The following is a 288,358-nucleotide window of genomic DNA, read 5'->3' as shown; positions in this document are numbered from 1 at the left end:
AAGTCCATTTATAAGGGAGGGTGACAGGAAAGTCTAGGTGTCTCAAGACAAATTATATGATGTTTTTTTTTAAAAGAAACAATTTTATCAAGACAAGTTTACATGTAAAAATAACTACCAATGAACAATATCAGTGGTGAGTAGCCACTGGGCGTGTTTTTATTATGCAATAACTTATCCTAGAGCAGTTTATACTTCGCAGTCACATTGCAGTGTTTCTTCCCTGTCACCGGGAGCACTCAAGCAGAGTTGAATAAATACTCATCAATCTGGAAAGCTCCAGAAGGGGTCTGCAATGGGTAGGAAATTGAGTTAGGGTGAACTACAAGGTCCCCTCCGAATGTGAAGACCCTATAATTTCCAACTCAGACAACTTAAATGAGATCAACATCCTCACGGACTTCGCTTCATAATAAAAGAAAAGCCCTGAGTGGTAGGAAGCAGGGCTGGGCTGTCCAGGGCTCTGAGCCAGCCTGCTGGGTTTCATCCTCTGACTTCAGAGGTTACAGTCGGTTACTGGCTGTGTGGCCCTGAAGAAGTTACTTCTCCCATCTGTTCCTCGATTTGCTCATCTGTAAAATGGGGGTGATAATAGTACCTACCTCATAAGGTTGCTGTAAAGAGTAAATAAGTCAATGTAACTGAAGTGCTTAGCCTGGTCCCTAGCAGATGGTACATGCTATATATTCTTACTTATGCCGCTATTTTTTAAAAAATGGGGCTAGATAGGTCATTTTGACTGAACAGTCTTATCTGGTCTTCCTTATCATCTCCAACAAGAAACAAACTGAAGTCCATTCAGAATTTAATTAAGGTGGTAAATAAAAAAGAGAAGGGGAGAAGTAAAATGAGGGATTTCATTTAAAGCAAACAGAGGAGTGTCTGATGTTCATAGGAAGACACGAAAATTCCATTGGCCTAGTGGTGTGCAGAATATTAATAGAGTAGGAGGAGAGAGAAAGCTTGTAATACCTACTCTCATATCACACACACACACACACACACACACACACACACACCCCCTTACCAAACAAAGTTGGGATCACTGGTCTTTCTGTATCTTAAGGCTTCCACTTTAGGACAGTATTCAGTTCTGAAGTTGACCTGTGGCTTCAGGTTAATGTTAGAATTGAAGGCTCCACGCTGAAGTGAACTATCCCCACTCAGGTCCACAGTTCGCCCCGAGCCCCTGCTAAGGCCCCCACCGCGGTGTGATCTGCTGCGGAGGCAGAGACGACGCTGCCCTGTGGTGCTATGGGTGGAAGGGGAGGCTGGAAGGCCAATGCCCACAGCTCTCCATCCGTGTGGCAAGGACCACGGTCAGCTGTATGGGACACTACGGGAGTGCAGAGGAGGCCGCTGCCTCATCGTAGAGGGACAGGCGAGGCAGAGCTTCGTCAGACCTGGAGCAGTCATCAGGCCGATGAAGAAAGCAAGCTGAACAGACAAAACAAGGCAAACCAAAATCCCAAGAAAAAGTAGACTTGTGAAAAGTTTCATTTTCTCCCATCAACTTTGAAGTTTGATAGACCTGGTTCTGCGACGGACTAGTTATGTGACTTTGGGCAAACAACCTAACACTTTGAACTTGTTCAGTCATTTCAGAGTTGGGGTCTCTAGCTCACTGGTTTGTTCTAGAAGTTAGGGAGATGGTGTATGAGAAGCTCATACCCTTGTGCCTGACGCTGAGGCATGTGCAGGCTTACTTCAAATATTGGTGGCATTCAATCACTCACAGTGCAATTTAATGAAAAAGGAAGTAATGGTTTGAGGAATTTGGACATTAGGGAATAATATCAAGAAAACCCAAAAGGGGCACAGTGATGTTAAGGCTCATGTATTCATTCCTTCCAGGTCCGCTCATTCAGAGCCCAACAGAGAAGTGCTGGCCAGAGTCCACCCCTTTCCACCTAATGCCCCTATGGGGAAGGTTTTGGGCAGCTCACCTTGTCTATTGACCCTCTTGCTGTACAACAAAGCTCCAGCCCAAACCAAAAATTTAGAAGAGTCGTGGGGATCCACCTTCCCAATGACTAGGATGTTTAAACTGTGCCCAAAATTTAAATGCAAAATATTGATTTGTTCCAGTGGCACCATCTATAATTGCACCTTAAGAATGAAGCCAAACGGGAGCCTGACCATCAGAGTGGGTAACAAGGGCTCCCATTTATCACAGGCCTCCTATGACTTGGGTCCTCTCCAAGTGCTATTTCTAACGCACTTGCGACTTACGAGAAGGTCCTGTTCTCATTTACAAATGAAGAACTCAAGGCACAATTGGTGACATAACAAAGGTCACCAGGCTCTTGCGAGGGCTGTCTGACCACCGAGCTGTTGCCTTCCTCGCAGGGCTGGTTTGCCTCTGGCTCTGTGACCAGGGAAAGGCGGTGCCACTTGTGGGCAAGGAACCCCCACGTGCTCAGGGGCATAGAGAAGGCCTTTCCTTCTCCTTCTGCTGCAGGGACACCACTGCCACCACATTGTCATAACATCGTGAACCATCCGGTAAGACAGGAAGTTTCTCAGGGAAGAGAAAGGAAGTATGGCCCAAAATGGGAGACAGAAGACTAGTTGGAACTCTCCAGGAAGAGGGTGAAGTCAAGGACTTGGTCCCGGATGGGGCCGCCCCCACCCAACAGGGGGCTCGGTCACGAGCAGGCTCTGTGAGACGAGAAGGAGTTCTCTGGCTGCGTGCAGGTGCATTCACTTCTTCGGTGGAGGGGGACACTTCTTCAAAAACGGATTTTAAAAATCAGAGACTTTGGTTCAAATCCTGTCTCTGCTTCTTAAAAAGGGTGTGATGTGTTTCTCTAGGCCTCATTTACTCATCTGTGATGTGAAATTGATAGTATTTATTATCTCTGGCGTGGTGATGATAATCCTTACCTCCTAGGACAGGTGTGAGAATTCAGTGAGAGTGAAGCTGGGCATGTAGGAAAGGCACGGGCTATGAATAGTGACTCCTTTCTAAAGGGGACAGTATGGAAAGGCTGAAAAAAATCAATGTTATCATAGAGAAACCTGAAAAACACCACTTCTGCCAGGTGATTGAGGTCAAGGTCAACAGTCATAAAAATGGCACTTAACATCTGCAATGTTCTTCCGCCCACCCTTAATTTCTAAGCATGAGAAAATTGTCAAATTCCCATAGAGGCATATTCTAGGACATTCCTGACCACTACTTCTTAAAAGGGTCAAGGCCAAACCAATGAGATTTTGAGCAATGGTTTCAGCCATAAGCAGCCTAAGGAGATACAACAACCAAATGTAATGCGGTATCCTGGATGGGGTCCTGGAACAGAGAAAAATGAAATAAATGAGAGAAATCTGAATAGACTATAGACTTTATTTAGTAATTATATATCAATATTGGCTCATGAGCTGTAACAAATATCCCATAAATGTAATCTTGGGAAGGAATATGCTTTCTGTACTATCTGCTCAGTTTTGCTGTAAATCTAAAACTGTCCTCAAAAATAAGGTCTGTTAATACAATTAAAAAGGCAACAAGCCAGGTTTTAGCTTCAGATCCTCCTCTGCTGGTCCTGGCCATGTGCCATGAAGAAGCAGAAGAAAGAGTCAAGTTTGCTTTCACCTGGTCGGAACAGTAGATCACCTTCAGTATCTTGCCTCCAGGTTGTGCCAATTTTCAGGCCCTATGCCACAGTACATTGTGCAAATACCTTGAACATCCCGTCGTCCCATGGGACATCACAGTGGACCACTCAGTAGATGACGCCACGCTGACAGGAGTCCAAGAGCAGAAGTTCAGAGGGCCCCCGATGCTTTGGTAAGGTAGGTGTCTGTAAACGAAAGATATACGTCTCATAGAAATAGGGGGCGGGGCCTGCCACGTCAGTGACGTTTGCAGGAGTCGTGGAGGCTGGGCGGTACTGGGATGTCCTCTTCAAAGAGAATGACAGGCGCGGAACATGTGGTAGCCCTGCTCCTTAAAACAGGTGCGATCCAGAGATCCGACCCATTTACGAGGTGACCTGAAATGTGCTAGGCTGTTAAAGGGTGAAAGGGGTATAGAGCAGTCTATTATCTCAGTTAACAGGGCTTCTTGTAAGATTACGAAGGGAAGTCAGGAAATCTGGTAAAAGTCAAAATAACCCAAGCTAAGCCCTCCGGGGAATTAAAATGTTATTGTCATGTAGGACGCAAAGAAAGCTCTCAGCCTATCTCAATAACCAGTTACCCCTAGCCGGCGGCCACACTCTTGATTCAGGTTTTCCACTCTGCCTAACTCCACACAGTTTTTTTCCCCTAGAACCCATTCTCTACTTTCTCTTGGCTTCTGTTTCTGCTCCTGCTGTTACTACAATGGACTATTTCTGTAACTATTATTACTTTTCTCTAGCTCAAGATTCGTGTATTTGGCTTCTGCTACCACCCAATTTTTTGCTTACTGCCTTCTTCTCGTGCTTGTGTCTGGGTCTCTCTCCGAATGCTTCACATTCAGTCTCTCCAAACGAGTTCCTTGTTGGGCTTTTAACACTTACCCAGTGTCCTTTGGAGGCAGAGCTCTTGTGTTGCACTCCCTCCTTGGCGAGCTGGTGGCCAACACCCATCCCTGCCCCACTGAGCTCCGGCTGGGGTCTCCGGACACAGAGTCTGCAGAGGGGTCTCTGACTCTTTTCGGAAGAGGCCGTGGATGTGACAGGCACACAAGCTCCTCAGAAAGGTGACTACTAGCCAACAGTCACCTTTGCTGCCCTGTCCGGGCAATTCACTCTGCCCTTTTGACACCTTAAACAATTAAGAGAAAAAATTAAAAACTTGTAGTTATTTCAAGTTGGCGGATAAACTGGAAAGTTTTGGCTGAGAGGAAGGCACTGTGGGAGACTGCCAGCCATTAGCATGCTTTCTGGACCTCTTCTCTGCTTTTCTATGGAAGGATTTCCTCACAGTCTTCCTCTTGGTTTATGGTGGGACTCTGAGCAGGGCTGGGGAGCAAAAGAATACTTTGGTGCCAATACAACATTTAGTCTGCCACTGTGGCCTCCAGACTGGGAGAACACTCTAGAATTAGAGTTCGGCACGATGCTTCCTGACTAGGTTGGGTCCTGTGTACAAGGATCAACTACTGGCTGGCCTTTCTTTCTTTTTTTTTTTTTGTTAGCCTGAACTTGGTGACTATGTTTTTGCTCATGGAAACTCGCTCAGAGGAAGCCTGAGCACAGTCGGTTTGGGTTTTGAGTCCTAGCAGTCAGTCTGCAGGCCTCCCTGGACCCCCGTCTGCTACGCGGCCCTGCAGGGTGTGCGGGAGCAAAGTGCGTTGCATGTGTCCTCGGTCTGGCTGCTCGGCACCGTTCACTGCGGTCAGGCCCTGGTTTCCTGCCTCCTGAACTCTGTGAAATTCTCTCATTCATTCAATGCAAAAATCAAGAAGAAGAAAAAGGAGGAGGAGGAGGAGGGGAAGGAGAGAAAAGAAAAAAAGGAAAAGGAAAGAGAAACTTTCTCCTGATTTAGTTTTTTCAGGGGGGTTTATGTCTTTCAGGGGGGTTTATGTCTTTTCAATAACAAATGATCTTTACCAATGTTTCCCATTACACCCACAAACGCCCCCTCCTTGCTGTGCTCTCGTAGCTGTCATTTCACATTAATGTAGAGGGAGCGGCGAGCGGACTCTTGTTTTCAATCACCACTCACATTAGCACCTATTTTGTTTGCAATTTAAAGATCTATGCAACTTAAAATATAAACTCCCCAGATAAGAGGGTCTCAAACAAGCATGAGTCACTGCATTTAGTGTTGAATTTCTAATTCAGAAAGACCAGATGAAGTGCAGAATACTTCAGAGACTTAAAAGTCATATCTCCAAGAAGAAATCATTTATTTTTTCCAATCAGAATGGCATCATAACCAGATTGACTCAAGTTAATATCTAAGAAAATATCAGCAATGCTGCAGCACCCGGCTTCATTTCGCTGCAAGGAACTATAAATTTTATTGGACAAGCTCACAAAGGGCCTGTCATATTATTTGTCACCCCTAGAAGGAGGTCACAGAACAGCAAAGTAATGTCACTAACAAGAAGCAGTTTTCTGTGGTAGACAGCAATTCTTACCCTGTCATGGATTTATCTCGGTATTGACAGCAAATTCGGCTGGCAATGACCAGAACTGGCGCTCTACCCCGCCTGGTATCAGAGCTTGAACGTGAGATAGCTTTGTACCACACTCAATGCCAGTCACATATTCCCCCCTCTCCAAGTCGCATCCCTCTTCTGATCTGAATGATGAAGGAGGAGGTTTAAAACACAGACATTTTTAGGCTTTGTTGCAGAGTGGTTGGCAAATGCTATGTTGCAATGCCAGTCAACACTTTTGTGAGCAAACAGCAGCTACTTTAGTGCGATTAAAGGTAGTGGCATTTACTACAATATACGAGGTCTATGCTGGCCACCAGACATTTCTCGGCGGCTGGCTAATTTTCTGTTAGCCGGTCAATTAGTACAGGAACGTGCTGCGCTCACCAAAGACCCTGTCAGGAGTTGGCACTCCACTTCCATTGCTTGTAAATCTTCTACAGTTTTCTGGTGTCATAAAGCTTAATGTGACTCTTGTTTCTGTGAAGTCACTTGAAAGACGAGGCGTTGATGGGAACTGGATGCATGTGGAGGCGGTGATCAGAGGTTGGGCTTAGGGTGTGCAGGTCAGCTGAGTCGAGGGGGTCCCTTCAGTGAGCAGGTGCTTGGCTGAAAGATGCCGAGATAGGGAACCTGCTTGGGTCAGTGCAGGGACTGATGAAGCAGAGACAGTATAATTATATAGTATTTGCATATCGATTTGATTGATAGCTATTTTCTAACTAGACTGGGATTTACTCACTCAGGAATTAGTTATTGAGCACTTAGTATGCTTTGGGTACACAAGGTGTTACTGATATTTGGTAAATGAAGAAATGGATGAATGAGGTGAGAGTTTTATTTCCAGGGGCTCAGGGCTATTGAAATCCCTACAAGAAAAATGAAGAAACCAATATCACAGTTTTACAAAATGGCTTAATATCTCTGGACAGAGGTTTTGTGTATTAGAGAAACACTTTCCTCAAGTAAGGAAAAGGTTGAGTCTAAGAAAGCCTTGGAAATCATGGAATGGAGAAATGTAGATTGGATCGTCGAGGTCTAGACATCCAATTTGGAGGGACCTTTGGGAAGGTTTTGACAATTCCTCCAGGTCCAAGGGATATCAATAACATGAGGTCTCATTACACAAGAAGCCATAGTAATTTTATTTTAGAAATGTTTTATTTCTATAAAATGGGCTAGAAAAGTCCGTCCTCATCTTCTATCATCGTCAAGAAGTATAAAGGGCTTGAGATGTTGCAAACTAATGAGTTGGCTTGCCACAGCTTCCTGGATGCTGGCAGAAGACATCAGACTCCCAGGTCAGAGATAAAGAACTTCTTTACTCTCAACACAGCAATGAGCACAAGCATCAGCATATTTGTGTCCATTATCCTTGCTTTTAAGTCCTATGGCAGTGATACAGATGGACCCACATAGGTGCAACCCAGGCATCACATGACAAAGACAGGGACCCCAAGTTTCAGGAACTTGAATCTTCTCTGTTAAGCAGTAAACATGCCTCATCTTTTTTTTTCCCAGTAGGAAACTTTATCTTTATCATTCAAGACTGTACACAAACCCATCCTTTGCCCTCGGAGGAGACACAGCCTTGTCTTCAGACTGTTTGCTCTACAAGCATCCTTGAAAAGGTAGTCTGGAATTAAGGGCAGTTGGTACCAGTTTCCCGCACAGGCAGGAGTGCAACCGATCGGTAGAGAATCTCCTCTCAATAACTTGCACTCCTTGTTGTGTACTATCTTGGCTTCTGAAGAGTTTACTTCTCAGTGTACTGCCTCATTGGCTATTCTGCGTTATCTGAGTGTCAGAAGCTGGGGCCAAATCCACTGAATCTGTCTCATAGAGCATTCATGAGGCTACCTTGACGCATTAAGGCTACAGGTAACAGAATCCCAAGTGGCAGGATGAAGGCAATTTGCAGTGTTGACTGCAGCCATGCCTTCCAGAGTCCCAGGCCAACCAGCTGTAATCTCACGGACCACCGGACCACCAGGGTCTACCTGAGAAGGCCAGGTGGCTTCCTGCTCAAGTTTCAGCACTGGCCTTTCTCCTTGGCCATGGCATTACTCCAGGGAGAGCAGAATGTACTAGCGATTGTGCAGATTTCTCCTGGACCAGAGGAGGAAGTCTAGGGCGATTCTGTCATGCCTGACAAGCCGGGCCAGTGGGCTGAGGCTGACCAAAATGCCTTCCAGGGCCGAAGGCCAGGAGGTGGGGGATGGTGGGGTATCATTGTGCACTTCAGCTAGAGTGAGGGTCACATTTTATACTACCTTCTCTCATTGGATCATTCCTATCTCCTATCATAGTGAAGATTGCCTGCCAAGGATGCATATGTAATGAGATATTTATCTGGGAAGCAGCCCTGAGTAACAAACAGCACCTCGTTTGGGAGAGGCCTCCACAGTGGTCTGAAGGCTATACGATACCCACTCGTGGTGTTTCCTTAAACACCGGGGGGTATCTGGTGACACCCACCCACAAAGGGCAAGTCACACTATAGTTGGGAGGGAGGCAAGTTAACGCCTGGCTTCGAAACAAAAAGTACAGTCCTGGGGGCGTCCATGTTGCTCTGAAAATAAATTTTTGTTGACTACTATTGGGAACTCCCAAGAGAGACCCTATGTCAGCTGGGGCACAGGTTGATAGAGCTTCCAAAGGGGCCTCCGAGCCAACTGGTGAACCTGAGAGGTCCCGGTTCAGTTCACACAACTGAATCTAGTCCTTGTTTTTGGAGGAAAGACATCTATATCAATATCTACAGAGTTGTAGGCAAATGATCATGTTGAAGAACTACCCATGCAACCCTGTTTTGTTAGGAATTTGATCTAGAATAGATATGCTTTTTATAAAATGCTTCTGAGCATTGGTGGAGATAATCATATGGCCTTTCTCCTTACGTGCAGTAATATGAGAAATTACATTAAGCTTTCTAATACTGGGGTTTTCTTATGTTCTTGAAAAATACCCCATTTAAGTCATGGCGCATGATTATTTCAGTATGCTGCTGGAGTCTGTTTACTCATATTTTATGTAGGATATTTTTATTGACATTCATAAGTGAGTGTGGTCTGTAGTGGTCTTTCATGTGCAAACTTTGTTAGCCTTTGCTCTGCTCTGCTCATTTCATTTAATGAGCGTGGTCTATATATAGTATTTGGAATTTATGAAAGTTTTCTTCATTGCCTGCTACATAATAAACTTTTAAAAATACTCAGTAGGGATTTGGAAAGAATGTGTAATTTTGTGGATTGGATAGCCTGTTAATTGTGTGTGATTTAAATCCTCTCCAATGTTCTCCCTCTTGCCCCTGAACTCTATCCCCTTTCTCCTGAGATAGCCAAGGTCAACAGTTGCTCGTGCATTCTTCCAGAAAAGTTATTTATGCATTTAATACCGTATATGTGAATATTCTTTTAGCTACATAAAAGTTAAGTTGTTTTACAACCTATGTCACTTTAATTTACTATAATTTGGAGTTATATTTAGCCACAGTGGTAGGTGTACCTTGTTCTGAATAGTTTTCTTTTCTAAAAAGAGTCTCTAAAAAACGATCTCTCCCCACCCCATCTAGTTAGATTTATTTTAGACATATTTTGTTCTCAACATCCAGTTTTCTTGCATAATGATCAGGGAATGTGACTGTGTATAGTATTTGGAGTTTATTGAGATTTTCTTCATGGCCTGATACACAATAAAATTTTTAATGTTTCATGGGGATTTGGAAAAATGTGTAGTTATTGTATGTTGGCCTGCTTATTAATTGTTTGTGATTCAAATTCTCTAGAATGTTATAGATTCCAACTTCTTGACCTGCCGAGTTTTGAGAATATTAGTTTCCCATTAGGATTGTTGTTCTGACAATTCTCCTGACATTTCAAACTTTTGGGGGTTTTATACATATTTTGATCACTATTGTTTGGTACAAAATAGTTCTTGGCTCTTTTACCTTCTTTGTGCATTGTATTTTATAATCAATATATACTATTTCACATTACACCAATAATTTCTGCATTAAAATATATATTTTAAAAAATATTTTACATGCCATTTAGTTTATATTTGGCGGATACATATTTACTTACTCCTTTAAAAAAATTTTGCTTACTTTTTCTGTCCAACCATAGTTCATGGAAATAGTGCATAGCTGGATCTAGCAGCTAAAAGAAGTCTATGGCGTGTGTAATGGACATTTTTTTTGGTCTCTTAGACCCAGATCTAAATCTTGGCTCCACTATTTACTGGCCACGTGACCTCTCATAAACTACTTAACTTCTCCAAATCTTAGTTTGCTCATCTATAAAATGGAACAATAGGCTCATATTAGTTAGGACTCTGGATTGTAATAAGAAGGCAATTCAAATGAAGTTACACACAAAGGCAGACTTCCGTGGTATCTGATAGAAAGTAATAAGAACCAAACGATGAGGGAAGGCAGGGCCACCCCCACGCTCAGTCGCTGCTTTTCCAAAGCAGTCTCTGCTGGTGACGCCCAGGACCTCACAATGGGACATTCGGTGGTGACCTTCCAGTCTCTGCTCGTGCCTGTACTCACAGAGACCCTGCTTACTGTGCTCACGGATGCTAACTCGCACGACATTTTCTTTGTTTGGCGTCTGCCTTGATTGTTACAATGTAAGTTTTTAAAAAATTGTATTGAATTGATTGGGGTCACATTGGTGATATAATTACACAGGTTTCAGGTGCACAATTCTATCCTACATCACCTGGATATTGTGCTGTGTGCTCCCGAGCCCAAGCCAAGTCTCCTCTGGGCACCATTTGGTCCCCTTTACCTCCCATCAGCACCAAGAGTTCACTGGAGTTCTTCACTTCTCTTGTGCCTCACTAGTGTGTAGCACACAGTAGGTACTCAGGTAAACATATTTGTAGAGCGAAAACAGATGAATTGGTTGAATGGTTGAGAGGGAGTGTTATGGGCTGAACTGTGTCTCCCAAAAAAAGATGTGTCGAAGTCCTGACGCCCAGGACCTCAGAATGGGACCTTCAGTGGTGATAGGGCCTTTGTTCGTGTAGTAAGTTATGACGAGGTTGTCAGGATGAGCCCTAAGGCAATGTGACTGGTGTCCTTATGAAAATAGGAAATTTGGATATAAACACAAACATAAGTGAGCAGATGTAGGGAAATTCCTGGTGGGGGGGCCCTCAGTGGGGCTCACGAGCTGAAGACTGACTCTGAGTGTCCAGATGGTGTACGGCTACAGGGCTCGATGTGGACCCCCACAGCTGCTGGCCTGGGCTGCCGCTGAGTCAAGACAGGTCCAGGAAACGCATGGATGAAGTTGCAGGTGACCAACTGAGAGCCCTGCGGGGTGTGCCTGACGAACATGGTGCTGAGCACTGAGAACTGAGCTCAGCATTTGGAGAACCGGGCTGTTGGGGGAAAAGAAATCACCCCCCCCCTCTGCACAGAATTGGTCGTTGCATGTCCGAGAAGTCAGGACTGTGAAGGGAGAAACTCTGCACAGAGCGTGCTGTCAGTCACATGCCACCCTGGTCCCGGGAGGAGAAATCAGAAAAGGAAAACTGCAGCTACAACATTTGGAACACCAGAAGTGACTGTGGAATTGGGAGTTTACTTTATTTTCATTTTTTAAATTTTATTTATTTACTTTTAGACAGCGTGAAATTGGGGTTTTGAAGGTTATTAAATTAACAAACCACATGAGGAAACCTAAGGAGGAAAATGACCTACTTCCCTCCTCAGGCTTTTAGTTGGTCACGAAGAAAAAAACCCTTGAAAAATTGACATGTCGCTCCCACCAACCTGGAACTTTCGTGCTTTTTGTGTGGAGAGGTAATTCATTGACAATCGGGTTAGAGAGTTGATTGGTCTGATCAAAATGTATGTGATTGTGAAGCCAAGCCAAGGCAATAGCCACATGAATAAGCCATTCTGATGGCACTACTGGGAATGCTGGATATAAGTTTCTACGCAAGAAGCTTACAATTCTTCCAGCATTCAAAGACATTACATGTAGAATCGTTAAACTCCAATAATTTTGCCTACTTTTCAGTAAATGCAGTCCCATCATCATATCTCTTCCTATTCTTTAATACTATCCCCAAGGACGACACAAAAGCTTTTCTTTTGGCTCTTGTTTCTGATTTCAATGTTTCCAGTTGGTTTCAAGTGGCTAACTGGGGCCTTTTGGTAAAGGCAAACAAGCTCATTTCCAGTCGTTTTAATTCAGCTGAGACTAAGACACTTTCGGTTTGGTTCCCACCACACTGTCCTGATTTTGTTTCCTTTAGGTGGACTTCTTAAAAATGCTACTAAAAGAAGTAGAGAGAAACTAAAAATGAGTTAAATATGATCACATGTATTTTAACCATCATATAATTTTTCATTTTGTCTTCATGACTTAAATATTAGAAAAACACGAAGCACTTGCACAATCGAGAAGGGAGCGATGATGGAAAATCAGGCTCGGAGCGGTGGCTTCTTCCGTGCCTGCTCAGCACAGAAATGTAATCGCTAATAAAACGAGTCACTGGGAAAGCGGAGGGAGGCCGCACTGACGGGCCCGTATCCTGGTACGCGGTCAATCAACTCCGATAGTGATGCAATAGCTCAGGGGGAGTGTTCAGAGTCTTCTAGCAGGCACTTCCTTGAAGTTCAATCCAAGCTTCTTTATTGTTAGCTGTGTTTGTTATCCTGAGACCTATGGCTACGTTGAGGTACAAATTCCATCTTCTCCAGCAATCTCATACAGGTCCCATGTCTTCATGACCCAGAATCTCTGTTATTAAGTGTTTGGGTCCTTCACCTTAATTTGTGTTTGTGCTGTTTATCCTCAGGCTGTTTGAAGAAGGTCACTGCCAATCCCAGAGGAAAGCAAGGGGTGGCCCAGGCTAACACACATTCAGAACCCTCTCCAAAACCTTTCTTAGTCTAACATGGTCTGTTTTCTCTTGTCTGCATTGAATTGGGTTGTTACTGAGCTGTCCTTCCACTGGGGGGACTCTGCTGTATCACATACGCAAGTGACAGGAGGACGGACCTGCTGGTGGCTGTGTTCTCGATGGTGGGCCTGCTGGACTGCTTGCTGCAGCGCTGGGTGATCCCCTGGTGCGGCTGGAGCATCGAGGACAAGAAGGAAAGGAGTCACTCCCCAGGTGGAGAGGGTTACCCACATCCACCCTCAGCCACCCAACAGTGACTCCCCTGGGGACCCACTACAGAACGGCTCTCATTTCTGTATCTGAGTCCTTTACTCAGCTAGCGAGGTACTCTAGTCAAGGAACTATGGAGGGGAAAGACCTTCTTGCCCCCCAGGTGGCAGATATAACCACTGCTTTTGAAAGTCAATAGCCTTGCCCCTGCCTGCCCCTCCTCAGGCCCATACCTCCCTTGTTTTTTCAGCTATTTGGGGCACTTAAAAATAAATCCAACTCCGAGGTGCACAGCGACATCGATGCCGCCTTCTCTCCATCCCTGGCATAGGAACTCAGCACGGTGTCGCTGTTTCTGGGCTGAAATCCTCCTCCTGCCCAGATTGATGTGCATGCTGGTCCTCTAGCGAGCCTGCCCTCATACCCATCCATTAGGAGGGTGGGATGCCCACTCAAACAAGGTGCAGGGCCAATTTCAACACGGCAAGGTGCCAGTCCCCTCCTGGCTCAGATGGGGACTGAAGCAAGAGACACGGCATGTCCACGAAGCTCCTTCCTGGTGGGCAGTGTGGCTGAGGTTAGGACCTCGTGTTTCGCTCCAAGGAGCTGTTGCTGTGGAACTCTTTAATCACCGGGCAGCATGTTCCACGCTACCTTTTTCTTATTGGAAAAGAAATGAGCGTGATGAGATTCTGGGGACCCAGGATTCTTCTGTTAAAGGGAAAAATCTCTTGTCCAAGCAGGAGATACACAGGCAGGTGTGAGGATGTGTGGAGGGTCCCTCCATCCTCCCTGAAGCTGGGGGCTGTCTGGACAGTTAGAGGACCCTGGTCACAGATGGACAGGAAAGGCCTGCTGGTGGCTGGACCTGGGAAAGGTGGCTCCGCAGTGGCTGCAGAGAGTAGAGAAACCTTGTGGAAAAATACCGAAGAGTTGCCCTCAAATGAATTGAAAGGCTAAAGGAAGAGAAGGTGGTCTGTAGGAGGGTGGCGGGGAACTCTCATTAGTTTAAATAATATGTAGGTGAAAAAGAGCTGCTGAGCTTTGCTCTAGCCCCTCCCCCTTCCTGCCCCCCTTCCCCCGCCCAAAGAAAGACATACACAGAAAAGGCAACCCACCTAAGAACTGTCTCCAGGTAGAGTGAGCTTTTCCAACAGTCGGTCAAGTTCGGGTAAGAGACCCGGAACTGCTTGAGTGCAGGAAAACAAGGGTCATGATATTGATGGTGTTGTCTCTCTTCATGGGTAGGTTTGCTCTCTATATTTTAATTTAATTATATTTTAACATTTTTTCTGAAATAAATGCATGATTGCTTTTTTAATCAGAAAAGAAATACAAAAATAACAACCTCCTTTCGGGAAAATGAGATGGCCAGGTTTAAAAACCAAGCAAGTTCTAGCCACGAGACTTTGGGAGACAGGAGTCAAGTTCATTAGGCATTTTTTGGCAAGTAAAGGCATTGAAATAAAAGAAAGACCGACAAGAAGAAGGAATCACTGATGAAAGGCGAGACTTCCTAGAGCCTGCCCTGTTACGCCCTGTCACAGAGCAGCAACAACGTCTGCAACGAGGCCCTCGTTCACAGAGACGCATGGAAGTTGTGGGCTCAAGGCCGCTGACCTTGCTCCAGAGTGGCAGGAGCCAACCGAACACAGTGGGAGCTGTAGGAGCCCGCACTGTGGGTGCTGGGGGTGTGCCCCAGGCCCCTGGGCCAGTGGTCTGCAGTGGCCTGAGGTGGACCAAAGTTGGTCATGACACAGTCAGGAGTTTTGCCTGTGGTTGTTAAACGTGGGCATTCTAAAAAAAACGAAATCACATGTATTTGCAATTAAATAAATTACACTAAACCAAAGACAATAAATACTCAGAACTAATCAGTTCCTAATTGTTTTACCATAATTGGTGTTCTTCGGGGTCACGCACCTCTGCTGTACCTTCAGAGTGAGACGTTGTGTAAGGTCGTGTGGCTGTCTGTCCTTCCCTGCACTGTGCGCCACGACGCCGTGCTGGAAGCTTGCAGCTGGCCACAGTAGGAAGAGCCGCACCCTGAGGAGCCGCAAGTTCTACAAACCTGGGTTTTACTTCTTTCTTTCCAGAGAGCTGGTGGTCCCAATTTATCAGCTCATTGCTGCCTGAAAGCCATAAGAGCCAAACTTCCATGTCCTGTAATAAAGTGGGCGGCATCCTCTAACCCCCTTGTCTATATTCGGCTGCATTTGCTCAAAGCTGAGGTCTCCTTTAGATTCCCCAAGTCTCAGGAAAGTTGTGGGAGGTTGTGAAAAAGGCCCCTATTGGTCTTTTTCTCTCTCCAGAGGACTGAGGCACAAGTGTGATGTTGGAGGGGCAGGGAGGGGCAGGGGGACACCCAACTGTACCAGAGACTCCTGCCCTCTGAGCCTGAAGGGTAGTCCCCGAACCACGGCATGTGCCTGACTCCTCTCTCGAACCCTTCTTCCCCTAGAGACCCCGTGTTCATGCACTACAGCCACCAATCCGAAGTCTTGCTAAACTCCCCAGACAAGAGGGATCGTGAGGGCCTGCAACAGTGACACCAATGGAAACAGACAAGGAAAAATACAACAGGACAGACCTGAGCAAGGAGGAGGAAATGACAATGCTTTGTATTACAGGTGATGAAAGGGAAGATCAAGTCAAAGAGAATTCTGATAAAATTCCTTGACCCCCACTGGCTTCAATACCTAGGAACTATCAGGATTGCAAAGAAAAATGAAGTCCGTCAGGATCACACATCAGAGAGTTCAGCGTTTCCGTTCGCAACCCTAAGTGTGTGGAGATGATAATATTGACTTGAAATACTTCTCAAAGATTGAAAGCCTTCTCAAAAAAAGTTAACACTGTAAAAGAGTTAAAATGTCCACTTGATTTCATAGTGTTTCTATTGCACTGAACTTGACCCTCATGGGAATCAGACAGTTGGATGGTGTTGGTCATGGCCTCTTTGAAATCGTTTCCCAATGTAGCTTCTGTATCAGTCAGGGTGAGAGAGAGTACGAGGTTTATTTTAAGGCGCTGGCTCACAGGATGGTGGGGGCTGGCGAGTCTGAGAGTGTGGAAGGACAGGCCCCGGGCTGGAAGCTCAGGCAGGATTTCTCTGTCCCAGTCGGAGGCAGAAGTCCTTCTTCTTCAGGAGACCTCGGTCTTTGCACTTAAGACCTTTGGCTGATTGATCGAGGTTTATTTCTACTAACAGGGATGATTTCCTGGACTTAAAGTCAACTGGTTGCAAATGTTAATCACATCTCTTTTCCACGTTCCTCAGTTTTGCTTTTCTTCAAAAAAAAAAAAAAAACCAGCATGCAAATTTAAAATAGTCAACAGTGCTTTCATTGCCCACCAGTGTGGTTTGGCACTGAACGTATTTTCCAGGAGAAGGTAGTCAGGACAACCCAATTCCGATGACAGCCCTTCTGAGAAAACCTAATTCCTCCGTCTGAGAGCCTAAAAGCAAAAATCGCAAACTGGTTTAGTCTCAATGTATACATAAAAGATGTGTACTGAAATGCCTAACAGGTAATTTAAAGACCTCGTATCTAAGCTAAGCTTGCTATTTATTTGGATTTATTCACATACCAATCGATTCTAATATCAGAGGTAGTTTATCAGTTCTGCTTGGATTTCCCCCCCCCCTTTTTTTCCTTCATCGGTAATCTTTTTTTTGGCTGGGATACTTAATGATGAATTTTCCTGTTGTTTTCAAATAGAGTTCAAGTTTAAGTACCTAACATGTTAGTTTTTGTTTGCCTTACTCAGAGTAGGTAAGTTGTATGACTTTATTTATTTGTTTTCATGCTTTATTTAAAAGTAACTTTCCTTTCAAATATGCTAAAATTCAAGTAATTCTGAATATTGTATGCATGGCTTTTAAGATTTTATCTTCACCCCAAGAATGAGTTTTAAAACGCATTAAGCTGCTATAATGCTAAGTCTAATATCTGAGGGGGAAAAGCCTATACACTTATTCAATTAAGGTGAATATCTTCTTATTCCATTATTTTAAAAATAAAATTAACAAACTTTGGAATGCACACTTGGAAATTTTCTAAAAGGCCATGAAGTCTTTTCTCCTCTAAAGGGTCACAGCACAGAGCTTTGTCTCCTTCCCCAGGTAACAGAACACACACTCGTGCGCACCTAGTTCTCTGGCGCCTGATAATTTAGTGCTGCAAAAGTTAGATAAACACGGCAGTTCAAGAGACAATGCAACGCAGAGCAACATGGGGTCTTTCCGAGGAGCTGTGCTGTCCCACACAACGTTCTGCGATGAGGGACAAGTTCTGTCTCTGTGCCGTCTCACACTGTAGCCATCGGCCCCGCGTGATTCTTCCGCATTTCCAAAGTGGCGGGTGTGACGGAGCGGCTGGATTCTAAATTTTATTTAATCTTAATGAATTCAAGTTCAAATGCCCACATGTGGCCAGTAGCTACTATATTGAAATATACAGCCCTAGAGTTATAGTTGGTTGAATTATATTCAGGTAAAAGTATTCATGGACATTTGCCACTCACTAATGTTCCTTTTGCCTTAATAAAATCAATGTTGGGACTTACCTAATATCCCAAAAAGAGTAAATCAGCTGTGTTCATTTCCTCCTGACTCTCAGTTCTTCCCGAGCAGCGGGTAGAAGATGAGAGTTCCGTCTACTTCCCCTGAGAGCGCACTGGCATTTTATTTGGTTCCAGCAACTGTTCACTTGAGCCCTCCCGGCTCTACTGATCAGCCTCAGACTGCTGAAAAAATGAAGTCCTTGATTTTCTGATAGGTGAACAACGAGCCAATAATACAACTTATTTTCATATATGCTAAAGATTATCTACCAGCAACTTACTAACAACTGGTAGGGCTTCCTTTTGTGGTGATAATTATACTTCTGTGCACACCTGTACTAGGTGGCATCCTAACAGGAAAGAGAAAGCACGCTCACACTCGTAATGCAGGAGACCTTTAAGAAAGGGCACTGCACGAAAGCGTGGGCTGCGTTCAAGGAGACCCACGGGGTGGTGCGGCAGCATCCCAGCATGAACTACAGAGGTGGGCTCCTGGACCAGATAGGATAAGGGGAGGAGGCAGTTTCTGGAACCATTTGAGAACTGCTCCCGGTTGCTTGAGAGGAGACTGCTGTATACTCTTTGTTAGAGGGGTGCAGCCAACCCTGACAACCTTGTTCTTCCTTCATCCTCTGATCTCTTGGTGCATCCCATTGGCTAAATCAACTAGAAATTGAACACAGAGAAACCTATAGACAGAGTGTACGAGGGCAGCTTCGAGAGTGCAGGCAGGTGGATGAACACGGATAGGAGATCTGGAAAGGCAACAGAAAGTATCCAACGGTCCCTTCCTAGCTTGGAACCAATTGAGAGAGGCACAGATGGTTCTAAATCAACCAGGAGAGAACTTAGATGAATGTAAAACCATCTACTTCATTACTCATGGAAGCCGAGTTGAATGACAAAGCTTAGATGTGTGCACCAGACCCAGTTTATGCGCCTCCACGGATTCCTTGACCCCACCTACCCTCAGGGAAGAGCCCTGCTCATCACCACGGTCACCTAAGTCAACCAGCGCCAACTGTTAACACCACTCCTCATCTAGGGTCCCCCCAGGTTATGGGCTGGTTCTGGAATGACTCAGCATGCCTGCACAACCACTGCAAGAGCTACAGTAGCTTTACCATCCAGGCCTGGAGGCTCTGGACCCTCCCTCCTTCTGGACGCAGAGGAAGGGTCACACAGCCGGTCATCGGGTACGTGGTTTCCCAGCAGCTACTTATGAAGAAGGGGGCTAAGTGACCCCCATCAGAAGTACAGGGGTTTATTTGGCTAGAAGTTACGACGTTCACTTTTGCTGTAGCTGTAGGTGTCAGAGGCTCAGGTTTTCTCTGGTGGCCTTGTTGTTTTAGCCCCGTTGTTGTTGGCTTTCCTTAAGACTTCTTCCCAAATGACATCTGCAATGTGTGGTTATTTCGGTTATAACCCTCTGAGAACACACAGGAGCCCTGCTGACATGTTGGCAAGACATGGGGAAGGGAGAAACATCACATGATTCTAGGATCAAGTCTTAGTATGTTAGTGGGCCCACCTCCCGGGCTGCAACCCTCACGGGTGCTTCTCGGTGCTTCTTTTCTCTCCCTCAGATGAGCCGGAGGCTAGAGGCGGCTGGAGTTGGGTGTTTCCCTTCCCCTGGTCAGGCAGGCTCTGGTATAGCCCAGTTGGTTAGACTTTCATAAAATAGTCTCCTGGAAGGCAAGCCTTACCAAGAAGAACAGAGCTCTCATCTTTTCCAAAATGGCTACCTTTGCCCACAGCCTGCCGGAAGCACGGGGGGATTTTCCTCCAGTCTTCACTGTGGGAACGTATAGGTCTCTTGGCAGCTAAACTCACAAAAAGTGTCGTGGCCTCGAAGGTTGGGACCTCCCTGGCTGAGCCTCCAGCAACCGATTTAGGTTTCCTGATGCCCACACTGGCTCCTGGAGAGGTTTGTGCTCTGGGTGAACTCTGATTCTCTCCGTCTACCTGTCTGTCTCTCCAACTTTTGAGGCAGAGGTTTGCCCCGTGACCTCGAGTGCCTGATGAATCTAAAAACCATTACTGGTTTTGAGTTTGTTTATAGCTTTTTTCTTGTTTTGTGGTTAGGTGTGATGAGTTCCAAGTTCCATTGATGCTGGATTGAAAAGTGGAGGTCAAGGCTTTCTTTTGCTTGTCATTTATAAACAACATTAGTATGTTAATAGAGTTCAGTGAAAGTTTTGGCTCCGTATTTTACTAATGAGGCTGTCTATCATGCCTCACAATATTGTAGAATTCTTGCTGTGAGTTTTATAAACGTATACAGGTAATGAAAAACAGAAAATGGTCCTAGTAAGTTATAAAAGGTATGGTGTGTAGACCGTGAAGGCGTGTGCTGTGCCAGAGCAAGCCCTGGTCCAAGTTTAAGAGCCCCTGTAGTAGAACTTGACCTTCCTACCTGTGTTCCAAGCTCTTGCTTGGTTCCCGTACCTCCCCTGGATCTGAAATCTCACCTACTACTTATGGTCACACTAGAACCTAAGAGACAACAACAAAAGATACTGTGGCCATCGACACACTCTTGAATACCATACCAAAATTTCAGCTATGTCCTTATTTCCTCTCTTATTCTCACAAAACATCAGGAAACCCTTCATCTCTTTCCCCTAGGACAGAGGAAAGAGATGGCCTTAAGAAATCTTCCTTTGTTCTCTTCTCTTGACCCTCACTTGGCCCATTCGAATCCTCTAGGTGAGAAGGTCCCTCCTAAGCAGACGGCAATCTGTGTTTTGCCAAGAAAGAAGATAGAAACTACATATCCCTCCCAAACTCCATCTTCTCACCCTTGACAAGTGAGAGGTGGGGCTTACTCCTCCAGTCGGCTATTAGGGTCTCTCTGTAAATAGAATCAATGTATTCAGAAACAGTGGGGCTGCCTATTAAAACTGCACATGCCCGGGCCCTCATCCAAACTTACCAAACCAGAATATCCACATTGGAAATTCACCCCCCTAATTTTCTCACACACGTCAAAATTTGAGAGACATGAGGTTACAGTAGCATGGGAGGTGGGAGGGCAGGCCTGAGGAGTAGCAGTAGCCGCTAAGAATTGAATACAGCTTTGTGCCCGTTTTTGTGTTAAATTCATCAGGCAAGGATGACTATAGCTCATGGTCCTATGGTCACTCGTAGTCTTTTCGAGGTTGAAATATGATCCTTGGAGCATTACAAGAGAAAATAATTTCCCTTACAAACTGTATACCTAAGGTAATTGTATATGTTCTGAAGTATTACAAATGAGATTTGCTGTAAGACAATGGACTAATATGTATATTTATTCATTTTTAATCATAATACTGTCATGATAGGGGTAACATTTATAATATGTTTAATTATGCTTTAGACATTGTGACAAATGGTTTTCATTGATTCAATTAATTCTTACAGAAATTATGTGAGATAAGTAAAATGATTATTTCCGTTTCACATATGGTAAAACGAAGGCCTAAATAGAGTGGGTAACTTTCCCAAATCATGCAACTTCTCCGTGGCCGAGGTAGAACACAGCCCAGGCCTGCCTGCCCAGGCTCATAACCATTGTTTCACTGCAGTAAAATTAATTAGATAATAACTGATTTAAAAATATTATAGTCCTTTGTGATACTGGTCAATTCTGATCCTTGCTTTTGCTGTTTGGCTCCTTTACATGATAAATCTTAGATACTTAATTTTGAGTGTGTAATGGCTGGATGTATCTATGTTTAATTAAAGAGAAGTACATTTAATTGCGCTGGCAAATTGTAAATGCTTGGCTATCCTCTGAGCTGGCAAAATCGTCTACGTTCTTAAGTTAACCCTTGTATCTCCAGAAATTTTGCTTAACAAATGGAAGTTTGCTTGAATAGTGAGAGCCTACCCAGTTTTTAAATATTAGGGTTTTCCTGGAGGACCCCGCACCAGCCTCATTCTCTGATGTAACAGAGGGCGCTTTGGGGATTTTATGGGCAATGCCTTTCTCAGGTGCACGGGGTCTAGCAACGTAGCAGTTCTCAGATTATTTGATGAAAATTCTTTCTGTTCAGTCCAGAGGGGGTGGCTAGATGGCCCACCCAGGACAAGGATATTTGAGTATCAGTCTCTGAGGATTTAAAGCTCTTTCCAAAACTAGAACCAGTATTGTCTAAATAAAGTGCCAAACTTTGAAGGCCTCATCTGCAAATGAAAGGCGGCAAATTTTGAGCCTTTGCTTACTGTCATTTCTCGAAGTACTCGAGTCCCACGCCCTGCAGATGACCACTTGGCTGTGGAGAGCGCTTTCATGTTAGGAGACCTATTCAGGGTAAGGTAAAGAGGGGGAAGGAGACAGTCAGCCGGCAATCCAGCTTTCATGTTAACACTGCCTTCCCTCTTCCCTTCTCAAGGTCAGCTCTGTCTAGACAGTTCCTGCCTTACAGTTCCTGCCTTCCACTTCCTGCAGCTAATGCGCCCCCACCATGGACCTGTGACCTTGACATCATTCAGTGCCCTTCCACCTGAGCTGGGACAGTCCCGTCTTTCCTGTTTCATCTGTGACCTTTCTCTAGGTCAGGAGGTCTCTCCTGCAGCAGCCAGGTCGGCCTTGTCGTGGTGATTGCACTGGGGAAGGCTGCTTCCCCCTTGTTAGAAGTGACATCACCGTACATTAAAGACATCATATCTCCTTTCGTATTAAAATGCCTGTCAGCTCTCCTGCTCAAAGGTTGTAAATCTGCCAGAGTAGCCTGAGGTTGGGAGTTTTCATTATGAAAATATGAAGATAAGCACTCTGTTTTACTGTCAAAGGGAAAGAGGTAGGCTTCTGGTAATGACATTACTTTAAAAAAGAAATACACATTTTCTTAACTGAGTATGATATAAGCAAATTTTGAAAATATGCCCTCTCTCTCTCTCTTTTTAAGTTTTTAAAAATCAGGCTTAAAAAGTGAGCTGGCATACTCAGAAAATTCAGCTGGAGCAAGGCTTATTAATGCATGCATTTCACACCTGCTCTTGTGGCAAATCATTAGACATTTTCAATAATTTGAGTCCTTCGCTTTTAGTTGTTCAGTCTAAGAAGCAGCAAAAGAATACTTAACCCACAATTCACCTTTCCTCCATAAGTAAGATAGTCTTTGTAATTTGTGTTGGATTCAAGCTTGTTCTTAACATCTTTGAAAACTATTCCCAAATCCTCACTTGTTCGTAGAGTTTGTTTGACTGCCTGTCTCACTCATACATGCGGTGAGTTTAAGGGGGTCTTATTCACTAGTCCACTCTTAGCCCCATGCAATGGGGAGGCTGCTCAGTACCTTCACACAAGTGGACACGTCTCCTTCTTGCCTGGAGAGGCCATCACACCGGCAGTAACTCGCCAGGCCTGGCACAGACGCCAGCATTTCACAATAAGAGATTAATACTTTAAGGAACTCTACCATATTAAAATGCTCATTATACCTTGGACCTGCAAAATTATACCTTGGACCTGCTATTATCATGGGTTTATGAGGCCTTTGTCATGATGACATTAAGCTGAAAAACTGGGAAAGAGGCTGAGGGCACATGAATTGTCTTGAGGAACATTTAGAGAGCAGAAGTGCTGAGCCTGGAGCCAAGGTCAGCAGGCTGGGGCCACCCTGGTGAGAATTTCAGCATTGTCAGGGGATGGCCTGTAGCCTCGGGAGAAGGAGCTCCTTAACAAGGAAACTTGGGGAGGACATCGAGGACAACTCTTTCCTTTAAATGGCTCTTCTCTGATGGCCAGGGCCTACTCCCCGCATGGGAGGCAAGGCTCACCCCTTCTTCATTCCCCTTCTCTTTAGAAGCTCTGCTTCTAGAGTGTCTTCCAGTGGATTCTTTTGTTCGTGCTGCTGTTCCTGACCTGCTATGGCTCTCTCAGGCAGGGACTGTCCCTCTCTGAAGGACGGCTGAGCTATGGCAGTGTGCCCAATAGCTGCCGCTGGCCTAACGCTCTAGCAAACCCCAGTCGGGGGCACATGGGTGGCTGCCACGTTGGCGCTGGCCTTGCAAATGGTCACAGGGGAGGAATGAGACCTGCTCCGCTTTTGTTTAGCAGCTCTTCTTCCCAGGCAAAAAAAAGCGTCACATAGCGCTTCGCGCAGGCCTGTGTGGACTCCAGCCTCCACCCTGCGGAGTACTCCCACTAAGTGAGGCGAGTGCTCTCGGGCCAATGGGAAGTCGCCCACGATTTAGGAATGTAGAAACTTCAACAACCGAAAAGGGCCATGCCCAGGCCTTAGCCAAGGCTTCCTCACTCCAGCTCGTGGAAACTAAGAACCTATTATTTTAAAAACACATCTATGTACCCCCAAGAAGACAAAATTCATATTCCTTTCTATTTTAAAAGCAATCAGTTTTCTCTACAACTAGAGTTCCTTCAGAATTTCTTTTTTCTATTGATTTTGAATTTTGATAAGTAGACTCTTGAATTTTGCTCTTAATAAATTTTTGGAGTGGAGGAAATTGGGATCCAGAAGACTCTCATTTTCCTTCACGTATAAATCAGGACAAACTTATGGACTGAACTGGTTGGTGTTTTCTCTGCCTAGGCAGGAAAGTGAAAAGTAAGCGCCAATGAATGTTTTGGGATCTCTGCTGCCCCTGAGTAGGGATGGGTGCAAAAACCAGATTCGGGCAGCGACACCAGTTCTGGGCACTTAATAATCACTGATGAAGCTATGTTTATTAATTAGTTGTATGATTGCAGTTGGGGGGAAAAAAGCTCAGGAAATCCTGAGACTCTGATTTCAAGTTGATACCAACATACTACATTTTCCTTCATATTGTATTTATTATTTCTTCCAGCTGTGGTACTCAGGGAGTCTTGTCCTGGGACCAACTGAGGGTTCATCCATTTGGTCGTTTATTCATCTATTGATATTTAGGAGTACTGTTTCTTCTCCAGGCACTAAACATGTACCTAAAGTTTATTTAAAAAGGACAGAAGTTGTCATTTGGACATAATGTTAATATGGACCTTATTCTAGCCAGTTACTCAGCACTGCAGTGCCCTCTCTGCCCCGCCCTTCTTGCCCCAACGTGATTAGATTCAGTCCAGAAGAGGTAACGTCCATTCTGGCTCTTGACTCGATTGGAGGCGGTGTTTGTCCTTTCCACATTTTGTGTCCTCTGCCACCTGTTTGTCCCAATTCTTCAGTGTAAGTCAGAAGACCTTACTCCTTTTTCTAATAAGGGTAGTCAGGATTCTCCTCACTTGAGTTTGTGAGAAGACCCTCAAGGTAAGAGGGTACCATTTTTTTTTCTAGATTGAATTTATGAAGATGGCTGTCAGTTCCCCTGATTCTTCCTGAGACATATATGAAAACAAGAGGACAGCACTGTGTTTTTGAGACAGTCAATCACCTTCCCTGTGTGGTGACCTCCTAGAAGTGTATCCGGACATTGCTGCAGGTTTTGTTGCAACAGAAACAACCATGGTCTCTGCTCCTAGAGTTTTAGGAGCAGAGATGTGCTTCTTACTTCAACAGCTGCAGAAACATCCATCAGTCAAAAAAAAAAAAAGCAAAAAACCCCAAATATTTAATAAAAACAAAATTGAGATAACAGGGTTTATGCTAACATTCTTGTAATTTCAGCTACATTATGTTTACTAACCCAGAATTGCTAAAAGTTACAGAAAAGTAGCATTTGGTCTTAAATTTTTGCATTCTACCTAGATGAAGGCCTAAGATGCTGAAATTCAAGTTCTTGAACTTGGCCCTGCTCATTTAAAATATGCTTTGCTTTAATTATTCTACAGTGCTTGCAAAAAGAAATCTTAACACTGAAAAAGCACATGGATTTGATATGTCCTAGAAAATCAAGGACATCTGGGTTTTTCTGTTTGTTTGTCTTCTTTTTTTTTTGGGCTGTAACATTTTTTAAAAACTTGTCCAATTCATTAATATTTTGGGATGAATTTAGTTATGCTATATTACAATAGAAGTGGAATGTGGGTTTTTTGTAGTTTAAAAAAATGAAAATGTTCACATTATCAGTTAAAAACCACATTAGAAACATTTAAAAATTGAATTTATTTTAAACAAATATGGTAGCAGGTATTCTAGCAAAGAAAACCCTTGAAAGATGTGGAAATGCATTGTTAAGAGTTAAAAGAACCACATCTCATTTGCTGATATCTAAAATATTCCTACATTTTTATACACTGCACTGTCTTTATCTGAACTTGGCCATACAGTGTTAATGAGTTTCACAGTGGTAGAACTGGCTTCACTGACAGGGTTCATCCAATGCACGTTCCACAGATTTCCGGCATAAACTATAATTCATAAAGGCCAACAAAACTCTTTTCTTTGCAGCTGGGTAACCATTTATATTTGAGGTGAAGAAGTTAATACGGAAATTTTGTGAGCTAGGAAAGAGGACAAGTGCTATCATTCTAATTTATGACCTTTCGTATAAGGCCAAGTGTAAAGGCAACTTCAATTGTTTTATATCTCAGGGCCGGCACAGAGCAGATGTATGAAATTTGGAGTGTTAGACATAAACTTTTATTGCCAAATTATAAATAATTTCTCCCACTTATAATGTTCACCTTTCAAGTTCATCTTGATTAAAATACAAGGGCAACGTCACACCAGTTTTGCTGAATTTTACAGCTGAGAGGGGTTTTCTGGAGTTCACAGTGGAACATAAAGCATCCTGGCTTTCAAAAGACTGTTCAGAGGAGCTCAGAGGCAGAGCCCATTGCTTGTGAAATTCAAGTTACACCAGAATAATGGACAGTGAAGCCTGAGTATTTATTTAAACATCTCAAACATTATATCTGAAGCCAAGCACCCATGATGTAGAATATGTCCCATCTTGAGGTAAAAATAAAAGGCATACTGACTTTCCTGAGAAATTTGTCCATCGGTCAATAAGCTTATAGTACTTCTCAGGAGACAGTACAGCACAAATGTTAAATAATATAGATGTCAGCCCTGTGCACGCAGTGTACGCAGGTAGGAGGAGACAAATACACACACGCAGAGTTATTTAATTGTAGCACTCACAAGTGGTGCAAAGGAGAAGGAGAGTGTTCTGTGCTCACGAATAAGAGGAGAACTATCTAGTCTGAGGAATTACCAAAGGTTTTCTCTAAGAATCTAAGTTTGAGCTAAGACCTGAACTGTAACTAGGAGGTGGCCTGGTTGAAGAGAAGGAGTTTGAGCTTCATCTGATGAGATCAGTGTTCAGGATTTCACAGTAACCCAGAAGATGCCAAGGTTCAAAATGGATCAGGAAAAAGAGTGGAAGTGACTGTGTTAATGCCCACGAGTACAAGAGACAAGGTATTAGCCCCTTTCAGGGTAGAGAGTTGGCATTGAGCCCCTGCATAGAAGTGGGGTGATTGAAAGGCTGCACTATAAAAAAAGAGACAGAAAGAAGAGATATCCAACAACTATAGGGTATCTTTCTCATTCCATGATCAAAAGCAGATAATAATGGTCCAGAACCAGGATGTGACAGGTTAGGTATTTGTATCATCCAGGCTGAAGGCATGGGAAAAATCCAAGCGCGCGCCAGCACTTCATGGCAGTAACGCACCGCTGGACCAAGACCAACCAGCGTTCTGCAAACCGTAGCACTGCCTTAGGTATAAAAATCTGCTTTAGAGACTGTTGGCGACTCCGATTCCATGTTTGTAACCATCATAGTCGGCATCAACACAGCACGATTGCTCACCTGTCCACAAGGCTGTTTAGTGTTTTTAAAAATAAGCTAGACATGGTGCTTTTTCTTATGAACATGAAACATGAAAGGACATAGCTTTTAAAAGGAATAGGACTATCTATCGAAATTTGGAACAAATAATGAAATGGCAAGAGTTCCCCTTAGTGCTTTTTATGTTAGTATTTGGCTATTTTAAGAATAATTGGTTCAAGAGAATGAGAAGACAAGCCACAGATAGGAAGAAAATATTTGCTACAGGCATATCTGATAAAAGACTGTTACCCAAAATATACAATGAACCCTTAAAACTCGACAATTAAAAATGAGCTATCTTAAAAAATGAGCAAAAATCCTAAAAGACACCTCACCAAAGAAGATATACAGATAACAAACAAGCATAGGAAAAATTCCCCACAGCATATGTTAATAGGGAGATGCAGATTAAAACCCCAGTGGTAGTCCCACTTATGCCTGTAAGAATTCCCAAACACGGGAATCACTCTCACTCATGGCTGGTGGGCATGCAAAATGGCACAGCTCCTTTGGAAGACAATTGGGCAGTTTCTTACAACACTAAACATTCTTTTGTCATATAATTCAGCAACTGCACTTCCTAGTAAGTACCCAAAGAGTTGAAACCTTAGGTCCACACCAAAACATGCACACAGATGTTTATAGCAGGTTATTCATAGCTGCCAAAACTTGGATGTTACCAGGATGTCCTTCAGTAAGTGAACTAATAAACAAACTGTGGTGCATACAGACAATGAACTATTATCCAGCATTAAAAATAAATGAGTTAGCCTGGCTGGTGTGGTTTAGTGGATGGAGTGCTGGCCTGCAGACCCAAAGGTTGCCAGTTCAATTTCCAGTCTGGGTACATGCCTGAATTGCAAGTTGGGGGCATGCAAGAGGTAAGGAATTGATGTTTCTCTTACACATCAATGTTTCTCTTCCTCTTTTCCTCCTTTCCCCTCTCTTTAAAAATAAAATCTTAAAAAATTCTTTTAAAAATTCTCTGAATTTTTTCATGAGTTATGAAGCCATGCAAAGTCCTGGAGGAAACTGCAATGCATATTGCTAAGTGAAAGAAGCTGATCTGAAAAGTAGGATTCCAACTTTATGATTTGCTGGAAAAGGCAGCCCCATGGGTAGAGTAAAAATATCAGTGGTCCCGAGGAATTAGTGGGAAGAAAGGGATGAATTGGCACAACACAGAGGATTTTTAGGGCAGTGAAAATACTCTGTGTGACATTATAATAATAGATACATGTCATTATAAGTTTGTCAAAACCCATAGAATGCACAACACCAAGAGTGAACCCTAATGCAAACCATGGCGTTTGGGTGACAATGATGTGTCAGTGTAGGTTCGTCCATTTCAAAAGTTAAACTAAACTGTCTAAAAAAACCTAAATCTCATCAAATTATTTTTATGACATGATAATTATTTTTATGACCTTAATAAATTAATGTTTATGTGCATGGGTTTGAAGGTGAGTTCTTGGTGGATTAGTATTCAGAAAAACTTGCCCATTCTTTGCAAAATTAAAGATACTGAGAAACCCTGTGAAATATAGAAAGTTACTTTGTGAGTTGGTAAAGGCCAATTATAAGCTGCTAAGGGTTCTAGATAAACACATGTGGACAAACATGTTGGCTCATGAAGTACTTTGTCTAGTTGGGCCCTTACAGGTCCTCGCCTCTTGGAAAGGGTTGCAGCTGCCTCTGCAGATGAACCAGGCCCCTGAAAGTCCTCATCACCCCAGGCCACCACACCAGTCTTAATGACTCCACCCATCAGGGCTCTGTGGCAAAGGGAAAGAGGCCATGAATCAAAACATTCTTTTAAAAAAATAATTGAAACAAGCAATGGGGCATATGGTACAACTTGATGTCTCTTGTGAAGAAGGTTTTTAGGGACAGGGCTTTTATATCCTGTTATGTATGTTCTTTGCAGCTAATTATTTTATTTAAACAATACTTTGAATTTTTTGTTTGCATTGTATTTTATACAGCAAGAACTTCAAATACAGCCCTTCAATAAATCCATAATATTTGGTCTGTACCCAAAGTGTGCTTTTATAGACGGATACGATGAAGTCTCTCCATCAAATCTCTTTGTCACTCGGATCAATCAAAGGTTAATCTCTTCAGCTAAGAGTGGGTTACAAGAGGGGAAACTTATTTTTGTCTTACAAAAAATTTCTGCCCCTTAGATTTTATAAATCTAAGAATCTGTTTAAAAAGATTATCACTGTTTATAGTGCTACAAATTATGTGGAATGAAAGTATATGTTTTAAATTGCTGAGGCCACGGGTGTAGAAGAAAAAGGAATCAAGTCTCGGTATGACCATCTCTTACTTGCCTCTCCCTTCCCATTAATAGCAAGAATATTGAGGATTCACGCAAAACTCCAAACCAAGTTCCCATAGCAGCACTTAATGTCTGCACAGCATTTCCAATTACAGCTAGTTTGTAATGTCATGCAATTTATTCCATTATAATACAGTTACTTTAGTGATTGTAATTCCTTTTGTGCCAGTTCACGCTGCTACGGAAACGACATCTTGCTAATGACTTCATCTTCACACACGTAATCAAAATCCAAAGGTGGACTTAAAGATTTCTTTATTTGCATTAAATTACTAAATGATATTTCCTGACAGTCTTGACTTGTGCAGTGAATTCGTTTCCTATGACTTCAAGCTATTTCTTACTTGTCTGCCTAAAAGAAATCCTGGCTAAAAGATCACTTCCTGCTTTGCTTTTCATGGTTTTGGGTTTTTTGTTTTGTTTTGTTTTGTTTTTTGAGGGGTAGGGGGGGTTGCTTTTCGTTAAAGGAGAGAGCACAGCACTTCCCACTTGGCCCACAGCACCGCTGACTGTGCCTCCAGGCAAACCTGAAGTCTGAGGTTTGCGCGCTCCGCGCGGCTGGGCTCTTTTGGCCCCGCGGGCCGCTGTAGCTCCGGAAGCAGCGATTGGCTGAGACTGAAAAGCGTCGCTGCCTCGGCGGTTTCGGTTTTAGTTTCAGTTTCCTCCCATTGTCGGCGGAGGCCGGGCATGTGGGTCTGCTAGAGTGGGGAATCTCGAGGTGAGCCCGGCAACGTCGCCCCCAGCAGGGTGGGGAGCAGCAGCGGAGCCTGTGGGTGGCCGGTCCCCGCCGCAGCCGCGCATGACGCCTGGCGCCTGGAATAGCATCCGTGGTGGTCGCTGCCGCGATCACTGAGTCCGTCCCCGAGACCCCCTCCCGGAGGGGCGCCTGGACCGCGCGGTTTGCAATGGCAGTCCCGGGGCCCCACGGATTTGGCTTGCGAGTGCACTCCTGGTTGTCGAAATTCCGCGGGGAACCTCGACATTAGCCTGGGGTTCGGCGGGAAAGCGGACTCCGAACACGGCCAGGCTTCGCCGGGGTGACAGGGCTGCTGGGCATGCAGCCATCAGGGTGCTTGCACCCGACCATCAGGGAATAAGCGCTGGACCAGCCCGCCGTAGCAGGTTGGGTATTCCCACCCTCAGTTGTGTGGCGTTAAGGTCGATCCGCAGGGCTTTTGAGTGTGTAGGGGTGCGCGTGCGTTCCTAGCAGGTTTGGGGTTTTTTGTTCTAGTGTTTTTGTTGCTGTTGTTCAGGGTGTCGGGGATGAGGGTGGTGCAGACAAGGATGATCATGATTTAATGTACCCCGAATAGTAATAATATAAGGCTGTTATAGGAAAATTGGAAATACTGAAGAGCTTAGTTAAAAAAAATTCACAGAACCCTTCCACTTACAATTTCTTTCCATATCTACTCTTGCCTGTGCTAATTTTCCTTGACCTAACATCTGTTTTACCACTTCACAGTATATTTAACATTCCAGTTCACTTAAAAATTCTTCCTAAATATCCTCTCTAGTTTTGTATTTTCTTTTGATTGGCTACCTAGTCTATCATTGTGTAGGTCTCATAAATTATTGGCCATCCCGGCTGTGGGGCCTTTAGGGTATTTGTGAATTCTTGCTTCATTGTGGCGTCCCACATTATACTCTCATAAACTTCTTTTTAAAGCTGTGTTTTAGAGTATTTACTTGGACTAGGGTCTGAGAAATTAAATGATTAGAATAGGTGCTGTGCTCTGGTCAGGTCTTTTTATCTCTATACACATTGCCAAATTGTTTAACAAAATAGTTCTACATCATTCATGTAGGACTATGCCTATTTCACCAAAAGTATGACAGCTTGTAATACATTTCTCATATTTCCAACCAATGAAGCGGAGCCTCCCTTTGGATTTATTTTTTTTTATAGTGGTGTCCGGCAATTCCACTGGTCTGAATTTTGTGAAGGAATCTTCCGAGATTTTGTTACTGTGTGTATTATCGGAGTTACTGCATAGGCCGACCGGCCGACTGTTGGATCGCTTAAGTGGTCTTCTAGCGGAACTGCCTTATTTTGCAGATGAGGAACCTCAGACCTTGAGGGGAGAAGTGAGTTATCCAAGGCACACAGCTAATTAAGTAGCAGAGCTGGGATTAGAACTCAGGTGTCCTGCCTCCCAAGTGAGTACTCTTGATGCTGCATCGGGTGGTCTCACTCAACTGCCATACTCGATGTTAGAATTGAAAAAGCTGTTTATATCGTTTGGACTAATCTGTCCTGCGGTTGCACCAGGTCACAGAGATGGGATCATCTGAGGGATCTAAGACACTGAAAATGGGAAGGGGGCCTTTGCTATGGCCTGGTCTAGAAATCCATTGTTTAGAATGGTACCTCCTTCAAGAGTTTTTGGCAGTCGTTTTCAGCTTTTCTAAATGTGTGTGGGGGGGGGGGGGNAGTTATCCAAGGCACAAAGCTAATTAAGTAGCAGAGCTGGGATTAGAACTCAGGTGTCCTGCCTCCCAAGTGAGTACTCTTGATGCTGCATCGGGTGGTCTCACTCAACTGCCATACTCGATGTTAGAATTGAAAAAGCTGTTTATATCGTTTGGACTAATCTGTCCTGCGGTTGCACCAGGTCACAGAGATGGGATCATCTGAGGGATCTAAGACACTGAAAATGGGAAGGGGGCCTTTGCTATGGCCTGGTCTAGAAATCCATTGTTTAGAATGGTACCTCCTTCAAGAGTTTTTGGCAGTCGGTTTCAGCTTTTCTAAATGTGGGGGGGGGGGGGGTGTAAAATAGTAAGTTATAATTTGTACTCTCATCTAGTTAGAACTTGGCAGTTCTTATGTGTTACACCTGAAAGTTTTGTTTTTTAATCTTGTTGTTGCTTTAAGAGCAGAGGACAGTGCTTTTTTTTTTTTAATTTAGGGCTCACAGCAGTTTTTCACTTGCAATTGACATTTTGGGCCGGATCCCATTTTGTTAGGAGGGCTGCCGTTGTAGGACGGTGAGCAATATTGTTGGTCTCTGCCTGCTAGATAGCAGTAGCACCTTGTCCTCATTCAGGACAGTCCAGACATTTCCAGATGTCCCTGAGGAAGGGGGTGGGGCAGAATGTCTCCTGGTGGAGCAGTGCTTGCCTATAAGGGTTATTTGGGACACTTCATGTGAATTCCAGGGCCCCTTGCCTAGACAGCCTGATTGTGGGAAGGCTTCAGGAATCTGCATTTTGGCTAGCATTTCTGTTGATTTGGATGCAGCCGATTCTTATACAACACAGAAACATTTCTCTTTCATGCATCTTTTATTTGGTGGTCAGTAATAGAGATGTTACTATGTTACAGCTGCTTCAGTGCCTGGGTGATACTATGTTAGTCATTATGCCTGTAGTTGGGCTGGGGGAGGGACAGAGATGTGTCCTGGCACTGTCCTTCAGTGCCTCTTCCATAGGCCTGGGCCGCATGCTTAGGTACCAGAGATGCCAAATGAGTAAGATACTTGGGCTATTCTGAGAAGCCTAGAACCCCCTGAGGGAGACTGGCCAGTCAAATGGCATTTAGCTGTTACGAGAGCTGTCCTTAGTGTCTGATGCCTGCTCGACACTGCTGTGTTCTGCTAATGTGTGTTCGCTTGGGTTGTAATGTTACATTTCCTAACAGTTTTTTGCTTTTCAATTGTTTTCACCCTAGACTGTAAATTCTCTACAAGTAGGTGGAAGTTTACAGGTAAACACGGCCAAGAGACTAGAATTGGCATGTTTCATGCTTCGTGATATAACTCAGAATCACATTAGCTAGTTTTTCTTCCTGTTTGGCCATTATAATTCCTTGCAGGCTGGCGCCCAATGATGAGGATTTTTGCCCGAAGCTGCTTCTCTCCCGCTAGGCTTCCCACTGTCCCTGCCATCCCCCCGTTTAGCAGGAGGGCTGTGGGTGCAGCCTGAGCTCTGCTCACCACCTCACCAGGTGACACACGAGTGCTTCCTGACTAATGCCCGGCACGGAGTGGGATGCCGAAAGCTTGATTCTCTGCCTGCCCCTACCCCCGTGCTTTTTCCTGAAGAAAGTCTGCAGGGCACTTTGCAGATGTCCTCATACTTTACCTCTCAGAAGCTTCTGGCAGAAGATACACCGCCTTTGACTTAATAGCCACGCCTTTGACTTAATAGCCACGTGTGAAGATGGGTGATTTAGAACAAGCTTGACCTGGAGTCAGGGAGGGAGCAGAGGCACAGAGGGTGACCCTGGCTGTAATTTTGAAGGGAGGGGCTTCAGCAAGGTGACCCTGCAGAAGGGGGCCTTTGTCCTCTCACACATCTGGTTCAAGGGGCTTTTCTCTCCCTTCAGGAATGGTGAGAACGGTTCCTTCTGCCTTATCCGATTTAAAAGATGAAAACTTAAAATTACGTGAGCCAAGTGATGGGAAAAATTGTGATGTCGAGACCAATTTAGTCACACGAAATAGATTTATGGGCAGGTCATTAAGTAACAGGGAGTGCCCGGGAAGCCTAATGAAGACAAATGTAATAGCTGCGGTCTCCTAAAGTGATGGATAAAATGTGTTTGAAGCAACATCCTCTTTCCAAATAACTCTTAAGATACTTTTTTTTTTTCAAGAGATTTAGCAGAATATAGATGCTCTGGAGAATAAAGGAGAAGCGTGCTGTTAGTCTCTCCTTTCATGTGGATCACACTCTTTTGAGGGAGAAAAGACTTGTGTGAAAAAATTAAACAGTATAAGATAGTAAGCAGCGGCAGGTTACACCCAGTACAGCCAGACGTGAAGCTCAGTGGTGCCAGGGCAAAGTGAGCTGGCATGTGCCCACCCTGTTTCTGGGGCACAGCACTGCTCGTGCACGCCCCTGCTGCCCCTGCTTCAGACCCTCCCTCCAGTGTCCCTGTCGCCTTCCACTGACACTGTTTTCCTACTTCGGGTGCATAGGGTCTCCCAGGCTTGTGCAAAAGGGTGCCAGGTCCCACCCAGAATCTCCAAGTGGCCCAAATGGCTCACGTTTGGGAAACAGCCCAAGAGGCCCAAGCCCAGGCCCCCGTAGCCCGACGCGCCTTGGTACCCAGGAACACGGTCCCGCTGCCTTCTGGGGCTGCGGCCTGTCCTTCTCCTCCGTGTAGATCTGCTCGCACTGTCCGGTGCCTCTGCCCGGCTCGCTCTCCTTTCCGCTGGTGGGCCCTTTCCTGCCCACTCAATTCAGGTGTCACGAAACCCTCCCTGACCTTCCAGGCCTGGGCTGACTGTGTCTTCTGTGTGTGCTGGTCTCCGCATAGTTCTACCCAAGTGCATACAACCTAAAAAATTCTCCCTTTACGTGTTTGTTTGTTCGTTTTGTTGGGTTGCCTGTTTTGGAGTGTGGTCTCAGAGGACCCAAGGCCGCGTCTTGTTGGTGTTACATCCCCGCCCGGCCTGTGCCTGACAATGTAGGTGGGGAAGAAAGTTTAAGGTGTTGAATGCCTTCAGAAAGAACTGGCTCTTAGCTGTTGGTGGGAGTGAGGATGAGGTTTAATGGCAGAGGTGTGATCTTTGATGAGCTTGGAAGAAGAATGGTGTCTGCCTTTTAGAAAGGTGAGGGGAGATGATGTTAATAAGAATTTGAGAATAACTAACACTGTCGGTTACTCAGCTAATAGTCTAGGTTTGTGTTCTTGTTTCCGGCACTAACTGGAGAGGATAGTTAGTAATGTCCTTGTGAGCTAGATTTTCACGTCATGACACATCTTAGTGGTTTTTGAACGCAAAATAAGCAGCTAGTTTGATCGCAGTCTGGTATCTGGAGAAACTGGCATCGTGGGATTTAGCATCTGGTAGGAGCTGAACCTAACACTCCCGAGTTGAGTCCCTGTCAGGCCTTCAGGGTTGATAGTCTCTCTAGATCCATTCGGCCAGGACACGTGTTCCCTCCATACGTAAATAAGGCAGTTCACAGACGAATGGGAAGGTTGGTTTTTTATTAAGCTCATTAAAGGTACTGAATCTGTTTCAGTATTTACCTTTTATTTATTTTCCCCTGTGCTCAGAACAGCATAAATAACATTGTTGTGTGGCCCGGGTGAATGAATAGTGGGTGTCCAGAATAATGTGATAATTTCAGTTATCTCCTGAGACTGTGTAGCAAAAAAATTAAGTGGCAACTCAGTGGGAAAGTTGAATTAAAATCTGTTGAGCAAAATAATCAGTTGATCCCATTAAAATTTGTTCAAGTCCCGGAGAGATGGAGTGGAATAACAGACACAGATTCGAGAGTAGTTTTGAAACTTGTGTTTTCTGTTCTTTAACTTAGGATGCTGACTTTTCTCGCTGTTTCCAAAGCCTTTGTACTCTCGGTTTTTGCTTACCTGCAGTTAGGTTACATTTGTTTACCGCAGTATTTTGAGAGAGAACTCTTACATAACAAGATGGGTTTTAAAAGGAGTGATGGGCAGTTCTGTATGTCTTGTGATTGGTGGGGCGCGTAATTCTCTTTCTGTGTTTCAGACTCCTATTATGCTTGTATTTTAAAACTATTTTTCTTTATTATGTAGAGTATATGTCTGCTATAATTATAATAGAATGAAAATCTTTGGTTGCATTAGCAACTTTCAGGAGGCTGTATGAGGTTGTGATTTTGTTCATGACTTCCTGGCTGTGTGACCTTGGGCAAGATGTTTAACCCTTTCTGTGTCTCCTTCAGCTGTAAGGCGAGGGTAACAACAATACCTGCTTCACCAGGTAGTGTGGTTTACGTGGAGTGGGGCGAGTGCTGGCACGGAGGACGTTCGAATAGTAACTCAGTTATGATTATAGTTAGTTCCAGAGGTGCTGTTTTGGCATCAGTAGTTTGTGAGTATCTCCACAGACAACAGACTTCAAAATAGGGCTCATTGGAGCTTGAATGCCACTTCCATTGCTTTTGGGGGCAAATCATTTAGCACAACGCGGATACGAAGCCCTTCTTCCCAGCGTTCTTGTAAAGACTACATCTGGTAGTATCTGGCAGGATCTTAGCAAAGCGCTCAGCATCCGTTAAATAAGCATTTTGTAAATGGGAGGGTGGAAGTGGTGGCAGTGGGCGTACAGGCGTGCGTGTGAGACAGCAGCAGTGACAAGTGGTGGCAGACCGCTCCGTGACGCAGGGCTCTTCTGCGGCGAGGCTGGGTCAGGGCTGGCGTGAGGGTCTGTGGGAAGCACTTCGCTTCGTGTCCGGCCCTGGCAGGCCCTGCAGACGCGTGAGCTACTGTGTGGTTGTGGGGTCATGTTGCGTCTTCACGTGTGCTGCTTTGCTGCTGGGTCTTCTGTAAGAGCTTCAGGCTTTGTCGTTGAGGAACTACCTTTTGTCCTTACTTTTATTGCTCCTTTTCAGGTTTCTGATCAGGATTGCTAAAATGAGTCTGCGGAAGCAAACCCCCAGTGACTTCTTAAAGCAAATCATCGGACGGCCTGTTGTGGTAAAATTGAATTCTGGAGTGGATTATCGAGGTAATATTTTTCTGCTTCATTCTCACTGGTGTAATTAAGTAAGTGAATATGACTTACTGATTTTTATTAATCTCTTAAACGTACCCAGTGGACCAATGGAAGCTTTGGTTGTCAACAGTTTCTGTGCCCGCTTCTTGCTCTGCCTCTGAGACGGGTGCTTTCAGAGACACCACTCCAACACCGGCATGGGCTTGGACTTCTAGGGTGTTTGTGTGACTGCCGTCCCCTGCCTCTGCTTTGAGATCAGGCATGCCTGCTTCCCCTGGGGCCTTGGGACCAGCCAGGGTGCCCAGCCCCCTCCAGCAGGAAGGGCAAGCAGGGTGCTGAGGGGCTCAGGGTACAGCCGCACTCGCTCCCGTGGGAGAGTTTGGGGCTGGCAGCAGCTACTCAGGTGGTATCATTTCCCAGCGTGAGCTGCCTGCTCATGGACACGCAGGTCCCCCGGAGCCACCTGTCCGTGCTTCTACAGGATGCTCTTTTGAAGGCGGTGACACTACCAAAGTCAACTTTGTGGGGGAAACGGTTCCAAATTCCATTTTTAAAAGTCACTAAATTCCTAATCTTCCAACATTTAGACAGGTTAAATTCCCTGGAATGTTTTTCAGGTACAGAAAACTAATTCATTAACAGAGGTTAATAGCCTTTTTCCTAGTCTCTTGTTTGAATAATTCGTGGTCTCTTTTCTGAATAATGATAGTCATCTCTTGAGCCTTTTTCTCTTTTCAGACATGTAGACTCAGCTTTACTGAGAGCTTTCTGTGGGTCCAGTGTGTGCCGCTCCCTGGGTTTTCATGTTCTGTTCCCAGAAGTCCTTTGAGAGCTCTGCTGGCTATGCCCACCGAGTCAGGCCGGGACTGGGACGCCAATTCAAGCCTGGCTCAGATGCCTTGTTAAGAAGCCACTCTGCTGTTTACGTAGTGTCTTGGTTTCTTAATATTGTTAACATATCTCCAGTTTAATTTGACTTTATAGTGAAACTAATGGATTTATACTGATTAGTGAGATAGTATGAAGTCTCTCTCTACTGCTTCTCACCCTTGAACCTTCGATGAGCCTAACAGGGTATGCTGTCCGCTTCTGGAGATCGGCGCACACGCAGCCGTCAGTTGCGGGGGAGACCCTCTGGGTAGTGCCTTCTCTGTGCCCACCTCATTGAGGGGATCAGCAAACAGCCTGACCTTCTTGTCTCTGCTCTTTAGTGAAAAACTTTCTGTTTTTAAAGGTAATATATGTTGTGGGTTTTTTCTTCTTTTTCTTCTTTAAAGAAATTTCAAAGCAAGTAATGGAGAAGAGTAGACTCCAGAAGAAAGCAGAATCTTCCAAAATTCCTCTGTCCAGAAACAATGAGCCTTACCGAGTTGGACCTGTCTCTGTGTCGGCCTGGTTTCCCAGGCGTGGGGTCAGCCCTGCCTGCGCCCTGGTGTTTTTATGGGAAAACGTGCCTTCCACCCTCCACCGTGCAGCGGCCGTGTGGGCGTGCCTTGTGTGGGGGCGCCACAGTTCTGCGTGGGTTTTAAACCAGCCCCCTTGAGCGGACAGTCTGGTGCTTAGCGATGGGAGCTGTGGCAAACAGCTCTGCTCGTTCGCTGTGTGTCCTGAGCACTTGTCCAGGCATCTCTTCAGAACGGCTCCTGGGGCCAAGGTTTCGGAGCCACGGCCGGTCAGACAGGCAGCCCTGGGGTGGTGTGCATTCTCCAGGTTCACGCCAACCCTGTGTCGGCCTTGTCCTCCACTTTTCCATCCTAACTGGCGACAAGTAATATTTCATTTCCATTTCTCTGTTTACTAGCGAGGCTAACCAGCCTTTCCCATGGGTAGCAATCGTAAGTTTTTTCCTTTCATGAGTGTGCCTGTTCATGGCTTCTGTACTATTAAAGTGAAATGTTGTACACTGTCGGGAGCACTACCACAAAGAATGCTCTCATTTTGTGGTAAAGTAAAAGACAAACAAACAAACAAAAACCCAGCTCTCTGAAACAGTTTTTCTTTGGGTTGGACAAAAACTTTGTGTTTTCTGTGAGTCATTGTAGTTTTATCTGTTAGAGAAAGGAAGGGATTACAATTATAACCCCCTGGAACCTTTTTCTTAAAAAGAAACAAATTTTTGCTCTGAGAATAGATGTTTTTACTAGAAGTGGACATTTTATTTGGAAATGTTTCTGATGCATTTTCAAAAAGATTTGCATATTATGTCTCAGAAGTTTCTTTTATGGTTGTTTAATCATAAAATTAATACATCAGGAAATAATCTGTGAAGTTGAATCTTAAGTATTCTTTTGACAGGAAGTAGTTGTTAATGTTCACAGTCCCTTCTGATTCTTTGAAAGTTTACTGGCTTTGGCAGAATTCTGTTGGGTTAATGTCTTGTGCTCTCATTACACACAGTTTTGAAAAGAAAGTTTTGTTTAGAGGATAATGGGGCCAGAGGTAGAGAGTGAGGAGCATATTAATGAAGTTGAGGCTTAATGAAGCTATGGACTTGGTTAATTGAATCAAATTTGTAGTATTTGCTTTCACATAAAATTTTCTTCCTAGAAAAGATCACTTTAAGTTAGGGAAGTGAGAGGCTTTTATGTATTTTTTTCATCTTTTGAAAAAAATCAAACATGGTCGATTTTTGCAAAAATTAAACCATCTTGGCACAACTAAAAAGATTTCACCCAGTTTCCTTGAAAGCTCCCTAGAATGATTTAGCTGTTTTTCTGTATTAGCCTGGATTTCAAAATATTACAACCGTAACAAAACAGAAAGGGACGTGTTACAGCGCGGCAGGCTGCCTTGCGTTCTCAAGCTGCTCTCCGCTGCGAGGCGCAGGAGCACCTGCTGTCCCCTCTTCTGTTGTTTTAACAGCGTGGGGACTTCCTCTTCACCCTGGAGGACATGCGTGTGCTGCAGTGGAGGCTGTGAACAAACGGAATAAATCTGCCAGGCCCGTGTGTCACTCGGGGGCTAAACTGAGGAGTGCCGCTGGGAGTGAGGAGTCTTGGCTAACGGTCATTCGCTCGCACATAACTGCCTTTTTCATTTCAGAGAAGGGTGTTCTATTAATCTACTTTTGTGAAGGTGTCTAAAGTTGCTTTTCCACACATATCATGAGAAAAGTGACGGTTGTTTTTCCTGCTTTCACACTGTGTGCCTCTTAGCCTCTGTTCAGATGGGCATGAAGTAAAGACTTTTTTTGTGCTTCCTTCTGCGTTTTGGCTACACTGAATTTTTATATTAAGCGTGTGAAAGCTAATAAATAAAGAGATTATCAACTCTATGGTATGCCCTATAATTTTCAACTCTTATTTGCTTTGTATGTTTTCTCTTTGATTGAATCTGTCTCCAGGCGTCCTGGCTTGTCTGGACGGCTACATGAACATAGCCTTGGAACAGACAGAAGAATACGTAAACGGACAGCTGAAGAATAAGTATGGGGATGCGTTTATCCGAGGAAACAATGGTAACGTTCCTTCCCTCTGTAATTGTACATCTGAAATAAGCCTTGGTGTTTATAACCAGAATCACCAGCGAGTTTTCTAGATAACATAAAGTTCAGTTTTAGTTTTGCTTTGTTACTTTTAAATTCTTGTATCTCAGATCTTCAGTGTGGCCGTTTTGTAAGTAGCTTTGTGGGATTGTGGAACTGGCAACCCTCCCCTTTTGCAAGGAGGGACTGAGGGCCCTGGTGCACCGACCCAGAAGCCCGCGCTGTTGAGTACAGTCGGTGGTGTGCCTGCGACACTGCCTCTCACCCTGGGAGCTGGAGCTGTGCGAATCGCCCTCGGTTTGCGTCTGTGGGAGTGAGCTCGTGCCGTTCGTACTCTGTCTGTGTGTCATTCGAGTGCTCTTTGCGGAGAGTCTCTCCTTTAGTGTGACAGAAATGACCAAATTGGAAAGATGGTCCTAAAGTTACTCAGCTTTTTAACAGCTGATACATTGCTGTGGTTGTCAAGTTTATTTTTTTTTTAAGTACCTTGTTTGAAAACACATTATCTTACCACGTGGTTCGCACCACGTGTCTTTTGTTTGCTTTTTCGTTCTTCCAACACATAACATTTCCCCTCCCATTTTCCATATCGTTCTCACTTCTTACACTTACTAAGAAATAAGACGGGACACCTACAGTAAGTCGGGGTGTTTAGTTCACAGCAAAAGGGGCGCACTTCTAAGGGGGCTGAAGAAGTCACCCCATACCTAGAGAGTGCCCATCAATAAAAAAATCCAAACTCCAGAGTCCCAGACCTCCATCTGGGAAATGGGATCAAAATGTGGGAAGGGTCAGGGGGTGATTCCCACAGTTTTAAAGCCGTCCCCTCCTGCTGAAAATTTCAAATATGACTTTAGAGATAATGTGTTTTCAAACAAGGTACTTAAAAAAAAATAAACTTGACAACCATAGCAATGTATCAGCTGTTAAAAAGCTGAGTAACTTTAGGACCATCTTTCCGATTTGGTCATTTCTGTCACACTAAAGGAGAGACTCTCCACAAAGAGCACTCGAATGACACACAGACAGAGTGCGAACGGCACGAGCTCACTCCCACGGACGCAAACCGAGGGCGATTCGCACAGCTCCAGCTCCCAGGGTGAGAGGCAGTGTCGCTTGAGACGGCTGATAGCCAGTCAGGTGCAGGTTCCGTGAGTAGCGATAGGGAGGATCCTGCCATGTGAACGTGACATCTGGAACGTGTCCAGTTTCCCAGGGATGTTGTTACTGTCATTCTGACGCTTCCCCTTCATCTGGCTTTTTACTACGACATAGTAATCAGTGATAATTATTTTTAGACTCTCAGAGTCACATCCTTGACTCTCAGAAGAGGATCTGGGGCTACTTGATTAATCTATGCTCTGTTCTTCGCTCTGTTCTTTGATTGCAATATCTCTGAATGTTCACTTCGAATGAATCTCAGAATCTGCGTCAGCCTTGAGGGGTGGATGGGGAGGCACAGCCCTGGCGCAGGGCGACCAGGGTGACCCAGCCACCACACCCTGTGCCAGTTCTCCTGAAGAGTTCGTTCTGGGAGTCACCAGGGCACTGGAAAAGCAGAACTTTGGCCAACACCAAAGGCTGATATTTTACCAGGGAACTCAGAATAAGGACTTGGGAGGTTTTGTTCGTGTGTGTGTTTAATAACAAACTCCTCAGCCCTTGTTTATCCTGTTGCAATTAAAAAATTAAACAGCAAATTTAGAGTTTCTGTTGGGGAGATGGGTGAAATATGGTCTTCATTTGTAATCTACAGTCTCACCTGGTACGATTTATTGATTGACTTTACTTTAGAATTACCCGTAATTATAAAACGGCCTTGGAGTCTAGTGGCTTTCACAGGTATTGTGTTTTGTCCTCCTGGTCGCAGCAGTCAGTCCTGTGCGTGGCTAAGACTAGGCCACGGTGCCGTGAGACATTAAACCCAGGTCTGCGTTCACAGAACTGATCTCACAGCAGTGCTCAGTTTCCCATGCAGTGGGAAAAGTCCCTCTAAATTGGCGGAGGGGTCAGGCCAGGATCCATTTGTTTTTAAAACTTGCTGTTACACTACTCCAGGATGACTTTTCAGCTCGTTTCTGTTTTCTTTGCAGTGTTGTACATAAGCACACAGAAGAGGAGGATGTGACGGCGTTGGGAGCACAGTTCTTTTCACCTGCAGATATATTTTTTAATGAGTTCTTTGCCTTTTTTAATATAATTTGTTGTATTTCATAAAAGTTGGTGATTTTTCATTGACATGTGAGTAAGTAAATGTATAAAATGGTGGATTTAATTGTAAAGAATTTTTTCATATTTAAGTTTTAGTCATTTTCTGTTACCTCGATGTCAGTGTGCAGAATGTAAAAGAATAAAAAAGAAGATCTTTTGTTTCTCCCTACATGACTTTTTAAAAAATATTTTATTTATTATTAGACAGAGGGAATGGATGGGAAAGAGAGAGAGAAACATTGATTGGTGGTTGCTTCTTATGTGCGTCCCACCTAGGGACCGCGCCCACAACCCAAGCGTGTGCCCTGACAGGGATTGAACTGGGGACCTTGTGCTTTGCTGGATGACACCCAACCCACGGAGCCACACCACGGGGGGCCCTGCACGACTTTGAACTTAAGTTCCCAGCAGTGTCGTTTGGTTAGATTGCTGTCCTTACTCAGCTGACGAGAGAGAGGCCTGTGATGACACTTCAGACATCGAGGAGATGTCCTCCTCCACTCCATCCTCTCCTGTCTCCCCGTCAAAGTGCTTGAGTGAAGAAGGTCCACCCAGGCACCCAGCCTCAGTCCGAGGTTCAGAAGGGCCCCTGAGGCCAAAGTCCAGCTTCTGACGCAGCCACCCAGGTAGACAGTGGAATCGGGGGTCTCGTGGGCACTCGCCCGGAAGGAGCGGGCGCAGGAATTGATTGGGGGAGCACGTTGAAAGGTCCCCGTGCTCCAGTCTCGTGCAGACGTTCCATCTCGGCACGCCAGCCGCTGCCGGCTGTCATCTTGCATCTGCTCCGGGCAGCGGGACCTGTTGGACTTCCTCCTCGCTTTCCGGAGTGTTGGCCCCACATCGCTCTCATTTTGGGAGCACGGCCGGGAGGAGCCGTTCCTGTGCGTCTGGCAGTGCTGTAGATTGAGGCGAAGCTGAGAGTTCGTGAACTTGCTCGGGTCTCGGTTGCTAACCTGACTGAGGAAGAATTTTTTCTTGCTCTTGCCTAGGGAAGGGGACTCGGGGACCCTTCCTCCCAGAGGGCAACTGTGTGTGAGTGTGACACTGTCCCAGAGCAGAGCGCAGGGCATTCACAGAGCTTGGCACCCGGCGGGCCTTCTGCGTTACGGGCCTCCTGCTGAGAGGGTTTTCACAGTGTATTAATGAGATTTCCACAGGCCTGCTTTATTCCGTGAGCAGTTTATGCTGTCTCCAGGGACAACAAATATATCTGGGCACTCGGGTTGAGTGAACACCAGACAATCGTGTGAACGCAGTACTGGCCTTCCTCCTCCCGCCCTCCGCATCCAAACAATTGCCTGGTTGGAGGAGGTGGGGGCAGGGTTGGGAAGGAGGGGACGGGTGGCGCTGGTTCTGGAGAGGTATGTGTGGCACTCTCTTGTTTTGCTTAAAAGATCACAGAGTAAGAGTAAGTGGAAACAATTACGTTTTAATTAATAACTGGGGAAAGGTGAACAGTCATTTTGCAGGGTTTGACTGTGTGTACACCCAAACTGCAGCGCTGCTATGCTTCAATAATCTATCATGTCTTGACAGGAGCTTGAAAAGGGTCCAGTCTGTAAGTACAAATCACCAATTTGCTCTGTTATAAATGACTCCTTTTAGGGAGAAAATGGATGTCCCCCCGAGTGCAGTGTATGGTTCTCGTTTGTTTTCTGTAATCTGGGGCTACCAGGCCGCCACATCCCTTCTTCAGTTGGGCCAGCTGCTTCTCAAAGCCGCTCCGTTCGTATTTCCCACCGACCTGGGGCATCCTATTTATGCCGCCTTCTTCCCTGACCTTTCTGGCATATGTCTTTATATTTTCCTCGCCATCTCTCTTTAAATAGTTCTGCAGTGGGCAGTGTTTTCAACCGTGGAACTACTTTCACTCAAGATTGACTTTGGGAAATGCTACCATTTGTATGGTGATAAGGACCGTCTGTATTAGGCACCGCACCCGATGTAGGTTGTCTCCACGTAGTAGAAATGTGAAACAAAATAGTGTAAATGCCAAATTGACTTTTTTATTAACTGTAGTCTCTTGGAGGTCAGTGAATGATTTCCAGTTGCACCGTAGCAAAGACATCTATTCTCAGTTGAAGCATTTTTCACTTGAGGAAACTCGGATTCCCGGTCTCTCTGCCCCCAAACCCGGGCTGCTACACGCTCTCTCTCGGGCTGTGACAAAACAGAATGTTTAGCGAGAGACGGAAATTGTGCTTGATTCTTTAGACTATTTGACTCCGTGTTCTGTTTTGGTCTTCTCAGCTATTCCTTGGCTAATCTTCCAACAAGTTGAATTGATTCTGACTTCAAAACTGTTTATCCCAAAACAGAGCTGTTGACAAGCACACATACAGATGGCAGACATGTGGTACGATTTTCCTGTTCTCATCTCGGCATCCAGTAAGGGAATGGTACTGAGAGATGCGTTACGTACTGTGCGTTTTCATTCAGTGCAATGCGAGTGCGTAATTATGGACAAACAGTGACAGTGTTTAAGGGATTTCCTGATTCCAAAGTCTCGGCATTAGTTCGCTGTGTCTGGTTTGCTGCCTCGGAGGCTATAATCCATGAGAACAGCAACAGCCCCAGGAGCTAAAATTGTCTGCTGGTCCCGCTGACTCACAGGGGACCCCAGTACAGCACTCCAGGCAGGAGGGCCAGTCTGCCCCTCAGTGAGGACCGACACTGACCTCTGTCCTCAGAGCCAACGATCCTCAGAGGACTGGCTAGCTCTTCTATTCAGAGGCAAATTCCAGCCCACTCTGTGGCCAGGGCTATTCTTTACAGCCAAACTGCATTAAGGTTCCCTTCACAAAAGGAAACTTGGTAAAAGGAAGTCACAGTTCCTTGTCCCCAGTGACCCTGTTTCTGGAGGCCCTGTATGGCAGTGCGGCTCTGACTGCCTGGACCAAGACCCACCCGATGGTTGTGGAGCCAGACTCCACTCTGGGGGTCGCAGGGTTAGTCCTGGCCTCTCCGGGGTCCGAAGAGCCAGCAAGTACTGTGTTTAGCCGTGTGCAGTGTGCTCCCATGTATAATGCACACCCGTGTTTTTGCCCAAACTTTGAGGGGAAAAATTGTTTCAATTCAATTACTTATTTATATTTAGGTACTTCTGGGTTTTTTGTATTAGAAAAAGTATTATTTTGCATATGAATATTGTTACTGCTTTCTAGACTTGTACTTTTAATGCATACGCCTAAGTAAGAATTGAAGACATTTATATAGATACAGAATTAGTACTACCCGTGTATAAGGCACATCCTTATTTTTCCCTCAAAAATTTGGGCAAAAAGTCCTCGTACATGGCAAAAACTCGGTCCTTTTATTCCAGCAGCTGCCTCGTGTCGTCCCTGCGCACAGTGGGGCAGCACCGAGCGTCTTCCCTCCCAACTGGCCATCTCCGACTCGCCAGCTGGGGTCCAGTTTGCCAGAGTGGGGGCAAGATGGCAGAAGTGGCCAGGCAACAGTGGTACACGCCCAGTGACAGGACAGTGGACATGACATGAACCGACATCTGCCCTGCGCCTCTCTGAGCCAGCTCTCCTCGTCTGGGAGGTGGAGGAGGTGGAGGAGGTGGAGGAGGTGGCCACATAGTGGGGATCACAGAAGTCAGTTCCGCGTTCACGGCATGGCAACCATAGGCAGGAGGCTGGGCCAGACCTCGAGCGATGCTGAAGTGAAGGCGAGCCCGCTCCTCTCCGTACTGTGTAAATCGGGGTGTTCTGGGAGAAAGTGGTGCTCTCCGTGCTTTTTTCTCTAATTGGACCACAATTTTGAGAATTCTTCTTTTTAAAATCTGAACACTTTAGATGGATTTGATAATCTCAACCATATGTTCATGCCTTGGAAGTCCAGATAACCTCAGGACTAGATAATGTTGAAATGTGATTATCTCCATCTGTTGATCTCATTTCCCCACAGGCCCATGTGGCTCTGCCTCCCGTCTTCGTACTTGTTTTTCCCAGCTGGCACAAGCCAGATTTTCTGTTTTGAGTCATCTGTCTTATCGAAACACTTTCTTTTCTTAATAATAGTTTGGAAGTAACAGCAGCTAGAAGGTGGACGTACTGTCCAGAAAGTATGTCCAGCCATGTCATATGAAAAATAGAGACATTATTGAAGATACAAGAAACATTGCACACAGGACAGTGATACCTCAGTCCCCTTCAAAGTAGGCACCTTGGGACCTCACACAGCTCTCCCAGTCACCATCACCTGCCCCATCTTATTTTCCTGAATCTCATCAGTGGTCTGAAATCTCTTCCCTTTCAGAAGTGATTTTAGTTTGGTGAGTCACCTGGGTGATTTGGTGTTTCACCAAAAAACTCTGCATGAGACATGATGCCCAAGTGGGCACATAGTTGTGATGGAGCTGCCTGTCACCAGTGGCCCAGAGCTGCAGCCTTCTGAATCATCTGAATAGTTTCCACAGTGGGACGTTCCAGCTGAATGCAAAATTGGATGCAGACTTGCTGCTCTACTTGCTCCGTCATTTTGAAGGTGATGGCCACACAGTACACATGCTCACGCAACGGTGTCTACCACCCCCTCTGACCAGTACAGTGAAGTCGTCATTGTTCACCCATGTGCACCGCAGTCCATGTTTTTTTGCTGCCAGGTTACACTGATGCACAAACTGTTCTCGTTACATTAACAGTGGCTGGACTTTCTCCAGACAGACCTCATATTCTAAGATCTTCATGAAAGTGTAAAACACTGAGCAGCTGGGATAAGTCTGGTTTTTGAGGTCTTCTTTACAAAATATTCAAATCCATATAGACTCCACTTATTCCAAGGTTTGAAATGGAATGGGTGCTGGTGGGTTTGGCAAAATACTGTAATAATAATGTGGATTAAAGGAGCGCCAGTCTGTGAGAAGTTCACATAAAATCATTTTAGAGAAATTTCTTTTACCATCACGTGCACACAATATTCCAAATCACAGGTCAGTGTTTATATCAAATAGGACTAATACTGAAATTGCAGTAATGCACAAAGAGGTGAGTTGTTTAGGAGGTTGTTTGGGTTCCTTTGACACAGACATGTCCAGACCACGTGACATTTCACTAGTACAGCGTCTAGACCACAGAAGGAGAGGAGTGGAGAACCCCGACCTCCTCATTGCCGCCATCTTTGCTGTTCCAGCGGGCAGTACTGAGGCAGTTTCCTTGCACGGGCACTGTCCAAAGCACTCGCCCGTATCATCATGTTCCGTCCTCAGAACCAGCCAGCCATTGTCGCTCAGCCTCTCCTAACACATTGAACAAAATTTCTTAACTTTGTGGACAAAAATAAAATAGTTTTTGCTATGGTTGCAGGAGGCATAACTGAGTCTTGGAGAAGAAAAAGATTTAATTGTACGTATACAAATAGTTGTGTGAACAACTATACTTAAAATGTGTTACAGTCTTCCTGGTTGTGTGCATCTTAATATTTTCATAGTTAGGTAAAGGAATAAAAGATCTTTCAGATACTACAGTAGGCACAGACAAAATGTGCCTAACTCTTTTTAAGAATTAAAAAGCTCAATAAGCTAGGATAAGAATAAAGCAATCAACTGGAAACAAAAAGCAGTTCAATTTAGGCTTTAGGTGGTTTTTTTTTTTAATCATTTAAGCATGTAACTGCTTGGGGTGACCTGGAATTATTGAGTCTCATTGTTGCAAGCAATTTTCAATCCCTCTGTGCTCTAACCTCTGGTGGCCTGGCTTTCACTCCTGTCCCATGAGAACCCTCACGTTCTGCCGTGGGTCCCTCTGCTGGTACACGCAGTCCCTGCAACAAGCTGGTGAGAAATGGAACAGTCTCCCATTCCACAGATGGGAAAAGTGGGGCGCACCAACATTAAGTCGCTTGTCCAAGGTCATGTATCTAACTTGCGAGCTCATCCTCTATATCTTGCTTGTCACCCCAAGTAAAATGTCAAGTGGAGAAAAAAGATCCCACTCATACCTTCTTGTATCAGCCACTGGCTGTCTGACGGGTTGTTTTGCAAATAAACGAATACCAGTGAGTCTGACATCCTGTTGTCCTTGTTCTTCAGCAGGGAGAGTGGTCTTGAGAGGACCATTGGGTGGAGAAAGCACTAAAACGTTCTTGTTCACGGAAGAAAGTGTACAGTAGCATAAGGAATGAAGCAAAAGTCAGCGTGCCTCCTGAATGTGCAATATGCAAATGACCATTGATTTCCCACTTTGAAGAACCTATGGTTGAGTTTGAAGAAAATTGTGAGAATTTTTCTCTTCTTACACAGATGGTCCCAGAGCTCCAGGAATCTGTAGGCTTTAAAATTTTTCATCTAGGTAAATGTTGAAATGCTCACTAGGATCGACACTAGGGTGGCCAGTGTGTGTGTGAAAACACCAGTCAGGCAGGCAACGGCACAGTGGTTACCAGGAGGGAGGGGAGGGCGGGGAGGCAGAGGAGGATAAAGGGGTCCAACGTGGGGTGATGGAAGGGGACTCGGCTTTGGCTGGTGAGCATGCGATGCAATATGCAGACGGCGTGTTACAGAATTGTGTACTTGAGACTTAACATAATCTTAAGAACCAAAGTCACCCCAGTAGATTTAATTAAAAACCACTGGTCAGTTTCAACAGTGGTAAAAGGTTGTTAGTGAGTTACCAAGGGCACGCACTCCACGTTCAGAGACCTCTGGTTCCCTCCCGGCCTGCCCGCCACCCCACCCCGAATGTGGTGCAATCTCCTCACGATAGTGCATTGCAGTACAGATCTTCAGAATTTGATTTCTGCAGATCTGCAGCCTTCTTTCCCCCTCCCGTAAAGCCACCTTCCAGGCCAGTCTCACACATGCCAGGCCCTTTCCAGGCCCACAGTCAGGTTCCATAGGTGCAAAAGCAGAAACAAGCACGCACACGAGAGCTCTCTCCCACTGATCCCAGTGAAGGAGAAGAGGGTGGCCAGAGAGCTCTCGGAGGTGACATTCGGGTTCAGCTTGCTGTGTCACCTAGCTCCCTCCAGCTGTCCTTCGCCTTTTAGCACGAACGATCTGTCTTTCTTGAAACATCCAGAGTCTGCAGTCAGCCCGATTGGTTGCTGCTCATTAATGAATGGACTGAGGTCTGGGGAAACTGGCCGCTTCTAACCAACCAGTCTTGGTAGAGGGGGAGGTTGTCGCAGGGTAGGTAGGGACCCTTCCCAGGGCTGAGATGTGGGCAGACCCTCTGGAGGAGTGTGCCCAGGCCTTCGCATGCAGAGGAAGCCCTGGGGAACTTCTTCAAAAGCAAAACCAGCTCAGCAGATCTGAAGTAGGGCCTGTGAGTCTGTATTTCCAGTGAGCTCCCAGTGGGGTGGGTGCTGCAGGCCCACGGCCCCCACTTTGAACGGGGAGACTCGGTAGGCATTGCAGACAGGGTGCAGACTACAGTGCATTCAGTAACTTTGTCTCATTCTAGAACGTTCTCTTGTTCTTTATTGACAGGCAAGACTCTGTTCATTGTTTAAGATGCAGTTCAACTGTAACCTCTGTGCACCATTTGGGGGCTTTTATAGAGTTCATCTCATTTAACTCCTTTAAAAAAAAATGCCACTTACCGTTTGCCTCATAGGGACTTGTGTGTCAGCTTCATTCTGTTTTGTTCATTTTGCTTTTTCACACAAGGCTGTTAAGTTGTGTACAGGCAGTGAATTTTACCAAGCTCATACAGTGTGTGACCACCACAACCAATTCAGAACAGTTGCATCACTCCCAAAACACTGCCTTCGCAGTCACTCTGCCCCACACCCCCAGCCGCTGGCAACCACAGAACTGTTTCAGTCCCTACAGCTTTGCCTTTCTCAGAACATTCCAGAAATAGACTCATGCACCCTGTAGCCTTTGAGTTGCCTCCATTTTCTTGCGTGTAGTTATGAATCTGGGTAGTGTCATTCGCCTTTGTTTTCTGTCCAAATAAATGCCTGGCACACATTTGGCGTTCAGATACTCATTTTAATAACTTTTATTGTAATCGGCCAAACGTCCTTTGAGAAGCCCAACATCTTCATCAATAAATCCCAGATGGGATGGGGCCTCTAAGGGCTTGGAGGTTCTACTGACCCACTTCGTGCTGAGTCTTCAACTCAGTGTTTTCCTCATGTGCCTGGTCAAAAGCGTCTCCTGGGGTGTGGAATGAAAATAGATTTCCAGGACTTTCTCCTGCAGATTTTGATTTCACGGGTCTAGAAAGAAGCCTGGGGAATCTATACCAGCACTTCTCAAATCTTGCTTGTGCCAGAATAACCAAGAAGGCTTGTTAAGCCACAGATTGCTAGGCGCCACCCCTCCGGTTGCTGATTTAGTAGGTCTGGAGTGGGGTCCAGGTGATGCTGACCATGCGCTCTGGCGACCCCACTTTCAGAACCACAGCTCTGCAGGCTCTGGGCGATGATGAAGCGTCTCAGGTGATTCTTATGTTTCCAAATTAGTGAGATCCAGCTTCGGTGCGGTTGGGAGGGGAGGGAGTGTGCTGGGGAGCTTTCAAGTGTGCAACTTGGCCCTCCGGCATCAACTCCCACACCCCCACCAGGGATGACCTCGTGAGCCCACATGGACTCCGCAGCAGAGGACACTGAGGCTGGCTGAGGCTTTCATTCTCCCCCAGCAGGGAGACCAAGAGGAAGGTATCCGGCTCCTGCTGAGGATGCCCGTGCCAGCCCTGGGCAACGAACGCCTGGGCCCATTTTGTCAAGCTCTGCACACGGGCTTGAATGGTGTTGGTGTGGGAACGGGGTGAGTATGTGCTTGTGGTTTTAGAGCAAACCAATGGGGTTAAGGCTGGATTTGGACGCAGAGGGGCAGTTCCTGTGGGTGCCAGGATGAGGGTAACAGCTGTTTTCCTGCCCATTAGAGGAGAAACTGAATGGAGACAAGACACACCCTCGTTTAAAGGATGTGCCTTTGCAACCCCATCAAACCTGAAGGAACCCATGCTCTTAGGCAAGTGCATGTTTCTCGGGTTCAGGTGGACGAGATGCGGGGGTGGGTGGGGGGAGCAGAGATCGCCAGGTCTCTGGAGGGACGGATGGGACTGTGGCTGCGGTGAGGTCTCTGGGACGCAACACTCAGCCCCCTTCCTCTGCAGGCATCTGGGTTGGATCTGCCTTTGGGAGAGGAGACCACCTTCTGCCGTCCACATGGGCGCCAGGGGCACTTTCTGTGCGGCCCTTCTGAAAGTGGGCAGGGCCCTGGGCCCCCTCAACTGAGAATGATTCATGGTTCGTTGTCTCCAAATGTGCTGGGGAGCCCTAGGAGGGTCCCTTGTGGTGTAGAGGTTTCTGGTCATTGCAAGCCAACCTAGCAGAAGAAGGTAATGTCCGAAGGACTCTTGAGTCTGTGAGATTGGACCTAGAAAGCAAGTGACAGCTGGCGCGTCTGGTCCGTGCAGAGGGTGGCGGTGGCAACGGGGTGCGAAGGGAAGACAGGACTCCCGTGAGGTCTGATTATTTCGTTGCATGGAGGATCTCTTCACTGCCTTTATTACTAGTTTCACTAACTGTTTCTGTTTTATGTTTACCTTTTAAAACCAACTTGCTGGAGAGGAGGGCTGCCATTGCTTCACATTGCTCCTTAGATCAAAACATTGGTGAAACTTTTAAAATACCTGTGCAGAGAATTGTGAAAACAAACAACTGGTTTTTAAAAATCTCTGTCTTGAATATTTATTCTGAGAGCCTATCCCCTGTCTTATTGGTCACTTTTCACTTTATTTTCACCCGTGAGCTCCTTTACACAGTCAACTTTTCTTTCTTTCTGTTGCTGGCCATTCAAGGTGGCAAACAAAAGCGACATTTACTCTGTAAATGTTATTTTATCTGATCATTTTGTTCCACTCCTGAGCCAGTTCTTTTTTTTTTTTTTTTGCCACTCTATTTCACGAGATATAGAATGGCTTGGCTTGGCTGTGACTTTCTTTGCTCCCTTAGCCTGCAAAAAAAGTCGTGAAATAATGAAACACAGCCAACAGGAGGAAGGGAGCATTGTGAATGTAGACGTCACCTCTGAATCGTTGAGAGTTGGCGGAACTTTGTAGCACTTAATTCTGTAATTTGTAATTATGGAGATAAGATGTTAAACCAAGCCACCCAGATGCCGTGCCACCTGACCGCACTGGAAGCCTGGGGTCTCGCTTCAGCAGTAATGTATGGGAGCTCAGCCTGACCTTGGGTAGCAGGCAGTTTGTCAGGAGTTTCTATTAAGATACAATTATTTTATTGTCTTTTTTCACTGAAATATTAAAGCCTCTCTTGAAAAAGAAGCAGTCTGGTCTTTTGAGAAAATTAGAAGATGAAAGGTTTTTTTAAAAATGTGTTTAGGAAGGAAATACTCCCTATAGCTTGGTGTGTCTTTTTGATCTTGACCTTAAGCGCCTGCAGTCTGGGGAGGCGGCATTACAGGTACCTGGGGTTTCAAGGCAGTGTGGGATGCAGGTCAGTCACATTGTAATGCACTGAAACAGTCTCTGGACTGAAGCCGGTTTTCTTGTGACACAGGAAAGGGCAGGATGAGAGTCCCCGCTGCCCTCGCAGGCTGGGTTTGTACGGCCCTCGGCCTGGCTTCCTGCTCATCTGCCTTCTCCCACCGCGCCAGCTCAGAGGCCTGTGAGGACATGCGGCCCCAGCACATCCAAGCCCAGCCTCAGAGCCCCAGGACACACCACATCACCATTCCCACCAGCAGGTCTTCCTACTCGCCAGGTGACACAGTGCCAGGTACGCATGGGAGAGGCTTCGAGACAGCCAGGGAGCCCCAGGGCCCTCGTGACAAACTCCACATTGTGTTCGTCCCACCGGGAGTTTCCTGGACTAAAGAACGACTTAACCCTAAGAGGCAATTATGTAGCCAAAGACAGACATGAAATACGTGTTATCCTGAGAACCACATAACTAATCTCTATATTGGTACTCATCTTTACGAGAGAAAAGGGCACAAATAGCATTGACATAAAACATCAAAAAGTGAAAGTTTTCTCTCCCTTATTCTGGACACTCAGTTTGATTCCTTAGAGGCAAACATTGTTGTTTCTTGCACATTTTTCCAGAAACTGTTCGTTCACAGAAGCATATGTAAGTGTGATATCCCAAAAGAGTATATAACCTTGTGAAGACACAAATTAAGGCATTCTGTTCAACGTCTATATTTTTCACCTAGTAATAATATTGGCATCTTTTACTGTGTACATAAGCATATTTTCAATGATTTCCTGACAGTTTTCTAGAGATCAGGTGAAGGGTTTAACTGGTTTCCTGTGGCTAGATATTTGCTTCTCTAATTGTTGGCATTATGAACACTGTTTTGAATATCCTTGTACTTCTGTTCACTGTGCGAGCCAGGATTCTTTTAGTTGCAAGTGCCAGGAGAGCTGATGAGTTCATGGGTAAAGAAAGATTCAATTTTTTCACTGAGTCTGGTGGTGGGGTTTCTGTGTTTGGTGAAGACACTCGGCAATGACAAGACCCAAAGATGTTTCTGTTCTCCTGCTCGGCCACTGTCAGCGAGCTGGGGTGGTCCCTCTGGCTTCGCCCAGGCTCAGGAGGGCTGCTGGGGTAGCAGGTCTCACACTGGCACCGAAACCGGAATAGAGTGTCTGGCAGGGAGGTTTGTTCCCCCAGGACCCGCCAGCCCTCTCAGCCTACATGCTGTCCTTGGCCAGACTGGGGTCACGGGTGAAGAGGGACTTGTAGCAGCAGTTTGGGACCGACGACAGAGAGAAGCCTGTTTTGAAAGCGAGAGGTCCCCACTCTCAACAGGAACATAACATCTGGGTTCTGTTTGCAGAGGGTAAGTGGAGAGAGGCTGTTGGGTAGTGGACCTCAGGGTCTGCCACGTTGCCTTACGCAGGTATGTCAGGTGCTACAACAGAGGGTAACTAAGGGTGACTGCCCGGGGTGTGTGGTTTTTAGACATAATGTCAACTTTACCATGTCTAACTGGACAATTCACTGGCATTAGGTACATTCACAGTGTTGTACAACCATCACCACTGTCCACCTCCAGAACTTTTTCATCATCCTTACAGAAGCTCTGTCCCATTAGACAATCTCTCTCCGTCTGTCTGTCTGTCCCTCCAGGCCCTGGTAACCTCCACTCTTTCTGTCTCTATGGACAGAAATTTGCCTATTCTGGGTACTACTGCATGTAAGTGGAATCACACACTATGTGTCATTTGGGGCCTGGCTTGTTTCCCGCACTATGATGTTTTCTAGGCCCATGCACGCAGTGGCTTGTATCAGGGGTGACTGCATTGCTCTCAAGTTCCACGCCCCGGCGGAGAGCGGCCTGGGATGGAGTTCCAGCTTTCGTGAGTGAGTGCTCTCGCTCTCCTGTGGCCCTGCTGGAACTGGTAACAATGACACGTTTTAGAGTTCGTGTGTGTGTGATGGGTATAAAATAGTATCTCGGTTATAGTTATTTTTACAGTATTGTTTGAGTTTGTTTTATATTCTGTGGTGTCCTTTCATAAGTTTGGGTTATCTTTTTACAGATTCACTATAACCATTTGTATATTTGTCTGTTTTGTAGCTAACAAATACTTTCTCAGTTTATCATTTGTTTTTTTTATTTCTTCTATATTCAGAATTTTAAAAAAATCATCTTTTCCTTTATGGCTCCTGGGTTTTGCTTAGAAGAGCATTCCTAACTCCAATATTTAAGGGGAAATCACATTGTTTTAAATTCTTATGAATTCTACTTTTGCATGATCTCTGATCCAAATGGAAATCATTTGTGGTGTAAAACAGCACATCGATTTCTTTTTTTTTTCCCTACTGAATGGTTCATTTTGTGGGGGCTGGTCTCAAACTCCAAGCCTGCAGTGTTACAGTTGCCACCTAAACCCAAGTGGCCCTATGCCAAGTGCGTCACCTCCAGTGGCCGTTCTCTGCTGCAGTGACCGTGAGGAGCGGCCGTGACTTCGTGGGGTTTCTGCTTCAGGCTTGAAGAGGGTCTGGTCATCAAACAGCCGTCACTTTCCTGCTTGTCCCTCCCGGTTCCAAACTGATGGCTTGTTTCGAAGAGTTCGACACGGTCACCCACTGGGACAAGTCCCGGAAGGGAACCCTGTCCTTTGTGTGAAAGGCCCCCGCCCAGCCCGTGGGGGACATCAGATTCCTGTAAGAGAGTGAAGCGCTGCTTCTTGGTAACTAGCCTTCCACTTTGAAAAGAGGGGAGCATCCCCTCTGTCCCCCACCTCTCAGCCGCTTTATAACAGGGATGGGGTCCCTGGAGCTGCCCTAACTACAGGGCCTACATGGAGGGCAACTACAGAACATTGCCCCCATCTCCCCTCTTTGCCATCATCCATGTTCTGGAATATGTGGTTTCCCCTCCTTCCTGGACACAGGTGAATCTTGGTCAACAGCTCCAGGAACTTCTCATTAAAGGACCAGAGGACTGCTAGTGGGAAGGCAGAGAGAGAGCTGAGAAGGAGAGAGGGAGGTGGACAGACAGGTGGACACCTTCCTTGGCCCAGGGGGAAGCCACTGAGTCTCTGCCCCTTGGCTGGTCAGCCATCCCGTGGGTGGAACAATAATAGCACTTCCTTCTAGGGGTGGGCCAGCGTGGGCCAGGGGCCCAGAACAGTGCCTGGCCACAGAGGGCGCTGTGCAAGCATTGGCCATCACGACTCTGACCAAGACACCTGCATTTGCCAAGCAGGGTAATTTTAGTGTTGTTTTTAGAAAGTGGTGTGTTTCTTTTCTTTCTCAGTTGCTTTTCCCCACTCGCTCGTAGATACAAGAGGGAGGCTGAACCTGAGGGCGGTGGCATCCAGACCCGGGGCTCCCCCTCCGGGCTTCCCCTCCGCGCTGGGAGCAGTGAGCAGAGAGGGTTTCCGTCTCCTCCTTGCGCCCTAATGCAGCAGGCAGAACCGCAAGGAGCAGAACCCTGTGCCATGACGGTGCCTGCCTGGCCGCTGGCGGCACCCAGCTCCTGCCATGCCCTTGGTTCTGATCCAGAGCAGGTGTGCGTGGTGTGTGAAGTCCTCACACCAGTGGAGTTACTTTTATTTCTCAGAGCATCCCATTTCTATTCTCGGATTTACCGTCGTAGCTGCTGTGTGGTGCTACACAGGAAGTAGTTTAGACGCCATGATCTTCCTTTGGCAGAAAGGGGCCGAGTCGTTGGTCAGAAGCCCCTCCCAGAGCCACCCCATGCTCGCGCACCCCTGCGGTCCGTTCCTGCAGTAACCGTCCACCTGCGGGGACCTGAACCGTGACTCTCGCTGGCACCTCAGCTCTCTGGACGGCTTCAGCGAATGAGTCCGTGTTTATAACTGCTTTCTGAGTACTCACAGTGAGGAAAATAACATTTGCCAATAATCCCTACCTTGGTGAAACGTTGGGGAGAGCAATGAGATAATGTCTCTGCAACTAATTTTTTACTGAAGAAAGTCATTATGTATTCAAAATATTACTTAAGAGTATTTATTAATGATTTACTTCTAATTTTCAATAGAATCTGTGATTACAATAGCAATGTACAACTGTACAGAAGAATTACAAACTTTCAGTCAATGATGTAATCTAGTTAACAATAGACCAGTCGTGACTAATAACAAAGTCAAATGTAGGACCTTTTGAGTTGAGATACATAAGGAAGCTACCCTGTAGTCAAAACGAGATTTTTAATGACTGTATTTTTTGATTGGTGCTTGTCCTTTCCTAATTTCATTATTTGCTGCTATTGTTTTTGTTTTTAAAAAGAATGAAGTCACTCAAAAGAAAATGTAATCCTTTCTCTCTGGTTCTTCTGTCTGTTTAGACTTTTGTTCTTCTTTATTGTTTTGTCGTTCTCTCTGTTCTAGTAGGATGACCCCCGGTATCATGTAAGGAAAACTGAGCTCTCAACCCTGTGCTTTCTCCTTCTGCAGTTTACTGGTCATCCAGTCGTATTTCGTTTTCTGGGCAAGGCTGAATCACCTGTCGGGTCTCAACAGACACACAGCGAAGCCCATTCTGACAGCTGCATGGAACTGGGCCCCCCGATGCCAAGCCCTGGGCAGAGGCCAGAGGGTGTCGAAGGACCTGCACCAGGTACAGCTTGCCACTGTATGCAGTGGCTAGGTTGCCATCCTCACTTTTACCTACTTATTTTCACTTCAGATTTACTGGGTTCCAGTACCTGCAACACGAGGAATAACCACCGGCCTCTGCCAACTGTTAAGCAGTTCTCGGGGATGTGGTGACAGCAGTTAGCAGGGTGGGTGCAGCTGCTCGTTGTGACGCTCTTCGTCTGCTCAGCCCCACAGAGCAAGCTGAGCTCTAGACTGGAGAGTCAGAACAGTGCTGCCAGCCCCCCAAATCGCACCCACCTCCCCCCCCGACTCTTACCAACCCTCCCAAACGCTGAAGCTACACAGCCAGCTAGAGAAAGAAATGACCTTTTCTTCTGTTTTTAAATAAAAACTCATCCAGTTTCCACTGTGACTTTCCACAGTAGGTAAGTAGGAAGATGGCTCTTTGCAGCCTGGGTTGGAGAACAGAATCAGGAGTGAGAGATGGTTTGGATGGCAATGGAGTGTTTTTCTGGTTCGCCGTGTGGCTTTAGACCCCACTGGCCCATGAACTTCCAAAACAAACAANAAGTCACTCAAAAGAAAATGTAATCCTTTCTCTCTGGTTCTTGTCTGTTTGGACTTTTGTTCTTCTTTATTGTTTTGTCGTTCTCTCTGTTCTAGTAGGATGACCCCCGGTATCATGTAAGGAAAACTGAGCTCTCAACCCTGTGCTTTCTCCTTCTGCAGTTTACTGGTCATCCAGTCGTATTTCGTTTTCTGGGCAAGGCTGAATCACCTGTCGGGTCTCAACAGACACACAGCGGAGCCCATTCTGACAGCTGCATGGAACTGGGCCCCCCGATGCCAAGCCCTGGGCAGAGGCCAGAGGGTATCGAAGGACCTGCGCCAGGTACAGCTTGCCACTGTATGCAGTGGCTAGGTTGCCATCCTCACTTTTACCTACTTATTTTCACTTCAGATTTACTGGGTTCCAGTACCTGCAACACGAGGAATAACCACCGGCCTCTGCCAACTGTTAAGCAGTTCTCGGGGATGTGGTGACAGCAGTTAGCAGGGTGGGTACAGCTGCTCGTTGTGACGCTCTTCGTCTGCTCAGCCCCACAGAGCAAGCTGAGCTCTAGACTGGAGAGTCAGAACAGTGCTGCCAGCCCCCCAAATCGCGCCCACCTCCCCCCCCCCGACTCTTACCAACCCTCCCAAACGCTGAAGCTACATAGCCAGCTAGAGAAAGAAATGATCTTTTCTTCTGTTTTAAATAAAAACTCATCCAGTTTCCACTGTGACTTTCCACAGTAGGTAAGTAGGAAGATGGCTCTTTGCAGCCTGGGTTGGAGAACAGAATCAGGAATGAGAGATGGTTTGGATGGCAATGGAGTGTTTTTCTGGTTCGCCGTGTGGCTTTAGACCCCACTGGCCCATGAACTTCCAAAACAAACAAACAAAAACAAAAAACTAAAACACTTAAAAATATATATTTTATTGATTATGCCATGACAGTTGTTCCATTTATTCTCCTCTTTATTCCCCTCCACCCTGCAACACCCTCCTACCAGCAACCCTTGCCCTCCAACTTATTTCATGTCCGTGGGTCATACATATCAGTTCTTTGGCTTCTCCATTTCCTATACTCCAAAATAGACAGGTCTTAACCTCCGCCTGTCTATTCTGTACCTACCATTTATGCTTCTTATTCCCCGTACCTTTTCCCCCCATTCTCTCCCCCTCCCCGCTGATAGCCCTCCATGTGAGCCCCATGCTGTGATTCTCTTCCTGTCCTAGTTCTTTGCTGAGTTTGTTTTTGTTTAGGTTCAGTTGTTGATAGTTGTGAGTTTGTTGTCATTTTACTCTTCATATTTTTATCTTCTTTTTCTTAGATAAATCCCTTTAACATTTCATATAATAAGGGCTTGGTAATGATAAACTCCTTTAACTTGACCTTATCTGAGAAGCACTTTATCTGCCCTTCCATGTTAAATGAAAGCTTTGCTGGATAGAGTAATCTTGGATGTAGGTCCTTGACTTTCATGACTTTGAATACTTCTTTCCAGCCCCTTCTTCTATGCAAGATTTCTTTTGAGAAATCAGCTGATAGTCTTATGGGAACCCCTTTGAAGGTAACTGTCTCCTGTTCTCTTTCTGCTTTTAATATTGTCTCCTTATCTTTAATCTTGGATAATGTAATTATGATGTGCCTTGGTGTGTGTTTCCTTGAGTCCAGCTTCTTTGGGACTCTCTGAGCTTCCTGGACTCCCTGGCAGTCTATTTCCTTTGCCAGATTAAGGAAGTTCTCCTTTGATATTTTCTCAAATAAGTTTTCAATTTTTTGCTTTTCCTCTTCTCCTTCTGGCACCCCTATGATTCAGATGTTGGAACGTTTACAGTTATTCCAGAAGCTCCGAAGCTTCTCCTCATTTTTTTGAATTCTTATTTCTTCATTTTGTTCTGGTCTATTGTTTATTTCTCCTTCTGCTCCAAACTGTTTATTTGAGTCCTAGTTTCCTTTGATTCATTGTTGGTTCCCTATACATTTTCCTTTATTTCATTTTGCATAGCCTTCTCTTTTTCCTCTATTTTGTGACCATACTCAACTATTTCTGTGAGTATTCTGATTACCGGCATTTTGAACTCTACATCTGATAGTTTAGCTATCTCTTCATCTCTTAGTTCTATTTTTGGAGTTTTGATCTGTTCTTTCCTTTAGGCCATATTTCTTGGTCTCAGCACAGCTGTCACTTTGTAAGGGGCAGAGCCTTAGGTATTCACCAGGGCAGGGCAACCCTCTTTGCTGCATTGTGGCACCGTATGTAGGGGGGGAGTCAGAGAGAGAACAATGCGGCTTTCTCAGCAGCTTTCAGCCACTTTCCCCACTACCCACAAGCAAACTGGGCCCTTCTGGTGCTGATTCTTGGGTGGGTGGGACTGTGTACATCCTAGGACTCAGTGGGACTCTCCCATGAATTTTCCCGTGAGGCTGGGAGTTTCTCCCGCCGCTGCAACTCCCACAGGTTTAACAGTCAGAAGTTTGAGGCTTTATTTTCCTGCGGCGGAACCCTGGGTTGTGTGGTCTGTCTGATTCCCTGGTTGTTTCTCCTGGTTTATCCTCACACAAACGTGGGACCGCCTAGTCTACCAGCCGCCACCTTGCTGTGAGTCCACTCTGCCCTGGCTGCCCGTCGCTGCCCCTCATACCAGTTTCAATGAATGTTTCTTCTTTACCTCTGTGGTTGTCAGACTTCCAGAATTCCATACAGTTTGATTTTCTGGCATTGCTGGTTATTTTTTGCTTTTAAATTGGTCGTTTTCCTTCTATTAGTTGTGCGAGGAGTCAAAGTGTATCTACCTACATCTCCTTCTTGGCCAGAAGTACAAAAAACTAAAACATTAACCAGCTAGACAATGCTTGACCTACCAGAAAATCACTGGTGCTATGGGATTCATTTTCATTATGTATTTCTAGTTAAGTGCTCTGAACAGATGTACTCATAAAGGCATCCAATCGCCCACTCAGGAAATCTAGTCTTTACTCCATTCAATCCCACTTTCCGTTATTCTTCCCTTCAGCCTTGGCTAACATGGCACGTCCAGGATCCGACTGGAACCCCCGCCTTGGCTCAGTCCGGCAGACCCAAGCTCAGGGCCAAGCCTGGGCCACCCCTTTGCCCCAAACCCTGTCCCCTCCCAGCACTGCTCCTGCAGCCTCCACCACCGTTATTCCTGAAAGCAGAGAAAACACTTCAGATTGGCCTGAAGAGGACCCTGCCAGCCCACCACGTGTCTGAAGTCTTATGTTTAATTTTATAAATCATGCAAATGTTGCTTTCTAACCCCAAGTGTACTGCTTTTAATATGCATATGAATAAAAGGGAGGCTTCAGGAAGGGCCACCCTGCGGTCCGACCTGCTCTCTGATGGGTGACCCTGCTGGGAGGCCTGTCTCCCCGGGGTTGAAAACTCCGGTCAGAGCCGCCACAGGGCAAACTCCTTATTACGCCGCTGACACTCTGCCCCTCTGGGCCCAGCCTGTTTTCCTGCTTCTTCCTCTTCACAGAACCTAGCGTTTTCCCGAGGAAAAAGGAGTGAGTGAGTGTGAGTGTGTGTGTGTTGGGGGAGGTATCATTCATCTAACAAAGTGCAACAGATTTGTAACTGGAAGGAGACCCCAGCAGGCCAGTGGGGATTATGCATTTTCACAGTGGGAGGACGGCCTGTTGTATTTCTCAGACGTTTCCCAACAGACCCTTGGGACACTTTGGGGTCCTGCCCAACCTTGCCGGACGTGACCTGCTTCCATGTGTCCACCTGTTGCCTTCTGACAGTTCCTCATGTGAGACCAACCGCTCCTCACGATGATCTATTTCTCTCCTAAGGCGTAGTTCGGGTCTCTCCTTTGTGGAACTTCCCCCATACTTCTTGGTGGGCAGATATAATCACCTTCTTAGCTCTGGTACTGAAGCTGTCATCACACTGTAATAGATGAGGGTGGGCATCTAAGAGTCTTTGCTTCTAGATTTCCATTCAGAAACAACTGACCTACACCCATTCTGCACCTGCAATGACGCTGGCACACAGTGGGTCTGCAGATGTCCAAATGCATCTAGAGTTCAAGTAGGAACCTAAAAAAAACTGTCAAGAGTTTTTGCCACGTTCTGTGGGTCTGTGTTAGGCTTCTTTGTTTTTCACTTGTTCTCAATGTTTCTGAGTGACAAAGGCATTGAAACAAAGTTGCACACCCCTAGCTCCCCCAGAAAGATTCAACCTAACTGGTTGGGCTCCTGGGCAGAGAAATTTCTGCCAACACTCTTTGCGAACACCATCTCTGTCCCCCTAATCGTCGAGGTGGTGGGCCCTCGGTGTGCGTCTGTGCCAGCAGGTCTCCGTGCTTCTCCTTCACTGACTCCATTTCACCTCCTCGGCAACGGCGTGCTGTATGTACTGTCACGGGTCCCATTTTGCAAATGAAGAAACTGATGTTCCAGAACTTACCTTAAGCCTCCAGGAATTAGCAGAGTGGAGAACAGAACTCAGAAACGATTGGACTGCAAAGCCTGCACTCGGTCACTGCATTTCTAATGCTGGGTGACTGTGCCAGCCTTTCACGGGGGAGCAAGGCCGTGGAGGGCAGTGCAGGGCAGGGCAGGGCTACCCAGCAGGGGCTCCAGCCATTATCATGACCCAGGAAAGTTCTTTCCTTGTTATTGTTTTTTTAAATCCTCACCTCAGGATATGTTTTCTTATTGACTTTAGAGAGAGAGGGAGGGAGGGAGAAACACCTATATGAGAGAGAATCATCAGTCAGTTGCCTCCCACACAGGCCCTGACTGGGAATCAAATCTGCAACCTTTTGGTGTACAGAAGATGACGCTCCAACTAACTGAGCCACCCGGCCAGGGTATCTGGGAAACTTGCCGTATCTTACTAATACGGCAAGAAAGATTGAGGACTTTCACCAATCTGCAATTTGTGAGATTCCACTTTCTTTTCTAGCGAGGAACAGGTTTTGGCAGAGGGGAGAAAAAATGCAGTCGTCTCTATTCCCTGATTGATGCCTGTTAGGACAACGCACAAGCCCAGGAGCCCAGGGACCTGCACCCTGAAAAGACCTCAGGAATGGAGAGTGCTTTGCTGCATGGTCAGGCCTTATGCTACTGGCCAGATCATTTTTGTGTTGACCGTGGCTCACACTTAATGGTCTGTCCTCGAGGCACATTAAAGTCTCCAGTATTTACCCATTATTGTCGCTGTCGGGGCTGATTGGTGCCAGGAAAGTGCTCTCACTCTCTCTGTGGTGTCTTTGGGCCTCTGTTCAGCTCCCAGGCTGCCCAGCCCTCCTTCCCAGCAGCGCGCAGATACCCCTGCTGTTGCCCTGGCTGGGGCTGCAGAGGAGGACAGCTTAGATCTTGTTCCTGCTGGAACCGGGGTGTCAGAATTTCCTGGGGGTGCAGAGGCTGTGTTCCAACCATCGCCACTCGCAGCTACTACCACCAGCAATGGCCAGACATGCAGCAGGGACAGCAGCCAACCCACAAACCCTGTATGGATGCCCGTGGGCTGGACAGGCTCATGGCCCCCAGGAGCTTGTTCACCGAGGACTTTGCTTCCAGCCCCAATGCCCACCACAGGTAATAGGCGGGGGTGGGCCAGTCCGTCAAGTGGTGGGGTGATGCCCAACCCCGGGATGCTGAGGAAATGTAAACGTCTTGGAGTCTGATGGTAAGGGATCTCAACCATGTTTATTCCTAAGGGTATGAGAAACCCTGACTGTAGAAGGGCTACTGGTCAATAGGGCTGGGTATGATAACCACTCGGGGAAGTCTAGTCTCTTGGACAGGGTGAGGTCTCCAACGTGTTTTTATAAACAAAACAAAATAAAATATATGTTTTATGTTTTAGAGATATTATAGTTCATAAATATATACTTATACAAAAGAATAAAGAACAGCATTCAACGAGTTCTTTGCTGCCATCCTCTCTTACCTCTCCCCCTTCCCCACCTCCAGCCTCGACTCCATACTCAAGGCATCTGTCAAGGAAATCTGGTTTTATCAGCATACACAGCAGTGACAGGAAAGGTTGCTTCTTGATCCAAATACTTGATGACTTCTTCTCAGTACTTCTATTCTTCCTTTTAGGACTCAGGGTGAACCAAGCAAGCTTTGCTCCGTCGGAAACTTGCCTGCCCTCGGATAGGAGTGAACAGGTAATAAATAGCCCACGTTACGCAAGGGGGGTGAGGCTGGTATTTTGAACTCAGAGTGGAGAGTTCCCGACTAGGAAATCAGAGCTATTAGACCAAGAACCAAAGCATGAGAGAAGGAGGCAAGGGTGTAACACACACATCATGTTGTTCTACCAACCAATAGCGGCCTTTGTCTCTGAAGTTATTATTGGCAATGGTAGAAATTGATGGTTTCAGTGATTTGTTTCCCCTCCCAGCCTTGGTGAATAATTCCTCTCTCCTCCCTGCTCCCAACCCCCTCTTCATAACACTGACCTCGTAAGACCATGCGAGGTCCCGGAGGTCAGCTCAATGGGCAGTATAACATCTGCATGCCCGCTGATTTACTATTCCTTTGAAGTCTTAAAAGGAGTGCAGAATAAAACATGGTATAATGTTCTTCCTCAAATTTATCAGAACCATCATCAAGACGAAACAGTCCCTCTCGCATGGGTGGTAGCATAAAAAGACACACAAAGCTGTCAGCCGTTGGAGATGACAGTCACGGATGCTGGTCCAGAAGTCATCCTAAGTTTGTTCTTGCCACTGGCCTCCATGTTCTCTGTGTGGCTTCCATTAGCCACCCTGTCCCCATCAGTAACAAATGCGTATTTATCTACTGGGGCTTCTTACTCTGTGCTCTTTTGAGGAGTAGGCACTAGACTGGGTTTTCAGCTGCTGCCTGGAATTCCTTAAAGAACACAGGTTGGTTGCAAAGCTCATTGGCAATTTGGGTGAAGACTGGCCCCTTTGACATTTTTCCCTTTGCTTTTCTAGGACAAGTTGGAGGTCTCCAACAGGACAGCGATGAGGCCTTGGCTGGACACTGTCCCTCTTACCTATCCTCAGCGCCTCTGGCCCTAGCCTCTGGCTAGGGGTAGGGGTGGGGCTGGGGCAGCCAGCCTGTCTCCTGTCTTCCACACCTTGGACTCTCCTGGGCCACCCACTGCCACTGGCTGGTCACAGGGACCTGGGCCCTCTGCCAGCTTCTTGCCCCAGTCAAAGCACGAGCTGCCCAGAGTGAAAGAGGCAAATGGAGAGGGCAGAGTGGGCTACCCCAGGGAGGCCCACCCAAGGCCTGTGCCTGGGCAAGAGGGAGCCGGTGCCCCTTCAGAGACCCAGCTCAGGACTCCTCAGCTGACAATCCTGCTATGCCTTTCAGCCACTTTGGGCATGTTTTTGGCTGCTGGCCTCTGCTACCTGCACACCCAGTGTTGCTGAAAGCAGACACGGGTGTCCTTCAGGGAGCCTGCCCCACGTGCTGTGGCCAGGAGCGACGGCGGTGAGACGGGCCCGTCAGGCAGATCCGGGAGAACAGGAGTGGTTGGAGCCAAATAGGACTGGATCGCTCCCTCTGTGGGTAGCAAGAAAACAGTCCTCTGAGCAGCCCGCCATCCCAGGCCCCTCTGTGGCCTCGTCAGACCCTGTGGGCTGGCGTCTCAGCCAGAACAGCGCTAATGAGAACAGCTGACGAGCGCTGGGCGGCTGTCGCTGCTGCGCGGTTGGCGGAGGAAGCAGCGACGAGATGCTTTCATCAACAGCGTCCTTCCCGAGCTTTGTTGTCTTAACATCTGCATTTAGCTGCCTTTTTTCTTTTCACAATTAGACGTTCTGTTTGAAGAGTTAAACTCGGCACAATGAATATTGTATAACCTGCTCATTAACTAGACTCCTGTGGCCTCTGAGCTTCCTCCGTTGCCTTAAGGACCCGCGGAAATGAAAACTATGTCCCCCTTCCGCGTGTCAGCCACCTCCCCTCTAAGTCTTTGAAGAACGAGGAGTGTTGGGGTTGTGTCTTTTGCAAGACAGAGAAAGAACTGTAGCCCCTGTGTCGCCTCTCCAAACCACTCCAAGGAAGTTTTGTTTTTTTAAACCTGGAGTTCAGAACTGGCTCTGATTATTGGACTAGGTGAGTGCCAGGGTGTTCAGTCTTTCTGGAAACTCCGAGGTCCGACAAACCCTCCATGAAAGCAGTCAGAGTAAAGAGAATTTGAGAGAGCTGGATAAACACGTCTGTGGGGAAACATGTACGTACACACTAGGCCCTAAATGCCCGAGTGGGGCATGGAAGCCTCTTCCTCGGGTGTAAATGGATCTGAGATCTCCCGTCCATTTGCACTTGACGAGAGGCTCATGCAGTGAGCAGACATATGACCCTTTGGCCCAAGGTGAGGCCAGGAAAAAAAATGCAGCCAGCCCAGTTTGGAGAATGGGCCTCTGCTTGTCCATCCAGGAATGGTCAGGCAGAGCATGTCACGGATGGAGGCCACCTACCTGCGTTGTGACTTCATGAAGGTCATTTTGGTATAACATACTACAGAGGGTCAGAATGGCAGGTATGAAAATAAATCTTGAATATACTCATTTCCTTTGGCACATAATTAACTGCTTTTTCAGAGGTAAGCTACTGAAGTCACGGGCCATTTTAATGGTGAAACAAAAGCCACTGTAAATTCAGAAAGGGTTTTTATTGAGCACCTAATTCCTGCAGGCACAGCACTAAGAAGTTCATGGGTATTTCCACTTTTAATTCTCACCGGAACTTAACGAGGATTGAGTTCAGTAACTTGCCAAAGACAGGCATTCCTGATGTGTCCACTCGGCAACAAAACCCTTCCTTTTAAACGGGGCGTGTCGGAAAGAGAGGCCCCTGCTCGTTTTCCAGCCCCTGTGAGCTCATTGGCATGGGTTCCCACCCTCTCCTCCTGGATTCCCGGCCAGGCGCATCCAGGGGAGGGCCTCGGGAGGCACAGGGAGACCCGGGGGTCCACAGAGGAAAGCACTGTGGGACCACTGTAGAAAGACACGCATGGGGGCCACGGACATCACTGCTGCACGTCCACCCCGCCTCAGAGATCGCCCCAAGCGGCAAACAAGGGGTCTTCTAGGGCAGAGTTCTCACTTGGCCACATCGGAGCCAGGGGTTCCAGGTCCAAACACAACACCGTCCAGATCTTTCCTGTCAAGGGGGCATTTTCCTGGGTAAACAGACTGTTGTTCATCCACCGGTGTGAAACAAACTGCCCCACAACTCGGTGGTTTAGAGCAACCAGGGCCACCCCCGTTCAATAGCTTCCACGAGCCTGGGTTTTCCCCGGGCTCCACGGGGCGGTTCTTCTGCCTCGCGTGTTGTAGACTGGGCTGGAATATCCCTATGACTCGCAGGGCTGGTGGCTGCTGCTGACTGCCATGTCTCCTCTTCCCGGCGTTATACAGCTCAGGGTCGGGGGTCCACCTGCCGTGTTCCAAGCAGACAGGGCCAGAAGCTGGGCACCTCCTAAAGCTCAGCCTTAGGGGGTCACACGGCTTTACTTCTGCCGCTTCCTAGTGGTCAGGGCAAGAAACAGGGTCAGCCCGCACCCTTCACAGGGAAGGATACTCGATTTCACTTTTTTAAAAAGATTTTTATTTATTTTTAGAGAGAGTGGAAGGGAAGGAGAAAGGGAGGGAGAGAAACATCAATGTGTGGTTGTCTCTTGTGAGCCCCCTACTGGGGAGCTGGCCCTCAACCCAGGCATGTGCCCTGACTGGGAATCGAACTGGCGACCCTTCGCTTCACAGGCCTGTGCTCAATCCACTGAGCTACATCAGCCAGGGCTCGATTTCACTTTTTGTTGGGAGAAGTGGCAAAGGATGTGAAACCATCTCCCATTTACTGCCTCCCTGTTTGGACTGCCAGCCTGCCATGGGGCTTCCATGAGTGTGAGAGAGGCTGTTCATGCCGGGAGATGCCCTGGGTCACCCTCCCTGCGAAGCAGCAAAGCGGGTGAGAGAAATCTCCAGCTCAGGGGTAGGTGGGCACTTCCCCTCCTCCTGCCGGGAACTCCAGCCCTGGCCCAAAGGGCGAAGTGATGCACAAGGGTGGGCCAGACCCGGGAGCCTCCTCGTCCTTGTCAGAGGAAACCAGGCCACAGAGCTACTCACCTCTTTCAGCTGCCGTGAAGAGGAAACACCTGCTCAACACTTCGGCGTCTACGACTGTGTTTCGCGGACCCGCTCTCGTTAACAACATCATCCTGCAGCTGCGACACCACCTTTACGTCTAGTCCACTGAGAGAAATTCTGTGACCACCAAAACCATGCAATTCCTTTTCCACGATCACCTTGACCCCTGTGGTCCTTCTTCCCCAGCCCTGCAAATGCAGGCCTGGGTCATGATGGTAGCCATGGGCAACAGTGCTTGCTGGGGTCAGACTTTTCTGCTGAGACTTTCTGAGTCAATTCTTTTTTGGCCAGGGCAGCTGGAGTCCACAGGCTGGTAGTCAGGAGACAGAAAACCCCTTTGTCCCTGAGATCCTGAAGGTGCTCTCAGCTCGACCTCAGAGAGGCCCCTAAGGGGAGCCAGTCGAAGGCTTTAACTTAACCTGAAGGCGCTGACTGAAGCACAAAGCCATTAAAAGTTTTTAAAAGGCAAGGACTCCAGTGCAACATCTTAAAAAATAGCTTTTTTGTTTTGTGGGAACAGCTACAGAATTGTTCAGCCAACCACTTCTTGCAGGAGAAAGAGGTTTGGGGCTAAACACATTTAAGGGTAAATAACAGAAAAACAATTGATGCAACTCTTTGTATTCTAAACAAATGTTTTCCCATCGATCACGTTACTGTAATAGCCACAGATTGGAGGTAGGGGTGGGTCTTAACCTTTTTTTTTACCTTCAGAGCCTATTTCTGATATTTCTAATTAATTTCTCCTCTTGGATACTGTAATTTTGCTAAGTCATGACTTGATGCCTAACCGGAGCCTGGTGGAGCTGTCTCGCTGTCCAGGCTGTCTGGATTAATTTCCTGTTACAACGTTTGTTTTCTTTTGAAAAAAATCTAATTAACAACAACAACAAAAATGGGTCAACAAGTCAGTAAATATTGAAACAAGTGTTGCGTTTTATTTGCAAAGTTGTGTGGGAAGGGCTGGCAACGTATGAACAAATTACAGACAGCGTACCCTCTCCCAGCTGTGAACTTGGCGGATTCGTTTTGTGATGCCAGCCTTTCTGAAACGCAGGCTCTGTGATTGGTTCCCTTTCACCCCAACTGATCCCTGTCTCCTAAACGTGGTGTGTGGCAAGGAGTTCCTTTTATTCAAGAGAAATGAATTTGCATTAATTTGTTTGATTAAACTTGAGAACTTCTTCCTAGCCTTAAGATATTCCGAACTCCTCTCCATCTGGCCCTGGGGGGTTGCAGGGGCAGCCCTGGTAATCTCTGGTTTCGAGGAGTGCCTCGGTGTTCTTTAAATTAAAAAAAGCACCCCCCCAAACCAGAACATTTCGAGACTTTGCTCCACTGCGAGAGGCCAGGACCACTGAAGCCTGGCAAAGGTATTTTGGTGGTTTCGGTTTGTTTTCGCTTTTTGGCTTTTCAACTGTAAATCTGTTCATGCCATGCTGTCTCTGAATTCTCTACTGGCTTTCCATCTCTCCAAATAAAAAAATACGAACGTCTCGCGTGGCTGACCCAGTCCTGTGAGCCCCGGCCCTCCGACCACCTTCGTGACTCCGGGAACGTTCTCAGCGCCTTGCGAACGCGGTTCAAGGCTGAGCGGCTCCTACCTCCAGCTCACTTGCTCCGTTGGGAACCCCGCCCCTCAGATACCACAGGCCTTCCTAACTTTGTTGCAATGTTGCCTCCTCAGAGAGGCTCCTCCCAGCCGTCGCAACCTCCTCTCGCTCTGGTGCCCCTGCTGCTTCATAATATTCACAGCACTTCTTACCTCCCGAGTCTTATGTATCAATTTGTACTTCTGATTCTGTCCTCCCCCCCAACTAGGGTGCTGTACAAAGGCAGAGACTGCACCCATTGCTCCGTCCCCAGCACCTAGAGCTGCTCTCACTGATCCCAAGCCGTAGGAGGTAATCAGTAACTATTTGCTGACTGAGTGAACGGAAAGTCAACAGTTGCGTTACTATTACCAGCTCTTGATCTAGAAGGAAGCAGAATGTAACATCTTGGGCAGCTCCGGGGTGCTTGAGCACCAGGCAATGCCAGAGTTCCTCTCTCAAAGAGAATGAAAGAATTCCACTGCCGCTGTCCCCGGGGCAGGAGTGTTCTGTCTCAGACCCGAGTTCTGCAGGGAGGAGCTGCAAATAGATTGAACCTCTCGGCCTGAGCTGGGCGGAAGCAAAGCTAAATGAACACTCTTCCCACTCCGAGGCTCACCTGGGAGCCCGCTTGCTTCCCTGGCACAGGCTTCTCAACCTCTCCGCTGTCAGCGCTGGGGGCCAGGTCATCCTTCGTTGTGGGGGTCTGTCCTGTACATGGTAGGATGTTTAGCAGCATCTCTGGTCTCCACTTACTAGATGCCCATAGCTCCCTTCTCCCTGGTCGTGATAACAACCGACCACGTCTCCAGATGTTGCCACTTCTGTTTGGGAGCCACTGGTCTGGTAACTGAGAGATGCAGTTACAGGCCCCGAGACGAAGCAGCATTTTCTAAATCGTTTCAGACTCAGTAATGGAATGGGCAGGACCGAGATGGAGAACTATAGGATTTACAGATTAGAAACGGCTCCACAGATCATCTGACTCAGACGGATTTGGATTTTTGATTTTGCCTCTTAGGTGCAACGAGAAAAGCCGGCCATCCCAGTTGACCTTTGCGGCTCTTTCCTTCCCCCTCCCTCCCCCATGCTCCCTCCTACCTCACCTCGAGCCACGGCCTCAGAAATTTGGGGCGCCAACAAGCACAGATGGGAGACCGTCAACACCACCTCCTTTTCATAGCTGGGGAGAAGGAGGCCACCCAGAAGAGGTCACCCTCAAATAAGGAGGAAGAGTCTAGGGCAGCCCTCAGATTCCCTCCTCCCATCTTGAGCTCCCACCCACTTTTCTTTCCACCATACGCAGCAGATCACTGGGTTTCTCAGAGCATTTGGGATGCTGTAAATATTTCAGTGGACCCACAGAGAGCTGGGCGTCAAGCAGAGAAATGGCCCGGGGAGATTAATCTACAGCTGCCACTGGGACAAGGACGAGGATGGGACTTTGGGGACTAGCCACTTGTGGCCGGCCAGGCCAAGGCGGAATGGGCTAGCTGTGACAAGGTCTCAAGCCGAGAGAGAAGACATAACAAAGGGGGAAGGAACCAACAGGTCCAGGTGGGCAAGGGGATGGCTGCCATCCTCCAGGACTCAGAGCCGCCACTGTAAGAAGAGCTTGTTTGTTTTTGTGTTTTGTTTACAGCCACCAACTGGAACTCCCTGCCTCCCTTCCTCTGGGCTCTGCCTTCCCTTCCTCAAACTAGCACCTGGGGAGAATCAGCTCCTATCAGCAGATGATAGATGGTTTCTGCAAAGCGCTACGGACTGAAGAGGCTGTCTGGAAATGCATTCCTTTGGATATTAAGAAATGTATTTTCCTGATTTATTGTCAGGCTGTGCAGGGTTGTCTGAGAGGCGAGGAACCAATGGGGCTATCCATTTTGACTAATGATTAATTATTGCATCTAAAGTGATGTTTTCCCATCAACTGATAGCTGGGAAAATAGACTCCGGTTTGCTAGGGTGGCACCCCGGGTCACAGATGTTGCCTCTGCATTTTCAGATTGTATGCTCCGTTACACACAGCACCTTCTCATTGAAAAACATAATTTGTTGTTCTCTGAGACAAAAAAGAAAAAAAAGAGGAACCCTGACATTTCACATGCAAGCCAAAGATTAGAATCACTGCCCAGGGCTGCATATGGAAGTACATTAGGAAGTGGTGTCCCTGAACCAAGGACACCAGTCGGCTGGTGCCCAGAGAGATGTAGGAGGCACTGACTTCTGATCTTTATTATGCAAATGTGCAGCCCCAGGAGCCAGGCTGTTTAACCTCATCAGAGGAAATGTCACTGATCATTTCAAGCTCCAAATGTAGCACAAGCATTAGTACTATTATGTTATTATTATTATTTGTAGGGCATATGTAAGCCCGAGCCCTCTGATTAAGCTGAGTCGCTACTTGCTCAGACCCTTCGGGATGGAAAATCAGCTCCTCTTGATGATAAAAAACAAACAAGCAAGCCAAACCTATCGTGTTCTCTGCCTCTTGTGTTTGTGAACAGGTCGCTTTGCAGAGCTGGTGCCCAGCAGGTGTGGCTGCAGAGGGCAAGGGGATCCCAGCTGTCACTCCCAGACACATAGTGACAGGCTGCCTTCTGTCTCCTCCAGGTCTTGGGCCCCAGTGGCTCCTAATGGAAGCCCAGTGTGTGAATCTGGTGAGAGCACAGCCCCTCCAGCTGGCTCGTCTCTCCTGTCCCGGGGCCTCCGGCACCCCTTCCTGGAAGTCTGGGGCAGCTGGGAACGCAGGCTGAACACCTGGGCTCCGAGTAACCCGCTCTTCTCCAGATCTGGGTTGTTTAGTAGGCGCCAGGTCAACAATCCTATCACCCACTGAGCTGACCCTGCTGTCCTCCTCTGTTCTCCTGGGAAAGCTGGTGGGACCCCAGTGTCTTTCAGGGGGAGGAGGCTCATCACAGAGCCCTCGGCAGGCAGCCCACCCCCGGGGGTGCAGGGTGTTATCTCTCCTCACCAGCAGCAGAGGACTAGGCAAGGGTCACTTCTGGTGGCCTTTTCTTCCTTCCTGCTCTGCTCAGGGTCAGTGATGAGTTTCACATACGTGGAGAGTGACCTTTTCCCACAGTCGGGAGACCTGTGCCTTTGGCTGCTGGGCAAGAGGTGCTTCATGGAGGGAAACTGAGGAGGAGTCCTGGGTGTGGCCTTAGATCCGGTCAGCCTGGTGCAGAAGCAGCTGACCAGCACCACTTCGGGCCGAGGGAGTCCGAAATGGACTGTCCTTCGTGTGTACCCTGGCCAAGAGCCAGCGAAGCAACACATTTGATCGCAAGTATACCCAGTGTGCTGGGTTGGTCCCCGCCGAACTCTAGCAGGATGCTGAGAGGCAGAGCAGTGGGAGCAACGCAAACCCACTTGGAACAGAGCAGTGTGGCCCTGTGCCACCTCTGAGCTGAGAGAGACCTTGGGATTTCATCGTTTATCCCCATTTCCACCAAGCCACGTGCCATAGGCAAAGAAAAAATATTTAGGAGTATATTTAGTTCAATTCAAACCTTGAGAGTGCTATCAATGAACTCTGTTGTGAGCAATAGATCTTAGGGCTCAGCTGTTAGAAATCCCATGACATTATTGTTTCACCCTTGGGCACTGAGCTCTTTGAAAGTACAGACGGCATTTTCTTTGTGTCTGCATTCTCAACCCCCACACAGTATATATCTGGCACATAATGGGTGCTTAAGTGTGACCTTCTCAGAGGCGTCTTCCCACACCCTTCGTCTAGGAAGGCATCCCCTTGTTATTCATTATTCTCTGGTAGTTTCCTCTGTAGCCTCAAAATCATACATTTACTCGTATGCCGTCTCTCTCCATGCTGGAATGCAATTTCCAGGACATCAGAGCCTCTTCTGTCCTGCTGGCCAGGCTAGAATAGTGCCTGGTACGAAGTGCCTGCTCCGACTTCATGCATGGAATGGAGAAATACACAAATGGCAGCTGTTTTATTACGACCCGTAGTAGCAGTGTGTACAAGATGATCTGCAGCCCCGCTACTACCCGCTATCATGCAATCATTTCGGGAAAGCTCATCTGAAAGAGCCAGTGGGCAGAAGCCCCTTGACTTTTTTCCTCCTCACACAATTCCGCCTGGGGAGCCTCGAGTCAGGACTGCTGATTTCCTCCGTTCTCCGCTAGGTGGCCCTTCGTGCTAAACTGAGCAGAGTGAGTGAGGTTTTCAGACGTGGATGAGAGAGGCCTTGGAGCCTGGACCGGTCCTCTGGCGGGGAGTGCGGCGGGGCCACGCCCTCCCCCTGGGCCCTGCACCACTGAACGGCTCCAGACGGGCCCGGGCTCTGCGCCAAGCCGCTTAGTTCCAGTGGGAAAGCTGACCTTGGCCAGGAGGAACCAGGAAGAGGCACAAATGACTCATTGTCCCACATCCTCCAAGGTAAAAACCCAGCAGTGTGTGTGGCCTTTGGGGCTGGACATTGTTGCAGCCTTGGCTCCCTCTGCAGCCAAAATAAAAAACACTGGGCCAGCAACGCATGCTCGGCCCAGGGATACAATCAACGAATCTCTGCCATCGTCCCATTCCGCACACTTTCCTGCATTTAGTTTCAAAATACCGTACATGTGACACTATGATTTCCAGTTCCAAAAGTAGAGCACGATTTCCTTTTAAAGACTCAAGGCAGGCTTCATCTCCAATCAAGGTAATGCGACTTTTTATGGACTGGTGGAAGAAATCTGATCTGTTTTCAGATCACGTGTGAAGGAGGCCTCTCACTCCAACGTGCTTTATTTTTATTCAGAAGTTTGGGATCCTAGTGACTTGTCTGTGAGCCGTGCTACTTCCTTCGGATTTCCACTAGAGGGCACTCTTGTAAAATATTTATAAATACATATTTTATTGCTCTGTCTAGGAAATGCTGCTTTTAAAATGAACGTAAAAAAAAAAATCCAGCCTGGCCAAATTTCAGGGCAAGCCCCTTTGCCTTCACTTGGAACTGCTCTGAATTTTTCCAGAAGCACAGCTAGAGAGGAAGCTGGAGCACACACTGGCAGCTGCTTCTTAAGTCCCCTGTCCTTTTGTCCACATGGGATGCAGCTGGCCAAGCTGTGAGGCCAGTCCACTGGCTGCAGCCCAAATCCCCTCCACTCCCCCAGGGAGCCAGCCCCCACCCAGGAGGACCACCTGGGAAAGGGGCTGTGAGATGCTGAATCTGGGGCCCTCTGGTTTGAGTTCAGCCTTTGCTGAGATCCCCTCCAAAAAATTCCCGTCTTCTGCCCTTTCCTTCCAAGCCAGCATTGGCCGGAAATCCTCAGAAAAGTGCCAGGAAGGGTCAGAGGGGCAGCTGGGGCAGCAAACAATTAAAAATAGGGCTTCCGGGCAGGCAGCCATGGAGATCTCGCTCGATATGTAAATAAGTGTAAATAAGACCCAGGCTTGGAGTTGGAAGGATGCCCTGTGCAGCATTTTGTGTAGCCAGGGCTGTCCGGGGCAGTGAGTGGCCTCACAGCCCAATTTAGAAAAACAATTTTTTCCACCCAAGAAGAAAATAGTTCTATTGAGTTCCATTGGTGGTGGTGGTGGTGGTGTGGGGGGGTCTTCTTACAACTTACAGTTTTTATTCAGTGAATAGAAGAGTGTCCATAGATAAATCACGACCGCCTTTTAACCCCTGCGACCTTACTTCAGAGGCATATTTGACGCGGGACATGCAACCCTCCCACCCCGATGTTTGTAGCACCCTATAGAGGTGACCCCTTCCGCTCCTCTCGGCCGACCTCGTTTCGTCCCGGAAGCAGCTCGGTGACAGGCGTGTGCCCTTCCTCGTTACCCCTTTGCAGAGGGGGCATCCCCGAGCTGTGGAGGCCGGGTGGGTCGTGTCCTTCCTTAATGTTTCATAGAGCATCTGCCATGTGCAGGCTCAGCGCCAGGTGTGCATGGGAGGCTGCCTCTTGCCCTTCCTCACCATCAGCCTCTCTGCGAAGCTAGACAGGAAAGCCCTTCCCTGCACTTGGACCGGTTCCTTGTTCTTCCAGAAGGACGTGGTGAGAGAGGCAGCCCTTTCCTCTTGTCCACACGCTGCTTGGGCTGGGCCAGCAGGGGGCGCCCTTTCCCCAGATGCTCCACTTTCTGGAAGATCAGAGCTAGTCCAGGTGCCCTGGGCCACAGTTTGCTTCACTCAGGTTTAGCCTGGCAACTCTTGGGGGCTACTCCCCTCTGCTGACTATGACTCTTCTGTGCGCTCTGCCACGTGGGCAGCCGGGTTGACCTCAGAGGACGTCCGTCTGTCTAGGGGGTGTGCACTGCAGGCCTCTTTTTCTCTTTTTCTTCCACATGCAGGTGTGTGTGGGGGGGGGAGGGCTGGAGAGCCCAGAGCCTGCATTTAAAAGAAGCCCTGAGAAGCAAGGGGGCCCAAATGACTCCTGAGGTCTCCGCTGTGGTGGGCTTCCCACAGGAGCGGAGGAGGTCAGAGAGGCAAGGAGCACAGAGGGGCTGGGGGCAGTACCGCTCCAAGTGCACTGGACAGCCCTGGCTTTGCACTCTGCTCCATGCTCAGATTGTCTGTGAGCATGTGTGACTGCAAAAACAAACACACAGGTGCACTCGTGCACGCGTGCACAGGGACACGGTTTTAAACCCAGCCCCCTCATATCAGGGAGAGTGACGCTGTAGGCCATCACAGCCACTGTGCATGTGGACAGAGCCCCTCCCCCACCCCCAAATCCTGACGCTGCGGGGATTCTGCATTAAACAGCAGCAGAGATGATCGAGGATGGGTCTACTTAACAACCCAAGTGTGTCTGAAGGATAGTGGGAAGAAACATGCACATCGGGAATTGTGTTGGGAGCTTCTTTCTGCTTCAGGAAATTCTGAGGAGAGGGGAGCAGATTGGGGAAGTGAGAAAGTCAGGAGCAGATGCTCTGGCTTGATGCAAGCGTCCCTGCCTCTCCCCTCCCTCCAGCCTCTTCTCCCCAGCGCAACTACACATAGGGGGAGACCAGGCTCAGGGTTGGGGGGCTCAGGGCCGGGGGTCTTGCTCCTGTTTGAGCAGGCATGGAAGGGCACACAGAAAGGAGGCAACGGCAGGTTTCCTAGGCAGCGGACTCTGGAGTCACAGGACTCATCTCTGATACTCTAGAGGGCTGGCCAGCCCATTGCAGTCGGGCTGATTGCGTCAGCAGGAGGGACAGGGCCCCCTGCCCCACGCTGGCCTAGAGAATCCCCAGACAGCACACGTGCTGGGGACAGACCCACACGGACAAGTGGGCTTGCCTATCCAGAGCCACTGAGTCTTGGGCAGACGGGGTGCTTCTGAAGTGACTCAGAAGAGGGGACTCTGCAGTGGCCCACGGGGGGCGTCAAAAAGAAGGACACCTCTGAGGATGAAGCTCTCCACTCTTCATGGCCAGGCTGCAGGTGCTTGGTGCTGTTAGGGTTTGCGGCCCCCTGCATTTGCCAGAACAATCTGGGCGGGGTGGGTGAGGAAAACCCAGCTGGCGGGAGTTTGGTAGACACTTTCTGAGGGCTCGGGAGGGCCTGTCTGTGCAGAGGAAGGAAAGACAGGTCTTTCTAGGCTTTGACTGCCTCAGACTGGTGGCTTAGATGGTTCTAAGAGGGAAGATGTGTGACAGAAATAAAATACTCCAGAGGGAATTGTACCCCGGTGTCCATCACTCAGAGCCCTTGGCGAAACTGCTGTGCCTGCCTGTCTTGCCCAGGGGCCCCTACCTCCCACTGGACGGATGTGGGAGACGGGCCCGGCCCAGCCCAGCCCTGCCCGACCCGACCCAGCTCTGCCGGGGGGAAAAAAACCTTTTTTCTGTTGTGATTGTGTCCACTCTTCTTTTGATACTACAGAACCAGATTTTTTCCCTTCCCGTTGTTCCATTATTTCAAACTCCTTGTTAAACAATGTCTCCAGGGAGAAAGCGCAAACCACCAGACTAATACAGTGCCCTTGCAAGGGGCGAGAGGAGGGAGCCGGCAGGCCCTGGGCAGAGAAGGCTGACAGGCCGGCTGGGCCTGACCTCCGGGACCGGCAGCTGCGGAGTGATTTCTGCTCTGTCTCCACCGAGAGCTGCTTAGCACCAAGTGTGCGGTGGACACTGCCTGCCAGGCGGCAACAGGAACTCATTCTCCATGTCTCAGGCTGCCTGACACGAAGCGTGTAATGATTTTCTGTCAGGACAGGCCTGGCTGGACTTGAACCAGTGACCTAGAGGTAAAAGGGCCTGATGTAGGGCTCTCTTTACAATAACCCGAGCACTCTCTCTCGGATCTGCCCGCGTGGTTTCCTCAGCCAGTTGAGCCTTGATTGGATCCTAACTTAGCATTTGGGACTGAGGGTGAATGTTCCCGGGGTGGGGGGGGGGTGGGAAACAAAAGGCAGATGAAAGGCAGAGAGGGGGTCCTGTTTGACTAGTCTGAGTCCGGAAGGCACAGGCCCCTTTCAGGCTGGGTGCCTGACCCTGACCTCGGGACCTTTGCACAGGCATCCAGGCCAAAGAGATGGGTCCCAAGGTGAAGGCCACCACGGGGATGTGCCTGTGCAGGGGGACTGAGGTCTAGATGCTTTGGGTCTCAACTACTCTGGCATCAAAATTGTCATCATCATTTTTACTAATTGTTTTTGTTAAAAAAAATAAGTCCTTTGGGAGCATCTGTAGATTAGTAGGTGGTTCCCACTCACTGAGTGATAATTATGAGTCACATGCTACTTTCGAAGAGTAGTGTTTCCTAATCTGAAGACACCTGTCCTTCCAAACCAGAAAAGTGACCTGGGGGCCATAAGGGTTCGCCCACTGTTCCATAAACTCTTACTGAGGCCCCTACAACGAGGCAAACGCAGTTATCAGCGTTACCAACGTCACACAAAACAGGTCCCTACCGAAGAAGCTGATCGTTTTGGGCTGGGGGGACACGTGGATAATGATAATTTGGTACAACCTGATAGGTAATAAACTAGCAAGTGAAGGCATTCATTACACAATTGAAAACCAAGGACTGTGTCTCACAAGGGGGAGCAGGGGGAAATGGGGTGTGTCGGGAACTTGAGAATCAGGAGTCAGTAGTTCAGGGCGGGAGGGAAGCCCAGGTGCTGGCTGAGTTGGCCATCCAGGTGGAAATCCAGACTTTGCCACTTAGAAGCTCTGGCACCTGGAACTTGGTCTCGTGGAGCCTCCATTTTCTCGTCTGTAAGATGGGAATAATGCCAACAACGTCCAAAATTGTCGTAAGGATTAAATGGGGTAATTTATGTAAAGCATTTAGCAGCATGCCCAGCCCACAGCAGGTGATTGGTAGGTGTCAGCACAGGGCTTCCTGGCTCGAAGAAAGGTGTTTCTGGAGGGAAAAGAACACTAAGGAGGCCGGACACCTCATGAGACAGAGGCATTGGCAGAGGCAAGGGGAAGGCAGGAACTAAGGAATGGTTTTGCAGACGGAATCAAGAGAATTTGCTGACTAACTGAACATTAAAAGTGAGCTGTGGAGGCTGAGCAGAGGACACCAGGCCTGGTTGCTATGCCAACAGAGGAAGCAGGTTGGGGGAGGTTGCCATGCCAACAAAGGAAGCTGGTTTGGGGAGGACTGAGTGTAGGGAAAGAAAGAGGTTACTGACTTTTCCTCTAGGGCGTGTGGGTTAGAGGGGCCTTGGGGGTACTCAGGTGGAGGCGTCCCGGTGGAGTTGCGGGTGTGAGCCGGGACCACAGATGTGGGCGTCCCCACTGGGTTACGGAGGGCGACTGCCGCTGTGGGGGGTGCTCCAGAGTTCCCACCGCGGGTGAGAAGAAGGACTAGGGACCAGAATTGCTGGAGATGTGACATTAGAGGGTTGATGAGAAACGGGGTCTGCAAAGGGGACAGCCAGCCACTCCAGGGCCGTGGTGGTACTCGATGCAGTGGAAAGGGGACATCTCAGCCTGGACACAGTCAGGACTCAGGAACGGCCCTCTGAGAGGGCCATGGCCACAGAGTGTCTGCTCCAGGAGCAGCCCCACAGCCCGACGCACCTCCGACAGGTGTTAGAACCTCAGAACCGATGGGGGGCAGCTCAGCCTGTCAGCTGCGTTACCACCATTCTCAGCCAGACTCAGGGCTGTGGGGGGAGTTGGGCAAAATTAGCGCATGGAGTTCTTTGGTGTAAGCAGAAAAAGGCAGGGCCCGAGCAGTGGGGGTTGGCTGGGAGGGCCTTGCAATCCGTACTGGAAGGCGGGAAATGCTGCAACCATCTTAAAATTCAAAATCAGACGTCTTCATTAACTAATGAAGTAGATACTCCTGCCCTGGTCACTTTGTGACCTGATCAGTGACATGTAACAAACCCCCCTAAGAGATCTTTTGCACAGCTCAGAAAGCGTGCAGAGCAGACCTTGACGCCCAACTGCACGTGTTCAGTGCCACACGTGCGCCATGGTTCCCCCAGGTCGTATCCTGTTAAGCAGCAGCAGTGGCTGCCCCTTACTGGGTCATTACCAAGTGCCAGGCCCCCTGACAAACTGTTTGCAGGGATTCTCTCATTTGGTCCTCATAACAAACCTAGGATGCGACGCAATTCTCACTTTGGCTTTGTGGGCAGAGAGGTGAACTGTGCGCCTGATGTTTCGCTCCATCCTCAACGCACACATGAATTCTCAGGTAGAGAGCTGGGGGACCTCGGAGAGGGAGGGGCATTGCCAGAATGCACCGCAGAGGAGATGGTGATGGCAGTGGGTCCCAGCAAGGTGGGAAGTCGTGGTAAACGTTTAGAGGGGGAAAAGATGCTGAATGTGTCCTAGCCATGTTGGCAACGCCAGCCCAGGACACCACACTGATGACTCACAGAACCAGACTCCAGAGCTTCCAGTTGCAAGTCCAAAGAGACTCCGTTGTGTGGATTCCAGGTCTGGAATAGCCAGTACCGGGGAAATGACCACCTCCTGGGGCTGAGGCCAGGGTCTGTTTCCCCAGCGCGCTGTCCTGCCCTCCGGGGGGCTCTGAGGTCTGCTGTAGGGTAGGGACTCTGGGCTCCTTCCTGCCAATGGTCTGGAATTTCTGGGACGGAGGGCTTTTCATTCGCTTCACGTAGAGAGAACATCTTTATCAAAACCTTGGCTGCAGAAATCAGAGTTTAGAAGCATTGCCAGTGACCAGAACTTTGAACAATGACGATAGGCTCTTGTCCGGAGCACGTGGCTTTAGGGTTGTGGAGGAGTCTCCTTAGCAGTCAGTCCTGTGGGCTCCTGAGTCAGGGAAATCAGAGTCCAAACCCCAACCGCACAACTCAGGTGTAGTGAGGCTTGCACTCACTATTTACCTCTCTGGCCTTAGTTTCCTTATCTGTATGATGGGGATACTAATGATACATCTCCTCCTAAGGTTGTTGAAAGAATCAAATGAAAATCTGTGTAAAGAACCTCTAGTGCAAAAGCACGCAGGTCTGCTGGTGTGATCTCGAGAGAGCCTGTCTGGGGTCAGGCTGGTGTCACCTCCTGAGAGCCAGTCCTGCGCATCCTTTCCTAACACTGCTTTAGGAATGGGTTGTTGCCAGCCTGAGATCCCCAGACTGGGTGTGTGTACGCCACAGAGCACTTCGTGTGAGCTACGAGGCTGCGATCCCCCAGCCTGAATACATAGGAACTTAGATTCGGACCTCGTGGTGGAAGAAGGGCGTCCACGTTCTGTGGGAAGTCATCTCCCACCCTGGTTTCCAGGAGCTTTCCTCCTCCTCATTGTCCCACGCAGAAAATTCCGACTTAGAACATGGTGTCTTTACTATTGAAATGTTTCCTTTTCTCTCCCCTGTATCACCTCTTGGTGGAGGCTGAACCTTTTATTTCATTTTCCCCCAAAAGAAAGCTCTGGTGGAAAGCAGATTTTTACTAAAGGCTTTTGGGCACCCGTCTTAGAAAGACCCACTATGGAAAAGAGTATGGGGGTTCCTCAAGAAGTTAAAAGTAGAACCACCATATAATCTAGCAACCCCACTTGTGGTGTCTGTATCTATAATAAGAGCTCTCAAAGTTGGAAGGTTCATGTCCTACCTATTAACAATTTGAAAAATCAGATTTCTGTGGATACTGCTCTGAGCCAGGCACCGTGTCAGGCATGGTAGAAGAACAGAGGTAAGAACCACGCTGGAGGAGACGGACAGGTAAAGTGGCCATCAGGCAGTGCAAAGGGCTTGGTCTGGGAAGACTGAAGCGACACCTTCTAAGGGCACAACATAGGGGCCAGCCTGGCACTGGCTGGGGAGCAGGAAAGCCCATTCGGTCAGCCTTTCAGGGAGCAGAGGACGGGTAAGCCAAGACAGCAAGACAAGGACTCACTGCATGGAGTTTGAATGAAGTAACTGGCTCATAAACACTGGGTTTGGAAAAGGCATTGGAAGGTCTCAGCTTTTCTCTCCCCCCAAAGACTGACAAGGGCGACTACAATTCAGATCACCTGAAATCTGTCACTTTCGTTGGGTCTGTGTCTCTTTTGGTTCTCCACTCTGATGCCATGAACACATATTTCCAGCAAAAAAGTGAGGGCCCTGTTGGGATTTTAAAATGATGGTGTGGTGAAGGTATTGAGATGGGTCCCGGGGAAGACTGTGGAGCTTGTGTCCATTTAACCACAGAGGGTAAACAGTATTCTGGTGAATCAAGATGAATCTGCAGACACTTTGAAGACACTGTGAGTGCATTGGGAATCAGGTTAAAAATAAGACACAGGTTCTCTTGTGACTCTGAAACATTTCTTTGTTTAATCATAGAATTCTTTTCATCTTCCACTCATCATAAATAATCCACTTCATTACTTTACCAATCCTTTTGAAAAAATTTGGTATTTAGCATAAACAAACACTGAACATTAGCCAGAGGTGTGTTAGTTTTAAATAGAATAGGAAAGAATTTTTAAAAACCCACAAAATTTTAAAACTTAGAAAAGAACATATGAATAGATTAACATTATCACCCACTAAAAAAAATCAAATTTCATAACAGCCATTAAAAAAATCTGGTGGAAAAATGAGTAAACATAAATATAATCTAATGTATTTCTTTCATAAATACATTTAGATAAAACAGATAGTTTACAGTGCACAAACATAAGGAAGTATTTTAAGACGTGAATAGTTAAATCCCAATAGACACGAATTAAAAATAAATTTTGATTTTGGTTTTTTGTTCTTTATGGAAAAATATGCCAAAGCACTTGTGTAAAAAAACTAGACATAAACATATCACTAAAGCCAGCAAAATTCACCATATAAAGAAGATTACTTGAAAACAAAATGCATTTTTAAAAGCAAAAGATGCCATAGTATTTCCAGTTGGATTTTGTCCCATAATCACACACCCACGACAGGTGTGTGATGACAGAGGTAGCTAAGTTGGGGCGAATCAGTATTCAAACGACAGCTGAACTTCACTCTGAAGTTCAAAGAAACTGAGAGGAACAAAACACGAAAACCTTTTCTATGCTCCGTGGGTAGGCTTCCAAAGTATCAGGCAAAAACTACTGTAGTTTTAGACACAAGTGAAAGTGTTGACAACAGAAATTTTTGACAAACAGCCTGTTTAGCATCGCCTTTTTGCAAGGCCTGGCACTAGCTTTAAAACTGACACTGAGGACAATTCTTAGGAAACTCAGTGATGTTGAAATGAGTCAGAAGAACTCCAAGATGCGACCGGGGGTGAGTCTGCACTGTTGATAAAGTTGGCAGGTTTCTGAGGAATGACTTTTCTTCCATGGACGGAACAACAACCAAGCAGCTGCCGAGGACAGAGCGCGGCCTCAGTGAGACCCAGGATGCCAGTGTCGTCTGTCACATCAAGAAAGGACGTGGAGAGAAGATGTGACAGGCGGCGTGCAGGAAACGGAGGAGGAGGAGTGCCCCTTTCTCCAAGCCGCTTCATTCTCCACTCGGGCCCAGTGGGAGGTCTTCCAGCCGTAGCAGAAAACAAATACTGGACACTCTTGAAAACTGAAGCCCAGTTGGGAATTAATTTTACTTGATATTTTGGTTAATGAATGGTTTTGCATTTTCTGTGCCCATTTTTTTCTCCTTTTGGCTAGAAAGTACATATATCTGTAACATTTGTTTGTATCTATGACCTTTATATTCCCATTTATTCATGAGAGCAATATGACTTAATTTTTTTAAAAATGTCGCAAGCATTTGTCAAATCTGCCAAGGAAATTCTCATTAATAACTTGTCTCAAATGCCTTAAGTGTGCTTAATTCCAGGATGTAACAGGCCACTTCTGGCTAGAAGGGGCAATTTGTGCTTAGCACATCTGTGTAACAGGAAAAAGTTTTTATTCTCAGTTGTGGAATGCGAATATAATCTATCATTAAATTGCTGCTCTCAAGCTGAGTATAACATTTTAGTCTCTCGCATTTGGCTGTTACGAGTTTGCCAGTGTGTTGGAAAGCAGTAAAGAAATTACGGAAGGAAAAAGAAAAAGCATAGGAAAGATATTTTTCAAAATCCCCAAAACCAAATCCTGTAGTTCACCTAAAAAATGTCACTTAATTTACTCCTAATTCAAATTTCAGGCCTTTCCTTTGAAGCAGCTTATAATGAATTTAAGACATAAAGTATCACAGTCTCTTATCATGGAACAGAGGAATTTCTGGGTAGAAACCATCTGAAGGAATGTCTACAACAATGATGTTAAGAAATGCAGATAACTTATGCTTTTCAGCATCTACTCAGTCTCTGACCCCTGCTGGGCTGATAAGAGGCATGTCACAGTTGCAGAAAAAAATCTCGCAGTAAATCAAAGGACTTGTGAATCAGACTTTGGAAGTTCTCACTGTCATCAGAAGAGCATTTTTCTGATGGTGTGGCCTCATTTCGAGCCGTACGGTAACTCTCATAAAGCTGTATTGCACACAGGCAGGGCTTCTGTCACGAACCATGACGGCTCCCTGCGTTAGGGGAGAAAACATTAAACAACTCCAAAATACTGTACCGCCCATGGCAGTTACCAACAAAGTAGGTTTTGGAAATAATGCTCTTGTCAAATACATTTTTAAGGCACTTCAACAGTTATATCATTTTTGTGTAAAAAAATAAAATGTGCATTGGAGCAACATTCTCAAGTCCAAGTCCTCCGAACTGTCTGTCCACCCCGCAGACAGGTTCATCGCCGCAGACCGGGCACCTCCTTCATCATACTGTTGGCCTCATCAACTTGACTCCCTGCAGGAGAGAACATGCAGTTTACAGCTGGACAATGTGCATTAGCCAGTGAGAGTGTCAATCAGCACCACACCACTTGTGCTACTAGAAGGAAGAAGAGGCCCACCCGGATGGTCGTGCGTAGCCACTGATCTGAACCTCTGGGGACACACAGGTCAGCGGCCCACCTCCCTAGCCAGCAGGCTGTTGTCCCCCTGAGCCTGGCCTGGCCGTGCACTGATGGTGGCCCTGAGTCTCCATCAGTGTTGTTTGCAAAGCAATACTGGGGGCCCTGACAAGGGACACTTTGTGTTTATTTTTGTGCTGGGATAGGATGGATAACATTTTAAGCCTTCTGGACTATTCTCATTGGACAGCAGCCCCTGGGTCTGGAGTGGTTTCTATGCAAAGGGAAAATGAACAGCATCGCCTAATTCTGTCTCCCCTTAGGAAATGCTTCTGTTATTCTATAGAATAAATCACAGCATTTTAAACATGTAGAAGAAAATTTCACACTGATTAATTCGCTGTTCACTATGACTGCACATTATTGCTGGGGTATTAGGATTTTCAAATAATTTTCTTCATTCTTTATCAAAATTTGTATGCACAAATTCTGGTCTATAAACACACACAGAGTTGAATATAAGCATGCATGTAAATGAAACTTTTCAAAATGGATAGATAGTAAAGAAAAAGGCACTGAACTGATCCTCTACCAACTTTGAGAGGGAGGACCCGAGCCCGCAGTCAGACCCTGCGCAGAGTAACAATCACTAACGTTTTGTTAAAAAACTAAATGAGTGATGGTCTTGGATGCCTTAACCTTTTCAAGGAGGACCCTGGGGCCCTAGGGCATCCCTTCGGAAAGCAATGTTGTATCTCTGTCTGGACGCCCCCATGGTTCAGGGGAAAGACTTGGGGGCCAGAGAGACCAGGGCTCAGTCCTAACTCTGGCATTGATAAGACACCCACGGACCCTGGGCAAGTTGCTCGGCACTCGGAGCCTCTTCCCTGGCCTACAGAGCGGGTGGCAGGGCTGGCTACAAACAGTGTCGTGGCTGCTAATGAACAACAGTGACAACAAGGACAATCACAGCAGCTGCCTTTTGTCAAACACCTGCCACACCCTCTTCCACATTCCCAGGAGTGGGAATTAGCATCAGTCTTAGAGCAACAGAAACTGAGGGACAGAGAAGTGACAAGCCCAAGGCCACCAGTGAGAGGGAGGCAGAGCTGGCTGGAGGGCCCACACGCTGGACGAGGGAACGGTTGGGACGCAGACTCTACAGGGGGTAGTGTGGCTGTTCTGTTTTCAGGACGCCGAGGACACAGCGCAGGGTGTTCTGTCACTGGCTGTCCCTTCCTCCTGCTCACCTCCTGCCAACACTGACACCAGTGTGCAAACGAAGGAGGCCCCACGAGTTGGAGCCCTGGGGAGGCGCCCACTCTGGGGGCGTGTCCGTGGTCTATGCAGCATCCCAACTTCTTGTGACTCGGCCAGCTTATTTTCCTTGGGCTGATAATTTAGGAAATTGAATCCACAGATATCAGATCAGTAATGAGACTCTGAGCCAGGTGTGGTGGGATTGAGACCACGTGGGTGACTCTGCTACTGAAATTTTATTTTTTAATGCCAACCATGCAGTTTTGCTGTGTGAAGATGTTATGTGTCTAGAAAATTAAAAATAAAGTAGGCATCCTAATGAAAGCCAGGAGCTATCACATTTAGAAGGGCAGCAGGTTAAAATCAGGACACATGTGAGAGGTCAGGGAGGCAATGCCGGTGTGCGCCCGATGGGGGTCACGTATGTTTTCAGTGTATTTCCCATGGCAGCATGCCCTTCAATGTGAGCAGATTAAAAAGAGCTTCACAGACTGCATTTTAAGAATAATTGTACTTTTACAGCAATATAAACATTTAACCCTCAACCCTCCTGTTCAAATGGAAATGGACCACAGCATCACCATTATTGGATTTCATTAAGAGAGTACGTACTTTGAGAACGAGAACATGTCAACAAAAGGTAAAAAAAAGGCATGAACAGATGGGACGCAGAAACAGCCTTTCAATCTCACAGCGTCTCACCTTCTGCCTTGACACCATCCAGGACTTTATGGTCGGCACCAGCACGCTCCCCAGGAGGATCTGGACCGGGTGGTAGATGAGCAGAGGCACGGATATTAGAGAGAGCTGCTTGTGGCCCGCAAACACTATCTTCAGCATCGGAATTCCTGATGAACAAAGAAGACAGGAAGTAGAGAGGCAGATTCAGTCTGTCGTGCAACGAAACACATCCTCCATTAAAAGTGGAACTTTGGAATAGGTCCTGGCCATGTTTCCCCATGTGTATCCACAGACCTGAAAGGGCAAGGTCTCCGAAGAGTCATCAAACCCGCTCATCCTCTTTTCCCTACTTAAAACTCTAAGCTCTACCTAGAACTGATTGAAGCTAAAACCTTGGCCAGTATTTGCAGGCACCAATAACTCGCTGCAAATTAGCAGACTGTCTAACAAGGAGAGAAGAGAAGACAGTGTGAAACAAAGTTCCTTCAAGAAGACTGGAAAATACCAGAGAGGTTGAAGTTCAAAGCGAATCTTTTCTTGCTTAGTCATGAAATGGTCTGTTGGTCTTTGGCGAGGCCTGCCCGGCACCGTTTCGAAGTCCCAGGGCTCACTTTTGAGTTGGAAGGACCCGGCCAGATGACACTGCTGTAGGTAGGGGGCTGCTTCCACCAAAGTAGCGTTAAGAAAGGCTTTGGGTGTTGCCATCTGGCCAAGGGTCTCAAAGCGACACTGTGAACGGCAGCTGACCTGTAAGATCAGTGCGGAGTGTTCAAAGGCCACGGTGAAGTCCAGTGGAACGCGGGCCTGCTTCCTGAGTGTGCCGCCCCATCACGCCGAGGGCACGTTATTACCGATTGCTTTTCTACGGCCCAGTTGTCGGAACTGCCATGCATGTGCCAGCTTTTTCGGCTAAATGGCTTTAATAGCTTAGTTTCCTTCTGGTTTCTCTGAGGACGGCCTCTGAGAAGGACCCGAGCTTCCAAACCTGCACAACGATGGCACATAAATAACTTTTTATTGTAACCCTCTGAGGGAAAGCCTGCTTTTTCAATTACTTTTACCTTCTAACAAATTTCAAACTTTTATGCAAAAATGTATTTCCTGGCCTGCGTCCTTTTTCACAGGCTTGCAGAGCGTGGCCGTGAACTGAAACACGCTACTCTTCCCCAACGAGGGCTCTCTCACAGCTGCAGGAGCACCCACTTAGATTTCCGCAGTTTCCGTCTTCTCACTGATGTAAAAAACAACGGAGCTTCTGTTTTAAAAAACAGCATGCCTAATGCATTCGTAGCGTAGAAGCAGCCCCGGGTGTTCTAGTCCTGGAAAGTCGTTGTGGCAAGAAAATGGGAAGACACGACGAAGGCACTCCTCCTGTTTCCAGGGAAGACTCCTTGGTCCGAAGGGATGGTGCGGAGGAGCTGGGGGGCAGCGGGCGGCATAGAACTGGGGCTCCAGGGAGCCCATGAGAGAAGTATGGAGATGTTTGTCCCTACAGCCGATCACAGCAGGGGGTTCTGGCCTGAAACCCGAGGACCACCTGTGGTTATCCTTTCTTGGCTCAGGCTTGGGCCCTGTGCCACTCAGCTGATGTGTGCACAGAGGGGGAGCCAGGGGGACGGTCTCAGGGCTGCTGGCACAGGAAGTGAACAAGAGGTCAACTGCAAGATACACAGGCGTGTTACTGGGGGTGACATCAGAAACCCACCCGAATGCGACGAGACAGCAGCAGTAACGGCAGTGGCGGTCAGAGTGTCGTGAGTGCTGACCAGAGTCACCTGCGGTCGGACGTGCACCTGCCCATGTCAACTGAACGAAGGCCCCCAGTATCCCCAGGAGCCTGGCGCACAGTCGGCTCCCAGTGACACTTCTCCCACTGCCTCCAAACAGGCTCATCCTGGCCAAGCCACTTTCCACTCTGTGACCAGAGTGACAAGTGTTGAGCACAGACCGGATTTTGTCACATCGCACAGGAGTTCCCCAGGCAGCACAAGGACCTTCATGACCTGGCCCCTACGCCCTGCAAGTCTCACCACTCTCGCTGCTTCCGCCTCTGGGCTCCAGCCAAGAAGAAGGGCACCCGCTCCCGTCCCCACCAGCCGGGCCCACGCACCGCGCTGCTCCGTCTCGCCTGTGGCCTTTGCACTTGAGCTCCTTTGCCTCAAATGCCCATCACCCTCTTCTCGACCAGCTCAGTCTTTTAGCCCTTAGTTCTTCAGTGGCCTCCTCTGGGAAGGCACCCTCCAAGTCACAAGGCCTTTAGATCTTTCTTCTCTGCGCCCACCTGACCTGGGGCAGTTTCAGCCCAGTGTCCCTGCACTTGGCGTCTCAGGCTTGTATTTTCCTCACTCAGCGTTAGGTTTCTTAGGGTCAGAGACTATGTTTCCTTCATCCCTGGGCACTCAGTAGGTGCTCAGAGGAGAGAGCTGAGGGAATGGGTCTGTGTTTTCCCAGACCCCACCGTAATGTGGCTGTGCTACGACCCCATTTTTATTACATTCGTTAATGAGGAAAAAAGGGCAGTGATTAAAAAAAAACACACAAACTTACTAGAAAGAGTTTTCTTTTAAAAGTAAAATTTAAATATGGGACTCTTTTCATCTGCTCTCTCTGCAGTAATATAAATGAAGGAGATGAATTTTAATGCTCCCAGGTACCCAGTCTGTGTTGCCGAGGCTGACAGGAGCCAGTGAGACTTTATGAGATGGCATTTGACTTTATGGAGGTGAACACCAGGCATGCATTTACAATTTTACAGGGACTTTAAGCTGTCATGCTGAAAAATGTTTATAAAACATTCATCAAAAAATGCCTCTTTAATACAATGCATTGTCTGAAAGATGTTAGAAGGCGCATATCGTAAATGGATTCTTTTTCTGACTAAAGTAATTTCCACCGAAAGCATTCCCCCTCTGCTCTGCAAGTACACTGGGTGGGAGAGAGAAAGCACTTTCCCAGCCCAGCACTACCTGCTCCAAACACTTGGGACATCACTAATGTACAGAATGCCATCCTCCCATGTCACACATGACACATCTGTCTCAAATTAGCCAACAGGGTCTGACACCGCGGCAGCTTCCATACGCGCGGCTTTCAGCTGACATCTGCCAGTAGGAACTTCGAGGGCGAGCTTTCTTCCGCTAACGGGAGAGTAAGGGGCTTCTTTCATCCTTTGCTTTATTCTTTTTTCCCCAGGACGGAAAGGATAAAACAATATGTACCAGAACAGGTTTTCTCCCCCCTTATTTTAAACATGTTTATTTTATGTTCTCCGAATTAGACTATTCCCTTTGTATTGGTGTTCGACTTTTAAGTGACTACTTTCTAATGGAAGAACTGTTTTTTCTTTTTCCTTGAGAAACAGGCATTTTTCCTCCTAGATTAAATATGGACCTTTATATAATTTCCACTGAAGATTGATTTATTGTTTACAATATAAAAACTATTGACTTAATAGGATTTCAGGGTGTATTTTACTTGTAGGTGCACAATGTTCTAGCTGTCTGTCCACCTGTCCATTCACTGATTCGGAAAATACTTTCTGGGGCGTCTGCTGTACGTGAGTTGCAGTTCTCACGCTCCGGACACACGGGAGAGAACACAGACCAGGTCCCTGCCTGCTGGGGCCCTGCCTGCCTCCGCGTCGTCCTCCAAGGAGCGGAGAGGAGCAAGCCCTTCTGTCCCTGGCTTACCCAGTTTCCGCAATTCAAATCCCGGGCATCCTCTCTGACCAATCCCATTTGTCTTCCCCCCTCTCTGTGAAGTCACGGGCTCTCTAGATTCTTTCCTCCACCCACCATTCTCCTTCCCTCTCAGTTTGTACTACTGCCTTCCTCGTTCAGCTCCTTGTAAAATCAAGCCAACCTCACTCTCACCGCCTCCGGACATGACCCCAGTCTTCAGACTCTTCCCTTCAATCCTGCAGACCACAGTCAGATTAATCTTCCTAAAACCCGCATTAATTACAGCGCACTCCCCACTCAAGAACTACAATGAGTTTCCAGGGCCCATTCATCAAATCCTCTACTTCTTCGACTTTGGTGGAAAGCAACTGTTAGTCCCACCATTTTGTAGCGCCCCCCTGCAGGCCGAGAGCCTTGCCTGCATGATCTCATTTAGTCCTTCAACCGCCCTGGGGGGGCCACTTTCCCATTTAAAGACAGGGACCCTGAGGTTTAGAGCGGTTACGTGACTCACCTACCATCACACATCCAGCAGGTGGTGGAGGCAGAATTAGGCCACCGTCCATTCACTTTTAGTGACTAAGCTGTGTCAACTCTGCTCAACCCAACTTTTAGGTGCCAGTTGCTGTCACTGGCTCAGGCCTGGTCCTTTCCTGTCTTTGTAAAAGCGGGACCCCTCCTGGATCCTGTCCAGTCCAGGCACTCTGTGCCTAACTTCTCTGGGTTCCTTCGGGCTCCGCTGTACACTTTCCTCCACCGCGAAGACGGCCCCTATGGGTTCCCCTGAAGAGTGAAGGCCCTCTTCCCAGGTGTATTACATAATCTAGGGTTTGCTGATGTTGCCATGATTTTTCTTTTGTGAGGGGTTTGTTTTCCCCTGAACATAGGCAAAGTATTATATTTTTTGCTTTTCATCTCCTGCAGTATTTAAGCACAGGACTGGTATTCAAGACATAAATAATTGATTATTTAAGAACAGGTGCTAAAGTAATGCTTCCTATTGAAAAAGACAGGCTGTGCAACAAATACTAGTTGCTTTACTAGACTGTACAGAGAATTGTTCACATACCCCTCAGGGAGAGGGTTGCATTTTATAGGATGAAAATATATTTAATATGGCAGGAAGATAAGAAACTGAGCTGACCTTGGAACATAAGACTTCGAAGGTCGATGGAGCTGCCGAGTGGGAGAGGAGATACATCAAAAAACAGCCTTTGTGTCTCGTGGAGTCCCACGTTACACTTACTTCTCACTTAGCTAAGGGAGAGGATACGCCAATCACCTGGGCCATTTCCCCTCTTTCAAAGGTTCACGCGTCTGACATCACATGACTTGTTTCCCATTTAACTGCTCTCTCGGCCTTCTCACCAGGTCCTGGAGAGAGCTGCTGGCGAGTCTGGAATCCAGTTGCTTGTCTCTTCAGTTGTCATGGTGAATTCCCACTTTTGTTTAGTTTGTTCTCAGTGAGAAACATCCATAACTTGACTATCCAAATGTCCTACACAGTGTTCTGTGAATTTTCTCTCTTAGTCATTAGTGAACCCCTCAGAAAAGCTCATGTTTGCCTGTAAAAGTCCTTGAGGTAGATGGTCTCTCCAGGCACCAGAGCGTAACCCAGGAAGGCAGTCTGTGTCTGAGAAACATGGCCACTCCTTCCTGGTGTCACTAAAGGCCAATTCGTGTGTCCTCTTCCCCAATACTCTGTCTCTCTCTCTTTCACACACACACACACACACCCATGGGTCTTTCTCTCAGGGACAAACAGTCCAGAAAGTCAAATTCACTGGCACTGACTTATCTCAATTACTAAACAAAGGGGCAATTAGGGGCCACTCCCGGAGCCCAAAGTGATGCCATGAGCGGGTCCAAGAGCAGTTTTGGAATTCGGTCAGGAAAGGCGTTCGGTTAGGGTCCGCCCAGCAGCTAACTGTCAGCAGCACAGCTGCTGTCTCACGGCCAGGAATCCACCAGAGCCAGCCGCCTACACGGGCAGCGCGGGGCAGCAGAGAAGAGGCTGGTGGCCGAGCCAGAGAGCCTGGGCTGGCACCCATGTCCGCCCGCTCACCTCTCCATGGGTCATGTTACTTGGCCTCAGTTTTCCTATCTGTAAAACACACCTAGTTCGTAGGGTTTTTTTAATGACTGAAATAATACACGATGTCGGATAAGTGTTAAGACTTTACCCCTCTGTGCCAGACACGGTGCCGGTGCCGGGAACAAACAGGCAAGTCCCCATCTGCACGGAGCTCGAGTTCTCACTCGTTTAGCGGGAGAGGAGGCGGAGAGCACCGGGTGGAAGCCGGCGCACAGCACATCCCAGCACCACGAAACCCTGGCACAGGGCAGAGAGGGAGGAGACGAAGTGCTGCCACTGAGAAAGAAGTCACTGGGCAAAACGGATTCGACGAACCCTTGTGCTGTCCTAACTCTGACAGTGGGTACAGAGAAAGGCCGCCTGCTTCCAGGCCGGTGTCAGGGCTCGGCCTGCTGTCCATGAGGCCTGCTCGATGCGTCCGAAGCTGCCCACACTGTGGCCTTCGGGGCAGGCGGTGTTTAGTCTGCACAGCCCCCAGAAGTGCATTCTGCTCGTCATCCGGGCTATTCCAGGACCTCCCCAAACCCATTCAGGGAAGTTCCAAAGGCTGACAAGTCAACCTCCTGCAGACTTCCTCAGGAAGGGGGACAGGGTGGCACAGACCAGGCGACCTGCTCCCATCCACGCCCATCTAAATGACTGGTCTTTGCTCCCATTCCGCACACAGTATTGCCTTACGCCAATCTGCATTCTACTCACTCCCCTGTTTCTTTTGTGTCTTTCCCTCTTAAACTGAGAACTGCTGCTGGGTTGTCTTCAGTACAACTCCGCCGAAGCACCACAACCTCTGTGGTTGCTTTGTGAGACACAGAAACCACCTTCGTCCTCTTTAAACGAAGAATCATCCAAAATGAGGAATGACCAAACCATATACGCCAACAGGAGCTCTCTTGCAGTTTCCTTGGGGTACCAGGGAAGGCGGGCCCCGGAGACCGCACAGACTTGGGGCATTTCCGCCCAGTGAGCAGAGGAGACAGCAGCGGCCCCCAATGTCTAACGACCCCCTGGGCTAGGCCTCAGGTGGACAAACAAGACGACCTGCTATTTATCCTGAATAGATCTGTACAAATGGAATTTTAATCTGCAACTTCTGGAGCCTGAAAAGTGCCCCATCATCGCCTCTGTCCACAGCGCAGGAGAGAGACAGCTTCACAGGACACATGCAGGATGGCAGCGACCTCGGGGTCCGAGTGGGACATTCTCTCTGCTGTCCCTGAAGGGCTTGCATGCGCTCCCACCGCCCCTCCCTCATAGGTGGGAAGGTTTTAAAGCTTGACTTCTATTCTGGGGTAGTCAGAAGCTTTTTAGTCATGTGAAGCAGATGTTAATGTAAAACTTCCTTGAGAGATGTATCCCTCCTTCATATTTCAGAACCAGAATTCAAAAATGTTCCTCTACCCAAAAGGGAGGTTTAGGCATGGAAGAGCAGGAAAATGAACAAATACAAGGTTCTCGGGCTGTTATTAAGAGAAACCGATGATCTTCCCGGTTAGTTGTGAGCTTTAGATGAGAGAAAGCAGCACTCCGGCCGGGCGTCTGGGCAGCCGCGCCCACACAGGGCTTCAGAGGCCCCCGCCTTCGCTGGCATGCTGGTGAGACAGGCGGGCGCAGAGAACCGAAACACAGGGCTTCGTCGGCGCCAGGCGCCGTTTCCAGAGTGTGCAGACGCCCACTTCTTCACTCACATCTGCAATGCGAGTAGAACTACCATTCTTCTCTCCATTTTTCAGATAAAGAAACTGAGGCAGTGGATGACAAAAACATCCCCAAGGCCCCAGGCAGCCAGGGACAGGCTGAGAAGGCAGGCAGACTGGCTCTGTGCTATGCTATGCGCCTGCAACGCCCGAGTGACACTCTGCCCAAGTCCTTGGGAACCCTAGAGGGGAGATGCTTGATAACACTAACACAGAATAAGAGAGGGTGAAAACCTAAGAATGATACTGTCTACACAAGAAAGGTCAGGCAGGGAGTGAGGCGCTCCTCTCAACAAAGGTGCCTGCCTACGTGGCTGACCTTGGAATTGAAATTGGTTGATGACCATTTTCGGCCCATTAAAAAAATTAAGGACTGTGCTTGCTTTCAGTCCCCTGGGCTATAATCCCTCCACTTTGCTGGGAGTTTCGTGTAAATAAAGATGCAAGACAGACCCAAGCGAGCAGCTGGTGTTACTTCTGTTTTGAAACAGGCATGTTCTGATTGGAAAAGATGTTTAATGAATGGCCTGAGCTGGCTCACCAGATGCTGAAATGAAACATTTAACTCTACCAATTGAAGGTTTCCGCCTGGGAAGGTTGGGGCCGCCCTCACCTGTCTGACAGCATTGCAGGAGAAATTAGCAGGCAGGGGATTCGAGGATGAATTAGAGATGGGGCCACGGGGCCTTCACTCGAGCGCTGCTGCGTCTCCAGGAGTCGCCGCCATATTTAGGGAGACAAGCTGGGCAGCAAGTACAGTAAGAGGACTTTGTTTTTTACTTCTCTAGCCTGTGAATGAAGAGTTGTTTGTCTCCTTAAAGAGAAAACCTGGCTTCTGTTCACACTCGAGGATGTGAGAACATCCAAAATAGGAACAAGAATTTCATACGACAAAAATAAAGCAGTCGCCAGAATGTGTGGAGCGTGGCCATCGCCACAGAACTGGCCCCCCTGCCTGGCTCTGCAAGGGCCTCGCTTAGGGTTACTTAGAATTCCTTACGTGTGTTCTAACAGAAATGAAGGAAAGCACTTGAACCTGAGTCTGAGTTAAAGAGCTGCTGGTGGGCGGGACAGACACTCTCACTGACTCCACCACCGCCCTGAAGTTCACCCATAATCCTCTGAACAGTGGAGAGGGGGACTTCCAAAAATCTTTAGTGGCAAATGTGAGTCAGTTGTGACCCAAATGACCATTAATTATTTTTTAACACATGTTTTTTGTTGTTTTATCAACATGACCAGTAATCACTGTCTGTCCGGAATTCTCGTCTCGGTGGCTCCGTGTTTATGATGAACATGGGCCTCAGAAAAGATGGGAGATGAAATAACAAGGCAGTTTTGATTTGGGGATTAGAAATCAGTTATGCATCCTCAAATCCATCCCTCTTGAGAAGGCCAGCTCAGGTTTCTGAGGTGTAACTTGACTGGGTGATGTCCTGCTAACCTGCTCCTGCCCTTTACTTATTCTCAATGGTACAAAAATCGGGGGTGAGAACTTCACATAGGAGACTTTTAAGCAGAGGAAGAAATTAAGAAAACCCTGGGGGCAAATTCTGGAAATAATGATGTTTTCCTAATTTCCTCAGTTCTCCTTAACCTCTGAATACTTAATATATCTAACCATAACACAGAGAATTGTGAATTCCCCAAATCAGTGCAAACAAATGGCCAATTTGTACCAATAAGTAGGCCAAATAAGCAGGTATAATCCTCCCTTGAATTTTTGTTGGGAAGTAGTAGGACAGAAATGTGTGTACAGAAAGTAGTCTAACACGGTGGCTGTCAGCCCAGCTACACGCCGGAGTCACCTGCGTGGCTTTTTAAAAGCCAGGACACCTGGGTCTGTCCTGAGAGGCCCCGAGTTAACGGGGTGGTGAGGGGCCCAGCAACACTGTTGCTGGGCAGCTCCTGGGCGACCCCAACGTGGGCCAGGTCGGGCCAGGTCGAGAAGCTGAGTTTGGCAATAAGGGGAGCAAGAGGACACTGGAAGATTCTGGAATGAGACAGATGAGCTGCTGTGGACCAGCTCTGCTGTTTCCTTGCTATGCAAACAGGGGTGGGTCCTTGGGCCTCCGCAGGCTCCGTTTCCCAGTTTGGACAATGTGATCAATAACGGCCACTGTGCAGGGCTGCTGTGAGGAATAAATGAGATGGCAAGGCAATTTATGGGCCTTATTCAGTGCCCAGCATGGAGTAGGCATCAAGTGAGTGCCAGGGCCTTCCGTTTGTAATGTGCCACAGTGTTCTTACATCTACTTTCTAATTTAATGTTCACTTCAACCTCATGAGACAGGAGAGGGATGCAGGCTCACCAGTCTGGATGTCTCTGTGTCTGGCTGACTTAGAATTTCTCATCATTTTATTATCAAAATAATGTCACACCCTCTCTCACCCCTGGAATGCCTCAGGGCTCCATCTCAGAGCTCTTTCCCCCATCTACTGACTCTTTAATGATATCATCCAGTTTGAGAGCTTTATATATCGATATGCTGAAAACCCCAGCCTGGACCAGATTCTAAACTTACAAAGCCAACTCTCCACTGGATGTCGAAAAGGCATCTCAAACCTAACACTCTCAAAGCAGGCCTGGTGGTCCGCCCCCACATCCCGAACCGGCTCCTCTGTAATCTTTCCCAGTCCAGTGAAGGGCCACTCCGTCCTTCCAGTCCCTCAGGCCAAATGCCTAGCAATGTCTTCAGTTCTTTCTCTTACACACAAACTCAATTCCCCAGCAAGTCCTATTAGCTCTGCAATCTAAATATATCCAGAATCCAGCATGTCTCACCATTCCACCAACATCACTTTTGTCCGGATTAAAGCCTCTTACTGGGTCTGTTTCTCATTGCAGCACGCTTTCACCCATCCAAACCACCTTTACTTAGCACAGCAGCCGTGGAGATCTTTTCAAAGTGGAAGCTGCGTCTTGTTGCTCGACTACTCCAAACACCCTCATGGCCTCCCCTCTTCATGGCCAGTGGGTTTCACACAATGTTGCTTGTCCTTCTTCTGTTATTTTTTACCACATACCCTATAACTCTTTTCCTCCCTCATCCTGCCCCCTGCACACTGGCCCCTTCCTGTCCCCTCAACTTGCCAAGCACACTGTTGCCTCAGGCCCCTTGACCCTCCTTGCCCCTTGGTTGGAATCTCCTTCCCAGAAATAGCCACACAGCTTGCATCCTCTTGGCTTCAGGTCTTGGATCCAATGTCACCCTTAAGCCTGAAGCCATTTCGCCTCCACTCTGGCACTCCTTATTCTCCTTCCTGCTTTCACTTTCTCCCATGACACCACCATCTGAAGCACCATATATATAGATGTTTGTCTGTTTAACCTCACTAAAAATGGAAGCGAGACAAGGAGGGAAAGTTTTTTGGTGTTTTGTTCATTTCTGTACCCTATAGGGTCAACACAGGGCCTGACACATACCAGGCACTAAACAAACACTTGTTGAATGAATGGATGAATCAAGTCAATTATTTTTTTAACCCCCTTTTCATTGACCCCACTGCCTCCTTCACATTTCTGCACTTGCTCTCAGGTGTGGAGGGGTTTGTTTCTTACTAATGTGTAGAAAGTTTGCTCTAGCAGTACTTGGGTGCCAGTGCCAGTGTAGAACAGCACAGTATTCCACTGCACACTCAAGCGCTAGTGCATGGAGCAAACGCGCAGCGAAGGCAGCTTTGGAAAGGGTGACTGCTAGTTTCGCCCATGTGCTCAGCTTCAGGACAGGTGACACTCCGGAGGAGCTGGCTTCCCGGGACCCAGAATATCTTTGAGTTTTGCCCAATTTTACATCTCCTCCTATTCCCCGCATAACTTTCCAAAAAGTTACACCCCACACTTTTAAACATTGGGCATCTGACTTTAATTTCTGTCTGGAGTTGCTCGGATGGGCTGCAGATGGGGACAAGGAGGTGGCAGTGTCACCCTCATTTTGCAGCCACAGGTTCATCTATTTGTTTACTGTTCATTAAATACATGCAAACTGGCTTACAGTGTCTGCTTCCACTTCTATGGGAACTTTTTGGAAGAGACATGAGCGAATAAAGAATTGGCACAATGCAGCTCTCAAATGACAGTTGTCATCTGTCCCTCTGCTGGTGGCCTCCGGGGCAAGATCCCTCACTTTGCTCACAGCAAACACCTGTCGTTCTCTGATGCACATTTCAGTGCTGCTGGAGGCCCACGTTCCGATATGAATCGTGGTCGTGAAAACCGAAGCCCCCTGCAACTGCCAGCCAGGGCGGAGACGGACAGGAAGCACTGGGAAAGGGCCGCGGCCATCTCCCACATGGGGCGCAGGCCTCTTCAGAAACGGCAGGCCCTAGAACGATAGAAAGTGACCCCCTCACTTCCTGTGGCATTTCCCTTTTGGAAGCATGATCATTAATGTGTAACATTAATCTCTTTGGAGCTACTTCTAACTGTGACAAGGAGGTTTTTACTCTGAAGCAGACACAAACCATGGAATTAAAAGCATGCACACTAAGACCTGTCAGCAGGAAGCCATTGGGATGAAGGCTGGGTCTGCAATGTGAGGTGCCGCCCAACACCTCACGGGGTGTTCCTGTCTCCTTGGTGGTGGGCTGCAGGGGAACCGCTGCAAGGTGGGCTCGGCTGCCATGCAGTGGATGCATGTGGCCTGTCTCCCTCCTGCTGTGTCTCTGAGACTAAGGGAGCAGCACACAAATGTCACACCCTTCCTAGGTATTTCTAGAGTACCACGGGTGCAATGGGAAGGATGCTGAATTTGACACCAGAGACCTGGGTTCAAGCCCCGAATGTGCCACCTACCAACTATGGGATTGAGTGAGCTGACCCTAATATGCTCGGTTTCCAACCTCTGCTGTAAAGGAGGCTGCAAAGACTATTTCAGACGGTGGTTGGGGGCTTCAGGAAGACAGTGTGTGCGAAGCACCTAGTACAGTGCCAGGCCTAGAGTCAGCGCCCCTAAATGAGAGCTATTCTTATTATTACTATTAGAGCAGTATGGAACGGGACTGTGGGGCTCAAATGCAGTAGTCCACAGGACAGGCAGAGGAAGGGCTGGTTACTGACATCTCCCTGGACCTGCTGAGAATGGTGACACGCTGTGGAAGACCACAGACCCTGCAACTTCCTACTGGGAGGCGCCCAGACCTCTGCTGGCCCCCCCCTGCCCACGGTTCGCTGACGAGGGCTTCTGTGTCTATTGGGTTTTCTGCCTTCTGGAATGAGGGGATTCTGTCCTGGTTTCTTGGGTCTTTCCACAGTATCAATTACACTGTGGGATTTTTTTTAAAGCCATACATCATTCCTTTCATAAAAGGATTTATAAAAGGATAACCCTCAAATAGTAGGGTTTGTGAAATTATTTCGAATACACATATACACACATTTTTTACCCTCAGGCAGCTGGGAAGACATGGTCTTACTGGAACCAAGCCTCCCTTCTGGGGCCTGGGGACCACAGACCCTGAACGAATGGTTTTCTTGTCATCGGGCCTACTTTGTAAACACCTGCACCCTTACACGTCCAAGTCTGTGGCTTGACTGGACGGGCATGAGAAGAATGCAAAGGGACACCTAAACATCAGGCAAAAGAGTGGGGACCGCAGCTGCAGATTAGACAACAGGAGCAGATAGTGGTCCTTCCTAGATGCCATGGGACGAGGATGTATGTGACTCCTAGGCATTGGGGCCCAGGCCTCCGGAGTTGCTGATTAAAACATTTACTGTTTATTTGACTTCTTCATAGTGCTCAGGAGTGTGTCACGAGAACATCTGTGTCCTAAGTATCTCCTTTGGCTAATGACGAGATAAAAGTATCTAAAAGTGGGGTGCACCATGGCTGACTAAAAAACACCAAAACTAACAACCCAGGGCCACTCAAACTGGTTCCCCCATCAACAAAGTGCACCTACTAAAACCGGACCGAATGCTCTGCCAGGTCAAAAGCCTCTCTGAGAACCTGGGGTCCTGGGCCAGCACCCCTGGGAGCTGGAGGTGACTGTGGGTGTATGTGACGTGGGTGCATGTGATGTGGTGGCTCTCAAACTTCCGTGGGCATGATACTCTTTTTTCCAGTGTGTTACAAAGAACAGTCTCCAGGGTTTGATTCTTAAAAACTCCGAGTCAGTGGGCCTCAGGTGAGGCCCGGGAATCCAAGTTTTTTTAAGGAAGCGATGTGCTAGAGCTTTGGGGGCCACCCTCTGAGCAATGCTCCTCCTAGGGTGTCCCTCTGAACGACTCAAGGTTCTGAAGGGAACACTTAAGTCTTTCAAAGTCAGAGAGCCACTGAGCGTTACAACTGGAAGGGCCCCAGAGGCTATCCAGTCTGAGTCTGCCGCAGTTAGGGGACCAGGGGACGGACACCAGCTGCCGGGTCGCAGCCCAGGACCTTGGGCAGGGCTCTCATTGCAGCTCGGCACGGACTCTCCCACTCGAGCGGCTGTCTGTCCCTCGTGCTGATGTCTGAATGAACCAGCACCATCGTGCACTGTCGACGCAACAGTATTTTCAGGTAAATTACTTTGTATAATAAGCACTTAGCACAGTGTTTGCCTATTAAGTACTCAGTTAATGTCAGTTGTTATTATTCCTACTATTGAAAACATTATGAATAGGGAATTTTAAAAATAAATCAACAAAAGGTATAGAAACTCTGTTATAGAAGCTGAATTAATGAAGTCTACATGTAGGTGATCTTTCACTACAAATCAAGAATTATTATTCTGAGTCTTAATTTATCTCTGGTTCTTACATGGTATTGGAAATCTGGGCTCAAGTTCATTAAAAGGCAGCAGCAGAGGCCCAGGTCCACACGGTAACTGTTCGAGGAAGAGGATACGACCCAGCCTAGGAGACGTCGGTGAGGAGAGGTGCGGGGCGCTGGCCATTGTGGGTCCAGGCAGGTGTCCCCTGATACATCACTGAGGTGCCTGGCACTCGAGAGTTGGCCTGGGTGCCCGCCATGGAGGTGGCGTTGTCTTTGACTGCATACTTGCCACCCGGAACCAGGAGACTTCCTAAAACGTGATCACGAAGTCTAGATGTACTAGCAGCGGTTTTCAGACACCAAACTCAGAATCAAAAGTTCAAAACAAAATAGTCCGGAGCCTCAGAGGGATGTTGAGTGTACCAATGCGTCAGAGGACTTACACTTACCTCTTTCTGTGGATCAGGAAACAGCACCAAACCACCGGCCCTGCCCGCTGCCCCTGGGCACGGCGGCACGATCTGGCACTTTGGTCATTTCAGGGGCATCCTTAAAATCTGTCAGAAATCAGTCAGAATCTGCAGGGCCCCCAGACAGCCATGCCCTACAGAACTGTGACCCCAGGGCCAAACTGCAGGACGGAAAGTCTCGGCTCTGCCCCAAAGGCAAACTCCTGTCTGCTGCCTTCACTCTGCGCTCTGCTGCCCCTGGAACCGCTCACTGTCAGGCAGCCTGTGGCTCTGAGTGTGCAGGAAGGGGGCGCACACAGTGTGGCCTCACACAGGGTACGGGCTGTCTCATCAAGGCTCACATTAAAGAGCCTACAGCTTTTGGTTAATAAATAAAGCAAAAGGAACGGGTGCCAGTGTGTGGCTGGGCCACACGGAAGCCTGTGCCGATGGGCACAACGATAGGCACCGGGTACTTTAAAACCACTGCATCACCAGCAACACAATCAGAAGTAATTTTCTTTTTTAAACAATTGATATAACAATCGAAACCCTCGCCGGGACTGCACAATTCCCATAGCTGGAATCAGTAGTGCGCTTTCCGGTCTTCTAAGTGCTTTCGTAGTATCCTGTTACCCAATGCAGTGCCCGGATGCTTGCAAGCCCAGAATCTAGTCTCTACATGGTCTGGGATACATTCTTAGCTTTATTTCTATGCTCTCATTTCTCTGTATGCAAAATAAGAGAACCACTGATTCCACCTGGTTTAGGTAACAGCACTCAGTGGGTTAAGTGCTGTGAAAAAGTGCTTCCCACGCTAAGCAGCGTGGTTTTACAAGACACTAGTCTTCATGTGCCAAGGAGCATCACAGATGAAGTTTAAGAAAAAAGAAAAACGGGATGGCTAACTTTCACATTTCAATTCCATTGCCTTTTGAGAAAATAACGTAGATGGTATTAAATGATGCTTTCAGCCCAAGCTACAGGTAATCGCTTACTATTCTTGCAAAGCTTCCAAGTACAATCGAACACGGGAACCTTTTCAGACTTTGTTTCTCTATGAAAATCTTTGGAGCGTGTCACGATATGTCTCTGATCTCTTCAGAGGAAGTGACAGCCCTGTTTCCTTTCCTGCGATATTGTAACATTATTTACAGAATCTTTCCTTCCAAGAACTTGTTTCCGCTCCATGCCTAGGAGGGAGGCTTACAGAGGGGACGTCAGCCCTGGGCACTGAGACTCACGGCTGCAGCGGCCTGCAGCCCCGTGCGGTCCACTGCTCATTTCACAGCCGAGGAAATCAGGGCCATGCTGGTTCAGTGACGTGGTCCACCTTCTGGGGAGAGAACTGGAACTTGAACGCTGACTAGAATCAGGTCCGTGTTCTTTCTACTCTTTCCAGAACCCAATGGCTATGAAAAAGTTATCTTCTTTTTGTATACTGCAGTTTTTTGTCACAGTTCAGCAGACGATGGCAACAAAGGGTAAAGGTTGTGAGGAATGGCTGCTTGGTTTGCATTTGTGCAAAAGAATCTCTGAGCAGTAAGACACAGAGTGGACTTCTAATAAATGTTGATCATGATACTCCTCTTAAAATTTAGAGAGCATTCTTTCAACTGAGAAATGCTTCTGGAGAAAGAAAACAGGCAGGAGTTGCACGAGTGACCTCCCAACAGCCGGGTGACACGTTGTCAAGGTGCACACTCCCATGTTGCTGTTTAAAAACATCAAAACCTGACACATACACTTAACTTAAGGATCTCAAACAGCCTGAAACATCCTCTTTCCAGGTAGAGTAAGAAACTTTTCTCCTTCTGTTAGAACTCTAGACAAGCAAAGTGATTTGAATACTCAAAAGGAAAAGACAAACAGAATAGAACACTAATTCCACAGGGTGTCTAGGATCGAATTTCTTTCTTGATGAGATCTATCGACCCGCGGGGCACTGAGCCATTGTTAACTAGGGTACGCACTGTCCCTCCATCTCCGCTATGTAGAACCCCTCCTCATTACCACACAAATACCAGAATCCAGCTAGAGGTCACTCTGGGGGAGTTCCTGGCTTTTACGGCACCCCGCGGCAAGGGATGCCGTCCTCCCCAAATCTAAAACTCCCTGCAGCCCTGAGCTGCAGCTTCGGGGGCATGGCAGATGAGCCCGGCGCGTTGGTTCAGACGCGGCCCAGTGACGGCGCTGCCCTCCCTGCAGGCCTCCTCTTTCTCCCTGAACGAACTCCAGGGAACGGCATCATGTCAGGCTTTCCAGATGGATTATGTGAAGCCATAGCTCAATGTCATTTTCAATAGGAAGCCTCATAATTAAAGGTCAAATAGTCACTTCATCTGCAATCAATCAATAGAAAAAGTACTAATACGAAGAACTAATCAATCAATGGCAAATGCACTAATAAAAGCAATGAATCAAATTCAGCATGTGCGTGGGTGCAGGTACAGGGAAGAGACTGAGACGGGGCCAAGGCAAGGACAGTAAAAGAGACTGAGAGTGTATGTACAAGAGAATGTTCAGAAGGCTTCTCCGGCAGGAGTCTGCAGCTTCGGTTCTGTGGTTACCTCTTGGCCTGCAGTGACGTATTCTTAACTCCGAATACTGAATGCGAAATACTGGAGCGTATTTCTCAAGTATCCTATTTGCGATGTTGTGTGTGTGTGTGTGTGTGTGAAACCATGAGAAGAATACTATGACAGTGATTGCAAAAGGGATAGATACGTTTTCTAAATTCCAAGTAGGTACAATCTGTTGTGTTTCATCTGTGTGTGAGGGGAGAGAAAGTACAACTCCAAGTGAAATGATCTGAATTTTCCCCCTCCTTTCTGAAATACGTATTCATCACACTTAACGTGATGTTTTTTCCTTTCTATGCGGATGAGAAGTTGCGTTAGGGTAATTCTCACCCATGCAGACAAGAAGTCGCATTAGGTCAGTGAGTGACACAGCCTCTGCACCAGCAATGGCAGGTCACCGGGAGACAGAAGCGTGTATTGGAACTTGTGAAAACTGACAGAGTCAACTCACAGGCTGAACAAGGCCGTTCCAGCAATAGGGGCCCCAGCTCTGTGCAAGACTAAGATGGCTCCTGGGACAGGGGCCATCATGCCCCCTCTCTGAGACAGGGACGGCAGCAAAGGGGCCGTTTCTGGACAAGCCATGGCTAGGGGACTGCAGGAGGGAAGCCAGGTGTGATCAAGGCATGATAAAACAGTCGAGTCGGAACTAACGGTCCCTAACCTGAGAACCAGAGAACGGACCCCTGGGGAAGTATCAGAGGAAGAGTCCAGATGAGTATTTAGGTTTCATAGTTTCAAGAGAGATTAAGTCTATCCTGTTACAGAAGTAACTAAGGATTTACACTACACGGATACTTAGATATGTGAGAATGCTACAGAGGCAAACAAAATCCAAATTGACCCAACCCTTTTTATCAAAATGTCGATTGGTTTTCAAGCACCTGTTTGTTTGAAATTTAGCTTTCAGGAAGCATCAAGAAGAGACGAGTATGGATTTGGGATTAGGAAGAAAAAAGAGACAGAAAGACAGAGTGAATGACTGTTTTGCTTAGAGAAAAGAGGAGAATACTGAGAGTGGAGGACCATGCTTTTGGGTGGAGCTCTTTGTTCAACACAGCTAGCTCCAGCACAGACCACCAGGGAGAAACCAAAAAATCCATTTAGGTTTTCCTGATGAAAGTAACCCACCAGGGGTGGGTTGGGTGCAAAAGCCCACGGCACAAATGCTCAAGTGCATTGGCTCAGCACCTGCCTGAGGCCCCGGGCCCACTGGATCCCTGAGTTGGGGCATCTGAAGCATCTGGTGGCGTCTGCCTCTGGACTTGCTACCTTTATAACAGCCCCTTACTTTTTAGGAGACCCAGAAAGACATCCAGACATTGCATCATGATAACCACATGGAGAAAAACAGTGTGAGAAGATTTCTTGGAGGTCAGCAATTAAACCACATCCGTTACATGAAAATCTACAAAATGGGCGACTAGAACCCTGGGAATGGTAAGAGTCATAAATACTGTCGTGAGAAAATAACCAGTAGCAACAGCTACCGCTGAAAGACCGTCTGCTCCGTGCCAGGCAGGATGCCCAGCTTCTCGGAGGGTTATCTCATCCAGTCCACAGCAATTCACACACATTCTGGCGCGGACTGACTACCAGCTGCGGCTGCCAACTCCCAGTACTGTGCTAGGTCCTTAACAAGTGTTATTTTTAATCTTGACAATCCCCTGGCAAAGTGAGGATTATTACCACTCCCCTCCCCCCACATTTTGCAGATGAGAAAGCTAAGGTTCAAGGAAGTTACGTGATTTGTCCAAGATCACAAAATCAGGATTGGGATGTGGCTTTGGAAGCTCCTTCAACTTCAATTTGATGTCAATTATAAGGAAAACCTATCAAACACACAGCAATGTATGAATAGTATACACACATATATGTATATGTACACATACATGTGTATATACATGTATGTATATATGCACTAACAATTTATTCAGATAAGCTATGGCCCTAGGTAGCAATTGCTCCTTAAAGAGTTTATCCAATTTTTAAATCATTTTCCTAACTTGGCAAGACTGACAACAGACTGGAGCAGACAGATGTGTGTGGGGCTAGTAAAGACATTATGGAATGTCTTCGCCTTCCGGTTTCAGGCTGAACTCACCACCTCGCAGACTCAGAGTGACATCACGTTCTCCCTTCTCTCCAATGAGTCACGTGCCAACGCATAAAGTTCTTATGACGGGTTTCTACCTCCACGCGCCTCCCAGCCCAAGGCGTTTGTGAGTGACACGCGTTTCCATAAAGTTGTTCATTGCTTAATGACTTTTAATGACTGAAAACCTGAGTTCTGGATGTCCTGACATGTTATTGGGACAACGCCACTAAACTGGACAAAACTAAGTTGAAAATGGCATCTTTCTTCTCGATCTATTTTTTGTCTATTAAATAAATATTTATTTCACTTTAGGTGCTAATGACATTGAGTTAATAATAATGATAATGTGTTTCTTTATAGAAGGAATATAACATTCTGAAATGGACTTCAAACTAATGTGAATATCAAATTAGAGACATAACATGATTTCCACCTTGCTCTAAGCTTTCAGAGAATAAGGTTAACATTTCCCAGAGGCAGCTCCAGAGCCTTCCAAAGACAAGTTTTTGCCCATTGTGCCCCCGGCCCCAGCCTCTAACACTGATGTTCTATATTGAAAACCTTTTACGAGAACCGAAAAGACTTTTCAGGCCCTCGGAAATTGATTCAATCATACGAGGGTATTTCAAAGTGATGATTCATTCTCATATTGCTAGTGTTCTTTAACAGAGTGGACAAAACCCCATTCCTTTTAATTTCACAATCATAAGATACAACTATCTGAGGGTAATATTAAATTAGTTTGTAGGTCTGTGATTCACTTACCCAATGTGAGGGATTTGTGTGTAGAGCAGAAAATGATAGCCACAGTGTCTGCTGGTGTGAAACCTGAATTGTTCCTAGGGGCAAAAAGAAAAAAAGAAGAAAGTACTTTACAAATACTTTTATGAAAAGCCTATTTAACATATCCTAAATCAAATGTAGTACTTACCTTCCCATTAACATCCCTTTAATCAGTCTCAGTGACAGAAGGAGTTCTATGCCCAAATGTACACAAGTGTCTGAATTTCTTTTTTGAGAACCATTTCTGAGTCATTTATCCTTGAAAAGGAGACAGTTTTAAAATTGTGTGGTAGAGGTCTCCCAAGATCACACTTGTCATCAACTTATGGCACGGGACTCCATGAGAATCACGCAGCAAGCACTCGGCCAGCTGAGGCTCCAGCTATCACTGGACATTCCCCTCGTGGCTTGAAAGGGTCTGCACATCTGCAAACTGCTCAGGCACGGAGCAGCGTGTCCCGGCAGCAAACAGACCCAATCCCAATCTGAGAAACACACGGCGTGAACAAAGATTTGGCATCATATGCTTTAGTAAAAGAAACTTATCATTTCAGCAGTTGCCGTATATCAAGTATTCTGCATGTAAAAATAACAATTCTGTAAGACGGGCATCTGACGGCATAGGTGCCTCTCCCCAGAGTTGAGAAAACTGCGGCGCGTACAAGTTGCATGAGTTACCCAGGGCCCCGGAGCTGCTGAGTGACAAAGCCAGGGTTTCAGTCCAGCCCGGCTCCTGTGCCTGCACTCTTCACTGCCGTTTCCCACTATTACTATATAATATGTTCAGTATAAAAAAAAAACTCAGTCAAAGGCCGTTAAATGTTATGGGGGTCATGGTGCATATCATACTCGGGTTTCCTGGTTTGGATGATGAAGACTGAGAGAGCTGGGACAAGGGTTAGCAATGTAGTTATTATTCTGGGTCCCTGGTCTGTTAGAAGCGATTCCTTCCTGCAGCATCGGGGTTTGGAGACACAGCACATCTACTCATTCCCCGCCCTGAACTCAGCCAAGAGTCAGCAAATGGGAAAGTGCTCCAGACGCTGACTGCGTCTGTGTACTTGCAGACGTAATGATCTGGCAACCTCTGGGACCTATAAAGGGGGAGATCCCGCCAGTCCCTTAGGAACCTGAGCCTCACATACAACTTTTGTTGGGAGACAGTCTTCTCTAAACAGGGCCCTGCATACTGTTTTCTTTGTCACATACTCACTGCAGGGCAGAGGGGCCCCCTCCTCCGCCTCCTCCTCACCCCTGGACACATGGTAAGAGAGTTGATCGTCCTTTGGTCTTTGCTCCCCTGAAGAGTGGCACAGGCTCACGCTTCCTGAACAGTCTCCCCTCCAGCTCACTGTTTGACGACAACTTCCCGAACTGCATTTCTGGCGTCTCACCTCGGTTGAGAACTCTCTGCGGATATGTATCACTCGAGTATAACAAGACTGCCTTACTGTTCCCCCATTCCACTCTCCTATTTGCACTGTGGTCCCACTCTTATTTTTTAAACATTGTACGACATGCCCGACGTATTCCCCGACCCCTTCATTCACCATGATGTGATGGAGGCCTAACGTGAAAGGAACTCTGAGGTTCTGTAAATGCACGGAGCAAAGGAAGACAGATATGTGCTCCATGAAAGAGAAAGAGACCAAGGACAAGTGAGGGGGAAGGAGAGTGAGGGAGTTTTGGCACTGGAAGGAAGGGTTATCTCCAGCTTGGCAGGGGACTCGGGGATGATGATGGGGCGCAGAGAACCTCTTGGAGGCGATGACAGTTGATCCAGGCTTGAAAGAACAGGTTTCGACATGCGCAGGCGTGTACTTGAGGTCAGGAATAGTGAGACTGAATATGGGCACGCGGGGGCCACGGGCAGACAGCAGTTCTTCCGGCTGACTTGTGTGTGGGGACACTGGCTTGTGACAAGCAGTGTGGCCTTGATAAGATGGGACAAGGAAGTTAAAGAGGCACATGGAGCAATAAATGCCTGAGGATGATGAGACAAGGCAGGGCGAACCACGGCGAGGGCGGGGGATGGCGGTAAGAGACACGAAGACAGAATTAAAGGAACTTGTCAAGTGTTGGCCTCCATGAAATACACGTTCCTTCCTGACAGCTTAAGAGCATGGACTTTTGGGGCAAATGCACCAAAATTTAAATCTAGACCATCTTTCTGCCTGCCTCTGAAGCTCACTGTCAGGATAAATGCCCCTGTTTGTTACAAATCTGGCACACTGTGAATGTTTAATACGTGCCAGTTATTTTACTGTTCGTGTTGCTTTGTCGAAGGAGGAAGGAGGAAAGAGAAATCGGAAGCTTTGAGCACACGGGACCGCACACAGCATCGAGACTGTACAGCACACAGCACGACTACTGGGCTAGTTCCAGAACGTTCTCCAGCAGTGCCTGCAGTGCCCGCAACACAACGAAGGCAGGTATTCACATGTATTGCTTTCCTGTCTCCTGCTGCCCTGGTGTAGAACCAGTGGTGGCTGCATCTGGATTCGTGCCCCTGGATTTTCCCCCAAGAGAGAGTCTGGCAATACACATCTCCTTTGGTGAACTTTGTTCTGCTTCGTATTTACTCTTTTCTGGATTATAGCACATTTCCAATGTGCCAAAATCTCTCTGGTCAAGAAGGTTCTGATTTAACCGGCTGCTCTGGCTGCCGCTGGTCAGAGCAGCCTGCAGTGTGGCTGAAGTGGGTATCTGAGGACACGCTTAGCTGCCCTTGGTTTGGGGGAAGGAGACCAAAGCTAGGCCCCCTCGGGAGGCTGCTGGCCCCGCAGCTCTACTCACAGAGTTGGTCAGTCGGGAGCAAGGACCAGCAACTGAAAATGGAGTGTAAGGTTACAAACAATATTCCCCCTGAACAGGGCTGACTTACACTCTACTTATCAAGTACCAGGACCTTGGAGAAGCCCACGGAGCGGCAGACGCTCACTTGGTCCTCCGTTCCCCGAGAGGATGGTGAGCACGGGACTGAATAACCACAGCAGGAAACACCGACTGCTTTCTAAGCCCTTCGCTGCCAGTACTCCTTCCTTCCCTGCACGGTCCGGTTGCCCTGCTTTTTCCACAAAGGGACCGCAAAGCACAGGAGGGTTACACAACTTCCTTCAAGTCTCATGACCAGTAGGTAGGCTGCCCCACACCCTGGAGATAAGGTTGCCTCGGAAGAGAAAATTATTTTAAAAACACCAAAAAAACCACCACAAAATATAGTGGATGAGATCAGCTATCATGTTCAGCGCCCTTCCCTGAGCCACACTCTCCAGGGAGAGGGAGGGCTTGAGGGTCGAAAGGCACAGAAAAACGAGGAGTGCTGTGTGTTGCACTGAAATAGTCATGACCATAATTATTTTCAGTGATTAGCATCTCTGTTGTGTCTGCTCACATTTTTTAAAGGAATCACATTACTATTTATTTTCTAATTCTACTTTATCTCTTTTTAATATTGATTTTCTTTTTATCCTGTTTTTATAATTCTTTTGATCACTTTGGCTTCCCCTGAGATGTTTATTTCCTTTCCTTCCCAGCTGGTCTTTCTATTCTCTTACAAAGCTTTCAATCAGTGTTTTCCACATGATATTTATTTTGCCTTCCTTTGTGGTGCCCACAAAGGAAAACGTGTCAGACGGTTTTACTGGTAGAACCTCAGAATGGGGGTACAAAAGCCCCTCTGAGAGAGTGTGTTTGAGCCCGCTGTTCTGAGAGGAGGAAGCTTCCATGTAAAGCGCTTTCCTTTGTTAACCCCTGGACCTGGTGCATTTTGTCTTTGCTCATTTTAGGAGACGACCCCCTGTGTCAGCTGAGTGGCACTCAAAAAAATGCCCTTACCGTTAGTAGCAGCGTGGGCTTCCTCCTCTCCCTCCCCTCCTTCCGCCCCCGCCCTCCTCCCTCCCGGGGCTGTGCTGAGGGGCTGAGGGGCCCGGGAGACAGCACAGTAAAAGCCTACTGATAATGATTAGAAGGCCTACACAAATATTTGAATATTTGTTTTCTTCCTTTTCCCTTGTTAATGGTTTCTTTTGTCACTCTAGTGACATTCTTGGTTTTTATTACTCTGTTATCTGCTTATCAAACTGTCTTTTATATATTTTTAAAAGGCTCCCAATGACTGCGTTCTTTTTCCAAGCTTTTTTCAGCCTTTTTTTTTTTTTTAACATTGACAGCTTCTCAAAGTTGTAGAAAGCTTTGGTCATTGTGGATGGCTGACTCTTGGTTTGATGAATCAACTCTCATTTCCTAGCAACTATGACAAAGAAACGTCAAAAAGAATGTTTTACAAAGTTGGAAATGCTAATAGGCATGACTACTGTCTCCATTTTATAAATGAGGAAAGAGACGAAGTTACAAAGTCATTAAACAGGACTGAAACTCAAGTCTGCTAGGCGCCACAGGTGGGATTTACAACCTGAACACTGCTCTATAGCGAGGGCAGTGAGAACACCGCATAATAATCCTCAAATGTGTTTTAAATACTCAGAGTAGAAGAAGTTCACATGCCAGACACCAGAATGACAACATGCCAGTCAGTCAATCTAAGAAATGTTAACTAGGTAGGCAGAGTGTTGCAGGAGAGTTGAATTTTTCAGGCTGGGTCTCTCCTGGGTTATGCTAAACTTCCACCATGGGAGGTCAGAGGACATGCTGTGCAAAAAAGATAGATTTCCATGCTGATTTTTTGTGTCTGGATATTTGGATTGGTTTTACATTTACTGAATTGGTAACAAAAAGACAAAAGAAACCCACAGGCCAATTTTACCCGTTTTAAATAGGAAGGAACAAAAAGTAGGGCAAGAAAATTAAATTAAACAGCACATAAACCAATGGGTCCTTGTTCCAACTCTTGGTATCTCTGATTAATTTGTTTCTGTTTCTGCGTGGACTTGAAGAATCCAGTTAAAGATTCTCTGTAAATTCCCTAAGCAAGACAAGCATCACAGATTTTGAAGGTAAGGGAGGTAGTTTTATGCAGTGGAAAAAGCACAGGTCAGCACTTTGGGAAACAGCAAATGGGAGTGGACTTCCATTCTTGGTGCACTATTTGCCATCCGACTTTGGGGAAGTCACTAAGTTACTAAAATCTAATTTTAGGTGAGTTACTAAACTGCTCTGAGCGTGGGTCCTCATCTGCAAAACTAACACGCGTAGTATCACGGTCGTTGTTGCCAGACTTACAAGAACCAGCACGCACACGCGCCCCAGCACAACGCCCGGCACGGGGCAGGCTCCGTAGTGCTCGCCATTTCAATCCTCCAACAGAACCCTGAGGTGCTACAGGGTCTCTCGGCATGGAAACAAAGTGAAAACCACCTTCCAAGTTTGGGCCAACTGAAAAATCCCCAACTGTTAACGGACTATCTAGTGGCTACACACCCTGAGCAAGGAGCAGGATGACAGCCACTCCACATTCTGGTGTTGGTGGGAGGACGGGCACGTCCGACATCGGGCCAGGCCAGGTGGAAACGCAGCAGAGCTGCGGTGGAGGCAGAGTAAGGTAGAACAAAAGGGTCTCGACACCACAAGGCCTCGTGTAAGTCCAGTCTACTTCAGGCTGGAATTCCGAATTTTAATTCGGCCAGCAGTGATACCACCGTCTCTCCTTCAGCAACCCTGACAGTGGCCACTCTGGATGTGTTGAGAGTTTTTCAGTCACTGACAGGATCCTCAGCTGACCTCATCCAACAGGACAGGAGAGGGGTGAGATGATCACTCGGCCACGAGGACCAGTAAACAAACAGCTGGTGAAAGGCAAACCATCATTCCTAAGGTGACCTAACAAGCCATTTACCAAAAAAGCCTTGAAAATAGCTCCCACTCTCAGACTTACCCAAATAGGTCACACTTTCTCTGGAACCTAGGGGCTCTAGGCTTTACTCTTACTCAAAAAGTCACGGCCACAGGTGTGGTAAAAATGCTTCAAATTACACTGATCAGTGAGCTTTTTTTGATCAGCCTCCTGCTTGACCAAGGGCCATAGGGTCAACTACCACACGTGAGGCCCAAGCCCTCACAGCCCTGACAGCGTCGGCCTCATAAGCGACCCAGATGTCACCACCACCCAGCATTCGAGGGCCTGGCGGCTGGTCCCAAGCTCCCCTTTTCAGGTCCTTCCTCTGCTCTCCTTGTCCCAGCGTGGTATGTGTGCACACGCCCCATTTGCATAGTTGCTTTTTCTCCGACCATGACCCCCTCTTTGCCTCTCTGTTTGCGAAACTGTTGGCCATCTTTATGACTCATGGGAAACCCCTTCTTTGCCAGGAAGCCTTGTTCTACCACTTTCTTTGGAAGTGCTTCCTTCTTTGAACCTACAGCAGGCTGGCTCCCTGCGCCACTGAGAGGACACTGTGTGCATCTCGTCTATGAGCTCGTGCAGGACCGAAATCACCTCTTGCTTCTAACATTCGCTATGGTGACTTTCTCATTCCAAAGGCTCAAGTAATATCTGTGGAGTGTATAACGCCGGTGGAAGAAGTTGCATTGGAGGCGAGTCTCTAAGACCAGGAAAGATGAAGTAGGATGTGGAAACCAATTTTGACATAGGGGTAGCCTTAGCGAAGGACAGAGATGAGAACGCGGTTCTTTCAGGGAACGGCAGAGACTTTCCCTCCATCACAGGCGTAGACGGCATGATTGCTAGTAGCGGTTCACGAGGCCGATGCTGCCCTTTGCCCCAAAGTGAACTTCACTCTGCGGGTACTAGATACCCTGGGCAGATCTCTACACACGAGCACTACCCGCAGAACTTTGAGTCATTGGAAGCAACGTGAAATGCATAAAACACATTTGGTCTAGAAGTGAGAATACCAGTAAGACAGCCATCGCAATAGTCTCGAGCAAGATGAGGCTTCAGAAGCACAAAAAATATTACAGAGGGAGGGTCAAGAGATTTTTAAAAACTAATGACGTGAAGGATGCTGGTCTGAGTAACTCCATGGACGGTGGTTCCATTAACAGGAAGTAAACAAGTGAGAGAAAGAAAGTGTTGGGGGAAAGATGAATTCCATTGTGAGTACCTTGAGTGTGGGGTCTGACGGAGACAGGCAGGTGAGGACGCCCAAACGGCGAGTGCTAAAGTAGGAAGGCGTGCGGGAACCCAGGGCCGGGCTTGCCGATCACCAGCTGCCTGCTCGGGCCAGCAGAACGCAGAGGCTGCCTAAGCACGCGCTGTGCCCACGTGAGACGAGGCCCAAGGACAGAGCCTTTCAGAATGTCTCCAACTCGAGGGTGGCAGGAGCAAGAAGGAAAGGCCAGGCAGTCAGGAGAAAGACGGGAACAGTGTGGTGGCAGAGGTCCAGTCAAGAGCATGGGTCCTTATTTAGAAAAGCAGTACAGCAAGAAATACCAAATCACTTACCGTGTTGAAAAGATGAAGGTTAAAAGCATAAAACTCAGCTGAATGGAAAATACTGGAAAAAAAAAAGATTGAATCTAAATTAGGCCTATAAAAGCAGTATCTGCAGCATATTTATTGGTATGCTTCATTTGATCTGAAATTTATGAGAACTCAAATAGAAAAACAAATGAATAAATAAGCATAAGTTGCTGGAGTGATAAAATCATCAAAATCAGTGGGACTCAACCTGTTCTTATTGACAATATCCTCAGACAAAATCTATGAGGTCTACTGCTCACAACAGATCTAAAACCCTCTTTGACTTGAGATTTGGTTATTTAATTTGTTCAGTTTAGAGAGGGCTGGTTTGTTTATACTGAGTATTTACAGCAAACGGCATGAATACCGTAGGCTATAATAAATATTTTGGAGTAACTCACTTTGATTTTAATAACATAAGATTATTTGATAGGGCAATTACCAAAAGTTGCCTTTGGTAGTACAGGATAAATAGAACAAAAGATTTCTTTCTTTTTTTTTTGGGTGAACAACCAGTGTTTTAATTACTTATTACATTTAAAACTATTGTTCTGAGCTCTGCCTACACCTTGACCGAGACTGAGAGGCCAAGACTGAGTGGCTTGTACACCCAGGCTGACCTCTTCTGTGGCTGCTGCTGCCCCCTGCCAGGGCATCTCTGTTCTGGAGCAGAAGTCAGCAAAGTTTACTCAAGGGCCACAGAAGACATATTTCCAGCCTGAGGGCCTGAAATATGGTCTCTATGGCAACTCTGCTGTTCTGCCTTCTCATCCAACGCATAACACATTAACAAATTCTTGAGCCTGCACTGTGTTTTACAGTCTGCTACTTCTCACAGTAAAATTATATTACTTTGAGTATAGAAAGAGGATGTAAATATTCCCATTTTAGCCACCTGTTATTAAAAAGTAGTATCATATGGTAGAAATCCTACTTTTCACTCATGATAAAAAATAAGATCCATTAAAGTAGTACAAATTGGCAAGAAAGTGCTAATCTAACATTTGAACTTGACAGATACTATGGCTTCTTTCATCTGGCTTCAATCACTGTAAATCAGACGTAAAAAGACAAAGGCCATTGCTGGGGTCTTTTTGAGGACAGGTGTGCGTGATAAAGTCACCGAGTACGTACCAGAGTACAAAAAGCAGTCTCCTTTTCTAACCAAATTAACACTCAAAATTGATTTAGGAAACACAAGTGGCTGCGCTTTGCTGTGGAGGAGGCCGAGGGGACAGAGACTTACTGATGAACAGAACGACGACGAGGCTGAGTCTGTCCAGGTCGATGTTCGGGTTGGAGAACGTGCCGCAGAACGTCGTGTAGATGATCATGAGGAGCACGCTGCTGCTGACAGCGCCGAACGGGGGCTTCGTTCTTTCCAGCCAGTCCTTGATGTACCTCCGGACGATCTGAAACACAGGTCAACAGGTGGCCCCTTTTCAGAGACGCAGGGACGGAGCAGGGCACCTCAAGGCAATTCTGACGGCAGGAAGATGTGGAGGGAAGGGAATGATTTGGACGGTGGCCCCAGTGGATTTCAAAGCTTTCCCACCATGCCACTCTTCTGGGGAATTCAACATTTGCCATGCATTCCACTGGTGTCCATAATGAGGGTATATTTTCAACTGCATTCAAATCCGTCCTCAATCTTCCCAAATGCTCTTTGCTGGCTGTCACGGAGACATGCCCATTAAGCGTCCCCAAAGTTTATCTCCTCTGCTCATCCTAATGGATGTGCGTAATTATCACAGTCCCCTTTGCCTCAACAGACAATTCCAAGTGCAACTTTGGGAATCTTAAAAATCTGACAGCTTCAAGAATTTCAAGACAGTAGATAATCGGAAGTGATCCATGGAACATATTAATATTTAAAACGCTAGCAATGCACCAGAAGTTTTTAATTAAATTATAACTCATGCTTGAAAAGCGAAAGTGCATGTGTTGTGGGAGCTTGAATAATTCACACTCTGAATATCGAGAGTTTCTGTGAATCCAAAGACAAATGCCATTTGCATGCTTTTAGAATTCCAGAATTAACAATTAAAAGTGAATCAACCTGTCCTAATTTTCCTGCACAGTCCCCTACACAGGGAAATACAAAGGTATATAGCAGTCCTCTCAGATTTGAAAACCAAATCAGATACTTAAAATCACGACAGTCTGAATACGGGGGATCACTTTTATTTGGATGTAACAGTGAACCACTCTATCTAAAACCTTCCACTTTTAAAGGCACTGAACGAGCCCTGTAATAGGGACTGCAGTTGAGACATATTAAGTTTTGAGGCACTCATTATCCTGCATAATTGAACACGAGATTTCACAACAGGCTGAATTACCATGATCCATTAACAATAATGAGGTCAGGGAACCTCTGACAAGGCTGATGGGGTTCTGTCATCTTCTCCTCTGTCACTAAAAAGCCCTAATTTGCAGTGGAGCATACCTCCACAGACTCTCCAGAACAAAATAAACTACTCTCGAGAGTACCTGTGAACAAATGGCTGTTGCATCAGCTTCATCCTTTCTGAAAGACTAAGTAAAATAACTGTCAGTAGAAGGAGTCCTAGCAGAAGGCTGACCAGCTGGTACAAGAAAGATATAGGGACAACACTTTGAAGCTCAGGTGGATGGAATGAAGGGGAAAGAGTGTCATATATGCACAGATAAAGAGTGGTTAATTTTTTTTAAGTAGATCTTGTAATTAAAGTTACAGTTGACCAAGGCTGGTGTGGCTCAGTGGACTGAGTGCTGGGCTGGGAACCAAAGAGTCACTGGTTCGAATCCCAGTCAGGGCACATGCCTGAGTTGCAGGCAAAGTCCCAGTAGAGGGCGTGAGAGAGACAACCACACGTTGATGTTTCTTTCCCTTTTTCTAAAAATAAATCTTAAAAAAATATAAAGTTATGGTTGAATTTATAAAAAAAATTATGGCTTTTGGGGGGTAGAAGTGATTCTAAACCACAGTGATTATCTAGGGTTCACTTCTCTCTTAAAAGTTAGAACATAGTGAAGTACAGAGAAATAAGAGCAGCCCCTTACACAGCATTATGCACTGATGTGTTAGAATACTGTAAGTTTTGGATAGTGGCATTCAGAGTACCCAGACGGCCCGTGTTCACATATGTCACGGTGGGGGTAGCTGCTTATTAGAAGGCTACAGAGGGACTTTTGGTAATCTGTTGTGTTTGGCAGCATGAGCCCGGCAGTCACCCAAACTCAATACAACTGAACTCATTTAGGAAGTACAATGAAACTAAATGGAAAGTACATGGAGTTATTGAAATCTATGTGGACTTCCTATAAAATCTGTTAAAAACACAAAGATCTTCTCTCTGCAATAGGTTACAGAATGCACGATTCTAATTCTAAAAGTAAAAGTGTCTTTCTCTCCCACCACCACCGTCCCCTCTGACCAAATAAACAAGTACATGGAAACGAGGTATAACTTGAAAGTCAACTCCATTTTCAAAACCAGGCAAGTCTCTGATCAGCAACTGACTTAGTTAACCTAATCATCTCTTTTGTCATGACAAATGCTCAGAGGCTCATAGTACACAGGGCTCGTTTAGCAGGGCACGTACCGGGGGCCCCTGAGCCCTGCATCCTCCTCACTAAGATCCATTTCTTCTAAACACATCAATGCCTTAATCTGGACACTTAATCTCGATAAAGAAAATGACCAGAAAGTTGGGAATTGGATAGACTGACAAGTGCAACAATAACCCTAGAGGAAAAGAGATTGTCTTTCGCTGTCTTCAGTCTTACAGCGATATTTATCTGTGTTTTCTAAGTAGATCATTTTATACCTTGCCAGGCTCTATAGAGCTTTTCCATCTTCCTTCAAATTAAATTCACAAAGCAGCTGTGTTTGCACTGTGTAGCTAGACAAGTGTTCAAGTGTTTCATAAACAACTGGGGGAAGCAGAGTTGATGTGCCTCAAAGATGTGCTCCAGATACCAACCCCAGGAAGCCTCATCTTCTCTCAGTTCGGCCACTTACACTGTTCACACAATCATTCTCCATTTGTCAAGCATCCATGCCATTTTTTAATGCCCCAAGCTTCTTTGCCTTATAGAAATGTTTAAATTTTTATAGAAAACAAGATTCTTCTCGAGATAACATCAACACAACCAGACTGATGCCTCTGACAGAATCCCCTTGTGGGGAAAAATACACGGTCAAGACGAGGGGGGACAGGCACGTTCTGGTGAGGCGGCCAGAGAGTCTGCCTCCAGAGTCTGCACCCCTTCATCTGCTCTTTAGCTCAGAGAATGTTAGGTGTTCCACATTAAGTGACAAATTCTCATTTACTTGTTAGCTTTTTCCTATGAAGCCAGAAAAAAATCTCCCACGGCCTTTTATTTTCTTGTCTCACCTTCTACATTTTGATTTTCTCTATTTTAAATTAAGCATCAGTAAAGGTTAAAGGGAGACTTGAATCCAATCCTCGGGCTTCTAACAAGCTGAGACACATATCAGTCACTGCATGGCCTGCAAGGCGGAGATTTGGGAAACTCACACATTCCAGATGACGAATGTCCACATACCAAGAAAACTGAGAAATGTAACAGCTATCATTTTAGTTTCCGTTTTTTTTTTTCAGGGTATTTTACGTGACTTTTGAGTGGGGATATATGATAGATAATTTTCCACGCTGGGTCTGAATTTTAAAAGTTATTTTTCTTTAAGGTGGTTTCAGATTTTTTCTTCAGTTTCTATCCACTATTCCATCGAATCCATACATTTTCATAAGGTGTTTTGTTTCTTCATTAAAATTCCATGGGAATGTATAGTCAGGGATATAAAATCAAATCCAATTTACAAAACATTTTTCTTTTAAAATATTTTGTGTTAAATACTGAGTAGATTCCAAATGATACAGTACGCTCTGTAAAAAGTATGAACAGCCACATGAATGAACACAAGAGGCACCCATCATCTACTTAACACTCCGAACATTCTTTCCACTGTGACTCCCTCTCGTCCTCGGGAGAAACGCCACTCAGATATGATCCTCCTGCTCCGGCTAAAGCTGACAACACAGGCTCGCAGGGCCCACACACGTTACGTAAAAAGGCAAAATCCTGGTTTAGCTGGATGCGCAGGAATCGGACTCCTATTTCCTGAGGGGTCCCTGGCTCCTGGAGCTGGCCTTCTGGGTAGAGGGGAGAAGTAAAAAGCAAAAACAACAGACAAACAAAAAGCCCATAATGATCCTATCAAGTACTGGCTTACACTGGATGGGGTGACAGTGAGCCTCCTGGAGGCGGGTGAGGAGCGGGAGGCGAGGAGTGTCCCAAACACAGGGACCCACTGGTGCAAAGTGTCTCAGGCAGGGGCAAGGCCAGCACGTCTGAGAGGCAGAGCAGAGCCAGGGAGCCTGGAATGTACCGGCAAGCTGGAGAGGGCTGGGAAAGTGAGCGGGACCTTACCGGGAGAAACAGGCCTATCGGCAAGGAGAGTGAGATTCCTGGGAAGTGTGACTTAACGTTTCGCATTTGGGCTCCTGAACGTGAACCGAGGTGAGACCTAGTACAGCAAAGACCCATTGCAGACCCAGTGCAGCAACGCTGGAGATCTTGGGAAACGGCTGCCGCGGGCTTCGGGACAGTGGATTCAGACCCTTCTTTAGCCAATCTTCTTACACAGCTCATTCCCTGTGATGGCCTTTGCTGTTAACCGAGCTTATCACAGTGTGATAGAGACTCTGCTCCCAGGAAGCGTGCAGATAAGTTATAGTCCTGGGGCGTGTGGAGGCCAGCGCATGACTGCATCGCTGTCACCTCCTCCCTCATCCCATTATCCTTTCCTCAGTCTCCCAAAGGTGCGGTGGAGCCCAAGGGTACTTAGGCAGGGAGACCTCAGCCTCAGAGTGCATTTCCCAGGGATCTCAGCCTAAGACCACATGTAAATATTGCCTGTCTACACATGTGTCATTTTTATAGTCAACACTCCAAAGAGTAGCCTTCTGTTCGGTGTTTGTAGGGAATTTGACAATGGTGGTGTGACTGCCTGCCTCAGGCTCTGTGATGACAAAACCTTCCTACGTATAAATATTTCCTTGAGTCCTCACAACCACCCTTTACCATGGGCATTATTACTATTATACGAGTCCATAAATTACAGATCTAGAGCTAAGGAGATCAAATGATCTGTCTAAGGTCACACAGCAAACACAAGGTAGAACCAAGCCTAGAGTCTAGTTGCTCTTAAACCCATGTCTATGCTCTTAATCATGCAAATATACTGTTTCCTAAGATGTGCTCATTTGGTGGCACATTAAATTCTTTACTTCTTTACTGTGGCTACCGATGAGTTTTTAAAAAAACAACCTTGCTTTAAAATTTGTATTCTGATAATTAAATTACATGCTTATTATTACCTTGTTAAAAGAAACTGAAATATCAGAATTTATTCCATTATCCAATTGGACAAGAATGATGAAGGAAACTAAATTTTCTAAGATCCAATTTAAGAGCTAATAGAATTAAATATTTATTTTATCAGTCACGGGATCATGAATCTGATAACTGATGCTGGAGGGGTCTGGGAAGCAGCCAACCAGAGGCACATGCTCACTCCCAGCCATGGCCCTAAACGCTGAGACCCCATCAGAAGTCATGGAGTAAGGTAATGGCTTGCGATATGTTCCCAAGCTAGCTGCACGGCTACAAAGAAGGGATAATAAACATAAAAAAATCAAGATTCTGTGCAGGTATCCCTATATATAGCTATCTGTAAAGCATATTGTTATTAACTAAAAAAAAAGAGACTATTGTGATTGGTACAACCTGTGTTTCATTAAACTGTCTCTTCCTCCATCTCTTTTCTTAACTCTCCTGACATTTCATAAGAATTTGCAATTTGATCCATAAAGAAAAGAGCAGACAGAATTAGAGACCTTACCTGTCCGATAATGAGGGGAACCACAACAGTCATAAAAAGTTGAGAAAAAATAGATGTAAAAGGCACAGACGAGGATGAACCAAGCTGCAAAACAAGAACATAAGGAGTTAGAATTCCTGGCAGTCAGTTAGCAAACATGGCTGCTAATTAAATCACGCAATAGATGACTCTCTCCCGTGCACCAAAAATTTGGGAGCTGTACACAAAAAGCAAGTGGTTTTTAGTTTTCTAAACTTAACACAAAATAACCTGTTAGGTAGGTTAATATACAGTTTCGATTGGGACAATAAGATTGAAGAAAATGATAAGTAAGTTGTTTTATAATTAACTCACTTGTGATTAAATCCATGATAGCTCACCTATGGTCATGGTCTAGCTGATTGTTATTTCACCTACCACCTACCTAAAATAAACAAGTATACTTTATTATTCTCTCATCAAGAGGCAAATGAAATAGTTTCTAACTTTCCTACTTTTTCAAAACAAAGGCAATGAATTTCATATTCTTTAAATTATTATCTTACACAAAGTCCAGACACCGGGAAACCCTAAAGCACGACTTATTATTACATTTCCATACAGCTCTCCTAAATGTGTGTGTCTGAGCACTGTTCGTAAGTCCTGCTTGGGTCCGCCCTTTTTGCTGATTACTGCCATCTCGGCTGCAGAAAGATTTGTTTGGCAGCAGCACACGACGGTGTTTGTCTATGAACACAGTCGCACACTCATTAGTGTCAGCCACCAGGAACTTCTGTCTCCCTATGACCTTGAATGGTTTTCCTTCGAACTTGAATGCTATCTTTCCTCTGAACTCCTTCTGGTTTTCAACCCTGGCCAGCATTAGTCTGTTCCATAGGAGTTTCTCTTTTTTATGTCTCCCCTTTGCAACCAGGCTCTCTCAAACCATCACCGGTGAGCTCCCTGACCCCTGGCACTTACTTTCACCCTCCCCTGCAGACCAAACCTCAATTTTTATATTTACCTAGGTTTAGTTCAACTTGCAAATACCTTTGGGAAAATAATTTTTGTACAATATACTGAGGAAGTGAGGACTGAGGGCATGAAATGTTACAAAAATCCATCAAATATTTAGATAAAGGAAGTCAAGAGCTCAGGATGAAATGATGTGAGATCAGTGTCTTCACTGATTTCTGCATGAACCGGCTTACCCAAATCTTTTCTACACCCTGGAGCGTTTTATAAAATTCTGGGCCCTAGCCTCAGCCCCAATCTAGAGGCACTCAGAATGCCAAGAATGTGTGTCCTGCCCACCAGGCCTGCAGGAATTCAAGGCCACCTTCAACACTGACCACTGGCTGTCGGTGTAACCCCCACACACAACTGTAGCCTTCCCTCCAGGACCAGGACGTTCCAGAGCAGAGAGAGCGTGAAACGCGGAGCTGGTGAGGGACAGATGGATCCCTGGTGTAGTAAACGCTATATGGCTGTTAAGTGTTTCTTTTTATGCAAAGCCAAAGTAGTAAAAACGGATAATTCCAGCCTGTTTTAGAGCAACTATGTCCTTGAGGCACAAGGTATTTAGCAAATATATTCTCTTCACAAATATTAATTCCAAGGATGTCCCTGGGGCAAGGACCGAAATAAAGAAAAATGTATTTTACAGAAAATTGAAGCACTGGGTGAAGAGAAAAAAACTGTTTAAAGAACAGAAAGTTTTCAAGTTCAGGAACAAGCGGCGCAATGCTCTACCCATCAGGTTTACAAAGTGCTGGGGAGAGGCAGTGGGGTTCCAGTGAAGTCCTTCTGTCAAAAAGGGGCATTCCTCGTCTAGAATCTCATGGATGATCTTACATGGCCCCGTTCCTCTTCCTATTCAAACTTCACTAAGTCAGTTCCTGTGTTTACCATATTTTAATGATAACCACGTCACAAGCTACAGTCTGTCTGTCATCCCAGTGCTTAACCGAGGAACAGGCACAGGGAATATGTCTGCAGATGAATAAACCCGCACAGGACGAATGAATGGAGGCATCCGTACACAAGGTGTTACAAAGTGACAAGCATGCGGTATTATACAAATGACACGGCATTATTTTCTTCTCTGCCTGTTTACCACCAGTGATACTATTCACTCTGATGTGCACCTCGGAAAAGAGGGCATCCAGTCGTGACAAGATCCACGTGAAGAAAGGATGAGAATGTGTGTGTGCCTCTGTGTGTGTGTCTGTGTGACTGCGAGTTTCTATGAATGCGTGTCTCTGTGAGTGAGTATGTCTCTGTGAGGAGTGTGTACGTGAGTGTGCAGAGCAGAGCCAGGGCCTGTTCTCTGCCCTCAGCTCTCCCCCACTGGCCCCTGATCCTTACTTACTGCTGTTCAGTAGGGGCAGACCTAACATGGACAGAACCTTAACCCTGGAAGAGACTCAGAGTCCCATTCCACTCCCTCTTTTTCAAGATGTGGAAACTGAGGTTCGGAAGGAAGTGACTTGCAATTAACATCTCTAATACCTCCATTTTGATATGAAATTGGCTACACTTCTAAAACGCATGCAAGCTGCCCGTCAGCCAAGTCTGCGCTGTGATAACAGCCCTCCTGCACTGGGAAGCCCAGTCTGTCTAGTTGTAAAGTATGACTGTGGAGCAGTAAACCCGGAGATCAAATGGAGAGAAAAGTTAAAACACGACTTCACTTACTAAATTAATTTGGGGGTTATATTCAATCTTGATCCTACCTAAAAGATCAAATTTGGTAAGAGAAGTAAAGGCAAATCCACCGCAACTTCGGTTTTAAGAATATTATGTATTTTAGTTCCCATCCATCCATCATTTGCATGTTCGGTGTTTGGAAGGCTCCTGTTCCTAGAAGACAGTGGATGGGGCTGCGGGTGAGGGGAAGTGGCCCACTGTCTCCACGGCCCCTTTTCCTCTGAAAGGCCTGTGATCTTTGCTCCACTAGATGAAGAACATGGGTGAGAGCAGCCCTCCTCGGAGATATTGTCAGATTAGAGGCCAGAGCGAGCTAGCCCGGGATGCAATTAGCTGGGTTGCACAGAGCCAGACTGGGCACGGCGCGGAAGCTGGGAGGAAGTCCCACAGGATGGCTCCCTTAGAAGTGGCTCTGAAAGCGGGGAAACCTCAGCACTGGGGTCTAATTTGGCAGACGTCCTTTCTTTTGAGTTGGCCCCCAGGCCCATTGCTGGGGTCGGTGTGAAGATGCAGAGGTACCCTGGGGGGAGTCTCTGGCCCTGCGAAGCCCGCCCTGGCATCCAGAAGAAAGAAGAGCGAGCATCTGGCACAGGGCAGCCTCCCAGCACACGGCACGCAGAGTCTGAGACCCAGTCATTCTGTATGCAGAGTCGGTCTGAGCTAACGCAGGAGGAAATACGCCGACATGTTTGGTTCACATTTTAATAAGGACTCTGCCACGGTTTCCACTGTAAAGGCCAATGTGGTTTTGAAGCACCCATAGCCTGCACAATTGGATAAACTGGCAGGTTCAGGAAAGCCTTGTACCAAGCAAGTGCTGTGGGCCTCACTGAGCTCCGCAGGTCGATTTAGCGGTAGCATGTCCCCTACTGCCAGTCCACGCTCTAAGACACAACCCGTTCAACAGTCCAGCCATCAGCTAATTTCCTCCAGGAGGGTAGTGCTGTAAAGCAGACAACTTACAAGTAGGTTTGTTTGTTTTATCTTATGCTGAAGAGATTCGGTGAAAATTAAGTATGTGGGAACGTAGGACCTTTGTGTCCAATCATTCAAATAGCTACTGCAGTCTCCTGCGGGCCAGAGCATGCTGAGACACGGGATCCAATGGTGAACTACACATAAGGCCTTCGGCTCCTGGACTCGATTTTCAAGTGTTGAGTTCTGTGTGCAGGTCCGCCCAGCATCAGGGCACACTAGCTCCTTCCCGTGAATATCTATCTCCCCACTTGGAGCTAGAAAAGTTCCAGTCTTTCTCTCCGACTCAGTGCAAGCATCGCTTCTGTAGGAAGTCTTTCCAACCCTCCTCCCAGAATGCAGACCGGGCCGCCCTCCATGGCTCTGCGTCTCCACTGTACATCTCAGGATGCTTGGCTGCCTATGTTCACAGATCCGTCTCTCCCAGTAGTCTCTGTGTTCCTGAAGGTCAGGGACAGGGTCTCATTCAAGTTCCCCAGGGCCCAGCAGGGACCATGTTTTCCATCCAGGGCAGGGGCTCTTACACTTTAGTTCATCAGAAGCCCCCACAGCGTTTGTTAAAACACAGATTGCTTAGCGACACCCCCCTCCCCGAATTTCTGATTCAGAGCATCCGAGGAGAAGGATGAAAGGCGTGGAGGACGGTGGGAATCTGCATTTCTAAAAAGGCCCCTGCAGAGCTGGGGTCACACTTTGAGAACCACCAATCAGGTACATAGTAGGTGCTCAACAAATGTGGGTTCAGTTCATGAATGAGCACAACACATAGGCAGGAAAAGAGGCCTGACGATGTTTTCTTTCCCTCCTTCCGATGTGGGGTGAGTTACAAAGCCTTGGGTGATTCAGACCCAGGAAAGGATCAGTAGCCTGGCCTCCCACACAACTGTCTCATGAAAATACAACTGGCAACACTGATTGTGCAGTTTCTATGGGCCAGACACTGCTCTAAATGCTTAATGTGTGTTGGATAATTTAATACAGCAACCCCTTGAGGGAGGTCTTCCCAGTACCCTGATTTTCATATGACGTAAGAGTGGCATAGAACAGTCCAACCACTTGGTCGAAGTCGCTGCAGCCAGAAAGCAACAGAGCCAGGATCAAAGCCAAGAAGTGTTGCTCCACAGTCCTTATGCTTCAACCTCACGCTCTGCTGCATATCAATTACAGAAGCCATGAAATGGGCAAGGGGTCAGGGGTGGGCTCCCTGCTCTTGCCCCCAGGAAAGAAGGAGGGGAGGTGCTTTTGCCTGTGGGCCATGGGGATGGGGCCGCATGGAGAGGGGCACTTAGGGCAGGCCGAGGCAAGGAGAGGAGGAAAAGAAAGGAAAAGAGCAGTGAGTGTGGGTACTGGATCGGCAGTAGCTGATGGTGCAGCCTTTTGCAACTGGGGTTCTGGATTTCAGTCCCAGGACTCAGAAAATTGTTTGAGTGACCATTTTCTCAACTGTCTCCCAGATGGTACAAAACTAGTTCCAGGGTAGATTCATCAGGAGTTAATCCAGTACGCACACAATGGATGCTTTAGGGCATTAGGACACAATTCTCTAACTTGGCAGAGAAAGGCTGAATGAAAGCAGGGGTGAGTGCTAGCAATCCATTCAATTTAGAAACAATTTGATTTGGAAAGAATCTGGGAGTCCAGTCTGTAAAATATGATGGGGCCAAACTAATGAGACTCAGAAAGACAAACAGGCAGCAGTTCTTGACAAAGGGCATTGACTGTCTGTTAAAATCACAGTTACCAACCCACACAGAGTTAGAAAACAGATGGTGCGTTTTAAATCACTCCTGTAAGTGAGCTGACCTGTAAATTGTCATTAATGCACCAGGTCTTCCCTAGCTCTGCTGTGTAATCAGCCTTTTATCTCCTACCAGGGAAATCCATTAGCCACAGGCATCTTCACTATTTGTGTCTCTTCTCAGCTATTAAAACATTATTGCATTAAATAATTCACCCTTGATGATTGGTCTTTGCTTTCATTAGCACCATGTTCATGGGAAATAAGAATAGATATTTACAGTTTATACTGCAGAATGGCAAATGTGAGGTCTCTTTGGCCAGAAAATCAGACACAGGATTTGCTCACTTCCTGCTCAATTTCCGCCCTTGCCCATCCCTCGCCCAGAGCACGGTCTTGGGGGAAGGGAGAGAAGGAAGGACTGTCTCCTGTTGCATCTCACTTTCTAGGACCCACACGGACGTTCTCTTACACGCCCACCTCCTTCCCTCCGCACAGAGGAGTGCTCAGAAGGAGAGTGTCCCCATCTCCAAAGCCTTCTCGGTTTCATCTCTCCCCAGAAACTCCAGGTGAGCTCCATCCCTGCTGCTCCTTCTTGCACAGGGAAATGTGCAAACAACAAACACCATTGTGCCCTTACACAGCATTGGTGAGGTAAGTGTGCACCAGCTGACAGGCTCAATGCAAAACTGCCTGTAATTCTTATCCAAATCAAGAATATGATTGCTAAACAGCCATACTGGTTCGGATGCAAGTATCCAACTAAAATTGGGCTATACGTGGAAAGTACATACTCAGTAGAGGAAGGTATCCTTTTTCTATCTGGACACACAGTGTATTTCCTTCTTTGAGAAGTAAAGAGCAAAACAGGCTTCAAGTGGTTTTTGAAGACAAAAAAATAAATACGTAAAACATTTCTTTTCATTATATGCTAATTTAAAACCCAAGATGAAAAGATTACCTTCCAATAACTGATGGAAACTATGTTCAACAGTAAGTTCTAGCTACTCGGACTACACAGAGAGTTTAGTACAATGTGCCCGAATGAATGGTAAACTCGCTTACAACCCACTGAAGACGGCTGTGAGGAGACGGGCTTTCAGGACATCAAGGACTGAAGGCAGAGATGCTCAGAAACATCTAGAAACAAACTAGGCTTCTAATCCCCTGACCAGAGGATATGGTTTTGTCAATATGAGTTTGGATCAGGAGCCAAAGAGCTTACTGCTGCTGCCTAAATAGTCCCTTCAGCAGAGCAAACCGGTATGCTCCTCCAAGAGCGCTCTGAACTCGGGGACCACCAGGCAAGGGCAGTGCAAGGAGGCAGTGACCTTCTCTCCCTGTCCAGACCCACCCACTCGGGAGCACTACCAGCAGCTGGCATTGGCAGGGAGCCCAGGGTGAGGGCAAAGCCTGTGAGACAGCCTGTGCCTGAGCTCACCCAGCATCACTGCCCCTCAGTTCAGTTGGAGCAGTCCCAGACCAGCAGTGGAGTTGGCCTCCCCAGTCAGAGGTCCTCAAAGCAGAAGGGAGTTTATCAGTGTCGCCCCTAGAGCACTGGCAATGGTGTAGCAGGCGCTCCCCCTAGCCCTTATGGTTCAAATGTTTTTGGGGGAGCCCCGATGTGGGCATTTACCAAAGATTCCACACTTTCCTACCTCACCAAGCTCTCTCAGTGTGAGAACCATCTCTGCGGGATTTGCACACACAGGCGGGAGAGAGGCTACTGTCAGATTCAAGAGAAGGTTGTTCTTCACTCACGTTACAAACGAATACTTCTCGGCACAAGGTGGGGAGACCAGCTCAGTGTAAGACAACTGGGGCCATCAAATGGACAGCCTCTCTTTACGTGTTTTATTCTAATTTAGCACACGGCACATGGGACCATCAACTGTGCAAGCACCATTGGGAACATGACAAAAATAGAGAATTGTATATGACAGTAATGGCTGTGTGCACTGCTCTCGTTCACCCTGGGGGCGTCCACGTTGATGAATTTTGTCACAGGTAGCCAACCACTGGGAAAACTAGCACTGGCTGTATCCTCCAAGGCCTCTGGGGGTCTCTCCCTGACCTGGACTTTGCTCCTCTATGAACTACGAAACTCACTGCGAAGAACACAGTCGGGCAGTTAAGCTTGAAGTTTTTTCAAGGCGCTAATTATGCCTTATTCGTTTTTGTCTTTCCAATGTTACCTAGAATATAAACCTTCAAGAAGTAGTAACTGAGTGCTGATAATATGTCTTAAAGCCAACTGTCTCCCAGGAGGCAGGCTTTGGAAGCATAACTGGGAAGGAACCCTCGGAGGGAGGCAGATCCTGGCCGAACACGCCCGGTGTTCCTCACTAGGAGTGCTGTCGGCCCAAACAAGTTAAGGAAACTCTTTGAACCTAAGTTTTCTCATACAACGTGAGGGTAATATCCACCCCTGTAGGCAGTCGTGCTCTTCACATGGGATTATGTGGTAAGTCCACATTTTATCTACTCAAGAAAAACTGTCCTGCCTCTCCCCTCCCACTGCTGTGGATGAGCTCTCTGTGCTCAGGGGCCACGCACCCCCTTACCAACTAGCACGCACCCCCTTCCTCCTGCTCAAGGACACAGGCCCATGAATTCTGGCATCAGTGTTTCCTTCTCTGACTGGATTAATTGATCAATACAAATGTGCTAATAATTTTCCCAACTCAGTTGCTGCCTCATTTTCTGCACTCTTTAGAGCAAAATCCCTCAAAAGGGTTATTGATGAGCACTGTATTGACCTCTTCTTCCTTCCTTCCTTCTTGAACCAGCTTCAATCAGCTTTCACCCCCACAACGCTGCTGAAATAGCTCTTGTGAAGGGCCCCAGCGGCCTCCACCTTGTGAAACCAGTGGTCACCGTCAGACTTTGTGGTATCTGAACTATTACCAGCCTTTCAGTAGCTGAGCACTGTCCCCTCTTTTGGGAATACACCCTCTGTGAGTCTTCTAGCCGAAGTCTCTGGGTCTCCCTCCTGGGCACTGTGCACACTCCTGGGTCTTTGTCACCCACTGATACCTTTCCTTCTTTAGTCTCACTCTCTTGGTAAACTCGTCCAGTCTGACTTAAATGCCCTTTCTGTGCTGCCCAGTTACGAGTCTCTACTCCAGACATCTCCCCTGAATTGCAGACCATACAGTCCACTGCTTACTTGATGTCTCTGCTTGAATGTCTAACAGGCATCTTAACCCAGACATGTCCCATCCTAAACTCTTTATGAGTCCCTTCAACCTGCTCCATCCCACAGTCTTTTATATCTTAGTAAATGCCAACACCATCCTTCCCGCTGCACAGGCTTGGAGTCATCCTCAACTTTGATCTTTCCCTCACAACCTTCATTCAGTTGCTCAGTTCTTCCAAATTCTACACCCAACTACTTCCCACCTTCTGGTCAGGGGATTCACTCAATCACACCACCAGGCTAACAATGTCTCTTGCCATGACATTGCACTGGCTTCCTAACAGGCCTTCCTGTCTCCAACATGATCCCCTTACAATCTATACTCAGCCCAGCGTCCAGAATCAACCCTTTAAAAAATGTGTCAGAACATACTGTTTCTTTTAATGGTCGCCTGTTTCTCTCAAATCAAAATTCGAAGTCCTTACAGAGGACTGCAAGGTCTTGCCTCATTTTCTCCAACCTCATCCCCATCCATCTCTCCCCTTGCTCACTTCATGGCAGGCCTGCTTGCTGTTCCTCAACAATACTAGGCGCACTCTCAGGACCTTTGCACTTGCCATCCCTTCCACCCAGAATACTCTACTTCCAGAAGGTTCACTCCTTTATCTCCTCCAGGCCTTTGCTCCAATATAATTTTCTCAGTAAGTCCAACCTTGGCCTCCTTATTTAAAATAACAATCTCCCACTCTGGCTCTTCTTGTTCCTTCTCCTGATTTTATTTTCCTTTTAGCACATGTCACACATCTTACACACTATATTGTTACTTATTTGTTGCTTGTTTTTTTTTCTCCCCTAGCATATAACCTCCATTAGAGCACAGGTGTTTCTGTGTTGCTTGTTGCTATAACCTTGGCATCCAGGAAAGGGTCTGGGAGAAAAAACTCAACACATATCACTGAATGAGTGATGAGGAAGTTTCAAATAACTTTTTGGGGAATTCTGCTAGAAAACCGAGCATAGAAATGGAGTGTGGGTAGGATAAGGCATGATTTAATTTTTGAGATATGTAATACTACAGGATACTTATACGCTAATGGGAATGGTCCAGTAGAGACAGGACCTATAGGAGAACGAGGGACATCTGTGTGACTCACAGTGTTAAGTAAGACGGCATCACTGGAAGGACTGGACTTAGATGGGAGTAAAGACAGTTTATCTATCGAATCAGAGGAGGAGGTGAAGAATATAGACACAGAAAGGTAGCATTTTGTAAACTTTCTCCGATGGCTCCTAATTTCCTTATTAGCTAAATTCCTTTCTGCATCAGTTGAGATGAAAGAAGAGAAGCACTGGAGAATTGAGAGGCAAGGAGAAGGTGTGAAGTGATTTTCTAGAAAGTGGGAATGTGAATTAATTAAGGGAAAGTGGTAGGATTGTCCAGCCCACTTACAGTTAGTTGTCATGAATTTCAAATTTGACTGGGATGGGGTACGCCCCAGCATGTTTAGGTACATAGACAGAAAGTTGTGGAGTTGGATTTAACCATGCTTGGAATTTTGCAGGCAAATACAAAGCAGTAAGAGATGAGGAGGTTGCTTGTTGATGGTGTACGCAATAAAGTGATCGTAATGATGGACCAAGAGATCTAGCCTAGGTAAGATCGGATGTGAGGGTATGAAGGGGGTGAAGGTAGGGTGGGTTATTCAGGGGCACTGTTAACATGACAAGGCAAATAAATTGGCCATTCTAGCAAGTTTGAAGAATTTTCAATTTGGAGAATAAGTCACAAAGATCGAAGCTACAAGTAAGAGAACGCATTTGAAAACAGGATTATGGAAGGATGCAGTTCCTGGCAGTAACAAGGTCAAGGGTCTGACTATAGTGGTGCTGGCCGAAACACACTGGAAGGCAATCTCATTGGAGAAGAAGTCAAGAATTTAGAGGCCGGGACACTAGGAGGGTCCACTGTGTGAATGCCCCAAACACTAAGAATTAGGGGACTATTGAAAAGGAGACAACAGGTGCTGACACTTTCTGAACTCCTAGAGAGTGACCTAGGGTTCTTCTGACAATTCTACAAGGAGCAGTGACAGGGAGTACAGGTGTATTGGCAATAACCTTCAGAGGAAATTGGGGCATTTATGGAGAAGTCATGGGAAATGATCTAGAATTGGTAATGAGGTGCAAGACAGACACCCACACTCCACTTCAAGGCTCAGTGATGGGAAGGCGCCTGCAGCAGAGACATGAATTAGAAATGGGCTTCAGTTGGACCAGGACAGGAAAGGGGACATTCTAAGCAGAGGTGAATAGCACAGGGAACCAAGATTCCATCAACAAAAATGGCCTTTACTAGCTCCTGCAACTGAATATCCAGGAATTTCCATTTTCAAAATATGATTGAAAAAAAGACCATTCAATTTTCAGGTGTTGTTTTAGTGTCTTTGGCTTCTGTAACATTATAACACCACAAACGCGGTGGCTTAAAACCGGGGAAGTATATTGTTTCACAGTTCTGGAAGCTATTAAGTCTGAAATCAATAAGGCCATGCTCCCTGTGAAATCTACAGGGGAGAATCCTTCCTCATCCCGTCTAACTTCTGACGTGTGCCCACCACCCTTGAAGTCCCTGAGTTGTAGATGTGTCACTGTCTTCTCTGCTTCCACCACGCCACGCCATCCTCCCTATATGTCTCTGACTTCTCTTCTTGAAAGGACCCCAGTCACATTGGAGCAAGGGCCTGCTCGACACCACTATGACCTCATCTTAACCAATTACATCCACAATGACCCTATTTTCAAATAAGGTCGCATTCTGGGGTCCTTGGGGTTAGATCTTCAACTTATTTTTTGAGGGACACAACTTGACCCATAACAGCATGTTGATTAAAAAAACCCATATCTTTTACGGTATGTGTTCATATTTCAAGTTGTTCGGGTTTTCGCCCTGCTCAGTGAACAAGGCCCAGTAACCTAAGTATTTCAGCAAAGCCCATTGTTGGTAAAATAGATGACAACATAAAGAGACAAAAAGTGCTATATACTGTGCACGTCATTTAAAGTCATATAACACAAAAGTATCTATTCATATTGTGTGGTGACGCCATCGAACCTACTGGGACACTCCAGTTGGCTCAGAGGGAAGCATTAAACTTTCAATTTAAAAGTCTTGGGGTCTCTTTCACTAGTCTCGTTGCTCTGTTATTTTAAAATGTTGAACCGACCAAAGCTCACAAGCCTATGGGTCCAAGAGTGGGGGAAAGTTTGCCATGATGCCATAACATTAGTGAGCCAAGAACACCTCCATGGCAGGGAGAGGGGAAGGAGCCCGAGAAAAGCACTCATCCAGTTCTTCAGTCACGAGCCAAAGAGGATCCCAGACAGGCAGCCTCTGCGGAGCGCTGCTCCAGGTCTCAGGCCTCTGGTTGTGGCTCCTGATTTTCTGAAATGGGTCACATGAGTAGGAGGTGCTGCTTTTCACTTCCTCTCAAGGGAGAAAACCTAGGCCGTACAGTCACGTACTGTACACCTTCTAGGCCCCTGGCTCTATCTGGTCCTCTGACCCACCGCAGTGGGGACCTCAGCCTGGCCTGCACCCCGTGCACGTGGAACACCCCTCTCAGGAGACCGTGAACCCAGGTTTCAGAAACAACACCCGGGGATGATCCCAGCTCCTTGTGTCTAATGAGCGGGCAGGTCCATGCCCAGTGTAGCGTTTCAAACGAATGCAAATCAATATTGGCTTTAGTTTCAAGCAGATTCACTGCAAATTCTGAATCGGTGAAGTCCAAACAAACGACGTTGGTTATGTTCAGGGAAATCGTCTGATTGCTTGACTCTTGTTACATGGTCAGAATGAAGCTAGCATTTCAGGAGGGAGGGAAGGAAAGGCTGAGGCTTCGTACTGAAAGGTAATGTCTTTCATGAATGATGCAGAACCCGACTGCTCAGTAGTACATCCCTCCCCCCGCTTCCTACACGGCTTGTAGGAAACGAAGTCCTTCACTCTGCTACTCTAATTGAATTCCAGCTTGGGTAATTACACCATAATTAAATAAATTTCCCCACAGTTTTAATCCACTGACAAACAGTGCTACTTAAACAGCTACATTTCACTCCCCAACACACATCCCCACTCCATTTCAGTGATGAGTGGAGTGATTTGTATTTGGGTGATGTGTGTATGAAAAATGCACAGTTCATAAAATATTTTAGGTATCATTCATGATTACATATGCTTTTCTCAGCATGAGATAACATTAATTTCTATTATAATTTTTCATCTAATTTCTCATATGCTTGGTACCCAAAGAAATAAGACAGTTAATTAGCATTCTGGTTTTCTGAACAAATTTTTGTTTAGTTAACCAGTAGCTTGTATTTTTTATTTCTAAAGCACATTTCATTATGCCTGGGAGGCAGATTGGGGTAGGTGGTATTGTTGCCCATTCTATGGATGAAAAAAGTGAGGCAGTTTTCACCAAAGTGAGGAAGCCAGTAATTATCAACTTGGGACATAAGTTTCCTCTGGTTCCTAGGCCCAAGGTTCTTTCTATCGACTACTGGGTCACTAGCAATCACTTTAGTCTTATGAATGAGAAAATAAAGAGCCGCACATTTGTGACCTATGTCCCAGGTCACTAATTTGTAACAATAATGGTTTAGGCAGCAGCTGGAGGCTTCATGACTGGGTCCTGATGCTGGCCTTGGATCATGGGAGCACAGAGGTCCTTCGGGTCCACATGGTGTCACTAAGCACACCTCAACTGGAAGAACAGTTCCGAACGTGATGACGCAAAGGCATGCAGAGGATTCAAATTTCAATTTTATCTTAATGGCCCTTTCTTTGAGGGTTGTAGGTGGCCTTTAATAAAAGGTAGGAAAGATGACACGAGAATACTCACAAACAGCAGCAGAAGCAGAGGTGTGACAATGATGCCCTGAAAGAAATAAAGGAGATGAAGGTCATTTATCAGCACGGAAATCAGGACACTTGCTTTGTCATTTTAAACTCTGATGCATGGAAATGCTCATCCTTTGCAGTTGTGTTTAATAAAACCTGGGAGATAGAGAAGAGGGAGCCCACCCATGGCTCCCCCCCGACCCCATACTGCCTTGGCACCTCTATGACAGTTACTCGTGTGGAACAGCTTTAAAACTACAACCAACACTCTTCCCTAAACTCTCCTTCCCTTTGTGAAACTTAGGTCGCCTTCCACGTTGCATCTGTATCGGGTGGGAGCCGGGTGGGAGCCGGCAAGCTTTCTCACTCCAAGGCTTTCTGCTGGAACTTGGATAAAGTGCCTGTTTTCAGGGGAAGACAGGTGGTTCTGTCCCAGTTGGGGTCCTCTCCTGAGCACAGACCACGTCAGTTGTGATGAATGAGATGTCGTGATTTTTTAATGCGAACCGATCTCCCCTAGGAAATGAGCTGGGATCTCAAAACTCATTTCACTTGATGAGACTCCACGTCTCCACGGTGGAAGGCGAGTCTTTCATCTAATTCGGCCACACAGGACCCCCTCAGCCCCTCTGCCTCCCCCAGGCAGGAAGGAGCAAGAGATTTGTTTTCTGAGATGACAAGGAACGGTTTGAGGCTGTTGTCAATGAGGCAGGAAACAAACTTTTAGGTTTCTTGAAGGTAAATCTTTTAAACTAGGGGCCCGAGTTGGGAGTTGACAGGTCTCAGTGTAGAGCAGGAGATGATGATTCCCCCTTTAGTTCTCTCTTTTTGTCGCCACACTTCATTATGACTCACACAAGAAAAAGCATTTCCTGTTTTTACTAATGAATTCTATGAGGAACTTCAAAATTCCCAACAATCTGTGTGTGAGAGAGAGTAAGACAGACAGACAGACAGAGTAGACTCTGGCCAGGGTCTATGTATGGTTCCACTTCGTTACTTTTGGGAAAGAAGTCTTTCAGGAAGTCCTTTGTCATTATAGTTACTAGACTCTTTTCAATGTGGCCCAAGAGGGACCGGCTTATATTATACATGAACATTGCTCCTATGAGTTTCTTGGGAATATACTCATGTGAATATTCACACACAGGCCTGTTCTAGTGTTAAATAATAGAATAAACGCTTCTTTGTTGTGCAAACTTATGCACTAGACAATAGGAATATAACATTTTAATTTGTGCTATATTTTAAATCTATTTATTAGAACAGGTATTGCGGCTTTTCAACCCCACTGGTGTCTATGAAACAGGTTCTCATCAGCACGTTCAGGGGAGCTAACTGTGCAGAGTGCCAAAATAATTTGTAAGAGTTGTTGTCTTTTAATGACAGGGATATACTCAGACCTTAGCAGGAACCCCAGCTTTACAAGGCCACATGGGAACAAAAAAAATCTGGCTGTTTCAATCTATGTGGGGGCTGCCTGACTTCAAGTCAGTTTGTTTGAATGTTTGTTGAACATCCACTTATATGCCAGACTCTGTTCCATGAATTACACGAATCAATGGAGACTGACCCAGCAGAAGTGGGTAAGGCCATTCCAGGAAGAGGGGAGGGCACCCACAAAACTATGAAAGTTAAGCAGCGTGGGAAGTCAAGTACAAAACGGAGGAATCAGAGAGCAGACCACCAGAGGCCTTGCAGGCCAGGAGAGGGGATTTGGAGTTGAGCTCCCAGCGATAACAGGCCACTGAGGAACTTAACGCCAGGGCCTGACGAGTTGGTCAACAGTTTGGTGCACGGAAAATGGACTTGACTTAGGTTACCACCTAACCAGTTCTACCTTCGTTATCTATCAACTCACCTAAATTTGGATTAACAAAGTAGAAACTTATTTTAATGTGGATTTTGGAATCTCAATAACACTAATACTGTGTATTATCTGTGATAGGATAAGGGTTTTCACCCGGGAAGAAGGCTGAGCCTCATCACCACTCTGAGGACACTTGTCTTATATTTGAGGAATCCAAGTCACACCAGTTTCACATATAGTACATAGGGACCCATGTTCTTCCTGGTCCCCATTTATTTTCCTTAGCGAGAGTGGCATAGTATTAATGATAGTAACAATGCCAATACTATTCATTGTATTTTGTTTCAGCCCTTTTACACATATTTTAAAATTTCACCCTCCCCTCTTGAAGGAGTTAAGTTATAAAGTAGTCACATTTTACAGATGAGGAAACTGGAGTTCAGAAAAGCCAAACAACCAGCCCAAAGTCACATCAAATATAAATAGCGAAGCCGGGCCTGGAGGCTGCTTTGTCCTACTGCAAATCCAGAACCACTGGTCAGTTCTAGATTCGCTAAACCCCTGGTCCTGGGTAGCAGATCTCAGCAGCCGGGGTGGTTTTCTGCGAGTCCTGCTCAGGCACATATGTCGTGATTAGCTCCTGTCTGACTCTGGTCTCAAGTTGACAACCAATTGTTGGAGAGAACCTTGTGCTCAAAGGAGGAGCGCTGTGAGCTGCAGGTTCTCCCGCCCGAATATCTCGGTGCACAGTCACCAACGCACCGCAGTTTCTCTGCAGTTCTTCCGAGGCCTTGTGATATTTGCTCCTAAAATAGTAAATATTTCCTAGCCAATAGGATGCATTTGATAATACTGGCTTCAAGATTCCTCATTATTTTCTCAAAAATGGCTGTTCAAGTTCATTAACTAAGAATGAATTGTTACATAATGCCGAGATCTGCTTTGCAGTTGTATTAGGACATGGGTCAGCCCCAACACCATTAACCCAGACAAGATCTCCATAATTACGTTTTGGTGCAGTCATTAGAGTTAACACTAAAATAATAACAGCTGATACTTATGAAGTACTTATGTCAGGTGATGTGCTGAGGACTAAATGCATGTTACCTTACATAATCTTCACTGCGACCCCCATGAGCCAGGTACTAATATTTCTCCAGCCATTAGGGAAGGAAACTGGGACTCAGAGACACTGAGTGAAATAAAAAGAGACAATGCTGGGAATCCAATCTCTAGTGCCTGACTCCAGAGTCTGAGGTCCCAGATGGTATAAATAACATCTTTGCAATCTTATTCTGTTTCCTCAGGGTTATATTTTAAGAGTAAACCAGAGAGGAGCTTTAAAGGCAGTACATCTTTTGGACGACATGAAACAAATTGAGAAATAAGCCTTTGCATGGCATGGCTGATACATTTTTTTTTAAATCAGGTGTTTGCAAGTATCAAGGATAAAAAGGGTGACCTAAAAATTTAAACTGTAACAGCAACAATTGTTGGAAGGTGCAAAGTCAAATAAACATGAGATTTTCTCTCAGGCTCTGAAGGTTCATTTGATTCCTTCTTCTCTTTCCGAAGCAAATTCTATACAAATGGCTAAAACCAAGAGGTGGTAGATGAGCACTTCTAGTAAAAGATACTACCCCCTCCTTGTGGATTCAAGGTCAAGACATAGTTTTAGCATCCTTGCAGTCGGGATGGTGCGGTGAGCTTTCTGACTGCAACACCTGAAGAAGTCATGTCACAAAGCGATGGGCTTTGAACCTCTCCTAGAAAACCTTCAGAAAACCCATTTACACCTCTGATGTGAACGACTGGGTGAATATATTTCAATGACTTTAGTGGAGGGGGAAAGTGTCAGATCTGAGACACTGGCTGGGACTTAGTCACATTAAGACACCCACCAAACCCTCCCCCCCAAAATAACAACAAGAACAACAATGGAACTGTGAATGCACTTCTCTCAACAGCAGGAATGGTAAAGAAATGCAAAACTGAAGTGAATTGTAACTTTCCTTCCAACAGAAAATGTTAGCGGGAGGTTCTGCTGAGCAACCACTGGGATGACCCAGAACCAAAACCGACTCCCAAGGCCTTCGTCTCCGTGGTGCTGAATGGGAAGCCCTGGGAGAGGCGCACTGCAGTTTTTCATGAACTCCACTTTTGCAGAGTGGTCCAGTCTCCATTTTGCAAGGGATCTCAGGCCTACCCTGGTCCAGCCCTCACGAGATGTGTGATGCCCTTTGCCAGTGCCCCTCCCTTGCTCTGTGTGGGTATGACGGCTGTCAGGTTGCAGAGATCCCCGGGGAAGAGTGTTCTTGGTCTTTGGGGGGTGCACACTGCCCCCCTGGCTGGAGCTCTGACAGGAGGAAGCTCCTTCTTCTACCGATGCCAAAGCCCTTCCCTGCTGCCCTGCCTTCTCCTCCGAGCCACTCAGAGCTGTCTTACCCTTTCCTTCCCTGTGATGGCTTTTCTTTTACAATTTTATTTTTCAATTGCCGTTGACTTTCGATATCATTTTATATTAGTTTCATGTGTACAGCATAGCGCTAAGACAACCATATAATATACAAAGTGACCTCCCTGCTCATTTGAGCACCACACTTTGTTTACACAGAACAACGATCAGTTCGTACTTCCTGATCCCCATCCTGCCCCAGCCCCCTCCCCAGCAACAATCAGTCTGATCTCTGCATCTGTGAGTCCGTTTCTGTTTGTTTTTTTCTTTTTCCTTTTTGTTCTTTAGATAGCCCTTTAACAACTGCTTTTCAACAACCGTGTGAGTAAACTCTGCACTGTAAAACTGTAATGGATTTGGGGGCTATATTTAAGAGTAACGGAGAAGTGAGCCTTCGGGTGCCCACCTCAAGTCTTCTCCAGGCTGCAAGTCCACCCCCCCCCACCCCCCCACCCCGCCACACTCCTCCCGGGAAGGGCGCTGAGCCTTCCCCTAGACATTCGCTCATCCAGCACTCGCTTGACAAAAACGGACCAAAACATGGACCTAAAGGCCAAACCAGGACTGCGAGTCCTCTCACGGTCATCCTGGAGCGCAGTCCAAGAGGCCAGGCCAAGAGTTGTTTACTGTATTTTGCTGTGTATAATGAGCATTTATTTCCTCCCTGCAAATCTTTAAGGGAAAAATAAGGATGTGTATTGTACATGGGTGGTGCCTGAAATACCTTGTATCTGTTTTTGGTTTGTAATTATGTGTTATGTAAAATTTCTTGTACCCTAATATGTTTGAAAATAAATGCTAAATTTCCTTTATAATACAAAAAACAAGTATCTAAATATAAATAAATAAATAATTGAATTAAACAATTAAAACAAAAGATTTTTTCCCTGAAAGTTTGGGCCAAAAATGTGGATGTGCATTATACATGGCAACATATGGTAATTACCTGGAGGGATACACATTTGTACATTTGACTTGTATTTACTATTGATTAGGGCCCAGACTGAGAAAATTTCATGTTAACGTACAAAGTCTTGCTCTGCTAGGACAGAAATAATTTCTGTTTGGTAGCGAAAGCAGCCACAGAAGCCACGGTCCTGTCACTCTGTAGGCCCAACTGGCTTGGGTGCCTTTCTGGAGGACCAGACGACCCGTGTCCACCATCCCCTTCACGCCGGCTTCACTATGCCGTCCTGCTGGTCCCGTCTTTACCCAGTGAAATGAATGCCGGGCATGCGTTCATTCTGTACTTGTGAGAAGGTCATGTTTCCACCATTTGAAATTATACTTTGACAATTCCTTTACTCTAAACCTTGCATTTATATTCAATGCTAAGATCCCTCTGAAAAAGAAGATTAATGCTAACTAACATTCCCAGGTTGTCTTCACATGTTGTCCTGCGGTCAGTATATAGTGGTCTCTTGAAAAGTTTATTCCTCAAGAATGAAATCATGTCAAACCAACATGTAATGAGTGAGACCGTCCGCACAGCCGGAGCAATAAATTGGAAAGGGCGGTATGGGGTACTTTGGAGACACCTAAACTGAAACAAAACAATCGGGGCATATGACCCCTGGAGAATATGCCCTGATAAACCTGGACGTCAAAACATATTGCGTCAACTTTACGGAAGAAAGAAGGAGCCTAGGGAAGGGTGGTTGGAAGGAAAGTGGTGGCTGGTTGGGGGGTGAAGGCCTCTTCCCCTCCCTCTGTATTTCCCTCTTCGAAACTGGGCCCTCACAGAGTGAGCCCCCAAACACCCCCAAATCCAGTGTTTGTCAGTGCGTTCATGGCTCTGCCAGGGACAGAGGAGCTGACCGAGCTTCTGCTTACGTACCAGGTCCCGTGCAAGGCAATAAAGACAGCTGCGTGGGACTGCTGGAGCCAGGTAACACCCACCACTGAAAACGCCCTGTTAGTTCTCTCTAGTCTTGGTCTGGGCTCGCCAAGAAAATGTTGAATGATACTTTTGTTTTCTGGGGAGGATTTTTGAGAGGCAGAGGACGCCTTGAGCAGCTGGCACCGTTTCCCAGGACAAAGCCTCTGGGGTGTGCTAATGACATGGGTCCCTGAGCCTGCGAAGCTGGGATTCTCTTCCCAGACTGTGGTGGCCCCACTGCAGGAAGGGAAGCTGGCCTCTCTCAGTGACATGCACTGAATTAGACAAGCATTTACTGAGTGCTAACTATGTACCGGACACCATGGGTGCTCAGGGAAAGAAATTCTGAGGTCTCCTAGGCACAAAAAAACTTCAGAAAAGTTTCTGTGAAGTCCTGGTGTTGTCTTTGCAAACTGTATTGTTGTTCATTTGCCTTGTTTTAAAAGGAGAACCTTGAGGATTTTAAAAATTCATAGAAAGAAGTCAAGAGGGGGCAGGAGAATAGAGATTTAGGGAAGGGATTGTACCTACTACACCCGAGGAGGCAGCGGGAAGGCGTTCCAGTGCACAGCGGAGAGTCAGATACCTCTTCACTGAACAAGGAGAGAAAGGATAGATTAGGCAGAGATGAAGACAGACGCAGGGATGCTTGACACCGGAAAGTGGAAGGTATGTTCATGTAAGAGCTTCTGTTTCCTACAGTAAGAACAAAGTGAAGCGTTTGACTAAAATAAGGGGCTGACAGTTGCAGAGAAAGCGGAAAGCCAGCGACTGGAAGCCTCTGCTGCGACTACTGTGAGAGCGTCTCTACAGCCATGATGGTGCCCAGGCTTTACCGTGGGAGCTGGAAGAATACATGAGGACTCTGGGGCAGGGCCAAAGGACTTTACGACTCACAGCAGAGCCAGCAGCCTCAGCACGATGTGGGGTGGCCTGGCCCTGGGCGGGCGGGTGCAGATGGGCTCAGGCGGAGGCCTGCACATACGGCAGCTGAATCACAGGAAGGGAGTGTGGAGCTCAGGGAACCGGAATCTTTTACGATGGGCAGAAAGCATGCCTGCCCTTCGCTCTAGAGGGAGATACCATTTCTGTCTTTCAAGGCTGTTCACCACACAAACATTCTTGAAAAAGGGTTTGGGAGCCATGGATCGTCAGTGGATGCTCACGAGATGTACAGAAATGTGAGAGACACGTGGAGAATTGTCTTCCAACCGGGGGACTGTCCCGCAGATGGACCCTGCTAAAACCGGTCGTCTAAACATTTGCATTATCAAGCTCATTCTTAGTCCCTTCAAATATCGTCACCGAGCCAACGGGCTCCTACAAGAAAATGATAATTAGATAATCATTTTTAAATGACCCAGAAAATCTCTCTCCAAGGTGACAATGGTCCTCTAACACTCCTCAGATACTGTGGTTCAGAGAAGAGGCTAACCAATTAAACTGACTTCTCACTCATAATTCTCTCTCTCTCCAAAGGGGGGAATTTCATCTACCCATGTCCTTTTGAAATCCAGATCCTCGAGGGACCGAACTGTGATTGCAGGCCAGCAGCACTGGCCTCACCGGGAGCTTGCCAGGAGCTGCTGAGTCTCAGACCCCGCCCAGACCTACTGCGTCATCATCTACACGTTCAACAGGACTTCCAGGTCATCTGCAGACTCATTAAAATCCCAAAAGAACTGATTCAGACCCTAGAGCAGGCGCAGGCAAACTTGTTCTGCGTAGGGCCAGGTGATTATCCCGGGCTTTGCTGGCTGCACTGCCCTTTGCAATTACTCCCTTCTGCTGGCAGGAAGGCAGCCCGAGACAAGACGTAAACAAATGCTCTTAGTCAAATTTGGCCCGGGGGCTGTGGTTCAGACCTGGCTCTAAAGTATTGTTTTGGATTAGCAATTATATTTAAATAAGAAATGTTACTCTAACAAACTTTTATTTGTAGTGACTTTGTTTCTAGTGAATGCTCTAGCGAATGCCTGCTGGCTTCTAAACGTTGGTATGTTCCTTTGTAACTGCTTATACCACCCCTTCTTAATTACCCATTCTTCACTTTTTCTCTGACCAAAACCAAATTACCAGTTAATAGTGTGTAAAATCTGCTTTCTTCCTCTTGTTGACATTTGCAGTAACGTTCGCATGTGCCCAGCTGCTGATTCTACTCCTTTTCTTTGTGAATTGTCAGAGAGAGCCATTCAGCAATCTCAAAGGTGAGTTTTCTCGGGACCCTGTGAGCTAATTTGTCTGGGCCAGTGGATAGAGTCTGCTTATTTTGAGTCTCCTTTCCTTTTGCCAATATTGACTATTTTGAATCTGAAGATGGTTCTCTCTGCCAAAGAGGATGGAAGCACAGGGAAGTGCCCGTGGGGAGGGGACATTAAGGCTGTTAAATAGCAGGCAGATGTAGGGAACTCAGGCTCCTGACACCCAGAGCCATGTAACAGAAAAAGGATAAATGCAAGACCATGAAAGAAGAACAGCATGTGCGTTACCAGGCAGAGCTAACACAGTGACACCTTAAAGCTGGAATACCGGGCTGACACTCGTGGTTGCTCTTACTACTTTTTAACTGAAAAAGTGGACCTTTTCAGACTAGGTAAGCCCATAGACCTGTATTAAAACTATTAACAATTATTTTTTCCATCCAGATTAAGAGTGATAAGAGCAATTCAAAATTCATGAAAGCCCAAAGCAAGACCGATATGGGATTGTTCTGTATTTTCTAAGACTGTTTCACATCAATGTCTTCTAAGTTTATAGATTTAACATGCAATAAATAATTTTCCAAAGAAGCTTCTTAAGAAGGTTTATCTGTAGAGTACTTATGAGACCAGAGAGGCAGCAAAAGGAATTAAGGCAAAATTTCTTTTTTGGCAACATAGCTTTTATGGCCAAGCAAATATTTCCCAGGGTTCATTTCAGCCGGCAGGTCTCCACGGTGGGCACGTGGCTGCAAGCCGATACGTTGCCATTTTATTTTCCCTGGGAATACATGTGGCAGGCCATCAAGGGTTGTTAGCAGTACAACAAACATTACACACAGGAAGCACGGCTCTCTTAGAATGTCCAGAGAATGGTTCCACATAACCCAACGGCAGCCAAGTTCCCCAGCACCTGAACCTTACACATAGAAGCTTGCAGTGCTTCTTGCTTCAGAATCATTGCTTCCGCGATACCAAACGCCACCGACCTAACAGTAGCCAATATTTACTAAGGTGTACTGTATGCCGGGAACTGTGCTACACGCTTTGCACACATTATCTAGTTTAAAATTCCAACGAGCCAGGTTATCCCAATTTCATAGTTGAGGAAAGAGAGGCTTATAGACCTCCGCTAAGCTGCAGGAAATGCCAGGAGCAGAACCCCAGCCAAAGGAACAAAAACAAAAGTTGAGAGGTCAAGAGATGGTCCTAAGGGAAGAAAAATTGTTACGGGCGGGGGGGCAGGCAAAGGAGGAAGTAGGAAACTTCAAAAGATATTCAGGAAATGGAATGTAGGAAATCAATACAAAATGTAATAGAAACTTAACACAGGGTCAAAGATCACAAGGCCATCTGCCAGTGGTGTAGGAATATATGAAAAGGATGCACCAGGCACCTCGCTCAGGCCACCAGGGCACCACTGCGTATTTCTTACCGGCTGGCCAAAAGATCTGATGCACGTCTGCCCTTTCTCTCACCGACGCCTGAAACAGATCGGTTCCTGGCACACAGGAGGCACTCGGTAAACGTTCTGCCGCACAAAATGATGCACGAATGTGTGCCCACAGATATTTCCCCCAGGGAGCAGCATGGGCTTTGAGGAGAAACACACATTTTCGGAAATGCTTTAAAACCCTTGCATTTGCGATAATGATGAGACTAGTTGGCATTTATCCAATGCCTTCTGTGTCATGTGTCAGGGATTGCTCTGTGCTCTCCACCCTTTCAGCAGACTTGGGAGAAAGGTGCCATTATGATTCCCATTTGATGGAGGAGAAAACTGAGGGTGCGGACACCAGAGTTACACAAAATCCCTGTGCACTAAGTGGGAAAACGGGAAGCAGGCCGCGCAGCTGGCTCGGAATCCATGGTCTCTTCAGCAGCCAGTGTGTGCACAGTGGAGGAGAGCTCTTCGTGAATTCAGAGATACCTTCTATAGAATTCTAGCTGAAAGGGACTTAGGGATAAATTGTCGTCTCACTTTACAGACCGCAACGCTGAGGCCCAAGGAGGAGGCGTCCCTCACACACAGCCCCAGAGGTAGTGGAGACACAGGCGAGCCCAGTGTCTCAAATTCCCTGCCCGGCTGTTCATTTCTGATCCCGCACCGCCTCCCATAAACCAGGAGTAGAACAAAACTCACATGTGAAGACCCAGAAGCTATTACTTAGCACTGTTACTTGTTGTATGGATAAAGCAAAAAGAAAAAAAATGACATAGATAATAAAATTAGAACGGAGTATAGATGTGTGTTTTTTTTAAAGAAAATCAAATCATGAAACAGGTGCTCCCTTCCCTGCAAAAAGGCTCGTGAACTGTCAGCAGGGCTATGGAGGGAAATTTTTGCAAACTTCCGCAGAAGCAAGGTAGAGCTGGGGAAGAGGGAGGCGAGGGGGAGGAGGGGCCCCTGAGGACACAGAAGGGCGGGGAAGGAAGGAAAGCGGTGTGTGGGAGGTCAGGGGCCAGGGTGTTTCACGCAGGCCTCTGGACGTTAAATAAACTTCTGGAAAATTGTAAAATGATTTTCTTTTAGATAAGACATTCAAAATCATGCCTTAATCAAAGCTAGTGTTCAAACTCCTAACAGACCCTTACCATAAACAACCAAAACGCCCAGACTGCGCACACAGGAGAAGCAGCGAAAGGGTCTGGCGAGGCCCACCCGTTCCTCTTGGGCGTGTCTAGACAGCAGCACACTTGGCCGTCAGACCTCGCCGCCACAATCAATACCCGGGGTGAAGACGGACAAAATGAATGGAGACAGCTGCACCCCACTTGCCTCGTCTCATTTATCAGTGGTCTGAGTTACCCTGGTTTTAATAATATACCTTAGCCAGAGCCATTCCTACAGCTTAGAAAATGGGCCCTGAACTTGGTGACTCACAGAGGCTTCAGTGGGGTAGTCGAAGGGAGGGGGTCAACTGACGGTCCTCGGGAGGTCCGCTCCTCAGGGGGGCACGTGGGGCCGCATCACCCACATCTCCCGCCCAGGCTAAGGTGTGTGAGCCTTCCTTCCTGACCTCCCCCCACAGCCACCATCAATGTCTACTTTAAACGACGTCTCCTTAATAAGGTATTGGTTTTTATTAAGTATCGGTGAGCCTCTCCAGGGCAGTGCTGCCCAAAGCCTGACAGCGCCTGGACGCAGGAGGAAGAGCATTCACAGGGTGAGGAGGAACAGGTCTACCAGTTTATCAGAACCGGTGAACAGACTGCTAGTTCATACCCATGTGGTGTTATGATACAAAAAGTTCAATAATTAATACAAGTAAACTATTTCTACATAATCAAACTCTACCTTGAGGCCCCCCAAATGCAAATGCAAAGGAGCTAGCTAAAATAATTGTTAGTGCTTGGAATTTTATTCTAAAGTCCCCACGATGAATTTCTGAACACTGTCCTGACTCATTTTTGGTTGTATAATTACAGACAGCAAATTCCCCTTAATGTTTCAGCAAAGACTCTTTCCTACACAGTTACTCCAGGATCCACACTATTGGGGGTCGTCATTAAGGAGTTTTTCAGAAGGAATGACCAACACTGCCACTCAGAAATGACTGTGGATATAGTCTCATGAGATACTTATTTTTAAATGTGCTCTGCTGACCCCTTCCGTATCTTTGGAAGTTAAAAGCACCAGAGAGCAAGAAGGGGTCATCTGGCAAATCGTATCAGCGAATATTACTAAGAAGAGTCTTTAAGGAAACGGCAATCTATGCCAGCATAATTTCTCTAGTTCCCCAGTAGAGGGCAACTTCTACACACTTTGACAGTTAAAGAAATAAATCTATGCACACCCTATCAGTAAGAACCACTGTATGTTTAAAATTAAACAATGCACTTTATGCCTGTAAATGATTTTTACTAACAGGTAGTTAGTGAAAATGTCATGAAATTTTAAATATGTAATTAGGAATTGAGTATATTTAATAATGAGTAATTAGCATTTTATGATTAATAGAAGTGATTGCAGGAACTTTAAAGCAGCAACCATTTAGGTCACCATGACAGGATCATCAGTAACTGAGATATGGAAGGTGAATGACGAGAGTACTGATCTTCAGTCAACATTGGGACTGAGCTGCATTATGGCCAAGTTCCAAATGTTGCTAAGGTGAACGCATAAAGTCTTACTAAGAACAGGCCAGAAAAGGGGGTGGCAACCATAACACAAACATCTCAAAGTATAATTAAATGTCTTTGTTATTATAACTTTGGAGTAATACTTATCATTGTTCATGTTTTAAATGACATCACATGTAAGAATGTAAATGTATACATGAAGAGAGTAAAATTCCACCATAGTACATCTCATTACTAAACAGATCCGGACACAATGCATTACGTTCTTATTCACTCACTCATTAAACAGTTTTTATTTGTTGAGCATTAATTATGGGTCAGGAATACAGTGAGACAGATCTGACCAAATTGTGTGCCTTCTTGGAGCTTACATAGTCCAACATGAAAAATAACATATCATCAAGTCTTCTGAAAGGACAGGCCTATAAAATAGATGCGTACCATGTTTCACGATGCTAGCTTCTCTTTTATTAAAAAAATTAGGCTTTTTTTAATACAGAGAAATAGTACAAGGAAAAGTGAAATAGCTCATAATCTTAATATTCAAAGAATGCTTGCTGACTTTAAATAAAGTAATCCATAGATTTGATTTAAAAAATTTGAATTGTATAGAAGAGTAAAAACGAAAAGTGAAATTTTCTAGCACTTCACTGTCTCCAGAGATATAGGTCGTTCCCGGTGAACCCTTCCAGAAAAGAACAGAACTCGCCAGTCTCCATCCATCCCTCAGCCACCTGCCCATCCTTCTAGTCGTCTTAAATTATTCAAATGCACACAGCTTCCTTAAGACAAGCATAATATATGCAGTAATTCTGCACGTGGCTTTATTTTTTCTCACTTCACTATATTTCTTGGAGCATTTTTCATAAAAAATACTTAAGTGCACCCTCATTCTTTTATTTGACTCATTTTATTTTTAATGTATTTTATAACATTACATCTCAAAATACTTTAACATTCTAGTTTTAAAAATGTCTATACAATTTTATCTGAAATTTATGAGAGCTGTGGCATGTGGTGTTAATAATTGTAGTTTAATCGATAAAGATTGGAAATTCATGGACTTCAAAAAGAAGTCTGGAAAAATTACATTTAATTTTAAAGCAGCAAATTAAAAAGTAAAAGAATGAGTACTTGCTTTGCATAACAAAACTTATCAAAAGTTTATTAGATCACATACAATGCAACTATCTCCTAAAGAGTATCTTTAGTTGTGAATTAGGAATATTAATGATTTTTTATTTGTAAATTTTTATAATTGACATTTTTTAGTTCCACTTATAATTTTCAATTAAATTTGTAAAAATTACTTTATCTCATTCTATTGATATTTATAATACTGCTTAAACCATCTATTTCAAACTGCCATGTTTGATATCAAAATGTGATTGGAATGTTTTAATTTACAAAAATATTATGCAGAATAAAATGCAGGTCACTAGGTGGCGCTGTGGGACCTTTCACATAAACCAATGCGGGAAAGTTCTACACTTGATGAAATTAGTTGTGTGGCTGATTCTATATATTTAAATGTACATCAAATATTTCTTTCTAGATAAACCATTGCCTTGTTCATAATAAAAGTAACCACACAAAAGCAAAGTGTCTATAGATGACCTCCTTCAGGAAGAATGGCCGCCTCTCACAATTACATACCCTAATTCCTCTGGTAAGCTATTAAAAACATCTTTATATCATGAATGCCGCATTTGAGGCATGCTTCTCAATAAAGTGTTATTTTTAGCTCATCTGTGAAATTATTTTTCATATGTCCAAGAATGAAAAGAATCAGCACTTACATATTCTTATCAAGTAATTTCTAATTGGGTAATTTCTTACGTCATGGTTTGTAATAGAATCTCTGGACTCCATGATTTTCTATTTCTTTCTTCTCCTGTGATGTAGAGCTGTTAGTTCGAATGCTGACAGTGGCCAAGCTGACAAGGCAAAGGTGTTCACAGGTCATGTGTGAGGATAATGGGGAGCAGGGTTACCGAGAAAACACCTAGAGTATCCGCATCCAAATTCAGAGACAAAACAAAACCCAAACACACACACACATGAACATGTGTGTGTGCACATGCACACACAAACACCTGCACACACCTCTGAAGGACCAAGAAAACACATCTGTGTCTCCCTGCGGCCTGTGGGCCACTCACTTGTGACCTCTGACCAGGCCCAGCAGGCCCCAGACCATTTATTATGAGTGGCACACATTAAAAGAAACCCAAGAAGTTCAGTTCAAATGAAGAAATGCAAATGACAGTTCATCTGTCCTTTCAGAACTTGCTTCTATTACATATGTGTGTCCCTCCTTAAGACAAAAATTACTAATGACTCAGGAGATGGACAGCAGTGGCCAATAGCATTAATTCTCCATGATGAGATACCGGTCTAAGGAAAAGCATAAATATATCAGCTTTTTAGTATCTTTATGGTCTTTCTCCCCCCGCAGGTGCTTTTAAGATCGTGGAGGGGTGGGGAGGAAGTATAATAGGGAATGGACAGAAATATATGATTAACATAAATCAAGAAAGAGCAGAATGTATTCTCACTGATAGTGATGGTGAAACATACATTCTAGATACAAGATGTGCTGAAAAAGAACTTCTGACAAATGCAACAAAACTCATCTAAAGGAATGTGTTCTTCAAGTCTATCACTGAGAGAAGACAAATTCATTGTTTATTTTTTTTATCCTCACCCGAGGACATGCCCATTGACTTAAAGGAGAGAGGAAGGGAGGGAGGGAGAAAGGGAAAGAGACATTGTTGTGAAAGAAACATCGACTGGCTGGCTGTCAGCTGTCTCCCCTGAGAGGGGACCAAACCCACAACCCAGGTATACGCCCTGACTGGGAATCAAACCTGTGACCTTTCAGTTCACAGGACAATACTCCAAGCAACCAGGCCACATGGGCCAAGGCAAGGGAACCCAAACTCATTTTTAAATGATGCATCATTCCAAAATTTTTTAGCTGTCTTCAGAAAGAGCTTGTGTGCCACATAAGAAAATAATATAAAATCATGTCAATTCTGAATGGGAGAGACCACAGAGATGAATAAGCCTCTTGTTGCTTTAGTTACACCTCACAAACCAGTTATCATTGAAAGATAAGTGTGGTGAAGCCTCAGTCCCTGGATGGGGCTGGGTCACAGAAGCTAAGTGACCTGGTGCCCACAGGAACCCATGAGAGAATCATCGTTTTCTCTGAATGGGGAATGAGCCTTATGCCAGTGACCACAGCAAAAACACCATGTTTCAGGAATTTTTAATATTGTCTGAATACGCACAAGAGTCTCTGCTAACACTGAAAGTTATTTGGACTTTTTAGAGAATTTAATGGGTTAGAATATAGCCGTACGGAAGACGTGATTTGAAAAGCAGAAATAGACTAGAACTGCCTGAGTTCTTTCTACTTCGTAGACTGCCTGAGAGAGTATCTCGGAGGGGAGTTTTCTGACTTAATAAGCATCTTCTTTTTTAAATTGCACATCATCTTTGGGAGCAGGAGTTCTCATAGTGGGGCCTGGGAAATCCAGGGGTTCCCTAAGACTGTTTGGGGGCCTGGCAAGATAAAAACTCCTGTTTGGATAATACTAAGACATTATTTGCCTTTTCCACCCTTGTTCTCTCACAATAAACAATGGAGTTTTCCAGAGGCCACACCACATGTGATCCTGAAAGATTTAAAAAGGAACGCAGACGAGATCCCAGCCATCTAGTGTTAAGCAGACATTACAGAGATTTGCAGGAGGTAAAACAATGATAGTCTTCTCACTAGGTTTTAGAAAATACAGTTATTTTTCCACAGAATTATGTATGTTTACATACCATGGAGTTTTTATTATTTTTAAAAGAATAAATACTTTCCCAGCTTTAATTTCAAATGTGCTAAATACAGATAAATATAACTTACATAAATGAAAGCTTTCTGTGATTCTCAACAAATTTTAAGAATGTAAAGGGGCCCAAAAAGTGTGAGAACACTGTCTCGAGGTAAGCTGCTCACCTCTTAGTCTACCCTGGTTCTCTCGGTGTGCTTTAGGAGAATCTGAAACCTCTATCAGAACGAGACTTTGTTGGAGGCGGTTGGGGGCAGGAAGCACTTGCTCGGACCAGGTGGGCCGGACCGCCTTGGTGCAGAGGGGTGCACGGTGGCATGGGAGCCCTGGGCTTTGGTGAAGTGACCCGAGTCGGAGAGGCAACAAAGAGGAAGCCAAGAGTGTCCGGTAGCAAATGGTCTGACTTAAAAATTTAGCCTGGGAGCAATGTGACATCTACGCAGGGATCTTTTTCTCTTACCTTTTATGTTGTGGGAGACGCCAACCCTTTCTGTGCGCTGAAATGCAACCCTCCATCAGTTTCTTGCTAGTCTTTAAAGAGCAATCGTGGCCTACAGCGTCCCGCAGGGTGTGCTCCTGCTTATCTCCCCGTCTCCATCTCTCCTTGTTCTCCATCCGGCTGCCCCGGCACCAGCCATGGGGCCCTCAGTCCATTTCCCGGACTGGGCTATGTTCCCTTCTACCTGCAGATGTTAGTTTCCTTCAAGTCACAAGGAAGCCTTCCTGTCAACATCAATTTCCCCTGAATATGCACTCTCACGACATCACGAGTCTCCTTTGTGGCACGTATCACAGTTGCACCTTTACTTGTGTGATTTTTAATGAATACCTGTGTCTCCTCCACGGGTCTATAAGCTTTATGAAGAAAGGACCCTATTTACTCTTACTCCATCATATATACTCCTTGTACCCAGTAAACTGGCTGGGGCACAGTAGGGGCTCAACATTTTCCAATGAAGGACTAGATGGTTTCTTGCTTCTAGGACTGTTTAATAATCACAGTAACAATAGCAGGCAGTATGTATTGAGCATACCTGCCAGACACTATTCTATATACTTTGCAAGTGAAGTACAATTCTGAAGACAAACCCATGGAGAAGTACAGTTATTGCATCCACTTGTAGCTGAAGAAATCAAGGAACATGGAGGTTAGCTAATCTGCCCAAGGTTGAACAGTTATTTCTGAGGTTAGGATATGAACTCAAACAGTTTGTACAGCCATAACAGGATCCTGGCGTGGGGGGGCCTAGTTCAAAATTATGCCCCTTGGGAATCAACAGTGGATTTACAAACTTGGGAAAGCCACCTTGCAGACTGATGAGTGACTGATGGGAAACTGAAATATGTTCTGAAAATTTAAAGTATTAAAAATAAACCACAGAATCACTTTTCCATTATGATTTTAGTACCTTTCTGTGTTTCATTTGTGCATTCTGTTTTCTGAAAGTGTCAGGGCAGCTCAAAACACAATGACAAAAATGAAGTTCTCTCCCAGATATCCAGAAGGACAGCCCACATGTTAGGACACAGAAAAACATACTTCCCCTTTGAGAAATTATATTTTTTTTAAAAAGTGAATCAAAATAAAGCAATGAGCCTAAGCTCTCAAAATTAAATAAATATATGTGTTTCCCCCTTCCCAATTTAGCTTAATTTGAATTAAACATTTTCAGCTACGTTTATTTCTTAACTAACACAGGATTTATTTATATTGACCTGCTCATTTGAAATTACAAATTAGTCTCATGAGTCTTTAAATGCAAAGTATAATTGTAATCCAAATCTATTTTTCTGTTAATATCCATAGCATCCTTAAAAACATATATCATATAAGGAAAACAAAATAAAAATCTAAGATTACCATGAATTCTAACAATTTGCCATAGAAACTCTAACAATTCATACAATCATGTTTCAGTTCCATTTGATATTGTAGTTTTTTAAATATTTTATTTATTTATTTTTAGACAGAGGGGAAGGGAGGGAGAAAGAGAGGAAGAGAAACATCAGTGTGTGGTTGCCTCTCATGTGCCACTCACTGGGAGGCCCAGCCAGCAACCCAGGCATGTGCCCCAGCTGGGATTCGAACCAGCGACCCCTTGGTTCATAAAACACAGGCCAGTGCTCAATCCACTGAGCCAAGCCAGCCAGGGAGTCTTTGTAGTTTTACTGAATGAATAATTATGGGATATCCATTCTACATCAGGAATACCCTCGAGGCTGGGAAATGATGACAAGGGTGGTCAGGTCGCCAACCTAACAGATACTACTGTCTAGTTGGGGCGAAGTAAGAAGAAAAGGCCACATAATGGAAAAGCTGTTTCCTTCACCTAACCGAGTGAGGTGACTCCTGAGGAGGTGGCACCTGAACTGAGGCCAGCGTGGTGAGCAGAAATGGGTGGTGAAGGGGACCTCAGAGCATCTGCGAACAAGGAAGATGGGGTGGACAGAGGCGAGAAAGTGTGCTCGCGGTGTTCAAGGAGAACAGGAAGACAGGCGCAGTAAATGGGACATAACAGATGCTCCCCCCGGGGCAGGAGTCTCACGGATTCCTCCCGAGAAGATAACCACTTACATCCACTCGGCTGTTCACCTCTAGTAAATCAAAGAAATCGGAGGGGAAATCAGATTAAGGAATAACTCAAAAAGTGCCGTTTGGAATTCAACTTTCCGTAGCACTAAACTTCAAAAACATATATTATTAGCAAAATGTCAGCAAAACCAAACATTACCAGCGCTGCTAGGCTGAGAGATGATGGGAGTGGAGGACAGGGGAATAAAGTTAGGATCCTAAGACTGTCTGCATCTTCAATCCTGGCAAATGCCTTGTTCTCCGAAGGATATTTATTGCTATAGTAAACTTAGTCCTTCTGGAATTTTTGTTATTTAGCAAGGAGTTATTTCCATTCAGAAATGGGGAACTCGGAGACCTAAACGCCCCGACTGCATGGTAATCTATACGGCTCACGAGCCGGTGCTGTCCACAGGGCCCAGGCCATCAATTATGTATAGAAAAGCACGGCGCCACCGTAGCCAGGGCCCCGGGCCCGTCGGGGGTTTCTTAAGAGGAACAAAAACATGGGATTGTGTCTTTTTTTAGAAAACACAGAGGAGGTGAAAAGAGGGAGCTCTTTAAAAAGAAAAGTGGGTAATCCTCCATACATATGTTGACTTCTTACAATACATGAAAAATGAATTTGTTAAAAAAAGTACTTAAAATGAAACCATAAATATCACTAAGGAAAATAGCCCCAGAAACAGACACAAGAAAGGCTGACTTCGGGTCATCAAAGCCACACACTTGCGAATACAAATTCGCTCCTTACGTATTTGAGGGGAAGTAACTAATGGGGGTCACCAAGCTCCAGCCTCTCCAAACCAAATTCAGTCCGTTCTGTATTTACAACACGGAGTAATCACATAACGTGAAATAAAACGTCTTATGATCCCCAAACCTGGCCGGCTTCTGAGGTGCAAGTTTTCCTTCTAAATGAATGAGGCACGTTCACTGACTGAGCAGGGAGCCCACACACTCTGAAGATTTCCATGAAGAAAATGCAATCTAAGATATCTTATGGAATTTGCCCTATTATACCAAACACAACAAAAGCTTTCCCTGGGATTTCAATAAACTGAATTCTGCATGTGCCACAGAAATTTAGTTACTCCCTTTCTCCAGTGGGTAGCAGGGGCAGCAGCTGGTGTGTTTTGTATTTAAAACAGGAAAAAGAACTCTCGTTCTCACTCACTACCTACATAAATGTGCTTGAGAAAATTTGGAAAAATGACTTACTCTAAGTAAAATGACTTTATTTCCTTTCCTATAAGGTATTTGGTACACTTTTTTTTTCAAGACTAAGAGTCATGTTTTTGAAAAGCATACAGATTTCTTTGGGAAGAAACTAAGTGCATTAAAGCATATTATTTAAATTCATGTAAATTTAAACACACAAGCTTGGAAGTTTACCGTCATTCTTCAGCACTTTTTGGGTAGAATTTTTAATGCCTAGTTTTCATAAAATAATTTAGGTAACACATAAATACTATAAAGCAGCCACACAAAGATATCATAATTTTATGTTGCATTTAACGGCTATGTACCAGTCTCATTTTGTCATTTCTATACAGGTGGGATCATATGATATATTATTCAGCCAAATTCTGTATAATTGAAAGCGTATTTAAACAATCAGTGTTAAAACATTAGGGAAGGCCTGAAACTGATAAAAACCAAGTCAATGTCCTTCTTACTTAGATTTAAGATGAAAATAATTTTCTGGTCATTCATACAAACTGTAATTTAGCAAAATAGATCCCTGAATGCTGAAATATTTGATTTTCTCAGTTCTTAGTTTTTAGACAAATGATTTCTGCCAGTTAGAATGTGACAAAATCCGACATACTTAAGCACGTTGCACTTCACATCACTCAAAACACATGATATGCAAGTCACATGACACAAAACACATAACACACTTCAAATTAGCTACATGTTACTAATACTGTCTGTTAAAAGAGACAAAGCCACAGTTCTACAACTATTATAATTTAACTTATTGACTTCCATATTTTGGCTTACATGCACTGTTAATTGAACACTTTGCAAACACAGTGAGAAATTAAATTGTGACCATTTAAAATTATCTTCCACTGTGAATTTTAAATTACTATTTTAATACACACATGAAATGTGAAGGAAATCTGCAGTCACCTGTCTACTATGTGATAGATGCTTTACATAAAATAATCTCACTTAATCCTGAGAAATATATCACTGACTATTGCCCCAAGAAGGTAAATAACTCATGTAGGGGTCACATGGCTACTCAAAGCTCCTCATGTTACCCCATCACCAACAGCATGTGATTGCCTCCTTCTTGATACGGTTTATTCCTTTGGCTTCTGGAATATTACAAACTTCTCTTTTACCTTCTTCTCCAAGATCTTCCCTCTCGCTAAATTTAGGTCTCCTATAAGATCTCCCCTGACCACCCTCTATAACACACACACACACACACACACGTCCCAGCTCCCCACCTCAACCACTTTCTAGTCCTTATTCTTGCATTATTTTTGTTCACAAAACTTACCACCGCTTGCCATTATATTTAGTTATTTGCTTATTGTCTGCTTCCCCTATTGCTCACCCACCCCTACTCCCACAAAACTGCACAAGGCTGGGATCCACAAGGTTGCGTCTTGTTTGTCTCTTTCCCCTGTGGTCTCAGTAATTGCAACACGGCCTGGCACAGATAAGCCTCAACACATGTGTTCAGTAAACGAATGGCTGGAAGTTGTGGAGCTGGGATTTGAACTCAGGTCTTTCTAACTCTAGGCCTATGCCTACTTTTTACCACATCTGGCTTAATTTCAAGAATAGTGCACCTTTATTAAAAGTCTCCAAATAGTAAACTCACACTCTTTAGAATGAACCCTAGAGCCCCAGGCTCTTTTCTTTACCCCAAACCTGTAACTGAAGAAGGCTGCTTTGCAGAAACAAAGGAGAGGTTACCCAGCCCAGGAAGAAAGATGAGCTAACATTATTGTGTGCATACTTTGTTCTGAGTAATATGTGCACAATATACATATGTATATTTGCATGTGTCTGTTTGTGTATATCTATAATTCCTTTCTCTTTTACCCTCATGGAAATTATACAGAGCAGGTAATATTTATCTCTTATTTTTAGGTGTGGACACAGAGGTTCCCAGAGGTATTCGCAGTTACCCAGGAAGTCCCAATAATCTTTGTGCATGGGAATATGTGTGTACATGATAAAACCTGTATTTATGAAACATGCCTTTTCTACCTAAAGTAGGTTTTTCAGAATGCTGAAAAAACAGAAACAATTGCATAGTATTTAATACTCCAGAATGGTTCTTTTCATTCATAAAACCCTCAAATAACTAGCAAAGAAGGTGGAGCAGATAAAACGATTACCTGTCTTTTGGGCAGAAACTATTCATTTGCCCTTCAGCTTAAAACAATAATTATGCTCTACCATAGGTCTCCCATGCACTTTCGTGCTATGGGTGAAAGGCAGAAGCCATATCTGGTAGAAGGAACTTCTCTGGGGAGAGTTGCTGTTGGACTATGTAGGTATCTGCTCCCCTCTTCAAGATGGTTCCCACCCAGGGTCAGTGAGAGGAGCATCAGAGAACCACTTGGAGAATGTGTCCCCTGCAGTTTGGGTGATGGGAAAGGGGACACCAGTGAGTGGGACCCAGTTCGCTCCTGGAGAGGCTTGAAGCTGAGGGGCCAAAAAGGGAGAGAGGCTACAAGGGGAGCAAACTTCAGGTTCTTTGCTGGCCAGGCAAAGACGTCCCAATTCTCCTATGGGTCAAGTGATCCAAGGAAGAGAACTGAGCTTGAGTCATTCCGACAAGCAGATGGCTAAACGTCAAGAGCTGCAGCTGGAGTCGGACGAGGATCATTGTCCAGACTGATCTTTGCCGTGTCAGGCAATGCTGTGTTTGAACGCCCCCAGTGAAGCAGGGTCGGTCAGCAACTCACAGATACGGTGACAGAAGAAGATAAGACTTTGGGAGGTGGAAATGCAACGCGATATACAGATGATGTGTTGTAGAAATGTACATTTGAAACCTATATAATCTTATTAATAGACACCAGCCCAATAAGTTTAATTTAAAAAAACACAGAAGGCCCTGGAGGTGTGGCCCATTTAGTTGGAGTGTCATCGAGTAACCAAAAGGTTGCAGTTTTGTTTCCTGGTCAGGGCATGTGCCTAGGTTGCAGGTTCAATCCCTGGTCCTGGCACGTACAGGCAGCAACCAATTGATGCTTCTCATAAAAGAACCCCACAGAAGCACCCCAAAAGAGAAAGCATTAACCTCCCTTGGCAAATGTGGCACTAGAGGTCTTCAGAGCCAGATTACCACCTGAGACACATCAGCCCTTGTCCCTCTCCACAGTGGGCCTGTCCCTAAAGGAGACCACAGCAGTGGCTCGAGAACGGGAAAGGAGGGGCACCAAGCGGGAGCAGAAACCTGTCACCCTTCCCTACTGCAGACTTGCCCAGGGGAGTGCAAAACGGGGAAGCTTTCAATTGCATCCGACTGAAGTTTGCCGTTAGACTAGACCAGGCTTTTTCCTTGTTTACAGAAGTATAACAAAGAGCATAAGTTTTATATACATCTTATATGTGTATATACACACACATACATATATGTGTATACATACACTACACCTGTGCATGTGTACATACATGCATGCATACATATACAAACATACCTGGGTAACCACCACACAGATCCAAATATAAAACATTTCTATTAATCTGGAGAGATCCCTCATGTTTCCCCCAGTCGGTACCCACCCTCCCAAAGTCATCACCATGGGTTAATTCGTCTTACCTTGAACCTCATGTACACTTCACTCATAAATAGGAATTCATTTGTGTCTGGCTTCATTTGCTCAGTATCGGGTGTATGTGAGAGTCAACCATGTTTTGGGGTGGAGGATAGCTCCTCCTTTCCATTCATGTTTCGTGTGCTATTGTATGACTACATCACAACGTATTTATCCATTCTCCTTATGACGGACATGTGAATTTTTTCTATTTTGGCTTATTAGAAAAGTTGCTGTAGACCTTCCTAAACATGCCTTCTGGTGGACATAAGCACTTATTTCCAGTGAACACACAGCTGAGAGTGGAACTGCTAAGTCAGTTCAGGCATGTGTGTAGCATCAGTAGGCACTGCCTGTCCCCCAGGGTACTTGAGCCAACCTGCACGCCCACTGACGATGCATGAGAATTTCAGATACTTCACGTCTGCACCAATGCTTGGCATTGACAGCCTCTAAAACCTTTAGCCATCTGAGGCATGTCTGGTGTATCTCATTGTGGCTTTAATTTGCATTTTCCTGATCACTAATGATGTCGAATCTTTTTTCATATGTGTATTGATGATTTGTATATCATCTTTTATGAAATCTTTCATTTAAATCTTGGCCCATTTTTAATTCTGTCACCTTTATATTTTTATTTGTATAAGCTATTTACGTAGTTTAAATACATGTCTTTCGTTGGATATGTAACAAATGTTATGTGGATTATAAGTATCTTCCCTGACTCTGTAGCTTGCCTTTCATTCTCCTAATGTTGGCTTTTGTTGAATAGATGTTTTAACTTTAATGATCAATAATTTCACATGTAGTTATGTTTTTGTGACTTAGGAAGATGTTCTCTTGTCCTTTCTTCTACTGGATTGAGCTTTTTAATACATGGCAGTGAACAGAAAAACTATGGGTTCCTCCTGAAATTTCACCCAAAAAGGGGAAAGAAGGATTTCACAGAGTGAACGTGAAAGGGTGTGAACGAGTGACAGAAGTATTGCTCTCTGCTCGCACTGGACAGAGCCTGCCGAGTTCATTTAATAAGTCAGTTATACTTGGTTTGACTGGGAAGATTCATTTGAGAAGTATATCATGTCTTTTGTTTTAATGGACAATCCTCCTGGTGGGTGTATGAGACACTCCTGATTTATTTGCTAAGTTTATTATAGATATGACACAGTTACAAAGAATCAGAAGACTTTCCATCATTGAATATATATCAAGTGTGCTGGGACAATCCACACAGAGATTTACTTCTCTTATAATTTGATTTTTTTAGAAATGGTATTTGCTGTTGGAGTTTGTGTGATGTACTGAAAAGATACTGGACAGGAATTTAGAAGCGTTTCTGCCCTGGCTGATGTGGCTCAGTGGATTGAGTGCCAGCCTGCGAACCAAAGGGTCACCAGCTCGATTCCCAGTCTGGACACATGGCTGAGTTGCAGGTCAGGTCTCCAGTAGGGGGCATGTGAGAGGCAATCACACATTGATGTTTCTCTCTTCCTTCCTCTCTTTCTAAAAGTAAATAAGTAAAGTCTTAAAAAAAGAAAGCATCTCTAGCCCACTTGGTCACTACCTAGCAATAGCTTATCCATACCCATAATTGATTTTCCATAACTTTACAAGGTTGGATTTGGATTTCAAATCTGTTTTTCTGTACCCACCCAATGGTCCAAAGCTAGGAAACATCCTTGATGCCTCTCCTCATCTGCTACGACTCTCACTGAGGACTCTATTCTATATCTCAAGTAACTTCCCTGGACACATTTGCTTCTCAACATTCCCACTGTCACTCCTCCACTCCTCTAGGCCAGTGTTCTTTTCCCGCTGAATCTCCACCATACCAGCCCCCTAATCAGTCTCCGCACCTCTAGTGAAACCCTGCTCCGATCCACTTTCCGCACGCAATGAAGCGGGCCCCTCTAACTAATAATGACTAAGTTTTTACAGCACTTCTCCGGTGCTTAGTACTTCACAATCATAATTCATTTGATATTTACAACAACCTGAAGAGGGTGGTACTGTATTTTCCTTTCTTTTTCTAGAGGGTCACTGAAGCTTAAAGAGGAAAAGTAACTTGGCCAAGGTCATTGAGGAAGGAAAGAGCCTATACATCTGGTCAGATCACTCACTCCACTTCCCTAGAAGTTCATCAAGTGAGCCAGGTTTTCTCCACACTGCTCCTTCTGCCCAGAACATTTTCCCCACTCTCCACTCCCCACACCCCTTCCCCTAGTCAACACCACACCTTTCAGGCATCAACAACCTTGAGGCCCCCAGAATGGGTTCAAGTCTCTACCTGCACTCCCATAGCTTCCTATCTTCTCCTATAATAGCCTCCCTCACATTTTATTTTAATACATGTTTAATGGTCTTCTCCACCAGATGCAAATTCTGTAGGGGGTGGGGAGTTCTATCTCCATTACTACTGTTCCTACGGCATTCACAAAATGCCTGACTTTTAGTAGGCACTCAACAAATATTAGTTTAAAAAGATGTTGGCAGCCCTGGCTGGTGTGGCTCAGTGGATTGAGCACAGGCCTGCGAACCAAAGGATCATGGTTTGATTCCCAGTCAGGGCACAAGCCTGCATTGCAGGCCAGCTCCCAGCAGGGGATGCATTAGAGGCAACCATACATTGATATTTCTCCCCCTCTCCTTCCCTTCCCCTCTAAAGATAAATAAATAAAATCTAAAAATAAAAAATAAAAAGATGTTGGCAAGATATTCTGTGATTTGTTGGTTGTGCAATGAGAAACCCAGTGCCTCTCCCTGCTGCTGTCCAGTGCAGCGCTGCCCAACAGGACTTTCTGTAGTAGGGAGATGGCCCACAATGGGCACTGTCCAACACAATAGCCACGAGTCACACGGAGCTATTAAGCACTTGAAATGTGGCTACAGACCTACATTTTTAATTTTATTGAATTTCCTAATTCATTAAATTTGAGTTCAATGAGCCACATGTGGTTAGTTACTAACGCAGGCCTTACTCAGGCCTACAAAACTCTGACAGTCTATGCAGTCCTTTTCAACAGAGGCACCGGAAGCCACTTCTATTTTAAAATTACGTGTAACGTTATCCATGTGATGAAATCTGGGAGCTCTTTTCTACAATATGACTTGACAAGAATCACTGACGATCAAATTGCCAGAGCCTCCGTGAATGGCACTTTCGGGTTCGTTGTGCCGTGCTGGTGGTAGCTGGCTAAGAGTTCGTTGCTTCACCCCACATCTGTGCTTATCTGCACCCTCTCGTTCTTTAGACTGTTCTCTCCACCCTCCGTTGCACATTATGTCTCATAAATAAATAGCCCCAAAGTGGCTTCAGGCAGAGAAACATTAAAAACAAAACAAAATGAGCAACTACACAACACACAGTCAATAGCAAATGAGCCTTCAATCAAAGAACTGTGGCAAATGACAAAAGCCAATTAAAAATCTATCACAGTTAAAAAAAAAACATCTTTAAATTCCTCCTTGGTACACTCACACTACTGTTCAGTATTAAAATCTTTACCCAGTTTTTGGAAGCACCCAGAAAGCTCTGTTTCTGTGTTCATTATACTGCGGCTCACAATTAACACCGTCAGACTGCTTTCGAATTAGTTATTCTCTGATGCCTAGCATCGCTTTGGAGCCCCTACCTCAACATCACAATGCTTTGAGAGATGACACATGCCTGTGTGCCTTCCAGAATAAAAGGCAGACTTTAAGCAGGTTTGAACACTGAAGGAGAACAAGGGCCAGAGAAGAGACATCAACCTGTTTAGTAAAAGTTGAGCTTCCGGCGAGCTGCAGGCAGTGCGCAGCGTGAGCCGGGGTGGCTCTGGAAAGTGCCCGTGTGTTGACAGCTGACTAAGAGTTTGAAGGCTTAATGGTGCAAATGTTCTGTCACCGATACTACTGCAGAGCACTTTCCTTAACCAGAACTGCCAAAAATCTCCAAAGCTGTTGATAACCAATGATGTGAAGCTAATTCTCCCTAGGCTTTGACATCAGATCAGCAAGTTACTATTTTTACACAGGTGGGAACCCTGCATGGACTGGACTGACTGAGGATGAAGAGGACTGCTTTGTCCAGCCTAAAGGAGGAAGACTTCAATGGCCATCAAAGAATACAGCTTGTGCCTCTTCCTTCCTTCTTGAGTAATTTTGCCCACTAGATAGTAAACTGGTACTGTGCAACATTTTTACAAAATGTAAATTCAATTTATAACACAGGCAAGAGATCTACAAATGGCAAGGTTCCCCCAAAATATGAATATTCAAAATAATCTGGGACTAAATTAGAATTAGTAAGAGAGAACACCCATCGGTATGTAGAGTCAATGCGAAAATAAAGAGACTCTGGTCTGTAAAATGACTTCCAGAATTAACCTTGGTGTGTTAGAATTTTAAAGCTTTTGCCAGGAATCACAGTTTTAAGAAGTTACTTTGAAAGCTGCCCAGCATACACTATCCTGGGTCTCTTCTTCACAACCTGCAGCATCTATCAGGAGGCACTTACTCTGCTACTTAGGAGTATGTGTTCTGTAAGACTTGACCCAATTTTTGGAAACAAGATTGTATCACAGGAATGAGAAAGCAAGCCACCTTGGGCAGGGACCACATCGCTCACATACATATTCCTCCAGCAGGTACATTCTATTAGTGAGAGCAGGGGTCCTGGGTCCAGATGTCCTAGGCTCAAATCCTGCTCTGTCACTTAACTGTGTGATCTTAGGCAAGTTATTCAACCTCTCTGTGCCTCAGCTTCCTCAGTAAAATAGAGATAACCACGGTACCGATGTACATTAGTGTTACCATGAGGATTAAATAAACTCACACAGGCTAAATGCATAGTATAGTTCCTAGCACTTAGTAAGCATTCAATAACTGCTGGTTAACTAAATGATCATGATCAGTTTTTTAAAACAAATAGAGTTTAAAAATTTTTAAAAACCAACAACTTCACAGATAAACATCAGCTACCAAGGTAAATAGAAGAAAGCTAATAAAGAAAATGAGGTTATCCTTTTTCGAATAGACCTTTGCTGGTCCTATGGACGAGTAAATTCTACTATCACACACGATATTTCAGGACTATTCACCTTGTGATTCATGTACTATGAGGACTCTACCACAGACAGATGAAGCTTATTTCTAAAGCCTGATTACCGAGAGGACACAAAATGAGTGATGTTTGAGGTATTACCTCTGTTACTACAGTGAATGATTTATGATATAACACAGCTCAAGAACCCCAATATGAACATATCTCATGGCAATCAATCATATCCAACTTTGACTTTCAAATCTTTTTGAAACACCCAATGATGCCGCTAAGCACACGGCTTAATTGCATAGACTGCTGATGTGGACGCCAGTACCATTAGTGGACCCCGGGGCTGCCTCAGCAGTGTCAAGTCTGAAACTAGAAGAGGCCGGAATTCTGAAGAAAAACAGTTAACCCGCCGATTTGAATAAGATTAAAACACTGAAAATAACTTGCAAAACAACCTTCCTCATGCATTTAATAAACATGTATCAGAATAAACACAAATCACAGAAGCTGAAAGCAAAAAAAATCAATTAAAATAAAGTCACAGGGCATGGTAGAGAATTATTTCTGGCAGTTATTGGATATAACTTGGTTAATATCTCTAGTCAGTCAAATTAACACAATTTTGCTGCTGTAGATTTACGGTCACAAAAGGCACACTTCCAAGAGACTTGTTCCAAGAATCTGAGTCAAACAGTTCTTTTAGGCATAAGACAACATGGCCATTTTCTTCTGAACATAGTAAGAAAAGGGATGCCATCCCTTAGAAAAAAATTAATTTGCTACACATTCACATTTGGGCATCTTTTTCCCTCCTTGATTTCCCCTTCAAAGTCCTTGCATAGAAACCAGTCCATTTATCGCTCCATTTATACCAACAGATAGGCTTTTATTTCTTATCGGTCTGCCTATTCGTATCATGTGTCCCCTGCCATGTTATCGATTGAAAGAAGCCCAGGCCAGGTGGTGTCGGCTTATGTTCCTAAAGGGAGGCCCCTGAGCAGACTGATGAGCCACTTAAGGTCAAGTCGGAACTGTCTGTTTCCGCGTTACAACTGCAGGGCATAAGGAGAAGAACGTCAAGTTCTTGAGCATGAGAAACAAATTTCAACGTTCAACCTTTCCCATTCTTATCTCCCCTCAGGGATCAGAGGTACTTTTCATGGGAAAAAAACTTGGCTTTGTAAATAAAAAAATATTTTAAACCAATCTTCTTACTTTTCATGCTTTCTTCTTGCTTTCTAAGTATTTTTTTCCAATGCTTACTTCAAAAATAGGGAAATTGTAAGGCCAAAAAACCCACTAAATCACAGCCTGACCAGAGAAACAGGACATAGAAGCTCCCCATAGAGACCGATTTGGCATGTTCCTGATGGCTAGTGAAGTCATCTGCATACTTCAAAGAAGGAAAAAGTAAAATTAAGCACATTTGCCAACTTTTATGCTTAGCACCTTAAAAATTCCCCAGACATGCGTTATTGGAAGAACCTCAAAATGCACTTGTCAGATGCTTTCCAGAGCATATATCACACACACAGCACTTTTTCTGAACTAGGGTCTCAGAGGTGGGTATATATAATGCTTGTCACTCTATGACAGTGTGGCATGTGCTGTGACGTGACATGAACAACACGTCACAGCACAGAACAACATGCTGCGTGTGGCACAAAGGGCACGGGAGTTAGACTGGGGTACAGTCTGTCTTCCTCCCCGCGTCGGGGATTTGGGGAGATGGCGCCCATGTTCTCGAACTTCATTCGACTGGCATCTAACATAGACACAGTTTTCTGACATAGCGTCCTTGGGAGAGAGTAAATAAATAGTGGTTTCCTTCTCTCCTTGTACACAAAGTCCAGAATAGTTCATGTACAGGAGGTGAAGATGACAGAAGAGAGGGCCAGAGAACAAGCGAAGGTGAGACTGGGCTTTTGTAGAATAACTAGGATTTCAACAAAGAAGTTAGGGAATACGAGGTCCGTAGTAAAGGGAGCATGTTGAAGAAAAAATGTAGTACACGATGCACAGTTAAAAAAATCGCCTGTCCATTTAGAGGCAACAGAGCAGAGTGGTTAACCTGCGGGGTCAGATGGGGGCATGTGGCTCACTCAGGGCGACCCGGGGTAGCCTGTCTGTTCAGCTGCCCACTTTCCGCAGGCTTTGCCCACCTAACAACCGCACCGAAGTCATAGGGAAATTCAGAATTCAGTGGGCCTCATGTGTAGTGCATGTCACTGCTCCTTCGCTGGGGCTGTTATTACTAGACACCCATCACTGGAGACGGCTGGAGTCTGACGGCAGGGAGGGCTCACTTGTCAGGACAACAGGAGAGGGGCAGGTTCCCGGAGTGCTATTGCTCATTCTGCCTTTTGAGGCAGAACTGATTGCTTAGTACTCTTAAAATGGTATTGGTATTTCACCTCCAATGGGTGGATGGGCTACTTCTGCCCACTGCCAAATCCACTCTGGTTCAGCGGCTCCTCGTCCTGGCTGCGCATCAGGGTCCTCCAGGGACCTGACACAAAACAGAAGCTCCTGGGTCTAGACCTAAAGATTCTTATTCAATAAATTTAAGGTGGAGCCGAGAATGCTGCACTTTTTAAAAACCTCCCTTGGCGATTTGGATGAACAGCCAAATGCAGAGACCTGCGCTGCAGTCTGCTCAGCGGCCACGTCAATATGTTTTGCTTTTATTGCCGGCTGAATAAAGTTACATCTAGCTCATGTAACAGAAACACATTCATAGAAGCACTAGCTTCCTTTTTATTTTTAATCTTACAAAACACTCTGGTACATTTCAAGAAGGCATTAATAAGATGATAACTTCTTTCTTAATTGGTTACTGTAGCATTCTGCAAGGATGATGATGTAAAAGAGCAAGGGAGGCAAGTTAACTTAAAAAATTTTTTTTTCTCAGACTAAATATCATGACATTGCCAAAATTAGTTGTTTCACCATTACTTACTCTATCTCAGTGAAATGTAGCAATGTAAACTATGAAATGAGAAAACCAAGTCACCCACCCTGGTTTCAACATCGTTACTGGGAAGATGGAAACGCTGATGTGCCAATCTGTCTGCTCTTCCAGTGGGTGGAATCATACCAGTCACACCAATCAGCCACATCACAGCCCTAACTGCTTCCCAAATGGTTTATTAAAGTCTTTTACAGTTTCCCAGTGCACCCACATCCCTGATGTTATAGTGTGAAAACAATTTGTGTGATTTATGAATAAATTCAGGGCAGGGCAAGATACAAGGCCTGGTGAGGTAAGCCCAAGGCCCAGGCAAAAAATGCCGTAGTAGAAGTTTGGGTTTTATCCTGAGAGGAAGGAGGAGCTACTCAGGAATTTTAACAGTAAACCTTTCATTATAAAAGGGCTGAGTAGCTCTCAACCCTGAGTGCATATTAAAATCCCCCAGGAACTTAAAAAAGAAAGTATCATGTCTAACTCCCATACACCAGGCTCCTAATTTAATTGGTTCAGAGTGGGCCCCACACAACAGTAATTTTTTCAAAACCACCTACATTAGCTGAATGAACAGCCAGGACTGAGAAGTGCCGCTCAGGCTGGAAGCCAAGAGGCCAGCAGGGCGAGCCAAGTTGGTGCTGAACTAGGACCCTGGTGGCGGAGGTGCAGCGAGCAAACTTGACAGGTACTCGGTTACAGAATCAGCAGGATTTCACATCAGCAGGATGGGAAAGCGAAAGAAACACCCAAAGCAAACACTATCACGAGGCTTGTCCTGTGAAAACAGGCAAATTGCAGTGCCATTCATTGGCCTTGAACTCTAATGGGCCCAGAATTGGACCTGGAGTCTGCATTTTCTATTTTGGGTCTTTGGGTAAATTATATAATTTCTCTGAACCCTGCACAAAATGGGGACAATAGTAACACTTACTTCAAAGAAGTATTACAGAGATTAGACTCGTATAAAGGACACTTATAAAGGACCGAGTACGCTGCCTGTCACATAAATGGGGTCGACCCGTGTTTTTCCCGCCCGTCTTGCTGCAGCACAGCCACCCAGGAGCAGCTGTTATGAAAAGTAAGACATGCTCACTTAAATCGCCAAGAGAACTAAAGTTGTCTCAATACATAAAATTATTTCAATATAGTATTTAAGAAATACAATGATTTCTACTTCTCAGATGGTGTAAGACATTTTTAAAGGACGTCTTGCATGTTGGAAAATAGTCCACTGTCATTTCTGAAAACAGATACAAGGAGAGAACCCATCAGCTTCTAATGTTCTTACTTAAAAAACAAACAAGACAGGTGGGAGCATGAGAATGAAAGACTGATTTTAGGGAAAGCATTCTGGTTCTGCTTTATACGGACGGAGACATTGAATACGTGGCAGGAGGCTGTCACCTTAGTGCCTTTGCACAGGCTGTTCCCTTTGCCTGGGATGTTCTTCTCCAGAAATCGTCACGACTGGACCCTCTGTGACTCTCAAGCGTGTGCTCCTCCCAAACGAGGACAAGCTGGTTGCCTGCTTAAATGGTGGCCTCCCAACCCCGCCCCGGCACTTCCAGCCCCCTTTAACCCAGCTAACTTGTGGTTTTATTTTCTTTTTCCTTAGCACATATCTTTTTTTAAAACAAATTGTGTAATTTACTTACATATTTTATTTTTTATCGTCTGTCTCGTCCCATTAAGATGTGCACTCCATGATGACAGAGGTCTAAGACTATCTTATTAATTTGTTATTTTATGCCAAGTTCCTAGAACAGTGCCCAGCACACAGTTAGTCTGAAATAAATAACTGCTGAATAAGAAAAGATTTTAAAACTGCAGACAAAATTCAAAATTCATAGGTATGTATGAAAGTAAGTACACTGCTTCAGTATACCGTAAGTAAGTAAGTAAGTAAGTAAGCATGCTATGACTGCAAACCAAGACAACAAAACTAACTTTTAAAAAGGAGAGGTGAAGGGGTTGTTGAAATAAAATAAACACTTGTTATTAATCAATGTTCTCGCTATTGTTAAAGCATCTGTGCAAGGACTAAAGGCTGTGTGTTTCAGGGGAAAGGTTGGCTCTGGGAGCCGCACTCTGGGTAGGAGAATGCAGACTGGGTTTAAGGGTCTGCCATTTTGCTTCCACACATGTAGGGAAGCTTTCTTATAGCAAAGAAGGGCATGCAAGGCCTAATCAACAATGTAGCGCAGGTACGACCTGCCTAAGCGTGGAGAAAATTATAATAATTTATTTCTGGCAAATATCATTTGCGTTAGTTTTCTCCCTCCTTCTGTCCATTTCTCTGTTTCAGAAAACATAGGAGTGTGATGATAATTTCCTGGCCTCTGATAGAAATACAATTCACAATCTTGCTTGATTTCCTAATCCACAGAAACTGGGGCTCCCAGAGATAAACCAATCTTTCTTTTGACTGAACCACAGTTGCCTTGAGGGGCACAATCAAGAAAGATGACCAGGGCAGCAGGGAGAGCCTAGGCTGGAATGACTTCATGAATTTCCAGAGAGGAAATGAAATTACATTGTAATGCTACACCTACATTATAGAGAACACGGGAAAGGAAAAGGTATTTCAGTAATTCCATTTTTCATGATCTGTTTTTTCTAGGCTAAAGATTTTCTAGGAGATAAGAGTAAAATAAATGGGGTTTAGGCAACTCTAGAGAATACAGATTAAGATCGAGAAAATGCCAAACCAAATGAGCCTGAAGTCATTTAACAAAGCAGTGCCTGTTGATTGATTTACATGTGGCTTCGTAATGGGACCGCACGCAGAGTGCACTGTGCCTAACTTCCCACACTCCACACTTAGCCCCGTCCTCGGCAACTGAAAGCCCAATGGGAAGGCTGATGATAGAAGATCAGATAATCTGCAAAACAGATAATCTGCTTTTTACAATTGAGTATTAGAACAGTCTAGTAGGCCACCTGAGCCCCGGGAAGATACCCTTTCTCAGCTCACAGACAGAGCCTTTCGGGTTACTGACCTGAGCCCAGAGGCATCATGGAGGCTCACAATTAAAAGGCTTTGACCCAACTTTTGACCTCAATGTCCGCTTCCTGTGGCGAGTGCCTGAACCGGCCTAGCGGAACTGCAGACTTCGGAAGCTGCCCAAATTGCTTTCATTCTACCTTCTAGCTCCCGACAGCATAGCATCCTGTTTGTTCAGCTACATGTCGGTCCACCAGCTCCAAAAAGTCTGTTACACAGATGGCTACGGCCTCTCGACAATTACTTATCCCTTCCTCGTATCAGAAGTGACAATCCTTACTTTAACACGTGTATTTGCAGCTTCAGCTACATGCTTTAATCGATGAATATAGCATCTTTTATTGATGCAGATTTATCGGGAGCTTCAGCAAGACCAGCAACACAGGGCACTGGGAAACATGATATCCAGTGAAAAGTCACTGGTTACCTGAATATTCTAATTGCTGTTGCTGGTAGAATAAGTGTATATTCAAAACCAGGACAGCTGGTCTAAAATGAAACAAATATCTTATCTCATTTAACTGCCTGTGAAACTGCATGAACAGCTGAGAAGTGATCAGAGAAGCGATAAATAAGCATCTTCAGAAACAAAAACCCCAATATTGAGAAATCCTTAGTCTTAAGAAAAAATTAAAATTTTGATATGCAAGGGTCCTTTGTTCAAAATCAATGTATTCTGCTATAGTTTGTATTCCCTCCAAGGAGCATGGGAGTAAGAGACTACTCTTTCACCGAATATTTCTAGACTGCCCCACGAGTAGGTGTTCAATCAGATACGGCACACCTAGTGAAGAGGTGTAAAATCCCTGATTGCCTGAAGAATGGCTCCGGCTCCTGACGAATTACTCAGTTCAGAGTTCATCCAGTGATTCATATACAAATATCTGCTGGCCAAATAACTACCTATGTGTATGTGTTGTGTGTATGCATATAAGAACATGGGTGGGTTAGGAAAAGAGAGTTAACATCCTTCCTGGGTCTTAGAAAGCAATGGGAGCCAAAGTTGATACTCATTGGGAAGAAAACTATTCAAAGGATGTAGGTTTCAGATACAAATGCATTACTGGTCTAATAAAACTTTGTCTAAACCCATATGTACTACATTGGTTATAGTTCCTCCTGGCCAATCTCACAACCCTATCGAAATCAGGAAAACAAAATCCACAAGAATAATAAAAAATAAGAAAAAAGCCCCCAGGTCTTTTGAGCATAAGTGAATTTCCAGGCAAGGCATATAGAAGGCCTGAGTTAACCATGTACTCACTAGCCAAGTCATAGTGAGGCACCGGTACTGTGATATTCTGTTCCTGTACTTGCCAAAGGACGATTATGTCATTTCTTGGAAAGTGGAGAGTTTTGCCTCACAAAAGTTACTTGCTATCAATGTGCAAACCACAGTAGGACTGATGTCATGTTTTATTTAGTTTCAAACTGGACAGATTCTGCTGGCATTTCTTTTTAGTTTTACAGCAATTCAATTCAACAAATAAAATACCTTTTGACTACCCACTACGTATGGGGCACTAAGTTAGGCAGGTGTTGCTGAAGGTCTGAAGGTGAATTGCATTACAACTGGGCATGTAGGAAATCTGTGAGTCTTTTAAAAACTAGTCCATTTACTTCTTTTTTAATGATATTGGACCAGTACACAGATACATATTTGTATACTGTTATATTACTATATCATACACTTTTTGTATTTTTTCTTTTTTAACATTACTAACACTGTATTTAGAAAATAATCACTATACTCACAAAAACATATAATTAGTTAGTGCCTTGCTCATCTCGCTTCCCACAATTTCAAAAACAAGATAATTTAGCGGAAGCAGATATGGATCTAAGACTTTATTCAATTTAAACAGTTCCAGAGTCCCTGAGGAGCGAAGCAACGCTGACCTTCCTTTTGGAGAACTTTCCGACCTGTGCCAGATCACCCATTTATACAAACTGAAATTTCACCGGCAGGGACAGATCCAGGTTTTGTGGGACCTGAAGCCTCTACAATCTGGGGGCTCTTCTTTAAGAAAGGAATATGCAAAATTAGTTACACGGCCTTAGAAGAGGCCCATGCAAGTGAAAGGCTCAAAGCTGAGGTTTTCATGAGCTTCTGAGCCAATCTGTCTCTGGTTTTCAGACATCAAGAATGAGCTTTCATTAATGACATGACATAAAACAGAGCAACAAGTGTCTGAAATTAAAGTTGGGGCGGAAACATATTTCTCTGAAATGTAATTATAGGAGTGATGTGGACTTTTGTGGAATTGTGCTCCTAAGACACCCCCAGAAACCTGCTTGAACATTTCCATGCGCAGCCATCAGGAGGAGGCTCAAGGTTAATCACTCATTTCCCCTTTCAATCTGTCTCAATTACTGTTAGGGGAGGCTTCAATTAGTCATTCCCATTCTCTCCAGGGAGAGGGAGAGAGTGCAGATAACTCATCCCCAATAGACCTCACAATCTGAACCCCTCCATCCAGCTAAAGAAAAATCTTCACTGGAGACAAGTGAGGTTTGCGATCTTCTGTCCTGTACTCTGTCAATGCCACTCTTGCATCAGACAAAGAGAAGGCGGAAGTCTTCTGGGCCGAGAGGCCTTCTTTTCCCTCCCCCGAAAGGGGCAAGTTCTGTTTCTACCACACACTCAGCCCAATCAGCCCTAGGCAATTGTTCTTAAAACTAGCCTTGCATGGCCCTTTCCAGAAGCTAGCCCCTGAGACAGACGGCCAGATTATCAATCACCTAGACAGCACTTACACCCTTTTCTTTGCCTGCTCTCCACATGCCATAAGAATTCTGCTTAGCCCTAGAGTCTAAAATCTGCAAAAGGAGACACTAATGACTCTTTTAGAAGCATGTATGGTATCAATAGCTTACAGAAGACTGCATAGAAAAATAATAATTCCTAACCCCAGAAAGAGTAATTAATGTCTCCCATCACAGAAGGCATTCAATCTCTCTAAATTCATGCGATGAGATAAAATTCTAACTCAACAAAAGGCTTTGTTGCAAAGGTTGTGTTTTTACCTCTGCCAAACTAAGTAGTCTGAGTTCTGTTATCTCGAGATGGAGATGACATCCATCCTCCAATTACGGCATTAGTATAAAATAACACCTTTGAGTAGATAAAGGTTTCTAGTCACCTTGGCACTCTGGCATTGCTTATGCTCTTGTGGAAGAATTAAATTTGCCCAAGCCCTGTGTGTAGGGTCTGTTTCTGACCAGTCACCCCCTCCTCTGTGCACTTAGTGGGGTTAGGCCATCGCAGGGCTTAACCTGCTGCAATTGCTTGTTCTCATGACTGGTTCACCTGACCCACTGTGATCTCCCAGGGGTGGGCATGGGAGGGGGTGCACAGGAGCTCTTTTCAGTGCCATAAATTTAGTGGGGAGTAGGGGTTGACCCATGGTAGGCTCTCAATGAACAAACTTACTGGAGCAGAGTCATAGACTGGGTAATATTAAATGGTGAGATCTGTATTTTTAAAAATTGACTTTCAATTGTGCTCAGTTAAATATGAATGGCAGGGAGCTCAACATCTCAGGAATTAACATGGCATATTGAAAACCAAATAATAAAGCTACTTTATAAAGAGCTGGAGAAAAGATGTTCTCCATGGAGCCAAGCAGCCCTAAGTATAGAGCCATTTTTAATATATAGCAATGTTTCCTTCCAGACATTTCAAAACCAAGAGATGAAATATATTCCAGATGTGCTCAAAATTATATCATTTATTTCAAATTTCTTATGATTGTCACCTTATATCCTCACTTTCACTTTCATTATCTTGCTGTTTTTGTACATGAGAAAAATACAACACTCAGTCTTGACTTATGAAACTCTCCTCTATTATGAACCCAGGCTATCTCAAGACAAAATTATACCAGTGTTGCGGGGAGGAAAAGAGGAGGATCAAATCTAATAAATATTAATAAAAGTCTCCTTGGGGCCTGCTGAGGTCCCCCGGCACCCCGGCCTGCTCGCAAGGCCCTCACATTCTCCTGCACGCAGACCCCTGGAACCAGGGACAGCTCCATCCGTCCCTCATCTGCTGTGCTCTGTGCCTGCATCTCACAGTGCAAGCGAGCAGTTGTGCCTGTTTCGGTGACCACTTTGGAGTGAACTTACAATCTGGAATCCAGACACACAGATGGGAATGGGAGGAAGCAACTATACAAGATTAACTGGCTCGAGCCAATGAGAGTCTGAGTGGTTCTATAACAATAACATTAAATGTTTGTATAATGATTATTTTATTCAGATACTGCTCCAACTGCTCTGAATATTAAAAAACAAAAACTATTCCGCTCAACTCCTTACAGGGAGGGTTCCATTACTGTCTCCCTGTGTTATAGAGAAACCCAAGGCTTAGAAAGAAGGATAAGAGCTGAGTGCTAAGGCCACTGAGATGCGATCTCAGTCTGGCTCCAGAATCTCTGTTTTTTGTGAATAATGACGGCACCGATGTCACCGATGACGACAACACAGCAGCAACAGCAAATGCTGGGGGAGCAGTTCCAGGTGCCGGGTGGGTTCTAGAGAGTTTATGTGTATTCTCCCACTGATTGAAATTAAACTCCACTGACTCCTAATTGACTGAACACATTTTTATTTATGCATTGGCTATCCTTATATTCTCCTTTAGCATTTCCAGTCATATATTTTGCCCATTTTTTAAAACTAGGTAGGTCTGTCCTTTGTTTATTGATTATAAGAGGTTCTTACATATTTTTATTTTTCCCCTCAACTTAAAAAAAATTCAAACCTTCAGAAAAGTTGCGAAGAACAGTGAAACGGACACCCATCCATCCGTCACCCAGACGCACTCCCTACCAATTGTTAGGGCTTTGCCGCTTCGCCTCCCACCCCCACCCTCCCAGTTCTCCCTTACTTGCCGACTTCGAGACGCTGTGACACTTCTCAATACTCCAGCACGCATCTGTGCATCTTAATGCTGCCTGCGGCGCTGACTTGTCAGAGTCTCTCTCTCTAGCATGATTTCTCACCACTTTGTGCATTTTGCATTTACGGTTTCCTTTCCTTGGAACATGCCTCTGCTGTTTTCCATGCGTACAAATCTTACCTGTACTGCAGGGGCCCCACTCGTATGTCCTTTACACCAGGAAGCCTTCCCTTCCCCGTTCTCCTTCTGTGGTCTGTGCCTGTTTTTATGCCACTGTTCCTTTCCTCCTGGCACCGCAGTTATTTATATGTGAGACACATGCAAAATTAAGAGCCTTTTTCTTTTAGGGGTTCTGGTGATGGGCTAGGTCTTTTTAGTTCTGCTTTTATAACTGGCAATTCCACCAAACTCCCTCAGATGGGAATCTGTGAACTCTCCATTAAATGCTTTGCATTGCCTTGGGAAAAGCTCAGGCCAGGAGTACAGTGTCAGGGCCTTTGTTATCGAATGGGGAATCTGGCTCCCAGCTCTCCCAGGGCTGACAGCTGGTGGGCCAAGCACAGCCTTCCTGGCTGATCAGGATGGTGGGACCTGAAATAATTCAGCTCTCATTTCAGTTCCCTTAAAGTCTGACGCCTAAGTCACTGATGGGCTTTGTTCTTAAATGAAAACAACAAAAAACCAGAGTGCATAGAATAATTTTAATCAAAGTTCATTTCCCTGAATTATATAAATGTTCTCCCAAACCACTGCTGTGTTTTAGTTTTGAACACATACTCTTCATAAGTCTATTAGCTCTTTTAAAAGCAGAGTCCAGTGCCAAGATAAGTAGTGGACTAACCGCTCTGCCCATCACCACACCCAAATGACCTTCAGTCTCCATGGTCCAATCTCAGCATCTTTATGGCTGAGGCTGGGGAATCCATTTCTGATATGATAGAGGGGGACCGTGTGGGTAGGTGGTGGTGGAGAAGGCTGTTGTGTAGATACAGACTCCAGATCTGAAATCAGGAGGCCTGGTGGGTTGAGGGGTTAGCCTCCTGGCTCTGTGACCCTGGAAAATCACTCCCTTAGCATCTGCGATCCTCGGTGTCCTTGGCTGTGAAATGCAGATGACCACTCCTCCACAGGCAGCTGTGAGACCCTGCCAGATGATGGCTGTGAAAGCACCTAGCATAGTCACCTACCTTAACAAATGCAGTAAATGCTGGCTGAATGCAACTATGGGAACTCAAAACATATTCTTTAGGGGTTATGATAATGAAAGTGCAATAGTACACGACATTACTAAAGTGTCTCTGAGTTGCAATCTTTTTTTTAGATCCTCACCTGAGGACATTTTTTCATTGCTTTGAGGGAGAGAGAAACATCTGTGTGAGACACATCAACTGGCTGCCTTCTCGTAAGCACCTTGATGGTGGATTGAACCAGCAACCTGGATATGTGCCCTGACTGGGAATCAAACCCGTGTGCCTTCAGTCTACCCTTACGGGATGACACTCCAACCAAATGAGCCACACCAGCAAGGGCAAGTTGTAATCCTCCAGTAGTGAAATCTGTTAAATACATCCTAGACTCTGCTATTTTGAAGGATTATTGTTACTCATATTTTGTACTTTCCCCAGAAGAATCCATCTACAAATGTGCGTGTTCACTGACTGAATAAATGAGTACATGACTGAAAATGGGATTTTTGGTTATAAACATAACTGTTCACAAGAAACTCTACTGAAATTGGCAAAGGCAATTTCAGTGTTTTATGGTTTCAATTACCGATTGTAGTACTCCTAAAGCTAATAGTTATTAAGGACTTAAAGTACGCTAGACATTGGGGACTTGTGGGGGAAAGATACAGGATACGTAAAAGACAGTCACTTAAATCAGAGTCCTAGAACTGGGAAGGTTCTGGGCAGGAATGAAGAAAATATGAACTATTTCCTACTTTACTAGTTTTATGACTTGTAAGTTATTGAAATTTTCCTGAATTTAAACTTGCCTGCAGTGCAAGTACTTTTTGTTTTAAATTCTAACTTCAAATTCAGCACACACCAAGACAGAAAATTCAAACTGGAAAAACGAGTTGTAAAGATAGAGAATATGAAACCAAGGGGGACTTTAGGAGACACTAATGTTCAGAGCACCTTGAAAGGGAAAAAACAGAAAAATAAACAAAGCTTGATCTACTTTATTGATCTATTTCAGCAGAGAGAGAGATACTGAAGCCAGAAAGGGCACGGCCATCCTGCTAGTTAAATGTCGATGTGTTTTGTCATTGAAATTTCTAATTGTCTATACAACGGTGACACATGCATAATATGTCAACTTGACTCAAAGAAAATCTGTGCTTTTCTCATTAAAGGACATGTAGACCATATAAACTCATGCCCTTGGTACAATGATTAGAAATTTTCTCTTTTTTAACCTTTATTAATAAAGTCTATTTTGTTATTAAAGTATACCAGAGCTCTTAAATGTTGCCCCCTCTCCGCCAAGTCCAAAACACTGCAAACGTGTTAAGAGGAAAACAATGTCGGGTATCCATTTGCGACGCTGCGAATCAATGTCTCTGAAAAGAGCGGTCTGGACTATGGGTTATTCTTGTTACCAAAAAGGAAAACAGTCTGCGTGACCATCACCAAGGACAAAAAAAGCATAAAGTAAAAACGCTGCTAAAAGCAAATAGAACTGTTGAACTCTTTGACCTAATTTGAGTTGAGAAATAAAGTGTACCTGAGCCCTTCAGTTCTTACTCCACTCAAATATTGGGGGCCACAGAGCTGGATTTCAGAGCTGGTCAGTTGTGAAGGACCGAGCTACACAGGAGGCGGATGAAGTCCTCTCTCCTGAAAGTCAAGAGCTCGCAGTGGGTGAAGTGAGTGTACTCAGAGCATCCTGCCCTCCCAGGGTGAACCACACCGAAAAGGCTGCAAGGGCTCATAAATTAGCGCCAGCTCATTCTTCCTCCACCTACCAGGCACCTGCTGTGAGAGAGGAAAACCCTATTTATGCACATAATGGCAAAAACCCACTGGCCCCTACAAAATTAGCCTAAACACTAACCATGGTTATTTGAGGCACTCCCTATTTCATATGTATCTCAGAAATAGAAGAGAAAGTTTGCTGCCATCCATAACCCTGAATATATCTGCTGAATCCCACAGATTCCAAGACATTAATAATGCAAAACCCTGTGGGAATTTTGTCGTGCTGGAGATATGCCTTGTCTGCAAACGGGGCTTGGGGGATGCTCGGTATGATCTATCCTTGTATACACATGTAACCGCTGCATTCGTCATGACAAAGACAACACGGGATTCTTTTCTAGCTCTACAATTTCTGAAATTTGGGAATCGATGTTATAAAGCCCTTATGCATAGCATAATACATTTCCAGTCTCACATGAAGAGTAATCATCTTGATACGTCATTATACCTTACAGATTAAAGACATCGGTAAATCTATTTTCGTTCCCTCATCTCTTAATCATATATGCTGTAACTCAGAAAACACTGATATTAAATGATCAGTGGCAGAAAATAGGAGAGGAAAAATTGTTGAGCTCTCTCACGATTGGGAGATGGAATGTGATAATGCGTATGCATGTGTATATGCATATATACATGTGTGGATATTTATATACATATGTACACATGAACATACAAATACACTCACAGTGTGTTTATACATTTGCATATACATGCACAGATGCACATACACACACACACACACATACGCTCATATACTTATGATCCCCAGATCACTGAAGAACTGGGAATTGACAATGTCAATTATGTCACTGACTGTTCTTCTAGGGACCAACACCCAAGAAGGTGATATTAGCAAAAATGTCCCCCAATATTTTCCCCAAGAGGCCCCTTTAGAGATAAGCCAGACCCTCATTCTTGATGAAAGACTTTGAATTCTTCTGAATAGTAAAGCCAGGACGACAATCTCTGTAAAACTCAAATCTAATTCTGTCATTCCCTTGTGGAAATTCTTCCTTTTGCCCTTAGAATAAAGCCCTAAATCCTCCTTAACAAGGCCCACGAGACACTGCATTATCTACCGACCCAAGCCTGCCTCAGCCGCGTGGAAAGCCATCCTCCTCTTCTTTTTCTGAGCTCCAGGCACAATGGCCTTTGTTGACAATATTGTGAGTAATCCTGCCTTAGGGCCTTTGAACATGGTGTTCCCTCTTATAAGATGTCTCCACTTAGCAAATTTCTACCACATTTCAGATCTTAGCTTATAAGTCAATTGCTCAGAGAAGCCTTCCCTGACATTCCGCCCCCACCCCTGCAAAGAAACTAATATATAATAATTACTAAATATTATCATGAGTTAGAGACTGTGCCCAACTTTGTACATGCATTTTTTTCATTGTTTCATACCAGACCCATAAAATTAGTGCTCTTATTTCCATTTAAAGATACGAAAATGCGTTCCAGAAAGATTAAGAAATGTCTGTGAGATTACAAAGCTTATAAATGTTGGGAGAGAAACTCATTGACACGATACCCTGAAGTATTCTCTCCACTCCCTACACTCTTCGGTTAGCACCACATAATCGATCAGTTGCTTAATGTTTGCTTTCCACACTAGAATGTAACTCTCCATAAAGGCAGAAAGCGTGTCCTCCTCGTTCACGAAGGTACTGCACTGGTGATGGGAACAAAGGTGAACCAGTGCTGAAGGAACGAGTGCATGACACACCGAGGTATTTCTAACACAAAGAAAAAGGCTACCTAAATATACTCCTGATATATTGCTACCTATTGAATTCAAGTGCTGGATTTGCAAAGGTGAAATAAGCGTAACTTGTTATAAACTGCTGTATGAAGCTCAGTTGAGTCGATAGTAAATATAATCCAAACAGGAAATGTAGGAAGCGTGTCTTTAGGGGAAAGCAAAATAGTGTGTACAGCTAACTCTATACTGAAACCCATCATTACGAGCAATTTACTCAGGGCACTTTTTGAAAATTCAGCTCTCTCTAGCACAGAGTATGCCTGATAGCTCTCGACTCCAATTTCAAAGTATAAACACATTAAAAATCACATCAAAAATTATGTATAACTAAGGAAAAATTGTTTCAAAGACTCACTGAAGATGGAACTAATTCTTGCATCTAAATGGGCAATATTACTCTGTATTAAGTTGGGAAATCTAATGATTGTTAAATTATCTTGAATCTAATAAGTAAGGCCAATTCTACTGACTGTGGGACTGGTCAAGGTCAGGGCTAAATTTTAAATTCTCACAATCCATGGTTATAACATGAGTGAAAACCTTATTTACATCTTTATTTCAACACCCTTCTTCATTAGATCTTTTATTCTGCAACTGAAGAACCACATAAGTAGGTCTCGCTTCAGTCTCCCTTTATACCTTTCTACTGTGAAGTGGTAGATGAGTATGGACATGGCCAAAGGCGTGGGGTGGCTTGCCTTGACAAATTTTCAAGGAGTGCAAAAATCATACTTTGAGTCACACACTATAAAGGCTAATTATTCTAGATCAGCACTTATGTGAGGACACCAAGACAAAAGTCTGTAGCTGTATCTTTAGCAAAATACCTATTTAGAGAGCTTACAGAGCCCACCATGCATGCAGTCAGTAAATACGAAGTACACGAACAAGTGCAAATGTGGAAGACCTGGGAAAGATTCAAAGAAATCTTCTAAGTCTCTTTTCTTATCCGTAGGATCACACTCTTCCATATCTTTATTCATGAGAGTATTAAATGGATACATTTTGCAGAACCCATGCCTGATCAGACACACGGACTCGGCTCGGCCACCAGAAACGTTACAGGGGGTCTGCGAGCAAGACCTCTGCTTCCGCGAAGCCTTCACTCTCATTCCCGTTTCCTCACTAAATCACCACGCTCTCGCTTCGTGTTACCATGTCGGCTGTCTCTCTGTTACACGCTTCCCTGTGGAAGCACAAAGTTTCTACTAATTCATATTTAATATATTTATATGTACATGCCTCCCTTTTAAAGAAGAACCTCACTCAGGGCAGGTTCTTCATCTGATTAAATTCTGCCTCCCACCCCAGCACCTTTTATAAAGGATGTCCATAATAGATAGAACAATTCACTTTATGAATAAACACACATGGCTGTCTGTGAGAGGAGTAGTGAGAGGGGCTAATATATACATATGCTCCTAACATATACTAGCATCAGACATATTCTTTAGTACTAAAATGTAATAACTTAAGTGAAAAACAAAACAAGCATGTTTACATTGCATGGCATGAATATCTTGCTAGAGGAGTGTTACTACTTTGGTTATTCAATATTTCAGTGTATTTTTGCTCTCCAGAGGTCCCTAGTCCCACCCTGTACTTGAAGATAAGCACATATGTCATTTGCTTTTCTCTGCTCAGTTAGGAATACTACAGAACTTACCAATCATAAAATGGTTAAGATGTGCTCATATAAGTGAGCCAAGTTGGCTATTGAATATGAGACACTGATCAAATGTGTTTCTCTTTGTTGTACATTGTGGATGGTTCTCGTTATAGGTCAACCCACGGAGTTTTTTCTCCACACACCCTTTCAATATTAATTTATTTCTTCTTTTCTCGACCCAGATCAACTATCCAACAGGTTGCTTATTCATGTTGCTTATTCAGTCTGCCTAAAGAGAACTGATAAGGAAACTAGACTGATATCATTGGCTACTTTGTTCCCCAGTTTACTCATCCTGCTCTCTCCAGCTCTTGACCACAAAGGGGGATCATTATGCTAAAGTTTAAAAAAGAGGTAACCAATTACACTAAACTAACTCAAAGGGCTTATAATATTGAAACACACACAGATACTAGCAGAAAAGCTTATTTCAATGGAAGGAGCATATTTAAATAAAAAATGTTCCCTCCGGTGATGGACATGTTACCAAAAGCTTTAAATAAAACTTATTATTTCATGCATTATGGTAGGAAAGTCAAAAACTCATGAAAGTAGAAAGGGTTGATAGTTGTAGATTACATTACTCTGAAGAAAGAACTGTTGCTGACATCATCTTAAATATACTGCACATTGATATGTGTTTGAAGGAATTACAGTTGTGTGGCATAAGTCAAAATCAAATTTAGTTCAATCAGCTGCAGCATAGTTTTAAAAATACAAACATATTAGGACATGAATATATGAAAAGGTCTTTATCAACCTTGCTCTTTATGCACCAAATTTTAAAATCACTACTTATTTGCAAGCAAAAAATATGTACATTGGTGAAATTGCAGTATTATGTATATATTCATTTTGCACACACACACACAAATTCCTGTGTACTACCTTCTCAAAAGTTCACTGAAAAAAGCAGGGAGGAACCAGCCCCTTTAGAAATTCAGCCCTAAATGTTTAAACCTATAAAAAGCAAAGTCACCAAGATTTAAACATAAATAACAAGAAGAAAAAGAGGAAAAGCAACACAAGAATTAAGTCAAACACTCTGCAAACTGAATTCAGACTTTAGGGTTTTACAGGCATTAATTTAATATGTGCCAAATTAGATTTTCAAATTCCATAATATTTGATTTCTTTTCTAAAACTGGTTTACTCTCAATCCCAGAAGTTTTTCTTTCAAAGATAAACTACAATTCTAAGTGAGATTTCTATTCAACTAGGAGTTCTGTTATTGTTTTTTTAAGTATTTATGAATCATATTTATGATTTTTACCCTCCCTAAACATTACTTTTGACTTTAATAAAGTTAAGACTGATGTAAGAACTAAAGATGGTTTAATGTGGACTGAATAATACTCATTTAAAAACAGAGCCACTTACACACTATTTGTCAACTAAAATAATATCAGAAAAATTTTCAGACATCTGGGACCTACTTCCAGCCTAACAACTACGAGCAACACCAAAGTCACCCAGGAATTTCAGAGTAGATAGGTCTGCTTTTGAAATACAACTCTAAAAACATGTACAATCAATCCCAGAGAACTTGATCGGCGTAGCTGTGGGACCACAACCGGCAGCCAGACAAAGCCATGGCTATGCTCAAGCTGCCAACAGGAAGGATTTTCTTAGCAGCCTGGGATCTTCAGCAATTACCTTGACCTTTCCTTCACACTCTGCTTAATGGGGCTTCTCATGACACCAGTCCTGGACTTCAGGTCTCAGAGGGAGATCATCCAACAGAAGCCCCTTAGTAAGGCCGGCCCACTCATGTTGAAGCGGAGCTGAAATACAAGGCTGTGGGTTGTGCAAGAGCAAATGAAAGACTGCAGTGGGAAACCCATGGATGCAGTCGTCGTATGAACAGTCGGTCTGAGGCAGCTTCAAGACCGGAGAACAGAGGAAACACCTTCAGAAATCCTCTGGAGTCTGACTTAACAATACAAAACAAGAGTGGAAACTAAAGCAGAAAAAAAAAACCCCACCAGGATGAAGCAATAACAAAAGAAGTTATTTGTTTTGGGCAGAGACTCTGGGGACCAGGGTTTAAGAGATGGAGTTGTAAAGCACAGTTAGCTCTTCAAGGCGGTGCAGATGCATATGATGTCACGAATGTTCACGGTGCTCTCCATGGAGCACTGATGCTTCTGAGCATCACGTAAGCAGAACACGCAGACACATCTGGACCACTATGGGTATGTGTGTGCATGAGCAAATGCCGGTGGACGAGCAGAACCCCTTTTCTGCTGGACTCTCCCAGCTACAAATAGATTCTATTCTGTACTGAAAAAATAGATACATTTCTTTATATAAATGAGTATCCTATAATTTGATATTTGTTTTGGAAATGAAACATCAATTAGGATATAAAGAAAAACCATGTGAATATGGTAATAGTTATATACAGTTATACACAGACACACCCTGAAATACGGCATCTGCTAAAGCTTAAACATGCGGTTATCTGGTTCAAGGCATAGTCATCTACACAGATATAGTAAGAGAAGAAGTACCAAAAAGATTCTTCCAAAAGAGGTCAGAGAAGATGAACGAAGGTCAAGAGAACCAGCACCCCCAGAGGAAAAGCCGTCCGGGATGACAGTGTTGGAACCGCAGTGGGACATCTGGTGTAAGCAGACGAGCCTTGGGCCCGTGATTGGGAAGCCCTTCAATGTGATGGAAGAAGAAACAGCTTTATAGACCGCAGCATGCTGTTGTTACTCTCCCTCACAGAACAATCCCTGGGTGATGTAAAAAGCCAAGAAGGAGGAAATGTGGCTTCGTAAAGGCTGTTTAGAGATGGAAACAAAAGACAAGTCCATCCTGAAGAAGGAGAAAAGAACAGAGAGAATTGCCAAGATGGAAAGAGTGCAAGCTTGCATGTGAATGCGTATCACAGACCACTACCTGATCACACTCACAAGTCCCCAGGCCTTTTGGTCTGTCGAGTCCTGGAAAATGGTTCATTTATTCTACAGCCACTGAGCACATGCTGGGTGCCAGGCGCTAGTAAGCCGCAGGGATATTGGAGTGAAAAAGGCAGACAAGGACCCTGTTCTCTCAGAGCTTACACTCTAGTGGGTACTGGCACACAATAGATAAATGAACAAGATACTTGATAATTATTGGATATAGATATTGATAATGATAATGAGCTTTGGGTAAAATAAAACAGGTTGATGTAGTAGAAAGTACTGAGTTGGGGGTGTGGGTTGCTCAGGAAAGGTCATTGAGGTGGTGCCATTTGAGCTGACATCTAAGCGACAAGCAGCTGATCCAATGACAACCTGAGGAAAGAATGCTCCAGAAAGAGGTCATGGTTCATGCAAAGGCCCTGAGGTAAAAACAGGCTTGGTGTATCTGTGTTGCTGAAAAGTGCTGAGTGTGGGGTCTGGTATTGATGGGCCTAAGGTGGGAGGCAGGACTAGATAATTGGAACTTGCTGATTGGGATAAAGAATCTAGAATTTTACCTTAAGGGCAACACAAGGGAAAAGAGAGAGAGTATGGTACACTGTGCAGTATATATTCTAAAAGGATAACCTTAGCTGATGTGTGAAAGTTAGAATTTAAGAAGATCAGAGAAGCAGGGGAACCAGATGGGAATAATCGTGGCATAACAGTCAGGAGTGGATGGCATCTTGGATTTGGGTCATGACAGTGAAGGTGAAGAGAAGTTGGTGAACTCAAGATACATTCTGAAGGTAGATCCAAAAGGTTTTGACCATGAGTTAGATATGGGGAGGGGGAGACGGTGGAAAGATAAATCAAGAAACATCCTTAAATTCACACACTAGGCAGAGCCGTTCGCTGAACTGAGGAAGACTGAGGGACAAGCAGTTTGAGGATGGAGGGATCAAGATTCTATTTGGCCCACGGTAAGCTTGAGATGCCTCTTAGAGACCCAAGAGGAGACAGCAAGTAGGTATGTTGATATATGAGTCAGGCATTTGGGGGAGAAGTTAGAATTGAAGACGTCAATTAGTAGCAGATACATTTTGATGCTACATAAAACCACTGGCTTGGATGAACTTTTCTAAAAAATTATTGTGGACAGAGAAAAGACCAGCTCCCATGACCCGGCCCTGAGACACTGTAACATTTAGAAGTTCCTGTGTGAGCACCCACACAAGAAATTGAGAAGGAGCAGCAGGTGAAGTAGATGAAAACCCCAGGAGAAGGAGGTATTGCGGAAATGAAGAGAAAAACATGTTTCAAGGAGGGAGAAACCAATTACGTCTAGGACCGCTCAGTGTCTGTGTGAGACAAGGACAGAGAATCCACCGCTGGCTTTACAACAACCAAAGATCACTGGTGACCTTGGTAAGAGCAGAGTCAAGTTCAAGAGTGCTGTGGCTGGCTTAGAGGCTCACGTTCAACCCTATTCTAGGCCTTAGTACAAATACCTGGGATAGAAAGCAGGATCTTCTGTTACTTACTGAGTCCCTGACACAATAAATACTTATTGCAATAGTAAAGATACAGGCTCAAAATTTCAGCACTNCAGAGAATCCACAGCTGGCTTTACAACAGCCAAAGATCACTGGTGACCTTGGTAAGAGCAGAGTCAAGTTCAAGAGTGCTGTGGCTGGCTTAGAGGCTCACGTTCAACCCTATTCTAGGCCTTAGTACAAATACCTGGGATAGAAAGCAGGATCTTCTGTTACTTACTGAGTCCCTGACACAATAAATACTTATTGCAATAGTAAAGATACAGGCTCAAAATTTCAGCACTTCAGCACTTCCTAAGGGGGCAGAACCCTAATTCTAGATTTGGAGAATTTTTCCACAAATATTTTGGTTCCAGGGAACCAAAAAAAGTGGGCTAAGCTTTGGGTCCACTGGACTTACTGTAGTTCACAGGTAATCACAGACAGATGAATGGACAGACTATGGATAGAGCTCCTAATCTCCACACACATACAGTGCATGTGGGTCTGCCCTAGCAGATATGTAAAGAAGAACACGAAGAAGAAGACAAAGATGAAGGAGGAGGAGGAGAGGAAGAAGAGGAAGAAAGAGGAGGAAGGAGGAGGAGACAAATGAAATAGAAATTAGCTAACATGTAATAAAGATAGCATAACATGCATGTTGACATTTAGAGACTATATACTTATATATAAACGTGTAAAGAAGGTTCTCAATAAGAAAAATACCCAAAATATTAATAGAGCAAAGAAAAAATGAAGCTATCAATGAGAGGAAAGGAACTGCAAACCCTGAATGACCCCAAGACTCAGAACAGCTGCAGTTTGCCTGCTGAGTAAGGAGTCAGAGAGGAGCATCGGAGACATTCAGCCACGGCCAGTGTTTTCTCAGAGAGCGTGAGCCGCTCTGACAGCACAGGACAACTGCCTGCAGGTTGGAAAGACCTGCTCCATCCCACCCTCCTGACTTCACACTGGCTACTGGTCCCCTAGCAACCCCCGTTGCTCTGGCGATCCTTGCATCCCTCTGTGCTCCAAGCCTCCCTCCGAATTACGATCACCGTCTGGCTTGGTTTGTCTAGATGATGATGGATGGCTTAATTACAGGAGTAAAGGTGCGACTCGGATACAGCAGGGAGCCCAAATCTGAACAAAAGGCCAGGGACACAGCCCTTTTCCTGTGGTCCTGAAATAAATGCACCCAAAGCTTCAAAAATTACTTTTCTTCCCTGATTAAGCAGTTCCACTTCTTATTTTCCAAGAGAGTTCAAGAGTGCCCTTGCATTTTTCTGTTTCCAGACCTACCGCCTCGGTGAAGGCTTCCCTTGCCCGTACCATCCGTGATCTGATAGATTTCTACTTTCCAGGCCGGAGAGGTCTAATCTTTCACTTTGTCCTCGCGTGTCAATTCCTTTCCCCTCCCTCCTACTCCTCTGATCATTTTATAATGAATTGGTAACCACAATAATGAAATTTATGGAGAAAACCAAGTTTGGAGATGCTGCCATAAATAATGAAGTCACAGCAATGATGAAAAGGGCTTTAATGAGCTTTGAGATATGGTTGGGATATTACAGATAGAAAATCAATTTGAAAAATGCTGTCAGCTTCATCCACAGGGGGAAAATTACGTAAGCATACACATCTAAAGGAAAGGAGTAACTGAAGGCAATGAAGAACTGAGAACTGTTTTGTAACAGAGAAAAATAGTTCTTTTGGTCTACCTATTTTGCTATATCTATCTATCACTATTTTGCTGTGATTAAAAATTTAACTAGGTAAATATCCAAATACTTTGGGTATTCAAATTCTGGGTGGGCCGGTAAATATTAAGCATTTGACTATTGTACTACTTAACCTTTAGTTCCATATAATCTTGGAGGCAGAAGGAAAATGTTACCGCTCTTTTGCAATACCACTTACAGAAATCAGGCATAATTTTTGTCATCCCACACAGTATATTTTATCTTCCTCAAGAGAAAAACTGAATTTGGTGGGCTTGAGATTAATGAATATTTTGAAGAAAAGCCTATCTTTTCCATGAAGCCAATTATGCCATATACTGCACATACTATAAAGCACCTTGTGCAGCAAAGGAAAACTACCCTTTATACAGATTATCAGGTCACAGAACAATCAGAAGTGGGTGTTCTTGTAAAATAACTCTACTGAAACAGAGAAAATTGCTTTGCATCTCGGTTATTTAAGCATTCAACAGACTCTCTGTCCTCCAACTTAATTTTTAAAAATTAGATGGAAATTCTAGACTTTCTCTCTATAAAAATTCATCCAAAATTACAGGATAAATCTTAAATATAAATTTTCAGAACTTACTAGGATTCTAAGCCTCCAGACTGAAGGACTCTTGCTCTAGAAGAACTTTTGTTTTTAAGACTCAAGAAATACCTAATGTTTGAGTTAATCTCCTGTTTCTACCTTAGACACTCCATCTGTTTATTGTGGAGTATGGAAAGGTGATAACTTCACGTCCCCATCCGCAAGCCCTTCATAATGCTTTGCAGAGTAAAGCCTCGTCAGTCCCTAAAGCTTACTGCCACTGAAGCTCCCACCTGGGCTTTACTCTCTGCTCCGGGCAACTCCCAGTGAGCATCCTGACTCATGGTCCTGGATGCCAGACTCCTGACAATGTGACATATAAGAAGCCAAACCACCACGGATCTGCTTAATGCCTGACTTCCAGGATCCTTCCTTATGAGTTTACCAGGCATTTCTGGTCTCTCATATAAAAACTGATTCACTCTAGTGATGGGATCATTTCCTGACACTCCTCCTCCCCTTACAAACTACCAGGTAACTCAACATATGCAGGCGTCAGACTGCCATAAGCAAGGATGAAAGTATACCTGAAAGAAGAAATCACCTCTTCATTTCTAAGCTTCTTTCATGGTATATAATAGTTTCGTTATTAAAGGGGGAAAAAGTGACCTCTGAGAATTTATTCAAATCCAAATACAGCACATTTCAAGAACAGCATAATTCGTTTAACAGCTACTACACTAGACTTTGTTAATTACCTACCTATCAACCATTCTCATTTTTCTCATATGCTAACACAGCCCTGTTTTCTTTGGGGCAGCATTGTGTCCAATCTATGATATAACTCCTGGCCAGTCTAAAATAGCCATTTCCAATGAACGTGAGCCTCACATGCACCATAAACAGCCAAGATGTTGATCCCCCGGAGCCCTGCGGGCAGGGCCTGGAGCAGCAGGGGCATTCTGTTTACATGCAGGATGCACAGAATTGTTAGCATTTCCTATCTGAGCCACAGGAAGAAGGGAAGAAGCACGGCTCTAAACCGAAGTCAGTTCCCTTTGATATGTAGGCTTTCAAAGCCCATTCAACTCTCCTTTCCTCACAGCTAGCAGTAACCCTGGGATTGAGTTCTGGCCAATAAAATATGAGAGTAAGGCTGCTGAGAGACTATTGGGAATTCTTGCTCTTACTTATGGAGAGGAAAGCTTTCTAGTAACGCCTTTCCCCTTCAAGCCTACCTTGAACAAGGACACACTGCCTGAAGCCACAGCAGCCAGGCTATTACCACTTGGCAACATACCATGAGGATAAAAGGAACATGTATAAAGGACACGTGGACAATGCCAAAGAGGGGTAGGATCGAGGGTGGGAGGCTGCAACGGCTGGGGTCGGGGGAAGGGGTAGAGAAAAAATGGAGACAACTGTACTTGAACAACAATAAAAAAATTTATAAAAAAGAAAATAAAAAACCCCAACCTTGTATTAATCATAAAAACAAAAACTTCAGAGTCTATGCAAATTTAATCATTGTCTAAAAAATAAGAGAGAATTAAACATGGTTTTAAAATACTGTATAAAGAATTCATGGCCATGGACAACAGTGTGGTGATTGCTGGGGGGAGGGGGTATAAAGGGACTAAATAATAATGGAAAAGTATAATAAACTTATACACATTTTAAAAAGTTACACATATACAAGAAAAGGAAATCTGGACGGATACAGCAAAACACTGAAAATGGTGATTCTCGGTGGCAAGATTTTGTGTTTTTTACTTTCCTCTTTGTAACTTTCTGTTTTGATTCTACTTTAAAAATAAGAACCATATATTATTTTTTAAATAAAGTTCTCATTAAGAAACAAAATAAAAATACTGTATATAAAAAATAAATACCAGCAGTGAAGTGCAGCAGAGAGATGGAAAGAGCCTTGGACCTGGCTGCATTGTGGAACATCAGAACCCGGATCAGCAACGATCTACTTCCCATCTTCTTATCAATGGGAAGTAAAAATGTCTACGCTGCTTAAAGTGGGCTGATGCACACTACCAAATGAGAGATTTTTAAGTCAATTTTTTTCCCTGAAGTTCCTATAGTTCTCAGCTTTGTAGGAATATCAGCCCTCTTGATCCTCCAAGCTTATCTAATAATGCCTTAGTATCTCTTAGTAAGCCTTATTACTAGGGTGATCTGAGCTTTAGTGCTATGAATTTCTGTTGCACACTTCATAGCTCAGAACTCAAAGTGTTCTTGAAATTTTAATATATTATGGCAGTACTGTGTAATTCTGCAGCTGTATGGAAATTCCTGTAGCCACAACAAATTCTTACGTTTTGGGTGAATTAGTCCACTCAAGCTGGCATAACAAAATGTCACAGCCTGGGTGGCTTGAACAACAGAAATGTGTTTCCTACATTTTGGAGACTAGAAGGATGAGCTCAATCGGGCAGCATGGCTGGTTTCTGCAGTGGCCTCCTTTCTGCAGTTGCAGAGAGCTGCCTTCTTGCTGTGTCCTCACATGGCCTTTCCTCTGGGTGCACACACCCTCGGTATCTGTCCCCCTCACAGAAGGGCACCAGTCCTACAGGGTCAGGGCTCCACCCTCATGACCTATTTAACCTTAATTACCTCTTAAAGGCCCCATCTCCAAATACAGTTACACCAGGGATTAGAACTTGAGCCTAGAACTTTGGGAGTGGGGAAACAATTCATTCCAGAACACTGGGCTTGGGTTAGGTTATTTTTAAAAAATGAAGAAATGAAAAATCCCTCAACTGAAAACTTGGGAAAAATATATTTTCATACATTCTGAGAGATAATTTAACAATTTTTTTAGAAATAGGTGTACAGATAAAGGAACTTTTAAGTGGGTATGTACAGGCAAAGACTTGGGAATATTTAAGTACTCTCAACTCGTGTATAGGTATGAGATGAAACATCAACCAGAGTTTCCGAATAAATGAGAAGCACACTCCAAAACTGGAATTTTGGAAATCTCTTTCAAAAAATAAATGCAATAACATTTTTGTTCCAAATAAAAAAACAATGGTGTTTAAAAATGGTACACGGACAAAAATGCCACATTTGTCTAATTCAAAGCACTGCATAATGTACAGCTCAATTCATGCACTATTCTGAAAAAGTCAAAATTATAGGGACAGGAAAAGCAGTTGCCAGGTACTGGGAGGGTGGTGGAAGCAATGCCTCCCAAGGAGCACAGGAAACTTCAGGGGGATGGCCAACCAGGCCACCTGTTTCGTATTTAATCTTACAACAATCCCCAGGAGTAGTTATCATTATTATCTCCGTTTTACACTTCAAGAATTTGAATCAAAAGATGTTGATTTGGCTGCCACAGTCACACCACTTATAATAGATGGATGTAAAAAAGATTCTCATCCAGGTCTGTGGGAGGTTGAAGCCCTTTTTCTTAGGAGCCAAAAGAAAGATAGTGAAAATCTACACATCCGCAAAGACTGAGTCAAAATTTCAGTAGTTCTGAAACTTTGAATCCCAACAAATAAGTAATTAGGTAAGCAAGTAAATAAATGAATGAATGAATGGATCTTGTTCTTAGCTTCTTCACCATAAAATGAGTGCTAGGTGTTTATGTTTTCCTCCTAGACATATGTAAAACTTCTTTGGGTATCCTGAAACGATGCTTCAGGTCCACCAAAATCAGGTGTTTCTTTCGATTCTAGTGCCAACCTGCAGGTGCCAGTACAGTGTCCTGTAGCAAGATCAGCCAGTCCCTGAGACCAGAAAGCAAAATGAACAAAAATAAAAGTAGAAATAATTCTAGGAGTTGTGACATGTCCGTTAAAATGTAACTCTACTTTAAAATTACATATTATCCCTGGCTGGTGTAGCTCAGTGGATTGAGTGCCAGCCTGCAAATCAAAGAGTTGCCAGTTCGATTCCCAGTGAGGGCACACGCCTGGGTTGCAGGCCAGGTCCCCAGCAGGGGGCACTGGAGAGGCAACCACACATCAATGTTTCCCTCTCTTTCTCCTGCCCTTCCCCTCTCTAAAAATAAATAAATAAAATATTTTAAAAAAGAAAATTACATGTGAAGTGCTTTGAAAAATCTCAGTATTAGCTTTAAAAAATTAGAACTCTTTATAAGAGTATAGAAGAAATGGCTTATTTTTTTTAATCTTCTTACCTAGCACAAAATAATGCACATGCTCGCCCTTGAGAAATTTCCTGATGAGGTTAGTGGTGATGATGATCAGACAGCTACCTTCACATTTATTTGTCTTTAGTGACTTTCATCATTAACAAGAGTGAGGAAGGAAAATCATTTCTTGTTTCTACTGCTTTATAGTGTCACTTAAACCCGTGAGTTATCTGTTCCTAGATGCATTTTTTTTTTCATATAGAGATGTAAGTCATTCACTTGCTGGGATAAAACTTACAAAACGAAGTTCATTTTGCTTGTCAAGTACAGATAAGAGGAAGAAGGGGAAGCAGTTTAAATGGAAAAGACACCTTTCCCTGAACTCCTGAACTAGTTCACACAATAGAATGAATAATTTAACTCGCTGAAACTTCAGACGTGCAGAGCACTGCATGCAGACCAGCTGCACTTTCACTTCAAATTTGTACAGTCTTTAGTCAATACCCCTCATCTGCATTTCCAACCCCTGCTTCAGGCAGCTGTGAAGTAGGCTCTCATCTCGTGGTTGTCTTTTATCTGCACTCTGTCCATCGAACAAAAAAAAAAATGTGTTGTAGAATGTATTACCTGGCCTAAAAGAGATGGGGGTAATTCACATGATCTTCCAAATGGTATTTTCCCTTATCTTATCAAAAGGCAAGTTTAAAATGAGTTCCTAATTAATGTTGTCATTCTTTACCATATACATCTCCTGCAAACATGAATCGTAATTTTGTACAATAGAAATAACAGCACCTACACTTCTCTGCACTGAGCAGCTGCCTTAGGTACAGAGGAAAGTAAAATTAAATGCAATGATTGACACCATTTGTAAAGTATACAAATATTTCTTTTAAGCTTGTTATTATGATGCTGTTATTAAAAAGATGTTTATCTAGCTTAGCCTGCCTAACGTGACCTCTGTGAAAGTGTTCTGCACATCCATGTAAACTTCAACCTGATTTTGCCTGTCGGCCAATCCGCTTTCAGTCAATGACCCCCCTGGCTTGTCCAGCATTAAACAACTTCATTAAGAGTATTGAAGTAAACACTGAAAGGATGAGGCTGCCTGGTAAATTATCCCAGGAGAGGTGGAAAAATGGGGAGTAGCAGGGAAAAGAACTAGAATAAAACTGCACAACTTCTGGTTATCATCATCTCCTCTTAACACTTAATTATAATACAGGGACTGCACCTGTCACCCACCCCCTCGTTTGAATGGAAACTCGGTCTGGACGAGGATTGTGCCTGGGTTCTCCACAGTCTGTTCCTAATTTCCAGCTTAGTTCCAGGCACATAGTGAACAGTCCATCCATATTTTTTAAACACATGAATTTAAAAAATTTCTACCAGGTTGAATTCCTAGGCATTCTGATGAACCACTTAAACTTCTGTATTTTCTTAAAATACATCTGCAAGACAACAACCCTCATATATCCAGAATCATTACAGAATAACATTTTCTACACAAGCTAATTTTCTCAGCTAGCTAGAGATGATCATTTTAAGATACCAAGACACTGCAATTCCAAATATTTTAATTGTGAGTCATTCAAACATATATCATCACTTTTCTACCTTGTATTTTTTTAAAAGTAGCTCTCACAAATTTTAATCATTTCTCAATGGCTTATAAGCAAAATTATATATTAAAAATTCTTTGCCCTATAATATAGTGGTTCCCTCAGATATTAGTGAGGTAGGTAGGGCTATGTGTCTTTAAAAAAGGGGACTTTAGCCCTGGCTGGTGTAGCCCAGTGGACTGAGTGCAGGCCTGGGAACCAAAGGGTCACTGGATCAATTCCCAGTCAGAGCACATGTGTGGGCTGTGGACCAGGTCCCCAGTTGGGGTCATGTGAGGGGCAACCACACATTGATGTTTCTCTCCCTCTCTTTCTCCTTCCCTTCCCCTCACTCTAAAAAATAAATAAAATCTTTTAAAAAGTGGGGAGGACTCTTAATCTGCAATAAGAATTTAAAGACTTAAAAAAATCTTTTTCTTTCTCAAAGTCACTGAGAATCTCTTTCAAGATTTTTGTCTCTCTACGTACTCAAACAAACCCAAATTGACTGTCAAAACCAAATAAGTTTAATGCTATGAACTATGTTAACCTTGTTCTGGGTGATAAGCACAACACTGCCCAAGGGCAGCACATTGTCATTCCCAGGAACTGGAGGCATGGTGAGGGATACAAACCCAGGCTATCGGACTCCAGAACTGGTCTCATTGGAAACCCAAGGCTCACAGTACTGCCTGGGCCTGCCTCACAGGAGCAGTGTGGAGCCTGCCTAAGAAAACGTATATAAAAGAGCTTTGGAACCCGTAGGATGCTATACACTTAGAAGCAATCCAGGGAACAGCCTGTGGGCTGCCCCGAGGCAGGAATGAGCATGGCTCAGTCGCTACTCCCCCAGTTAGAGCCTGTGTTGCCTCCTGGCCCAACTAGTGGAACTCTCAACAGAGTAGTCAGCGAGAGCAGGCTACTGCTCAGCTCAAACGTCTTCGTGTCTGCTATGGACTGAGTCCCCAGAATTCATATATTGGGGCTCTAACTGCCACTGTGACTGTGTGTAGAGACAGAGCCTTTAGTGGGTAATAGGATTCAATGAGGTCATAAGGATGGGGCCCTAATCCAAAGAGCTGGTGCTTTATCATCGAAGAGGAAGAAACACCCAAGTATCTCCTCCCTCCTCCCATTTCCCAATTTCTCTCCCAGGTAAGGACACAGCAAGAAGGCCACTGTCAATAAGGAAGAGACCTCTCACCAGGACCGAGTGTCGGCTGGTGCCTTGATGTTGCACTTTTCAGCCTCCCAAGCAAGGAGGACTGGATTTCCGTGTTTGATCCACCCAGCCTGTGGCGTTTGGTTATGACTGCTCCAGGCGGACCGCAGAGGTTCTGCTTCAGTTTTAACCCGAAGGCCTTTCAGTGGTTCACGAGGCCCTAACTATATAATCCAGCCCCTTGTTACATACCTGAATTTATCTTTATCACCCAGCCTCTGGCCCTTCTCCTGCTCCAGTAGTTTGTGCTTTGGGTTCTCTTTACACTGAACACGATTTCCCCAGATATCCTCATGGCTTGTTCCCTTACCTCTTTCAAGTCTCTGCTCAAACATTCTAAGTGAGATTGTCACCTACTACCTTTCCAAAAATCAAGGCCCCTCTAGTTGCCTCCCCAGCTTCTTCCCTTTCCTGCTTCATTTTTCTCCATTTTTCCATCTGCTACATGTGCTGGATACATTCTACATATATTTTAACTAGAAATCCATACATTTTAGTTGTTATAGCCCCTCCCAAGAATGTAAGCTCCACGAGTTTTTGTCTGTTTCATACATGTCTCTGGGAGCTCAATGCGGTACTTGTTGAATGAATGAATGAACTGGAGAAGCTGCAAGTGTGCTGGCGTGGCAGCTGCCTTGTGGGCAACGTGGCAGGGGGAATGGGCCACAGCTGGAGAAGAAGGCAAGGGGTAGGCCATGGAGGACCATACAAGACATTCACAAGGGATTTGGGTATTTACCCCAACAGACACTGAAGTATTTTAACTAGGAAAATGACATGATCAATTTACACCTTTCAAGATCATTCTTACTGTTAAAAGGAGGGTGGAATGGAATGCACCAAAAAAAAAAAAAAAAAAGAGAGAGAGAGAGAGATGAAGAAATCCACAGCAACTTCCACCTCTGGGGTTAATGTAAGTTCTGGTGTCTCTCTATGTGAGGGTTGTACAACATACCCTGACATCAAATAGGTCATTGCTCGCCTTATCACAATTCTGTTCGTTTCCAATACTATCTCTCAGAATTGAAGTGTTTCTTTTCTAAATCTTTTCCTCCTGAATAAGCCCTGAAATGAAAATGTACTTGTAAAATTACCTTCAGCAAATTCTAATTAGACCCCAATATACAAGGTCTGTCCAGAAAAAGTCCAGCCATTATTAATATAATGAGAATGGTTTGCATGACATTGTAGTAACCTGGCAGCCAAGGAGAGTGGACTGGAATGCACATGCATGAACAAAGACAACTTCACTGTACTTTTGATAAGAGTATAAAGAGTTTAGCTTCTAGGCCAAAACAGAGAGCCTCTGTTTTGGTCAGTGGGGGCGGCAGACACTGTTGAGGGAGCATGGGTACTGTGTGGCCATCGCATTCAAAATGACTGAGTGATTAGAGCAATGAATCCACATTAAATTTTGTGTTGTTTGAATGTTCCTCTGAGGAAACTATTGGAGTGATTCAGAAGGCCACAGCTATGGGCAACTGGTGATTGGCAGCTTCATCATGACAATGCACCCACTCATGCATCACATCTTACACAGAGTTTTTGGCAAAACATCAAATCACCCAGGTGACTCAGTCCCCCTACAGCCCAGATTTGGTTCCCTGAGACTCCTGGCTTTTCCCAAAACTAAAATCACCTTTGAAAAGGAAGAGATTTTAAACTGTCCATGAGATTCAGGAAAATACAACAGGGCAGCTGATGGCTACTGGGGAAACTGTGTGAGGTCTGAAGGTGCCTACTTTGAAGGGGACTGAGGTGTCATTGTGTACAAAGTTTCTTGTATCTTCTGCAATGAATGTCTCTATTTTTCATATTACATGGCTGGATACCTTCTGGACAGACCACATCTAACATAGTCAGTACTTTGAGCTTGCACAAAACATATCTTTGAATAAGGTCCATGAAGGTTATAGTAGCCTCATTTTCTGAGATCCTTTTTGCTATAAATTTGGCTAAGAGCTTTGGTAGTACGGGAAAGAAGATAAGTGAGAGAAACACTAGTGATTTAACCTCCAGTGTTCCCTTAAGGACAAACATTTGTCACCTTGACAGCAAGGTGAAAGGTTTGCAGCAAGTGTGCTTGTAACAGGACTCTTCCCCCCTCTTTCCTCCCTGGGGACCTGTGATTTCTGAAAAGGCATTATCTGAACGGATGATGATGATGACGATGAGCTACAGACAGGGCCAGGGGAGGGAAAGAGGTTGAGACCCACGTAACTCAGAGGCTCAAACTGAAATGCAGCTCCAGGGACCGTCACAGAGATTTACCATTTGCTACTCTATTTCCTGAGGTTCCACTTGAGGCTGGAGTAATCAACCCTATAAATTATCACAAAACATTCAAACAGTGCCCAGTGTTAACAGAATGGATCCCACTGCTAATAATTATGAGTGTCTCATAAAACTGAAGTGGCTCCTAGACATACATATCTCCACTTTTTAAACAAATCTCTAATTTTTTATGGTTTATAATTCTAATGTGAAGGTCTGCTGGAGGCTTACATCAAGTGCTGAAATGAGCTTGAATTTTGTGCTTGATGAATATGCATAACCCAAATTAGCATTAGTGTGATGACACCCACACATCAGGAAGAGCACGAGGGTCTCTGTTTTGGCCTAGAAACTAAATTGTTTATACTCTTACCAAAAGTGAAATGGGCAGGGATATTTTGAAAGCTATAAATTTTTGGTTTTATTTTAATTTCAGAAATCAGTGGCATTTATTTATATGCTCCTTTGATAAATGGAACTTCATCTATGATACTACTTATGGAGTGAGATACTCCTTGAAAACTCCTTGGTAATGCCTTTTTTTTTTGTATTGAGTTCAAATTAAGCGTCCCATCCAAGGCTCTTTGTAATAACGTCTCACATAATTTCCACAAACCAACAAGAACTGGCTTACTCTAGTAAACGTCCCTCCATTCACTGTCTCTTGCCTGTAGTTGCCCATTCACTCATCATATATTGATCACCTATTATGTACCAGGCACTGTATTTGCCATGACCTCTCCATGCACAGAGATGACAGCGAGCATCACAGGCATGGCCCCCGCCCTTGTTGGGGCCTATCCACTCCCAAATTGGCTTGCTCCACTTGGGTTGTTCTCAATTTTCAGAATCTCACATTTAACACCCTCCAGGAACCCCTTTCTAAACGCTTTATTCTGCTTTGCTCTCCCTTTCTTAACGATGTTACCACACATTTAAGTACTTGATTATATTTGTTCCTGTTTTTCCCCAAGTGTTTTATTTATGCATAACTCACATCCTCAATTGCACTAAGTATCTAAGACAGAAATTGTGTCTTATATTTCTCTTCATCGCTCAACTAATGTAACTCAATTGAATGCAATGATATGTATCCAGCATGGCCTTAACTAACTTCCAGTGTTGCAAAGTTCTAGAATACTAAACAAAACAAGCAATGGACCAAGGTCTAATTTATCTTTGAATAAGAGATACAAAAATCTCTAGGGAAGGACTAGGTATACAAAAAAATATAGTCCATAAATGGAAAGAGAACAGGGAACAAAAAGGAAAATTTCTCCTATACAGTATAGATGTCTCCCAGTCTGGTATATAACACTTTACAAGTTCTATAAAACATCAGCATCTTTCTTTAATTCTTTTACTTTGTGGAACATAATTCAGAGTCCATAGCGTAGGCCAAATTTAACAGGGCTCTGCTAAGATGTCAATACTATCGATAAAAGTAAATGAAATCTTTACTTAGTTAACTTTTTAAAAAGAAAAATTTTTTTTCAATGGGCAAAAAGATTAATTATACATATATACACCTACATGCATATTTTTTGCATTTACCTAAAAAAATGACTATAGTTTAATCATCTGTAAAAATGTAACCAAAAAGTCCAAAAATGAATTGGCAGGCTTTTCATGGTAAATATTAGACCAGGCCTCCTGCTATGCATTACTTGTCCTTTTTGGATTATTATTTTGGGTTCTATCGGATCTGGTTTAGAAGACACTAACACTGTAACTCATCACAAACTAAGCTTACTAGAAGGACTTCAGCATCATCAGTAATAGTAAGATTCCCCCTTAGCCTCAGTCGGAAGTAAGCGCTGCTGTTTTCCCCAATTCTGCCCATGCCGTAGCCATCCTCACACACGTACTTGTGTGTGTCCCATAATGACGGGGGGGCTCTGTGAGCTGAGCAGGGTCTGTGCTGGGACCCACCTCTGTGTTCCTCTCAGCAGCCACACTGAGACCACTGCCCAATAAAAAGGGGGGTTTTCTAATGATAAGAAGATTTGCACATAAGAAAATGGGTGAATAAATATACACTCGAGTATATATATAAACACACTCCAAGGAGTTCTTTCACAAGTCTACCCAGGATATAAAAATTCTGCAAGTAAAATTAAGTATATATACATTTTTAAGCATTACCTTAAAAAACATATTTTTCTAACCAATATATTTTTTCTGAAAATTCTAAGTTCCTGACAAATAAATTCTATAATCCAAATATTCCCCAAATAGACTTTTCTTTGAAAGTGAATTCTTAGGTCTATCGAACAAGTTACTTGTCTTTATTCCTTTGTTTTTAAGCTTCCTCCAGTTCTGGAAGAGAGATCCACTTTTCCCTAGTCCCTACAGAGTACAACTTGGACAAACTTAAGGAAGAGTATGAGTTTGACAAATGAAAATTGAGTTAACAGCTGGCATGGTTAAGACTGCTGATTATGTCTTGATAACTTACCAAATGTTCTCACTGGCTCAACTGTATTACAGGATTTTCTTGAATGGACACAGTCTTTGCCTAAGTAATAGGCAAACTCTAAATCAACATTACAGTTCAAACCACCAGAGTTGAGAGAAGGTCAGCTAAGAAGGAGAACTCAACAAACAGAAGTTGGTAATTTCAACAGTGAAGAGCTTGGGCTTGGGACTAGTCAAAAGCAGGAAAAAATGGGGAAAATAAGGACAATGTAGTATGACTATCATAAAGCTAAATTTATTCAAGGATATCTGAAATATCCCTTTTGGGTTTCACGAAATGATGATAATACGTGGTAGGTCTTATTTAGCAATGTAAAAACTTTAAGAACATTAGAAACTCCCCAAAACTTCTTTTCAAATTTTACTGATCAGTGAAATCCAAACATTAGAAAATCACTGACCGGGTCAAACTACCATGCAAGAAAGACCGGATTTACTGAAAATCTCATCTTCCAAGTGTGAAGGGGATTGATGCAGATCAAAAAAAAAATAATAGTCCCATGAGAACAGTTGTTAAAGCCAGAAGAAGGCACTCAAGTTAAAAATGAAATCACATTGAGACAGTGACAATGAACTAACTCTCATGCACGTCTAGCTAGGACATTACACTATTTTCCAAAGATCATCTTTTCTGCACCTACAGCCGCATGTGTTTCCTGGCACTGTCAGCATTTCTGAAGGAGTGTTGTTAATTATCAAAATCACACAATGTCAGGGGGGAAAAAAGAAATCTACCATTATGAGAAGTCAAAATTATGAAAATTATAATAAAACCATTAAAAAATGTTGTGGCTGTATACTAGAGTTTTTTTCTAATACTCCAAAGTAAATAAAGAGTCCTCTCAGAATTGAAAATGAAATTTATGAGCATTTTTTACAAAGCAAAATGCTTAAGTGGCAGTTCCTAACCAACTAGTATCTTAACAACAATAAAGTCCCTGCCCAGCTGAGCATATGTACATGACTGACTCCAAGTTCACCAGAGAAGATTCTAATAGTAAGTTGGCCTATTATCTGAAATATAAAAAAATCAAGACATATAAAAATATTAGACACTAAATTATATTAAAGTAGATAATTGCAAAATAATTTGTCAATTAAACATCTTTCTTTGGGGATGTCCAATAGAATTTTCTGCAATGATGAAAATGTTCAAAAATCTGCACTGCGGTTATTGAATAACTTAAATGTGGTTAGTGTGACTGAGGAGCTGTTTAATTATATTTAATTTTAACTAATTACAATTTAAATAGTCACATGGGCTTGTGGCTACCACATTGGTCAGATCAGCTATATAATACAAAATAAAATACCAACATATCCCCACTGTCTCTGAGCTTGGAGATTCAGGAAATGCAAAATCACTTTCAAACATTAGAAGGGTTGCAATGTCAGCACAACTTCACTCTCAGGTGTGGTGGTCAATAAAAGGGAAAACCAGCCAGCAACAGAGGCAGTGGGAAAGCGCCTAAGAGCAACTATTAGGAACGCCTATCTAATCTTCCAGGAAAGAAGATCTCAGGTTTAAATGATAGACCTGTCTGTTTCCAAGGGCAACATACCTTCCTGTGGAGCCAGACACCTTCACTTACAACACCTGATAGCATCAAACTTGGAAATTATCTCTCTACCTCTCTTTCCTCTAGTTCCATTTCCCAAAAAATAAACTTCTTATTAAAATATCTTCTCATGTGAATTTAAGCATGAGAATGCATCAACCCAAGTGTCTAAGAGTCTCTCATAATTATTTCCCATCAATTAAAAAACTGACAATTGCCTTGTGTATCATTAGCTAGGAGTATGATTAATATTTCTGAAATAGCAACCAGTAAATTTAAAGAGTATATGCCACCTATGTCACTGTCAATGAGGAGTTTGATATCTTAAAAATGGGTGGTTCAAATAGACAAAGGAAAAAAACAAGTAATATTACTTGTTTTATGAAATGCCAAGAGGAGAGGTCTCAGATCTTTGAGATATCAAGAGTGATTTTCACCAGAGAAGGAAAAACTTCATTAAAAACGACGTGGCACCCAACATCTCCTTTAAGAAGAAAAACTCCCCCTTCTACTTCACATTTTACAAAAACACATATCGAACCACATACTTCAGTTGACTCACTCCTTACAGTTCCCATATAGAAATGAAAGGCTAGCAACATCTAGGAAAACTAATACAGAGATGCACAATACTATTTGAGATTTTCATTAGTTTATGATATTTTCATCACTAGAAAACCCTTAGTGTTTATCGCACCAGGTTATAGAATCTGAAAAAAAGAAACCAGACGTGATTGAAGACTTGTTTCAAGACTGAGACTGTCAGTCAAGATGTAGGCATAGGTAGACATGGCTTACCTCCTCGCACAACCACAGCAAAAATCACAACTAAACTACAAAACAACTGTATCACCCAGAAGAGCCAACAATTGAGCTGTATGGAAGTCCAACAACCAAGGAATTAAAGAAGTCACATTCATCCACGCAGGTAGGAGGAGTGGAGATGTGTGAAGACGTGGAATGGGCGGTCCCACACTCCTATGCGGCAGATAAACATCAGTAGGGATACTTCGGGAGTGAGGGATCCCAGCCCCACACCAGACCACCCAGCCCAGGGTTCCACTGCCAGGAAGATAAGTCCCCATAACTTCCGGCTGTGAAAACCCGTGGGCATTGGGGCGGTGGAAGAAACTGTGAGATACTCACGCACCACATTTTAAGGGGCCCGCAACACACTTACGACTTATGTGGACTAACTCCCTCTGGGCTCTAATACTAGGGTGGCAGCTGGAAGGGCACCAATGGCAGATGGGGAGAAACTGAAGTGTCTGGCAGGGTGAGTGCCAGGGACAACCTCCTTCGAGACAAAATGCCAGAAGACAGGCAGCAGCACTTTCCCTTTCCGGAGCCCTCCCCCACACAGAGCCAGAGAGTAGTAGTACCATATGAGAGACTCCATCAACCTGGTACACTGGTTGTCTTGCCCTGGCAATTGCCTAAGACTCCACCCCATCCAACTTACCAGTGTGCTCCTCTACAATAGGCCACGCTACTAAGACAGGGAGTCAAAGTAGTTCTACCTAATATATAGAAGCAGACACAGGGAGGCTGCCAAAATGAGAAGATGAAGAAATATGGCTCAAATGAAAAAAAACAAAACAGAACAAAACTTCAGAAAAAGAAGTAAACACAATGGAGATAAGTAATCTATCAGATGCAGAGGTTGACGCACTGGTTGTTAGGATGCTCAGGGAACTCACTGGGTACTTTCAACAGCATAAAAAAAGACCCAGACAGAAATGAAGGTTACACTAACTGAAATAAAGAAAATTTACAGGGAACCAACAATGGAGCAGATGAAGCCAAGGCTCAATCAATGATTTGAAACATAAGGAACAAAAAAGCATTCAATAAGAACAGCAAGAAGAAAGGAGATTTCAAAAGAAACAAGGGTAGACCAAGGAGCCTCTGGCAAAACTTCAAACATACCAACAACATTCAAATCATAAGGGTGCCCAAAGGAGAATAGAAAGAGCAAGGAACTGAAAACTTATTTGAAAAAATAATGAAAGAAAACTCCCCTAATTTAGTGAAGGAAATAGACATACAAGTGCAGGAAGCAAAGAGAATCCCAAACAAGATGGACACAAAGAGGACCACACCAAGACACATCATCATTAAAATACCAAAAGTTAAGGATATAGACAGGATCTTAAGAGCAGCAAGAGAAAAGAGAGTTACCTACAAAGAAGTTCCCATGAAGACTGTAAGACGTTTTCTCAAAAGAAACTTTGCAGTCTAGAAGGGACTGGCAAGACATATTCGAAGTGATGGAAAGCAAGGACTTGCAACCTAGATTACTCTATCCAGCAAAGCTATCATTTAGAATAGAAGGGCAGATAAAGTGCTTCTTAAACAAGTTAAAGCTAAAGGAATTCATCATCACCAAGCCATTATTTTATGAAATGTTAAAGGGACTTCAGAAAAAAAAAGACCAAAACTATGAACATTAAAATGGCAATAAATTATGTTGACAACTATCAACAATTCAATCTAAAAAACAAACGAAGTAAACAAGCAGAACAGAAACAGAATCACAGATATGGAGATCATTTGGAGGGTTATCAGTTAGCAGGGGGAAGAAAAGAACAGGAGAAAAGGTACAGGAATTGAGAAGTACAAATTTCTAGGAATAGGATAGTCAGAAGGATGTTAAAAACAGTATAGGAAATGGAGAAGCCAAAGACCTTATATGCATGACCCATGGACAGGAACTAATGGGGAGGAACTAATTTCTGGAGGAATGGGTTTCCTGGTTGGAGGGGGTCAAAGGGGGAAAATTGTGACAAATGTAATAACATAGTCAATAAAATATACTTAAAGAAGACTAAGGATTGTTTGTTGAGGTTGTTCCTATGGAGATGATGATGCTCTTTTTCAAATATATCTTGAAAATTCATACGAAAGACAAACTGCATTATGTTACAAGAGGAAGTATTTTTCCTAATCTAGGTTATTTTCTACTGATAAAAACTTAAACCTTTTTTTAACCACTTGTGTGCATTACAGGAAGTTTCCTTTCAATTTTTTTTAGAGATGAAAGATTAACACTTGGACTTCAACAAATTGTTTGGCTTAAAACTACATTAGGTAAGGAACCACTATTCTAAAGACATTTAGTGATACAGAATCAGGATTCAGGGAAATTCAGGATTCCCTATCTTTGAGGGAAAATGCCTGTGAACTAGTAAAAGACAGGAAGCCCATACATATCTCTAATGTCTTTATGATCACTATTAATTTTTCTCCTCTTCAGTTTAAACAGGCAGAAGTAAATGAAGAAAAGAGAAAGAGTAACATGTAAGTCTACTTTTGGCAGTTAAGCAAGAAATAACCTTTCCTATTGCAGTTTTAATTATTAAAAAGATTGAAAAGCTGTTCTCCAAATGTATATATGTCAGCAGCTACTGATCAGGCTTTCTGAATGGCTTATTAGATTGCTATGACAAATAGAGACAGCACAGATGTACTTTTTAGGTTATCATAAGAAAATGGAACCAATTTTCCATTAAGAAATCATGTCTGATTACACATCTCTTCTTTTCTCCAGTATTGAGGGATATATGTTGTTCTCCAAAGCTCCTGTAGCCCAAGTCACACCTTTATTATTTTCTATGTCTCATTTAACAAGTTTTAACCTTTGAGATGATGATCAGACCCAAATCAAAGCGATATTGTGACTTGTAAACTACCAAACTCAAGTGCAGAGGGCTGTAACATGATGCTTCTGGAGGAGGAACTGTGTAGCTTTCACTTGCTGCCATATCATATTGCAAGTTCAAGTCATCTGCTTCCTCATCATCACCGTGGCTCTTTTTTCCTTTTATGTTTTCTTTCTCTTTCTTTTTTGGTCATTTCGATAAGTACTTATAATGCCTCTCACATATTAATCTGAACTATTTTTATACATCATTGAATTGGTTCTTCTATTTTTCAGACTTGTATTTTTACCTTGTCTCTAAGATATGGTACAATTTCTTTTCCACCATTGCCTAGATTTCAATTCTTACTTGTCAATTTAATTATATCATATACTTCACAAGTTGTTAGAGGGTAAACCTTAATGATAAAACATATTTCTTTAATACCAACAGTGCAACAATTCTCTACAATGCCTTATAATGGTGATCATTTATATGTCTTTATTTTAAAATTTTCAGCCCTTTAGATATATGTACAAATCATATTTGGAGTAATTTTTCATGGAAAACTTTCTGGTCTATGAAGTCAGTTATTCCAAAGGTAACAGCATGTGGGTGGTAACCTATTACATAGGGATAATCTGCCCTAATCTGCTCATGAAAGGAGCAGACTATTTATTATAACAAGAAAAGCCTTAAAGATCACCCAATATTGACGTTAGCTGTGAGAATGAGTTTCCAATGCATTCTAAATCTATGCTGTGACTATAAAGCAACATAATTTTTTTATGGCTGTAGCACGTGTTTTATTGAGAGTAAAAGCTTACGGTTTAAAATCACTTTAACATTAGCAAGAAAAATTTGGTGGATAATCATGAACATGACACTGTGATTGTCAAACTAATTCAACATATAATTGTAATAATTAGCATACCTTTTAAAAGCATATTATATACAAGACATTTGATGTTAACATTCATTGAATGAATTATATTTATTCACTTAACAAATATATTTTGGATGCTTACCACGTGCTAAATAAAATAGGTGCTGTGAACCAAACCAAACCAACAAACATTCGCCTTCTTGGAGCTTGCATTTAAATAGGGGGAAACAGACAATAAACATTATAACTAACTAACTAACTAAGTAAATAAATAAATAAATAAATAAAATGTAAGAAGACAAGTATTCTGGAAAAAAAACAGAGCAAGATGACAGGCAGTGCTGGAGATGGGAGAGAAGGTCAGAATTTGAAACTAACTAGTTACACTCTATACTAAACAGTTACAATCGAGATGGCTAGTCATTGCAAAGGCCAAACCACTGTAAAAGAAAAGCTAGAGCAATCGCTTCAAGGGGCAGACAGGCTTGTGAGAAACGGGGTGACTGTGGAAAGGGTGAGGACAGTGCCAGTGAAGAGGTGGGATCGGGAAAGCGCTCCAGGGGCTGGAGGAGGAGAGTGGATCCACAGTGAGACTTACGCCTGAAAGAACAGCACGAAGAGACAGCGAGACAGCGGATGGGGCTGCTCTGGGAGGATCCGCCACCCGGCCCATCAGGCGGGGGCAGTTCAGAGGCACGGAAGGCGCTGGGCTCGGAGTGGTGTGCAGAAGAAGTCCGTGAAGGTAATTTATCTCACACCAGTGCACAGGACAGTGGGAGAGCAGACGGGGCGCATTGCCTCGGTTCTTGGAAATCACCAAAAGCAAAGTAATGTTTGCAAACATTATCCCTCCTAAATGAATGGATTAAAAGAATAACATAAGCATTCAAGTGGAAACCTAGAGACTTTTAGAAAATAGCTACTTAGAATTGCCTGAATGATTAAAACAAAAAACCAAACCACAAATATCGACCAATAGATCCAGTCCTCTATATCTAGAACTCTTTTATTAAGAGAGCTTTTCAACTTGATCCATAATCCTCAAAATAGGCACATCTTACTATTAAGTGGTGTGAATACGTGTAAATTAAGTGGATAGAGATCAAACGAGATTTCTTTAATTTCCAATCACTATTCCATGTACATCTCCATTTTACACTTCAAACAAGTAATTTTATCTTAAGTAATTATATTAATGTCATGTGTAATATCCTACGATAGAGAAACAATTTTTAACAGCCATGAATACTGATCTAATTATTTTCAGGAGCAAGCATACACATCACTATGTAGATACAAGAGTAACACTGTACAACTGGACTTACAGGAGGGACACCAACTGGCACAGCGACACCGGAAATCGGCTTCCTTACAAATGACATCACAATCAGGTGAGGTGCTTCCAAACTGTCATTTGCATTCACTGAACCCCCATACAATAAGCTTTGCTTTTAAAATATATATTAGATATGCATTTTAACTATAAAACTAAAAGACAGTATGTGTGAAATTTTATCTGACACTGTGACAGGGAAGGACTTTCTAATATAAAGCCTATGGGAAAAATCCACATGAAAACGGTGGATACATGTGGCAGATATAAAACTTTAAAAATTTTACAACAATATGCATAGCAGTGAGTACTGCAGAGTACCGTATGCAAACTGAGTATTGCAGAGTACCGTATGCAAACACTAACTCAGAAAAGATGACAGACCTTCAATTAAAAACAGAAACTATAAAACGTCCAAAAGAAAACAGAGAACAATCCTTGTTACTCTGGGTTAAATGAGGTTTTCTTAGGACACAAAACACCATGAAACATACAAGAAGAAAAAGACAAATTAATGAAAATTTAAACCTTCTGCTCTTTGAAAGACACTATTAAGAAAGTGAGAAGAAACATAAAATACATATCTGATAAATGACTGGTATCTAACACATACTTAAAAATTCAGAATTCAACTATAAGAAAACCCAATTTAAAAAAAATGGGCAAAAGATTTGAACAGACACTCCCACAACAAGATTGACAAATGGGCAAATAAGCACACAAAAAATGTCCAACATCATTAGACATTTACAGAAATGTAAGTTAAAGCTATGATGACATACCTATTAAAATTACTAGAATAAGTCTGCCCCTCATATGTAACAGGTGCAACCTGACAAAAAAATATGGCTCAAACAGAAGAACAGCTCAAAGCCCCAGAGCCAATATTTCTAAGCGACCAAGAGATAGCCAACCTATCAGATGCACAGTTCAAAACACTGGTGATCAGGGTGCTCACAGAACTGGTTGATTTTAGTCACAAATTAGATGAGAAAATGAAGGCTACACTAAGTGAAATGAAGGAAAATGCACAAGGAACCAATAGTGATGGAAAGAAAACTGGGACTCAAATCAATGGAGTGGACCAGAAAGAAGAAAGAAACAACCAAACAGAAAAGAATGAAGAAACAAGAATTCAAAAAAATCAGGAGAGGCTTAGGAACCTCCACATCTTTAAATGTTCCAACATTTGAATTATAGGGGTACCAGAAGGGGAGGAGGAAGAGCGACAAGTGGAAAAGTTATTTGAAAAAAATAATAAAGGAGAATTTCCCCAATCTGGCAAAGGAAACAGACTTCCAGGAAATCCAGGAAGCTCAGAGAGTCCCAAAGAAGGTGGACCCAAGGAGGAACACACCAAGGCACATCATAATTACACTACCCAAGATTAAAATGAAGGAGAGAATTCTAGAAGCAACAAGAGATAAGGGGACAGTCACCTACAAAGGAGTTCCCATCAGACTGTCAGCGGATTTCTCAAAAGAGACCTTTCAGGCAAGAAGGGGCTGGAAAGAAGTATTCCAAGTCATGAAATCCAAAGACCTACAGCCAAGATTGCTTTATCCAGCAAAGCTTTCATTTAGAATGGAAAGGCAGATAAATCACTTCTCAGATAAGGTGAAGTTCAAGGAGTTCATCATCACCAAGCCCTTATTATATGAAATGTTAAAGGGACTTATCTAAGAAAAAGAAGATAAAAATATGAACAGTAAAAAGACAGTAAACCCACAGATATTAACAACCACAGCTAAAACAAAAGCAAACTCAGAGGACAGCTAGATCAGGAGCAGAACCATAGAAATGGAGATCACATGGAGGGTTAGCAACAGGGGAGTGGGAGGAGAAGGGGGAGAAGGTACAGAGAATAAGTAGCATAGACAGTAAGTAGAAAATAGACAGGGGGGAGGGCAAGAATAGTATGGGAAATATAGAATCTAAAGAACTTGTGACACATGGACATGAACGAAAGGGGGGAATGGTGGGGGAGGGGTGTGCAGGGTGGAGGGGAATGAAGGGGGGAAATAAAACAACTGTAATGGCATAATCAATAAAATATATTTAAAAAAACAAAGATAAAACAAAACAAAAAGACAGGAAAAATGCAATAAAGCCATTGACAATTGTGAAAAAAATTACTAGAATAAAAAATACTGCTAATACCAAGGGCTGGTCAGGCTTAGGAGCAACTGAATTTCTCATACACGCCTGGTGGGAATATAAAATACTACAACCACTTTAGAGAATGCTTTGGTGGTTTTGTAAACTGTGAAACATACTTACGTTTGACATGGCAACCCCACTCCTAGGTATTTCCCCAAGAGAATGAAAACATGTCTATGCAAAACTTACACTCAAAACTCATAGGGCTTTTATTCATAATCACCAAGCATAGGAAACAATCCCAAGGTCATCAAGTTGGTAATGTAGCACCATTTAGCAGTTGGAACGAATGAGCTACTGATAGGTACATACAACACTGGTGAATCATAAAAACATATGCTGTTTGAAATAATCCAGACTCAAAAGCTACATACTACGGATTCCATTCTTATGACCTTTTGGAAAAGGCAAAAGTATGAGAGCAGAAAACAAAAAACCTCAGTGGTTGCCAAGGGCTTGAGATGGGGGAGATGACTGACTACAAAAGGACAAGAAGGCGCTTTCTGAGCAGACAGGAACACTCTTTACCTTGAGTGAGCCAGTGGTTAAGTGACTATACATTTGTCAGACTCATAGAACTGCGCCGCCGGAATTGGGGAGTTTTTCTGTATATAACTGTATCTCAGTAAATCTGACTCAAGGAAATTTTAACGTTCTGTCATTCAAAAATCACCCCCTCTCACTCACACACACTCAAAATCTAAAAGGTTAAAGATGCACAGGGGAAAATATCTGTAGTATATGTAATAGAGTATTCATATCTTCCATACATAAAGACCTGTTTGAAACCCAAATCATCATCCTAATAAGGAAAATAAGCAAACCACAGGAACAAATTTTGTATAAGAAGAACCTCAAATGATCAATGAACCAATAATAAAAGGTCAACTTCTCAATCAAAAAATTATAATTAAGATAAAATATCAGTTTGTTAAAATGTTAAAAAAAATGGTGGTCAGAGTTGTAGAAAGGAAATAAACATGCCTGTTAGAATGGTAATTCAGCTCAGCATTAAAGGAGGGCAGTTCAGCAATATTAAGGAGCTTTTAAAAGCTTGTAGGATTTGCCTAGTTATTCCTCTTTTAGGATTTTTTTCTAAAAAGAATAAATAAAAGAGAAAACCATAGATTTATGCACAAAAATGTTGTGGCAGCTTTAAAAAAATAATACAAAACTAACATGAACTCAACTGTCTACCAATGAGGAAATAACTAAATAAATAGCAATACTCCATTCAAAAGAATATTAAATATGACATCCATTATAGAAGGCAAAATCAAGTTGGAGTAGAAATAAGAATATGAGGAAATGTTCACACATGTTTTTAAAGGGGAAAAAGCAGAAGATAAGTTGTCTGTACAAAGCACAGACACAAAGCGTGAGAGTGTTTGTACCCATGTGCAGTAACACCCAGGGCGCGTGCCAGAAGGTGAATAGCAGCTGAATCTAGTTCTCTCGGTGTTTTGTGAAACTTCTCTGATAAACATATACATCACTAAATAATTATATGGCTGCTATTACCTATCATTAAATAATTATAATAGATTTTTAAAAGTTAATTTTTTACCCAATACTCCCACAGTTATATATAGTAAGGCACTTTTATAAGTCAGCTTTTGATATACTTAAGAACTATATCTGGTATCTGATCAACAGTTTTTTAAAAACATCCAGGTTGGCAGACACACAAAGTTTAAAAAAACTAGTTTTCTTTGGAGGTGCAATAAAAATGGGAGAGTTTTTAAAAAATGAGTTGGAGATAATAATCTACTATTTTATTTGAAATTTTATAGTTAAAATAATTAGTCCTCAAACTATGTTGGGCCAAATCATCTACCATCACTGGAGGGAAATTAAGAATCAGCTTGTCTGGTGAGTCACACTGTGAAAAATGCCATTTAAATCCAGGATGCTAAGAATCATGCATTATTCTTTTGTTTGTTTTTTTGTTTGTTTAAGTGCTAGAATCTAACAGAAGTCCACAAATGTTTCATTACTGAAATTAATATAAGGTCAAAGTACAATATGCAGTGAACCAGAGCTGAAAATTATCTTGATGTTTGACATTTTAAGTGACACGATAACCTGCCATTGCCAATGGCACTGACCATGGCTTTCAGGAGTGCTAAACGTTTGCCCGAAAACCTGAGTCCACAGTGGGGCCTGAACACCTAGCATCGCTTTCATCGCAAAGACCAGAAATTAAAGGCAAGGTTCTCTTTGGTTGGTGGAATCTACAAGTTTATCTGCTTCTTTTCACATGTCCAGATTTATTTTGGAATGGCACTGAGGCCTGAATCAATGAGGTGAATATATTAGTAATGGGGAAATTATTACCTCCTCCCCCACTCCACCCCCCATCATATGACTTCATGTTCTCACCTTAAGAACTGGTAATGCAGATGAAGACAGGTAACTTAGTTGTTTGGCTCACCACACTATTATCCCTAGATATTATCCCCAAATATTAGCTTAATAAATAGATGAAGCATGACATGCTTTTGGTTTGGAGAAACAGAAGCAGGGAAACGAGAACTCCCTGCCACATTATCATTGATTGGCAGTTATTGGGCATCTCCTACCAAAGGCCCCGCACTGAGCAGTTCGTTGGATGCAAATTAAGGAAATGCAGTCTCGGTTTTAACCAACTACTAGGATCATATTTCTTAGGAGGCCCTTTACAAAGATCTCATGCCCACCCCCCAACTGCATGTATATATTTTTTATTTTTGTATTGTACTTTTTTCCACTACCGTTCAGTCCCCTTATACACCCCACCCCCTCAATCACTACGCGGTTGTCCATGTCCATGAATTCTCTTTCCTTGTACTTAAATGGGTACAGGAGCAAGTACTTCTCCATTTTGAGAATGATGACATTTTAAAAATTGATAAAAATGAAAATGAAAGCACATGGCATTTGTTAAAGGGTAATAAAATAACTTCAGTCAATTGGCTAGTTCTAAGCCAGTAGATTTCTTTAAATAGTAATGAAATCACTGCTTTTAAAAAAATCCATCATTATTAAAATTAAAAAAAAAGTTGCCTCAGCCTCCACCAAAATTAGATTTGTAAGTTGCTGGTCATTCGTATAATTAAATCTATGTCACAAATTTGCAAGAAAAATGGTCACTGTGACTAATGCATTTACTTGCTACACAAGTCCTGTCAGACAGCAGAGAGCATTACGCTGCTAAAATGGAGTAGGGAAGGATTCTATACATTTTTATGAAGGAACAAAGACCTTTTTTTTTTATTTACGATGACTGTACTCTAGATAAGAGTTTGTTTTAGAAGCAAACCTGCACGTAGCTACCACAGGGCTTTTCTCATGCCAGCACTACAGCAACACGTTTTTAACTCTACAGACACGCTGGGCACCCGCACATTGTTCTTTCGGGGAGAAGGGCTGTGTAGAAAACGCTGTGAGGAAAGAAACACGAAAGGTTCCGGCTGCCAGAGACCTTGGTTCTGGGGGCTCCTCGCCTGAGCTCTCCAGGCGGTTTTAATTCTCCCTTTGGAGGAAGGGACTGAGAACGGCGTCGGAGAACAGGGCTGCCCCCAGTGCGAGGCAGAGCAAAATGACTTGGAGGATGCAGGGACAAAGCATTAGAGACTAAATTTATTTCTTTTCAAGAAAACTCCGACTGCAGGAGGGAATGGTTCTTGGTTTGAGGCTTGTTCTACCTGCACTTTTTATCAGAAGGAGGATAGACTCAGTCAGAATCAGAGCCTGGTAGAGACAGCAGAGCTTAGCTATAAAATAATACTAGCTTTTTTCCATTTGCTTTAATTTCAGTAACCTTCTATTCATGACAAGATTGCTATTTTTAATTTACAGTGTTAACACAAAGTTTTGTGTGAAAATAAATTTACATTTAAAAGGTGAGTTTTATTTAATCTAACAATACAAATATTATATTGGCCAGGCAAAAGTCATAAAGGTGCCTGAACTTTGGAAGACATTGCTTTAAAGGCAGTTCCTGTCTTTTCTCTTTCTTAAATCATTTATCTTAATTTATTTTTTCCTGTATTTATGCCTTATGTATTTGCTTCAGTATCTAGAAAAGTGCCTTGAATCTAATAGACTCAGTACTTGTATGTTAATTTTATATCCTATTTTCCTATTCTGTGCCACAGTGCTAATGAACCCAAATGTATTTTCACAGAAAAAGCAGTCTTTTCTCACAATCTGACTTGTACGATGTTCATCTGCCCGAAGAGGTGAGAAAGTGAAATGCACAGTTCACGATGGGCCCATCTGATAGGGTGGAAGACCCCTTCCTATGGTCTGCACACTGTTCAGAAGGTATTCTGACACCTAAGTCAGGGCACTTCACAGCCCGGTTTCACTGAGTTCTTACCAGCAGAAAAGGTGAACTTAAAATGACATGCTACAAGGTAGTACAGTGCTGAATACTGCTTAAAAATTCACTTGTTTGTTTGTTCTGGCTTACTGAAAATAAGCTTACCTGTTTTCTGAACAAAAAATGAACTTTGGAGGGGGAAATCAAGATCTCAAGTGAATAATTTGGGTTGGTTGAGCTTTTAAGCAAATTAAGGGAAAATATCAGCACAGTTTTCAGTATTGCCCAAAGTGGATATTCCATAAACAAACTAAATTAAAAACTGACATCCTAGATTTAAGTGAAAGCAAAATTAAACGAACAGCTGAATCACATCTGGCACCATCCCGAATCGTCTGTGCTGATCACCAAGACTCTTGCTCTGATATTTCAAAAGGCACCCAGCCACCAAGGAGTAACCAAGTAAATGCACTTCCTCTCTGACCATTCCCGGTGTGCTTGGGCATGTTGCTGTACAAGGAAGAAAGAACAAAAGAAGTTACATCCCAGGTTATTAAACAATGCCATTTGTGTCTAAGATGTCTTTCTTTCAGCACCTACAACAGCATCAGTTAACTCTTCAAATCTTTCCACAAAGCTGGGCAGCACGGGTGGCCCAGCCAACGCAAAGAGGAAAGACAGGCGGACAGTCAGTTCTTCAGCTCAAGGCAAGGAGTTCCCTGAATACCTGGTCTCACGTGAAAAGAAACAAAAATTATTAATCTCAGGAGATAATAGCTTCTTCTGGTTGCAGCAATTACTATTTTAAGAGAAGACTACATGAAGAAAAAACCCATTTCTTAATACTTTAAATGAAGAGGAGATGTAGAAAGTACTCTTTCTTTCCACATCTCTTTCTCCATCTACAGTGACTCTGACATCTTCTTTAGACTTGACATTACAGCGTTCACTAAGATGACTCAACTGTGTTTATCATTCTTTGCAGCTGTTTCAGAAACCCTTATGTTTATGTTGCCATGTGTCACTACGATGTATCACACAGTTTTAGAAACTCCATTCGGATGGTCAACTTTGTTACTCATAGGGTTTTCCTTTCAGATCAGGAGTTACCAAAACTAGTACACTGGCTTAGGAGTCTAAAAAGAAAGAGGTCCTGCCTTTACCTTTTATATTTTAACCTATAATCTTGAAGACCGGGAAATGCCAAATTCAGCCTCCAAACCAAAAATGCCACAGGTCTAACAAATCATGTGACTGAAGTTTTTTTCAATATAGTTGAATGTTGTCAAATGAAAGAAATTTTCAAATGGAATTTTTTTTAAAGTTGCTAATATCTGTTTTTAGAAATCTTCCCTTTGATGAAGAAGCAACACATGAGGTATCTGACCGTGAAATACATGCTTTTACATAGAAAAAAAATATATAATTTTAATGGTATTTAAGTTATTCTGGTGGTTGACTATCAAACTATATTAAAATCTCATCAAGGGAAATCTCAAAATACTTATTATGCTCCGCAATTATTGTTAACCAAACAATTTAAATAAGAGGAGGAGATAATGACATTAACTTCTTAACTTAAAGCAATCCTCTGTGGCATGATTTTAAAATATTCTGTTGGTCTGAAATTTATGTAAATTGAATTCATCTATCATTGGTTATTACCAGCCTAGCTACATTAAAAAAACCCCACCATTTTCTGTAACAATTAGCTGTTTAAAACACTGTTTTAATTATACCTGGGACATTATTAAACTAGCTATAAGTAATATGTACACTATTTTATTTGGTATACCCAGAAGTCTGAAAATTAACAAGAATTCCCTCACAGTTCTTTCTTCAAAAATTCTTGTAATAAAAGCTTTTCTTTCAAAGTTTTAAGGTAATCTAAAGTAAATATTCTTTTCAGATTCCAATATGTAAATACAAAAGAAATGGTCACTCGTAACCAGACAATAATCACGGACTTGGTGTGTTTTAACACTACAGGAGTTAGTCTGAGAGAACCAATTCGGTTTTGTGTGTGTGTGTCCATGGTCTCAGGCAAACCATGGCAGAGCCTGGACACAACACAAGCACCTTATCTTATCCAATCCTCACCACAACTGCACAGTGCAGACACCAACACTATCTCACTTTACACACATGGAGGGTGGTGTGGCGAGGCCAGTATTCAGCCAAGTAAGGATAGAAACCCAGGCGAGTCTGACACCAGAAACCATCCTACTAACCATAATCCTAAATTTTAAGAATAGGGTCTCATTGAAATTAAGAACAATCTGACAGTAACCAGAGGGGAGGTGGAAGGGAATAATGGAGGGAGAGGGGAGAAGGGTTTTCAGGAACAACTATAAAGGACACATGGACAAAACCAAGGCAGGGCGGGATCAGGGGAGGGAGGTGGGGATGGCTGGGGTGGGTGGAAAACGCAGACAACTGAACTTGAACAATAAAATATGTTTTAAAATGGTAATAGGGAGACACTTCCCATTTGTAAAGAAAACTCCCCCAACCCCTAACAAGTACCACCCTTTAAAAATCACAAAACATGCCCTGGCTGGTGTAGCTCAGTGGATTGAGTGCGGACCTGCGAACCACCCGATCTCAGTTCGATTCCCAGTCAGGGCACATGCCTGGGTTGCAGGCCAGTTCCCAGCAGGGGACTTATAAGAGGCAACCATACATTGATATTTCTCTCCTTCTTTCCTTCCCTTCCCCTCTAAAGATAAATAAATAAAATATTTTTAAAAATTAAAAAAAAAAGAATCACAAAACACAACCTGAAGTTTATAATTCAGAATTACAGTAAGTCCTTCCCCCAAGCCCAGTTCAGGCCCCAACTGCTCCCTGAAGATTTCTCATATCATTCCACTGCGATTCATCTCTTCTTTCCAACTCCTGACCACTGCTGTCCAGTGTTCACGTGCAGAAAGCGCTAGCTGCCTGCTGCGACCCACTCTCCTCTTCCGTAGCAACAGAAATCCAAATGTCAGCTCTTAGCAAAGGGCAACGTCCCAGCCCCTCCAGTGGCTAGGTGTGATCACATGACTAAGCTCTACAATAAAATATTACCAAGTACAGTGTTGAAATTCTAGGAATGCTGTTTTCACCAGCAGACTTAGCTTCCAGGGGAGCTCTTCAGTCCTCTTTCACTTTACCTTGCCATCTGGGCACCTTTCTGGCTGGAGTGCCTGCAGCTATCTTGGGTCACGAGGCAACCTCGGGGAAGGAAACTCACGCTGTGGAGTGAGGGGGGCGGAGGAGGAAGAGCAGCGTGCCAGTCCACAAGGAGACCGAGAGGCCACTGTATCATCCTTGCACAGCCTGCTCCGGGTTTTACCTAATACAGAAATAAACCTTTTCCTCGTATAAGCTGCTTTTGCTTTTTTCTTAAATAAGTTGAACCCAATTCTAACTGATATCGTTCAGACTCACACATATTTCATAATCCAAGGTTTACTGTAACTATGATGGAGGAGTGAGAAAAAAGAAATAGAACTATTTCTTTTATAACACTTCAGCAAAACATCTCCAATCACAATTTTCATTCTCAAATCCTCTGGTTATTTTCAACTTTGGGAAATAAAAAGCACGGGCATGAAATAGAAAGAAAAACAAAAAAAAACAAACGCACACTAGCGCCTCTCTGGCATTGCTCTCCCATCTTCTCCCCTCTCTTCTCAGCGAGCGAAGCCCTAACACACGCTGAGGCCCAGCTCCGAGAGGCTGCTTCTGTCTGACCTTTGAATGAGGAGCGCACATTCCCTCTGCCATTTGGAAGTAACATACCATACAGGAACATCTTTTGTTTTGACTTCTTCACTTTTACATTGTGTTTCTTTTTGCACATGTCAATTTCACAGCCCAGAGGTACCCATGTCACATTTCTTTGCACACCCCTAGAGCTACTAGAAAATGACCTCTGTGTGGCTGGACATCAATAAATACTTTTGAATGATTAACTGGATTAAGATAGAAGATAAAGAGAGGGGGTAAAAGCAGAAGACTAAAAAATGAGAATGCACAAACTTTTAGAAGTGAAAAATCATAATAAAAACCCAGGAGTTTCCCAGGACAAGTTTTACTCTGCTGAACCTTACTGAAGAGTCAGACCTTGCAGAACAAATACTGCGATGTGCTCGTTGTTCAGAGTCAGTGCCAAGTTGCAGCTAAACCAAGTGAGCTTGTTTTCCAAATAAGGGGCAATGAATGCAGTTTGCTTTAGTTACTCAGACAATTGCCTCAACCTAGTTTATTAATGACCTTAGACATTTAAAAGAGTAGAGATCCAGCTTAGGAAACCATGCTTTGATAGTGAATGTATATGATTCCAAACCACATAAAAAAATTGGATTCCAGCAAGATCATATTTAACATGTTATTCTGTCAATGGTGATAACGTACAGAAAATAATACTTGCACACATGCAATAATGACTTAAAATATTATTGGGTCTAACATAAGTAGGTCAAGAGATCATTTTCATTAAATTGACTCTATTATCTCTCTTCTGAAACCCAATGATAATACCACTTCAGGAATAACATTACTACTTTAAAAACAAACTATATCCCAAACATATTTTGTAGAAGCTATGTAAGTAAAAGCTCTGTAACCCTGAAACATTAAAATTTGTATAGAAGTATATAGAATTCACACTCTGTAATAAATACATTTGAAAGCTTTAACTACATTTAAATATATACAATAACAACATCAAGAACACTTTATATAGAAGTAATTGACATTTTGCCTAGATACATGAATCAGTTTATACTCCATTGATTCTACTCTCAATTATTTGTACTACATATCTGCTAATAAGTTATGTACCTAAAATACAGTATTCTAATTTAATTTTGTGAGTTTAGTGAAGTTTTAGGGAGGATAGAAATAAAAACATTCAATTAACATAAAATTCAGCTTCTTTCTCATTCATTCATAATATAAATCACATTTTTTGTTATACTATCTATTTTTAAAATGATTAAAAATGCTAAAACAGTATTATCCTTTAATTATAACATATTATATCTATGAAAGTTGAACTATTTTTAATCTTTTACATTCAATTTATAGTTTGCTTATCAAAAAATATTACATTTTCTTGTGAATTACACATTAGATATTTCCTCATTTCAATTTTTTTCATAGATTTCTCAGAAGAAACCAAGACAGTAGCTTCTCTGACAATGAAATGTACAAAATAAATGACATGTCAACAAGTAAATGAGCACTCCCTGTCTGAGCAGCTGGGTCGTGTCTCCTTTTCAAAATCCTTAGCCCCACGCTACAAAATAATAATAATCTAAAAGACCTCATTAAGTGATCAATATATTGACATAACCTCTATAAAGAGACATATAGTGTTTTCATTGATTCCATGAATCCGTTAAATGGAATATTAAACCCAAGTCTACAAATTATATTGTAAGAGAAAATATTTTTTATTTATTAACTATTTTTTCTAGGTTACGGATAATGGATCATAAAAAATACAAAAACTCTTATATTCAACCATATAGTAAAAGAAGTCCAACATTACTAAATCTTTCATACAAATACTATCACAACAAAAGTTATAATAGACAAGTGAAACCATGTTTACTTACCAAAAAACTTCCAAAGGCTGAATTAAATATTGCTGCTGCCTATAGAGAAAATAAATGGGGGGAAAACTCACTGAAGGTGAATAGGAAAAGAAAAAGCCAAGATTATCATTGTCCCATCCCCACTGTTCAAAAACCTTAAAACATTGATGCCATAAGGCCAAGTTAGTCACTGCCTACACAAACTGCCATCGGCCGACACTTTACCGAGACAGATGAGCGCAGGAACTCAGAAATAACAGGTCTCCAAAGCAGGCAGAGCGGGCTTGCCCCGAGACTCTCTGAACCTCTGCGACAGCACCAAAGAGCTAGGACCAACAACAGTGAACGGAAGCCTTGTTATCCATTTTACTGCTGAAATTAAGACAATCAGAGGGTGATCTATTCATAAAAAATGTTCATATTACTGGGAAAGGAAACCCAGAACTGTTAGGAAAATATTAACTCCTCTCTATTAGGGAGCCTACGTCCTAGGAGACCCCCACAAAGTGAGGTCGGTGGTTTCCATACACACTCATTAAAATCATGAACAATGTTTTCAGATCATGGAAGTTATTGCTATTCCATTCCTTCTACAGCAGAAACAAGCAAGAAACACTTCAATTGGGTGTTCAAAGTTCAGAGAAGAAATATTTGACTTTGCTTACCTAAATATCCAGGGAATACATAGTAGAAGTAATACAGCTCTTAACTTTAAATCAATTTACCCCATTAAGCTATACTTGAGCCCTAAAAGCATCTCGAATTATTCAAAAAGGATAGGAACTTGTATAACATCCCATTTGATGAAAGAAAAGAAAAGGAAAGCAAAAAACAATAAAAGGCAAAAAGAAGGGTAGAGAAATCCTAACGACATCGCCTGCAGATCCAGAGCAGAATTAAGTTAATCATCGTGGTCATTAGCAGCCACATCGTAGTAAGAACTCGATGTCAGTTCAGCAAGTTTGAACCAAGTCCAAAGCCAAGCTAAGAGCTGAAGCTGGAAATGCCTTCTGTTCCAGAAGAGGATGCGACGAGAGTGCATGGGTAATGAGATCCTTGGCTCCAGAGAGCTCAGCTCTCCTGTTCAACTTCATAATTAATTCAAAGCTTTGATAATTTCATTAGATTTCTCCTTTGCTGGCCCCATCAATAAAAGATGGCACTGGACCACACCTCCTCCTTGGCATAAATGCAGGCACAGACCAGGGAAACCTTTGCTTCCTGACAGGGGAAACGGCATATGGTGTCCCGTGTTGCACAGGGAGCAGTGAGAAAAAATGAAGATTCAGCTACATAAAACATTGCAGATGACAACTGCAAACTACAGCAACATGACCATATCTTCCTGGAATTCCATTCTGGATGAGTCAGGAAAAAGTTTTATGTGGGGAGATCAACAAGGAACGCTGCCTTCCCTCCTACAAAAATGCACCTTCCCCACAAAGTGTTCATTTCCTGACCCTATGTTGTGCTTAAAATGGACTGATCTCTACTTTTAGTAAAGGAATGAAGTCTTCCCCTTTGAACTCCACTTCCAAATTTGCTTCCTGCCAGTGCCTTTCACAAACCTTACAGTTTTGTTTAACATTAAAAAAATGGATGGTTAGAAATAAAAAGGCCTAGAAGCCAAGTAAAATAAATATCAATTACTACTCATCAGACCAACTCACCATACTCACACTCCCTCCAGTTCTCTTTTTAAACCCAAACACAAGGAATATGTTCCATATGATTGGCTGTGTTGCTGCATTTTATAAAATGACAGTGACAGCTTAGGTGCCCAAAGGTGCTTCAGGCCAACTTATTCCAAGCTGGTTTTCTGACAGAGGTGATGGATTTGAACTCACTCATCCACACTATGCTCAGTCTTTCCATGAAGTGAGAGCAGGCGGTCATCGGTGAGAGCTTTGGGAACTTTGAAGACTCGTGTAAAATCAGACACTACACCAAGAATCTAGGGCTCGATATCAATAGAAAATGAAGCTCGTAGTCGGCTCACTCCTACACTTGTGGCAGAGGATTATGTTCTCCAGAGTTCCCACGAGAGATGATATTCATAGAGTATTTACAACTGATATACAAGGGACATGGGTGTCTTCTGACCTAATGAGGAATTCCCAAGTCCTTGGCATGACACACAAGGCTCTCCATAAACAGGCCCCTCTCTGGAGAGAAATCTCATTCCCTGCCTCAAATTTTATATTCTGACAATTCTCCAAACTCACCATGTTGCTTCTTACCCCTCTCTTCCCTGGCCTGGAGTGCCCTCTCTACCATTCTCCCTTCCTCTACCATCGATCTCAGCAACTCCGCTTGGGCACTGTTCTTCCAAGATCTCAGTCGCCTCTTACACACACACACACACACACTGACCCTGCTAGGTGGACTCAATGTCCCCACAGCTGCTGCCACAGCTCCCTGAGCACACCGAGGCCATGGCACTGGCCATACTATGGGAATGACCTATCTGCATGGCTACCTGCCACTGCAGACCAAAGACTTCTAAGGAAGAAATCTGACGAAGCCCGCCCTAAAGTACCTGCGTGTTTGTTATGGATTGCTGAAATAAGCAGAGCCCCCAGAAACGTTCAAAGTCTTCCTCACCTACTCAGTTACTCTATGTGTCCAGCAGTACCCAGGGGCTGGAAGACACAGAGGGCTGGACCTGGCCAAGTCAAACTGACCAATAGTAACGACAGATTTAGACTTCAGTCTCCCACCCGACAGAAGCATCTCTGACATCTTGTTTTGCTTCCCATAACCTCCCGATTATGATCCAGTGACATAAATATGCTTAACATAAATAATGTTTTAAAAGTTACCACTGCCATAAAGCAATTGGGTTAGTTAAGTAAAATCTAGAATTACCAAGGAATAAGATGCAGCCATTAAAAAGAGGATGATTTTTTTATGATCCCCTTCTCATTATCAGTATCCTCTATATACTGATTGGAAAGCTTGCTGATCTTTTAAATGAAAACGCAAGTTTCAAAACACTGTCTATAATCCCTTCAATATGTTCTTGTCCACAACAAGCAATTCTCAGGCACCTTCTAGGTATGCTACAATTCAACTCAATTTTGCCACTATCCGCCTGAAACAAGTGTCAGATCCCACTAGTTAAGGGCTCAGTCCCACAAGACTGTCCACATTTTAGATGTCCATCGTACGTCCAAGTTGTCTCCTGTGCTCCTGGCCAAACTGGCTATAAATCAAAGGTCCCCACAACCCCATGCTTGAGTTTGATTCACTTGCTAGAGCAGCTCACAGGACTCAGGACACCAGTTTGCCCACAAGATCACTGCTGTGCTACGGAAGGACATCATCACCCAGGAGCAGTGGGACGAAAGAGATGCGCAGGGCAAGGCACAGGAAAGGGGCCAGAGCTCTCAGTTCGCTCCAAGTGCACCAAATACGTGTTTCTCATTATAAATCACAGTATCACGTTCTGATTGTGTTCATATTTACACACATACATATGTATGTATAATACATATGTACCTATCTGTATGTAGGTACCTGTGTGTACCTACCTGTATATAGGTACAGGTATGTACAAGAAAACACTAATATTTTTTTCTAAAAAAGATCACAAAAAGAACTCCTAACTATGGTTAAATTTGTTGAATGGGATTGGGTGAGGGTTGTTTTTATTTTTCATTTTGCTCTCTGTCTGTCTTGTTTGGCTTTTGTTTTTAACATGTTACTTTTCTATATTTCACAAGCGCTATCTGGCCAGGGAGTTGTTCACTTACTTACTGTTTGCATTTTAAATTCCTTTATGTTAAAACATAATAAATATTTCATTTTAAAATGAAATTAAGGCCCTGGCTGGTGTGGCTCAGTGGACTGAGTGCCGGTCTGCGAACCAAAGGGTCGCTGGTTCGATTCCCAGTCAGACACGTGCCTGGGTTGCGGGGCCAGGTTCCCTGGTGCAGGGCATGCTAGAGGCAGCCACATATTGATGTTTTTTCCCTCTCTTCCTCCCTACCTTCCCCTCTGTCCAAAAGTAAATAAATAAAATATTTTTAAATGAAATGAAGATTTCAATCCCTACTTGGTACATCAGCGGCATCTCTTGCCCGCCGCCCGAACAAGCTGGAGGATGGACACCCTCTGGTGCACACCACTGTGCAGGGGAGGAAAAGCCACAGGATGCACCGGGGCATCTTCCAGGGGGATCTCTGGGGTATGAATATATGGTTTTGAAAATAACCCCCAAATCCACTATTACTTTTGCATTAAAACAAACATGGCCAAAGAAAATGCAAACCTTATAAGTTGATATCAAACATGAACCACCAAAGACAGCTTGCTCTGAAGGTGGAACCGTTCAGGTTATACGAGCAGACTGTCTCTGAATATGAGTGTCCCTCCTCGGCCTGCTAGAAGCCATACGGAGACGGTCCACTGAGTTTTAAATACAGCATTTCATTTATCTCTTGGGCTAGAGACAATTTAAGTCCCCATTCCCCATTCCCTGCCTAGAATGCTGCACTCTACAAGACTGTTCCCTTACAGCAAGAACTCTGTCTAATCTGTACAGAATTGTGCAGTCAGTGCCCAAAAGAGTACCTGGCTCGTAGTAGACCCTTAGTAAACATTAATAAATAAATAAATAAACAAATACTTCTTGCGCTAATTGAATGTCCTGCACAGCAATATTTTTATTAATTAATTCATGAAACCCATCTGCAAAGTCTATGCTTTGGTATAATCACATTTGAAAGATAATTAGATCAATGCTAACTGGAAAAAAAAGTCCACATTGAGGTAATTTTTTAATACTGTGTAGACTGGTTTCCTTTATATTACACATTTTTAGATAATATATTGCTTTTAGTATCAGCTTAATTTTACCCAATACATGGTATTTTACTAATGTTTCATCATATATTATACAGTTTATCTTTATGAAATTATTTTGGGAAATTGAGCAAGTTCCATAATGAATTAATTTCTTCATATCGTTGGAATTATTTGAAATTAAAAGAAATTTTTTTTAAAACCTGAAAACAATGGGGACACAGAGTCCCCTGACTCATAAAAGCAAGTTTTCCCATTAAAAGCTGAATGCTTTGAAATGTTATGAAGTTCTACCCTCTGGTGAGCCCCACACCTTCACCTCCCTCACTGCCATGCATGGACCATGTTCCATGCCCTGAAGATGCACAAAATAACCCGTTTACATGACTGCACTTCAGATATATGAACCTGGCTGGGTCCTTCCCATGTCTTCTCTTATAAAAAGCTACATCTAAAACTTGTACAACACCGATGTAACATCCCTCTTTCCTTTCCCTCATCAGTGCACTGGATTAAAAAATGAAGTCCATTGTTTATACTGAGTGTAGATAATCTATTGCAAGTCAATTTATGAAACTTCCAGTTTTCGCTATTGCATACTCTTCTTCCCAAGTCAATGCCTACAGAAATGTCTGCCAAAATGTCAAAATGGGGCACGTATGGTTGTCTCAGAACTCCTGACAATGCTCCAAGCAGAGAATGTGTGGCACGTATCTGTTCTAAAGTAAGATGCGTACCTATGCAGTACTTCTTAAAAGACATGAAAACTAGGTCAGGGACCATTTCACACGTGGGCCAGATAATAACAAACCAGAAATTCCAGAGGAGATTAATAAGAGAAAATGTCCAGGAATAGAGCATCTTTTGACTCTTTTCTTCTCCTTTAGGGGAGAGAGCTCACCGCCCACCACGCCTCCTAAGTTGGGGAAGGGACAATATATTCAAAAGAACCAACAGTGGGCATAGGAGGAATTGTGAGAAGGCAAGAACAGTATTGCTGTCCCATGCTGGAAGTTTACTGGAGAAAGACAGTGCTTGCAAGGGGGCCAAAGAGCCGACTGCACTCCCTGAGAGTTCTGGGAACATCACGGTGTATTTATTCCCCAGAGTTGGATGGGGGGGGGGCGGGTTAGGGAGGATGTGTATGTGAACAGAGACAGGTGGGGAGGCTGCCTAGGATGGACCACAATGGTGAGGCAAGGAGAGGGCAAACGGCCAAGCCTACTTCAGTTCTGTGATTTGGGTCAGGTTCTGTCAATTCCATGTGGGCCAAGTAGATGCCTCAGAGGACTGCCATCAAACGTGATTCTTCTGGAGAGACCCAAAATAGCAGCAGCATTCCAGGGAGAGAGAATCCAGCAGTAAGAGGCTAAGGGACATATCTAGGGGCAAAGGTGGAGGTGTACTCTAACGAACTCCCTCCCCTAACTGGTCTGGCGAAAAGAGCTAGCCTGTGGACACCTGCTATGACCGAGGGCACCGAGGGTCAGACAAGAGCACCGGTAGGAAGAGACTGTCCCACGGTCTCTAATGCATCTGTTCTTACTCTCCCCCTGGCTCTAAAGAGACCCAAAGTAGGGAAGGTGAGAAGGTAGAAAAACAGTAGAGCAGTCCAGGCCCTCTTCCCCAATAGTCCTGCTTACCTTATTTTATATTTTTATACACTATATTCAACAGACACAGGCTACAAGCATTCCCCTTAAGACTGGGAACAAGAGAGGGATCTCTCATTCAACATAGTACTGGAAGTCCTAGCCACAGCAACCAGCCAAGAAGAAGAAATAAAAGGCATCCAAACTGAAAAGGAAGAAGTAAGACTGTCGTTATTTGCAGATGACATGACACTGTACACATACAGAACCCTAAAAATTCCACCAAGAAACTACTAGAACCCACCAATGATTTCAGTAAATTGGCAGGATATAAAATTAATATCCTGAAATCATTTGCATTTTTATATGCCAATAATGAACTATCAGAAAGAGAAATTAAGAAAAGAATCCTATTCACAATTGCTATCGTATATGTATACATTCATTAAGGAAAAAAGTACAGTTCTCTGTGTTTTAAATAAACAGGTTAAGTCTAGGATGGGAAAGCAGGGAATCTGGAGTTTTAAACTAGACTGGCCTGGATTATTTAACACCAAAGAGCTAATACTTATTACTAAGTCTATGTTTGTAACTAAAAGTGACTAGAAAACCCAGAAATGTGCCAGAGATGCTGTCGAAGGAGTGGGTGGGGGTGGGGAATTGAGTCCGTGAGAGGGCATCTCGTGTAGTGTGTGATCCTCACATTCACACCATCCAATAAAGAGATTATAATAGCACAATATATTAAGTGTCTATATGAGCTAAAACATACAAAAAAAACACAAGTGTGAGACCTAGAAGTCAGTCACAACCAGAGGGGTAAAGCATGCCAGTGGACGCTGCATTCTCCTGGGAATCCTGACTGTGACCATGGAGCAAGGAAGAGCACAGGGTGTGTCCTGCAAAGAAGGGTGGAAGGCGGGAATGCGACCGCAGCAGACCCAGCAGAGTGGAGAGGACTGCTCCACTGCAGAGAAGCAACTAGAAAGCTCTGCTTAACAAAGCAGGAAAGTAATCCAAGGCCTGCATCAAGGGTGGGCAAGGGGCTGAAGCTTCACCACCCAAGTGATGCAAGAACTCCAAACTCACGATTCATGCAAAGAAAAGAGAAGGTGGATCCAAGACCAGAGAAACTGGGTTTCTCACAATACACTAAAGAAGAAAATACTGGATAAATCAAAGACCTACACTTGGAAGGCAAAACTTTAAAAGTTTTAGAACAAACTGTGAGAGACTATCTTTATGCCATTAGAAGAGGAAACGATTTTTTAAAGTAAGATTTTAAGTAAGAAAAAGTACATATGAAAAAAAGAAGCTAGGGCTGCCATCCAACGAAGTTCTGACCAATGAGATATAAATTGATACATGTGCTTCATGGGGTGGGGGGCGGGGAGGTAGTTTCTGGCACTGCTTTTCTTCCCTTCTTCTCACCTAGTGCAGTGACAGCTATTTTGTGACCAGAAAAGAAAGACCGAAACAATGCAGAGATAGCCACTCTGATACGCCACAGAACGAACGCCAGCGCTTCCTACCTACGGGCATCTTGGCAAATGAGAAAATAAGTCCTTGCCTGGCTAAGCTACTCGGAGTCTGATTTTCTATTCTTTGAGGCCTAACAGATACAATCATGCTCCTAAACAAGGTAGAGCATAATAAAGGACTAACCATGCAGTGCTTCCCCTGGGTGGGCTTCTTAAGCTTTACTTGGCACTACCCCTTGTTCCCACTGCTTATGGCCTAGCACAAAAACAAAGGAAAGAAAACTGACTGTTGGTGACCGTTGTGGGAGATCTGACTGCACTGTCTTACCCTGGAAACTATCCTCAATTACGTGAATTTATTTCACTTCAGCCTCTGATTAGCAAGGAGAACTGTCCTTAATATTTACTTCTTTTCTAAGTATAGGTTCACTTTGAAAAATAAAGACATCAAAGATTAAATTCCAATCCTTGGGCTCCCATTAAATATGGAAACACAAAATATTTTCGTTTTGCTTGTCAGGTGTTTTGCAAAGTGCCATAAAAGGCAAAAAGAATAAAAATAAAAGAATTGAGAAAAAGTTTATTCTGTTTGTTTTAAAAGCCAATTATAATGGATTTCTGATAAACATCTTAGTTTTAATATTAATATTGACTATTTAATTACCACTATTTTGAGTGTATAAATCTCATAACAAGTAAAGTTGGAGTTATACATTTCTCTATTACATTTAAGTACTATTGAACCATAAAGCAGAAGTAAACATATAGGGCCTCCATTAAAATGCGAGGTTATACACCCTGCTCAACATTCAAGGGGCATTCTCTATATGATTCCATTATTTGTTACTGTATTTTTAGATTTTATTTACTTACTTTTAGAGAGAAGGGGAGGGAAAGAGACATAGAGGGAGAGAAACATTGATCGGTTGCCTCTCTCCCGTCCCCAACTTGGGACCTGGCCCATAATCCGGGCATGTGCCCTGACTGGGAATGACGCTGGTGACCCTCCGGTCTGCAGGATGGTGCCCAACCCACTGAGCCACACCAGTCAGCGTTGTCACTGTATTTTTTAACCAGCAATGGCTAAGAAACAAAACGCTGTTTTGAAATCAGTTTGGAATATTTCTTCTCAACAAATAAATCTAGATGAAGACTACAGTACTGCCACCAGGTAGTAGTACAGCACCGCCAATTCACCAATTTAAAGGAAGATTAATTTTAGAACAGGTACCATTACAATTCACCATTTTAATGATCGCTTTAACTCTTTGTTTTAAAAACATCACAGAAATGAACGGAAGTTCATATATATGCAAATTAAGAGTAAATGACACCCAGCCATTTTTCTGCCAGTAAGCTATATATCTCTTGCCTCTTTCTACAGGTCCCTTTCCTGATACCAACGTTAAACATTATTTAATATCCTTAATCTTGAAGTGAGCGAGGGATGGATATTCTTGTTTATAACTATTCATCTCAATTCAGGCCTAGAAAAATATATTCAAGTTACTGTTTCTGGGTACTAAATTGAATCAGGTGTCTTCTCCTCTTAAGGAAATTAAGTTGCTTTTGTGCAAGAGTGTTTTAATGAGCACAGAGCCCGCCGACAGTGATGAATGGGAACGACACCAGAGAGAGCTTGCGAGCAGGACAATATGTGCACGGAACAGTCTTACAGCCTATTTTTCACTGACTATTCTGAATGACTTCGCTGTTTCTTAAGGGGCCTATTAATCTCAAATTTAGTTATTACACAACGTTTATTTGAACATATATTCTGCAGATGATGACAGTTAATAAAGGAAATCTTTCACAAGCTGTATTTTTACATATTGTTCCAACTACAGCTCCTAGTCATTTGATGGTGTTGATGGAATAACCTACAATGTCCTGAGGTTTTTTTTTTCTTTTAAAGGCACATATATTCAGATTCTTTTCTAAGCACACAGGGACTCTTAAATAACCGTTAAAATGCACACACAAAAAAATCCTACTTTGAAATGGTAAAAGTAATAGGACATCTTAGCTGTTCAACAAAAATTGTTTAATGTGAAAACTCATCCTCCTAAGACAAACCAGATACCTTTGAACATTTTTCAAGCTTTGGTGCACAATACGCAATACTTCTTGCATACCAATCTACATGCTCACAATACGCACAGAGCAGGGGAGGGAAGCCAAAATCAATTTTCTGGAGGCACAAAAAGAATCAAGCAACACAGCTGCTTTGATTTTCTCCTTGGTGTACTTTTTAAAATATATATATATAAAATATCATGTACTTAAAATAGGGGTGATTCTATATTTCTTATTCCAGTAGCATACTTTAAGGCTTACAAGAATTATTTTAACCTTTTCCTAAAAGCATATTTATAAACCCAAATAACTTCATCAATTCAGATTGTGGCTCTTACTCCAGGAGAAATTTGTTATTTTAAATATAACTGGTTCACAATGAGAAAACCTATTAGCAGGAAATATTTATAGTAGCTCAAGATTTTAAAATCTGTCCCATAACGGAGATGAATGCAGGCTCAAACACATTCGATTTCATTCTCGTGAAATCTTAGTCTTCAAAGGTATTCAATTACGATGAAATCGGAATTTTCAAGCAAGAAGGGTCCTTAGATACTATGACAAGCCCTTCATAAGTGAAGAAAATCCCCAAGGTCATGCTGGCTAATGGCAGAGCCAGAAAGGGCTCATCTCCAGACACTCCCTGTACCTTCCGTGTTTCACCCACGGCCTGTTTTATATCTTATTTTTAAAGGATATTTGTAGAGGAACAACACAAAAAAGGCATATACCAAAACACTAAAAGTGGTTATGTTTGGGTAATGGGATTATGGGTATTTTTTTTCTTGTGTGCTTTTTCCTCATTTTCAAGGTTTTTGTGCTGATTATGTATTTATTAGCAAAAAAGTATACAACCAATGTTATGTTAAATACACCTAATATTTTAGAGGATCTCTCTTTAATCTTCAGGCAGATCTTGAACAATGCTGTGCACGTATTTGGAGCCCAATCAATGTCTGACTGAAATTAAATGAAACTGAGGATAAAGCGAAGAAGAATCTTCCCAAATAGTCTTACTTGTTATATTAACACCGAATAATTAGAGGAACAAACTGTGGGTAGGGGTGTAACTCAGAATATCAATTATTAAATTGAAAAGAAATATTTGTAATGTAGCTGAATCAAACTTACTTAAAACATTACACACCCCTTAATGTTAGATCCTTTTTAAAATGCCTATTTCTCAGTATTCCTGAAGTTTGTTTTTCCATCTTTTGGGTTCCTATTTCCTGTCTAAAAGGACTAAAATAAATACCCCTTTAATCATTCACTCACTCAATACAAGTTATTAAACAATGTATTAAACCAAGCATGGGGAATATTTAAAAAAGGACCATGGACTACTGCTCAGAGAACAGGGCTAAGAGATAGACACCTTAATGGCTATGCTACAAGATCAATGGGATCAAAGTGTTATGGCAGCACAGAAATTAACTACTAAAATTTCCTTCAAAATGGCCTTTTTCAATACTTTCTAGTGATATACAACCAGCACTTCTCTGATCAATTAATGGAAGCCCTATTTAATGTCAACAATGCATCTACTAAGCTCTCAGCACACCAACAGAGAAATTGGCTAAGAATTCCCACAACACTTTGTTTAGAAGGGCATCCACAAAACCTAAGTGACAACCTATGTCAAACCATCTAATGTTTCTTGCAAATTTTAGACTCCAGCTACCTACCTCTGTTATTTCTGCTCCTTCCCATCCATTAGGACTGGGAATCTCAGAGCTTCTTAAGAGGGCAGTGGATCAATCCCTCAGCAATAACTCTTTCATCAGCTTTTCATTAGCAATAGCTTTCCTGCCACCTTCTGGGAAACAACTTACTACAGGTACTGCACAATCTCACCACAGAACTGCAAGGGTCTTCTGCAGATCAACTACTCAAGGCACTTTTCTGCCAACAGCAAAACACTGTAAACACTAAGAAAGGGAACCAGCCTCTCCTATTCTTCCTGATTTCAAGATCAGAGACTGTTATCTTTTTGATTCTGGATTTAAAATTTACATTTTGAGTCGCATTTACATTACCAAGTCCTTTCCTTTTCTTACTTAACTTTTCATGGAGATCATCTTTTTATGTTAGGTCCCCTGAGAATATTTTTTATTCTATTTATTTTTTATTTTTTATATCTTTTATTTAAGTAAGGGTGACCTTCCTTACTTACAGTTATAAATAAGGTTTATTTTATTATTATTTCTAGAGTATATTGTATATACTCTATTTACCTCTTGGGAAGTAATTTACATGTAATAAAATGCTTAGCTCTTTTGTACACAATTTCATACATTTTGACAAATGAAGGGACTCATGCAGCCAACATGTAAATCTGATTATGCCTGTTTCCATCACTCCGAAAAGTTCTCTCATACAACTTGCCTTGTCTCCCAAGACAGGAAAACATGATTCTGATCCCTCTTACTGTGGGGTCGTTTCACCTGTTCTTGACTTTTAGTTTCATTGAAGCATTCAGTACATATACCTTTTTCTTTTAGCCTATTTCCCTCAGAAAATTGCTTTTATATTTATTATGTTGTATATTGCAGAGCAGTGTACTTTACGTGTATACAGCAGTTCCTCGATTTCCCTTATCACGGAGCACAGTTTCATTGGGTGGATCTACTGCGACATGTTTATGCACCGTAGGGCTGAAGTGCACTTGGACTGCTTCTCCTTCGGCATTGCTGTGAACTAAATGGCCATGAGATTTCTAGTTGTCCCCTCTTTGTATTATTATTTTGTATGGTCACCACTTCATGATATCAATGATTTGTGTGTATGCCAACTTACTGGAGCAAGAAAAGGCATTTTTTAAAATATTTTATTTATTTATCTTTAGAGGGGAAGGGAAGGAGAGAGGAAGGAAATGTCAATGTATGGTTGCTTCTGGTGCATCCCCTGCAGGGAACTGGCCCCTGCCAAAACTGGCCTGCAACCCATGCATGTACCCTGACTGGGAATCGAACCGCGATCGTCTGGTTCGCAGGCCCTTGCTCAATCCACTGAGCTACACCAGCCAGGGCCAAGAAAAGGCATTTTATTAAAGAGTTAACTTGAAAAGAAAGTTTTAAAAAAACCTGTGTTATTGCTATTACAAGTAGTATGCTGATCCTGATAAATATTTAACAACTGGCTCACAGGGTGAGGAGAGAATACCAGTTTTTAATATTTGCTCATTTTTGTGCTGTAAATACTCCCACCATGGCAATTTCAAGCTGTAAACATGAACACCAAGATGGGAAGAGACTGCATAATTCCAAAGCACATGAGCATAGAAAGGAAATTAAATAAAGATATGAGCAGAAACTAATAAAATAGAAACCAGAAAGAAAACAGATTAATGAAATCAAAAGCTGGTTCCTTGGTTGTGGGGGGATTAATAAAATTTATACACCTTTAGAACCGGATGTGGTCAACTTTTTCTGTAAAAGATCGCTGTTCCATTTCGACATAACTGGTCTACTACCAACTGAACACACCGCAGTGCAGTTCTGACACTGGGCACCCGCAGCTGGCACAAACCCCACAAGTGAAAGGCTCAAGCCTCCCCCAGGCCGCTCTCACTTCAGACCACAGGTGGACTTCAGGAGTCCCTGGGCCACCAACACTCCTCCAAATGGTCACAAATTTGGGGGTTCCCATGAGGTCCTCTGGTTCAATAATTCAAAAGAACAACTCCCAGAGCTCTCTGAAAATGCTATCCTTACATCTACAGTTCTAAGACAAGGGATGTGCATCATGTGAGGCCTGGGGGCTCCCCTGCCCTGTCCTATGAAGTCAGTGCAAGTCACTCTCCTAGCACGTCGATGATCACTGACCAGGATGTGTCACTGGGCCGCAGGGCCCAGAATTTTTCATTGGGGTTTCATTATGTAGGCCTAATTGATTAAACCACTGACCATGTGACTGAACTCAATATCTGGCCCCATCTCTTTCCTTAGAGGTTGAGTGGCTGAAAGTTCCAACCCTCTGATGACACGCCTGGGTTTTCTGGTGACTAGTTCCCACACTGAAGTTGCCAAGATGCCCATCACAAGTCACCTCATTAGTACAACAAAGACGCTCTTATCGGTCAGGAAGTTCTAAGGGTGCTTAAGCTCCGTGCCTTAAGTCTCTGGGGACAGAGACTACATATATTTTTTATATTTTTTATTATACTACAGCAACATAGTAAATATTTTAGGCTGTTTAGCCCACGCAGTCACTAGCCCGTATGGTCACAAATTTTTACCTCTGCTATCACGGCACGAAAGCAGCCAGAGGTACTACACAAACTAACGCACATGGTTGTGCTCCAGCAGAGCTTTATCTACGACACGGACATTCGATTTCCACTTAAGTGTTACACATCATGAAATTTTATTCTTTGGACTTCTTTCTAACCATTAGAAAAATGCACAAACCAGTCTTAACTCCCTACATAAAAGCACACAGCAAGTCAGATTGAGCCTGCAAGCCACGGTCTGCCCACCTCTGCTCTAGGACAAAGAGAGGAGACAGAAATGACCAGTATCAGGAATGAAAGATGTGACATCCTACATTTTTTCAGATATTTAAAGAATGAGAACATTGTGAACAATATTATGCTCCAAAATTTGATAACTTAGATAAAATGGATAAATTCCTTAAAAGACACAATCTGTGAAATAAAAAGTAAAACTGCCATTATTTGCAGATGACATGATACTATATATAAAGAGAACCCCCCAAATTCCACAAAATAACTACTAAAACTGATAAATACATTTAGTAAAGTAGCAGTATGCAAAATAAATATTCAGAAATCAGTTGCATTTTTACACACCAATAATGAACTATCCGAAAGGGAAACTAAGAAAAAATTTTATTTACAATTGCATAAAAAAATACCCTAGGAATAAGTTTAACCAAGGCTGTAGAAGACCTGTACTTGGAAAATTTTAAGACAGTGAAGGAAGAAATTGTAGAGGACACAAATAGGTGGAAGCATGTACCATGTTCATAAAATTTTTTCATAGAAAAAATTAACATTGTCATTAAAACATTCACACTACTCAAAGCAGCCTATAGATTCAATGTAATTCCTATCAAAATATACCAATGGTAAACTTCACAGAAGTAGAACAAATATTCTAAAAATTTATATGGGACCACAAAAGACCCCAAACAGACTTGGCAATCTTGAAAAAGAACAAAGATGGAGGAGTCACACAACCTGATATGAAAAAATACTTCAGGGTCATAGTAATCAAAACAGTATGGTACTAACATAAAAACAGACATATAAATCAGTGGAACAAAATAGAGAGCCCAGAAATAAACCCATGCCTTTATGGTCAATTAATATTTGACAAAGGAGGCAAAAATGTACAATGGAATAAAGATAATCTAGTCAATAAATGCCAAGGGGAAAATTCAGCAGTTACATACAAAAAAAAATGAAACTAGACATCTTCTTATACCATAGACAAGAATAAACTTAAAATGGATTAAAAAACTAAATGTAAGACTTTAAACCATAAAAATCCTAAAGGAAAACATAGGCAGTAAAATCTCAGACATTTCTGCCCTGGCCGGTGTAGCTCAGTGGATTGAGCATGGGCTGCGAACCAAAGGGTCATCAGTTCAATTTCCAGTCAGGTCACATGCCTGGGTTGCAGGCCAGATCCCCAGTGGGGGGCACATGAGAGGCAACCACACAGTGACAATTCTCTACCTCTCTTTCTCTTTCCCTTCCCTTCTCTCTAAAAATAAATAAAATTGTTTTAAAATATCTCAGACATTTCTCATAGCAATATTTCTTTGATATATCACTTCAGGCAAGGGAAACCAAAAAAATACGCAAATAGGACTACATCAGAGTAAAAAGTTTTTGTACAGCAAAGGAAACCATCAACAAAATAAAAAGGCAACTCACTGAATGGGAGAAGATAATTATCAGTGATACATCTCATAAAGGATTCTCTAAAATTTACAAAGAACTTAAAAAACTCAATGCCCAAAAAACAAATACAATTTAAAAATGGGCAAAGGACCTCAATAGACACTTCTCCAAAGGGAATGTACAGATGGCCAATAGAGACATATGAAAAGATGCTCAATGTTACTAATTGTCAGAGAAATGCAAATTAAAACCACGATGAGGTGTCACCCCATACCTGTCAGATAGCTATCATCAACAAATGCTTATGATTTTTTAAATAACATTTTGTTTTCTCTAGCTTACTTTATTGTAAGAATAGAGTGTGTAATACATATAACATACAAAATGTGTGTTGACTGTTTATGTTATCCATAAGGCTTCCTTCCAGTCAACAGTAGGCTATTAGTAAAGTTTTGGAGGAGTTGAAAGTTTTATGTGGATTCAACTGCATGGCAGGGAGTGGAGGGGGTCTGTGCCCTAACACCACATTGTTCAAGGGCCTAGTATACGAGTATTCACCCTCCAAGTCCCTGAAGAACTTAGGTTGTATGGGGAAACAAAAGGCATCATGGGAGGAGAAGATTCACCAGTGAACCAATCATTTCTAACATGATTCCCAAGAAAACATCTTCCTTTCCCATGCTCACATCCAAACTATTTCACAATAATATCCATCTCTGCACTTAACTTTTGGCTGGTTTACTCTCACAGATTATACAGACACCTGATAATGCATCACGCATACAATGCAAATAACTTGCTAAATATAATTCTAAGTATTCAGGAGATGCAAGATTTCATTAAGTCAATGAAAGCAAAACAAAGACAATGATAAGTAAGAAAAAATAACTGACAAGATAGTTGAAAGGAGAATAATTAGAATATATTTTTAAATGAGAGCACCCGTGAGAATTGATGATGCTTAAATTCTTTTTGCATTTGTGTCTTTGATTGTTTTGCAAAAACAAACAGGAGGGAGAGTTGAGAAATCATGTCACCATACAACTTTCCTGCGAAAACTACAATGGTATTCCACCCTCCGAAACAATAACTGAACCTTCTTTCATTCACTTCTTAGAACTGGTAAATAGTTATAATATAATCAGAATTTTATTGACATTACAAAGTAAGCTTATTTTCATAATTTAGTTCCATTTTTTAAAATAAAAATTAAACATGTATTTCCAGTAATTACTATGGCATACTCATTCTTTTTTAAAGTTAATTGATTTTAAGTGAAATTTCTACTGTGTTATTTATCATTAAATCATATGGATTTTCTCCTTTTAAAATTCTAGTTACTCAAATTTTTCCAGGGGGCCAAACAGAGTAATTCTTGTTTCCTGTTAAAGGGTAGCTGAGATTTAAAAAAGAAGTTTCAATATGTTACCCACCCAGCAGAGTATAATTTAGTTTTCTACAAAAAATGGAGTAATATGGGAAGAAATATTAGAGACCACCCCCCCTCCCTGATTTTACCAATAACGACTAGACGGAAGCGCAGCGTGGGAAGTGACTTGCTCACCATTGCTCTGTTCCTGGCAGTGGTTGAGTCAGGATTATGAGGAAAAGCTCCCAAAGACTCTTCTTTCTCTAGGCCATTAATCTTTATTGGACTCTAATACACTATGTAAATAAGATACATATGAATATCAAAAACACAGGGGATGGACAGTGTACAGATACACTAAAACGTGAGCCACTACTCAGCAGGCAGTGAAGCACTAAATCGACTTCACATTGTTATTAAGGCTACCCTTCTGCAGTGACTGAAGGTGTATTAGCTTAGGTCCACGCGACAGCCCTAGCACCACGACTAATGGACTGCCAAGAGATGATTCAATAAAGGGGCCCCGCTGAACCACGGTGTGTAAGTAACTCTGACAACCTGAGGCTTTCTTCTGGTCAAACGGTTTATATCTGTAAGTGACTTTCTCTAAAAAAACTACCTGAGAAGATACTCTCAGAAGGTTTCACTGTAATAACAGTAGCCCAAACACTCTTATATAGTTCAGATTCTCCAAGATCTTAAGATGTGATTAAAAAAAAAAAACAAAAGGAAAGAAAGAGCTTAAAGACCTTGTCCCAGACCTTTTTACAGGCACCATTTACAACATGTCTAGAGATCTAGTTAAATAACGAATTCAGCAACTGCAGTGTGCAGTTCTTTGGGTTGAAATAAAAGAAACAGAGCAACTTTCTAAATGTTTTCCTCTAGGTTTTATTCTCAATATGAGCAATAGAAACTGGGGGTGGGGAGAAGAAATAAAAATGTTTATTAAATACACATTTCTATAAAATATTATGTGGATTCCTTATCTTTACAACAGGGACCAACCTGAACTGAGAATACAAGAGTAGTGTGGGGAGGAAACGATCACACGAGCAAAAATTCTTTAAAGCAGTAACGATGCCTACGATCAGTACGAGTTCCAGTAAGGGTCCTTGCATACCCTTCACACCTTGCTGGCAATGACGCGGTAAGCAGCAAAACCTTAAAAATGTCCATACATACCCTTTGGTCCCCCATTTACACGTAAACAATCTATTTAGGAAAATACTACAGATCTAAGAAAAGATTTAGTTAAAAGGATTTTCATCACAGCATTATTTTTTAACAGCAAACATTCAGGGCTGAAATAAAGCACTGCTCACCCGCACATGAGAATAGTAAGTGTTTGAAAAGAACATTGTAGAACACTATGGAGACATGCTCGCAATATATTAAGTGGACAAACAGGTATCCAAACCAGTGTGCAATATATGATTTCATCTTGTTATGTCTGTTCCGATAAAAAGGGTCTCAAAGATGCACTTTAACATCTCACATGTCTCTCAGCCCAGTCAGCCATCATTTCTCCGACTCTAGTCTTTCCTGTGGGATATGGTACTTCCTTTGTTTCATTTCTTTTTCTCTGTTACTTTGATTCTGTATTTTCTAGATTAGTCACTAAAAACATATATAGCTTTTGTAATAAAAAACCCAAGTTATTAAAAAAGACTTTAAGTGGTTCAAGAACACAAAGTTACCCGCAGTATTCTGAAAGCCTGCCTGTGAGTAGGTGGTGGGCCTTGAATGACTAAGACAAGAAAGCCCTTCTCTAGACATGACCTTGGCCAACAATTATGTTTACGTGACAATGCAAACCTATCCCACCTCCACAAAAAAGTCATTTCATTAAGAATGATGATTTTATGTTATTAGAAAAAGAACCCAAGAGAGTCATTATCAAAGTAGTCATTCGGGGGAAATTAAATTAAAGATAAACAAAGACCATGTGGAATGATCTTAGGTTGCAGGCAAAATGAATGAGAGTTTAAATACTTAGAGCCACAGAGAATATCTTAGGTAAAAACAGAGTTTTTATTTCCTTTAAAACAGAGTTTATTATTTACCCTGAACTACTACTTACAACAGCACAGACAAGGTTGAAGGGTCTATTTCACATGTAAAGTCAGATTCATGGTCCTTTTTTAAGGAAGCTCAATTTCTCATGAAGCAAAGACAGAGCTTCCCACCTGAATTTTTACCTGAAATATTTCCATTAAGAGAGCATTTGAAAAGACTTCAAAATTTTTTTAAATTATCTGTTTATGGAGTCCAGTTAATTATTAGGTAGCCAGTGTCTATAACTAACAACACACACATGTACACACACACGTAACACACCATGTAAAGTGGATTGCACATCACATTTACGGTATATGACTCACTCAACATACGTTTATGAAACAAATATTTTCTTCTTCTAGACACATTTGAAAATAAAGAGGCGCCCTAAAATAAAAATGATAGCTTTGCATTTAAAACTGCATTTAGATCATCTTAGGTCGAATTGATTTAAAACACATTCCTAGGAAAACTCAACAGAAAAAACCTTAGTATAGAAAAACACTGCTTCAATGTGAGTTGTCTATACTCCGAGTGCTTATTACACCCGACTATTCACAAAGCACCACCTCGGCCAGGATATTGCGAGGGAGATTGAAGCATCAGGTAACAGCTGGATTGAAAGACCTCTGCTGCCACTTACCAATCGTTCTCTGCAGTCCTTAACGATCTCAGTTGAACTGAAGTCTCTATTAGACACCAAGTGAGCTAACATGCACTGAAAAACTCTTCCAGAATATAAACGAGGAAGTTACTCCAACCAGCCCTGTTTTTTAAACCACAATTAGCTTAAATTCAAGATCCAAATTGTGAGCACAGTTTTAAGATTTTTCCAACACGTCCTTTGACCTGCTTTCTCCCTTGTCTTCTGTATTTCCCTTATCTTTCTGATCATAAAGTTAAAACAAGGTTTACATTTTTTTTAGAAAAATACAGTTGCTTTTTAAAAATGTATTCCCTTAACTGCTCCTTACATCTACTTTCTAATCCCCAACTCACTTAATTAAATTCAGGGTGAATTTAAATTATAATTAACATCTTTTGAGGGATTAGATGTTCTAATCACAGTTATTCACTGAATATTTGAAACACATACATTTTGTTATATTATCTGAAATGCAAATTAGAGTCCAAAAATGATGTTTAATAAAAATGTATAGTACTGAAGACTTTATTATGGAACCTGAGGGACTAGAAATGAGATTAAAAAGAGTAAAGGCACTGATACAAGTACAAAAACAAATTGCTTCACCTCCACAACCCCAGAAACGGCCCCGCCTGGCTCCCATTTAACCCAGCTTCAACACAGTTTAAAAACTGCCTTCCAGAGCCTGTCGTTAATTACACTGAATTTCATTTTTTCCCCTAGATCAAGGAGCTCACAGTCTCAAATGAGAGAGATACATAAAATTCTCCAGGAGCAAGGAACGGAACCTGTTTTTCTGACCCAGGAATTCATAACGAAATGACTTAACTTCTTTACTTTTCCTTCAAAATAGCATTTCCTAAGCAGAAGAAAAAAAAGCTGACTTTTATTAAGCATTTTCTGTATGCCAAATGATGTGTTATTTCATGTAATTCTCTAAAGTACCCTATGAGGTAGGTATTATTCTATTTTAAAGGTATGAAAAATAAGGCCCAGGGAAGTTCAGTGCTTGAGAAAAATAAGTAAAATGAATCATTGCCGAAATTGGGACTCTTAGCCCCAGCCTCTTCTTGTAAAAGGACTATGTCATAAATGTGAGACCTTAGGAAGGAACCCTAGGGCAGACCACCAGCCTTCAACTGTCCATTCTCACTGCAATATACTCAAACAGGCTGCTGGGATTTCCGGGGCGCAAGAAGACACCTTCACCTCCGGGGGTCTGCTTGGATAGAACCCCTCAAATCTTATTCTTGGCGCTTCCAGGGCTTTCTGTGAAATCCAATAGCATGCTGAAAGCCAGGCTTACCTCCCCATGTTCCCATCGGTGTCCAGTGGTTAGGGCAGGTTTCATCAGGAAGTAAAAATCGGATTATAAATGTATGCCCAATTGCCTTTAGGTAACTTTTCTCTTTATCTTCAGTGTCTTTTTGGGCATGGAGCAGGTTGTTACCTCCAAAGTTAGGTTTCTCTTTAAGGAAACTAATGCAAATTCAAGTTCTTGCCTTTATTCCCTTGAATGGTCAGCTTCCTGTTAACTACTCACTATTCACACAACTTTTGTAGCCAAGTTCTACTAGTAGTTAGACCAGTTCTTAGAGGTCATCAGTATGAGATAACACCAAGTTGCTAAGCTACCTAGCTAGTCAACCCTAAAAGGCAGGGTTTGGGACACACATACACACACACACATACACACACACCCTGGTTGGCACGGTTTTTTGCTCATCTATCTCTGATCCAATGTCATAGCTCTATGTGACAGAATTATGCCTAATGCGATACAACTTTCTGCACAAAAATGATAGGACACAACCAAGAGACTGGAGGGAGACTGGCAGAAGAGGGTGTTTTAGTATGTAATTTTCCAGGTAAAATAGCCACGTGCAGCCATGCACTAAAGGGTGCTAGATGTCTTACCTAGATCTGAATTCAGTTCCATAGCTAAAGGAAGACAATTAAACTTGTCTCCAACAAGTTTAATTTAACCATTTTAAGCCTGTTTCCTCATATCAAAAAATGGGTGTAATGTTAGTATGTAGTTGTAAGAATTAAATGAGGTGAATCCATAGCTAATTTTAAAGAAAACCAAGCAATGGACAAATGTTTATTTAAACCAAATAGACTACATAGATTTTCTTCAAAGTAGACTTCCTTTAATTGATAGCCTTGCTGGATAAAGTAGTCTTGGTTATAGGTCTTTGCTTTTCATCATTTTGAATATTTCGTGCCAATTCCCTTCTGGCCTGAAATGTTTCTGTTGAGAAATCAGCTGACAGCATTATGGAAATTCCCTCATAGGTGATTAACTGCTTTTCTCTTGCTGCTTTTAAGATTCTCTCTTTGTCTCGAAGCTTTGGCATTTTTGATTACAATGTGTCATGGTGTAGACCTCTTTGGATTCATCTTGTTCAGGACTCTCTGTACTTCTTGGACTTGTGTTTCTTTTTCCTTCACTAGGTTAGGAAAGTTTTTGATCAATATTTCTGCAAATAGGTTCTCGGTCCCCTGATCTCTCTCTTCTCCTTCTGGTTCTCCTATGATGCAGACGTTGTTATGCTTTTTGTCATCCCAGAGGTCACTTAAACTATTCTCATTATTTTTAATTCTTTTTTTTCTTCTTTGGTGTTCTCTTCTACCTTGTCTTCCAAATCACTAATTCAATCCTCTGCTTCACCCAAGCTACTTTTTATTCCTCCCAGTGTATTCCTGGTGTCCTTTTTCATGGTTTCTGTGCAAAGTAGACTTCCTTTAAAACAAAGTTTACTTTTGATGCTGTGATGGGCTTCTGTCTATGTACAATGGCTATGTTTGGGACAGATGTATGGCAATGTATAGCAGCATATACAGTCTAGACCGCAGGTGGCAAACACAAGGGCCGCGGGCTAAAGCCAGCCCTCCACCTTGCTCTATCAGGCCCGACACCTTGTTCCTACCTGGCAGCAGTGTGGAGCTCTCACTTACCTGTTAGGGAGCAGTTACATTCATACAGTCCTAAAATTACACCCGGCCCTTTGAAGACAACTGTGAGGCTGATGTGGCCTCCGGTGACAATGGGTTTGACACCCCTGGTCTAGACTTTTATTGATGGGAAAACAAGAATGTTAAAAAAAAAAAAGGTGTAATCAATCCTTTGGCTATTTTTCTACATATCTTATGGTCTATTGTTTTCTCTAAAGTCTTTTCTTCAAAGTCCTAACAACTTAACAAACATTGTTCAAACTTCACGCATTCTTTAAAATGCCATTTAAAACATTTTTTCATTGCCATTTAACCCCTTTGTAACCCCTCCCCACAGCAATCACCACACTGTTGTCCATGTCCATGAGTCTTTTTTTCCTTTTTGTTCAATCCCTTCACCCCCTAAGCCCCCCCAATAGCTACCATCCTGCTATGAGATGGTCTCTGTTTTGCTTGTTAGTTCAGTTTTTTTCATTAGATTCCACATACAAGTAAAATCTTAAGGTATATGTTTGACTAGAGCTTCTCTGAAAAACTCCCAGGTATGTGTCAGATTTTGAGATGTAGACACACACATTATATATAGCTATAGACATATACACATATGTATCTTCATGTACCCACAGGAATATTCATATTTACACATACTCACTAAATGGGTAATATAGAGACATATAAAAGAAATTTGCTATAACCAAAAAGAAGGATTGTTTAGACAGCTATGTTCCTTATCCTTTGTTCTATATGTATAAAGTCAAATTCATAATTACCTTCTCAGATAGAAGTCTCTTTTCTAATGTAACAGGTATGTAACCTAATCTTCATGAAGTTTTTGCTAGAATATTAAAATGATTAGAAAAATCATGCGAATTCTTTTTCACCAGATATATGGCAACTGCCCTACTAGCTTATAGAGCCTATACTAGACTCAGACTTTAAGTATCTGCTGACCTTTAGAATCTCCCTGAAGTTCCTCCTTTTAAATCTGCAAAGTATCACCCGTGCAGGCTGGGCTGTTGGTAGAGGACGTGCACAGGCACGTAACAATGACCACGGTTTCCCAATCCCTCCGTGTGCGCCAAGCACTGTGCACATATCACCTCCTCACACGGCATCTTGGGCAAGAGGGGCAGGGCTGACTAAGCAATAAACACCAGGGATCTATTTACAATAGTCCCCGATCACACAGTACCATTTCAAGTTACTTTAAATAAACATACATACTAGAAACAGTTACACACATAGAAATATTTAGAAACTTCTCAAATTTAGGCATATACTGAAAGTATCTCCAAAAGTTATCTAGAACATTGACTAACTGGATTTTCTTTTCTATTCAATTTTTCCTTCAGCATTTGAAGTATTGCTTATTGTTTAATAATATATCGTAGCATTAATGCTTTAAGGTAAATAATGCCTAACTGAATATTGTTGTCTCAAATTCTGACCAGAGGTAAAACCACTTCCATTTGGTGAGTCTTGGTGAGAAGAAAGGTAGACAAATACTGTGCAGAAAAAGACAGAAATCTTTGATCTACTGAAATCCACTGCACATGTTTACAGCCATACATATTAAAATAATGATCTAATAACTAAAAAGTATTAACTGTTATTTATTAAGGCAATTAAGTATTATTAATATGGCAAGCATTTGTGAGTACTTAATCAGACTAAGTGACTTACATTTGTTATCTTCTCACTTAAAATTAATAATACACCCATTTTACAGGTGAGGTGGATAAGCAGAAAAGTAATTTATCTAAAATTAGGTAGCTAGTAATTAGTGAACCAGGATTTGTTTTTAAAAATCCCATTCTTTTCACTCTGCAATGGTGTCATTACGATCTTCAACTGAAAACAAAACGCTACTGAAATGTGAACTACCATTCATACTAGACGCAGAATCCACCCCCCAATGCCCTTCTACTCCATCTGACCATCCCTCACGCCCACCCAACTACTCCCAAAAGACAGGTTTATTCAATTATAAGCTTCATCAAAAATAAAGAGCAATAAAAGTGATGTCAACAAAAAATACAAATCTTTCAGTATCTTCCCAATTAACTTTTTAAATAATAAAATATTGTGGAATAACTGAGGGACGAGTATTAAGGAGTAATGAAGGTGCTGAAAAACCTGCCCTCCAGTCAGCACCCCTCCCGGGTACCACTGCGTTAGATCATCTTAGCTGAAAACACATCAACCTGCGTGCCTGTTTTGGAAACCCTCACCATGTACTCCACACCAGTATTAGGGAGAAAAGCGTGTCCAGAAAGTAATTTAAAAATTAGTGGTTTTACAGAATGCTATGAGAAAAAGAACTTTCTAATAAACTTTCGCCACTTAGAGCAAAATGTTCCTACAGATTTCCTTCCCTCATTTGCATATCTGTGCAGGCCTATTCTTTTTTTTTTCTCCTTCTAAGCCCCTTTGCCCTTTCAATCATGAAGCATATTACTCCACTGTCAGTGCAAAGCAGTTCCTAACAACAGGGAACCCAGCTGGGATAGGAAGAGGGCAGCAGGCTCATGCATTAACATAATAATCCAACTGTGTTCCCATAGGCCCTTAGGGCAGACAGCATATTAGGTAGGCCTCCTGTGCAGACCCCAGTGGAAGCTGCCTGATCACCTGCCTATCAACCTGTGGCAGCTACAGCCGGCTCAATAGCACCAGCTCCTGCCAAGCAGTGGTGCCCAATTACCTTACTACAAAAGGCAGAAATCCATTTTTCTATGTCTGTTTAATATACTCAATGCATTTTCGGATTTACCGTTTGAATCAAGGTTTCTGCATTATTTCCAGGGAACCGACTTAGTGCCTTTTAACTTTTGAAAGTCTTGTCTAAAAGCCCTATTGCTACAGTAGGCAGGGATGAGACTGAAAACCAAATTTCAAATACAAAAGCTCAGGTTAATAAAGCTAACTGCTTGGTCACCAGTTGTCTGAAGACTCATTACTCACATGGAGGACCGGAGGTGTGGGGAACACCTGAATGGCAACCAATGCCATTTCTGGCAGGGGACAAAGGTGGGGGGAAATCCTACACCCCAATGTCTTCTCGAAGTGCAGTTTTGAAAATTCTGACCCAAACATATTCTGAGGTTCCCACAAAGGATATCTCTGTGCACCGTGGTCCCGCTATGGAAAGCACATGGATCACTACCACAGGCTGAAGGAGGAGAGAATCATAAGAGATAGGACAAAATTATGGTTTTTAATCTCAAATTATTATTGAAGACTTAAAAAAAGCTGACCCACTGTATGCTCTTGACTGTTTACGATGTATGAAATGCACGTTATATTTTAATGCTGCTCAGTTGTGTGATTTTCTTTGCAAGCCCCAATACCTGTCAAATACAGAAAGGCCAAGGGCTACAGTCCGTTAAAGATACTACTTATATGTTACACAAGCCCATCTTTAAAACATCATAGATAGATGTTTGAAATTATAATTCCTTTCAGTGAATTAAACACAGTAGTCTCATTCTGTGAGACTTATAAAAAGGGCAAAGAAGGTACATAATTTGACACCCGGGGGAAAAAAATACTTTCAGAAGTATTCCAAGTGATGCTATTTCAAAGAGCATAAGATGACCAATTTGACCAGGGAAACATTTTCAACTGATCAAGTATTACTAAAAAAAGAGAGAAAAGTTTCTAGAAATGTTATGTTCTGCTTTTTTAATGGACAGTTTAATACAAAATTAATCTTCTAGTCAAAAGTGTACTTATCTAACATTTCTATGAATTTTAAATGTTAGAGAACGAATACTATTATTTAAGCCAACCAATGTGATATGCTTTACGTGCATCCTAATCATTAAGTATCAAAGCCACATCTGCATGGGGCGCTGATTTTCACTGTCAAGGTTACCTGTCACTTTAGCAGTACTAGTTTGTGCATCATTAACAGATGATGGCGACCATTCAGCAGTCTGTCAGTTCTGTGGATTACCTCCATACACACCAGACAGGTTTTTATATAAGATAAATGCCTTCATTAGGAACAAATGTATTTGCTCTTTACCAAATAACCCAGAGAAAATGCAAATGAAAGAGAAAAACCACACTAAAAAAAGTTTTCTTTAAATCCTGAGCTATTGAATGGTCTCTAAACAACACACTATAATGTAGTATATGTTGAAGGAAGTATAAATACAAAATATTAAACTCAATAATAAATACTAATGCTTATATATGGATTAAAGAGCAAAACTGTACACATCCTGTTCTTGATCTTTGGGGGACTCTGAAGGCTCTTTATTCTTCACAAATTCTTAGACTTTGACAAAATGTAATGCATCTTCCAAGTCATTAAACACAGAAACTTGTTTTTTGATTAAATAACAATAAACGACAGCCATGTGGTGACAGAATAAATGGTAGACTTTACCATTTTAATTCCTTCAAGGGGTCTACTTCCACTCTAGGGTAAACGAAAGAAAGGCATTTACATAAACAGAAATGTAGCTGTTCCATTAATAAGAACTTGATTGGAAATCAAATAGTAACTGATGCAGCTAGAATGACTTGATCTCTAAAGGATGGCAGAGAAGGAAATAAAGGACAGAACTGTACTATCATTTCTACCATGAGGTATTGAATTTTGGATAAAGTTAAACTAAAACAAAAACTAAACATAAATGAAGAGAAGTGTTATTTCAAATTCAAATGGCAGTAAGTAGAAATAGAAAATGATGGGAAAGGAACTGAATTGATGTTTAAGGCTGATAGACCAATTTTAAAACCTGCCCCCAACCCCCACAGCAGTTTCTTCAGGCTGTATTTTCCCATATTTGAAATATACATCTTCATTTTGATTCTACTGGATCATTCCCTTCCCTTCAGAGAATTACCTAGAAAGGTCCCTCTTCTCCCCATGAAAACACTTCGCTTCTGAAGGACACTATGTGCCCAGTTCAATGTGGTCGTGTAGATACGGCTTCAGAGACAGTTTGCAGGCAGTGTATTTTGACATTTCTGCCAAGGATGGGATTAAGTATGAAACACAGAAATTACACGTTAACATAGATGCCACTGTACTTTGTTTCTTCCCGAATAGCCCTTCAGCTCTTGAGGCACATACATTTTTCCCCAGGCAAAATCCCCAGGCTAAAATAAGTAAGCCTCATATCTTCCGGGAACCCAGCCTCCCAAACATCATCCTGAGGTATCTGATTATCTGTCGGCTGTAGTTTCATTTCATAGTTAGGCATGTAAATCTCACTTGAAAAAGAATAAATACTACACTTATCTGTCAATTGCTCAGACTGGATGCAGTCAATGACAATACTTAATTTTCTATTACTTCTTTTTGCAACGTTGTTCATTGTTTAAGCAATAGAAGTAGAAGTCACAAGGACTCAAGAATGATCCTGCCCTGGCTGGCATGGCTCTGTGGGTTGAGCGCTGCCCTGTGAACCAAAAGGTTGCCAGTTCAATTCCCAGTCAGGGTTGCAGGCCGAGCCCCCCGTAGGGGATGTACAAGAGGCGGCCACTCACTAATGTTTCCCTCCCTCTCTTTCTTCTTCCTTTCCCTCTCTCTAAAAACGAATAAGAACCCTTAAAATAACAGAACGGTTCCTTTTTATACTCAAAACATAACTTTCCTTCCAATACTGCCATCTCAACCAGCATACTACCTCACCATGTCCCTTGGGAAAATCCCTCCCACCCAAGTCTATCCCTTCGCAACCTCCGACTCACAGGAAATTGAAGAGTCTGAGACCATCATCTCAAACAGGAAGAGACGTTCCAAGGCTACCACTCCAGGTGAAAATGAATATTCATTTAAATTAAAACCAAGGAAATTTATCAAACCAGTATGAAAGGTAAATAAATAAGTAGCTCTTAAAATCTTTCAGGCCATCACAGATTTTTTTTATAAAATTTAAGATTATATGCATAACCTCAAAGCTTTTAAAATTAGGAAAAATTAAAATGCATACTGAATCGTCACATTCTAACAAAGCCCACTTGATCTATATTGCAAGTATTTTTATTTAGCACACAATTTTATCATAAAAAAAGTTTATGGATTACTACCACAATGTCCATTCAAGTACTAAATCATTATACATTAAGTTTTTAAAAAGAGATCTTAATTGCCTGTTACACTTAGCTCTTATTTCAGATCAGAACTCATCCTGGCAAGCTATGGGTAGAATGATGAAACAGAACTAAGAACCACAAGATGAAACAGAGAAATAAAATATGACAGGGTAGAGAAGGAGATGATATGCAAAGAAATCTGTGAGTAAGGGAGACAGAGTGAATAAATAAGAAGCATGAAGAACTAACACTCACCTCCTCAGATCTGATGATGTCAATTTGTTAAAAAGCACAATTAAACACTTCCCCGTACAGACTGCTGTGGGAGAGTGCCCCCCAAGGAGATGACAGACCCAGTGATGGTCGTGAAGGTAAACAGGAGGTAGGGAGAAGGGAGGCAGGAGAAGGGGAGGGCAGGGGAGACAGCACCAAGAGCCCACGAAGCAACCCAAGGAAACGCATGCACAGGTCAGCGCCCAGCAACACTGGCAACTGCTGAAAGATGCAAAGAGGAGCTACCCTTCAGCCTTCTTAGCAAATCCCTGTTTTAGTTGTGTGTGTGTACACAAGTGAGGGGAAAGGGCAGGTGTGCAAGGCGCCTGCCCGAACCACAACACAGTGGAGTGTTGGTGCTACGGCCTAGTTCTGGAACCCACACTCTCCTTCCCACAGATCAGGACTTGACAACGATACTGCAGTGCTGGGAGGCGTTTTGTGACTCCAGAGACAACGTGCTCAGAGTAGGCCAACAACTGGGGCCTAGAAATACATATGGGACAGTGGTCATAACTGACTCAACTTGCATTCAAAGTGGAAACCAGACAACCCAAGAGCAGATTGTTCACAATAGGGTGGCCAGTAACGGGAACACAGTTCCCCTTTGTCACTGAAGTAACAACAAATTCTGCTCTGAAAAAAAAAATCAGTTGCCTCTCCAGTTCTTTGTGCAAGAAGCCAGTTTTATTCTTGCTTCAATACTGAATCTAGAAACAAAGCAATAAATTGATTAATCCTTATGACCAGCCTCTAGGAGCTTCATTTTCCTCAAGGAGTTAAAGGAAGCCTTGACCACCACACAAAGAATACGAAATCTCTGCGCTCTATTGCTAGCACATATCTCCAATTAGGCTCCGAGACATTTTTACAGCTTTTATGCCCAGTTTATATTACTGGGTGTTAAAGAATGTGCGGCGGCACTTAGCAGCGAAGCCAGCTAATCATGCTCTTGGTAACAATGGTTTATGATGGTATCGCCAGGAAAGCGGGAACGGGGCTGGCGCACGACTTTGTTGTTACATGATGATGTTGAACAGAAACAGAAACAAGTGGCGAGGCCACCCAAAATCTGTTGTTCTGTCTTTTAATATTCTCATCCAGAGGCTAAGCCAGCAAGAGTTACAATGAGATTTTTCACACATCCTTTGGAATAAAGACAGCTCAAAGCTCTTAGAGACTTTAGGACGAAGGCTAATTCAAAAGAGCAAAGGAATTATATTTTCCAAATTTTTATGTGTGTGAACAATGTAAAATTGGAAGCAAACAGGTAAAGGATAGCAAGAATTTTTAATTAGCTTTTTCATTATAATACCAATGTGAAAAGAAAGCAGTAAGTATTAATAAGGTACAGACTTCCCAACACTGGGATTTATTCTGAATTTATTTTCAGACCAGGAACATGTCATCCAAAAATCTCCACTTTGGCCCAGTTAAAAGTTGAAATAATACTATCAGAAAAGTAAAGATTGGAGCTTCCAGAGCAGCTCTGTGTACACAGAGGCCATGTACACACAGGTCTGTAAGTTTAACTTAGAACCACAGTGCCCACTTATTTCACGGTAGCAGATTACACACTGGAGAGCATATCTATTTTGGATAGGAAAAACAGCATAGAGATTTCAGTCATGCACAGGAGTCCCTGTTCATATTTCTTGTATGGTATGTGCATTTCTCCAAACCACACACACACACACAAAAACAGCAAAAAAGAAATACACTCACTAAAATTTAAGGTTATTCCAACAAAAGGGTTAATTGGAGAAACAAATGTTCTCAGACTGTTAATAATGGGAACGACACATACTATGTGCCCATAAGTAACTCGCAGGTAGCTTTGATCTCCAGCCCCACGCGGTTTCTGTTGCCTACCAGAGCCTGGCCTCTGGGACGCTCTTGGAGCCAGACATCTGGCTACTTTGTTGTTTTAGACTAATCTCCTCCCAGGAGAGCTCGAGAAATGACACCAGGCAAGGAGGGTCCTGGCAAGGGAAAAAACATTACGGTATCAGCAGATTTCTCTTCCAGGGGACAAGAGTACCAAAATTGTCTTCAAATTTCTGCAGGGCTCTGAGGAGCTCTTCTGTTCTGTGGTTTTACTCCAGGATAATTTAAATGGAATGTGGATATTGTATCTTTAAGGCCCATCAATCATCTTTAAAAATTCACTGAATGTTAATCAGAGAATATTACAATGTGTAGGAGAAAGTTGCGGGGAAAAATACAAATCAGATTAATGCTTCACCCATCTGTTAGGGCTGGGTGGTGGCTGATAAAACAAAGATTTTACATGTTAGCTGAAGGGTGACACCGAAATCCTGAGATGAGGTCGGAGAGCTGCAACCCAGTTGCGTGCCTCCCATTACGCCGGCTCCTGTGCTGCTGCTGCTGCTGCTGCTGCTGTTCACTGGGTTTTCGTTTTGTTTTATTTTTTTTTGTTTCGGTTTTTTTGTTTGAAAGAATCTTAGCTACCAATTGGCCAAAAAGGTTTTATTAACATGTGCTTCTGCCAAGTGCCTCTGAGGAAACCAAGTGGGATCAAAGAAAAGTGACATAAGCTTTAAAACACACAGTTATGGTCAGGACAAAATATTATTTTTGAAGTGTCAAAGATCATAAATATATTTCCCAAGGCAACAAACACATCAACATCTTAATACCTTTTTAGAGACTATTGTTCAACCCCCCAAATCTATACATCCCAAGAAGAAAATAATTTACCTTTCATTACGCAAATAGAACATAAACCAAGTGGGTATCTGCGTCATCTGTGAAGTTTAATATGTCATCCTAAAATCACACTTTATCTATTTCTAATACAATAATATATTAAACCAAAGGGTACAGTGCAATATAATACTTACACTCTTACACAGGATAGAAAACTCACCAAATCGCTAAAACACCTAACGCAGTCACCTCACACCTACTGTTAAAAGGAAGTCTCCGTGTTACGTTTCAGTTGCTTCCACAACATTAAAAACACACGACAACAGAGTGACTTCTACCTCGTACTCTATTTCATGGGTTCACGCTCCCAGCACCCAATTTTATCACAGCGCCATATGCTCTGTGAACACCCCTTATAACTTCCACCGAAGATAAAAGCTGTCCGAGCAAGAAAGGCAATCTCAAGCAATCGTAATTCATTTATGGTTATATAATTTCCCAAGTAAAGCATTTCTCAACAAAAAAATTATGTTACAGAAATAAGCCAGTCTCAAAAAGACAAATAGTGCATGCTGTCATTTATATGAGGTTTGTTGAGTAGATCAATTCTCAGAGACAGAAAATAAGACAGTTGGTTGCTGGGGGGTGGGAGGGAGAATGGAGAGCTGTTACCGAACAGGTCAGGAGTTCCACTCAGGGAAGGCAGGGTTCTGCAGATGGACGGTGGTGCTGACTACACCACAGTGGAATATATCTAATGCCACTACACTGAAGAGCAAGCTACAAGTGCTCAACATACATCTTTAGGTGAATGAATGAAGTGAGTGAATGAGTACGCTTAGAAGATCAAATCCTTAAGAACGCAATGATAATGACTCAGAAAGGCAGGTGCCTGCATCGGTGACAAACCTCTGCAGTGATGCTGATGCCGATGCTTGCTCAGGGTACTTCCTCACAATTTACAAGGGCTCCTGAACATTTTCCCATGAGATCCTTGCATGCATTTCTATGAAACAAGGATGCAAACAAGTATGGTTCCTTCGATGAGGAAACCAGCCTCAGAGAGGTGCAGGTGTTACCTAGTGATCACTCAGACTACCAGGTGAGCAGTCGTACAAGTAGACATGAAATACCTGCTCTGACTCTTACGCAAGTGTATTCTTTGCTAAAGGTCAGGCAGCCTAGCAGCAACGGTGCCACAGTGTCATAAGCTGGCATTGTTTAAATACTTCTCATCCAGGATGAGGGCTGGTCCTTACGTCCGTGACAGAGTGGGACCCACAGGTAGGAGTCGAATGGATCCAATCACAGAGAGAAGACGGACTCAGAAAGAGAAGTCTGGCCATGCTGGACACAGGGTTTCAGACTGAGTCCCTGGAAGACATGCCCCCTGGGGTGGGGAAGCAGCCAGACAAGAGGAGGAGTGACAAGAGAGGTGGCAGGAAAATTGGGAGAAGAGAGTTAGGGGAGCAAAGCGACACAGGAGGGGAGCAGCCACAGTGTCAAAGGCAACAGTTGGGTCCCGGAGGATGAGAACTGAGAACCAGCTGCTGGATTTGGAAACGGAAATCACAGCCAAGCATGAGGAAGACTCTCCTGGTTAAAGTGGTAGAAATGGGAGGCAATGTGAGAGGCATTAGAAGGGATTAAATGTAAGNCGGACTCGGAAAGAGAAGTCTGGCCATGCTGGACACAAGGTTTCAGACTGAGTCCCTGGAAGACACGCCCCCTGGGGTGGGGAAGCAGCCAGACAAGAGAAGGAGTGACGAGAGAGGTGGCAGGAAAATTGGGAGAAGAGAGTTAGGGGAGCAAAGCGACACAGGAGGGGAGCAGCCACAGTGTCAAAGGCAACAGTTGGGTCCCGGAGGATGAGAACTGAGAACCAGCTGCTGGATTTGGAAACGGAAATCACAGCCAAGCATGAGGAAGACTCTCCTGGTTAAAGTGGTAGAAATGGGAGGCAATGTGAGAGGCATTAGAAGGGATTAAATGTAAGACTTCTAATTAAATTAACACACAAACATCTTGGGAAATCTAGGCATACTTCCCACAGGTTTTGTAGCAGCTTGAAACAAACATGCTCAACTCTTTCTAGTGACCCTAAGAATGCTCAGTTCAGGAGATGAAACTGAAGTTAAAAGGTAGACACCACCTGGCTGGTGTAGCTCAGTGGATTGAGTGCGGGCTTGCGAACCACACAATCACGGTTCGATTCCCAGTCAGGGCACATGCCTGCGTAGCAGGCCAGTTCCCAGCAGGGGACTCAGGAGAGGCAACCATACACTGATATTTCTCTCCTTCTCTCCTTCCCTTCCCCTCTAAAGATAAATAAATAAAATATTTTTAAAAAAAGGTAGACACCAAAGAAGAGAAGGGATAGGCCGCTACTGTTACTTCTGCTCTTTTACCTGTCAAAGACAAAAACAACCTGTTGCCATTTCCCAGACCCCACAGGAGCCTAGCAGGGTTAGGGGTGGGGAGTGCACGTCTGCCAGCCAGCTTGCAAGGGGGATCAACACTGCCAGCTCCTGTCAGCTATGAGATTCCTCCAAGACACCGTTAAATTCCCACTGCAAGCAACAGTGGTAACTGGCCCCATTTCACAGAGGAGAAAGGCAAGGCCCAGAGAGGCCAAGTGACTGCTGAGGCTGAGATGAGTGACTGACAGATCAGCTTTCCATCTCACTTCCACTTCTCTCTCTGTTGGTCAGATCTCCTCTACATGCCTTTATAAATGTTTCAATGAATCTTATCTTCATGCATGGGATTAGCAAGACCAGCTCCCCACTGATAATGCAAAATAACCCTGAAATGTTTCAGGCCTCCCTGATAAGCCAGGAATAGAACTTTTCCTCTCCATTTGGGCTGTGATGATCTTGATCTTTCACCTCTAGCAAAAATCCTCTCATGGCTGTAACTTTCAAGTTAGTAATGAGTGCCTCATTTGCTTTCCAAGCAGATAGGAAACCTTTTTTAAATACACTCACATTGCCATGACCTCCATCCATGGCTCAAAGAGTTCACCACATGCAATAATTTTCTTTGCTCAGGAGGCACTTCTTAATTTGTGTCTGAAGAGATTTGGGCCCTAACCCCCTTGATGAAATTAACACACACACACACCATACTCTTTTAACTGGTTACCCTTCCACTCTACCTGAAATCAAACCTTTCCCTAACACGTATTTGGAATTCTGCACGACCATCACTGGGTTCTAAAAGTAAAATCTAATCAAAATGCCAGCGGCATGAGTTTACATTGAGAGAAGTCCACGGTCCCACCCTCAGCCAGGCAAGAGGGCGGCCAGGGCCGACGGGGAGCACGCCCAGTCTGGACCCAGACACAGCAGCCCTGGCTGGCCCACACTGCCGAGCGGGGCTGAGCTCACGTGAGGTGCATTTCTGGCTTTTTCTGCACCAAGGGAAAATGATAATTTGACAACATGAGCCAACAGAAAGCCATTCCACTGTTTTGCACAGTTTTATGGGGTTTATAATGTGAAATAGAGATTTTTAGTAGTACAGTGTCACACCAAGTGCAGGCTTCGAGATGGCAGGCCCCAGAACTTCTCTCCTGGTTATTCTCTCCAGTAGGAAATGGTGTCTGCACACAGTGGGCCTCAACTGCTGGGTGAGCATCACACTACATTTCGACAGCTGCACGGTGGGCAGAGTGCTGTTTATTGCTGTGCTTTGAACTGTCTATGTGCATTCTACACACCTCTTGGACATCTGTCTTCTCAGATGCCCAATATTATTAATATAATAATCCCTATTATATTAATCCTTATTCCATTACTAATTAGTCCCCTTATGCACCCTCCCCCAGCAATCGCCACACTGCTGTCCATGTCCATGAGTCCTTTTTCCTTTTTGCTAATCCCTCCCCCCGACCACCCCACCCCACCCCACAACCCATAGCTGGCGTCTGCTCTCCATCTACGAGTCTGTCTCCATTTTGCTTGTTCATTCAGTCTCCCTTGCACACCTAAATGACACGCTGGCCTTCACACTGAGTTCCTTCTGCAGCTAAAACTTCCTATAAATTCTAGTTGGCTCCCTGAAATAAAAATACCTACATTATAAAAACAAAAATTGTTTTATAACTTTAACAAAAGGTAATAAGGCTATTTCTCACCAAAGTACAAGCTGTGGGTTTAAAGGATGCAATAACTTTCCATCCGTGACAAAACCTTTTGGTAACCAAAAACTTTATGGAAAAAGCCTTTAAAATGACAGGCATATTAGTAACAGAGGAAATTTCTTCCTATGTTACATAACAGCTTTGCAAAATAAAACTAATAGAATCATTTCAAATAACACTATTATATCTGCATATAACCCCCAAATTATTAAGCACAAATACGCTACATGACCCCAGATGTCTTTGTATACCTGAGGGCATACACTAAATGTATATATACGTTAACGATGTATATATAAGTATATGAGGGCATAAACTAATGTTTAGAAGTTCAGTAACACAAGTCTGGAAGAAAAAAACATTCCTTACATGTCATTAATACTGCGAAGAACAGTCAGTTCACAAGGACACAGAAGTGCACCCCAGCAGTTTTTCTACCGTGTCGAAACCCACATGGGTGCAGAGCCGCCGCCTGCTGCATGGACAGCAGAATCTCAGAGAAGCAGACGCAAAACTTCCACCCAGCGGCACAGGACACTGGGTGCAGCTTTTGGGTCTTTCCATTTACATGAGCCAATAAACTGACTCTCCGTCTGTAGACTAATCTTCTCTTAAATTTACTTCAACAAACGCTCATATGCAGTTCCCTTATAACATTACTTTAGAAAAGACTAAACTTAGAATTATCTAATATTTTTCCTTGTAGATAATTTTCTTCCATATGCTGGCATAAGTATAAAACAGCCTTCATTTCACAGCAGAGGATATGACCAAACTGGATTTTGCAAGTGTCGTTTCTGAAGCTCAATTTTCGGTATTCATGACAAACTGAATCTTACTGCCCAGTGCTTGATAGTGCTGAAGACACAGCATATAAACAGAAGCCCCAAGCGCACCCCTTCCACCCTTCTACGGGCATCTACGTGCACACACTCGGCCTGCCCTCCCGTTATCATGAATGCACAATTCAAGTCCTACCGAAGCTCATACAACCCAACAGCACTCTCTCCCACTTGCCCAGATAAATTACTCCAGCACTCCCTCCCATAAATCAACAGCTCCCCCACCACTGTACAATTCCCATCACAACAGAAGCATGCAGTCATTTCTGCACTAAAAAAAAATCTTGACCCCACACTCCCTTCTAAATATATCCCCATTTCTCTATTCCCTTTTACCACAAAGGACCTCAAAACAGATGTCTATGCTCTTGTCGCTAACTCTTCTGCTCCTGTTCTTTCGTGAACATACTCCATAAAAGCACTTGCCCCCATACTCTACCAAAACCACTCTGGCCAAGGTTACCAGGAACCTACCTCCACGTAGCCAAATTCAAGGTGAATTCTCAGAATTCATCGTACACAAGTTGTATCCACAGAATTGGATGGGGCTGAGCCCTCGTCGCCCTTCAAACACTTTCATCACTTGGCTTCCAGGATAACGCGCTCTCTGGTTTTTCCTTCCATTTCACTGACTACGTTTTCTATATTGCCTTCTCTGTGACTCCTCATTGTCAGAGGGCCGCAGACCTCAGTCCCTGAACTGCCTCTCTTTTCTATCTGTGCTCTCTCCCCAAGTAATCTCATCCAATCTCGGCTGGAAATGCCAGTCCTGCACTGATGGCTCCCTAATTCATATCTCCAGCTTAGACTTGAGCTTCAACTCTGTATCTAATTGCTTTCCAACATGTCCATTTGGATATGTAATAGGCACTTTAACACAATGAAAACACAAACTCTTGATCTTTAGCCACATGGGTGGCATGACAAGTGTCCTTTAGGGCACATCAATGACAATACGTGGTGAAGCCACACGACTTGTCCTGGCCTTTTTAATGTCATCAGAAGTGTATCACTTCCCGCCTGGTCAATGAAAAGTGTTTGTGACTGCCCAGTCTCTCTCCTTCCTGTTGTGGCAACTGAAAATACTCTGTGCTCCGGCCAAATGGTGCACCTTCAAGACATGGGGCCTCCACTAACAAGGCTTCCTTAGTGATGGCGAAGACCTCCCAATGGACCCACAGGGGACACGTACCACGAGCAAGAAATGAACCCATATGGTCAGCTGTCGAGATTTTGGCATTCTTAGTTATCGCCCGGGCCGATACTCCCAAACCTATTCTCACACGGTACTCGTGTCCCCATCAGCGACTCCTTCCTTTCACCTGCTCAGTCAAAAACCCTGGGGTCATTCCCAACACCTGTTTCTCTCACGCCCCACACCCAATTCGTCAGCATACCCTGTGCCTTCAAAATACATCAGGAAATATATGTCAGTGCCTCCACTACCATCCTGCTCTTCAAAAAGACACTGGTAAGAAATTGGAAAAAACAAGCCATACCCTGGGAGAAAATACTTAAAAAGCATATATCTGACGAAGGAGACTTGTATCCAGAATATATAAAATGTTCAAATCTCATCAACAGGAAAACAAAATACTCAATTTATTATTAAAAAAAAGATTTAATAGACATTTTATCAAAAAAGGACAGCAAATAAGCACATGGAAAGTTTATAATGCTCACCTTTACTAGTCACTGGGACAACCCAATTAAATGAAAGCCACAGAAAGATATCACTACACACATATTAGAATGGCTAAGATTAAAACGACTGACAGAACCAAGAGCTGACAAGATGTGGGCAATGGAACTCTCAGACATCACTGTTTGAAGTGTAGAATGTACAACCACTTTAGAAAATACTTTGGCAATTTCTTTAAAAGTCAAACATGTACTTGTGGTAACAAGGAAAGTGTCCATAATTAATAGAAATGGTTCACTTCTTTATTTGTGATTCTTCCCTTGGTTGAAAGTGCGAAAACATACCTACTAGATGATCCAGCCATTGCACTGCTAAATATTCCCATGAGAACTGAAAGTATGTGTCCACTTATTTGTACATAAATGTTCATGGTCCAAAATTAAAACTGCCCAAATGTCCATCAACAAGTGAATGGATAAACAAGTTGTGGCATATCCACATAAAATAATACAACTCAGCAATAAAAGGGAATTATTGATATACATGATACAGATGAATCTCAAAATAAGTATGTTGAGTAAAAAGAAAAAAAGAGTATACATTGTATAATTTTATTATATAAAAGTCTAAAAGATGCAAACTAGTGCATAGCAACAGAAAACAGACCCGTGGTTGCGGGGAGAAGAGGGGGGCCAGAAGGAGGAGCGGGAGGGATTACCGGGGGTGCAAAGAAACCTTTGAGGATGCTGGACATGCTCACCATTTTCACTGCAGTGATGGTTTCACAGACACAGACATATGTCAAAACATTAAAGTGTTTAAACGTGTGCAGTTAATTGTATGTCAATAATACTTCTATAAACCTGTTGTTAAAAAGGATGTAGCAGGTGATCATGAAATATTTTGGGGATGAATGAAGTGGATGCAAATAAAAAAAGATGCAGAAAAACCAAAATCCTAAGGAAGAATTAAAGTGGGAGCCCCTGACGTCTTCCCTGATTGCCTCTAGTGTGCTTTCCTGAATGAGGGGGGTCTGAGTGGGACGGAGGAGCCAACTACTGCGAAGCGAAGTCCCTCGTGTGAGGCTGGACACCCCTCAACCCAGAAGAGCCCCCATCAGTGCTCCTGAAATGGACAATGCCACCCCAATATACAAGCAGTCTTCCTTGTGCCACAGTCCCCTAGCGGCTGGATCATTTCTTTGAACTTCTCTTAAAAATCTGGCCTTCTCCCTCCTTTCTATAGCATTTTCATAGCCATTAAACTTATACTGGCCCTTTCTCCATGAATTTAATTGAATTTGTTACAACATTTTTTTAAGATCTAAGGAATGGTTGTGGCGGGTATCCTCAGTTCATGGGCGTCCTCAGTGTGCGAGTCTTGGGTGAGAAGATGCTCTCCTTGGATTCCGTGTCCCATCTCCCAGTTCCCCCCGAGGCAGAAAAGGCACCATCCCTACTTCACTCGGCCCCTTGCTCTTCTCTCTGAAATGTCAAATTCTACTCATCATCATCAATTTTAGCATCATCCTAATATATAAATACGCTCACTTCTGTCATAAGCCGCTATGGTTATGCATCTTCTGTGACCTGGCCACTTCGTCATAAAACGGGATATAAAAAGAAAAGCACAGCACCCATTTCTACTGAAATACAGTTAGCCCTATGTCTCACCTCATTTCCACCGACCGCCTTGGTCAGAATCACTGCAGAAGACACAGGGGGAGGCATGCAGCCCACAGTCTGCAAACTGAAAAAGAAGATACAATTATAAATAGTATTTTTAAGTCAGAAACAGTTTTCACTACACTCGTTCCAATATAGCAGAGCTGAGTAAATCAGAATAGACAAGTGATTCTTCCTGCACACGCCCTGTTGAGTACAGACAGTTCTATATGAGGCAACATGGTGCAGAAGATGCTGCAAATGCCTGGGGAAGCTCTCACTGCATTCGCAGGCCTGGGAGATTTTATTTTTTAATTATTTAAGCTTTTATTACATAATTAAAAAACAATCAAGTTATAGTAAGCATAGTCAATGGAAAACAAAACGGTTAATTATTTGGTAAGTGTATATAATTTTTGATCTGAGGTTATTTTCAGGTATTTTTTCTGCACATTTTTTGTAGAAAGTCTTTTGGCAAAAATAAAACTTTAAAACCACTTCCAAAGTTCAAAAATATTGAACAAAACACAAGCTACATTGGCTGATCCCTTTCTATAAAACAGCAATTCTCTAACTTTCATCTCACAAGAGGCATTTTCATGTTGTAACACCATTACAGAAACAGGCGTGACACAATCCTGCACTTCCTAGACTCAGACTGTAATAAATTCTAGTGTCTATGCTAAATTTTGACTTTAATACCCAGACCATGACAAGAAGTCTACCCTCTTGGATCAGGGTAGAAAACACACAGCATGACAAGCACACTAAGCAGTGCACCGCCCCTCGAAGCGCCGAGGATGAAAAGCGCTCCAAGCCCTCGGTGGGCGGCTGGCCGGACCAAAGGAGGACGTGCAGACAGGAAACGGAGGGCACAGAGTGTCTGACTGATAGTTTGAATGTAAGACTACAAACAATTTGCATTCACTTTTGTAATAATGTATTATGTAAACTTTATACAATGGATTTACATTAGCTCTGAAATTAAAAAAATAAAAATAAATTTTAATTCATTTTGACAGAAAAAAATGTAAGAAAACACCTTTGAGGGAATTTCCAGCTCAGTTCAATTCAGTAAGTTCTCCTTTTATGGACTGTTTTCTAGCACCCAAGTGATGCTGACATAGTCTGTCCGATTACGAATTTCCAGTCTCTGAGCCTTCCTCACGATCATCACCATCCTCATCAGTAAATTACTAAACATCTACCATTTGCAGTAGATACTGTTCTAGACACCTGACTCATTTATTCCGTACCAGTATTTAAGATAAGTGCTAAAATTATTATCATTTTACTGAAAAGTGAAATTAAGAAGAAAGTTAAATAACTTGCCTAAACCCACAAAGCTGCCTGCCTAGGGTTCAACTTTTATTCTGAAATCCAGGGTCAATGACCTGCCTTATCACCACCTTCTCTGGGTATTAGAGATACCCCCTAAGTAGAAAAATTAATTTCACTCTTAATGACCTATTTTTGTCAATGGGATAGCATTTTCCTTATGTCCAGTTTGAAACTGGAGTTATGGGTGGTCCCACTCACTCCTCATCAACCAATTGCCATGACAACTTGCCACTGTTTTCCATGACCACTGCCATCATCCCCCTTCAGATGAGTTTCCCCCAAGTCTGGCCACACACAAATGCCTACTGAATGCTCTCTCTACCTCCAGTCTTTCCCTTCAACACAGCAAAGTAAGGGGTATGTGCTCAGAATATATTTATTTCAATGACTTAAACAGGGTCCTCACATAGGAGTCTGCATGTCCTTAAAGTTAACATACTAAGAATATACTCTCAAATCAAGGAGAGGAAGGGGCAAAAGCAAGCTACGAAGCACATTCCCTGATTACCTTAGGCCAAGTTCATGCTCCTTTAAGCTTAATGCCCTGAGGTGAGAAGTGTGTACTCACTTGACTCAGCACGGTGAGAGTGCAAGTCCCCTCTACACCGTCTCCGTACCCAGCACAATGCCAGCAGATCAGTCCTCCTTAAGGACCACTTCTTAGCATGTCATTCTCTCGCTTAGCACCCTTAAGCACTCTCCATCCTCTACAGATTCAGTAGTTCTGCTCTCCTGCAAGTTTGCCTGAATGAAACTTTTTACCTTTTCTCTCACTAACATCTCGTGTGTGAATTCTCTGCTGTAGGCGTACACAACCCTTGCAGAACCTCTTACTCGTTATCCAATGACACCACTGACCTGACATACCATTCGCTGCCCCATTTTGGTTGGTTACTATTTTATATATATGTCCTATATATCTAACTAAATTGGAAATTCCCTGAAATAACGAAAATGAGTTAATATCTTCCTATTTCTTATCGCTCTATATGTGGCAGATACTGAATAACTATTGGTTCTTAATACACATTCTACAGAGGTGAGCAAAAGCATATTTACAGCTACGAGTACATGAAACAGTTTATTCTTATATTCTTATTTATTATTTTATTATTTATTTATATGACAACTATAGACCTACTTTTGCCCACTCCGTACATTTTGTTCTAAAATGATGTCATTGTATTTATGGCGTTTACACTTTCCAGTAAAATTCTATGATCGTCCTCTCAAATTCACTCTGGACAAAATAGCACTCCTGATTTTCCCCCCTTGTCCTAACTTACTTCTCTGCAGCCAAGTAAGGATGTCTCCAGTTACCCAGTGGCTCATAGCCAAAATCCAGAAGGCATCCTCAATTCCTGACTGTCCTCTCTCCCTATCCCATCCATCCATGCACTCTGAGAGCACTGATTTAAAAACCCATCCTTTACACACCGATTTCTCCCTACTGCGCTGCTACACCATACTAGCCTCTGAGCTGGTCTCCTGGCTTTCTCTCAGGCCCTCCACTACCTTTTCTCTGCAGAGTGGCCAAGAGAATCATTTGCAAATATTACTCAGACAACACCACTTTCTCATTTAACTTCCTGTAGCACTCAGAATAAAATCTGACTGCTTTACCGAAGCCTACAATGCCCCGAGTGACTGGCTCCTGCCCTTGCAACTCCAAGTCATATTATTCATCCTCCATTAGCACCAGGCTCCAGCCGCTTTCCTAACCCTAGAACACCCCAGGCCTGTTCCTGCCTGGGAGCCCTTGCACATTCTGCTTTCTTTGCCTGGAACACTCTGCCCCCAGAAGAAACTATTGTAATCACCAGCCCGTGCATCCAACCACTTTCAACCATATCCTGTGTCTCACTTCACATCACTTTGATCATCTAGTTACTTGTTTACTGAAAATCACACCCAGTCTCTTCGATGTACAAAACTAATTGGCTCTTGGCGGATCTTGCTCACTGTTGGTTTTCCAATACTGATCCCTGGCACACAGGTGCTAAAGGAACAACTTGATTGGTATCCCTAACACTATTGCTAAGCAGGCAGTAAAAGTAGGAGTACCTGCATCATCTAAACTGGGAAACTTAGTTTCAAAACTACTAAATGTCTTCCTCAAAGTCAAATAGCCAGTTAGGGACAGGGTCAGCATGTCATCTTCAAGCCATACAGTCAGATTAAAATCGATTCAAATACTCTTTAAAAATCATCATATTCTTTTAATTAACATGGCCACATTTTTAATGGGAGAAAAGATTCTAATGAAAATCTATCATTAACTCAACTGTCCAACCAAACATATAAGAAAAGTAAAAAGTTAAATGCTTGTCCCCGTAAAGATTTGTCCTCCCTATACGTTTTAAAAGCACATTACTCCCAGCCATTATCTGTATACGTTTGGCAAGATACACTTCAGAAGCCGAAGCGCCCGACTGACAGCCTACACTTACATACCCATGCCGATCATACAGCCTCTAGTTGAGGGTGTCGAACTCACTTTCACCGGGGGCCACACTGGCCTCGAGGTTGCCTTCAAAGAGCCTAATGTAATTTCAACTTCTTAACAGTTAAGGAGTAGTTACATTCATACAGCCCTAAAATTATTTCGGCCCTTTGAAGGCAACCGAGAGGCTGATGTGGCTCCTGCTGAAAATGAGTTTGACATCTCTGCTCTAGTTTCTTCCATTTTTCTCCCAACACGACTCTTTTAAATTTCCAGAAAAGTGTTCTTTCAGAAACTTACAGTTAAGCATATGGGTGTCATTTTAAGACTCTGTTATAAAATTCTTTGATGGATCTCCCTGATGAAACACTCATTTTAAAGGTTATTAAGAATGTTAAAAGTGTTTTTATTTTCTTATAAGCTACTACACATAGGCCCTTTTATTTTCTTTCTTCCTTTTTTTTTAACACTGTACAACCCCCTTCAGTGCTCACAGCCCACAGAGAAGGAGGCTGGGCAATGGTTCGAGGCTGCATGGGTACACTCTGGCATGGGGACACTATGAGAGGCCCACAGGGAAGAAGGGCCTGCCATAAATCCATCACCATGCTCTAGGCCCTTTTATATATAGTTGCTACAGAGACAATAATGTCACTAAAAATGTCCCATTAAAAGTGAGCTGTTCGTAATATTTAAACATACCCTTTTAAAAGCCATTCATTGATTGGTGTCATTGATAGAAGCTGAAGAAAAAGCCATATTGTTGCTGGGAAGAATGCAAGTGTAAAGATCTGAATGAAAAGATGCAGTCTTATATGCACCAAAGCCCCGGTCAGCTCCTGCAAAAATAGATGCAAAACTTAAAAAGTCAGAAAACTGCTTCTGAAGAAAGACTGCTACTAAAATAACATTGCATAAATTAGTTTTTTCACTGAGATATAATTGACATACAACATTCTATTAGTTTCAAGTGTATAACATGATGATTCAATACCTGTATTTATTTCAAAATGATCACTGCAATGAGTCTAGTTACATCCATCAATTTGGAGTTACTTCACAGCTAAAATTTTTACCTATAAACATATGCACAACGGCCAAACTTTAAGAAAACGTTATTAATGATGGCTATGATGTTTTTCATGAAGATTATGATTTTTATATAAAATTCCTGAAATATTCTAATTGCTTTCAAATATATAATATACCACAATTCAGATTTGCGCAATTCTGGACCAGGACTAAGCTAACTACCTTGGCACTACCATATCTGAGAATGTTGCCACTGTAAAGAAATATGTATGTTTAATTACCTAAAAAAATAAATCTTGTTTAAAAATTTTAGCAGGACCTATCACATTTTAATTAAATATAACAATTAACCTGTTAATTACACCAGACCTACAAAGGCCTCAATTTGGCAAGAAGTTACTAAATCTACACACAAACCATAATCTTAAAAAATGCTGTTCCAACAACATTCTAGAATTCAAAATCACTTTTCCCACCACATCTCCTCACCAGCTTTCTGTATTAACACTTACTGGGGAGTAGTTACACGCTATTCTCTGAGCTTGCCCCCACACGCATGTTCCTCACTGAATCCTCAAATCGACCCCCTTTGGTGGAGATTATGGTTCCTGTTTTACTGATGAAGAAGCTGAGGTGGAGAGCCGCTACCCAGCGAAGCTCAGCACCAAACCTAATAAATGTGTGCCTGCCTCTTCCACTGTGTCACACCGATGCCCAGGAGGGCAGAACGTCCCAGAAAACACGACAAACCAGGCACTTGTTATGAATCTCAAAGCTAAAGAAAAGATAACTCAGTTAAATTCGGGCTTTTGAATATATACTCATTAACAAGCATTTGCACTGGAATTTCTTTGAGTGATGTGGTTATTCCATGGAAGTAAAACAAATTCAAAAGTAGCAGAAAATTTGCATAAAACATTTGGGCAGTCATCAGAGCTCATTCAAAGATGCCAGAGAGTCACTGGTTATAAGCACAGCATTGTAACAATGTCCCCACCATCCCCGGTTCAAGCAAGACATTTGAAAGACCCTCAGCTTCAGAGGCATCAGCCAAAGTGCATAGTTTCATAAATGGTAGATCAAGGCCACCTCATTCACTGATCAGCACTTCCAGGATCTGTCTCTGGGCTCCCATGATTTACGTCTCTGTGTGAACACACACAGCAGTTCCATCTCCATCGCAAGATGTCCTAATGACATCCAAGGGACTTCTGGCAACCGGGGACTAACGTAGGGCAAGTGGGCCACACCGGACAGACCAGAAGCCGTACTGGGTCCACGGGTCCGAGCCCAGAGGAAAGGAGCCTCCACACGCCAAGTCAGACGTCTCACCACAGAGAAGCCCAGGCACCGGCAGGGCCAAGAACCTCAGCAGAACTGACACTGAGTCTCAGCCGGGCACACTCAGAAACAGTCAGCAAGCACCAAATAAATATCAGTGTTTTTATTTTTCATTGTAATAAAACACTGAGCCAGAACACAGTCATTAAGGCATATGTATATACTTCTCATAGAAATATAAAATGGTATAACTTTTCCAAAAAGTAATTTGAGAATATATACCAAGGACTGTACTACAACTTACATTTTTGGATCCCAAAGTTTTCTGTTTAGACATTTATCTCAACAATATAAAAAATGGTTACAAGCATTTATACACAGAGCATTATCCATCAGGGGTGTCCAACCGCGGGCATATCTGGGCTGCACCGAAAGGAGAGTCATCTTGGGCCAAACATTAAATACACAAACACTAACCAATGAGCACAAAAAAAGGCTTTAAGCAAATGTACGATTTTGTGTTGGGCCATATGCATAGCCATCCTGGGCTGTATGCAGCCTGTGGGCTGTGGGTTGGACACTCCTGTGCCCTGGAAACAACGTCAATGTCCAAAGATGGGAGAACAGCTAAATAACGTAAGAATTAAACAGCATTAAGAGCTATTATAAACCATGTGGAAACTGTGGACAAGGATGTAGGAGGGCGGGGTCTCCCCCTACTTAACCAGCATGCAAACCGGCACATCCCATGAACAGCGGTCTGGCAACAACTTCCTTCACTGGACACGTACTGAGCACCCGCCACCTCTCTAGGTGCTTGGGCCACCTACCCCAACTTACACTGCACACAGCACTTGACCTAGCCATTCTACTTCCAGGAGTTAACCCTTTGCATACATTCTCAAAGATGGGAAATGACATGTGTCTAGGTTACCTTTCGTAGCGAGTTTGTAAGAGTGAAACCTTGTATATTACCTAATTGTCCATCAACAAAAGCCCAAGAAAATATATCATGACACATTCATAAACTGGAGTATTTTCCAGCTTACAAAAAGAAATAGGAAGTTCTGTATATGTTTATATAAAATAATCTCCATGATGTATTTTTGAGTTAAATAAGGTAAGGAGGCAAACAGTATAAAATGCTACAGTTTAAAGGGGGTTTCACATATGTATCTGCCTTTAGCATACAGTATCTCTGGAAATATACATGGAAACTTGCTAACCTTGGTTGTCTCCAGAGCAGAGGACTGGGTGGTAGAGTGTGAAAAGAAGACTTTTCATCATCTATAGTTTTGTACCTTTTGACTTATGTACATAAAGATCAACAAAATGTAAATTATTTTTAAATATATAAGTGAAAAAATTAGAAAGTACTAAAGTACATGAAAATTACTATTATACAATGTCATGTGGAAAAAATAAGATCACATATGCATGTACATGTGGGTATATGTATGCAAGTGTGTGTAGACCTATATACACACTTAAATATGTGTGTACAATTTTAAAAAAATGTTTCACTTAAAAATATTCTATATGTAAATATGTTTAAGAAAAAAACTTAAAAAACATACAGATTGTATAAGTCATTTTTGCTTTTTCTAATCTTTCTATAATGGGGAAATACCACCTCTGAAATCAGAAAACAGTTATGAAAAATAAAATACAGTTCAAGAATACTGGCTGACCTAATAAACGACAACTAGAAACAACCGATATCACATCAGAACAAGGGAACAGTAAGGGACCCAGCGAATGAGTCACAAGGGCCTACTGCGCTGGGTCATAAGAGGCCCCTTAACAACAAGGAGATTAACAGACGTGAAGTGCTCCTAAGAAAGATTTTCAAGACCATCACAGAAACCCAGGGTTATGTATTTTCTAGACTTTCATACACAGGAAAAGAAAGAGCAAGAGACACCATAAAATCCAGAGTGGCATTATTCCATACGTGTCCATGTGGAATTTAGGGCCACATATTCAAATAGATGTTGGTGTGAATAACTGAAAAGTTGATTTTGCATGACATTTTGTTTTTTCACATGTGATACAGGTCAAATTCCATTAAAGGAAAGTTAAGGAGACACTCCACATACTGATTATACCAGAGTCTCTCCGACAGCATCAAGAATGGTTTAGTCAGCAACTCTGGCTGAGATGTAGAGATATTTCCCTCACATACTGATTTCCCTTCTAACCCTTCCATGACCTTTATCTGATTTCCGAGGGTCAGCCTCATAGTTCTGGGATGGAAACAAGCAGCAGGAGCCTAAAGGGTGGGATTTGCTCTATTTACTTCTGAGCAAATGAGACGTTAAAACACAATCTGCTGAGGAAAATAAGGAAAAAACCTGTATATTCTGCTCTACTCAGGACCCTTCTCAGGCCCTGAGCTTCCTGCTCCTCTCTGTTTCTACCCCAGCACCAGGCACAGCACCTTGCAGTGAGGGACACTTGACAGGCTACTTGTTTAAATGCATTTGGTCCTGCCACCGTCTAACTGATGGTCCTCTGAAACTGTAGGCTTGAACTTAGCTATATATAAAATACACACATACTTCAAATGTGACCTTATTACACTGTAATACAGTAAAATTTCAGAAACCATTTCAACAGGTATTTCAAAAACTAGAAATCAAGTTATAAAACTGAAGATTTAGCATTGAATCTTTTTAACCTGAAGTATTAACACAGTTCTTTATAATTTTAATAAACAAATTTTAGAATACGCAGACTACATTAGTGTATGAGTAACACTACATGAAATGTTCAATATGAATCAAACTTGAATGGGATCACTGTAATGTGGTCCCATAAGCTTTCAAATAAACTCAAGTAAACAATAACTCACCTTCTACGTGCAAAAAATGCACTATTCTAAGATCTAACAAGATATAAAAAATAGTTGTCCCAGCTGAAATTAATTCAAGGTTATTAACTAGAAGACAACTCACAACCAGAGTGCAACCTTCTAACTTAGAGCTCTTGGGTTGCCCGGGAAATTAGCAGGCCCTCGAGGTGGTTTAACATCACACAAGGACACAATCAATCTAGGGCATCTTATGCTAAATGGATCTTAAAAGTGAATTAATGCTATATTAGTTTCAAAAGGATCTTTTATGGGAGAAATGGCTTTGACGGCTACTTAGATACCAGGACACACAGGGATGGAGGCATTTCCTCATTAGATCCAAACTAGCTGGATGACTCTGAAGGTTTCTCAGAGGCTTACAGAAGAATTTGGTCCTTGGGGAAACACCCTTAATGGTGGCATTCCTTCTGCAACTCCTGCGTCCCATGAAATTGGCGGCTTTACAGAGTCGCATTAAGCAAGAAGCTGAGGTAAGAATCAAGTCTCTTGCCCGGTTCCCATGGCATTAAATACAGCTGTAGCCACTACACAACCGTCGGGGGACGTAGTCAGAGCAACGCCCAAAGTAGGGGACGTGGGTAAGGCAGCTGCCTCACAAAGAGCACCAGCAGAGGACATCAGCAAGACCCCCAAGGGAGACCAGACCAGAGCCACAGGAGCAGCGAGGACCTTTCTGGACCACTGTGTCCCACGCTGGCGGACCAACAGAACCCTGGTGTTGACAGAAAAAACCCTATGCTGTCTAAGTACTAATCATAGTCCTTTTGTGTCAATAAAATTTACGGGAACTGGAATTTGACATATTAGGAAATCCCACCCATGTAAGCTGTTCTCAGAAGACCAGCAGTCCATAAGAGTATTTAGCATCCTGGAAACACGATTTATACCAACCTGCTAACTACGGAATACATAAATTTCAGAAAACCACATTTTTCCCCTATGTTGCTACTGGGATGATCAAAAGAAAGTAGGTAAATGTGACCTTCATTCAAATCACAGTTAAAAGAAAAAAACTTTAAGTAAAGGCAAGATATGGTGCACAGACAGAATTTTAAGTTTTAAAGTCACCCCTGCCAAAATCCTTACTACATAGCAAGATTTTCCTGTTTACACAGGACTAAACATCTTAGAATGACAACTTTTAAAACTCCGATTTCTTCAAAAGCAAATGGTTATTTCTCCTACTTTTTCTTCCATTAAAAGTCAAAAGGGAATCCTAAATTCTCCTCCTTCCTATCTGGGGTGTAAAAATGTCTAGATTTCTTTCATTCCAAGGAATCCAACGTTCAGAGACACCTGGAGTGGTAAATAACAAGACCTGATATCTTCACAATGGAGTGTGACTTCCTATGAAAAAATACCAATATTTCCTTAAAACATCTACCAACATTTAATAGACCCGCTAGCAAAGAATATACTTAAAAAATACAAATCGGTGAAAAGTCATTACAAGTATGGCTTGAGCAGCCTCAGTCCTGGGAACAAAAAAGACCCACAAAGTCACAGAAACCCACATAAACACGAGCAGCCTGCAGGTACCACAGCAGGGGGACCTGAAGGAGACACTTCACTTCGGTGGCCTCACTTCGGTGGCCGTGTCGGAAGCGTACGGATTATAAAGACATCCTCAGGGTCCATGCTGCGCACCTATAAAGTTTCTAGACTCTGCAGGTACAAAACACAAGTCCTATGCCGAAGCCCACGTGAGCTTCTGTTACAGTGAGGCCTTCAGGCTACTGATACACACACATTTACAAAAGGATTCTGACATTTCAAAATATGAAGTACAAATTCAATTTTTCTCCCTGGTTTTCCTGTGCCCCATAGGTGACAGTACCTCGGTGTTTAACGAGAGTCCACTGTTAAAGAATATTGTCGCCACAGCGATGTAGGAGACGGTTATTTCTGGCTTCAGCGGTCCTGAAGAGAGAAGAATGAGTTACTGTTAGATAAGCATTTCTAGTCTTCCCGAGTGACAGACAAATCCACTGGAGAAGGACAAACAGTACTTGGGACCTTAGTATTGACACTGCTGTCCTCACAGAGTTAGGCCTGTGCTGTGACAGAGTCTAATTCCAGAGTTTCCAGAAGGCAGGACCACGGCTGTCCAGTGCAGCACAGTGTCCTTCAACCACAAAAATAAAAACAAACTCCGCTCCACACAGGACAGCGGACAGTCGCCACCTTCAACACGGGCCCGCACGGTGCCCACCACCATGTCAGTGCTTACGCTAACAACTGAAATTCCCACACTGAAAGGGGAGAGTCAATGGAAGCAGTTACATGTCTTTAGCAAACATTGTATTATTTCTTCGAGGAGACCAGAAAGAAAAGCTTGTGTTCATGCATACATTCAGTTCCCCCCAAGAGTATTTATTTAGATTAGACTAATAAATCTACAACTATTTATTGGGGACTTACTGTGGGATGGAGATAATGCAGAGAGGGCAATAGAGTGCTCAACAGTCTGTTGTCAAGACTGGAGATGGTATGCGATTGTGCCCAGCCCCCCGGCACACTGCAGTGAGCCAGACAGGCCTGATCTTTGCCCTCCAGACAAACCCTCTCCAAAGTCGGGCTGGCATCGTCCCAGGGGCATTGATGTTGTGCGTGGGGTAGAGATGACCCTAACCTTTATTCGTTTGTGTGGCTTGTACACAATTGGCTCAAATGTGTACACCTACACCTAATGTGCTAACCAACGGACAACTTTCTTTTAAAAGACATAGTCTGAGAAAATACTGTTTTATGCCTGTACACAAGTGATTCTCTGGCAGGGGCAGCTGATATTTGGCAACATTTAGACATTTCTCGGTTGAGTTAACTCGGGGACTAGGAGGTATGACTGGCATGGAGTGGACCGAGATCAGGAATCCTGCTCAGCACCGAGGGAAGCTCAGGGCAGCCCTCCAGCCAGCAGTAGTGCTGTGGCTGAGGAACCCCCAGAACAGCTTGAAATCTGAGATCATCTCATAGCTGACATTCCACTCAGGCCTCTTGTGCTGGGTTGAGTCGCGTCCCCTCCAAAATCTGTGTCCACCCGGAACCTGTGAATGTGACCTTATTTGGAAGTGGGGTCTTTACAGATGTATCATATTTTGCCATGTATAATGTACACTTTTTTGCCCAAGTTTTTGAGGTAAAAAATAAGGATGTGCATTATACATGGGTATAATGATTATATACCATAGACATAATAACGAATCCCATGTATAATGAGTGCAAAACATGAATGCACATTATACACAGCAAAATATGGGTGATCAAATTAAGATGAGGTCTTATCTGATTACCATGGACCCTAATCCAATGACTGGTATTTTTTTCTTCTTTTTTTAAGAGTTTATTTATTTTTAGAGAAAGGAAGGGAGAAAGAGAGAGAGAGAAAGAAACAACAATGTGTGGTTGCTTCCCCCATTCCCCCTACTGGGGACCTGGCCCGCAATCCAGGCATGTGTCCCTGACTGGGAATCGAACTGGCGACCCTTTGGTTTGCAAGCCAGCCCTCAATCCACTGAGCCACACCAGCCAGGGCCCAATGACTGGTATTCTTCTAAAAAGAGGGGAACTTGGACGCTGTCACACACAGAGGGAAGACGGCCCCGTGAAGACAGAGGCAGAGCCTCCAGTCCTGTCACCAGGAAAACTGATAGCCGGCAGCCACCACAAGCTGGAGCAAACAAGGCAAGGCTCTTCTCTAGGGCCCTCCGTGGAATCGTGACCCTGCGGGCCTCCTGATCCGCCCTTAGCCTCCGGAACTGCGACTAAATAAATGTCTGCTGTTCTAAGCCACCCAGTGTGTGGCGATTAGTTGTGGCAGTCCTAAAAAGTAACACACCGCCAAGCAAAACAACAGTCCCACAGTCACGGCTCCTCCGTCCCCGACTCCCCACCCACAGAGATTATGAGTTCCAAGCTCGGGAATAACCACCATCCACTCAGTCAACAAATACTTATTGAGCGACTATGATATTTTAGGCATTTGTAGTACAACTGTTAGTAAAAGATGACAAAGATCTCCTTAAACAATGCTATAAATTATTTTATGTACCTGGCATTTACAGATCATTTTGCTGAGATCTGAGAAAAGGAAGTGAAAAGGAGAAAGTGAGTGCAAACAGCGTCACGTATCAGGACAGTAAAGGCTGCTCACACTTAAAAGGGGGCGCGTTATTGTTATACTTGTGAGTGAACAGAAGCTCACTCTTCTCAGCAGCTCACACTTAGAAATAACGTGTCCTCAACAACTGAGGAAGGTGATTCCAAAACAGACTTTAGAGTCAAGGACTCTGGCTTGTTTTGAAAACAGGTGCCTCCTCGGAATTTTACAGTTTCCAAAAACTCATATCATTTTTGTTTTCCTCCAATCTCCTGTTTTTTATCACAGTGGCTCCTCCAGAATTCCCATCTAGGGTGGGTCAGAGTGAGCGATGTGGTCGCAAGTGACAACTAGGGGACACGTCCACAGGGGCATCTCTCTAGCAAGCATATGGCATTTTCTGAGATTCTGTGTTTCTCTGGGGCAGCTAAAACGTCTACCTTAGTTGGCCAACAGCTGAATTGTTAAAGCACTCTTCCCACAATTCACATACATGTACATAAATACACTATCAACTAATTGGCATGAATTAGTGAAATGACTCTTGACTTTTAATGCTTTAAATTGTAAAGACAGGTCATAGTGTCTTCTTTCATTTTGTTTTTTAATTAGATGCATCTCTAAACAACTCTACATCACAAAAGGACGTGGTGAGGGCATTCCAGGGCTACCTGCAAGATACCTCTAAAAGGAAAAGGAGAAAATCATTCTGATTTGGAGAAACCGAAGTCCAGTCTGAGACAGGACCACCGAGATGCCAACAGACAGTTAAACTTTGGAATGCACAACTAGAAGTCGCCCAGGGCTGCAATAAAAATTTGGTAAATATTTGCACAGAGGTGAGGGTTGAAACTACTATTTTAAAATGATACCTGGCCTGCTCCGAGGTAATGATTACATCCTCCAGCTCACCAAAATAATCAGACCCAGATCTGAAAATGGCAGTAAAGCTAAAGTAGAAATATAAGTTTTAACTTTTCCTCTAAACAAAAGCAAAGAGTGTTTATCAGTGAAAGTGAAATGAGGTAGCACAATCAAAAGAAAAGTTGGCCATTAAAAAAATGGAGCAGTTTTGGGGCTCCAGAACTCATGCTTTTTAATGAAGGGGGGGAAAAGCATTTGAAGTGCTTCAGAATGCAACGAACTATTATTATTTCACAAAATCTACTCATCACCAAAGTAAATTTCACCTCGGAACCTAATCTAAGATATTCATGCCAATATTCTTGGACTTACAGCAGTTTCTGGTTATTTTTTTCCACTGGAAAAATGAAGCAATTTCCTTTTTAGGGTTTATGTATTGTTAATGGGGTAATTTAAGTTATGATGCAGGTAGAAATGAAAAAGTTACTCTACCTCCAATGAAGTAAACCTTTCTCTTACCAAGAATAAATAACACAGTATTGAAAACAAAGAATAAATAACACAGTGTTGAAAACAAGCAAACTCGAAGGTGTACATAGCTCGGGGCTTCCCTGAGCCTCAATGGAAGAGATTAATGACAACTCAGAATACATGTACATTTACATCTACTCTGGCTCTTTATTTTCAACCTTTTTTTTTGTTTGTCTAAAAGAGAAATGTAAGGGAGTAAAAAGAAAAGTGAACTAAGAATTAAGTTATCTAGGCTAGGACCTATTGTACTCTTCCCAGAGATGTACCCATCTGGAAAGTGATTCAACTTCTCTAATTTAAGGGTTCCCAGGTCCACAAATTTCCAGCCACACACAACTCACCAACTGGCTATGAAGGGAGGTCACATCATAGTTGTGACACTTTAAGTGTAGAAGTCTTACACTTAAAAGTAAAGAGTGTAGTCACTGAGGTCCTGATTCAGGTAAAGGTGAGGTGAGCATCTTAAGGAATGGAAGAGGAGCAAAACTTTTCCTATTTAAAAGAATGTCTAGAAAATAGTTCCTACTGAAATTTGTTCAGTCGATGTGCATGTATTAAAAATCACAATCTCCATGTAGAGAGCTCATAAATGGAAACTTTGACTAAAAGTTAGAAGCCAACAAAAAAGGTGCTTTAGACCATTCTACAGAGCAGAGTAAGACAGAAACATTTCAGTAGCCCCTCCTTTCCTTGTTCCTAGATGTCTGTTGAAGTAGTAGAATGAATGTGTTGCTTGGCAGTTTTTCGAGTTTTGTTTTTATTTAAGTGGTTTTCAGGTCAATGAAAAGCTCAATAGAAGTATCAAGCACTTAGCCTGACAGTCTATCTAAGGAATCCCAAAGAAGTGCATGTCTAACTTTTGTTTCTACGGATGGACAGCTAGCTACCAAAGAAATCATATGGGTTTACTATTGTTTAACATTAGCAGATTCCACTCTGCTCCTTTGGGCCAAAACTCGGGGCACAGAAAATGTCTATTACAGAGAGCCACTCTTATTAACAGTTATTCACTTTTAATAACTTTTCACCAAGGAAATGCGAACGGATTTTGCAACTGGTATGAAATAAGGGGGACTCCTGGTCTCCAGGCCTTTCCCTCCCTACGACTTCCCTAACTAACATAACCCACGGTCAGTCACCTGACCTCGGGTCTCAATATCTTCAGCTGTAAAAGAAGCCTGTCAGGTGAAAATACTTCTTAAAAATCCCTGTTGGCCCTTAACATTCTACTCTCATAAAAATTAAACAAAGAAATGAATGATCCTAGATCAACAGCATGAGAACTAGTGAAAATAGGAAACAGTATTTCTAAGGTACAACAATGGACCAAAACGTCAAGAAGCAGAGTCCAAGGGGAAAAAAAAAGATTACAGAATCCACCTCACACAAGCCACTGGAAGCCCTAGGGAAATGATTCAGCATTCAACCACCCTTCTTCCCCCGGAGCACCCTGGAAATGTCATGTAAAAGGCATTTTACCAAACCCAGGCCCTGCAGGTCTCAACTTAAAGATTACATATCACCTGTAACTTCACCTTAACAGAGCAGATAAAAAGGTCTAACACCAGAAGCTGTAAAGTGCACTAGTGAAGCCAGTAAAGTGTGCATTGCACATCACTGCAAAGACACTGTAACTTTAATTCTCACTACCCAGCTAGCTGCTGGGGTGGGGGTCGGGGGTGGGACGAGGAAAGGGGGACTTATTTGACAGAACCTGAAATACCAACATTCACAAGTTTCCCCAGAGCTCACTGGGAAGCTATGTCAAAGAAGAAACGGTGCCTTCAGGGGGAGAAACCACGGCAAATAACAGCTTTATTCTCAATTATAAACCCCACACATTTTGTACTAAGCTGAATATAGAAAAATAAAATAAAATAAACAAAAACGGTATAATTCCCACAATCTTTGTTCAAGCAATTCCTTTTAAATGTTCCCTGAAGCAACCTGTCAATGGAGGTATTGCAGGGAGAGGGTAGAAGGAACCACTGACCTCCTGAGAGATCATTTCACTCACTCCCATCATGCTTTAACAACAAGGCACGAATAACTTCAAATATCCTCCAGGTGCTTCTCAACATAAAAAGATCACCTGTGCTCACTTCTCTCCTTTATCTGTCCCTGTTGTATGACTGATGTATTAAACCTGTCAACAAGTGTGGAAACTGACAAACAAGGTGAAAAAGACAATAAGATAAAGAAATTCAATTAATGTTTATAAAAAGTAGGACACAATTGTCTGGGGGAGGGGAGCTATAAAAGGCTAATGACGTTTCCAGTCTTGCCCCCAATGTCCATCCCCACATTACAAGGCTCCCTCTATTCAGGCTTCCAGGGTGATTTCAGTCCGCCTACATTTCCTTGCCAAAACACACACTGCACAGCGTCTCACACAGCCTGTATCTGTTGGACGACTGCGAAGTGTAGCAACTGAGTCCCGGCAGCACACGGAAGTACTGTCCTGTAATGAAAATGTGCAACGTGTCGGCCAGCTGGGGAGTTTCTAGGGCAGTAGCTACCGCAGCGAATCATCACTCTCCCACGTGGGGGCCACAAGACCTGAGCTGGAGGAGGCAGGGGTGTCCCTTGTTGGTTTTCTTACCCAACTTTTTCTTAAACGCGGGGTGGAAATGGAGAAGGTAATAGTGTTCACTTCAAGAAAGATAAGGAACTCCTGGCAACCTGGCATCCCGTGGGGGTAGGATGCTACTTTGAAAAGAAGAGAAATTAAGTTTCATTTCATTCTCAGCAACCTCACTCCTTGACACTAAGGATACTCGCAGGCTGTTCGCGGAAAAGGTAACCTGCGTTCAAAGTCGCTTGACCCATTCCTAATGACAAACCCCACTCTGGGGTTGGCAAATTAAAGCATCAGCGAAAGGGCCAGAGGACACCCTGAGCAGATCAGTGTCCCCAAGAGAAGCACACACTTCCCAGCTACGGTCTCCCCTCCTTTCCAAGGTGAATTAGTTCTCAAGTGGGAATCGGGGTGGAGCGTGCGGAGGTGCAGACTTACCCCCATTCACCCCTATGGACGGCTCCAGCTTAGCTCCGGCGATCGCCAACACTATTCCAATCATGAACCATTCTTTCCTCATTCTCTCCAGCAGCCTCATGTTTGTTAGGGTGGGTAGGTTTTGTTTGTTTGTTTGGCTTTTTTTCTTTTTAAGCCGCGATCGTTTAATTCCCGGGGCGTCTCCACACTTTCCACGGTCCCTCTTGACATGCAGCAGAGCAAGTCAAATTGCTACTAGTAAACGAAAGACCAGGGGGTTGCTCCGGCGGCTTCTAGGAGGGCTGGGAGTAGTAGTATCCAGTGACAGGAAAGCCTCACTGAGCGCCGCCATCACTACCGTGCGCCTCCTAATAGACGCGCACAGAATCGGAGCCCCTCCCAAGCGCCGATGCTCTGAAACGGACAATTAACTGGGCCAGGCTGGCCAGCGCAGACGGTGGAGGAAAAGAGGCTGGCCGCCGGGTGGGGATGAGAGACTCGCCACTTCAAGCCCTGCCAGACCTTAGAAATTACTATAGCGTGGAGAGAAGTGAGGCGCCACCGCCATCTAGCCTTATTAAGGGTCCCTTTCCGACAAACCTTTAGGTACAGCCGCCCGCGACCCTGGAGCTCATTTACGAAGAGGTTCTCTTTGGCATCGACACGAGACTGCGAGAAGGGATAGCCGTAAGCTTGGTCAGAAACGTCTCTGTCAGCAGCTGCAGCGGGGTACAGGGTTTTTTTTATGTGCGCGTTTCTTCGAAGCATGTGGGCGCTTCCCGGACGCCGGCGGTGACGTGTGCGCGGGGCGGGGGGAGGGGAGGCCACTCAGTCACTTAGTTCCTGGCCACAGCTGCTGAAGTTAGACGTGCTCCCAAATCCACAGAGGAAAGCGGTTCCCTCGTTGCGGGGAGGAGCGGAGCGGGTTCCATAGCCCTGAGGACGGGGTGAAAATAGGATGCCGGTCCGATGCCCAAGTCCTCAGGACCCCCATCTTCCAGCGTGCGCTGCAGCCTGCCAAGGCGGTCGCCTGCGGTGGGCGCTCTGCCCGGAGCACCCTTGCCCACACCTGCGGGGACTAGGGAGGATTGCAAGAGGTGGGGACCAGATCTTCTTCTGGGGCAGTAGGAGAACTGGCGAAAGGGGTCAGGGACCCGAAAGCGAAAGTGGTGGGGAGCAGGCCGAATAGAGGGGGTCCCCTGCCTTCCACTGCCCCACGTGCTAGTCGGTCCAAACCCGTTTCTCCCTTCAGGTGTTTTCTGGCAACCAAGGGACATTGATAGTTTCATGAACGGACTTCCCACCCATGGAGCCTGCAGGATCATCAGCGCCTCCCCAGTATTCACCCAGATAAATAGATAGAATACTGTGTGACGTTTTGGAAGTAGTCTGGTCTTTAACAATAATTCAGTAGTTAACTCTGGATAGATTGTAGGGTTGGGAAGGGGCTTCAGGGATCGTTCAGTGATGGCAAACTTTAATTCTGAATTCATTCAAAGACTGAATGAGACCATCCCGTATTTTCCTCTAGTAATGTAGCTTTTTATCTTGATAACATGACTTGTGCGAAACTAAGCCGACTCGTGAGTTGTGTTACTAGGTGAAGGTTTCACAGCACACAGTGTTATCTAATTATACAGATTACAGAATAACAAAAAGTGAATACCAAGATAAAAAACTTAATAGGGAAACACAGTGACATTAAATAATTTAAAAAGAGAAAGCACATGGGGTGTGATAAAATATGATGTTAATTATGGGGCAGTCACAAGATAAGTGGAGATACATGAAAAGATAGTTTAAAACACAATTAGTTTCTTAGAGTAATTTCCTACTAGGTTAAAGAGTCATAAATCGCAGTGATTGAAGGTATGCCCTTGTATTAAAAGATCATTAAACATTACGCTTCCAGAAATTGAGCCAGCTTAACTTTGTGACTGTTCACCAATGCCTATTTACCAAGTACTCTGCTCTGTCAGAGCAGAGTCAAACTCATGGAAAAGTTTTTTTGTTTGCTTTTTAATAGTACTTAAAGGAAAACAATACAGGGCACTGTGAATTCTGTTACATTGGGGCTTGTGTTACTTTCCCATGGCTGCTGTTAATAAACACCTTTAGCCTTAACATAACAGAAATTTATTCTCTCATAGTTCTGAAAGCCAGAAGTCCAAAGTCAAGGTGTCAGCAAGGTCACCTTCCTCTGGAGACCCTAGGGAGAGAACCCTTTTCTGCTTCTTCCAGCTTCTTGTGGTTCCTCAGCAATGCTTGATTGCCTTGGCGTATGACCACATCACTCCAATCTCTGCCTCTGTCTTCATATTGCTTCCTCTTCTGTCTGTCTGGTCTCTTTTTCTGTGTGTGTCTCATAAAGACACATGTCATTGGATTTAGGGCCCCCTCCGATAATCCAGAATTATCTCATTTTGGAAGATCCTTAATTTATCTGCAAACATCCTTCCAAATTAGGAAACTACTGTGTTGATTATAGTCCCCCAGGTAGTTATGTCTACCTGGAACCTCAGAATGTGACCTTATTTGGAAATCAAGTCATGCAGATGTAATTAGTTAAGGTGAAGTCATATTGGATTAGAATGAGCCCTAAATCCAGTGATTGGTAGAAGGTCATGTGAAGATTCACAAAAGAGACAGAAGAGGAGAAAGTCACGTGAAGCTGGAAGCAGAGATTCGAGTGATATATCTACAAGCCAAAGTTCACCAAGGGTTCAGCTTGGAAACACCCCCAGAAGCTGGGAGGGAAGCACGGAACGGATTCTCCATCAGGGCCTCCAAAAAGAGCCAACACTGCTGACATCCCGATTTCAGAATTTGGGGGTAATAAGGTTCTGTTGTTTCAAGCCATCCAGTTTGTGGTACGTTGTAAAGGCAACCCCGGGAATCTTACACGAGACGATTCACAGATTCCAGAGACTGGATGCAGATCTATGATTGATGAGGCCACCATTCAACCCACCACTAGGCCCTTCCTGTCATCTGGTTCTTTCCCTCGCCTCTTCACCTCATACTTTCTCTGTCACCCATGCCACTGCACCCAACATCCCAACCACGCTGTGCCAAGCATGCTTCTCTAAAAGACACAGGAAGAGTTTATTTAATAAAGATTGTGTTTGTTTATTGAACAATTATTTAATGTGCCTCCACTGTGTGCCAGTCAGGTCTCTGTACTCATTCAGTTGTGAACAAAAAAGACACAAAACCTTGCTCCCAGGAGCTTACAGTCTTGTAGGGGAGACAGATATAAACAAGTAGGTGGATACAAACTGAAATTGGGAAAGAATGGGGTGTTGCGAATAACCTAGGTTCCAGATGGTCTCCCTGAGAGGTACAAGATGACGGGCAGGTGGGAGAAAGTTATTGCTCAGCAAAGAAAAGCTTGACACCGTGGAATTCAAAGACCAGGGTAGCTAGACTAGTCAGTGAAGGGACAGTGATGTGGGGAGGGAGGAGGTCCAGGCAGGGGACAGATTGCCTGTGACCCTTCCCTTTGCGGTAAGGGACTTAGAGGATTGCAGGACATGGCTGAAGGACTTGAAACGAGCCAGTCATGACACATCTTGTTTTTCTGGAGCAATTACTTCAGAAACAGAGGGACAAACAGTCCAGGAGGAAGTATTAAGTCAACAGAGCAGGAAAGGCAATTAGTGTAAGAACTGTTAAATAGGAAGGACCAAAAATAGATGAGTCATCTTTAGGGCAGTGGGGAAGCACAGCCCAAGTGACTCCCAGAATCTGTCTGAGATGCTAGTGCCATCAGCTCAGCCAGTGGGATGTTTACGAAGTAGATGTGGGGAGGAGCCAACACATTCAGTTCACACCTTGAGTCCCAGGTCAGGGGGGCGTGTGATGGAGGTGTCCAGAGGGCCAGGGAATGGAGGCTTGAGCTGATGAGGACAGAGATGCCAGAGCCCTGGGATTCTTCAGCAATAGATAATGGAAACCATAGGCATTAGTGCAGCAAGTATTCGATTTAAGTTCTGTTGCTTATGTTGGTTACTCAGTCTCTTTGAATGTGGCTCATTTGCTCCCCATATTTATGAATGTTTACTATCTGAAAATGTTTAGTAAACATTTAATTTTTACTTAAACATTTACTATAAATGTTTTCTCATTTATTCAAGTAAGTCGACAAGTAAGAAACTGCTTTCAAATTTTGGTGGTGTCATTTCTTAGCCATTTACTTTTGGCAAGTAATGTCACCTCTCTGTGACATGGTGAAAAAGTGCCCCAGGGAGGTGTGTCCCCAAAGGCCTATGTGAAATAATTACATTTAGCCTGGCAAGGAGGGCGTGCTTAGAAACGGGTGTTGGTGGTGGGAATTATTGTTGGCGATGTTTGTTCTGTGTTGGTAGTTGTTCTGGGTCACAAGCGAAACTATTCCTGGGTCAGTTTATTAGTTTCAGTTTCCTATCATGCTGTCAATTCACTTGCTCAGAAGCGTGTATCCTGCATGTGAATACAGCCCAACCACATGTTTTGGACCATGTATGCATGAGTGTCCAGCACTGACGCAGCACAAATATCTCCCACAGTGACATGAGTGTGGGCTTGAGTGACAGAGTGCGTGCTGGGCACATGAGCGTCCGCATTGAACAAATACCTGATAACATGAAGTGAGTGATAGGTAAATAACAAAGTTTAAAATTTAGTCTCTAATAAATCGTAGGTTCAAAATCAAACAGGTAGTTATTGCCACACGTTTCAAGTTGGCTATTTATGTTGCAATAATTTACCCAAATTTTACCCATGCATTTGTGTCCTGTGGATGCTTCTAATTCAGTCAGCCCCCACACCCTCCATCTAGAAGTTCTTGTCTTAGCACGTGCTTACAAGGAGGCGAGAAGTTCAAAACTCCATTCAGAGAAGTTAAATAAAAGTTACCCGGCGATTCATAGAAACATTTCAGGTGGTAGGGTTTGGTTCAATAATCAACCCAGGTAATTTATTTCCCGCTGGGTGGATAGTTTGTGGAAATTATGTAGGTCGTGGTGATATTATTTATATTCTTCTCTTCAGAAATTAAATAGACCATTCATATTTTTTAGTCACTTGAAGTAATTACAAATTAAGTGCAAAGACACATAAGTAGATAATCATTGACATGTCATGTAATCCTTGAACAGACATATTAAGAACAACTATCTTGATCAAATAATGCATTTTATAGCAGCGAGGATTGTTAGCTCTAAACTGTTACCATGAAAATGTTGACTTATTCTCCGGTATTCTAAATAGAGCAAAGATAAAGATATATAGTGGCCCTGGCAATTACAACAGTATCCTACCAATAAGCACATAATTTGTAAACATACTGTAGCTAGCTAGCTCATTTCCCAAAGAAATATCTGGTAGTGTGTTTCTCTCCACGTTGCTGAAATGCTTTACGGAGATGGAGTGCTACTTCCAGCCTTAATATTGGTTCTCCTTAGAACAACGCACACACTAATATGAAGCGGTTATGAAAATTCTCACTCAAATATAGGAGGCCAAGTCTTACATTAGATTAGAAAATATAACCACTTTTCTTCTCTCTACACAGGAATTTCGGCACTTAGCTTCTGCTGGATTTGAGTTCATGAGAGTTATGCATGCAGATTCCCTCAATTCAATGCGATTATTCCCTCTTCACATTGACAACTGGGTTTGTCAGCAGGGGGAAAAAAGTAGTGCTACTTCCTTTCTTTAACCCAGGGTGGGTGGCCATGTCTCTTTGTAGGAGACCTTCCACTCCCATGGCCGGTGGCAACTCTCCATCGAACAGTTTCTCAGTCTCTTAAGTGGAAATCCGTCTCGGGAAATTAAGGACAAAGAGAAGAGTAGACAGCAGTGGACGATAAGCTATTGGGAGGCACAGTAAATAATGGAGGGAAATGCAGCCCGGGAGAGAGGGATCGTTTAAGGCTATTAGGTGACAAATCCACTTCAATGCAGTTATTATACCTGTAAATATAGACAAATGGTAATGTTGACAACCCTTCATCACGCAATCCGTATCATTAATAAGTGATGAAGGGTAGAAAGAGTAAAAGAAATAGAGCCAACTCTGTGTATAACAATATCACCGAAGCACTCGGAAAAACTAGCTAAGCTGAAAACAAAGACAAGCCTGACGCCACTCATGGGGAACGACTGAGATAAAAGGGAAAGTCAAAAGCAGGTAGGCAGGGGAAATAGCATGAACAGTATCAATTTTTTGTTTAAAATAAATTAAGCTTATAACTTTACCTCACATTATTAGAAAACATGAGTATGTAGTAATTGCCCGTGTAATTTTTTTAAATGTTGGTTTCCAGGGAAAAGGTATCTGCCTGCATCCACCCAGGGCAGGTCAAAGATAATTTATAGCTCCTGAGAGAAATGCCACACACATTAGAAGCCCCAGAAGGCATCTTTATCTCCTCCTGGAGAAGTACCTATAGCTCCATCTCTGACTGTCCTCTAAGGCAGGGTATCAGCTGGAGTTCTAAGTCCAATATAAGGAAGAGCAAAGATCTGAAGGGTACCGGGGGAGCTTTAGGTCTGTGATCTGGGGACATGGATACCTTACACTGGGTTCAGGGAGCTCCCTAAAGCTGCCCATTTCAATGAGACTGGACCCACCAGTTTCAGTGCTGTGCAATTAGAAACAGTAGTCAGGGTTGCTGACAGCCACCCCCTGGCCATGTTCTCCTTGTGTCTTATGATTCCAGCCGGGCACATGGTGGCCAAGTAAAGGTTACAGCTTCCCTTGCAGCTAGTGAGTGAGCGAGTGCCTTGGTTCCAGGAATGGATTCCCATGGGAGGTGCCTGGTCTCTAGACAGATCCTTACAGGAAGGGGCAGTCACCTCTTTACACACTTCTTCTTCTTGCTGGCTGGTACACAGACACAAAGGCTTAAATCCCAGCAGCCATTTTCCACCAAGGCTGGCAGTGCCTCCTGGGGCTTCCTCACTAGCTCTCGACGCCCTACCTCTAGACTGTGTGTATGTAAAAGAGAAGCGAACTTCTATCTTGTTGCCCACTATTACTTTGAGTTCTCCATTCCTTGTAGCCAAACCTAATTTTAATTAATATGCTATGCATTCTTGAAAACTAGAAAGTAAGCATGAATCTCCTGATCTAAAGAGTGATCCAAAAAGTGAATTGCTAAGCTTGATTTATATCCAATTGGTTGCTTTAATTCATAAAATCTTCTGAGCCTACACAAAGCAGAAACAAAATCCTTGGTGATAGATTAATTATTTTGTTTTGCTTTTAGTTTTTGACATAATTTACTGTGAAGTTATCAATGTCAAATAAAATACTACTTCTCATCACTTCCTTCTACTTATCTGTCTTCTTGACCAGTTCTTCATTTTTCCTTCCAAAACATTGCAGGCGACACATGAGATCATGAAGAATTTCTAAACACAGCGTAGGACACAACCAGTCATCGGAACAGACATGCTGGTTATGTGCAGCTGACATCGTAATGGTGTTTTCACAGATTCCCTCTACAACAATTTCTTGGAAAACATGTATCACTACAACCTTCACACATCTTCAAAACTCATAGGCTTTGTTGCACCTCAAAGTCACCATCACCGCCTGGTTGTCATGGCTGACTGCGCCCTGTGCACCATCCCGTCTTGACAGGTTCAGTGGTCAGGTGAATGAATACATGGAAAATAAAACCTGGAGTTCACTGTTCTGATTGGCCTACCTGTCTTGGTAAATTCAGTTTGTGCATATTTGAAGAAAGAACAATCTAGCCAGAAACCATATCTGAAGACGTGTTAGAGCCATACCACCTAGGGCTCTATAAATACTAATTTTGGAAACCCTGCATCTCCTAGCATCAATCACGAGGTTGTCTCCTGAATTCTAAGTGGCCCTGGGTCCTAGGGCTGCAATGCTTGAACCGTGAGGAAGAAAACAAGTACCACTACCATTTTCAACGAGAAGTATCACTTTCTTCTACTTCCAGGGCTGTTGCAGCTCTGCTCCCCTAGAAAGAAAAAACTGAGTAACTGGGACCAATGGCATCTCCTAGTCCACACAGTTTATAAAACTCAAGGCTTTTATATTCACATCTCCAAATTACCAGCCTAGTGTTTGTCCTGTTCCACAGGTGAGAAAACTGAACCCCTTGTGTTTATAAGGGAAAACAAATTCTGGTGTTGTAAACAAAGTTTCATCTGTTTACAAAACCTAGCCACAATGATGCCCATTTGTTTGGTATCAGTCATGGCTGTTTTTGCTGAATAGTAGAGCGAGTAGCTGAAGCTGTGATGGCCTCACCTAGGAAAGCCAGACATACTTATTTTCTGGCCTGTTACAGAAAGAGTTTGCTCTCCTCTGGGAAGAAAGAGTTTGCTCTCTGGGAAGAAAGAGTTTGCTCTCCTCTCTCAATGTATACTGTACTACCTTACATAAGAAAAAGTTAAGGTTTTTAACCTTCCTTTTTGACTTTAAGTCTTTGTTACCTTAAAATAACTCCCTGGATTTGTCTCCTGGGTGCAGCTTGCATGCTTTGCTATGAGAATTCATTATTAAATTTCTCCAGTAAATGTGCCTGTATCAACCCCAAACAAAGAGCACTTTCCCAAAAATGCAATTGAAAGACCTGAAGCCGAAAAATGGTCTCAGTGGGACTTAATATCTCCATCTAGAAAGGTGTGTCTTCGGCTCGCCAGAGGTTGTCACGACACCGCCTGTGTCCCTTTCTGGAATGCAGAGAAAATGGAGAGGACACGGAACCAACAAAAGGGCAAAGACACACACATGGGACAGAGGTTGGGCAGACAGACACGTGGCAGAGGGAAATAAGAAAAGTTAAAGAGAATTAGGCCCATTTTAAACTAGTGGAGAGGAAAGGCCGTGTGAGCAGGTGTATCAAGGTAGGCGGAGGTAACTCGGATAAGGTGAACAGGGATGCTTCCCGGGTCAAGTCATCCACTTCCAGTTGAAGGTTATTCACACTTCCGCCACGAGGGCTTAACTGAAGATGACTGTTAGGGAATAAATTCTGTTTGGGGTTTCAGAAATTTAAAATGGAAGGCAAACTCTAAGATAATTCTACTCCAACAGGCCCATTACAATAACAAGGGCTCACTGTGCGCCTCCTAAAAAATCGCAGGCCGCATAGTGTCACAGCTGGGACAAGCAGTTCTGGTCCCTAATCCCAGAGTTCTCCCTTATCACACGGGGACCGCCCCTCCCAGAAAAGTTGTTTTAGAGGTGAATGTTATTAGAGGTAGAACTCAGTTTGGGGGAAGAAAGAGTAAAATCTTTAGAGATTTAGAGTTGTCTTAAGTAATTGGAAGATAAGTCTTCAAGACTTCATTTGAAAGATTAAGTCATTTTTTTAAATTTTTTAAAATTAATTAATTTTAGAGACAGAGAGAGAGAAAGAAACATTTGTCATTCCACTTATTTATGCACTCATTGGTCGATTCTCGTACGCATCCTGACCAGGGATGGAAACCACAGCCTTGGACTATCAGGACGGTGCTCTAACCAACGGAACTACCCAGCCGGGGCCCTAAAATCAATTCTCAAGTAAACATGTGCCGACTAAATGAATGTAATGTAATGATACTGTCATAATTCAGATCTATCTTCAGATTAAGAGTAGAAAAGAGGAAAACGCCAATAATATATTCCCTCCTTCCTCACGTGGCAAACAAATTAATTAAAAAATTTTGAGCGTTTTAATCATTGCATGTTTCTGATGTATTTTTCTCTGAATGGTGTGTCATCTTCCTTTGACCCCGTACCTTCAGTAATTAAATACCCTTATCATTCCTTTATTTCTCCATTCTTCTTTGCCTTTGCATTTGTCTTCCTGAAAGTGACCTCAGTCACTTTATTCCCAGAGTCTCTCCCTGAGCCATTCTGGAGAATGTCAAGTCTGTGCGAGCCAGAAGCTGGTACGAAAAGGTGAGCCACGCTGTCCGCGCTGTTTAGGAATCCTAGCTAGGTCATAACAGCACTTGTAGTAGCACATCCTCCTTACAAGGTCACTTCTTTCTCTTTACTTGAGTAGCAGATACTATATATATTTTTTGCATCTCTTCTTCTACTGGGTACCAGCTGCATTGTCCCAGTGGCTTTCAAAACGAGCCTAATGGGGTTGCTCCATGAAGACTGACTGGAAGCCAGAGTGCGGGCGAGGGGCTCTGTTTATTGGTCGTTAGTCATCAACAATGGTAGCGGGGCCAAACAGTAAACACGGAGCTCCGAGAATATCATTGACCTTACTTACAAAATAAATATTTCTGTGATACATCAGTGCTCGATAGACAAACCCCAGAGGGCTTTAAGACTGGGTTTGTCAATGCTGTGTTTTCAATGGAAACATCTTTTTTAAAAAGCAATATCTGGTTCTTTGCTCTGATAGGCTTGTAGGAAGACTAGATTTTTTTTTAAAGAATAAGATGTTAGTTTCCTCTGGTTACGTGTCATTTCTTCACAGTTAACTTCATGAAGAGTTGGGAAGTCTGACACATATTTTGATCTCTTCACAACTTGGGCCCCTATCCTGGAGGCAAGTGCTATAGGAAACATGCCTAAACTCACAAGGACGGAACCCAAGCAGTAAAGTATAAGCCTTGAGACTTTAGGAAATAACTAACCGCAAAACGAGATAAATCTGTTTTTGTATTGCTTTCTAGAAGAACATAGGGAAAAAGCAACAAAAAAAAAAAGTGCTTTGCCAAGTCCGTTTTTCTCCCCTTTTCTTGAAATTGTTATGTCTCCTCACTTGGTACCACGTTGCAAACAGCTGAGGCATACCAGATGTCATAGTATTATTCCTAGTTGTTGCATTTTCTAAAAGCAAACACTAAAAAAAAAAAATAAGGAAGGACAGAATAAACATCTTTTAAATGATTCCATTTTCATGTTTTATGACTTTCTCATGATCATTTTAGTCATCTACCTTAAGATTTATTGCGAAGGGTAAGTAGTGATTACTACTTAGAATATGAACGCCCTTCTAAAATCCATCTGACATGCCTTACTTTAAAACACTCAAGAATGCAAGAAAGTGAAAACCTGAAGGCTTCAAACATCACGTCCACCATCTGAGTAAAGTACCTAACCGCAGTTACAGGTCTGCTTCTTCACTGATAGAACAGAAAAGTCAAGGAGCAGGGTTAATATCTAGCAAAACTGAATCCTCAAAGATGACATCAAAGTCATGATTTTGTTGTTAGTTTTGAGAATTGCATAAAAAATCACATGCTATCTCATCGAGAAGCAAATGACCCTCCTGCTCCCTAATGAAACATACCATGGTTAATAATACCTATTTCATAAAGTTGTCATGAGAGTTAAATACAGGTAAGGCACCTAGCAGTAGAGTTAGTGGTCAATAAATATTAACTCTCTCCCCTGTCCTTCTTCCTGTTCTTAATGAGGAGAAAAGTTAACAGTAACCTCGAACATTAAATTTGTGGAATAGAGTTAGGAATAGAACAAGATGAAAGTCTCAAATATTTTAGCAAAAAACATACAGTGACAGCAAGACAGCTAATGCTTTTGTAGAATCTTCAGACAGGGCAAATACCTACAATTCTTCTCATTTCAAAAACATGGATGTAGAAGCACCCAAAAGTTAACACCTTCTCTGAAGTTACTTAAGAATAGACCCAAAAAGAATACCAAATCTCCAGATTTGAAATGCAAAACTTAAAAAAAAAGCACAGCCCTGGTTAGTGTGGCTCGGTTG

The 288,358-nt window shown here is 43.6% G+C and overlaps 3 protein-coding genes and 1 non-coding gene across 5 annotated transcripts; 2 read left to right on the top strand and 2 right to left on the bottom strand.

Annotated features, from left to right (window-relative positions):
- The first annotated feature begins 30,475 nt into the window (after positions 1-30,475).
- LSM6 (LSM6 homolog, U6 small nuclear RNA and mRNA degradation associated) lies at positions 30,476-43,139 on the top strand. Its single transcript, XM_037058441.1, has 4 exons — positions 30,476-30,561; positions 37,179-37,294; positions 40,626-40,739; positions 42,860-43,139. Exons 2-4 carry the CDS (start codon positions 37,201-37,203, stop codon positions 42,892-42,894), a joined length of 243 nt encoding a protein of 80 aa, XP_036914336.1. The 5' UTR covers positions 30,476-30,561; positions 37,179-37,200; the 3' UTR covers positions 42,895-43,139.
- A 10,328-nt stretch (positions 43,140-53,467) lies between these two features.
- REELD1 (reeler domain containing 1) lies at positions 53,468-66,446 on the top strand. The gene is given in 8 exon segments (XM_037058238.1): positions 53,468-53,675; positions 55,853-56,075; positions 57,833-57,870; positions 57,873-57,995; positions 63,786-63,989; positions 63,992-64,097; positions 64,262-64,307; positions 65,471-66,446. Coding segments are annotated over 8 exon segments (1,554 nt in total). The 3' UTR covers positions 66,077-66,446.
- A 16,455-nt stretch (positions 66,447-82,901) lies between these two features.
- On the bottom strand, positions 82,902-277,028 carry SLC10A7 (solute carrier family 10 member 7). Of its 2 annotated transcripts, XM_037058439.1 has the most exons (12): positions 276,672-277,021; positions 269,999-270,081; positions 263,676-263,812; positions 259,199-259,274; positions 219,064-219,102; positions 135,210-135,245; positions 121,787-121,870; positions 116,120-116,285; positions 114,856-114,907; positions 107,478-107,551; positions 87,438-87,583; positions 82,902-85,369 (listed from the first exon to the last, which is right to left on the bottom strand). In XM_037058439.1, the coding sequence occupies exons 1-12, from the start codon at positions 276,769-276,771 to the stop codon at positions 85,340-85,342; spliced, it is 1,023 nt and encodes a 340-aa protein (XP_036914334.1). In that variant the 5' UTR covers positions 276,772-277,021; the 3' UTR covers positions 82,902-85,339. The 2 variants fall into 2 exon arrangements, with proteins under 2 accessions (XP_036914334.1, XP_036914335.1); XM_037058440.1 differs by lacking the exons at positions 82,902-85,369; positions 87,438-87,583; positions 107,478-107,551; ... (4 more) ...; positions 219,064-219,102; positions 263,676-263,812 and having other exon boundaries at positions 259,200-259,274; positions 276,672-277,028.
- LOC118995599 (small nucleolar RNA SNORA42/SNORA80 family) lies at positions 263,441-263,583 on the bottom strand. Its single transcript, XR_005068312.1, has one exon. It is a non-coding gene; the product is annotated as a small nucleolar RNA SNORA42/SNORA80 family (small nucleolar RNA).
- Positions 277,029-288,358: the final 11,330 nt, after the last annotated feature.

Source organism: Sturnira hondurensis, unplaced genomic scaffold (assembly GCF_014824575.4).
Source record: "Sturnira hondurensis isolate 20B ecotype Veracruz unplaced genomic scaffold, ASM1482457v3 Scaffold0010128, whole genome shotgun sequence".
In the NCBI taxonomy this organism is placed as follows: Eukaryota; Metazoa; Chordata; class Mammalia; order Chiroptera; family Phyllostomidae; genus Sturnira; species Sturnira hondurensis.
The sequence above is the reverse complement of the archived record's forward strand: the minus strand, read 5'-3'. Positions and strand labels throughout refer to the sequence as shown.

Coding starts and splice junctions, on each gene's coding strand:
- SLC10A7 (XM_037058439.1), bottom strand. CDS start 276,771: ATGAGGCTGCTGGAGAGAATGAGGAAAGAATGGTTCATGATTGGAATA. Junction 259,275..263,675: donor AATGAATGGCTTTTAAAAGG/GTATGTTTAAAT, acceptor CTTCTTTTTCAG/TTTGCAGACTGTGGGCTGCA. Junction 107,552..114,855: donor ACCTTCATCTTTTCAACACG/GTAAGTGATTTG, acceptor TTTTGCCCCTAG/GAACAATTCAGGTTTCACAC.
- LSM6 (XM_037058441.1), top strand. CDS start 37,201: ATGAGTCTGCGGAAGCAAACCCCCAGTGACTTCTTAAAGCAAATCATC. Junction 37,295..40,625: donor TTCTGGAGTGGATTATCGAG/GTAATATTTTTC, acceptor ATCTGTCTCCAG/GCGTCCTGGCTTGTCTGGAC. Junction 40,740..42,859: donor GTTTATCCGAGGAAACAATG/GTAACGTTCCTT, acceptor TTTTCTTTGCAG/TGTTGTACATAAGCACACAG.